Raw genomic sequence first — 259,815 nt, 5'->3', positions numbered from 1 at the left:
AAAAAAAAAAAGAAATAGGCAGGATATTTTTTTTTATTAGTGCATATTCTTGTCTATTGGCAAAAGACCAATTATATAGCAATAATGTCCTATTTTTTCCCTTTGTAGTATGTGATTTTGTTTTAATTTTTAAAATAATTTTTTGATGTTTATTTATTTTTGAGAGAGAAAGAGATAGAGTGCACACAGAAGAGGATCAGGGAAAGAGGGAGGCACAGAATCCAAAGCAGGTTCCAGGTTCTGAGCTGTCAGCACAGAGCCTGATGTGGGGCTCGAACTCATCAACTGTGAGATCATGACCTAAGCCAAAGTCAAGACTTAACCAACTGAGCCAACCAGGAACCCAACAGTATGTGATGGTTGATTGTATATCAACTTGGCTCACCCAGAGTGCCCAGAAATTGATCAAACATTCTTCTGGATCTTTCTGTGAAGGTGTTTTTTGGGATAAAATTAACATGTAAGTTGGTGGACTTCAGGAGAGTCAGATTACCATCCAAAATGTAGATGGGCCCCATCCAATCAAAGAGAGACATCACCATCAGCACCATCCTGTCCCAACCAAGAGAAAATTCTGTCAGCAGCTGACGATCTGGACTCAAAGTGCAGCTCTTTCCTTGGCTCAAAGTGCAGTCTCTAGCCTACTGGCCTACCTTATGGTTTTTTGGACTTATAAAGCCTCCATAATCACATGAGCCAATTCATTAAAATAAACACATCTTGTTGGTTCTGTTTCTGTGAAGTATAACTAATACATAGTATATAATGTATATCCCTTGCTATCTGAATCTATGCAGTTACTGAATTCAGAAAAGAAAATTCAAGTGAAAAAGGAAACATATTTAAACTAGGATAAATCTTAGAAATCATTAGTATTCTGATGTTTATTTGTAAAAATCTATATAGCTATTTCTTGAAATGAAATATGATATAGAAGCCACTATATGAAACAGATAAAAGAACTACATCAATTAAAACAGTTGTAGGCATCCAAAAGCCACCACCCCACTGGCTTTGATTTATTTCTAGAGCAAAAGTGGGGACTCCCAAGATGAGCCTAGGGTTCTACAGAATGGAAACCACTCCTTTGAATTACAAATGTTAAAAAGGAGAGCCTGAGAAGGAAGAGAAGGGATTTGCCAAAATGACAATACTAACCAATGGAAGTCTGAAGACTGAATTCAATTCTCCCAGCATCTAATATAGTAAAACATTCTTTCTGCTATTTCACACTGCCTCTTGAGCTTTGGATAATTTTGAAATGTCTTTTAATTAAGAAGCCATGAGATTAGGTAAATCCAGGAACTGTATATTAGTTATTTAAGAAATACTGTATTCCATATTCCACAGATAGAAATAATAATAAGATTGATTTGCATTTGTAAAACTTGAGGAGGATATAAACTGTTAGAGTGAAAACAGCTGAATATGATAAGACAAAGACAGAATAAAAATTAAAATAAAGTAAATACTTAAATATAAATGACTACAGTAATAAAGCATGAGAAAAATCCATCAACCAAGCAAATCTCTGTAAAAAGCATATAACATTTCTTTGTGTTAATTATACATTTGCCATGAAAACACTTCATATTTAAAGGCCACTTTCCATTTGAGTGAACACACTAATGTTAATAAGTATCACACTGAGGAAAGAGATTCAACAAACTAAAGAATAATACTCTGTACGTATTTCCTAAAGTTCTATATATGCTTCTATAGAGTGTATACCACTCTATGGTCTACAAAGGGCTTCCAAATTCATTACTTTCTTTATTATTTATTTCAATTTAGATATTAGTTAACAAATTATTATGAGCGAATTAATTGTCATTAAGTTTGTTATAAAATTATTATTAACAAAAGCATCAAGATGATGTAATAAAGGTCAAGTATCAGTTAATACTTCCACAACCTGACATATTAGTCTTGTATTGCTGCATTACAAATCACCACAAATCTATCTATGTAAAACAAAACCCATTTGTTAGCTCACAGTTCTGTATTTCAGAAGTCTGAACACCCAGAAAGTCTGCTCAGAGTTTCCCAGACAGAAATCAAGGCAAATGGCCATGGTGGGATCTTATCTGGAGGATCCGAGAAAAATCTGCCTCCAGGTTTATTCATATTGTTGGTAGACTTGAGTTCCTTGTATGTGTGGGACTGAGGTCTTCATTTATTTGCTGGTTGTTGACCAGAAGTTATTCTCAGCAAGTAGAAGCCACCCTCAAGTTCTTGCATGTGGCCTCTTCCACCTTCCAAGCCATCAATGGTGCATCAAATCTTTCTTGTGCTTGGAATCTCTCTGACTTCCTCTTTTGCCATCAGCAGGAGAAAACTCTGCTTTTAAAGTGCTCACGTGATTACATTAGGTCTACCCTGATGGTCTCTCTTTTGATTAACTCAGAGTTGACACATTAGTAACCTTAATCACATTTGCAAAATGCCTTTGCCATGTAAGATAACATAATCACATGGCATGATATTCACAGTTCTAGGGATTAGGGCAAGAGATTAGGGCAAGAGGGAGTCATCTTTAGATTTTTACCTACCACAGCTGACATCTGCAATTAAAGCAATGATTTGCCACTCTTCCCAATAGAAAAAGTTCCTTAGAATATTTTTAATGTCACCTTCCCAACCCTCAACACCTGTCAGTTCCCTCCTCCCCTGCTCCTGTGTGACGATTTCAGAAGGCATTCATTCTTCCTCATCCCCTTCTTTTAGGCTTTGTAGGCATTTTTTAGTATTTATCTTAAAATCCCTTACAGTGTAGTCCCTGTGTTTCAGCCATCCTTAGTTACCATTATGTTATTTATTCTCAGATTATATTCATCCATTCAGATTTAATTCTTGTTTATCTTATTCAGTACAGCATCCCCATTGTCAACAACTACATTGGCATATATTAGGCACAGAATAAATACTTTTTGATTGAGTGAATGAATCTGTTCATATGGTAAGGCTCACTGTTTATCATTTATTTTTGTCCTCTTCATCTTGCCTCAGGCTTGAGTTCCTCATTTGGGTTTCACTTATATCTTAGCTTGACTAACTCAAGTTATTTTTCCTGGTGGGAGTGGGGTGGTATTTGGAGAACTCTTTTTGTCACCTACCCTTGAATGTCTTTATTCAGATAAACAATACCTTAGATGGATAGGGCATTCTTGAGTGGTTTTTCTTTTTCTCTGATGTTCTTTCATTGTCTTTTAGTTTCCTTTGTTTACAGATGGGTATTCTAGCAGCATTATGATTCTTTTTGCTCAGGAGACAATTTAATCTTTCTTCCTGGAAAACTGTAAAAAAGTTTTTCTTTTTCCACTCAAGTGTAAGAACTGTACCAGGAAATAACTGGGTGAGTATCTTTTCTTAACAGTTCAGCCTAGAGCCCAGCAAGTGCTTTAAATCTGCAGACTCAAGACAGCTCAGCCCTGAAAAATGTTCCTCTAGAATTTGTTTAAGTACAGTTTCTCCTCCATCTGTTCTTTTTTCCCCTTCAGAATACCTACTACCCATATGTTCAGTTTCCTGGATTTACCCACCAATCTTTTATCTTTTCCATCATCATTTCCATCTAGCTGATTAGAAGCCAGGCCCTCAGGCAGCAGCTTTTAAAGTATGCAAATATATACGGTCCGTGGGGGCTGTAAGCCTAAGCCTCACTGGGCACCAGAGTGAGGCAAAGCACAGATGCCCCCTGGTGGCAAGCTGCAAAACTCAGGTGCTCTATGAGCATTAAGCTCATCCAGGGGAGATACAGGGAGTCGTAGTAGCTGGGCAGAGGGAGACCGCAAAGTTCCCCAGCCTCCATTCCCTGAGCGCACTTCTGTTGGTTTCTAGCTGTGTGCCAAACCTCTTGCCAGGATTAGCAAGCAGGCCTCTTTGACAGAAAGCCTGGGGTGTGCCTCAGTCTGCTGTCTGTGCAGTGCCCCAGGCGTGGTAGCCTGCCAAGAACTGTCTCTCTGATTGTTACAGTCCCATGAACTCAGGGGAACAAGCACCCATGGCCCACAGAGCCAGATGATCAAGGGGCATCCCCTGGGTGGCAGCTATAAAACCAGGGGTACTGGACATACGCGAATGCTTCCCTCCAGGAAACGGTGATGCTCCTCCGTGCAGCAGAGGGAAGGCATCAAGATGGTGCCCACTGGCTGGAATGAGGCAGAAGGAGAACATATAAGTGGTGCCCGCTGGGTGAAAAGGGATAAAAAGAAGATGGCACCTGCCAGTCAGAGTGAGACACAAGGGAAGCATGTAGTTGGTGCCGGCAGGGGTTGGGGGGGAGGGAGGGGGAAGACACCACCTGCTGGCCAGAGGGTGGCAGAGGGAGAGTGTGAAGACGGTACTCACCAGGTAGCAGACCCCATCCTAGATGTATGCGGAATTAGATGCCTGGGTCCCTCAGACCCAGGCTTTAATGTTAGCAAATGAGCTTCATTCACACAAAGTCTGAGAACCTCTCTATCCGCGGTCTCTGCACTGAACCCCAGGCAGGTAAGTCCAAGTGTGCAAACCCTTTAAGAGCTTTTTTCTCAGAGCCTCACAACCTTGTTATTATACGCAGGGTTATATGAACCCTGTTATTTTTCAAAGCTAGATGTTTCAGGGGATTGTCTCCAGGTCTTAAAAGCTGAGGTGCCTGATGTGGCCTCAAACCCTTCCTCCTCAGGGGGAAGCTCGGGGTTTTGAGTACTCTCCCAACTGCAGGTCACCGCACTGAGGACAGGGCTTATGGCAAGATTGTGTCCCAGCCTCTCCTACCTGCTTCCAAGTAGGACTTCTCTAGCTCACCAGATGCACAGAGATGCTCAGATACTTTTTTTTGGAAGACTTTGTATCGTATGTAGCTGAAGATTGGGTTTGTCCGAGGAAGACGTGCGCCCAGGATCCTCCTGCGTCGCCATCTTGAACCGGAATCTCGTTCCCAGCACTTCTATTTCCGTTCTTCTGTGACAAGTATTCTGATAGCTAAACTTGTTCTTTCTCTCCTGAGTGGCTGGACCCTCTCTGCTGGGCTACTACCTTTTTATTGTAGCGTCTTTGGGACTAGGATTTTATTGTTGAGAAAGCATAAAGGGCAGTGATAGGCAAAGGATTCTCAGGACCTGGGGCGTGTGATGAAAAACCAGGGCACCAGTCCAGCAGAATTTCCCTGTCATCTCCTACCCTGAATGGCAGGGTAGATGCCAGTGAGCTTTTCAGCTCTCTCCTGATCTGTGGAGAGACAGTTAGGCAGGGGGACACTCACCTGAAACGGAGATAGACATTCCTCCAAGATCTTCCCAGGATTAGGTGCCATGGCTTTCAAAGCGCTCTCTAATCCAGGCAAGCCCTGGACCACACTTCTCAACAAAAGGTCCCAACAGAGCCTAAAGCCTCCCCTGCACCCCCTAGGCCCTCAAGCTCAACAGATACCTGGCTCAGGAGAGTCAAGTAGTTTCAAATTGGAAGTGCAAGGAAGGAAACTATGTCACCACAGTCCCAGAATCACTCAAACGTATTTAATCACAGAAGGAACGCTTTTACTGAACAATTGTTACCATCCTCATTATAACCAGTGTTTAGAATTAGAGGTTTGCAGAACATACTTTGGGAAGTGCAGGTGAACATCCCCTTGGGGAGCATCTTTAATGCAAACTGACCTGTTTGGTAAAAGCTATTTTCACAATGCAGGCTTTGGTTATGATCAATGTTTCAAAGTAGTGCTTTTGATGAGCCAAAAAAAGAAAACCACCGAAAAGGAAATAAAAGTAAAACAAATGTTCTAACTTTATATGATGTTATCTGCATATTTTGAAAACAATTTCACTCTTTGGTAGGAATTTAGATGCAGGCATACACAAATTTAATACTCAAAAGAGGGGAAACTGGCATCAGGGTATTCTCTGCTCGCCAAGCTGAAAGAATGTTATTGAAGATTCCTTACATAAATGTTCCTTGACCTTTGAGTGAACCAGCAGGTCTTAAACATTGCATTAGCCAAAGCAAATTCCCGTAGCAAATAGAGTTTTAGATGAATGCATTAGATTTTTCCCTCTTCAGTCTAAAGAGGAATAACCATCAACTATCAGCAGGAGCCACAAGTTAACGTTTTCAGGTTCTCAAAGACCACTGGGATTCTGCTACAGAGTAAACATTGTGCCAGTTCTACAAGAGAGACGGGGGTCAAGTAGTTGATTTAAAAAAATGACTTAAATGCTTATTATGAGATTGCTGCCTGAAATACTCACTGCTCAAAATGCCGAGTCCCCATGGGCTATGATCTTATAAGGGCAGAGTGCTAGATTTTAGGGCATCTGATGATGGGGGTCTTTTAAAATCCATTACAGAAATGGGTTGTCTCAAATAATGTTTTATTTGAAAAAAATGTTTACATTGCACTATTTGAGACTTCTGTTAAAAATAAGATTGTTAGTCTAGCAGAAGATTAATAATGGATTATTCTGAAATTTACAGCTTTTTCTTTTATTATTTATTTATTTAAGAGACAGAGAGAGTGGAGAGAATCCCACACAGGCTCAGCTGACAGCGCAGAGCCCAATGTAGGGCTCAATCCCATGGCGCTGAGCTGAAATCAAGAGTCCATGCTTAACCAACTAAGCCACCCAGCGGCCCCTCCAGAGCTTTTTCATTACTACTTCAGTCACATGTATAAGGGGTACTTTGACATTTTCTAGATTGTCTCTGTACCTCCTCCCTCTTCAGTGTAGCATGAAAGTGCATAGTACTTAAAATTTTCCAAACTGTTCAAATGTCTGGCTTTCATTATTTACTTATGAAAACACATGATCCATTTTGTATTACTTATCTGTCCAGACTTGGGAATTCTATTTGTAGAAAAAGATTTAGAAGTCACATTAATTAGACCCAACTTCCTCAAGTGTTAAATGACAGGTCAATGACAAACATTTTCATTCAAGTAACTTGGTTCTTCAGACAAGTGTTAAAGTTCAAAACAATCAAGGAGTTCAAAAATGCTGGGAGCATAGCAGAAAAGCTATAATTTTGTTTATTGAAGACTTTTACAAAAGAAAAGGTCAGCATTGAGGTGTTACAGAATTATGATAGTGCTATATGAGGGCTCTTAAGGAAAATGGTTCACCAAAGGTCAACAGTCACTTACTCTGTAGTGCTGGCATTGCCACTGTGTGACTTAAGTAATTTTTTTTTATTCTCTTGTCCTCTGTTGGATGCTTTTAGCAGTTGCTAAGGATGAATCTGATGAAAAAGCAAATATTCCAAATTCAAAATATCTTCTGGAGACTTCACCAAAGTAAATAGCAAAACAAATGACTTCCAACATGATGGCTGCTCCTTCTGGTCTCTTGTGATTTTTGTTGCTCTGTAAGCAGAACTCAGCCAGTGGGCCTCTGCCTCTAGCACTGTCCTTTTAGCTGTCACCCCACTCCAGAAAAGATGACCACAACAGCTTCAGTCCATTCCACATTTACTTCTTCCAAAAGAGAAGTAGTATAATGTCGTGGTTAAGGGCTTTCGAATCAGGCAGTGATGATTCCAAATCTTACCATTTTCTAGCCCTCTTCTAAGCCTCAATGTCTTCACCAGCAAAACATCTTAACAGTCCTACCTCACAGGCTTACTGTGAGGATGAAATGGTAAGGCCTACCATGCTGTCTGGCATGTGATAATCAATAATGGATGAACCTGAAGATACACAGCCTCTCTCCTGAGTCTCTTCTCTTCTCCCTTTTCTCCTTGCACCAGAGACATGCAGAAAAGGAAGTGATGGACAAGGCATTGCACTCGCATTTTCTGATGCTTCAAGACTTTCCTCCGCCTATCATCTGTTCCACAGTTGAAGGAGACAAGACTTTTTATAATCAGACGTTTCACATCCTCTCAGCCTTATCTCCTTCCTCTTCTCCACCCCACAATGAACTTTTCTCCAGCTGTCCACCCAAACACTCCATATAACTTCAAATGTTCTGTAGGTTGTTTTCCCTGTCTCAAAGGCTCTTCGAAACTTGAGTCCACCAAAGTCCTACTCATCCTTTAGCACCAATATCCTTCCTTTGTGGATTTGGAGTACATCTTCATCAGCCTTCTGAGCTTCTCTCTTGTCTGTACTCCCATTGCACTTTGCTCTCAGCCTTCGTAAGTCATGAATCACCTTGGAATTTATTGATGGATTGCTAGGAGTGTCTTTCCTGGAAGAGTGTGACTCTCTCCAGGACAGCACCCATCTCGTATGCTAGCAGGGTTTAGCCCAGTGTCTGGCACTTAGTATTCAATTAGATGCCTGTAATTACAATAATGGGACTCTCCTCTTGTGAATTTCCCCATAAATGTCATCCTTTCCCAGTCACATCAAATCTCCCATAATCTCTATTTTGATGTTCACCACTCTGAAAACATAAAAGATCCAGTACATGTGTGAATCAAATCAACACTTTGTACACGTTAAACTGACACAATTATGTGTCCATTGTATCTCAATAAAGCTGGAAAAAACAAGTCAACAAATCATGAAAGACAGCCACTCATACCTTACCTCATTTGGGCTCCCCCAAAAGCAGACTCTGAAACAAGGATTTTTAATGCCAGCAATTTATTTGAAAGGTAAAATCCCCAAAATACCAAAGAAAAGTGGGGGAAGTGAGGAAAGGAAAAACGAAGCAGCAAATAAGAGTGAATCCCACTCGGTGCCAGGGGTGAACTCCTAGGAGAAAACACCGTGAAAGAGAATTTTCTTACCTGAGGGTAGAGGAGCTCAAGAGTTCACCCACCATCTCTAACGGACACTTGGGAAGGCTGCTCCTAGAGAACGTCAATGCCTTGGCCCTTCCACTTGCCACGTGCCCTGGCAGGGTAGCCACCTTTGGCTTGGAAGAAATGATCAGGCAGATCTGGCCTGTCTTGCCGAAGTGGGGACGCTCGCCTGAGACATAAGAGCAGGGCACCGATAGCAGCATACCTCTCGGGCACACTCTCCCCCTTGGAAGCTTTGGTTGAACCCCATCAGCAATGAGGCCCCGATTCCAACCCACATGCAGAGTGACAAATGTGGAGATTAAATAGCAAAACTTTTCTTCCCAAAGATAGCAAGCCAACATGAACAAGTAACAAGGATTTTTACAACAGTTGCTCCTTATTTATACATTGCTGCTGGGATTGTGAACTAGAAAAATACATAAATGGATCATCTGGAGAAGAATGTTTCTTGCAGACAGCGGGGACCCTCTCACACTCTCCCTGCTTTCAAGGGAAGAATCTATTTCTTTGATAATCTAGTCCAGTATTTCAATGTCCTTGACTCTGAGCAATAAAAATAGCTTACATTTACTGGATGTTTACTGTGCATTGGGGTGTGAAGCTGAGCTCATTTAATCCTCCCAACAACCTTATAATTACTGTTATATCTGTAATTTTTCACATCAGAAACCAAAGTCAGATAAGGAAAGGAATCTTCCCAAAGTTATAGACTGCAGGTAAGCGTTTGGAGATGGGACTCTAACCCAAGTCTCTTTGAATCCAGTATTCACTTCCTTCACTTGTATTCATTAAGTTCATTACCCCATGTCCTTAACAAAGGGAAAGATCCAGTTAATCAGCACTTTCCATATAATTCTTCTTCTTCAAATACCCCTCTTTAAGCTAAATTATATTTATTTAGCTAGTTGTTTCTAATATAACTTATTTTTTAAGTTTATTTATTTATTTTGAGGGGAGGAGGGGCACAGGGAGAGACAGAGAGAAAGAATTCCAAGCAGGCGCCACGCTGCCAGGGCAGAGCCCAACGTGGGGCTGGATCCCACAAACTGTGAGATCATGACCTGAGCCAAACCAAGAGTTGGACGCTTAACTGACTGAGCCACCCAGATGTCCCCCTAATATAACTTATTTCCCTTTTACTCATGTATGTTTCTGTCTCCCAACCTCTTAATTTTCTATATTCTTCAATAAAATATGTCAAACTGCTGGGTGTAGAGACCTCATCTAATTCATGGCAAGTCCATAAATCACAAAACTATTATTGAAAATTATCCATAAGCATTTGTGTTTAGATCTTGAATTATGCTAGCCAAATAAAATCATCATGAAATTACTCCCAGATTAAAAAAAATCACAGCATGTGGGACATAAAGCAGTTCTGAAGCAGAGTAAATTCATTATGATCTTGAGGACAAATGGTGCTTCGGACTATGCTCACTACCAGGCTTCATTCTTCAACTACCACGTTCAAAGAAAATTTTGTCTTAAAGCTGATTTATGTTTGCAAACATGTGGTGAGCTCTTTCAGCAAGTGTCTTTCCCCAGACTCCTTAAACTGGCACAGCTTCTATTAAATTTATTTTGCTTCTTTGCAATCACCATCTAGAGCATATGATATACATACAGTGTGGCAAGTCTCAATTTTTCTTCAAGTTTACCTTTATTACTGTCGCTCTATGGGTCTTAAATTTCAGCGGTTTCCAAAATTGTAACTGTATACTAATCAAAATTATTAATTTTTATATATTACTTTTTTAACTCCCTGTATTAGAACCAGAATGTAAGGTTTACTGGAGGGAAGCTCAAGCACCAGTGTCTGTGTATGGTACTCATCACTCATTATAGCCCTGAATAAGATGAGATGCGGTTACCTTTCTGACCTGAGTGACTTTCGGTACATACAATGGCTTTCTCAGTTTGCTCCTCCAGATTTGCCTTTCTCCATAGTGCCCGGGGCCTATATGACCTGCATGGACTCTAGCAGTGAGCTCCCTTGCCCTCTGCCTTTCAGTTGAGTTGGTGCGATGGGGAGCACAAATTCTATCTATAAGTCAGGTTTTCACATCGTGTTACAGTAGTTCATTTATTCACATTCATTCAAGTTTATTCAATTCATTCATGTGCCACATTCTGTACTAGTCATTGGCGATCCAATGGTTGCTAGGTAAATGAACCATTTAGGTCTCATGATCCTAACTTTTTCCTTTTGGAAGCCCAGATTGAAAGTATTTTTCTATTGGGCTGTATTTATTAAGTAATTTTCCACTTTAAAAATTCATCAAAGACCACCAATAGATAAATGGATACACAAAATATTGCCTATATACACAACAGAATATGACTCAGCCATAAAAAGGAATGAAGTACTGATAAAGGCTACAGTGTGGATGAACCTCAAAAATATTAGGCTGAGTAAAAGAAGCTAGATATAAAAGCTTGCATATCATGTGACTCCATCTACATGAAATATCCAAAGTAAATAAATCCAAAAAGACATAAAGTAGATTGGTGGTTGCCTGGGGCTAGTGGGAGCAGGAAGTGGGAAGTGACTACTTAACGGGTATGAGCTTCCATTTGGGATGATAAAAATGTTTTGTAACTACTAGGAGAAACTGTTTCTACAACATCATGAATGTAGTAAATGCCAATAAATTATACATTTGAAAATGGTTAATTGTATGTTATGTGAATTTTACCTCAATAAAAAGAATTAATCAACAGTAAACTTAGTGGCCAATCAGCATTCTATCAGCAGAGATAACCAGAGGTTACTATCTTAAAATGAGTTAATACAAGCTAAAAGTAAAAGAAAATAAACCAAAAAACTAGGCTTAATTTGTCCATAAACTAACTTTTGTCCTTATTAATCAGACAGCTTCTAACTACTGGTTCTATATTTACATTATCTTTAAACCAAGAAATGAAGTACTATTGAGAGATAACACAAGTATTCCAGGTACTATTCTAATTTTTATTATAAATTTATATATTAACTTTTTGCTTCATATAATAAAAACAGTCATGATAGTAATAAAATGATGAAAATCCACAACATAACATTACTATCAACATCCAATACTTACTGAGTATTGCCAAGAATGGGTGAAGTGCTTAGCAAGCATCATTTCATTCATACCTCACATTTTACTCACATTATTTCATTACAATAGTAACATAGGAGATACTTATTACCCTCGTTTTCAGATGATGACATTGAGACGCAGATGTAAGGTAACTTGATCAAGATCAAAATTCTGTAAAAAGCAAAGCCAAGGTCTAATCGATCAGTCTGTCTTCTGCAACCCACATGGTTAATCTCTCCATGTTGCTATACACAAAGTTTTCGTGGATTTCCTAAGCTCTGTTTAGTTTCCCTCATGGCAGGTGCTTCAAACATTAACAAAACTGAGTACCTAGGCCAAAAGATAAAGGCCAGACCACAGTCAATGGTAAACCAGACTCCTTGAAAAGCCCAGACTTAGTATGTTGACCACTTGATATACCCAGATAATGTTTCTATTTTGTTTTTTAATTGAGGCATAGTTGACACACAAGGTTACATTAATTTCAGGTGTATAACATAATGCAATGTCTATATCTTATGCTATGGTCAGCACAAGTGTAGCTCCCATCTGTTACCATCCAATGCCATTACTATATCCCTTCTTATGCTGTACCTTTTCTTCTCATGACTTACTCATTTCATAACTGGAAGCCTGTACCTTCTACTGTTCCTCCCACATTTTGTCCATCCTCCCATTCTGCTCCCCTCTGGCAACCATCAGTTTGTTTTCTGTATTTATGGGTCTGCTATGTTTTGTTTTGTTTTTTAGATTCCACATATAAGTGAAATTGCATAGTACTTGTCTTTCTCCTATTTCTCTTTGCATAATATCTTCTAGATCCACCCGTGTTGTTACAAAATGCAAGATTTCATTATTATACTGAACAATATTCCATTGTGTATATACACCACATCTTCTTTATGCATTCTTCTATTGATGGAAACTTGGGTTGCTTCCATCTCTTGGCTACTGTAAATAAAGCTACAGTAAAACAGGAGTGCATATATTTTTTTGAACTAGTGTTTTATTTTCTTTGTGTAAATACTCAGTAGTAGAATTAGTGAACTATATGGTATTTCTATTTTTACTTTTTTAAGGAGCCTCTATTCTACTTTTCACAGGGGCTGCATCAATTTACATTCCCACCAATAGTGAATGAAGGTTCCCTTTTCACCACTTCCTTGCCAATGTTATTCTAGCCATTCTGACAGGCATAAGGTGATATCTCATCATGGTTTTGATTTTCACTTCCTTGATGATTAATGATGTTGAGCATCTTTTCATGGGTCTATTGGCCAACTGTATGTCTTCTTTGGAAAAATACCTATCAGGTCCTCTGTCCATTTTTTAAAATTGAAGTATAATTGAGCCCTGCCCATTTTTTAATTGGATTTTTATGTTGGCTTAGTTGTATAAGTTATATATCTATCTATCTATCTATTGATTATTTGTATAAGTTCTTTATATCCTTATCAGATATATCATTTGCAAATATCATTTCTCATTCAGTAGGTTGCCTTCTCAATTTTTTGATGTTTCCTTCACTGTGCAAAAGCTTTTTATTTTGGTGTGTAGTCCCAATAGTTTATTTTTGCTTTTGTTTCCTTGGCCTGAGGAGACAAATGTAGAAAAAAAAAGATTACTACCTATGTTTTCTTCCAGGAGTTTTATAGTTTCAAGTCTTACATTTAGGTCTTTAATCGCTTTTGAGTTTTTTAAAATTTTTTAAACATTTATTTATTATTGAGAAACAGAGAGAGACAGAGCATGAACAGGGGAGGGACAGAGAGAAGGGGAGGCACCAAGTCAAAAGCAGGCTCCAGGCTCTGAGCTGTCAGCACAGAGTCCGATGCAGGGCTTGAACCCATGAACTGCGAGATCATGACCTGAGCTGAAGTTGAGGCACCCCATTTTGAGTTTATTTTAATGTGTGGTATGAGAAACAGGCCCAGTTTCATTCTTTTGCATGTAGCTGCCCAGTGTTTCCAGCACCATTTATCCAAAAGATTGTCTTTTCCTCAGTGTATATTCTTACCTCTTTGTTCATAGACTAATTGACCTTATAAGCATGGATTTATTTCTGGGCTCTTGTTCTGTTGCGTGGATCTATGTGTTGTGCCAGTGCCAATACCATACTGTTTTGGTTTTTACATCTTTGTAGTATATCTTCAAACTTGGAATTGTGATACCTCCAGCTTTGCTCCTCAAATTTATCAATTTTTTCTGTTATTCAGTGTCTTTTGTAGTTCCATACAAATTTTAGTATTATTTATTCTGTAAAAATGCTGTTGGTATTGTGATATGGATTGCATCAAATCTGTAGATTGCTTTGGGTAGTATGGACATTTTATATATAGTTGTTCTTTCTGTTAATGTTTATTTATTTTGAGAGAAAGACAGAGAGTGTAAAAGTGTGAGTGGGGGAAGGGCAGAGAGAGGGAATGAGAGAATCCCAAACAGGCTCTGTGCTGTAGGCACAGAGTCTGACACAGGGCTTGATCTCAGGAACTGTGAGATCATAACCTGAGCTGAAATCAAGAGTTCAGTGCTAAACAAATTGAGCCACCAGGGTCCCCTATATAGTTGTTCTTTAAAAATCTTAAATATACAAGCCTTTAAAATATTGAAAGTAATACACCCAAACTAGAAAATCTATTAAAAATAGCCCCTTAATAAATATTTTTTAAAAGTGTTTTAATGTTTATTTATTTTTGAGAGAGACAGAGTGTGAGCAGGGGAAGGACAGAGAGAGAGAGGGAGACACAGAATCTGAAGCAGAGAATCTAAAGTAGGTTCCAGGCTCTGAGCTGTCAGCACAGAGTCCATTGTGGGGCTTGACTGAACTTACGAACAGTGAGATCATGACCTGAGCCAAAGTCAGACACTTAACTGACTGAGCCACCCAGGTGCCACTAAATATTAAATACACAAAAATAAACTCAAAATGGATAAAAGACCAAAATGTGAGACATAAAACCATAAAACCCTATAAGAAAGCACAAGCAGTAATTTCTTTGACATCAGCCATAGCAACATCTTTCTAGATATGTCTCCAGAGGCAAGGGAAATAAAAGCAAAAATAAACTATTGGGACTACATCAAAACAAAGTCTTCTGCATAGCAAACATCAGCAAAACTAAAAGACAAACTATGGAATGGGAGAAGATATTTGCAATGTGTCTTATAAAGGGTTAGTATCCAAAATGTATAAAGAACATATAAAACTCAATACCAAAAACCCCCAAATAATCCAATAAAAAATTGGCAGAAAACATCAACATACATTTCTCCAAAGAAGACATACAGATGGCTAACAGACACATGAAAAGATGCTTAATATCACTCATCATCAGGGAAATGCAAACACAAGCTACAATAAAACTACCTTAAATCTGTCAGAATGGCTAAAATCAAAAATACAATAACAAGAGTTGGCAAGGATGTGAAGGAAAAGGAACCCTGTGTACTGTTGGTTGGAATGCAAATTGGGACTGCCACTGTGGAAAGAAGGGTGGAAACAAGTTCCTCAAAAGGTTAAAAACAGAACTATTTTGTGATCCAGCAACTGCACTACTGGGTATTTACCCCCAAAATACAAAAACACTAATTCAAAGAGATACATACACTCCTGTTTATTGCAGCATTATTTATAATAGCCAAAATATGGAAGCAGCCCAAGTGTCCATCAATAGATGAATGGCTAAAGATGTGATATGTGTGTGTAAGTATGCGTGTATACATCCAATGGAATATAACTCAGCATAAAAAAAGAATGGTATCTTCCCATTTACAACAACATGGGTGGAGTTGGAGGGTATAATGATAAACAAGATAAGTCAGTCAAAGACAAATACCATATGCTTTGACTCACATGTGAAATTTAAGAAACAAAACTAACAATCAAAGGTAAAAAAAAAAAAAGAGAGACAAACTAAGAACAGACTCTTAACTAAAAAGAACAAACCAATGGTTGCCAGAGGGGAAGTAGATGGAGGGATGGGTGACAGGGATTAAGACTACACTCATCATGGGGTGCCTGGGGGGCTCAGTCGGGTAAGCATCCAACTTTGGCTCAGGTCATAATCTAACTGTTTGTGGTTTCGAGTCCCATGTTGGGCTCTGTGCTCACAGCTCAGAGCCTGGAACCTGCTTTGGATTCTCTGTTTCCCTCTCTCTCTGCCCCTCCCCTGCTTGTGCTCTTTCTATGTCTCACAAAAATAAATAAACGTTAAAAAGAGTACACTTATCATGATGAGCACTGGGTGATTTATAGACTTGTTGAATCACTATATTATAAACCTGAAATTAATATAACAAAGTATGTTAATTACGCTGGAATTAAAATTTAAAAATAAATAGATAAGTAAATAAATATTTAAAAATAAAAATTAAAAAATTAAACAACAACAACAATATGTCAATCCATTGGAGATGGTTTTGATGCTGGTGAACAGATAAAGAACTGACGGATGTTGCTCCCAAGATGGTCCCTGGAGCTTGCGGACTCTTCTTGTGCTGGGAAGGAGTCTATGAAAGCCCCTGCTTTGCTCACAAGCCCTTTCTAAGAGACACTTTTTGCAAACAGTTGCTGTGATTCACACCATCTATGCTGAATGAAACCTGGTACTTTGGCCTCAGACAAGAGTGCCCAAGTTAAAGGTTAAGTTACGACACAGTTTGATGTGGAGGAGGCCACACCTCTGAAGTGGCTTGCATCAACCTTGCCAGGTCAGGAAATTCACTGTGGTCACTGATAAATAGGCCACAATGTATTCTTTTCCTCTCAAGAAGTGTTCATTCTAGTTAGGGAAATCTGGGGACCTAAAGTGACTATACAGTTGAAGATTCTGTGGTCCCTTGCATCCTTGCAGTAAAGTCTCATTCCCTATTGTAACTTTTAGATGTATTTATTCCCCAAGATCCAACTAAAGAACTGACAAATTTAAAAAAACAAATACAAAAACAGTTACAATTAAAAGAAGAATCCTGAAGTAGACAAAAATTTTGGGAATTGAGAAAGGGATCTGAGACCTTTAAATGGTAACAATTACTACATTTTAAATATTAATATTGAACTTCTTGTTCATTTCATAAATGATACTTAAAATCAGTTCAAACTCTCCGAGTCTAACAAAAGGAATTCAGAGTGGGAAAATAGTCTCTGTTTTTCTATCCTTTTCCATAAGAATCCAAGAAAATCAGAGAACTTAAGACATGACCAAAGAATATGAACATCTTAAAAACTTTATTTCCCCCCAACTTCATCACATTTTTTATAGGCTCACCTTGGTGTGAGCTAAAACATCCCTATCTTGTCTGAACAGGCCCATTCAATTCCCCCATCTGTGAATTCAGCTCATGTTCACAGAACAGGATTTCTCCTCCCTTCTGCCTTCACCTTCCATTTTCTCCAAAATCCCTATAACAAATATTAGCTCACATACAAGGAAAGCAAGCAGAGTTTCAAAATGGACCAGGGGCGGCATTTTTAAAAATAACTGAGGAACAACCCTCCTTTATCCAATAAAAACATGAGCAGAATTCAGAATAGTTATACTGTGGGATTTGTACATCTATCTGCGCTTTGAAATGGTAAAATAAACATGAAAAATTCCATAAAATCCTAACTGAAAGTCACCTGCCCATCACCACCACTCTCCTTTCCAATAAACACTTGCTGGCAGAAGCAGGAGGGAAATCGAAGTTTCTTCCTCTGAAATGACAAGTACATTCTTTCCTCATTCACCAGGCTGCTTTTCTCTCTCCGAAGCTCCAGCTGTTCTCAAAACCCAGACACTGTTCCCTTTGCTGGCTGGCCTTTGGCTCTAACCCTCAGCCAAGGCTGCATCTCCCCAAAATCTCTTGGGGACACTAACAGCCAGGGCTTGGAAGAGTGTGCCTACTTAAAGTGAGTTGGGTTTCTGGCGGGGAAAGAGGTAGAGAAAGGGGGAGAGATGAATGGGAAACACTGTGTATCAGCACAAGAACTCCAACAATTGTGTTTGGACAATGTCTGGTGTTCTGGTGCTGCCAAGTGATGGCTGGTGATACTCATAGTGCTCTCCAGACTTCGACTGTGGGATTCTTTTTCACTGTTGTTCACACCCTGGACCCCCCAAGTTCTGCTATGGAAAATAAAAAGTGCTCACAAGATAAGTTTATCTATTATGAGTACATTTTCTTTCAGTTATATGAATGAGATGATCCATAGGACCATGGGATACTTAGTGGGGAGGGGGAAGATTTTAAACCATTCATTTATATAAATAAGCTCCACAAAGGATTCTGTGAATGAATTCTTCTTCAGAGATTATAAAGAGTGAATTGTTTCCATTTCTCTCCATTGAAAATGTTCCACTCTTGGCCATAAGCATGATAGAGGTGGGAGAAAAGGGATACAAAACACATTTGTTCACATCCAAATTGCAGGAAATCAACAATCAGAAGGAAAGGTAAATATCTGCAATTTTTAAGAAATTCTGACTTTTGAATAGTCAAAGCTATCCTACGTCCAGACTACCCTGACTTGATAAGTAACCAAGAATGATTATTTTTTAAACTCCACACATACTGTTAATACTGTCTTGCAGTGATTCTTGAAAGTACAACACATCAACCTTGCATTAATTACATTAAGAGACTAACCAGCTGAATTAGTTAGAGCTCACACTCGGTGACATGTGAAGGGATCTAAAAACATACAGGTTTAAACATGATTGTGGTCTATTTCTCACCCTTGTAACAGTATGACTGCTCATGATCCAAAACTTGGAATTCTGGCTTTTTCTGTTTGTCCCACCATCCCAAGGACATTTCTGTCATCTACAGGGTCCAAGATGGTCTTCACTGTAGCCAGTGAAAAGTGAGAAAGGGGAATAAAGGGGTGAAGTGGGGGGGGGGGCAGTCCACTACTTCCCTTTAAGAGCATGATTCTGAATTTGCACATATCATTTTCACCTACATCCCATTAACCATAATGTGGTCACATGGCTATTGTCTGAAATATGTCTTTATTTTGGGCTTCCATGTGACAGTTGAATATGAAGAATTCTATTAACTCAATACAGGAATTAGAAAACTATACCTGTGGGCCAAATCCGGCCCACTGCCTGGTTTTAGGTGACCTACAAGCTAAGAAAGATTTTTACATTTTTAAATGGTTGGGGGGAAAAAATAAAAGAAGAATAATACTTCATGATGTGAAAATTCTGTGAAATTCAAATTTCAGTGACCATAAATAAACTTTTATTAGAAAAGTCATACTCATTCATGTAAATATTGTCTACAGCTGCTTTCATGCTACAAGAGTAAAGTTGAGTAGTTGTGACAAAGGCCAGATGCCACAAGGCCTAAAATATTTACTATCTGGCCTTTTTTAACAAAGTTTTCTGACCCCTGCTTTAGAAGAAAAACAAACAAACAAACAAACAGGAATTTGTGGATAACTACCTAATTTGGCCATAGCAAAGTAATAAAGTTGGGAATAGAGGAGGGAGGGATTTAAAAGGAGCTGTAAATGAGTCCTATTTCTTTAAAAGTTCTTGAAACTATTGGGGTGTCTGGGTGGCTCAGTTGTTTAAGTGTCTGAATTTGGCTCAGGTCATAGTCTTGTGGTTTATGAGTTCAAGCCCCAAGTGGGGCTCTGTCCTGACAGTTCAGAGCCTAGAGATTGCTTCAGATTCTATGTGTCCCTCTCTGCCCCTCCCCCATTCACACTCTGTCTCTCTCTCCCAAACATAAATAAACATTTCAAAAAGTTCTTAAACTGTTGAATGAGTTACCCATTTCTATATTAAATAGTAGCCCCAAACTTGGTGGTTAAATAGTAATCATGTATCATTTAGTTTCTATGGGTCAGGAATTCAAAAGTTGCTTATCTGGGTGGAGCTGGCTCAGAGCCTCTCATCAGGTTGTAGTTAGCCTACCGGCAGACACGGCAGTTTCATCCGAAGGCCCGACTGGGGCTGAGGGTACCGCCTCCAGACTGCTCACTCACATGGCTGTTTGCGAGTGAGGTCGTAGTCCTCACCACATGGGCTTCTAGCCTGGAAGGTAGCTTCCTCCACACTGAATTATCAGAGAGAGAGAAAAAGTAGAACTAGAGAGAAGGAAAAAAAGAAAAAACTAGCAGGTAGTCCCAGTCCTTTTTTTCATATCATCTTCAAAGTTTCACATGTCATTTCCATTATATTCTTTTCATTAGAAGAGATTCATTAAATCTACTCCAGCCCACACTTAGTGGACAAGGAATTAGTTTCTATCTGTTGAAGAGAAATATCAAAGAATTTGTGGTCATTTTAAAACAACCACAATAACATCTGAGGGGAAAAAGTAAGTAATCATCTTCAGATAATGCTAGGGACATTGGGCTAGTGATTATGGAATAAGTATAAATTATTTGAGCAAGAAAAAATAATAGTAAGGCCTACATTAGAGATGGCAATTGTTATGTTAGAGATGGTTTTCGCTCTCTTATGCCAATCAACTGGTAGTAGTTGCCTGGAGTACTATGTTGAGAAAATTCTGATTGGTAGATATCAAGTCCACATATTTACTGTCATTAGAGTAAAATTCAAAAGTTTTAAACAATGAGAATTTGGAGAAAAATCAGTATGTGAGGCATGTTCAAGTCTCCAGAAAGCTTATCAAACCATGGCTGTTAGGCAACTTCCCCAGAACGTTTCTCTGGAATACTGGTATCCCATGAGATTCCTTGCCTCTCCATCAATCCTTCCTTCCACCAACAAGTAATTATTGAGCACTTATTTATTACACTTATGTGTTACTCTGGCTACCAGAGCTAAAATAGGGAACAAAATAAATGTCTCACCTTTATGGTAAACTAGGTATTTCTGTCTTCTGTAAAACCTCTTCATTTTTCTTCTCTTTTCCAAAAGTCGTGTGTTTTATTTCTGATTACTGTCTAATAACACTAACTAGTCTAGATCAATACCATGTAATAGTGGTGATTTTTCATGTTTCTGGTCACTAGATTGCAGGTTTTCTCAGAGGATGTGTCACAAAAGTATCTCCCCTGAGCATTATTAATAGGTATAACTTGGATAGAAGGGTTTCTGATCAGATAATATTGGGAAATGCCAGATTAGACAGAGTAAAACAGATTTCTCTACTGTAGGCAACTTTAATGGACCCATGAATCACCAGGAAAAAGACAGTGTAACATGCTGTATTTCCAAAAGTTACTTGAGTTTAAAATCCTGTGTATTTGCTTTGTTTTGCTTTTACAGAATGCTTATTCAGGTGGCCCGACAAATGCAGCTGGACATTCAAAGTCACTGTTTCCTTATCTCCCTTTCAGCCACATCAGTTCCCTTATGTTTCCCTACGACCTTAGAATTCAATGAGACACATACGTGTCCATTATTACAATCATATGCAAATCCTAATTGGAAAGGAAATAGTGACAATTATTCTTATAGAATAATTCTTCAATATCTGAGTACTTCAAAGCAATACAAGTATTTTAAAACATATAACTTATAAATATATAGAATGTTTGTGCATACCTGTATTTATGTAAAGATGTGCATGTGTGCGTGTGTGTGTGTGTGAGCACGTGCATTCTGGAGTCAAAACAGCTTTCCAAATTACCTGAAAAAATATATATTTATTACATTCACATGATGTGTCAGATACTTGTAAGATTAAATACAAATATGAACAAGACAGAATGCTTTACAAATGTTAAGTCATTAATGTAATTAATAGCTCAGAAGATTTGAGGACAAAAATCACTAAACACATTATTATACTAGTGGACAGTTTGTAAATAGAAGTACAAGATACAAAAAGAGGCTATTATCAAGGGCTCTGCCTCCTTTAGCATTTGTGTAGACTGTAGGTAGCAGAAAACTGATGACAGTGGCTTACCCAAAGAGCCTCACATAATTTGCCTCATGTAAACAGAAGTGCAGAGTCACAGTGCAGTGGTTCCAATGTCCTGGTGACCCAGGATCCCACTTCCTCTTCATTCCTCATTCTCATTAGGTAGCTAATTCCTCATCCTTGCTGTGAGATGTCTCAAGTTGGATGTTACCTTCAACTACCTGGTGAGTAAAGAGTAAAGGAGTAGAATCTAGTAGATTTTGTCAATTATTTCATCAGCTGAAAATGTCATGTAGCTACTCCAAACTGTAAGCAAGTCTGGGGAAGTATTTTAGCTGAATCCATGGAACTCACTGAGGGATTTGGTTTCTGTTAAACATGAAAAAAGAATGAATATTTGGGAGTCCACTCACCGTGTCTTTTTCAGACTCTTACACAGTCTGTGAGGGTCAAAGATGGAAGAAGCTAATAATAATGTTTTAAAATAGACATACTTGTTTCTTTCTAAATCATCTCCACTTATCATACTTCTAACCTCCAAATAACTTTACACTAGCAATTTACTTTTATCATAAACACAAATTATTATGGAATTCCTACTAGTTCCTTTGAATACCAATGAAATAAATGTGAAAATAATTTCCATTAAATGTTTGAAATTTTCAACTTTAGTATGTTAAGAAATGGTGGCTGGCTTCTGTTTTTGTTTGAACTGTTTTGGGCCAGCAAAAATAATTGTTCACGTTGGCAGAAGTAGAGCACTTGCCAGCATGAAAAAGCACTGTTTAGAATAGCATTTAGCATACCATAACATATATTTTCTTACTTTCATAAATCTAGTTTAAAACCTTAATTTTTTTATAGCTGTGGCCTGAATACTTCAGAAATTTAACCTTTTTTTTCAACTTTGTATCATATAAAAGTACATGTGTGAGCTTATAATGCCAAGAAAAGTTTTCTTAACATTATTGCATTTCTACTTGGAATTCTGGCTTCATTTTGACAGACCATGCCGAATGCCTTGTTATCCAGAACACAAAAATACATTATTATAGTCAGTAATCTCTCTACTAATGCCTGAAAATTATCTTTGACTTTCTTTTAACACCCAAAGAGCACTTTCCATTCCTTTCTTTTTTCTTTCTTTCTTTCATTTTTTTTTTTAGAATACTAATTCCATGTTACCAACATCTTAATACTCACCTCCTACAAGTGGCTTGTGGTATAGGAACTGGGTAATTCTCATTTTTAATAAATTCTTATGTCTAATGAACCCAATATGGTTCTAGAAAATGTATTCCCCACAATCACAATGAATCAAAACACTATCTATGAAGAATATAATTCAAGTTACCCATAAAAGCACATGTTTCCCAATATCCCACCATAGGAAAAATGCTTTCACATACATAATACAATGAACTAGTAGTATATTGCTGTGGAAAATGATAAAGACTGTGGCATGGGAAAATGTTTATGATTTAATATTAAGCAGATTGAGCTGCAGTTCAAGGAAAATGAATGCATTAGATAAAATCTAGAAGGTAATATGCAATAATGAAAATAATTGTGGTAGAAGGTCTATAGTATGTATCTTTTTCAGTTCCTTAATTTTTTTTCCATACAGTCTGATTATTCTTCAGTGTTTATGTATTATTTTCATAATTACAAAATGGCAGGTAAAAATAATTTTTTAATGAAAATATATTATGAGAGAGTGTGGTGCTCTCTACATTTGAACACCCCCCTAAGTGCTCAGTGCTAACCTGGATGACTTAGTAGTACAGCTGCCGACTTAGAAAGAATCCCTTCTTTGTTTTTCTTCATTGCTATTTACCGCTCTCAGATAATCTCATAGCTCCATGGACATCTGACCACCCACAGCACAAGACTAACTTCCTTTCTGCCTTTGGCTGGTAGCACACCCGAATTGCTAATCCTTTCTTAAACCTCTAGGTGAACTTGAAATTCTCATGGGATCCATATTTCCTTCAGAGGGCTCACTGGAGGGCCATTCTCTCTGTGGAGTTCTTTCCTGATTGTTCCTCACAGTTAAGTGTGAAAAAAGATGACCACTCCCAACTTCCCCCTCCTTGTTACCTCTGTCTATCCTTTGGCCTGAATTTTTAGGTAAGAGTACCACCAGGTTTTTTCCAACCTTTTGTAGCAAGATTTTGAGGGAAGGGGTGAGTTACACTGGACATTAGTGGAAGGTTCCTATAACACCCACATAAAGAGGTAATGTGGGAAAGCCAAAGCAAGCAGAGCAATTTAAAACCAGATGGAATACAGCCAGGAAAGAAGTTAACACCCTACGCTTTCCATGAACTTTTCTACCGTGAGTCCTAAGCCAGAGGATCTTTCATGATTAGAAATTATTGGAAACCCAGTTTCAAACTCACTGGAGAAATGATAAAAGAAATGCCTAACAGGGAAGGTTTTACTTAGATTATTTGATTAATTAATGACCACATTTCAACAACTCAAGGATGTAAATGTATGAGTAATACCCAAAACCACAGACCCAGAAGCAATAAAAGGCCTTAAGTTAAAAGTTCTACTGTCAGAATTATCCTGATTTTCCTCCAAGCAACTAGGGAGATGAAAATAAAGAAACCAACAGGAAAATTCATAAATCTGTGACTTTGGAAGGAGAAGGTCACATTCTATTGAGAAGGAGCTTTCCGTGGGTCCAGTAGGAACTGCTTTCTGCAATGCACTGGGAAGTGAGTCCAGAGCAGAAAGGTTCTTTTCAACTTGTGTCTGGACTTGTCTACCTCTCCTACTGGCTCGCCCACACATTACCACAGTCTTTACCCCTGGTAAGCTCCATATGCCAAACCATTTCTGGAATAGAACTATGCTTCCAGTGGGCCTGCCCAGCCTCCAAACATCTCTCCAACCAGTGATGAATACCCAAGGGTCCAGTTAAGTCCCCAATTTTTATTGACTCAGGACTGAAAGAATACAGAATATACAAAATTATCAAGGGTCTTGGTTAGTTCTTTTTACTCTTTTAATGTTTATTTATATTTTTTTTGAGAGACAGACAGACTACGAGCAGGAGAGGGGCAGAAAAAGAGAGGGAGACAAAGAATCCGAAGGAGGCTCCAGGCTGCAAGCTGTCAGCCAGAGCCTGATGTGAACTCAATCATGACCTGAGCCGAAGTCGGACACGACTGAGCCACCCACACACACCAAGGTTCTTGATTAGTTCCTCTGGCTATGAGTTAGCCTTTCTCCCTGTTATAGGTGGAATTGTATTCCCACCACCCCCCGCCCCCAAATTCGTATGTTGAAGTTTTCACTCCCAATACCTTAGAATGGGACCTTATTTGGAACTGGGTTGTCGCAGGTGTAATTCGGTAAAATGAAGTCATGATGGAACAGGATGTGCCCTTTAATCAATACGACAAATGCCCTTAGGAAAAGGGGAAAATTTGGACATCAACACTCACAGAAGGCAGATGAGGTAAAGACACACAGGGAGAAGATAGCCATCTGATTATAGACACTGGAGTGAATCACCTGCAAGCCAAGGAGTGCCCAGGATTGCTGATACACAGCAGAAGCCAGAAGAGTCAAGGACAGATTCTCCACTACAGATTTAAGAGAGTATGGCCCTGCTGATACCTTGATTTCAGACTTCCTGCCTCCAGAACTATGAGACAGTACATTTCTGTTAAGTCACCCAGTTTGTGGTACTTTGTTAGAGCAGCTCCGGGAAACTACTACTCATGATCTATCACCAAAATTTGTTCAATGATCTCTGCTGATTTGTTAAAGAACTGGATACTACCTCACTCTGAGAAACGTGTGTTACTCACTGTAGAGTCATTCATTTACTTTCTCACTTTCTGGGAGAAATTCCACTGGAGGATTTACCAAAACTTCTCAAATAACTTTACTTTCTATTCCTATTTAGAGCCTCCTTGTTTACAAAGCTAAAGTTAGATAAAAGTAGGGTAAAATTCCCCTAAATGTTGGAAATTAAGTGGTTGGTTCCCCCTCCTCACTGTTATGCATATTGAACCATCTAAACTTCCCCTACGATAATGAGGAAAGTCTTATTATCTCTTTAAATGAATGAGAGAGACTCAGTTTGGTATCTTGCCTAAGTGAAAAACAAAACTAGGATGTGAACCAGTTCAATAATCAGTCATGTTCTTTGCCCCAAACTGCACTATACTATCTTCTTTGTTTACTATGTTTCCATTTTGGAGCTCCTCAAGGTGATAAATGAGCATAGAGGGAACCTGTAGTCTACAATATCCTAAGGTGGTGCATTGGTAGTGGCTAGGTCTAGAAGCAGACCAGAAGTGCTCGTTTGAGCTGTTCTAGATCTTTGATTAATTAATAATGAGAAACTGCTGTCTTAAAACAAGTTCTCCCTGCTGGTAGATATTATTACTCAAAACACAGTAGGAAGAAGTAACTAGAAGAAGATTTGGCAACCAAAAAAAAGGGGGGGGGGGAGAAATTGCTTTAAATCAGTGTTAAATCAAGGTACATGCATTTTATTAATGGAAAATAATAGCCAAGAATTGAAAAGCAAAGGGTAGCATCTGTCAGATGGAAGGAACGAAGGAAGGAAGGAAGGAAGGAAGGAAGGAAGGAAGGAAGGAAGGAAGGAAGGAAGGAAGGAAGGAAGGAGGGAAGGAAGGGAGGGAGGGAGGAAGAAGAGAGGACATGAGGAATGCCATGGGAGTCCTGCCTCACCTGAGGCAGGCCAACTCAAGTTTCTTAGCTTGTCAAAGTCAGTAAGAGTCATAGAGGCTGATATTATCCCACAGGGGCCTCTGTTTAATAGTCATGGGTGAACCCATTACACATGATTACCATTGCCTTATGATTGTTTCCTTGTGAAAGTGTGTTTCCTGCTCTGAATCATCCTGTAATTTGCTCCATGGGGTTTCCATCTGTTTAGACCTCGTATGAAAAAGAACTGCCTGAATCACGTACTTAATTTGGTGCAATGACAATACATATGGCAATGTACCAAGGTCATACCACAAACTTTACACTCAGATATGCAAGGGGGAAATGCAGTGCCTTCTTATTTTAAAACTGATCTAATCCCCTATGCCAGTTAAAGACATCTCTTCCTGCTTAACTATTTCTTTCAGGTTAACTCTCTTTGGGGGTAAGTTTTCAGTCTTTTTAGCAGACCTCCTCTTCCCCTTTCTCCTCTCCTATAGTGCTAAACTAACATTTAGCACTATGTTGTCTGTAGGTGTGTGAGAAATCACGTAATTTTAACTACCCTAGGAAGGAGTGTTTACATTCCTCAGCTGTAGGTCTTTATGCCTTCTCTTGGTATGTGGATTTATGAAGTAGCTGGGTGGAGTTTGGCCCCTGGGATTGCTATGATGACATCTACTGAAATGTGGCTCATCACCCCTAGCCCCGCGGAGCGTCACGCAGACACCCACTGCGGCCGTCAGTGGGCACAGCCATTGGTTTGTTCTCTCAGGAAGTCCCCACACCTTGCCGCCTCCTTATTGTGAGTCCATGTCTCCAGTCCACTCATTGCCCTCACATGACCTGCAGTGTGGAATCAGGCACAAGACCTCAGGCTCATTCCTCTAGACACCTTCCTCCATCTGTGTTTATTTCCTTCTCTCACCATGTTAGATGTGACTCATGCCAAAGGCAAGGCTTTGCATAAAAATATGCATAAATAGCCCAGTCACTCTGATTCCCCCAAACCCATCCAGATGGTTTCATATCCTTTCCTCAAAACTCAAACCCAAAAGGAAAAATAACAAACTTGCAGACATCTCACCAACCTGCTGCCCCACCTTCTCTCCTCTTCAAATATCTCATGCTTTCATCACATCTAACATACACATTATTTCATATTTTAACATTTACTTATATGTATCTTCATAGATATGCACAAGAAACTCGCTGGGATAAACACCCAAGAACATGCCAGACCATAGGGCGTAACAGCAATGAACAGACCACCCCACATATCCACAGGAGAACGTTAAAGTATCTATCATTACATATCCTGACCTCTACTTTGTAGGCACATTTCTACTGTCTGCTGTTCTGATTGCTTTAAATGGCATCTCACTGTTGGTTTTAATTCCTTTGATTACATTTGAGCTCTCCTTTTGTGAATCTGTTAGCCATTCAGACTTCCCTCTTTCTATTGCCTTTTCATACCCTGAACTCATTTTTCATTGAGTTTGTGTTTTTGTCGTTGGTGTTGTTGTTTTTTAATAAATATTTTATTAGGTTTAGAATTTTTACCCTTCACAATGATGTCTCTAATTCATGTAGCATTGCCTCGTATATGGTATAAAATAAGAATCCGAATTTCTTTTTCTTCTTCTGTGAGGAATGTTCCAGTGACACTAAAATAATCTTTCATCTTTATTTTAATATGTCACTTTACCTGTCAGCTGTATGTTTCCCATATTCAAAGTTCAATTTATGAGTCTTTATTCTATTCCACTATTTGTTCCATAACCAATGATTTTTTAATAACTTTAAACCACATAATTATCAAGTGTCTTAATATCTGATACAGTAAATCCTCTCTCTTTTCTCTTCTCTTTCAAATGTGGCTTAGCTATGCATAGACTTTTATTTTTCCAGATTTTATAAGGAGTTTTTCAAGTTCTTTAAAAAATATAAATGTTATTTTGACTGGAATTGTATTGAGTTTGTAGATTTGTTTGAGGAAAACTGACATCTGTACTACATTAAATCAGACTGTCCATCTATTCAAAGCTTATTTCATGTTTTTAATGGAGCTTTGAATATTTCTCCACAAAGATATTGACTTTCTTTTCTAGATTGGTTCTAAAAATGTACTCATATGGGGTGATATTATAAATAGCATCTTATTTCAATTATATTATCTAGTTGATTGTTGCATAGGAAAATACTATTGATTTTTATAAATAGGTCATATATCTAAAACTTTGCTAAACTCCTCTAATAGCTTTCTCTCATTTCTGCTGGAATTGCTATGCATACAGTCATTTCACCACAAAAATGACACTATGTAACACTAACGTTTAGCACTATGTGGGTTGGCATGTCATAGGTATGGAGGAAAACTGCCTATTCTCCCTTTTTCTTAAACTCATAAACTCAAAAACATTCACAATTGATAGTGAAACATTTTAAAATTAAAATTAAAAAGAGCCAGGATGGCAGGGTGGCTCAGTTGGTTAAGCATCTGACTTTGGCTCAGGTCATGATCTTAGTTTGTGAGTTCAAGCCCCACTTCAGGTTCCCTGGGCCCCACACTCTCTCTCCTTCTTTCTTCCACACTTTCACTGCACCTGGTGGGATTCTGCTTCACCCTACCTCTCTGCCCCTTGCTCACTTGCAGCTCTCTTATAAGTAACTAAATCATAGAGCTCTCATAAATAAAATAGATAGATAGTAAATAAATAAATAGGGGTCAATAAGGGCAATATGAAAAATTCTCTAGAATTCCCTTTTCCTATTCTCTTTCTTGGCTTAAGTTTGACCTCTTTTTGCTCTCAGATTTTGAGTTATTTGAATTTTATATATTCTATAACTTGAGTGGTTACCCTTATAATTTTCAGGCGTGTAATTTGACTTAAAATATGTAACAATTTAACTCTCTTCTTCCTGAATAAGTAAAAGTTCTGAACTTTTCACTCTACTCACATTCCTATTTTATACATTATCATCTAGTATTTTACCTCCATATTGTTTTATTTCCAAACTAATCAGTATTATTTTTACTATTTATAGTTAGTGATTACTTAGATACTGCCATGTTTACCAATTTCTTTTATCACATTGCCTCTCACTTGTCATTCTTTCTTTCTGTACACTCAAAAGTTTTTATTCCTGAAGTATGTCCTTGAGTAATTTTTTCCATGAGCATGTATAACTAGTAAATTCTTTCTGGATTACCCTTCAGTGTCTTCATTTTACCTTTGCCCTGGAATCATAGTGCAGTTGGGCATAGTAGATTGGCAAGTAAGTTTTCTTTAAAGATATTTCCCTTCTTTCCTGGGTCTTCTATTGTTGCACTGAGAAGTCTATTGCCAATATAATTACCTACCCTTGTAGTTAGTGTTTTCTCTGTGAGTGATTCAGGTTTTCTTTTATTTTCTGTACTTGGTGCTCTGAAGTTTGACTTTGATGTGTAAAGATTTATTCATTTATTCATTTTGTCTTCCTTGGAGGTTATTTACCACAAAATTCACCTCTGAGCTGATTATTATCCTGCTCCATAGAAGTCCAACAGGAAGCTAGCTAATGGATTTACCATAAATCATCCTCGTCTAGAAAATTGTCCTTTTAGACTTCATTAGCTTCCTCTGATGCAAAATCTTATGAATTGGCATGCCTTTGGCTTTTATCAAAGTTCAATGTTAGCCATGTACATAATGTTTCTGTATAGTCTATATAGTTGAAAATATTAGTTACAAAACTAAGATGTGAACAGTTCCAAATTTCTCTACCTCCACCCTCAACTATTAATCATTCTCTCTTTCCATCCTGGCTCTGGGAAACAGAAGTATCTTTTTCCCTTTTCAAAATTCACCCATCTGTCCTTCCACTGTCTCTGACACTTGGGTCAGTAAATACCTTTACCTGGAGGCCATTTAAGTCTTTTCAACTCCACCCACTCCTAACTTATAGGTAAAGAAAATTCAAGTTCTACACTTTCTATAAAATAAACTTTTTCCTTATCCTTTCCTGTCCTTTAAGCTAATTACCTCTCTTTGCCATCCTCACAGCCAAACTTCCAGAAAGAAGGAAGGGAGAACTTTTCTCCCCTGTACCTTCCCCACCCCCTCCCCCCATACACCAATTTCATTTCAGCTCTGCTGAAATCTAGCTTCTTCTCCCAACACTCATGGAAATCATTGAAGGCAAGATTACTAATGATTTACTGACCTCCAAAACTAGAGAAATCTTTTAAGGAAAAATCCTATTTGGATGCTCTAAGGCTTTGGGTATTTTTTGCCTAATTCGTCATTATTGACTTTATCACTCTATCAGAATTCTTCTCTGGCTTTTCAGATTAATCTTCCTTGGATCACTTTTCATACTCTACTACTATTTCTCTACTTCCCTATAAGTGAGAAAGATCTATTCCTGGTCCTCTTCTCATACCACGTCTATGGCTTCAGCCTGTACTTATAAATTGAAGACTCTGATATATCTGTCTCTAACCTTGTCTCTCTCCTGAATACCACATCTAATTTCCAACAGCTTGCTTGATATTTTTACCTGGATGCCCAATAGTATCTAAAACACACTGTATCTAAATGGAAGTCCTTATTTTTCTCTTTCAAACTTTCTTATATTCCCTGTTTTGATGTGTCATTGTCATTCACTGCCGAAACTTAAAACAGAGTAATTTTTAGTCCCATCTTGTCCAACAGAACTTTCTACAAAAAAAAAAAAAAAAAAAAAACCACAACTTTCTGTGATTATGGTAATGTTCTGTGTCTGTGCTGTCCAATATGGTGATCATAGGGTACTTGAAATGTGGCTAGTATGGCTGAGGAGATGAATTTTCACTGCATGTAATGTAATTTAAATTTAAATAGCCTTATGTGGCTATCCTATTGGAAAGCACAGCTCCAGTCTTTCCTCTCCCCTAAATAATTTTTGCCATCAGTTTTATCTCTGATGAGAGTTTCTATCTCCTAAATTTTTCTTGAAAAGATCCTTCTCAAAGCAATTCCTCTTTTCTATCTCCACTGTTACCATTTGAAAACACCAATATAGTTATGTCCTTTCCCTGTCTTAAATGTCTTCGTTAACCTCATATTTTACATTTTACATAAGACAATGTATTCACTTCTAGTCATATCAGAGTCTACAAAGCCTTCCAGGATTTAGCCCACCTTCCCCCCAGCCACGATCTCACAACTGCCACACTCCCAGGATCCTCTATAACAAGCAAACTGAATTCTTTACTCTTTTCCTATGTTCCCTGTAATCTCTCCAAGCTCTTGTACACTCTGTACTTCTGCCCTTTATATAGTTTCTCTCTCTTTCTTTCTCCCCCCCTCCCCCTCCCTCTCTCTCTGTTTCATGAATTTCTACTCAAACTAAGGGGACCAGATTAAATGTCACCTCCTCAGTAACATTGCTCCTGACCATCCATGGAAATACAGCTATCACTTTCTTTGCACGTTCATAATATGTAAAAGCTGCTCTATCATAGCAATTAGTATTTTTGCTTGTATATCTCTACATTTGCTTGTATATCTCCTTCATTCTCCAGAGCAAGGACCAGTGTCCTATGGAACATTTTTACTCCCATATGTGAATGAATGAATGAATGATCATAAAATTCCAATTTCTTCTACAATCAAAGGTCAGAAATGTATCACCTGAAAAATTCGAGTGCTTTGTTTTTTTAAATACCTAAAATTATTAACCTATATATTTTTTTCTAATTGTCTGTATGAGCCATCAATTCTCATATATACAAAAGCAGAGCTTTCTTGGGGTGCCTGGGTAGCTTGTTAGTTAAGTGTCCGACTTCAGCTCAGGTCATGATCTCACAGCTTGTAAATTCAAGCCCCGTGTCAGGCTCTGTGCTGACAGCTCAGAGCCTGAAGCCTGCTTCAGACTCTGTGTCTTCCTCTCTCTCAACCCTCCCCCACTCACACTCTGTCTCTCTCCCTCTCTCTCAAAAATAAACTTAAAAAAAGAAAAGAAAACAGAGCTTTCTTTATTTTTCATACCGAATTTAGGCAAATCACATCACACCTCTGGACATAGCACTTACTATCCCACTAAGTCCCAACTTCCCATATGAAAAATGGGGATGATTATATAGAGACAGTGGAAAAAAAGAAAAGAAAGGTGTGGGGCGGGGGGGGGGTGGGGGGGAGGCATGCAGTAAACCCTCACATGGAGGTATACTTTCCCAGGCTTACCTAAGAGCTCACAGGAATACATTAGATGCCCATGATTTGGAGTTGAAATTTCACCAGATCTAAGAAGCATCTCTTTTTAAGTCCCTCTGTGAAGAAGAGCACGTTGTAGATTGATACCATGATCAGAGCGTGGTACAAGACATGGCCAGAAACGAATTCACCAAGCCATGCCTAACTACACTTTTGGGTAGAAGGTTCTGAGTTTGGTCTAGAGACCATAATTAAAAATTTATTATCTGTAATAGTAGTCTATAACTGATAGGGATTCTTGAGGATTCAATAAGATCTTAATGTGATCATTATGAAGTGCCTCACCCATAAAAAGGGCTCACTATGTGATAGGTCTGATTATTATTTATAGGAATCAATATTTTTACATGTTCTGAAACGGCAACAATTTGAGTCCCAAATCATAAATTTCTTGTACTCAAATGCTGAGAAGTCAGACTGGAATGTTATTAATGGGTAGTATATGCATATTTACAGCATTTACCAAGGTTATTTGTTGTTGTTGTTGTTGTTGTTTGATTATTTGATTAATGTCTGTCTCCTCCACTGGACTGTAATCTCCATGAAGGCAGGGGCCTTGTCAATTTTTGGATCCCCGGCACTTAAGGTGCCTGACACATGTGAAGCACTCAATAGTGCTGAAATAAATTGCTTGCTTATTTGAAAAACATTTCACGGACTCTAGTAGAAACTAGAGATACAAAAATGTCTCAAAGAAAGTCTTCTGCTATCAATGAACTCTAGGTCAGTTGACAAGTCCCTAAATCAAACCAATGATTACAATAGAGCAAAGTAAGTATTATGAGAACGGCATGGAGTGCTGTGGGAAAATATAAGATGAATAGTTAGTCTGGAAGAGTGGGGAGAATTAGGAAAGACTTTCAGGAGGTGAGAATTGAGGTAATCTCAAAAAAGGCAAGGAAAAGAGAAAGCAGTTCAGGGAGAGCAAGAAACACAGAAATGAGAAAGTTAGAGGGAAGGAAAGTTTTTCTTTTTCATTGGAGAATTATCTGAAAAGTAGAGAGTGGCAAGAAACATGATGGAAAAGTAGGGAGAAATCAGAACATGTTTTGTGAACCATGTTAACAATTTTGAATTTAATTATGAAGGGAATCTGGAGACATGGAAGGATTAGGAGAAAGATGCTAACCTGAAAAATGAACTAAGTAAACTAAATTTAATACTCAAATACAGTAACTGTATGTATTAGTTAGACTAGCCTACTATAAAATGCCAGATCCAAAATACAATGACAGCAGAGGTTCATTACACACTCAGAAAGCAGCGTAGGGAAGGTATGTCTGATTGCCTTTGGAGAAGAGAAAGGGTCTGTTTCTCACAGTTGTTCTAGGCTAACAGACCTCTGCCATATTCAACATATGGCTTCCAAGATCCAAAACAATAATGATAAATTTAGTTAATGTCAAGCAAAGTGTATAGTATTTTCAAGTTCATAGTGGGGTTTCACACTAGTTTTTAAAGCAACTCTTTGATATAAGCAGGAAACTGTTGTTACCACCATTTCTAAGGTAAATGACTTATCTGAGGTTGCCCAATTATACTCATTTTAACAGATATTTAATGTGAAATCCATTTAAGATGTAAAAGGGTTTTCCACCCTCCCCAAATCATTTTAAGAACTGTTTTTCCTAATTAAAAAATAAAGGATATCCAGAGTTTATGTGGAGGTCCATTTTGAAACACTTAGATTCATATAGCTCAGCCAAGTTCACCTCAACCACAAATGTGGAGTCACACAGAAACAGCCACCGGGAATGATACTGTCAAGAGACTCCATCTGAGCTAGTATCTTCATGCTCTCAAAAAAACATTTGCAAAAGAGGCAGTGGGAGAAGGCACTAGAAGCACAGAATTTCACACTCAATTTGTTCAAGGGACTCAGATGGTGTGTTAGTCTCCTAGGGCTGCTGTAGCAAAGTAGCTCAAAATGAATGGCTTAAACACCAGAAATGTATTGTCTCACAGTTCTGGAGACTAGAAGTGTAAGATCAAGGTGTCAGCAGAGCCATGCTTCCTCTGAGGGTGCTAGGGAAGGATCTGTTCCTGGCCTCCTTCATCTCTTCTGGTAGTTTCCTGGCTTGTGGCAGTGTAACCCCAATCTTCACAGAATTTTGTGAGATAATAAATATATCATTTGCTTACCTTTCACCTGGATTTAGTCAATGAGAGAAAGACCTACATATTAGGAAATTAACAGCCTGCAAGGGAATGAAGAGAGCTTTCCTATGCCCAAAGAGTTGGAAAATATAGCAGTAGAAAAAAAGCCAACAAAAATTCCAGATGCTCAGGCCATGTAAGGTTTGCCCTTCAGAACATTTTTACCAGCATTTGGCATGCTGCCCCCCACCAACCCTCGCCTGGAAAGTGAACAGTGTGTCAACCCCCCACATCTATGTAAGGTTCCCACTTGTCTCCGCTGAGCAATATTCTTCCCATGAGGTCATGTTCAGCTTCTATCCTTATTCCAAATGACTTTTCCATCCTTTTGGCACCTAGCTATTGTGTATTTCAACTGTGGACCCATAAAAACCAAACCAAACACAAGATATGGTACAGAGACCTCATCTGTTCTACAGAAAAACACCTTTGCGGTTCTTCCCCAGTCCAACCCAACTTTCCCACCCAGCCCTTCTCTATCCCTCCAAATGAAAAAGGAGAAGAGAGGGTAAAATGTTTTGACTGTTCACCATTGCCCTGAGAAGGTACTGCGCTCTTGAAAACTCATGCCCTGGTACCTGGCACACTGAACCTTCTGCTGCTTCACTTTTCTGACTGTGTGGACACATTTGCCAAGCCAACATCTGGTGATTGCATGACTTTACAATTAGAGAAGATGGAGAGTATGTGTTAAAAAAGAAGAAGAAAAATCTTCTTCAGGGCAGAACATCATTCTTAGAGAGATTCTCTGACAGAACTTGCCCCCTCAAACTTTCATACACCTTTCTCCTCCCCACAACTCCAGGGCCCCAAAATTAGCCTAAGGAATGTAATCACATCTAGTCCAGATCAAGGCAAGTTTGGCAGCTTTAGGGGTTGAATGGTGACAAGTTAGTAACAATCTGCTTTTCTCTGCAAATTGCTAAGGCAATGGTGTTCCTTGGTTAATTTAAAAATCAGGTGATGCCCAAGTAAACTACAGCACATTCTTGTCTAGGGTTCTTATCCAAGAGCCAAAGCAAGGTGCTGCCAGAGGCTACAGGTCAAGTCTCCTGCTGAAACTCAATCCCACCAAGAGACTGGCATTCTAGGGCTGTTTCTCTTAAAGTGATGAGAGTTGGGACAAAAATTTGGAGGGTTATTGGGTAAAAGGCAGAGGAGAAAGACAAGAAGAGAGGGTAGCTGTCTACTAGACATGGTGCTTCCATGAATGTGGTCACCATGAAGACCAAATTGGGCAGCGGTTTTATAGGGCTATCAAACCCAGATGTGAACAGTCTGTGTTCAATATTAACCTGAAAAGATAATCTTCTCTATTATCTTTATTTCAGTTCTCCTCTTATTCCCTCCCATTATGTTAAGTGGTATCATTAGCTTCCACCACCAGACTGTCACAAGTCCTGTTAATGAAAGCTACTAAATAACTCTTCTCAGACATGTCTTTTTTTCTTCAAAAACACTGCCATCCGAGTACCTCTAGCCATCAGCATCTTCTTTCACTTGAATTACTGACAATGGTCCCTTCTCTCCCCATCTCCTATGTCCCCCCACACTCTTGTTTCTTTCTAATCTATTCTATAATCAGGATGGTCTTTCTCAAATGCAAACATAAACATATCACTCCAATGCTTAAAACCCCTTCAAGGCTGTCTGATATTTTTATAATAAAGTAGAAACTCACCAGGGCCTTTAAGACCCTGCCTTTATGGCTTCTACCTAACTTGCTAGCTTCTTCTCTTCTTCCCAAATGCATTCTATGATTCATCCATGCCAAAATCCTTGTAGTTACTTTAATGAATCCTGGTTCCCCTGACCACCTACTCAACTCTCAACCCCACTCTTTAAACTCTCTTCTGGTTGCTTGAGATCTTCCCATCCTCTCTTCCTCCTCTTCTTCCCTCTCCTCCTCTTCCATATTCTCATGGTTTGATAACTTCTACTTACCCTGCTGGGCCTCAATTCCAATTTTATTTCATCTGGAAAGCGTTATCCACCCTTGTGCTTTGCAAATCTTGGTTAAGTTCCTTTCTTAGGCACTTTCTCAGAATCCTCACTTTCTCCTTCGATAAAGTGTTAACACACTGTATTATAATTATCTGTCACTCATCTCTCTCCAATTCTCCCCACCTGGCCCCCTAACCCAGGGCTACATATCCTAAGATCAAGTAAGATGCCTATATTGCTCACCATGACCCTAACACCATACAAATAGCACATGCAAAGTGCTTGATGTTTTTTGATTCAGTCTATTAGTCAATTAGATATCCCATGCAACTAAAATATCCCAATTAAAATATCCCAGTAGAGGCAGAAAAGTCTTTGGCTCAGATGTTCCTTCCCAAAGTCTTACCATTTAACCTTTGACCACTTATATGTGGTTATACTTTGGCAAAAGACAAATTCATTGCTGCCACTGCATAGAAAGAAACTGGGATACAAGATAAACAGCAACACAAATACTTACCTCTTACTTCTCCTTAGAATACCCTGGTATTTTTTAACAAGCCATGGAGAGTTGATAATCACTTACTACTGATTATCAGAGCATACTTGACTGAGACCAGGATCCTGAATCCTTAACCTCCTTCCATAACTACAGCTATCCCTGGACGTTCAAGACTAACTAATCCAGTAGGTCCTGTAGTATATCAGGGCCTGGGATCCACAATAGGTATGGAAGCCCGTGCAAATGTTTTAATCTCTTTTAAAATAAGAAGGAAAAAAATCCTTTGAAGTCACAAGAAGTTGTAATATAAATATATTTGTCTATATACCAACATAGTCATGAAATATAATTTTTAATACTTTTTATGTGGCAAAGCATCACTAGTGCCAAATGCCCATGAAAATCATGACTTTAGTCCTGTTGTGTGCCTCAAAAATGATATGTGCATAGAGGACAAGGCTAAGGAATTGGGATCATCTCACCACCTTTGAGCCTTGATGGAGCCCTATTCCTGGTGAGGAGGTTGAATCATATGGAAGATTCAAGGATTGCTTCCATGCTTCTGGCCTAAGGCCTGCAGATGGGTAGACTGAGGCCTCTCTTAACCCTTTTCTTAGAGTTTTACAGGGATTGTCAGAAACCTACCACAGGCAATCAGATATGTTACCTTAAAACATGTCTCTTTAACATACAAATTTTGCATTGAAGGCAATTAAGCAGTAAATCTATGGGGAAAAGCTCCCTGTTTTCTACCTAAAGGCAGAAAATAAATTATTTTACTAGAGACAGACTCTCATTAACCCAGAGATAGCACCAGAGGAATCTGCAAACAACCTTACTAAATTAACATTAGTTACGGAAGGTAAGACCTACCTAGGCCCAGTACCACTACCCACGTTCCAACTCCTTTATCTTGTCAACCCTTCACCAATTAAAAACCATTTTTTAATGTTTATTTATTTTTGAGAGAGAGAGAGAATGCGAGAGGGAGAAGGCAGAAAGAGAGAGGGAGATACAGAATTGGAAGTGGGCTCTGAGCTGTCAGCACAAAGCCAAATGCGGGGCTCAGACTCATGAGCACTGAGATCATGACCTGAGCCAAAGTCGACATTCAACTGATTGAGCCACTCAAGTGCCCCAAACCTTCACCAATTTATCATTTCTTTGTTGAAGGCATAAAGCTGTCTGCTCTGGTGGTTTCTTCTAGTCCTCAGTCTCTTGTGAAGGCTTCCCTATAGATGTAAAAAGTTAATAAATGTGTATGCATTTTTCCTATTAATCTATCTTTATCAGTTTACTTTTCAGATACAGCCAGGTATCCTAAGAGGATCAGAAAAAAATTTTTCCTTCTCTACACCACTTTACCTCACCAGCTGCCAAAATAAAATTGGTTTCATTAGCAGAAATATCTAACAACTAATCCAGTACTCTAATTATTTGGCTCTTTAAATGCAAACAGAATTATATTAAATAACACTTCTCTCCTTAGATGGGCTCAGGGCTCCCGGTCAGGAGTACATACATCCACATATATTTCCACTAAACATTACAGTGAAGTGAACCAGGCCACAGCCTCTCCAGACCATGGGCCTGGGGCGAGATCCAAAAACATCCTCTGAACCTAACTGGAAAATACAGAATATGAAGTCAGACACTTCATTCACAGAAGGGAAGTAGGTGTAAAAAACAAAATACAAGCTTGCTCATATTTTCAAACATGTAAGGGAGCCACTGTGTACAGGGAGAAGGCATTCTTCTGGGGAAGTTTATTAAAATGTAAATGTTCAGAGACCCACCTAGAAAAAATAGAATCCAGTAAATTATAAAATATGCAAACATTACTTCACTGTAAGATTGGTTACTCTGAAAATGTGCATCAGAGATGATATTTGGACTGACTGAGCCACAAAGTCAACCAATCAGAATGCAGAAATCCCCTGACCACCTGGATTCCACGGAGAACTGTTAGCTTACATAATTAAGCTGTTGCAGTATCTGATTTTGCATTTTGTAGGAGACAGATAAAAATTTGAATTTACTCATGACTAGGGAGTACTGATAACACTATTATAAATATTATAAAAATGCCCCAAAGCAAAGAAGCATAAGAACAGAGGAAAATAGAGGAAGATCATGTTCCTACAATGGAAAAAAACCTGCAGTGAGTCTTCCACTTCAGCACGAAAGCTCAGATCTTTACAATGGCCTCTACCCACCTCACGGTCCTTCTGGCCCGCGTTACCACTCCGAACTCCTCTCCTCTGGCTCTCTCTGCTCTGGACACTCATCTCCTCACTGGTCCTCAAGTATGCCAAGCATGCTCCTGCCTCGGGGCCTTTGCAATGAGTGCTCCTGTGGTCTAAGAAGCCTCTCCCTCAAGGTATCCACTGGGATACTTCCTCATCTCCTTCAAGTCTTTGTTCTAAAGCCATCTTTTCACTGAAGGAGACTTAGGCCCAAATAAGTGAATGACACCATCTATCTAATACACTTACTGTTTATTGTCTATCTCCTTCCGCTAGAACTCAGGTAAAGGGCAAGGACTTCTTCCGGTTGGCTCATAGATGGTTCCAAAGCAACTAGTACAGAACCTACTACACAGGAGATGCCGAATGATTATTTGTTGAATGACTGAAAAAGAAATAATAATTTAACTATACAACAAGATAAAGTGAGTATTTCTGGGAAAAATTCAAGAAACATTGATGGGATTTAATAATTTTTTGGGGGGGATTTAATAATTTTTGAGAGTGACAGAAAATTTATATACATCCAATTAATATTTCTTTTTTTTCTTTTTTTATATATGATTAATATTTTTAAGTTTTTTAAATGTTTATTCATTCTTGAGAGAGAGAGACAAAGAGAGAGAGAGAGGGAAAGCAGGGGAGGGGCAGAGAGAGAGGGAGACATAGAATCTGAAGCAGGCTCCAGGCTCCAAGCTGTCAGCACAGAGCCTGACGCAGGGCTTGAATACACAAACCATGAGATCATGACCTGAGCCAAAGTTGAACACTTAACAGACTAGTCACCCAGGCGCCCCATATCTGATTAATATTTCAACAGGAGAAAATGCTTTTCCAAACTCACATTTTAGAAAACTTCAGGAAGAGATTCTATATCTAGAAGAATTATCTACATTGGGTACTGAACATATTAAATACAATTTGACTTAAAATTTAATTGTATTATAGGCTAAGTGTCTCCATATGTATTAAAATTATAATTAAAATTTTATATTTAAAATAAATAATGACAATTCTTCTATAATGCTGAATTTAACTTGTATGGTTTTTACTCAGGGAGTAAGTCCCCAGCTGCAGAGTTACTGAAAAAATCTGGCCCAGCACCTGACATTTCCTCCTCTTTATCCTCAGCTGTAGGGAGTCTCCTTTCTGCCACAGATCAATTTAGCAAGCACAAAACCACAGCATTTGGTTGAGAAGGAAGAAGCATGAAGGAAGCTGATTTTGCAGAGGTGAAAAGATACACTTCAACTTTCATGAACCTATTTAACCACCCCATTCCAAAGATGCTTTGGGCTATGATTTTTAAATGTTGAGTTCCCCCCTGTGCCCGGGAGAAGCCATCCAACAATTTCTAGAAAAGCAGACTGGCATTTGGAAGCCTTCAGTAATACAGACCAACTCTCTTATTACTGTGCTTCCCCACAGAAAAAATTCTCAAAAAAGTTCTCCCTCTGCTTTGAAAGAACAAAGATATTGCTCAGTAGATTCCAAGTGCAGCACCTAAAGAGAAAGGGCTGCCCAAACCCAACAAAAGCTACATGAGAGTAGTTTTTAAGGTTGATGTGTGTGTACAGGTGCTTTGGGAAAGAATTATGTCTGTCTTCTCCATCCCTGATTCTCATGATGCACATCTGCTAAGCTTTCATTAGATAGTTGTTGAATGAATGGTTAAAAAAAAACAACAAACCCAGAACCAATCACTGCCCTCTAGGTTTAGTTGAGGATGGGACAACATCTAAGTGCTGAGTACCTTCTTCTTGTAATTCTAAGCATACACATTTACTTTAAAAAAATTATTAAACCCCATAAATGTTTCTTAAACTTTTTTTCTTCACTGCTCACTCTTGCATTTTTACATAACTTTTTTATCATTTTAATTAATTCAACAAATATTTGTTCATCCTTAGCCAAACTTCTACTTCAGAGATAATGAAAGAATAAATGCTTTGGAAACAGACGTGCAGACCTAAATACTTCTCCTGCTGATCTCTAGCTAGTGTCCTTGAACAAGCTGCCTACCCTCTCCCAGCCTCAGCAACTACATATGTAATCCAGAATCATACACATCTCAGTAGATTAAAGGCTAATTGATTTCATGTGTGTGTATATATATAGTGGATATCTGATAAGCATTCAGTCTTTCCTGCTTCCATTTCCTATTAAAGGGTGGGAAATTTAATGGCTGAAGAGCAAATCCAAATCAACCTCTCAGAAATTAGAAAAGGTAAGCCTGAGAGATCCCTTCTGATGGCACAAGACTATGCTGTGTGTCATCCAGATCCCACTTTGTTTTCCTCTGGGAATGCAGAAAGACATTTCTCAGACCTCCTTGTAATCAGTGGGTCATGAGGCCATTAGAATGAAGTAGAAATGACAGTCAGGCTTAGACTCTATAAAAATCTTCCAGTCCTGACCCTTAACTGAAGCTCAGACGCAGAGGATCCAATAGAAGACTCCAAAGCCCTTTGTGATGTAAGAGGCATGGAAAAGAGTGTAAATGATCCTTTCACCTCCGCTGACCTGCAATAAAGTATGACATGTAAGTAGCTCAATCTGGGAGTTGATTTGTTTTGATTTTATAGCAGTTAGCCTATCTTGAATAATTCACCGAACAAACCACCACCCAATGCAAGAACTGAAGTTCTTTCACTAGATTTTTTGAGACTGAAGAGTAGGTCCTAACTTCTTGGTACTCCACTCAACACTTAGCACCCCCCACACACTGGCTATTTTAATATAAAATATAAACTTTATTTTCTGAAATCATCCCAATCAGGAAATGACCAAGATTTGATGACAATTAAAATGGCAATCAGAATATCATCCCTGTTTTCTCAGGTCACTTGTAGAAGGGCTTTTATGCGGAGGAGGAAGTTACAGGGACAAATGTGTAAGGTGAGAATCCTAGCAGTGTTTGAATATTGAGCTCTGAATTATTCTTTCAAATCCTGAGAGCTTCTCTGTCTCACTGAGTTCTGCAGGGATCGTTTTCTCCTTGGATTATATCCTTCAACCCGTTCTGTGTTTGCTACCGTCAGTTCATTCTTTTCTCCTGGCAGCCATGCTTCTACCATTGTTGGCCCACTTTTTAACTAATTCTGATACCTCACCTTTAATAAATTTCTCTTTCCAGCACACAAGCACCCATCCCCACATGTAAAAAGTATTTGTCAACTAAAGAGTTGATTGCTATTTCAATATTTACAGTCCCCTTCCTGGTGTTATGTGGGACACAATCACACAGTGATGTTAGAGAATATTTATAAAGTGACGTTCTCAAAAACATTTCTCCCCAGTAACAAACCAGATCCCAAGCTTTAGGACCAGTTGTCAGCTATCTCTAGCTGAGTTGTCTACCTATTTTCACCAGAAACTAGCAGTCAATAATTGTCCTTCCTAATTGTTTAAGTGCCTCAATCCAAGTGGCCTAGGTGCCTATTAATCCCAAAGTACTCACCACTATTTTTTTTTAACATAAACCTTGTTAAGTATAACATATATTTAGAAAAGTACTCACCGCACAAGTCTCCAGTTCAGTGAACCCCTTCACTGCTGTTACTTAGTTGGCAAGTTAGTTAGCTTTCCCCAAAAGTCTTGGAGACTTCTTTTTGAAAAGGAGTCCTGATAACGGTCCCTGGTATCCTAACATCTTCGATGTGAACGGGAAGATTCTCCCCACTCTACTGCTGCTCACATTACTCCCACATGCTTTTGCCATATAAATAATGAATTAGAGTCGGCACTGGTAATCTGGGTCATGAAGAAGCTTTGAAGGTTTGATATTTAGTTTGTACCGTTGCACACACTGATTTTTAATAAGTAGCACTTTTTATTTGTACAAAAGCATCTCAGGGATAGACTACATGTTAAAACTGTGCACAACACTCCACAGGAGATAACTGTATGGCTCACTAGAGTCATATTTATAATGGACTCAGACAACTCCAGAAACAGGGTATGGTAGGGGAGGAACCAGCTTCACATCAGACCAAGAAATCCTTTCATGTCTTCATTCATAGTTCACCACATGCTGTGCTCCCTTTCACCACTGCCTTTAAAAATCAAGAGGTAAAGATACTGGATTTATAGTTGATACCTGTCACAACACAGCATTTCATATACTGTTAAGTGAAACTGCAATACAATCTAAGTTTAAAAAAAAAAGAATTATGTAACTCCTTAAATTATGTCCATTATAGCATTGATAAAATAAAACTGTAAAACTAAAAAAAAAAAAAAAAGATACTGGATTTAAAGCTGGATATAAATTTCAATACAGCCAAATCTTTTCTGCCTTCTCCAGCATGGCCAAAACATGTCTTTATTTAAATACCTTTACCAAAAAAATGGAAAATATTCTAAAAGATGGCATTCCAATGTTCTGAAGACAATTGTGCTACATTTAATTCATAGGAAGTGGGTGGTAGATAAGCAAAAGAAAAGGCATTCTTAGAATTATTCTTTCTTGTAGCAAAATACAACCAATCATTTCCTTTTCTAATCTCCCAATTTTGTATTTCATTAAAATATTAGCCTGGAGCACCTGGGTGGCCCAATTGGTTAAGTGTCCGACTTTGGCTCAGGTCATGATCTCATAGTTCATGGGTTCAAGCCCCACATCGGGCTCTGTGCTGGCAGGTAGCTCAGAGCCTAGAGCCTGTCTTTGGATTCTCTGTCTCCCTCTCTCTCTGACCCTCCCCTGTTCACGCTGTCTGTGTCTCTCTGTCTCAAAAATAAATAAAACATTAAAAGAATTAAAAAATAAAATAAAATATCAGCCTTTTATTTTCCAAAACTATCCCTGAAAATGGTCTGTCCCTGATGTAACCTTATAATTATCCATCTAAATTCAGACAAAGTTATCATTCCTATTTAAAGAATGCTATAGAAATCTCTTATTGTCCCATTCATAGCTGAACAATATTTTATTCTTTATTTTTATTCTCTTGCTCCAACCAGAATTAAAAGGAACAAAAGATGATGAGAGTCATCTACTTGATTAAGATCATTAGGTGTTTTTTCCTAGAATGTTTTTTCCCTGCACCATTTTTTCCTCTTTAAATGTTTCATTGTTTTTTCCTTTGTTTTTCCTACCATGTAAGTAACTACACTTAAAAAAAAAATCACAGAACCTGATTCTTCACATATACAACCCACCCCCCTGATTCCAACCCATCACAACCATAGCTGCTTTGCAGAGAACAGGTGTGCTGGGATTTTTTTTTTTAACACATTCACATGCTGCTATCGGGTCTGAGAGTATGGGAGACTTGAGAGTCTGGGACTCTGAATCACTTCCCTCCCCAACACAAAAATGAATATGTTGAAATTATTTAGACATTCTTAATATATTTATTTCACTGCTCTTGTATTGGATTAAGGGAAGTCTCTTCCCCCACATATTTTAATGAATTGTAGATTTTCATGAGAAATTGGAACTGTCTCCTGGCACAAGTAATCCTATTTGGCTGTTATTTAGGTCTAATGATAAAACATGCCCTACGGGCCTAGAGTGATCTAGTAAATGGCCAGGTCATAGGAAAGGACCTTAGTATGTCCTGTGGCCAAGCAAGAAATATGAAACTATAAATGAGCAGGAAATCTGAATCAGCACTGTTAAAACATGCTGCTGAATTTAATTCCAATCTTATGTACATATATTATCATATATACCTCTTTAAAATGTTACGATTATTATTTAAAAGTTTTAAAAAGCACAAAAGATTTTTAGGCAGTGAAACTATACTGTAATAAACTATAATAGTAGACACATGATATTGTACATTTGTCAAAATCCATAGGATGTACAGCACCAAGAGTGAGTCCTAATGTGGACTGTAAAGCTTTGAGGGACAATGATGGGTCAGTGTAGGCTCATCAATTGCAAGAAATGTACCACTCTAAGGCGGGATGCTGGTACTAATGGGGGGCTGTGATTATGTGAGGGCAGGAAATATGTCTACTTAAACAAAGGTTTTATATCTTTTTTCATTTAACATTACATCATATGGAATAAATACACAGTATAGATAGGTCTTCTGAGTGATTCACACTCTTCTCTAGTGGCTAAAGGATCATTTTGTGATGGCTTCCAATGTCCCTACAACCTTGGGCAAATCACTGTTTCTGAATGTCTCGTTTTAAAGAGATTTTTAGTCTTTCTTCACACAATTCCTGCACCTACACTTCCTTTTCTCATTGCATGCAACTTCATTTTATCTCTATTTATTGTCACCTTGCCTATTAGAGATGAAATCAGCTTTTATAAAACCTTCCATTATTTTTAGCAACTTTTGAGTCTGTATGAAAAAAAAAAAAGGAGTTACAGAATTAGATAATAATGGTCCCCTTCTCTCTAGGGTTCTCACACCACCCACAACCTGATCAATTTCTGACAAGCTCTTGTCAGAAATATCTTTTTAAAAAGCACAAGCCCCATCAATGATTTTCTGGTTGAAAAACCTTGGCTGGCTCCCAGGTTCCTGCTGGCATGCCATAAGTGCCCAGCTCAGTAGGACTTGCACTTACTTTTTTTCTTTGCCATTTCCTCAAAAGATCATAGCACTCCTACTTCCAACAATCATCTTTGCCATTGCGTTCCTCTTCCATTTTCCTACTTCCACTTTCCCATTTACAAGTCAGTACATCCTTGCATTTCAACTTATCTTCTCAGTGAAGCCCTCCTTAGCCCCCTAAGGTAACAGCAATTAACACAATTTCTCTTCTGGTTTATACCACCAGCATACATCTTTGTGGTGTTATACTATGGTTAGTTATTCATGTACTTGTCTTCCCACTGGACTGTAAGAAATTTGGGGCACAACTGACCTTAGTTATTTTTTATATTCCCAACTTCTACCTGAGTGGTTGGTACTGAAATACGTATCCTTAGAAGTCCAGGATTATTTGATAAATGCATTCACATAATCAATACCTATGAGCAGTTCACCTGACCAAAGAGAGGAGCCAGAATTCTCTAATCTCACCTATAAACAGAAGCAATAAGGATTTTTCCTTATTTCTGCCTGGTTGTAGTATGTACATTTCACTTGTATTATATTTTTTAAGGCACATAGTATTACCTCTTTTTGTCAATTTTGTTTAGGATAGCAATTTTTCCCTTGTTCATGAAAATGGCTACATAAATTTGATTGATTATCCACAAAGACCCATCCATCCATTCAGTCACTCAAATATATTTTGTATCTTTCACGTGTAACAAATGAAATTCTTCTTTTTATCCATGAGTTTTATTTGGGAGACAGAGAACAAGACTATTTATATTAATCTTATAAGCAGGTACAAAACATCTCTGAAAATTAAAAATGTTATGAAAATTTTGACACCAGCCAAATCTAACTCCCATGTGCTCCACAAGAATCAGCCCCTGCAGGGGCCCCTGGGTGGCTCAGTCGGTTATGCGTGTCCAGCTTCAGCTCAGGTCATGATCTCATGGTTTGTGGGTTGGAGCCCCGTGTCCAGCTTTGTGCTGCAGCTAGCTCAGAGCCTGGAGCCTGCTTCAGATTCCGTACCTCCCTCTCTCTCTGACCATCCCCCTGCTCGCACTGTCTCTCTCTGTCTCTCAAAAACAAATAAAAAGCATTAAAAATTTTTTTTAATTAAAAAAAAAAAAAAGAAAAAAAAAGAGAATCAGCCCCTGCAGCACTTACTAAATAATGCTTTCCTTCAGCAGCTTAAAGTCAAAATCAGACTCATGGGTTTCAGGAAAAAGTAGTGGTTTCAGAAAATGGGGAAAAAAATGATCTACTGTTGAATGCTACCTGCCCACCACTGCCACCACCACCACCACCACTCTCTACTCCCTACTTCATTTACTGTCTCTCAGACACACACACACACCCTGACATCTCCCCTTGTGAGCAAGGCTACTGAAAGCAGCATATATAGATGCATAATTACTCTTACAGTGTTTTTTCAGTATCCTTATATGACATGAAAGCCAGGTTAAGTGAGGTCAGTCAGGTTCCAAAGATGTTCCTGACTTAGAGAAACCTTAGTTTCCAGGAACCCATGTGCAAAAGATATCTGGTTGAAACATATGTCTTAGTTGGATGAGAAGTTCATCGGGCTGAAGCCATTGGACTTGAATTCTCATGTTGATTCTACCGTGGTGATCTTAAGAAAATTTCTACATTTCTAAGTCTCAGTTTACTCACCTACCATAGGATGTAATTGTCTGGTCTATGTTTTTTGTATCGGGGTTTACAAACTCCTCAAGGTATATGGATACGTGCTAGATAGTACACAAAGGTGAAGGATAAATAGGGACCACTATACTTAATGGTAAAAATTCTAGAACTACTTTTATTATAAAATAAGTAAAGATATAATTTAGTATCAACTTCAAAGTTGCAGAACGTTTTAAAGCTAAAATAGTGAGCTTCAAAGATAGTATGTATTATATTCATTCTGACTGGAGCTTTCTCTGTGCCTTCAGATATCTGCTGCATTGTCTCTTTTTCCTCTGCAACAGAAGTCCTCTAGGGATAAATGATGGCAAAATACTGATAAATACTCTCCAAAATTCCTTCTATATCTTTTCATCTTATGATTCTGTGTATTAAATGGCAAATAGCCACTTTGCCAGTTTGATTTAAACCCTAGTTATAGCTTACTATTAAAACATAATGCTTTTCATGAAGAAAAGTGAAAATTCCAGATTAAGGTATAGCACAATCCTGAGTCACAAGTCCTTTGTTTGTGGTGGGGAAAGGAGAAAGCAGAGGTCTGATAAGAGGAGACTCTGGCAAGTGTGCCCCTCACAGGTGAGGGATGAGAAAGAGTGAAAAGTACAGAAAATACGTAGAACCAGCCTGGAAATGTGGTTGGCACTCTGTGTCTCAGAGAGGAGAAGCAGAGATGGCATGCTCCTGTAAGGTAGGGAAAAAGAAACTTCTCCCTTGAGGAATGTTAAGAAAACTAGACTCTACTATGTACAGTCTGGGTAGCTTGATTACTGGGTTCTGGATGTCTGAGAGAAGCAAAGGCCTTGTAAGTTTCAATAAATACTTCATAGAGAGCTTCTTCAAATTATACCTTTCCCTCCCTCCATATTTCATGTACATAGATTAATATAATCATAAATCTTGGTGTAACATACTCAGTCTTCATTTCATTACTTCATGGTGAACATGATGCTTTTGATCACTGCAGCTAACCATAACATATTCACTTGACTCTAAAACGGCCCTTGAAACCAAGGATGCAAATCTCCACAGACAAATGTAGTGTGTTCAAAGATTTTATCTTAACAGTCTTCATTAGCCAGGAAGAAAACGCCCTGTTATCATTCACCAGGACTTTAATAAAACAGGAGATTGTTAGAAGAAACAATTACAAATCAGGCTCCATAAGATAAGAACAAAATGCACTCTTGGGAAGTTACGTTCATGGGAAAATATTTTCTTCCACTTTAATTTCTGCTAAGATTGTGATAATGAGATTTATATCCAAATAATAAACAAAGAATCAATGTAAGAACTACACTTATGTGAGAAAACACGACTGTAGGTCAAAATCTTAATTACAGGTAGAATTGCAGTTTAGCTGTGTGTGCATCTGGCAACATGGGTGTTTGTATTTAGTAAGAAGAGTGTGGGGGAAAAATAATACACTAAATAGATTATCCATGATTTAGGAAAATAAATCAATCTCTGCTACCAAATTTATAGGCTATGCATATTTTTTGTGCCTTATTGCTTTACCTATTTATTGAAATAAATACGAGAAAAGGAAAAATGCAATATGACAATTTTCTTTATAGCAGAGATGGGTGTTGTAAAATAGCTGGTAAAATAACTAGAATAGATAAATTTATGAGCAAACTATAAACTTCTATTTTATGCACATAGTTCTAATGCACCTGGAGAAGAAAACATTTCAAAGTCTTGGCTTTAGTGTTTTTTGGGGAGAACAATAAAGTACTGAAACCTTCACTGGGCTCTCCAAACAATTCAGGGTGTTGCCTTTGATCTTCAAAGCCCCAGTATCATTTGGGTTCAAGTTTCCATAGCAACTGCCCTTATGTACCACCATGTCTGTTTCCGCTGGCCAAAGAGCAGCTGCCAACAGGCCTTAGGTGTGAATACCAAGGCCTGGAAACAACATATTTTCCATGGAGAAATTCCATTTTTGGAATTCAGTTTTTCAGTTGGTTTCACCAAGTTCAGGAATACTGGCCTTCAGGCCATAGAATAGAGCCCAATTACCTGATACTTATGGGAATATTTACTGGTAAAATAAACACCAAGCCATAACATTATTAAGAGGAAATAAGTATCTTGGCTTAAATTCTAAAAATTCTTTGACTTCCTTTTGAATACTTACAAGCATGCCAATGTGTGCTGAAACTATAATTAAGTCCTCCTACTTCTCTATGAAAAATTCAAGTCTACCTAAATTATAAAGGCTCCTTTGCCAATGGAAAGGGTTTCAGAACAATTGGCAATGAGTTATTAAAAAGTAAAGCTCTTAGAACTAGAACACTTGTCTGTATAGCACATCTAGAGAGCTAAAGTAGAAACACAGAAATTGCCATCAAGTGCACTGGTGTGTGGAGATGCCCAGGGAAGAATCAACCCTCTTCTCCAACCCATGGAAGCAGAATCTGCGGTTCAGTTGGAGAACAGCCTGTCACCTTTGGGGAACAGATTTTACTATGATCTAGTCTCAACTCAAATGTCACCTCAAAGGCCTTCCCTATGTGTTACAAAGGGAACACCCGAAAGTTAGTGTTAGTGTCCACCCCAAAGTTACTCCCAACTACTTTTTCATAGTAGATCTGGTGCTTGTCAAAGGATATAAACTTCTAGTTAGAAAATGAACACATTTTTGGGATCTAACACACAGCATTGTGATTAATCAGTAACAATTCTATGATGTACATTTACAAGGTGCTAAAACAGTAAGTCTTAAATATTCTCACCACAAAAAAGAAATGGCAATTATGTGAAATGATGGGGTGCTGGCTAAAACTAAAATGATAATCATACTGCAATATGTAAGTATATCAAATCAACACATTATACACCTTAGAGTTACAAAATGTTATATGCCAATTATATCTCAATGAAGTTGGAGAAAATTAATCTGTTTATCTCAGAGGGTCAAGAACTCCAAATAGGATATACTCAAAGATCAAGTACTTTTATTTTACAGAGGCATTTGCAGATCTTAAAACAGTGCCTAACACATAGGAGGCTCTCAATAAATATAGTAAATATTTGTCAAATCAGTAAATGAATTAATCTTCATTTCACAAATGAAAACCCTGGAGCACAGGGAAGCATAGTAATTTTCCCAAAGTCAAACAGTTAGTCAGTGATGGAATCTGGTTTTATACCTAGGTGGTCTGCCAACAAAACCCTCAATCTCAATCTCGGACTAGTCTACATCATGGATCAGCCCTTTTGTTGTTAAAGTGTTCAGAATATGCACCTTTCTGAAATCCATGTTCAATAACTAAACATCTCCTTCTGCCTCCTTTTGCTTCCATCTAAACATATCTGCTCATAGATAACAAGAGAAGGACAAATGATGGAGCCTAAGTCAGTCTCAGATCACCCTAGTCCCTGCGTCTATGGTCTATGTCTAAATTACAGGGATGAGAAGGGCCTTACAATGAAAAGAAATTTTCCTGAAATTAAATAATTACTAAGTCTGTGCTGATAAATCCTCAAATCTCAATAAAATAAAAGGTTAAGAGGGAAAATATATGGAATCAAGACTGATATGAAAAATATCAAACAAGGGAAGATCAATAAGCTTTGAAAAAATTGAAAGTTATCAACTAATTATTTCCAGTAAAAGATTTTAGGACCAGATAACTTTACTGGTAGGTAATCCAGTTCATTTCATTAAGCTAGCATCACCAAAATAGCAAAGGTGACCAAAGAGAGTCCAAAACACTAAAGTTATAAATCGGTCTTAATTATGCTAATTTGACAGTGACCAAATAAAGAAGTTAATTGATCAGTAGACTAAAGCAAACATCTACCATAATTAAACAACATTGATTTTAAGAGTCCAATAATTGTTTAATATTAGAAAATCTATATATCCTTTTTTTTAGAAATCTTTCCTTAAATCTACAAGTCAAAGAACAAAAGCCACATCATCATTAAAAGATGCTAACAAGGAATCTGAAAGTAACTCATTCTTAAAAAGAAAAACAGTAACTTTTAAGGGTTAGAAGTAGAAGGAAATTATTTAATGTGCAAACAAATATTCTAAAATAATAACCTTATATTAAAAATATATCTAGTCATTCTTATACATAATAAATAAGCAAAGATATCTATCCGATAGCACTCTTGATCTGTAGAGCTATGTAAATGGAGAGGACAAATTGTCAGTATGCTGGAAGATAAAATTAAAACTCTTCATACAAAAGTGGAAAAGAATTCATTGAAAATTAATTCTGGGTGGCTCAGTCAGTTAAGTGTCCAACTTCGGCTCAGGTCATGATCTCACAGTTTGTGGGTTCGAGCCCCTCGTTGGGCTCTGTGCTGACAACTAGCTCAGAGCCTGGAGCCTGTCTTCCGATTCTGTGGCTCCCTCTCTCTCTGACCCTCCCCTGCTCATGCTGTCTCTCTCTCAAAAAATAAATAAAACATTAAAAAAATTTTTTTAAAAAGAAAATTTCGAATTTAGTATTAAGTATAAGATATACAATATATACCCACATTTTCTTGTATACCAGAAAATATGTTAGAAAATACAATATATATTCCACTGACAGTACCATTAAGCATTTATAAAACATCTAGAAATAACCTAAAAATATGAGGAATCTACATAAACAACATGACACATTTTTACTATAAAGTGTGAAGAGGTGGAGGGATAAAAGGAAAAGAAAACATGGTGAGAGACCACTTTCTTCAAAGGAAAAATGGAACTCTGAAAATACATCATTCTTTCTCAATTTAAGTTATAAATGTTTCATAATCTTAATCAAAAGAGCTGGGTGAAACCCGAGGCATTTTCAAGGCCTTACAAGGCTGCCCGTGATCTGGCCCTTGAATCCATCTCTGACTCATCCCTACACCCTGAGTCCCTCCGATCACACAAGCCTTCCTCCTGCTCCTCTGGGACCAGGCACCTGTGATCGCTCTGCCTGTGACTACTGCTTTCTGCTCACTTCTCACCGTCTCCTCATAGAAACGTTCTCAAACACCATCTCCATCATCCTCTGCCTTTGCCCTGCTTTTCTGTTTGTCACACCAACGCCACCTGATATTGCGCTGTATAGCCACTCCTGCTTTTGTCTGCTGTCTGTCTCCTCTAAGAGATCGTGAACCCCACAACACAGGGATAGTCTCTTGTACACAAGTGCATTGCATTCCCCAGCACCCAGAATAAGGAGTACCTGGCACAGTGAAGGCCTCCATAAAAACTTTCTAAAAGGAATAATGAAAAATCCCAACTGGATAAAATTATTCTAAATTTAACCTAGAACTATAAATAGATAAGAGTGCAGAATAATTTCTTAATGGAGTAATAAAGGAGTCTTACTTTACCAAATATTAAAATTTATTTTAAAATCACACTGGTGCACATGGGTGGTTCAGTCAGTTAAGCATCTGACTCTTGGTTTCAGCTCAGGTCATAACCTCATGGTTTGGTGTGTTTGAGCTCTACGTCAGGCTCTGGGCTGGCAGTGAGGAGCCTGCTAGGGATTTTCTCTCTCTCTCTCTCTCTCTCTCTCTCTCTCTCTCTCTCCCCACTCATGCTGTTTCTGTCTCTCTCAAAATAAATAAATAAACTTAAAAACAAAATCATAGTAATTAAGTCAATGTTGTACTGAGAGACAGATTATTAAAACACAATTGACAAGCTCAGAATAACCATAGTTCATAAAAGAACATAACGCATCAGAAAGTCAACATCATAAAACAAGGGAAAAATAATTATTCAACAAGGAATGTAAGATATACCAAATCAATCTTTGAGGCAGAAGAGGATATTCTATAAAATCTGGCAAACTTCATATTTTTTAAATGGCTTTAAAATAAAACAATTAAATAGAAAAATGTGAATATTTTGATGATATTTGGATGTGAATTATACATGTCAGAAAATCACAAAAATATGAAAAAATTTGGACATATAAAAATTTTAAGTTTATACATATCAAAAATGCTATAACCAAAATGAAAAGACAACATAATGGAAGAAGAACTCTTGGCACAATTATGACAAAGCGCCATTGCCTACCATATAAAGCAAGTTCATAAATCATCATAAAAAGCATTAAAAACTAATAGAAATATAAAAGCCAAAAAACATATTAAAATGTACAGTCTTAGTGGTAACCAATAAAAAAATTAAAACAATACCTCTATTAAAATGCCAAAGTAATACATGCTAAACGCTAATAAAGATGCAGCGGGATAGTTCGCATACATTGCTGGCAGAAAGAAAAACTGCTGAAAAACTATGGAAAAAATTTTCCTGCTTAGTAAGAAATTCTACTCTTAGAAGTCATTCCTAAAGAAATAAGCATGGACTGAAATTTATATCCAAAGTTTCTCATCACAAGATTTTTTATATCACAGCAACAATTTACAACAAAACACAAACTCCCCAATCATATGGTGAAACCATTTATGGGGCATTCATACAATGGGTGAGTATAAAGGTTTTAAAATATGGTTTCAAGGAATCTTTAATAATATCTGCTAGCATTTATTATTTATAAAGTTAAGTTAGGAGGAAGATGAGGAGGAAAAATTCAAAATTATGTACAGTTATTACAGGATATTACATCTGAATCAGGGCTCAGATTCTGTAGATAAAAAGAATTACGTCTCTCTCTCTCCACACAACAACTGAGTTTAGAGCTCAGGTATGTTTGGTAGAGAGGAGTAGAACCATCTGCTTTTATCAATGTGCATGAAGTAAAAGGGCCTCCTGGTAAAAAGTAAAATGAATCCCAAAGCCACACTTCTGGCCCATTTGGTCTGATGAGGGAGGGTGGGTGAGGATGGAGATATCCAAACACAAGCCAGAGGTCAACAAGATAAGCTACTATCCGCAAGGAAACCTACATAAGAAAGGTTTGGCCACGAATTACCCAAACTGAGACCTAGGGCCCAAATCATAGAAAGGAAAGTGGGTTTCAGGACCGGTGTGCATCTAGTGCTGGACTCTGTTCCCACACGGCCTCACACCACCACCACCACCCCCAGGCCCTCTGAGGACCCCAGATGGGCAATGTCTATCCAGCTCTTTAGCACCATCCCTGACCTGGAGTTTGTGCTCACTGAACATTCTTCTTGATTGGAAGAAAAACATGTGAGTCAATGAATCAATAAGTGAATCAAAAAATATTTACCCTGAGGCAGGTATTTTTGTTGTGGGCACCTCAATGAAGCATGGTGCTGAGAAGTATCCTCTTTCAAACCTCAAAGTGTGGATCCATAGAAATTTCCACCAGAAGCAAGTAGGCCACTAGAACACCATGACAGTGGTGCCTCCACAGTGAGGAAATGTCTGGGCGCACTTGAGTCCAAGGCAGAATTCTCCTGGGGCTTAGGGTGCAGCCTACGGCTCTCGGGGGTGTCTTCCATTTAGAAGGCAGCTGCAGGCGAGCAACTAGGAAATGGACTTGAGCTCAGGGTATAAGTGACTTTGGCAAGTTTCAACATACTTGGAAAAAAATACCCAGGGAAAAGCGTGAATTGTTTTGCTTCTCTGTCTGACTGGTGCCCAAGTCATTGTTATTTGGATGTTTCAGACAGATTGTTTCATTTTGTGGACACCGACTTTGTCAAATAAATCATTTGAAGTACTATACCTGTTTCATAAAAACAAAAAGTCTTATGTAAACACACACATGTACACTAATGCCTCAACACAGAGAAAAACATTTCTGTATTTAAAACTTTTTGGTAAGGGCCTTGGCTGTTGTAAATTGAAAAAAAAAAAGAGTGGCTTTTCATTAAAAAAAATAAAATAAAAGGGTAAATAAAGGGCAACAAACACTAAAGTCCTGTTCCGCAAAAGGAGACGTAGAGGAGGCCAGCTTGCCGGGCAGCACTGCAGATGGCACAGCAGAGATTCTAGGCGCTTCTGGTGGCGACAGTAACAGCCTCACTGCAGGAGAGAGGACAGAGCACCGGGTCCCCCTGACAGTGACCGGGACAGGGGAGCCGTAGGAAAGCAGCCGGCAGAGCTAGCTGGGATGCACCTGGGGAGCTGGCATTCTCACACCGTAGGTGAGGAGGGATGTATTTTGCCAGGGTCACTGAGACTACAGCTTCACTCCTATACTGTTTTGGCCTGCAGAGAAGGTTTTCCTGGGCTTTTCCTCCAGGAGTCCTTAAACTTCTAGAGGAAGGAAAGCAACCCTGATGTTAGACAATGCAGGACTACATGGAGAATTAGGAACTGACATCTGAATGCTGTAGGAGCTTAGAAGAAAGTTCTCTAGAATCAAACAGCCAGGAAATACTTAATTAAGAAGGAAGGAATTTAAATGTGGATGTAAAGGATGGGCTGGAACCAAATAAAATGAGAAAATTAAAGGTGAGAGGCAGACGGCATTCCAGTGGCATGTTTATCCTACAGCATTTCAAGGAGGGTTCTGTTATGGTTAAGGCAACTAGTAAGTCTAAGAAGCAAGGATCAAGGTAACTTAGTTCAAAATGTCATGTGTAATATATAGTCTAATCTCATAAAAAGACTGGTTATTTTCTATGGAATATTATTATTTAAAATTTTTTAATGTTTTTATTTTTGAGAGAGAGAAACACAGAGTGTGAGTGGGGGATGGTCAGAGAGAGAAGGAGACACAGAATCAGAAGCAGGCTCCAGGCTCTGAGCTGTTAACACAGAGCCCAACACAGGGCCTGAACCCACAAACTGTGAGATCATGACCTGAGCCAAAGTCGGCTGCCCAACCGACTGAGCCACCCAGGCGCCCCTGGAATATTATTAAAGACCCAAAAGTCAAGGCATAGTAAAGATAAAACGTCTGCCTAGTGGTCCCATTCTAAAGAAGAAAGGATGGACAGAGAGAAAAGACATAATTATAGAAATCTTAAGGTGCTATGATTTTGCTGGAGACAGAACCACCAGAATCTGACAGTATTGAACACCCCCTGGTGGTCATATTAGTGAAGACTGGTTACTTGGGAACTCTCACCCATTTTTCTACAGGGGAATGATTCCAAAAGAGGAAATGGCATTCATTGACTTGATTCCCCTTCCCCCCTCATTAATTTGCACACAAATGCAGCTCATCTCGATTTATTTCCCTCCACCAGCACTGTCTGGTAATTCTAAAAAGCCCCTCCTTTGACTACAGCTATAGTAAAATGAAGAATGAGGAAGAATGTGTAGATATATAGGCAATAATATAATTCATTCCAGATGGCAAGAAGATACAGTCTTGTATTTCTAAAGAAAATACTGAACAGGAGGAAAATCAATGGTGTGCAAAAATTTGGCATTTAATGTTATTCACCCAGATCTCAGTTGTTGCTGTGAGACAGGGAAAGATTAAATAACTATGCAAAACACCTAGCAAAATCCCTGTCATTGAGCAAGCACTCAGTAAACATTATTCCTTTCTCTTGAATACGTACTGATATGCTTCTAAACAGGATTCAGAAACAAAATGGATGACACACAAAAAATGGTATCTATGTGAGGTGATCGGCATGCTAATGAACGTGACTGTGATAATCATTTCACATCGTATGTGCTTATCACATCATCAAGTTGTTCACTTTAAATATATACACTTCTGTTTTTCAATTATACCTCTGGAAAGCTGGGGAAGAAAAAAACGGAAAAGAAGTAAATAGAGGACGAAGGAAAAAAAGGATCAAGTTAGCTTTCACAGAAAATAAAAATACCATTATGACACAGAATTGAACATTTCATTATGGGATCTATTTTCTGCCTGACATACACTGCCTCTTCTTAGCTTTTGTATGTGTCCTTCAAAGAGAAAAAGGGGGAGAGAGCCATCCAAGTTTCTAACTATTGAACTAATAGGAAAAACTCATTTCTCTGCTACTTGCAAGACATATGACCTTAAACAAGTCAATTTATTTGTGTCTCAATTTCTCCATCCAAAAAATGAAGATACTGTCCTAGATCAGTAGTTCTCTACTGCTGCTCGTGGATTACCAACAAACTAAGAGGAGCTCATTTGTCCTTGGTGAAATGAACAATGCAAAGTTTTATATAAATTATTAAATCAAAAGACTGCCATCAATTCTGAGATTAAATCCTTACCCACATGGTGTTAAAATATTCCTTCTTTCATGATGTAGTGGTGACATGACGTTAGGGTGGCTTTAATGTCCTCACTAAGTAAAATAATGCTGATCCTAAACTGACCCCTGAAATTTTTGCTCTATGAAATTACTGAAAATCCACTGAAATTCACTTAAAGAGTGGATATGGTAAAAAGATAGTGAAATCTGCAGACAGTTGAGAGGCTCTGTTAATTACAGACTTAGGTGATCTTGTTTGTTTTATTTAATTATTCTAAACCTAATATGTGATTAGGCAATCTCGGCTTGAAAGTTACTGATCACATAAACCAAGGATTTGAAAACTCCTTTCCTTGCTGATCTCTAAAGATCCTTCCACCTCTGTCTTCTAGACTAACACACGAACATTCACCTTAGTCACATTGTAACACGAAAAGAACCTCCAGAGAGCACAGGACTTCAACTCAGAAAAAAATCTCTTGAGTGATCAAATCAACCTTCACAACTGCAAACAGTAGAGAAGGCTAAAACACAAAGGAGAGGACATGACTGGCTATGCATACACATCACAGGGAAAGAGTAGCATGCTAAAAGAATATCCCCTGCATATGCTTATTCAACAAATATTACATGCAACAATTACATGAAAGAGTCATTGTTTCAGCCCTAAAAATATAAACTGCTAGTCATAATTTTTAAAAATTCCAAATTTCCTCCTGGGGTTTCACCTCCTTCTTCATGTCAATTTTGCTAATTCTCTTTCCAAGGAGGGAAAAAACAAAGGATATTGGAAAAATAAGAACTGAGTAACCACAAAGAGTCCCAAAGAGCTCACTCTTTGGTCTTTAACACTGCCTCCCTACAGAGCTTGGAAAGTGGAGCACACGCGCACACACACACACACACTCTCTCTCTCTCTCTCTTCCTCCCTATCTCTCTCTCTCTCTCTCTCTCTCTCCTCTATTCTTCCTCTCTCTGACAAGCTACTGAATCCAAATACAGGTCACAGGCACCACCTAGAGGCATTAATCATAAGTGTGACTCTCATTTCAGTGAACTCTGATACAAGTCAGTTTAAAATGCAGTTGAATCTCTCTCTAAAACAGACTTGAAAATTAATCAACTGCTCCCATATCTGAATGCAGTCAGGGGGAGGAAGTAAGACCAAATCAAAAGGAGATACGCAAATACACATGCCATCAAATCATTGGATTTGCTGTATTACCATCTCACTCGTTAACACCTCTGTGATTTCACTTGTGCCTCTTTCACAAGAAAATGCACAATGTAAAGGTCACAATTCCACCTTTGGGTGTCAAGGAGATCAAGAAACTGAAACCATAATAATTACACACACACACACACACACACACACACACACACACACAAGCCTTAACTCAACAAGCAACATGCCCTTTTAACAATGAAAATATTTCTGCAATAAATGATATTAGACCCTGCCAGTTACCATTGCGATCAGGGAGGAGTGCATTTCCATAAAGTTCAGCCTTCATGTGCTGGCTTTGTCTTATCAGCAATAACCAAATATCTGGGTGTTTTAAATTAACCATCTGCACATCTCATCTATGTAACAGTAACTGCAATAAATAAATAGGTCTCCAAAATTCAAAGACCTATCTATATCCAAAGTATCACAAATCACCAGGCATAGTAAAGGGATGGCTGAAAATAATGAGGAGCTATGAGCTTCCTGTGCATAATTGAGTCTACAAATCAGGACTATATTTGACAAATACCTTGGACTTCCAGGATATCAGCCAGCTCATTTAAAGCTGAGGCAGCTCCTACTGGCAAAAATTACATTGGCAAAGGACAATGGAGTCCCAGGTTCCACTCCCATCTTTATCACGATGTAGCTGTGGGATCTAAGGCTATTCATTTAACTTCTCAGTTCTCTCATCTATAAAATAAGCTGTTTATTATGAATTGCAAAAACCCTATAAGCATACAAAACTTTTCATTGTAATTTAAAAGTCCTAGGTATAAGAATGCCTACTGAAATCACCTGCCCTTTATTGGCATTGGTGCTTTGTTTCTACATACCACTGGGGGGGCAGTGTTGGGCTATTGCCTAAGACTCAACCTGCAGGATGAGAGACGGAGAACCACTTCTGCAGTATTTTTCTCAGAAGTGTGCCCACCCACCCCCTGCTGCAATTGCTATCTTGTGATTGGTACGAGATACACCAACCAAAATTAATAAAGGGCTCAACATTAGACATTGTTTTGTTTTTATCATAAGTTGATCATTAATCTCCACTCTAAGTGATATCATTTTTAGGTTCTTTAATCACCTCAATTATTATAGCAACTCATTAAAACTACAATTAGGCAAGAAAGAATTAGGATGTTATTTAATGATCCAGACCAATTATATAGGTTCTTGTTTTGTCCAAAAAGATATTATTTCTGTAAATATGTGTAAAACAACACTTTCTATGATGACAAAAGTAATACATTCCACTAAATAAAATTTAACTACACAGAAAAGGCCATATAAATCCCCCAAATCTTAACATTTTGAAAATATCTCTTTATGTTTTGTGGTTTATTCTTTGTATAAGCATTTAACTTTTTTTTTTAAGTTTATTTACTTATTTTTGAGAGAGCGTGAGCCCAGGCATGGGATGGGCAGAGAGAGAAGAAGAGAGAACCCCAAGTGGGCTCCACACTGTCAGCACAGAGCCCGACACAGGGCTCAATCTCACAAACTATGAGATTGTAGATTGTGACCTGACCTGAAATCAAAAGTCAGACATTTAACTGACTGAGCCACCCGGGCACCCCTAATTTTTTCTTTTGAAGAATCTTTGCACATATTGTTCTATACTATGATTTTCTCTCATTAATTATGTCATGAAATTTCAATGCCATTATCTTCTCTAACAGCCTCATTAGTCTCCACTGTATTGCATTACAAAGACAGGAAAAAAATTGAGTCACTCGTCTTTTTTGGTAATTTAAGACTTTTTTTTAATGTTTATTTTTTTTGGGAGAGACAGAGCATCAGCAGAGGAGGGGCAGAGAGGGAGGGAGACAGAATCCCAAGCAGGCTCCCAGGCTCCAGGCTATTCAGCACAGAGCCCAATGTGGGGCTCAAACTCATGAACTGTGAGATCATGACCTGAGCTGAAATCAGACACTTAACCACCCAGGCACCCTATAAGATTATTTCTAATTTCACAACAGAGAAATGAATCCTTACTGATAAGTCTTTGACACATCTTTGCTATCTGAGCATAACTGAAGGTTTAAAACCTGGGCAACAATTCCAGTCATTTCAAAGTTCAGATGTCTTTGTCTCAGATACACTGTTTTAAATAGATTCCAGAATATTTGAAGAAGGTTGGTGGTTACAGTTTTCTAATGTTGACTTACACCAACTCAGATGCTATCTTAGTTAGCCTCCAGCTGATACAACAGAATACATGGACTGGGTGGTTTGTAAACAGTACAAATTTGTTTCTCCCAGTTCTGGAGGCTGGGAAATTCAAGATCAGATGAGATTCCCAAAGACTTGGTGTCTAGTGAGAACCTACTTTCTGGTACCCAGACAGCTGTCTTCTTGTCTTGCCCTCACACGAAGCAAAGCTATGCCCTGAACAGCTAGCTACACCTAAGAGTTACAAGGAAGACTCTCCATAGAAACCTGGTATCTTTTCCTCACAATTACTGGGAAGTGCAACAATAACAGAAGCTAGCAGAGACAGTTAAGTCAAAGACAAAAATACAACCAAGAATTACCAAATAGTGAAGCAAAAATCACACCCTGAAATATACGCATCAATCCAAATACAAAGAACTGCCTCCTGAGGAAATAAAATAAATACAAAAAACTGAGAGTGATTTTTAAAGTATAATCAATATCTTCAGAAGCCTTACTAAAAAAGATATCTTACTCTTGTAGCAAAATAGGCTGGTGCAAAAATTTATCAGAATAATTATAATTTAAAATTCTGTAACTGAAATAAAACTCAGTAGATGAACTGAGTAGACACACCTGAAGGACAGACAGAGCTGAAGAACAAATTAGTGAAGGAGAGAACAAATCAAAGGTCAAAGTGATGAAAAGTGGGAGGAAGTGAAGAATGAGAGAGTAGAGCCAGCTAGTATGAATGACATAAATAAAATGACTATGAATGGGAGAAGACAGATAGGAGGGAGAGAGAGAAAGACATGGAATACCGAAAGATACAGATTTAAGCAACGCTGGATGCTAGAGGAGAACCATAAAGTTAAGCACAGCAGTGAGGTCCCTGCTGGAGAGATCATCAATAAATGAGTAACAAATGATAATAATAGATATTAGAAAAGACATGTGTTTTACAGTACCAGGAGAGAAAGGAGGGGAAAGATAGTGGATATGAAGTTTGTAAATTGGTGTCAGGAAATTGACAAAGTTAACATTTGCCACCTATTTTTTTTTGTTTCAACATAATGAAGTGAGTTTTTCTTTCACCCACTTCCTGGAAGCTGAAAGCTTCTAGACGTAGGTGACAGAATGGGGGCTGTCTGTGCTGGGCGTAGGACAGGCTTTTAACATAAGATATGAAAGGAAAGGGATGTGTTGACAGGAGATAAACATCTATAACATAAAGTGTCAGATCTTTTAAAAATTTCTATTCTACTTTCTAGTCAGACTAGCACTTTTACCCTCCTCTCCTATCTTCTGGACCAGTCCAGCACAGAAATCTTGGGGAACAGAAAAGGAGACCTATTTCAGGGGCACCCACAGCAGAGTAGGTTGGGATTAGGATGAAAGAGAAGTAGTTAAGAGGATTAAGGACTGTGGGAATAGCTCAAGAAGGAGAGTCCAGGATGCCTGGATGGCTCAGTCGGTTGTGTCCAACTCTTGATTTTGGCTTAGTTTATGATCCCACAGTTCATGGGTTCGAGCCCAGTTTTGGGCTCCATGTTGACAGTGCAGAGCCTACTTGGGATTCTCTCGCTCCCTCTCTGCCCTTCCGTCCCTTGCTTTCTTTTTCAAGATAAATAAATTTAAAAAAAGAGTGTCCAGATGAGAGATTCTGTGATGAAGGGGATGGCCCTATGCCACCACCCTCCCTGCCCCGATTAGAGAGTATAAGTGAAGGCTCACCTATATGAATGGAGAATGAAATGGATAAAATAAAGAAATCTATTCTTAAATTCTCACCCCAATGGATATTATATGGGTTAAATTATAGTTCAAACCTGAACTGAGAGCTGAATGGACCTCATTTGCAACTCTGTTGTATTTTTTTTTCCAGCTGAGAAAGAGGTAGGGCATGCTTTTTCTCATCAATTAACAGGAGATACCTGCATTTCTCCAGTGGGGGGAAAGCATGTTGGAACAAATGCCCAACTTTCCTTTAATAATTTCTCCTTGTCGTCACAGTTTTCCAAGATAATAGCCAGAGTGACCAAGTTATAGTTCACAGCTTCCCACAGGGGTGTCCCCAGGGGCATGTGAGTGTCACATTGTACCTGAGCAAATCATAAAAAGAACTGAGCTAAGAGACAATTCACCTTGGCAGTCAAAATTATGAGCAAAATGGTACCAAGAGAAGTGGATCCAAAATAAAGTGATTTGGGGTTTTGGAATCTTCAGTCAGAGGAAGAGAGAAATAGTGTTATCATTTTGTGATTTGGTCACTGGAGCCAGTGAGGGAGTATATAAACCCAAGAGGTCCGTTCCTTTACTGAACTTTCTTGCAATATAGGGAAAGTGGTATATATATCTTCATTATCAGACTAATAATTTCTTTTTAAAATCTGGACCACTTCTAGAAAGAGAAGATACATTCATGGAACTTGACCATGGGATATATATGCAGAGATTACATCAGAACCAATGGGATGGCCTATGATGGTTAGGGGAAGAGTTAAGGTAGCTTATGTTGTATGTTACTAGATAGAGAAAGCTAAAGGTATCTGTCAGAACACAAAATGGTTCCCAAATGCGCTGAGTCTAAAATACAGGTTGTGTTAAGAATAAGGAGTAAGAATAAAATATATCAGAACTATAAACAGAGGAGGGTTATGAAACATTTGTAGCCTCTGCCTTCAAGGTGAATGTGGGTTAAATGCCACAAATGCACTGGCCTTAATGCATGATGGATTGGCGGCCTTCATATAAGACTAAAACATATTGAGAAATTTCATACCAGTGTTTGATCACTCAAGAGGCCAAAGAGACTGCTTATTGGATCATGAGATTATAAATGTACATAAATACACATGCATATGGATATGCACGCTGTGGAGCAGCTAAGAAGCAGGATGGATTCATTGCTTCTCCCAACCCCACATCTGTGATTTAGGTTGGACTTAGCTCAACCCTGGTTATGGGAGTGCACATAACCCATATCTGAGTAGTGTACTATACCTACACTCTTACAATAAGGGTGACCAGTTGAATTAGGGATGGACAATCATTAAAAGCTGTATTTGTTTCCTATTGCTTTTATAAGAAATTACCACAAACTTAATGACTTAAAAAAATCTATTGTTTTATAGTTATGTAGACCATTATCTATAATACGTACTCAGGGCTGTGTTCCTTCTGGAGTCTCTAGAAAGGAGTGTGTTTCCTTGCCTTTTCTAGCTTCTGGAAGCCACCTGCATTCCTTGATTCATGGCCCCCTTCTACCATCTTCAAAGCCAGTAGCATAGCATCTTTTCTCTTCTCTAACTTCCTGCCTCCCTCCTGTGACTACTTCAGACCCACCTGGATACTCCAGAATGATCACCCCACCTTAAGAACCACAACTCAATCATATCTTCAAAGTTCCTTTTGCCATGTAAGGTAACATATTCACATGTTCTAAAAATTGGGACATGGATATCTTTGGGAAGCCATTAATCTTCCTACCACACAAGTCAATCACGGTCTTCCCTGGAACATTTTCTAGAAGTACAAAAAGCACTAACTGAGGAGATATCATGAGCCTAGAGCTACTAGTGGCCGTATCTGCCACTTGAGACAAGAATCAGGCCAACCCAAAGAAAAGCAAAGTTGAAAGATAAAGAAAAATGGTCTTGATAATATTTAAGCTCCAGGACCACCCATGCCTAAATTTAACCAACATTACCTAGACTCTATCGCTACATAAATCGATTCCCCTTTTGCTGAAGTTAAATGGAATTAGGCTGCTATATCCATTATAATAAAAGGAGGCCTGGTAATCAAACTAAGTAATGGAAAAGCAAATGATCAATTGGAATTTAGGTTGATCCATCACTGAATCAGATAGAAAATATGTTAAAGAGAAATAACATTAGGAATATGAAGCCCTCCACGTTTTAGGGAGTATGCTAGAAAAATAACTGTTTCATTAGAGAAAATTGACTTACAAAACCATATTAATGATGTGTTAATATCAGAGTATTTGGATTTTGGCATCCTACAAAATTAAGATGTATATGTAAAATATGGCATGGGGAAAATTGGTTAAAATAGATTAGTATTTTCTATTGGGAATTCAAAATGACCTAACTGTTGAGTCAAGTGCTCAGTGGCGGCAGTGGTGGCGGTGTTAGTAGTAGCGTGTGTGGTGACTGGTGATGGTGGCAGTTCTAAATATAAGAAATGGGTATTTTCCCAAAGGACTCATCCTATTATTATGGGAGACACTGGGACCCTCAGGTATTACGACAGAATAGTTCTTCCTGCTCATGGAAATTAAATGAGTTGGTAGATTGTGAATACTATTTCTTGTTTGCCAACAACATATGGCAAGGATCTGGATGTCTTCGCCAGAGGTACATAATACTACAAGGAAAGTGAATATATGAGGCTTGAAAAAATATTATGAAATAGCCTTCTGTTTACGTGCAAAACATATTTGCTTTCCTATGTATTAAAAATAGTGTAAGAGGCTCTGAAGAACTGAGAAGCTTACAGAGTTCCTGCAACCATTCTTTTTAATTTTTTTAATTTTTTTATTTTTAATGTTTTTATTTATTTTTGAGAGAAAGAGAGAGACAGCTCGAGCAGGGGAGGGTCAAAGAGAGAGAGGTACAGAATATGAAGCAGCTCCAGACTCTGAGCTAGCCATCAGCACAGAGCCCAATGCGGGGCTCGAACTCACGAACCGTGAGATCATGACCTGAGCCGAAGTTAGACGCTCAACCGACTGAGCCACCCAGATGCCCCCATCCTGCAACCATTCTTATCTACTCCCTCTTACACAATGACCTTAGCCCCTAACTTTCTCCATTCCTCTTGATAAAATCCTAATTGCCCAAACCATAGCTGCCAAGCTACAAATTATATTTCCCTCTTAGGAGAACATCCTTGCCTAATTCTCCAAACTACCTAATTGTCAAGTGCCCCTTCCTGCTAAACCTCAAAAAATGTTTGTGCCCCGCCCCTTGCCAAGTTAGAATGTTCTTCTCAGGCTCAGCATTTTCAAATCAAGATTTATGCTAATGGTGTTCTGGGCGGTTACTGTCTACAACAGAAAGAGAGGGGGGAAACCTTTTCTCTTCAGTATACTGAATGAGATTAAAAGTTTTGGTTTAATATCTCCCCAGGTCCATTATTTTTTCTTGAAAGCAAGCAAGAAAGAACACCTTCTTCCAGGAGCAGGCAAAGGCCTGACTGATGGTGGCAGGCCTGAGATCTGATGCCTTGGACCAACTGAACTCACACCATTTTAGACCTGTTTGAAGACTCCTGCCTCAGACAAAGGGCAGTATGCATGTAATATCTGAATATACCTGGGACTAAAAGAATAACCTATAAACCAATCAACAGCAGTCTTGTGGCAAGTAAAGAAAATAAATAAAACCAAGGTCTCGCTCAGAATAAAAGAGCTGATCCTACTTGAGGTGGAACAAAACACCAAATCTAGAAGAAGTTGTATCTCTTTTCACAGCTGATCTAGAGAGAGTACTTGGGAATATAAATTCCATGGACATACTGGTATATCTAAACAATCTCACTATATTTGGTAAGTCTTTGGTAGAACCAGAGGAGACTTTAAGCAGCAGACTGCCTCCAAGAGGCAAATTTCCCACAGTATTTGTCCATTGTACTCTATGTGGGGTAGTGTTAACCTCAGCAAAAGACAAACACGGTCCCTTCGAAGACGTCAGCTCAAACCCTGTCCCTGTCCCATTCTCTTTAGAGAACTAGGGATAATACTCCTGAAAATTACAGGTAGGGTTTTTTTTTTCCTTCAAGAGTTCAGAATTCCAATCTCTATTTTGACTTGAGGTTACCTGTAACCACCTTGTCCTTTCTAGCCTGATGCCCCCTGGTGGCCATGGGGACTGGAAGAAGAGTGGAGCCACTCCACCCTGGCGCTATTGGGGGAGGAAGTCTGCAGGCAAGCATTCTGCTTGTAAGTGGGAACAAAAGACACAGGGAGCTCACACAGGAATGCCTTTTCAGGCCAAAGAGAACGGACCATTTTGACTGAAATGTGACTTCTGAGCGCAATACATTCGTTTGAACATATTACCTACCACAGTGGTAAACCCATAAAATTTGTATCCAGAGACCTTTTTCATAAAATCAGAGAATAAAATCTGCAGACACAGTTTTTGGGATGGATCATTTTATGCCAACTTTCTGGTAGACATGTTAGAGGGAAAAATATTTTTGCTGTATGCTAATGTGATCAAAGGAAAAATTGAAAACTGAAAAGTGGTTATATAAAATGTCCCATTTAGAAGGAACTTGTGTGTGCGTGTGTGTATGTGTGTGTGTGTGGTCTATTCCCTTTTATCCTCAGGGGAACCCAAATCCTAAGAATTGTAATAAACTTCATCAACAATGTCAGTAACTCTGGATACACAAGAAAAATAACAATGAAGTCAATGTGTGGGTTGCCATGCCCACAAGGCCACCAGGAATTACCAGCTGCATGACTGCCTCACCCTTTTTGATCTTTAAGTGTAGGCCCTGCTTCCACTAAACAATGTTAGGGTCAGTGACAAGGTGCCAGTGATATTAAGCTGGGGGTGGGGTGGGGGAAATGAACACCTTATCCTCCGGCACATCACTGAGATATAGAAGACATCAGTCACTCTGGCTTGCACAAGGTACGGCAAGACAGATATCAGTTCTGAAAATGGCATTTGTGCACTTCAGACATAAAAAACAACTGACCACTGGAAGCTCATTTATGTAGTGGTCAAATGGGCAGTCTTCCTGAGATAGACAGCATCAGAGGCCAAGGTCAGGATTTTCTTGGTAAGGCATTTTAACAACGTCCTGCCCAAAGGAGGATGGAAGGAAGAGAACCCATCCTGCCTAAGGCACTGACACCAGGTTACACAAAAACTGGATGGACTGTTCTATTCAAGAGCAAAAAAAAAAAAGCTGCCCTGCTTCCCCTACCACCACCACTGCAGCAAACGGGGTTACGGATAGGAGGACAAAGGGAGCAGACAGAGAGGGAGTGACTCCTTGCCTGCAGAGAGTGCAGGACTACCGACCACTGGGGCATGGAGGATAAAGACGCAGGTTCACCTCCACAGACCTTCATCAAGATGTGCTGGGATCTGAGGAACAAGATCCATAAATGCGACAAGCATTTTGAGACAGGAAGGCTTTTCTTTTTTTTTTAAGTATATTTATTTATTTTGAGAGAGAAGAGAGCACATGTAAAAGACAAGGGGAGGGACAGAGAGAAAATCCTAAGCAGACTCTGCGTTGCCAATGCAGAGCCCAGTGTGGGGCTCAAGTTCACAAACCACAAAACCATGATCTGAGCCAAAATCAAGAGTAGGACTCCCAACCAACTGAGCCACCAGATGTCCTAAGAAGGGAAGATACTTATTTATTTATTTTGAGAGAGAAAGAGTGCGCACAGGGAAGGAGCAGAGAGGAAGAGAGAGAGAGAGAGAGAGAGAGAGAGAGAGAATCCCAAGCAGGCTCTGTGCTGTCAGCACAGAGACTGATGTGGGGCTCAAACTCACATACTGTGAGAGTATAACCTGAGCCGAGATCAAGAGTCAGACACTTTGAACAGACTGAGGCACCCAGGTGCCCCTTGAGATGGGAAGGTTATCCTGTATTATTGGGGTGGCCAAATATAATCACAAGGGCCCTTATAAGAGAGGGTCAGGAAGGTGAGAGTGAAAGGGGACGCAACAATCGAGAGAGGACAGAGTGAGGCAGCTCATAAGCTGGAACCTTTAAAAGATGGAAAACCTAAGAAACAGATTCTCACCTACAGTTTCTAGAAGGAACACAGCCCCGTGGAACCAGTTTCAGACATCTGACCTCTAGAACATGTAAGATAATGTTTGTGTGGTTTTAAGTTACTAAGTTTATGGTAATTTGCTACAGCAACAATAAAAAGTAATACATGGCTGCAAATTCAAATTTTGAAATTTTGGCCACTCACTCTATGTCTTATGGGGGTAGAGACTGGGATTGGTCTCAGCTATTTTTGCAAGATGGTGTTATTTTGTCTCTTCTTAGTAAGCTTTCTCTGCTACCCTTGTCTTCTATGCAACGTCTTAGCTGTAGCATGCCTGTGCGTTTGCACTAGTGTGATAGCTGGTCTAGCATGATCCAATTACCCAATTGATCTGATGTCTTCATATCTCTTAAATTTACTAGAGATTTGATGGCCCTGCTTGGGCTATATAAACAACCCAGATAAAATAATCTATGGGCTGCAGAGTATGTGTTGTCATTACCTGGTGAAATACTTAGTCCTGAAAACTGGAAAGGACCTTCGAACATATCGAAGGTAGCAGGTGAAACAACTGGGTGAGCAAGTTGTCAGGTAAGACTGTTGCCAGGTGAACTGGGGAGTCCCTGGGTCCTGGAGCCTCAACCCAGCCAGACCCGAAGGAGTTGCCGAAGGTTCTTGTTCTTGTCACAAGAATGAAATCAAGGACAGACACACAGCATAGCAGATGAGTAACATAGCAGGAAAGTTCACTCAAGTGAAAAGTACACTCTTGAGATATGAGACAGGTGAGCTCAATGGAGGGAAAGGGGGGAAGGGAGGGACACAGTAAAAGAGAGACGAGAGGTTAAGCTAGCCAGCGAGGGAACTTCTACCCTGGCAGTTGGGTTTCTGTCTTTTATTGGTAATTAACTAGGCAGCAGAATATTTATTACTTGGGTAGTTGTGGGAAAGCAGGGTTTCTGAGCTTTTTCTTCCTGATTTGTGCAAGGGTTTCCTTTCATGGCATCTGCTATCTTGGGCCTGTCTGGTCTGATCCTGCTTCTTGTGGGGATGCTGCCAGCACAGGCCTCTGACCTTCCTGATAGCTGGCCATGACTTCATTACTGACCTCCAGGTATCCTGTTAGAAACCTGACAAACTGCCCAGTCTAACAAGATCTCCACTTAGCTATAGAAGTCATCCAGTGTGATGGCAGCCCTGAAGATAGAGAGGAAGCCAGTAAGTGAGAGGAGTGGCCACGAGGCCCAAAGACACCAGAAATAAGGGTAGGTGGTGGTAGATGTAGTCGGCGTTTAAAAAGAAAGTTATTTTTACATATGAGTAGGGAAATAATGATCTATATGAATACAAATTAAAGGTCCTTCACCTTCCATCATCCTGAGTTGCAAGGGGAATTTTGTTTACTGTACAATGGACGTGAGAACAGAGCAGTTTGGGAGAGTAGAGGTACAGTGGGAGGCTTAGTTAAGACAAAGGAAGCCTAGATGAGAAGGAAAATTCTGGAGAATACATGACATCCATCAGGCTGGACATAGCTAAACAGACACTTTATTAGAAAAGTCAAGCACAACTGAAGCTTCTATAATACAACTTTATCAGAGTTTCTAACCTACAGCAACACACAGGATAAATTTCAAATAGCATGGAATATGAAGCTGTTCGTTCTCTCATAGACACAGAATTTATATTTTTAATACTCCTTACCCTCAGAAGCATCCATCACTCACAGAAGATCCAGGAGGCTTAAGGTTATAATTAGAAGAAACTCCTCAAATTATTTGTACTATGTTTGGAACAAGCAGAAATGCATCTGCAATGAAAGGAATAGAGTTAGGTGTATCTCATAATGCATTTTTAAGTTTCCCTGGAGAGCTACAATTTAGCCAGAAGACAAAAATCAAGACTAAATTAAATACTGTGCTGCTTTCCCAACCAAGGCAAAACAAATGTGAATCACCTTATCAGGGATGCAAAGGGAGAGAAGCGTGCCTGTGATCGTTCCCCAAAATGGAAAAGACAGAAAGTGGGCACTTGCCCCAGAGGCCTCTTTTTCATGACATTTTTGGCCCTCTGGAGTCTAGCAGAGACTTTCTGGGATAGAAATGTCTCGTTACCTTAGACTGAATAACTCAGAAGTGATGTTTCCTAGGAGTACTTTCTGTTTTATTTCAGGTCTTTCCATCAATGCTTTTGTTCCCAAACACCCTTAAGTCCTTGTTTTATTAAACAAAACCAGCAGTATAGGACTAGGTAATTAAAGGTAAGACTACTTTGTAAAACTTACCAAAACACAGGGCATTCAAGAAGGCAGTCTGGTAGAACACAAAGGGCCTGGGTTCTCTCTGCAATTCCTTTGGGACAATTGTTATCAGGCTCTCCCTCATGTTCAAGTTACAGAAGAGCAAAAAGTTACAGCTCTAAGAACTAGGCAAGGCCTCTGTATGAAAGCACTTTCTTGGTTTAGTTGATATGTGGGAAGTTTGCTGCCATTGCTCAGCTGGTAACGTTTTTCCCCTTGTGGTACTGGCCAGGTCTTACGGTTCCTATGGATGGGAATCAACCAGGATCAAAATGCTTTTATATATGGTTCCCAGTTGAGATTGTGGAAGGTCTTAGGTCAGATATGGAGGCTAGGCTTTCTGAGTATGGTGGTGGAGAACCACAGGGAGGCAGGACCCTCCTTGTGGGACCAGTTTCTTTCTCAGGAGTAATCCCTGAAGCTATTAAAAAAAAGTTTTTAAAGAAAAATTTGAAAACATTTATCTTACGTATCTCCACGGTGCTGCAATATCATGAAACGAATATGATACTGTAAGTCAACTATACTTCACTTATAAATTTTTAAAACAAATCTCCAACAAATATGGAGAGTCAATAACATCTTCCTGTTGGTTGCATAAGCACCATAAAGAAATATGTTACAGTATCCAAAGAAAACTGAAGACACCTATAGACATTACATATTTTACCTAATAAGAGTTCCAAAATAACAATGCAATATTGAGTAATACAATTACTAAATGAAGATTTTCTCATCATTCCTTCTGTTTTTAGCCTATATCCCACTAATGTTCTGTCACCATTGCCTCACTGTGGCAATGTCCGTCCTTATCTGATGAGGTTTGGTTCATTCACTCAGTTTGCTTTGTTTGTTGGCATTCCAGCCACCGATAATTCAAAGCTCTGACAAGGCGGCTTCCTTTTGTGGCTATCACCTGCCAGAGCAAAGTCTACTGTACTTTGAGGTGATATAAAATACTCAAATCCTCTGTCTCTAGAATTCTGCACAACAATCTTCTTTCACAATTCTATGATCTGCTTACCTTCTCTAAGGACTGAATATATTATAAATACATGATTCATATGCATACTCTCTGGCTGAATAAGCTAATTCTTCACCCATCATTTAATTTCTAGCAATATTAAAACCAATGTACTTTTATATACTGTCATTATTTTAAAAATTTGTTAAGTACTATCCTGATCTTTCAAGCTTTTTAAACTTATTTTGCTTTTTGCAAGCTACAATATCATAAATCTTATAATACAGAAGATACATATACCAACTTAATGTTATATATTATCATGCTAAGGTTTACAAGTTTGAAGGTTTCCCCCAATTGGATTCAGAGTACATTTGTAATGCAGAGTACTGAAAAATGTACAGAACTGCTCAATCACTATACTGTATGCCTGAAACCAATAGAACACTGCATGTTAATTATACTCAAATTAAAATTTAAAAATATACATATGGGTACAGAAGCACCTTAATAAAAGAATTACATAAATAATCTGATCAACATTATGAAAAAAACAACACCTGACAAAAAATAAAGGATGCCCCCAATCAGCACTAGCTTGACACCAGTACCAGTGTTTCATTTTTTCATAAGATTTTGAGAGATACTGGGTACATTGGTTAATTCATATAATTAGCAAAGGATACATGTAAATTCATGGTCTTTAGGGGTGTTCTTCAACTTTTTAAATATTTATTTGTTTTTGAGAGAGACAGAGTGTGAATAGGGAAGGAGAGAGACAGAAGGAGACACAGAATCCAAAACAGGCTCCAGTCTGAGCTGGGCCTCGAATTCATGAACCGAGAGATCACAATCTGAGCTGAGGTCAGACGCTCAGCCGACTGTGTCACTCATGTGCCCCCAAAGTCTTTAGGTTTTGCCGGAAATGTTCATAAATGAAAATTCGTATTTATATATGAATATATTAAAAATATATATGAATATATATAAATTCTTATTTTACTTGTTTAAACACAGAAGTCCAAAAATTTCAGAAATATCTGTTTTTACTACGACACACATTCAAATGTCCCAAGGCTTAATACTGATTTCATAAAATACAGTATATGAAAAGAAAATCTAAATATTTAGAAAATATCAGTTATTACAACTTTTAATATATTCATACGGTTCATTCAGAGAATTTGTAGATTCGTAGCATTTCCAGATAACCTGTGTTCTGGTAGAATCAGCTTACAAAAAGAGGCAAGTGTTGGTAATGATGATGTGTTGTAGCTACGGTCTCATGTTTTAGATCATATCTGCATATTTAGCTTTAATACAGAAACCTAAATTCTTGTGTGGATTTATAAATCATACTTGGTATTTTAAATTTTGCATTCTGTGGCAACTTCACTATCATCCCAGGAGAAAAACAAATTACATGCTTTAATTTTTTTCTAGGATCTGAGTTTCTACTGCTTTCAGGGCTTACTCTGGTAATGAAATAATGTAAAAGTCTCAAAAAAAATAAAAAGTGATTCTTGGGATCCTGAGGAGAAACCCAGGAACACACATGGAATGAATGAAGCATAAGTGCACAAGAGAAAATGACTAAGGTTCATGTGGGCCCTCATTTTTTCCGCTTTCCCCAATATAGTCTAGAACTAGCTGTACCTGAGATGGGAAGGTTTGGTCTTTAGCTCGTGAGTGCCTTTAAAGGTGCCTAGAAAGGCTTGCTCTCCACCCTCTCCTGGGTTATCTGTGAAGGTGGCAATCGAAGATTGTGCCTTTCTCCTCTTCTCACCTAAGTCATCTGGCTAAGATAGGACTGTTCAAGTTTTCTCTCACAAAGGTTCCAGGGAGAACTGATTCAGTTATTCGGGTATGCCAGTTCCATCTCCTAACATACTTTTGAGCTCCAATATCATCATGGTAGAACATAAACTGATCCAGGACTCCTTTCCTAACTCTTGGGCTGAGTCAACCCAGAAAAAAAGTGAATCTGGTCTACAGAAAAAACATGGCTCACCTGAAACAAACAACAAACAAAGACTTCCTTTCAGAAATAAGGAAGGATAACACAGGCATAGATTATGGTCTCCATCTGAAAGGACAGAAAGATCTCCTGAACTCCACAGTGTCCAGGACAGAGCTCTGCCAGTCCCTCAGCAGCAGAGGACAGAGAAGGATCCGCCAGGAAGGTGTCAAGGGATCTTCGCAGCTGGTGTGTCCTGTCTGCCCCAGTCCCCACCTCCTCTGACCTCTGGCTCTGGAAGCACCCCAGACTATGACACACTGCCGGGGAAGTAAGATCAAAGACTACAGACCAAATATCCTGAAACAGGACTTGCTGTTTACTATCAACTCTCCCTGAAGAAAGAAATGAGAGGGGCACCTGGGTGGCTCAGTCGGTTAAGCTTCCGACTTCAGCTCAGGTCAGATCTCACGTTCGTGGGTTCGAGCCCCACGTCAGGCTCTGTGCTGACAGCTAGCTCAGAGCCTGGAGCCTGCTTCTGGTTCTGTGTCTCCTTCTCACTCTGCCCCTCCCCTTCTCATGCTCTGTCTCTGTCTGTATCCAAAATAAATAAAACATTAAAAAAAAAATTAAAAAAAAAAAAAAAAGAAACGAAATATTTACCAGTCTGAAGTCAGATGACCAATTCAACTCCATTCATAATGTATAGTTTTTCTTTATTCATGCCTATTTTCCAAGATCCCAGCTAATTTCCTAGCAAAATTATTTTGAGATCTGGAAGAAATATTCTCAAATAAACTTACATACATCTTAAAAGAAACTCAAGAAGTTTGAAAATGGGACAGCAACAGGAAATCAGGTACACTATCTGTTTGAAAAAAGATATAAGTATACATTTAGAAATTAAGAGGAAATCAGAGTAACAACAAAAAAGCACGCTCATGAAAGCAGATTCACCTACTGGAAAAGGGGGTTCCATTATTCGCTTCTTACTTTCGGAAAGTGACAAACTTCTTGGAGGAAGATGGGGAAGGAGGACTGAATTCCTTCATCCCATTAGGAGAAAAACCTCTGTGGCCGTACACAATGACACACATGGCAAGAGTCAACTTGTTCCAGTATCTCAAACCCCCTTTCCTCTTTTTGCTAGAATACAACCAGCATACCCATTTCTGCCTCTGCTTCCTTGATGGCACAAATTACAAAGAATCAATTCTTGTTATATTTTACAAAGTTACCACAAACACTGAACTAGTGAACACTAAACCATTGCACCTAGAGAATAAACAGGGTTATGTTCCCACAAGCCTCTTGTCACATTTTTGTCAACTCCTAAATACAATATATTGCTGATTCATTAACAGTAAACTCATGGCCAACAGCACCATAATTCATGCCTGAATGAAGTTTGTTTAATGTAGGTATTTTCTCCTTAAGGAATATCACAGCATTCTTACACTTGGGAAAACCAACTGATTTGTTTCAAATGCTTATTTATTTTTGAGGGAGGGGAGGGAGAGAGAGAGCAAGGACGCCCATGAGCACATGGCGGGGGGGGGGGGGAAGGGGCAGAGAGAGAAGGAGACAAGAGGATCTGAAACAGGCTCGTCCAACAGCAGAGAGCCTGACGCAGGGCTCGACCTCATGAACTACAAGATCATGACCTGAGCAAAAGTCAGATGCTTAACCAACTGAGCCACCCAGGCGCCCCTAGACAGAACTTCAGTATGACAACACCTGGAGGCCATTTTAAATAGCAAAATCACCAACAGAAAGCACAAAAATGAGAAAAAACATGGCACTAAATAGTACATGTAGAGGACATTTGGTTACACAGTATGAAAGCTGAAACAAGAAGGCAGTGTTGCCTTCTTTGACCTAGCTGGGAACATGGACCTTGAATGACTCAATTTTTTTGCCACTCTGTGTCTAACCACGAATGACATCACTGTACTGATTTGAGGGTCACAAATAAATTTTAGCAACTAGACAAAATGGCAAATACAAAATCTAGGAATAATGAGGATTGACTGTGCATACGTTTCAATTCCTTCACTATGGCTAGAAAGACAGTTATGTCATGGGGCAGTCACAGCCCAGGACTGGGAAGTCAAGAAAAGTGAACCAGGTCCTAACTGTTACCTCTAAATTCTCAATGAGGTGGCAACCAAAATGGCTAAGATGTAATAAACATTATTCAAGAAAGGACTGATTTTGCTTTAGTTTTTACTTTATTGTAAAACAGGAAATGGGATGATAGGGCATCGTATTCATATTCCAACTCAATGAAAACTTTTAATTTTTCATCTTCTTAAATATCAAATTATTCCACAATTAAATATATCATCCTTCAAATCAAACAAGCAAACAACCGGATCCACAATTTATATTACCTGTTAATTTGGCCTGTATTTTGTGTCTACCATAATACACCCACTCAAGTACTTAATCTTCAAAGAGAGAAGTTTATAAGTCATACCCACAAGAGGTAGCTGCCATTCCAGTTTTCTTCCTTTGACTAAATAAACTTAAAGCATAAGATTTTCCACTTTGGGCTCTAGCAATACTTAGTGCTGTATTCTATCCCAGACTTCTTAAGTTATAGAAAAAGGAATGCACCTGTTTTGTACTCTTTCAGAGCAGGTTGTAAGGCAGGATCACCTACCATATTAGGTACTTTCTTGTATGGACTAATCTACTGCATGTGTCTTAAGTCCATTTTTTAAAAGTCACACATTAACTCATCATTGTGTATTTCATGAGAGTAAGAGTTCTTAGTCAGCAAATCACCAGAAAGCCTTGGGGTGCAGAGAAGGGGGGTCGCCAATGAAGGCCCCATATTGTGAGTCCCAGGATCTCTCTGAAAAGAAAACCTAAGCATTAGTAGATGTACAAATGGGTCTATGATCCTCCACGCCTTGCCTCCAAAATTTTAAAAATCACCTCACTGGATTCTCTTACTTTATAAAACTTTAATGTATGAGATTTGTCAGTATAATTTGACATCATTCAGTGTCTAATCCTGTTTTCCAAAATTCTGACACCTCTAGCAAGTTGCAATTTTATAAGTAGAACCAGACACTTTGATTCTACTTTTATATCTTAGCCCATAGTACTTCACACAATTCATGATTTTAAATAAAGACAAATTAAATCACATCTGAATTTCTAAACCAAAATTGTGATAGTTACACTTCCAATTGTTTCAAAATTACTGGAAAACCTATCATTTTCTTAAAATGAACTTGGCGTAAAAGGCAGCAAAGAGGTCCTTATACGGAGTGTCTGAATCTGACTTGGTCAACGGTATTCGGCAAAGTCGGCGAAACCTAGGAGAACGCAGCAGCAAGTTCTGTGAAAGGCCCATGAAGCTGGAGCACAACCAGTAGAGGACAATCGACTGTAAAGAGAAGAAAGGACATGAGTGTCAGCACTTCTCCATTCTCCAAGGGCACTGACGTCCAGAGACAGGCAGGCAATAAAAAAGGGAAGTTACAATCTCTGTAAATAGCAGTGTTCCAGAATTGAATAAGACCTGTAGCAGCTATTAGATACCTGTAAAGAATCTAATAAGTAAAGAAAGGAGGTTAAAAGGACCAAAATGTGAAAAGAAAGCAAAAGGAAAGGTATTCATGATAGAAAGTAGATGACAGACAGCAGCTCCCAGGCAGAGACTCGAGAGAGAGGTTTCCTCCCTTCTTCGACAATTCAGCACACTCTTCCCCCAACAAGACTCCTGACAAGCTGCTGCACTGGAGGTAGGATACTGGGGGGCACAGCCATTCAGGCTCCCTGGACCCCATTTTCCTCCACACAGGGGTCTATCATCCAAAATTTCCCCAGGAACCAGTTTCTTAGTCAGGAATGTAGTAGCTTAGCCTATGTCAGAGACAAACAGTCCTCTCTTCCACTTCCTCTTGTACTTCCATCCAGGGTGATTTATTTAGGCCAATGACTAAGTTCTGTGGCTTCTCAAAATACTCCCCCACACACATCCCTGTTCCAAACTTTTCTTTGGCATCAGCATGTGATCAGGCCCCAGGGGCATGACCCCCTGGTGGTTGAGTCCAGGTCCCAGAGTAGAAATGCCTGATTTTGAATTCCATGTATTTGACTTTGGGTAAGTTCTTTTCCTTCTGCTTCAGTTTCCTCATCTATAAAATGGGAACTGAACTATATGTACCTCAGAAGGTTGCTGGGAGGAAAAAATGAGATAACTTGCAGAGACTGGTAAGCACAGTAGGTAGCCCACCTGCATTTATTCTGAAGTAAATTTTTAGGGGCAGAAAGTAACACATCCTCAAAGCAGATTAGCATAGTAGTTTAGAGCAGGAGCCAAGGATTTGCCTCAGATACTTAGGTGATGTTAAGGATCACTTGATAGATGAGTGACCTTGGATGAGTTACCTAACCTCTCTGGGCCTGTTTCCTCAACACTAACACGGAGATTATAATAGCACGCACTTCAGTGTACACTGGATGAATTATATGAGCTAAAATATGTAAGCCATTTAAAACAGTGCCAGGCGCGAGGCCAGTATTGAATAAATACTGGCCATCCTCATGACCTGACTTATCCAGGACACAAAAACTATCCTGAAACCAACAATGGTAGACAACAAAGTGCCTACTAAGAATAATTCTACTTCTTTAGTAATAAACTTCTCTTTTTTTAGCTGGGTATACTGCCATCTTAAAAAAAAAAGACTACTTCCCAGCCTCTTCTGCAATTAGGTGTGGCCCACGTAACTGAGACATGAGCAAGGGTGTCTGGTGTGACTTCTGGCAGGGCTCTCCTGCAAGCACCCTTTTACCATTCCCGCAAGATAAGCTCCGGCAGCCATCATGACCATCCTGTGGCCTTACAGATAGGAATTACAGGCTGTGGATGGTGAGGCACAGAGAGAGAAGTCGGACGGGTTTCTCCTATCTTCATGCAGCTGCCACATCACCTCTCCCCAAACTGCCTAACTCTGAATTTCTTATATTTGAGAGAATAAACTTTCAGGTATTTAAGACATTGCTTTGTAGATCTCTGTCACTCATTTTAAACCCACACTCTCACTGAAAACTCACTGCCCCTATCTAATTTGATCAGGGAGTTTCCTCAGTTATAACTGGTATTATTTTTCCCCAGAAATGCAATGACTTCATTTTCACAGGGTATTTTACAACAATATAACTGCTACATGAAAAGTACCGTAAGAAGTACTTCTTGTTGCTATTTCATTAGTTCTCAAAGACATTATAATGTTTATTTCAGAAATGTGGAGATTTACCTATTTTACACAGGATTAGTGACAGTATTATGTCCAAGGGACAGCTTTAAAAATACATTTTTGATACTGAAAACATACTGTTTCAGAGTCTTAGGATAATGAAGTACTTTGATATATGCAGATATAACTCTAAATACCACCAACAAATGACTTCTACTTCATGGTCTATGTGTTGGCCCTGAGCAAAGACAGAGATAATGCCTAATACAACTTTTGCCCTCTTGGCACTAAAGTATCATTGGGAAGTAAGCAAAGGCTGAGAATATCAAGTAACTGCAAACATAACTATTTTTTCTGCTCTATCAAAGTGTAACAACACACAAATAGGGACAGCTGTACCTATCCCACTACAATATGAGCCAATATGGACTTAGCATGAACTTTTATTTCTTTTCTAAGAGCTAAAGGTCCTTGGCCCAGTCTATGTAGACAGAAATAACTGAATATTTCAACTAATTAAACAGAGCAAATACTATGTTCATAGCACTGTGTAAGAGTGAAAAAAAAAAAAAAGACAGAGCTGATAGCTAACTCACTTTCATACAAAGGAGGATTAACCAAACCTAAGAAATATTCGAGTGTCACTGGTGATAGATTAATTACTACAGAAACCTGGAAACCAGTAAGGAACTTAGTAGTCAAAGGAAACTCAATACAAGAGGCAGAATCCTGGGGCGCCTGGGTGGCTCAATCAGTTAAGCGTCAGACTTTGGCTCAGGTCACGATCTCACGGTTCATGAGTTTCAGCCCTACATGGAGCTCTCTGCTGTCAGAGCAGAACCCGTTTCAGATCCTGTGTCTCCCTCTCTGCTCTGCTCCTGCGTTCTCTCTCTCTCAAAAACAAATAAATATTAAAAAAAAAAGTTAAAAAAAAAAAGAGGCAGAATCCTAGCCAGTGTAGCTACACGCAGAGAGGATTTAGCACACTACACACAAAGCCGGTGCTTACTCACTGAAGGTACTGTCGCAGCAATTGGAATCATCAGCACTGATACCGCACGAACAAAGTATGTAATATACGTCTGAAAACGAGACATTCCAAGTTTTTGCAGAGCAAAAATCTGAGAGTAGAATATAAACACATACCATGATTATTAAGCATGTTAAATTAGACAAGCTTTAAAATACAATCTGATTTTTTGACTGACCTACACCTAGATATATATTTTAATAGAAGCAAAAAAATTAAAAATAAAACACTGATAAATGTATATGGTTGATCATCTGTATTTTTCAAAAACATAATAATAACGCAGAATCATTAAATGGACCTTTAATTAACAATAATAAAGAAGATTCAGCTATATTAAAGAGAATCACAGCATAATCTTTACAAGTCAGTGTTTTTTAAATTAAAGACTGTGAGACTGAAAGTCCTTTCAAGATGGGTACTATGTATGAATCACCACCCTTGTTTTGGCACCTACGTAGAAAGCCAGGCATAACGAAGGAACTTAACAGGTACCTCAAAGGTCTGTGATCTGGCTACATGGAATAAGGGGAACAACCAGGCTATGAAAGGTAGTTACAGTTTATGAATTACTTATTTAAAAGGCAGCATAGTGTAATGACTATTGAGTACAGAATCTAGATCCAAACTATCTAGACTCACGTAACAGCCCTGCATTCAGTGGTTATGTGACTTTGTAATAAGTTACTTAACCTTTCTGTGCCTCAGTTTCTCTAACTTAAAATGGGGGTAATATTAGTAGCTACATCACAGGATTGTTCTAAGAATTAAATGAGTTAATTCATGTGAATTGCTTACAACAGTGCCTGCCACATGGTGTATATTAAGTAAGAATAAATTTTTAGGGTGCCTGGGTGTCTCAGTTGGTTGAGCATCTGACTCTTAATTTCAGCTCCAGTCATGAACCCAAGGTTGTGGTATCAAGCCCTGCACTGGGCTCTGCGTGGAGCGCTGAGCCTGTGTAAGACTCTCTCTTTCTCCCCCAGCTCCTCTCCCCACTTCGCATTCTCCCTCTCTCTCTGTAAAATTAAAAAAATAAAAAATAAAATAAATTTCTTTAAACCTATATATACTGAGTCATTAGTTGCTAGAGGGAAAGGGTAAGGACTGACGTTATTTCACTGTGACTTTGTGCTTACCACTTCCTTCGTCCTAACAAACATTCACTAAGTACCGACCACAGTCACAGGATTGTGTTAGGTGATCTCAGGAAAACACACTTAAGACTGCACACGGAGTCTTTTCTCAAGAAAGTTTAACCCAAGACGTTAGTATATCATCCTCATTTTAGGATGGTATTTTAGATTCCCCAAACAGAGACCAGTGACAGGTCTGTGAGACCTCATGAGGTTCTAAGGATCATTTCTAAGGTTTCTTCCAGTTCAAAGAGTCTATGTTGTACTCAAAGTCTGAGAACAGCTCCTCATACAATTAGAAGTTTGCTTTCCCCAAGCTGCTGAGTGACGCAGTGTGGGATAATGGTAAGACATGGTTGACAATTCCTATTTTATAGGTCTGTATTTTTCCACTTCATCACATAGAGTTAAGTTCTGACTTTTCCAGGGTCGTACAGCTAAAAACTAACAATCAACTACTGTGTGTCCTATTTACAAATTTACATCTTAAGTATATACACAAAATGCCAACCTATTATAAGAATAAAACCAGATTGATAACCATATTCAATACTCTTCTTTACCACAAACAAATCACAAAATTGTATGTATTGGGTTCATATCATTGTAAAGGTGATAGAGGCTTTGGAAGTGTTCTAATTCAGCTCCTACATTTTAATTATGAGCATTCTGGCCCCCAGAGAGATCAGGGACTGGCTTAAGACAGACAGAGTTTGCCAATGTCTGATCTATGGCCAGACACCAAGGAATCTCAATTCTAGCTCAGAGCTATTGCCACCCATTCAAATGTTGCAACAGCAAAAAAATCCTAATGATTTAAATGGCAAACGAGTCCCATTTAAAACCACTGACCTCCACTATTAATAAATTGATGACACCAACAGAGACAGGCAGAATCCAAGTGGAATCCAGTGCAGTGAGGTCACGAAACCACAGGATCCCATCATCAGCCAATTGCTCCTGAACAGGAAAACCTGCTACAACAGTTTTATAAATAAAACATAGCAGGAGGAAATACACAAGACATAGGTAGTCTAATTCAAATAATGGGTCTTCCACACTGAAGAGGTGTTACTGCTTTCATTCAGTTTCGTTCTACAACATAAACCAGTCCTTCCTGTACTGAGAAAGAAGCGGCTCTCTGTAGCAAACAGTTGTGGGAGCATAAGGATAGCAGCAGTACTCTTCTCATACTTGAATTTGTACAATTATTTGCCCACAGGTTACTTTCGTTCTGTTCAGATTACTTTCTGGTTAGAAATGTCTTTAAATGAAAGTAAAATATACATGCTTTAGTTTATACTGTTTCTTAATTAACATTTGCATTCATAACTATGAAAACTTTTCTGGTCTCTTAATTTTATAAAAAGAAAAAATTCTTGGCCAGAAGACTTAATTGTGGAATTATAACACTACATTTATTATATTAACACTAAATTTATTATTAAATTTATTATGAAGTGCAGTTGACCCTTAAACAACTTAGGGGTGCTGACCCTCGGAGCAGCTGAAAAATCTGTGTAAAACTTTTGACCCTCCAATAACGTAACTACGGAAAGCCTATTGTTGTCTGGAAGCCTTAACGATAACCCACGTATCATATATTGAATTTTTACAATAAAGCTAGAGAAAAGAAACCGTCATTAAGAAAATCATAATGAAGGGAAGAGAAAATACATCTACAGTGTCATACTGTAAAAAACCCATCTATAAGTGGACCTGCCCAGTGCACACCTGTGTGGTTCAAGGGTCAACTCTATTACTATCGTCCTTCCTAGATTCATTTGTTTTCTCAACACGGCTAGTCTGCTTATGCTTGATATTTCAAAACTTTTACCCTTGTAAGACAGATGATAACAATATCCTAATTACAAAAAGTTTAGGGATTTTTCGTGCTTTTTGTTTTGTTTTGCTTTCTTTTGAGTACAAAAACAATGTTAGAGAACTTATTTGGGGGAAAGAGGCTTCTATAGTAACTACCTTCTGAATGTGGTGACCCTGTGCTAAAATTCCGGAGGGCAACAGACATGAAGATCCACATTGGAAACTGAATCCAGACCAACACAGTGGCTTTGAACGGGTGGCAGTTGTCGCGAACATACAGCTCTGAAACAAGCCTCCGCATATTCTTTAGGAAAGTGAGCCTAGTTTGAGGGAAGAGGGGAAAAAAGGGAAAGGAAAAAATGTTATTTGGGTTTTTTTCTTTTTTAATTTTTTTGTTTTATTTATTATTGGGACAGAGAGAGACAGAGCATGAGCAGGGGAGGAAAAGGGAAAGAATGAGACACAGAATCCAAATCAGGTTCCAGGCTCTGAGCAGTCAGCAGAGATCTCGACACAGGGCTCAAACTCACGAACCGTGAGATCATGACCTGAGCTGAAGTCGGACACATAACCGACTGAGCCACCCAGGAGCCCCGGAAAAAGTGTTATTTGACTAATAGGGCTTCATACCCATAGCACAAACACACCCATGTTGTGGTTATTAGCTAAAATTCTCTGCATGAGTTTTAGTTCTCATAGGCTATATTAAACGGCTGAGGAACAAAAGGCAAATAAAGCCTTTTACTGAAAAGTCGGTAGCAATGTACACAAATTATATAACAATTCAATAAATCTGACATTGTCAGATTATAAGCTTTGTCTTTGACGGTCTTTGGCCAATTAGGTTTTAACAAGTGAAATTTCACTACTGATGTGGTATGGCCAGTCTGTACCAGAAATTCTAAAGGTGAAAGCACATTTATTTAACTCAAATCCCTCCATTCCAGGCAAGCTCAATTACCTGATCCCTGAATATACCTCTTATAGAAACGTGGTTCTGTAATATGTATGCTCTTCACCTATTAAAATGGTCTCCATTCTTCAACAAATTCTTTCATGAAGATTTTCTTACTGTTTCACTGTTAACCCTATTAGTTATTCCTGGTCTTGTCTTAAGTCCCACTTTTTAGTCTCCTTGAAGGTCAACTGCTGGGTCTTATTCATCTCTAAATCTCTTGTAGCACGTTTTGTACAAGGTAGACATTTAATAGGTTTGAAGATAATAGAGTTATAATGTATTATTGCATTAAGACAGTGCACAGACATTCCAGGCTTTGTAATTTAGACTCTGCCTACTCTTCCAACTTTATCTTTTGTTTCTCTTCTACAGACACCTGTATATTCTGGTGCCTAACAGATAGAGACTGTCCAATAAATCAGACGTCTACATCAGCACACTTTTGGAAATCATTAAATCATCTTTGTGGACAGTCCAGTTACCTGACTATCCACCTGACAAACTCACTTTTACCCTTCAAGACTCAGTTCCATTGAAAATGCAGGAAGCCCTCAGATGTATCTTCCTACAAAGTCATCCATCTATGTAAGGATGTATCTGGACAATCACTCTGCCAGTGCTGCACAAGCAAGGCATCAGTCATGTCTAGGCTGCATTTATAACTCAGATGAGCAGCTATGAATCTGTTATTGTGGCCTAGAGTTGTCACTCTTAGATTTCTCTGATCAATAACACTTAAACACTATTAAGTTTATCAAGTAAAGATATTAAGCTACCACAATGATTTTTTTAAATGTCAGGTCTTTCTGGGGCGCCTGGGTGGCTCAGTTGGCTGAACATCTGACTCTTGATTTCAGCTCAAGTCATGACTCCAGGGTAGGGGGTTCAAAACCCGAGTCAGACTCTGTGCTGAGTGTGGAGCTTGCTTGAGATTCTCTCTCTCCTTCTGCCCTCTCCCCTGCTTTCTCTCTCAAATAAAAATAAACGTCAGGTCTTTTCAAATTTTCAACACTAAGTGAAGAGGGAAGCAATTTCATATTGAAGACAGTGGGCAAATGTATACCTATATAGGTAAAAATATACGGGCAACCATATATACATCAGATACTCATAATAAAAGCCCGATTTTTCTCATTGCTGTGAACTGGTGAACATTTAGTCTAGTAACGACCAGAACTTGACTAAGTAGTAACTTAGGCTGATGCAGAACTTACACGTTCCCAGAACTGCAGCACCGTCAAGCACTTTCTAAGGGCTAAGAGCCCAGGCAGACAAATACACAGGGTAATCACAGTGGACAGATAGCACCTCGGCGACCTGATTTTTTTCTACCATGGCATTCACTTTTTCTGCCTCCCTCTTCTTGTGGGCTATTGTCTGCTGTACCTTTCTTTCCAAAATAGTCAAGTGTGTAAATAATCTGTATCATTCGCTGGCTAATATTCCAACAATATTCCACAGTACCTGCATCCTGCTCTGAGTTTCCATGATGACCGAACTCCTGGTACATAACCTTTTCTTTAGTACTTAATTGTTCAGTCATTATTTGATTACAGGTCTTTTTTCAGGAGGCTGGAGTCCCTCAAGAAGGAACTTGCTCTTTGTTTCTCTACTTCTTGCTTTCAGTCCACAGTATTAAAAGTATCATACCACACAAACATATTAAAATACTAAAGAGTGAATTACTTTGCTGCCAAAGCTACCGAAGACCCTATGTAAACCTATGATAAATATAATCACAGTGTGTGTGTGTGCGCATACATATACACACACACATACATATATACAGTCTATATGCATAGAATTAGCTCACCTGGCAACTCTTTTGGACCATTTCAACTGATTTGCACGAACTGCGATTTCTTGGTTAAGATGCCTTGCAATGTTTTTTATTTCTGGCTGCAAATTTTCCACCTAGCTAAAGAAAAAGCAGAATTTATTACGAGCACATAAAGGATCTTATTCATAACCACTCATAATACTCCTCTAACTCACTGAGAAATGTGGTTTACTGATCATCTCAAGAAAATTTAAGTCTAAGCATAAGATGTTAATTTGCTTAAGATATCTTCAGTTACAACCAAATTCAAATTCCAGCTCATAATCTTCGCTATGTGATTTTGGTCATGTGACTTAAGCTCTAAAACCCTGTTCTCTCATATATAAAATGTGTGACAGCACCTATGTCATGGAATTATTATAAGGATTAAACAAGAACTGAATCCTATACTTTAATGTTTCATTCCTGGATCTCCCAGTAACGTAAACTGAGAAAGCAGAATAGTTAAGTCTTTAATATGCTTTGTGATGGTCACAGAGCCACAAAGAGTCTGTATTTATTCCTGCTCTGTGTTAATTATTTTTGTAAAATATGTCACTGTCTTAATGGTGCTGATGATTTCCTTTGTTTCCGGGCCCCCACCCCAATAATTACTTGAAAACATATAAGCCATTATTTTTGAGGTCTCACATTTGAATAGTATTTTGCTTTCAAAGCACTTTAACCCACAGTATCTGATTTGATATAACATTGTGAAATAGGCCAGGAAAGAATTACTATCTTGATTCCATAGAAAAAATAACGAAGCAGTGAAGGTCAATTGGCTGCAACTAACCAGAGTTGCAGGTAGCATGGCCTGAATAAGGAATCAAGTCTGCAAATGGCTAGCTTAGCAGGGTTTTTTTTTTTTTCTAATAAGGCGAACTGGGATACTCGGGGACAAAAGATGCTGCAGGCATACAGGCTATTACAACCTTTAAAACGGCAATTTTACAGGTTTCTCCACACGACTTCTTCTGCTGCTAATTCCTTTACTTCTCTCATTCTCTGGCAGCAAGCAAGAGCACAAACCCAGTAGGGTAAACGAACAAGTGCACGCATCACCAGACATCTCTTAATTCCATATCCAATGCTAGTAAAATTTCGTAGCAAAAAGTCTTCACGATGATTTACACTAAGCACTCCGGAAGCAGCCGGGGCTTTTAAGGCCCCACCAGACAACTACCACCCTTCACCGCCAACGCGGATGCGCAGGGTGCAGGTGCCGCTCACCTTGGCCAGGATGTAGTGCTGGTAGGAGGCCAGGGGTAGAGTGACGGCGCCGCGCAGAGCCACGGTGGTGAGGGCGATGCAGGCCCACCAGGGCAGACCTGTGGCGGCGTGCATGCCGAGTAGCACCTCCTCGGCGCCCTGCACCGGCGCCGACGAGGCCAGGGCCTCGTACCAGCTGCCAGGGCCGCCGGAGCCAACTGTAGAGACTGACGCCACCGCCCAAGCGGGCAGAGCAGAGTGCTTAATACCACCCGTTGAGGTTGGCGCAAGCGGCGGGACCCGGACTCCGAACTGCAGTGCGGGCAGCGGCCGCAGCCACCTACAGCCAAGCCGGCACAGCATATCTGCGCCGGGGCTGAGCTAAAACACCCGCATCACACGCTAGAGCCGGGCTACGCACGGCTGCGCCTAGACAGCCGCGTGCACACGCCGGAAACCCAAAGCGAAACACGGCGCGCGCCCTCACTCCACTATTATTGACCTTCCGTTCAGGCCAGTGACGTATTGCGTCGCACTGGCGATGACGCAGGAGGTAGGAAAGTCCCGCCTTTCCCACGCGGCACTAGGCAGGCCTACTGCGCAGACACAAAACTTTCCCGCTGCTGGCTGGGAGCTCCTCCGAGGTTGGACCGGAATTGCAGAGCTAGGGGCGGGGTCGGCGACCCTTGGGCGGGACAGGGCTGCGTCTCTAAGGAGCCCTGGCCTTTTAAGTCGGTCTGAGGCGTGTGCCTTTCCATTCTTTTTCATTTGAAAACTGACCGTGTGATTTGTAGTGGAAAAGCTGTGTGGGTGGTTTTTGTGACTTTTAGTCCCCTACCTCTAGACATGCAACTTGATTGCTTCTGCTACAGATTGAGATAGATTATACTGCCGAAGAGTCAACACACTGTTGAAATGCCTGCTTGGAGAAAGGCGTGGGTTTCTGGCTAACCCTGAGTTTTAATGACCATCCATTACGTACTAGAATTAGTTCTATCTGTGGTATAAAGATTTATTTGGCTGATCTGTTCCAGACAACATTTTCAAGCCCAACTGCAAACTGAGTGCCCTGCGTTTTATCTTCCATTATAAAGAGCAAAACTTTATTAAGACAGTCTCATTACTTAAGAGGGATTATCACTGGCAGCTAGGTGTATTCTTTACTAGAGTTTACACAAGTATTCTATACAAAGTTACATTGTGTCTTTGTGTTAAAAGGAATACACCAAATCTACACGGACTAGGACTAATTTTTTTCTGTTCCTGACAACAGTATAACACAAACCTTTCAGAAAAGCCCAAGTTGTGTTGTGCAGAGTAAAATGTTGGTTAAAACAAGCCTCAAACAAATGTTGGAGTATTGTCAAACTGCAGCTACAAATTTTGCCCCATATGAATTTTGAAATGTGTTTCAACACACAAATCCCAATTTATGCTATATGTACATGTTCCTTTAAAAAATTTTTTAAATTTAAGTTATTTTGTCAGAGTGCAGATGGGGCAGAGAGAGGGAGAGAGAGAATCCCAAGCAGGCTCCACACTGTCAGCACAGAGCCAATGCAGGGCTCAAACTCACAAACTGGGAGATCCTGACCTGAGCCAAAGTTGGATGCTTAACTGAGCCACCAAGGCACCCCTAGATGTTCCTTTTTAAAAGAAATAAAAAGGTACCAATCTGTTAAATTAAAAAAGGAACAACCGGTTGCTACTCACTACGGATTTTAAGTGGAAACGAATTTTAAGTGAAAATATCTTCACCTAAAGATTGTGGGAATGAAGCAAATTCTATGTTGCTGCATTCCTCTCCTTCTAGAGAACTGGTATCATTGGAAATTGGTCCTTCCCAGTAGCACTTCAGCCTAGGGATACAGATTTGTTGAGGTCCACCTTTTCTGATACATATTGGGATCACATATTATATTCAAAGTGTTGTTGCTATAAGTTTCAATACTGTGACCTAAATAAAATTTATGAATATTTTCTACTAATTTCATATATATTAACATTCATTTTGTTATGCCCACTGCACTGAAGTCTGTGAGCCCGAGCCCGTAATAATAATAAAGCCCTTTGCTTTTGCATGTGTGACTCGGTCTCCCTGGCAGTCTCTGGTTTTTGGGGACGATATTGAAATCTTGGGCATAACAATTTCTTATTGGGGTGATCAAAACTTATCTACTTGGTAAAGAATGTTGGGGTGGGGGAAGTATTTGTCAACTATAAAGCCCAACACAGGAGAGTACCTGGCTGGCTCTGTTGGTAGAGTGTGCGACTCTTGCTCTTGAGGTTGTGATTTCAAGCCCCACATTGGGTGTAGAGATTACTTAAAAAATAAAATCTTTTAAAAAAAGTAAAAAGCCCAATACAAAAGTAGAGTGTTAGCACTAATGTGTATGTAGTGGTTATCCAACACTGTGGTAACTTGTATCTTTTGAGTTGCAGAGGACAGAAACCATACAAACACGTAGCAAACCAACTTGTCAACTCTTAACAATGCAAACGGACTTGTGCAACATACCAGAACATTTTTTTCAAAGTTCGGCATTTATAATTAGCCTATTCTTGTCTTTATGTAACACACTAATTTTTAACTTTAAGCTCCTTAAAAGCAAACAGTTTCAGGGCACCTGGGTAGCTCAGTTGGTTAAGTGCCCAACTTTGGCTCAGGTCATGATCCTACACTTCATGGGTTCGAGCCCTGCACTGGGCTGTGTGCTGACAGCTTAGGGGCATGAGCCTGCTTCAGATTCTGTGTCTCCCTGTCTCTCTGCCCCTCCCCTGCTCAATGCTCTCTCTCAAAAATAAATATTAAAAAAAAAATTTAAGTTTCATTTTCTTTCTGCAGTTCCTGAAATTCTTAACCCATCAGTGCTGAACACAGGAGTGGGCTCAAAATGTGAATATAGGCTATTTACACATATAAACTATATGTACTTTTAATTTCTCATTTCCAAAATATGCCTTTTGAAATGTTTGACAAAAGAACCTTTAAAAGATAAATTATTTTCATGAGTAATTGTTAACATGACTTCTTGGAATCAGATTTAAATTGAAAATTTTTTCCCTACTAATTTAATGCATTGCTTTTTAAAACCAAAGTTACATAATGTAAAATTAGCTTTGCAACTCTTTGTTGAAAAACATCTTTGGGGGGGCTCCTGGGTGGCTCAGTCGGTTGAGCGTCCTGCTTCCACTCAGGTCATGATCTCGTGGTTCGTGGATTTGAGCCCTGCGTGGAGCTCTGTGCTGACAGCTAGCTCAGAGCCTGGAGGCTGTCTTCGGATTCTGTGTCTCCCTCTCTCTCTGACCCTCCCCTGCTTGCGCTCTGTCTTTCAAAAATAAATAAAAAGCATAAAAAATTAAAAAAAGAAAAAAGAAAAACATCTTTGGGGCACCTGGGTGGCTCAATTGGTTAAGTGTCCAACTTCAGTTCTGGTCATGATCTCACACCTTGTGAGTTCAAGCCCTGCGTCCAGCTCTGTGCTGACAGCTCAAAGCCTGGAGCCTATTTTGGAGTCTGTATCTCCCTCTCTTTCTGCCCCTCTCCCACGTTCAAAAATAAACATTAAAAACATTTTTTTTAAGAAAATCATCCTCTCATCTTTCTTATCATGGTTCCTAAGTACTGAGTATGCAAAATTGGCATTTACCTTTCAAAAGTGTTTAATGCATTTAAAGGTAGAAGTCTAATATGAAACTTCTTCTAACACATCTATTATTCATGTATTCCCATTGTCACATTACAGAAAATTCTTTATGTCAAGCCATACTTGCACTCTTCACTCACTCAAAATACAAGTGACAGTATTTTGCAGACAAGGTATGTAACACAGTTAAGTCATATTAAAGCACTAATGAAGCTCTCATCCTAAATTCATCACCTGGAAATAACACCAGTTAATTGAGTGCTGGGACTTGCTTAAGTAACCAAGCATCGATTAGTGGGATGTATACAGGGTTCCCTGCTATCTCCTACCACATCTTTCATAGGCTAAAATGGTGGATAGCAGAGTATCCTCTGCTTTCTCAAAGTGTGCATTATACTACTTGGCGTTGCAAAACTTCTGTACTGCCAGATCTGCAGGAATGAGTTTCTGAAAAACTCGATGTGAAATATAGATGAAATAAAACAGAGGCTCTAAAGAGGTTTTCTGATTTTGAATTTCCTTTAGTCTATCACTTTGTATTGTTTGAAAGATGGAGTGAATAATATAGTGTGCAAAATAATTTTTATCAAATGTGTATTTAGATCATTTGAGTCAAAAGAAAGATGGTATATTTTCATGAAGAACAAGACATGATCAGTCAGTAAACTACTGCTCCCACCCCCTTTTTTTTTTCCTGAGAAGAAAAATGACGGTAAGTATAGTAATTGAGCAAAAAGTTAATTTTCAACTTCTAATAAAATAACTTAGTTTTACAGTAGCAGTAAACAAAAGGGGAAAATACCTTTAACATGAATAATAAAATCAGTTTTTCTGAGTATGTTGATATATGTTGAAAACTTGTGAAAAGGGGATTCTGTTGGCACTGGTAAACAAAATCATCTCTAAAATGGAATGTTTGGTATGCAAAGATTATACAATTGGGATATTAATTATTTCAGTATTTGAGGTGTGATCTAACCCACATATTATCCCCGAGTTAAATCACTTATTAAAAGAATGAAATACATTATGTAGTCTGCAATTACACATACTATATACTTTCATAAAGGGGGAAAAAAAGACCTGCATGGTCTCAAAAGATTACGGGTTCTTTTTTATTGTTCAAATAAAAATGCAGTGCATTACATCTGAAATATAAAAAAATGTATTTGAAAACTGTTCCTAGTACGACTTCTAAACTCATGGTATTGTACTCAACAAGACTGATCTCTAAAACTAAATATGGAGAATACAATCTATATCCCTCTGTCCTATAGGTTAAAAGTCAAGAAAATATAGGTTCTTTCTTAGTAAGACATTCCCCCCATCTTAACAAATTGTTTTTGTGAATGAACACAACTCATGCGTTGTAATAAATACTGGGTGGTATCTATTATCTAGCGGGATTATTTTAATTATAAAATAATCCTAGATAACGAAGGAAAAAGTTAAGTAAAAAATTATAGGACAGTGGCAAAAGTCACATATAAACTACCCTTGTTAAATAGCATTACACACCTTTCTTAGTAAAGTGCTATAGTTTTATTTCATAGCTATGTTTGCAAGATATCATTTAGCTTTTCCCTTAAATTTGGTCATATCAATCATAAATTTATATATTTTAAGACCACTTCCTAAATTAAAAGATATGTGTTGTTTACACATTTCTAGATATTTTTGAGAAATCTTTTTACTCTTTATTTGAGCTAACAGCATAAAGAAATCATTTCATTTACAGCCAAGGAACCATATTAATATGCCAACTTTGATTCATTTATCTAAATTTTAGTTTCACCACTGTGGAATTTGCTTAATTAAAAAAAAAAAAAGACTGATGCATTCATTACTTCACTTTTATGCTTACTTTCTTTTATATTTCAACCATATAATTTATTATTCCATATGAGACAGGGTAGGACACATATTCTTCTCGAATACGTTACTGTTTATTGTTTTAAGTGAATGGAATAGATAAATCCCACTGAGTAGTTCAGTGTGGCCCTGTATCTTATATAAACAGGTAAAATGAAAACGTTATTTTGTATTCTGTGTAGTCACGTATACCATAAATTGTCTTAATGACAAATGCAAAAGTTCCTTTATTACTTGCCCCAAGTTAGCTGTTGATCCCTTTCACTGATAATATACAAGTGTAGAGAATAAGAAGCCTTTAAAATTGGGGGGGGGGGGGGGGAAGATACTTCCAACTAAATTACTGAAAATTGGAATTTTTATGTTGACTCTTGATGACTGGAAAGCCAATGTTAAGAATCAATATTTTCCAATATAAAATAGTACATTGAGTTGTTTAATAATAAACAGTATATGAAGAGCCTATATATGCTGACTTGGAACCAGTGGTGGCTTTTTAGAATTTCAGAAAGACTAAACATTTTATGGTTAGAAGAAATCATAGGTGATGATGAAGGTGCTCCATTTCTCTGTAGCAGTCATTACAATAAAAATCTTTACAAAATTATTTCACGATCAGCAAGAGAATTTTACTGGTATTAGCAGTAAAAGTGGAAAGAGAGGAGTGAAGAGAAATGTGTATTAGTTTTAATAGTGTGAGAAGGTAATAAAAAGACATGGTAAAGTGATAAATTTCTTCTATATGTGCCTGCTGCAAACAAACTCAAAAGAGAGCAAGATGGTATTTTTAAAAGCCAACATCAGGAAACATCCACTGATAATGCCCATTGTTTTACTTTATACTTAAATTACACAAGCAGAAAAGTTATGCTTATTAATAGTTTAATGTATGAAGGAACATCCAGATTTCTGAATATGAAGGTACATATCTCACATTAATTTAAGTCTACATAAAGTAGAGCCTCTATACTGACATATTGAAATTTACTTTCTGCTTAGCCTTTTCTGTTATGTAAACAATTGTACATTTATTTGCCATTCTAAAACTTCAGGATCAAGTTTACATAATTTTGCTAAATTTCCGTGTTTGCTCAGAAGCAGTTTACAGTACTAAAACCAACCAGCCAAAGAACAGCTTCAACAGAAAGTTATGTCCAAAGGGGAAGAGGGAAAGAAAAAAAAGAAAAATAAGAAAATGCTAACTAAGGTAAAACGGATGATGGTGGGGAATGGGCAGTCACAAATGTTCACAGAAAATAGGTCAGTTAGTAACTTCTTCTGCAAAAAGCCTACACACTTCAGTCAAGCACATCAGTAGAATGATTTGGGAGCATAAAGTTTTTTCGGCCACTTGTGATTTCCTCTGAATGAAAAGGAATCTGCAGGCTAACAAGCCGATCCTCATCAGCCAAGCTGGTTCATATGCACACTGTTCATGTGAGGTGCCCAGGGTCCAGTCCACACCTATGAATACAGAGCACACATTTTAGTAAGTATTATATCTGTAATACATATTTGATTAAAACAAAAACAAAAATTAAATACTCTTAATATGTATAAGCTAAAATAGCTAAATCTCACTCAATTTGCAACATACTTAGAAAACAATGAAGAAAAGCAATGATAAGCTACTTCTGTTGTTTTCTTGCCTCTCCCCTTAATTCTCAAACAGGATCTGATTTATCATCATTTTTTAAAAACCATTACCTGAAAGCATACAGATTGATGATTAAAGAAGGAAAATGAGACAAAGATATTAAACATACACCAAAATAAACCAAAATATACTAATCATTTCTGTGAGTTTTCAGAGTTATACATTGTTTTGACATTTAAAATACTTATAATAAGTAACCTCTAAATGGCCATTTTCACAGGATTAATAAATTTGGATGTATAAAATTACAACACTTTGCATTTTAGAATCTTTTGTTTACCATCCGCTACCCAATTAACTATTTTATGCCTTTGGTACCATTTTCCACATAGCTCTACTATATTTCAGCTATATTAAATTTCCCTCAATTTCCTCAGCTACCCGTATTCAAATACTCCCTATCATGATTTACCTGTATCCTATTTGTCTTGGGATCTCATAAACACTAACTAAATATTCACTGAATGATCAGCCTTACCGTTTGAGGGCCATTATTTTCTGTGGAGCTCGAAACCATCTTTATTAGGGAGTTCCAAGAGGGGTCTGCAGCATGGGGGCCATTAAATATGGGTCCTCCAGCACCATCAGGAATAGGTGCTACTGGAGGAATCATTGCATTCCCATACACAGAAAAAGGCATACCCTTAAAAAAGAAGAAAACAAAATGCACATAGTCATATCTTCAAGTCACTGATTACTTTCCCCAATATAACCAATGGCCTTAAAATTGATTATTTGAAACTTAGCATCTTATTTTGAAAATGTATACATTATCTAGGTAATCTAAAAATTATTTTCCATTATAGGATTTCTTCTAGCATTAGATTATATATAAGCCTAATACAGCCAAAATACTTTGTCAAAAAACATTTCTCTAAACAACTGGGACAATATCAGGATATAAATATTTATATTTTAGCCAGATTTTGACATAGAATTACAGGTTGAAGCCCACACATCATCCCACAATACTTATGCACTTGGAAGTAAACTAAGGCTAATAATCAGAAAAACATTTAGAAATATAAAAATGCTTATTTAAGTCACCATTACCCCAACTTTAGGAAAATCCATGTATCCTGCAGGAACATGCTGATGGAATGTACCAGAAGGAGTTACAATTCCTGTATTCTCTCGCTCCATTGCTTGATGCTGCGAAAACACTCCTGGATCGGACATTGGCCTATGAATCATGGGGTTTCCCATTCCAGGGTTACACCAGTCTACTTTGTCTGAGGGAAAACAAAGAGGCAGAAAAAAATGTTGGTGATATTTAACATCAAAAGACAGCAAAATAAAGTCTGTAATTCTTCCTAAAATTTTCCACATTGAATTGTGTTTCCCCCTTTAGAATAATGACCTACTTTTATATATTTACTGCAGTATTATTTCCATGTCAGTAGGTAGTGATATAATAGCCTAATAAAATAACCTAAACACTGGTTGTTACAAAAGAAAAACTTTTTAGCTCAGGTAAGATAAGAGCTCAAGAGTCCATGAAAATACTAGCTTCCCTTTAAAACAGTGAAATGAAGAAAACAATATGCTTGTATTAGATAATTTCCATAATGAATTAGATAAATTCAACTGGAGATCACATGGGAATAAAATATGGCCTTAACTCTTAAAATTGATTAGTCAAAACCAAGACATATGAATATAGAACTTTTAAGAATGACTGTAAAAGTTACATATTACTTATGATATTTTAGTTAAATGCATAAACTTAATTTCTAATAGTCAGGAAAGCAGGTCTTACCTTGATTGCCACCAATCCCTTCAAAGGACCAGATTCCACTATGCCCTACTGATGTGGATAAATTACTCCCAATAACAGATGGAGCTGAAGTTCCAGTTTGCCTGATACGTGCAGAACGTTCAGTCCCAATAGGGACTGGAACTTTTCTGTCCTGAGAGACGTTGCTGGGCTTCTCTGACCCTAAAGGTACTGATGATGGGGCAGGCGAAGGTGCACGAACTCCAGATGATACTGACTGTGCAGGAGAATCTAGAGAAAAGGTATTTTTAAATAGTATACATGTCATCTATAGAGGATATAATTTTGTAAAACCAAATCTTAAATCCTGAAGACACCATAAACGTGTGTGAAAGTGAAATATAAAAATAATGCTAGAAAATTATACATATTTAATTTGGTTAAGCTCCAGGACTTTGCAGTCATTTTTAAAAATTTGATTTCACAATTTTTTCATTTAGTTACATGACAGAATGTAAAGATGGCCAACTACACATGTGATATAACTCATTAAACTAATTAATATTTAAATAAATTAATGCTTGACACTGAGTAAAATAAACACCAGAGCAATGAGAAGACAATGTTTAAAGTAAAAAAGTCATGCCTGTATTGGCAATTTCCAAACTGTATTCCTTGAGACCACGCGTCCATTGGTATACTATGATGAAAACAAAGGGATTCAGGTATCCAACAAATTTGGAAAATCTAATGTAAGAAAAAAATTAGTTTCTTTAAATCAGGACTTCAAGAAACCTTAATATGCTAATAAAATACCAACAGAAAGCTATGCCTCATTGCCCAACTTTGTTTTATTGTATCACATGGTTTTCCACAGAGGAAGCTTTCTGAAATGACAATTTAAGCTTTACATATCAAAACAAGGTGAGTTCTTAATATAGTGAATGTGGGAGGATTCTTTAGTGATTCAATCCCTTCACCACTACAGAGAAGAAGAAAAAACAAGAACAACCAAAATTGTATTTCTTGTGAAAAGCTTAAATATCAAACACACTTAAATTTAAACAGGGTATAAATGGTGGAGCTTGAAGCTTAAAAGTCGAAACAGTTACCTGCCTGCCCATCTACGATTTACTCATAACTGCCTGACTGTATGCCCTAGAGAGAGTCCTTTAATACTACTTTTCCATTTAACCATATTTTTTACATTTACATTTTCCAGTGTGCATGTGTGTGTCTATATTCCTCCAAAAGGATTCAGGTAGCTAATAAATTTGCAAAACCAATCAATCCATCTATCTATCTACATACAAGTACACATACACCAAAACATACTGCTTCTACTTCCCAAGCTATGGGAATCAGGAGGACAAAGAAATTCAGTAATATTATTAGGCTCAATATGCTTAAAAAAGATTTGCTATACATATTTTAGAATCATACAGATTTGGAAAGTACTGTACTGTAGAGATCAGTTCTTACTAATGTTTGCAGAAGTCACTTTGGCTCAATCAATAGTACTACCTCTCTCAATGAGTCGTGGTGATATTAGCTAAAACAAAAATGAATGTGAAAGTACCTTATAAATTATAATTATTATAAGGATATAGATATTGGGAAACAAAAACACGAAACTTCTGAGCTTATCTGTAAAAGTAAAGCAAGAGAACTATTACCCTTTAATGAAAAACTAAAATATATCTCCTGTGGGGCACCTGGGTGGCTCAAGTTGGTTGAGCATTCCAACTTTGGCTCAGGTCATGATCTCCCAGTTTGTCAGTTCAAGCCCCAAATGCGGCTCTCTGCTGACAGCACAGAACCTGCTTCAGATCCTCTGTCCCTCTCTCTTTCTGTCCCTCACCTGCTCACACTCTCAAAAATAAATAAAACATTAAAAAAATACATATATATATCTCCTGTGCATGGATCTATTACCATTTCTTGACATTACTTTTTCACAAATCATAGCAAAATAGAAAAGCCAGCTACATGTCTTTGAAGCAATTAAAAATATTTTTAAATTCACCTTAAAATTACATTGGTATAAGAGGGAATTCTAAGAAGATGGAGGTACAGCAGCACAAGTTTTGATTCTTCCCAAATCCTTCCATAAAACAATCTGCCAAGTTAACAAAGCCAATGACCCATGGATAACATCTATAACAAAGCTAACAGACAAAAGTATCCAAATGAATCAAAAGATACATGTGAATGGGAACAAATCACCAACACTACAAGACCTCTGTGTTATCAGCATCTGTGTGAAAAGAAGCAATTCTCCAGACCTAAGAACAGACTACGAGAACAACGAAACCGTCAAAGGTAGTCAGAGGAAAAGCAGAAAAGGCCAATCTGAGAACAGCAGGTAAAACCAGGCAAGTTCTGCCTATGCTAGGTAACTGCAAGGGATGTGCAATAATCTTGAAGAAGTTAGAGCAATAAAAGTGGCCTTACAAATTCTCAAAAATACCTGCTGAAATCTCATTCCAGGATAAAGCCCCACACTGATAGGAAACTTCTTGGAGGGAACAGATTCCAAATTGAGCACCAGAGAGAAAACAGAGCAAAAAAACGCAAGATCATTTCAGAGTAAGGCAGAGGTGAGGGTGGTGGGAGGGTAAGGATAACAAAGCAGGAAATGTGATGAAGTACAAGGCCATCTTTGTGCACACTCACCTAAAAGACAGACTCTTAGAGCCTTTAAGCTAGAAAAGGTATCTGATCCACTTATCCCTTCTAAATGTTCAGGAAAGCTCATTTCATTTAAAATGTGAAACAGAAGAGAACTGTGGTCAAATTCCATACAAAGCTATTATGTGAACTAAGAGAGATATGAACGCATAACATCTTACAAACAATAAAAACATGCCAGAAAGAAAGTCATATTCTAAAATTCCAAAGGTGCATCAGAAAGAAAACTATATTCTAAAATTCTAATGTGAGCTAAAAGAAATGAAAGAAAAACATGAAAAACAGCATAATTCAGATTTAGTAAAGCTGGAAACAATGACAAAACTCAGGAAAGTACTGGAAATAACAGAATATTCCAGAAGGTATAAACACGAGGGATAAAGTTTTAGGTTTTGCTAGGGTGCCTGGGTGGCTGAGTCGGTTAAACATCTGACTTCGGCTCAGGTCATGATCTTGCAGTTTGTGGGTTCAAGCCCCACATCAGGTTCTGTGCTGGCAGCTAGCTCAGAGCCTGGAGCCTGTCTTCAGATTCTGTGTCTCCCTCTCTTTCTCTGTGTCTCTCCATCCCCTGCTCACGCTGTCTCTCTCTCTCTCAAAAAAAAATAAAAACGTTAAAAAAAATTTTAATACGGTTCTGTTTTCTTAAACTATGTATAGAAACGACATAATTACACCTGAGAAAAATCAACCCAGTATAACTAATGTCGAGACAACGTCAAAGGTGGCAGGTAGGCAAGAAAAATGGATGGATGGAAGGATTGACAAATGAGTTCTACCTCTCCCAGAATGACCCCTGGAAACCTGCCCAATCCTCAGTGTTGGATCTAGTCTCTCTTTTCTTTCCTGAATCCTTCCAAAAACAAAAGCAAAGAAAAGTAACAGCAACCCTCCATATTGTTTAAATGAACAGAATAACAAGGCCTGCCTGCTGACTTGCCCCATTTAAGAGATTTGGTCCCCTTCACAGATTTTGCCAATCCTACAGCCATATTATCAGATGACTGTTTACTGCTTCCTCCCTGCAGGCTGACTGGACTCATGATAGCATCTGAGTAAAGAATAATTCATTGCAGGCTAGCAGCAATCTAGGACTGACATGGCCTGACTTGAACATAGGAGGTGAGGCAATCTTATTCCTCATCCAGAAAGGCACAATTGATAAACAGAGAAAAACTGGTTTACCCCATTATGAATTGAATCTTTAAGGACCACATATGAGATGAGATTATGAAGAAGCCTAGGGTAGAGGGACTAAAGAGGGACTCAGAACAAACAGACCATGACTGAGGGACTATAAATCTTCTAAAGAGAGAGATGGAGGGAATAGCTGGTTGGTTCTCAAGATGGCCCTGGATCAAACCCCGCATGGTTCTGCAAATGGTACTGTATAGCTTTAAAAAGTAAACACCATTTTCCTCGAGATTCCTTTGTTGGGTTCATGTTCCTTGCCATGAAACGCACCAAATTATTATAATTTATGTTCTCATCTCTAATTATATAATTAGGAAAAATAAAGCAAAATTTAATTGAGAGTCATGTTGTTTTAAAATATGCCAGCTTAGGGGGCAACCTGGGTGGCTCAGTTGGTTAAGCATTCAACTCTTGCTTTCAGTTCAGGTCATGATCTCACAGTTTGTGATTTTGAGCCCCACGTCAAGTTCTGTGCACTGATCGCAGAGCCTGATTGGGATCCTCTCTATCACTCTCTCACTCTCTGCTCTTCCCCTGCTCTCTCTCAAATAAATAAATTAACTAATAAAAATTAAGAAAAAATATGCCAGCTTATATATTGAAGAAAAAAAAACAATCTTGAAGTTTTGCGGGATCTTATACAATTTGGGGAACCTTCTTTAAAAAAGAATATAAAATTGCAGACACAAAACTAGGTATAGGACTTGGGGAGGGCCACTTGTAAATAAGGTATCCTGAAGCTTAAGCTTTATTGGCTTCATGGTAAATCCATGTTGGTTTTGAAAGGACAGCAAGTCCTGAATTCAAAGTGAAAAAGCAAAGTGACTTATATAGCAAAAAAAATTTTAAGTTCCTGTAAGAAAATTACACTGTACTTTCTTCATGCCTCTGTTCAGCATTTATTAAACTACCACTGATCATGAAAATGTGGTTGGTCATGACTAGCTTACAAAAAACTTTTTAAAGGAGAAAGAAAACAGAATAGAAAATACCAGCATGCAACATACATTGTAAGGATAAGTACTGTGTTGTAAATATATTATTTCAACTACACACACACACACACACACACTTATATTGGGTCACAATGTAAAATTGGTTTCTTCCTTTTCAAAACTATGTTTTACTGCTTTTTGATCTGGCAAGTTTTATAAGACCAAATGTCAAAACGGCCCATTGACCAAATCACTGACCAGAGTCAGTGATCAGTAATCAATGCATAAGCTGACTGAGTGTTGGTAAAACAGATCTTAGTAGTTTGAATGGAGTAAGGGCTCAGGTGATCTCTGCCCATCCTTTATATGCAAAAGGTTCTTCGGTGTCACCAATCTGTTATTCTGGGGCCTCAAGAAAGGGTTCTTTGCTTTCTAAAAACAATTTTAAAGGAAAGGTCTTGTGTCCCCACATCTCAACTTAACTTGCCATGATCCTGATCTCCATTGTCCTAAACGAGAGGGAGTGAGAAGAGAAATAGACTATATGGAGAAATATGACAGAACCCATTAAGTACATAAAACAAGACAAATATATTATGAAAAATAAGTCACATGCTTCTGTGGTTACTTCTACGACAGCACCCAGAATGACTTTAAAGGTATCTAGATAAATACTGAAAACAAAATTTTGAAAGATGCCAAGAAATGAAAATATAAAATTACATTCCTATGAACAGATTACCTAAAGAAGAGTTGAAAACTTGATAAAATAAACTAAGTGGTCATTAAAAAACAACAGTATTAACATTTCTATTAAGTGAAGAAAGTACAGACTGGTTAAAAATTCAGTATTAGAGGTAAAAGTGAGATTCTTGCCTGAATCACTTTAAGGTCATAAAACAATGATTCAAATTATAACTCCCACATGTATGAGTTGTCCCTATACTCTAAGGAAGAGCGTTCCCTTCTAAAATTTTAATTTATTAAAAAAATAAAACTAAATGAAATTAAATTCTAAAATCTTATTCATAATCTTTATGGACTTATCAATTCTTATTTTATCCCATGGGCTGCCATTATTCATTTTGGTAGTCAAACTTTCCTGAATTTGGCCAGCGAGAGCCTCTTTAGGCTGCCTCATGTGTCCTAACGAGTACTAACACCACAAGCCTTTGCAAGCTCCCCTTATGCTTTCCCTCCCCCCAACTCTAGAATCAGCTAAGGAAGCCTAGTTTCTGGGGCACATGGGTGGTTCAGTCCTCTAAGCATCAGACTCTTGATTTCAGCCCATGATCCCAGAGTCGTGGGATCAAGCCCCATGTTGGGCTCTGCAGTGAGCATCTACTTGAGATTCTCTCTCGCCCTTCCTCTAGCCCCCTCCCTCAATTGTGCTCATGTGCTCTCTCTCTTAAAAAAAAAAAAAAGAAAAAAAAGTTTCTTTCAGTGGACAAAAATATTTAACAGACAGATCTGGATACTGGATATGCTCACTGCAATTAAAGATTAATTGCTTCTAGGCCTGTTCAGTAGATAGAGCTGAAGGGAAAATTGCAATTTTATATGACTCACTCCAGTATATAGATAATTGAAAAATCATGAGTTTACAGTGACCCTCTAATTCTAATCCAATTCCACAGGGTTCTTCCTTGCCTTTCCCTATTTTACACCTCTCTTTTCTTACAGTGAGGAACATGCATCACACATCATCAACATACTTATTAACCCAATCCTATAATAAACCTCAGAATTTTAGAATTGCTTATCCACATTATAAAAATCTCATGTCCTAAGCAGAATTGAAGATTTGTCTAAAATCTATTTGTCTTTAGAGTGAAGAGTATATAAAGTACTATGTTCTAGAGTTTTTCGGATTGTTTTATTTATGTTTTTTTACTTATTAAAAATTATTTTTAATGGTTTTATTTATTTTTGAGAGAGAGAGAGAGAGAGAGAGAGAGAGAGAGAGAGAGAGAGAGACAGCATGAGCAGGGGAGGGTCAGAGAGAGAAAGAGTCACAGGATCTGAAGACAGGCTCCAGGCTCTGAGTCAGCGGTCAGCACAGAGCCTGATGCAGGGCTCGAGCCCACGAACTGTGAGATCATAACCTGAGCTGAAGTCTGACGCTTAACCGAGTCACCCAGGTGCCCCTATTTATTTCTGAGAGACACAGCGTGAGCAGGGAAGGGAAGAGAAAGAAGAAGACAGAATCTCAAGCAGGATCTGCATTGACAGCGCAAGAGCCCAATGCAGGGCCTGACCCGCGAACCATAGGATAACGACCTGAGCCTGTATCAAGGACGGGACACCCAACTGATTGAGCCACCCAGGCACCCCTGGATTATTTTCTTTTAGTAGGTTTACGTTAATAATTTGAAATAAAGATGTTTGTTTCTATTTATGTTCAATTTTAGCACTTTTCCTTTAACAAAGTTGGGTTTTTTTTCCTGGAATTAATAAACATTAACATTGTTTAAAAAGCAACATTTTTATATTACTCAGACAAGTGCTAGTTCTTCCTCCATTCTCTTACAATCTGCCTGAAAGGATGACAAGGAATAAGAACATAGTCTCAGAGAAAATCTCCACAGATTGCTTATTAATTACAAAGGGAAAAATTATAACTTGACAGTACAGAAACCTGTTATACAGGATCCTAACAAAATCATTCAAGCACCAATAATGGCACAAACAACATTTTATACTTTCTAGTGTAATGTACTAAGAGAAGGATACAACACTGACTATATACTAATATTCCTGTCAAAAACACTTAACCTAAATTTAATCATGAAGAAATACAAGAGAAACAAATTAAGGGGAATTTTACCAAACAACTGACCTGTACTCTTCAAAATGTCTTTCTTTGAAAGACAAAGAAAGGATTAGGAAACAGTTCTAGAATATTTGACACTAAAAAGACATGAAATTCAATGTAATTTGTGATCTTGATTTGAATCTTAGATGAGAGGAAATAATAAATATATTACGGGGACACTTGGCAGAATGTAAATATGGAATATTTATTAAATATTGTCCAGGATAAAATTTGCTGAATTTGCTAACTGTACCATAGCTGTGGCAGAGAGTATTCTTATTTTTAAGAAATATTATCATCTAGAATATTCAGGGGAAAGTAGCCTGATATCTGCAACTAACTCTGCAATGGTTCAGAAAGAAATTCTATACACCCACACATCCAAAAACCGAGATAAGGATGGGGCAGCATGGTAACAACTGGTGAATCTGAGAGGAATATACAAAGGTTCTTTGTACTATTCTTACAAGTTTAAAATTATTTTTTAAGGTAGTCCTGAGAGACATAGTCTAATGTAGTATGTTTACCTTGAGTGATTCATGGTTCAAAGGGGGGAAAAAATGTATCAAAATGTTTTAGGGCAATTGGCGATATCTGAATAGGTAATGCATATGATGTGACATTACTAAATTAATGATAATACATTAGATATTTGGTAATGGTATTGTGGCTATGTAAGAAAATATCCTTATTGTCGAGATGCACACTAAAGTTTTTAGGTCTTAAGTGTCATATCGGAAACTTACTTTCAAATGGTTCAACAATAAAAAACCAGAGATAAAACAAAACAGAGCAAAATGTTTAAAAAATTGCTAATTTTAAGGAATTACCAATTGAAAGGAATATGGATGCTTCTTAAAGTATTCTTTCAATTTTTCTAAAACTTTGAAAATTTCTCAAATTTTTTGAAACTTAAAAAAAAAGCTGTTGGAACGAAAACAATAAGCCTGGCTTCAGTGATATTCTGTATCAATCAGCGACATATTATAACTGGGGCACCTGGGTGGCTCAGTCGGCTGAGCGTCTGACTTCGGCTCAGGTCATGATCCAACAGTTCGGGGCTATGAGCCCCACGTTGGGCTCTGTGCTGGCAGCTCAGAGCCTGGAGGCTGCTTCCGATTTTGTGTGTCCCTCTCTCTCTGCCCCTCCCCTGCTCATGATCTCTCTCTGTGTCTCAAAAATAAATAAATGTTGAGAAAAAAAAATTTTTTAAAAAGAAAGAAAATTTAACCTATACTGGTTGCACTGCTACAAAAAGCACAATGCTTTTTCAATAAAAACAAAAATCAAATGAACATAAAATCAAACCAAAAAACAAGAAAATAAAAGAACAATGGAAAGCCCACACAGAGAAACTATAGGGCAAAACTACTTATACTTTGTGAATTTCATCCCCAAATTTCTGAATTTCCTAAATAAACATTAACACCAATAAGTATGTTTTTATTATGCATAAAAACATTCTCTGCTTTGGAGAATTCATTCTATTTTAAAGATTTACTAGAAAAATTTCAGGTTAATACTACTTTTTTAAGTTCATTTATTTTGAGAGAGCATGTGTGCACATGAGCAGGGGAGGGGCAGAGAGAGACAGAGACAGAAAGAGAGGATCCCAACTGCATCCCAAGCCAGTATCACAGAGCTCGATAGGAGGCTCAGCCCCATTAACTGTGAGATCATGACCTGAGCAAAACTCAGTTAACTGACTGACCCACCCAGGCACCCACCCCTCAGGTTAACCCTTTTCAATGAGCAGTCATGTTGCAATTTTAACTCCTTTTCTCCCAATTCCTATTTTTTCATGAACATGAAAATCAAAAATTCTTATTTACATATATATGTTACATACATATTTATATATAGGTGATTATAAATCACTTGTTTGGAGACATCTTAAGGGATGTTTACTCCTATAATGGTTAAGCTTCAGCTTAACATAGAAGACACTGAACTAGATCTGCTATACACTTGGGGATAAAAATTAATGTTAAGAGGAGTCTAAGAACAAAACTAAGCAGTGATTTTACCTCTATAAGCAGTTAAAATCACTCAAAATTATAATGTATTTCAGACTTTTTAATCATTTGCCATTTATAAAAATGTTTGCTCCTCTGTTCCCATTTCATGAGTCTTGATATATTCAAGGTTTGTTCACAGGTCTTGAGTCATATTTTGTTTTTTCCCATTTAAAACCTATTGCTCTTAAGGAAACATATATACAAACTCTTCCTATGGAATTATAACGTATAACACTCACCATTTGATGCTGATGAACATGGAGTCAACAAACTAAGTGGGGAAAAATGCTGTCTGTTAAAGTTAGCAGCTGCGGGTGCTCCTCCAAGGGGTGCCCCAGGTCCATACATTTGACCTCCTGAAAGGTTTGAGGCAAAGTTTCCCAAATGTGTAGAAGAAGGTGTTACAGAACCATATGGCGAGTCCATATTGACAATACCTATAATACAGAAGATAATTTATAAGTTACCTGTAAGAGAAAAACATTTTTTTAAAAACCCTAACATTTCAAGAGTCCCCTAAAAGACCTCCAAATATTTTAGGTTCTCCTTGCTTATTTCTTCCAGTCCATTGACTTATCATCCTCCCTCTATAAAGATAACTACAAAAAAAAAGAATAATTATCAAGGATAATTACTTTTTAATGATACTTTAATTATAGAATACATGTAGATTTAATATTAACATTGGAATTTCAACTGGCCTAATGGCCAAGGAATTACATAAAAGCTTATCTTTAAACTCAGGAGGGAAAGAGGGATGATTAGGCAAAGCAGAGACGACTTTTATGACACGGAAAATACTCTGTATGATACTATACTGGTGGGTACATGTCACTAACATTTGTTCAAACCCACACAATGCAGAACACCAAAAGTGAACCCTAATGAAAACCAAAGACTTTGATAAGGATATGTTGATATAGATTCATCAATTCTAACAAATGTACAAATCTAATTGGGGATATTGATAATGGAAGAGGCTATGCCTGTTGGGGCAGTTTTGTAGGAAATTCTGTACTTATCTTTCAATTTTCTCTATATTTTTCTGTGAACCTAAAAGTGCTATTTAAAAAATAAAGTCTAGGAGCTAGGTTCCTGGCAGCTGACTCCAGAGGGTGTAGAGTCCTGCAGAGTAAAGTTTTAAATCCCAAAGTCATGGCAAAACATCTGAAGTTCATTGCCAGGACTCTGATGGTACAGGAAGAAAACACAGAAAGTGCATACAGAACCCTAAACAGACCTCACCATGGATGGGCTCACTGAGGAGATTAAGCAACGGCAGTACTCTGAAAAGCCTGGTCACCAATGACAGAGGAGAAGCTATAAAACCTGCTGGTGGTTCTACATGGAAATGACTTGCAAGATCAACTTCTTGATGTGAAAGAATCGGGTAGACCAATGGCAGGGCTGCAGAGGGCTGTGGATAGTAGACCTGATATGAAAATCCCTATCCAGCTGTATCCTCCCTATCTCAAACCCCATTTTTTCTTTTTTTAAACGTTTACCTACTTTTGAGAGAGACAGCGCAAGAGTGAGGGAGGGGGTAGAGAGAGGGAAGCACAGAATCTGAAGCAGGCTCCACGCTCTGAGCTCTCAGCACAAAGCCTGACGCGGGGCTCGAACCAATGAATTGTGAGATCATGACCTGCACTGAAGCCAGATGCTCAACTGACTGAGCCATCCAGGTGCTCTAAACCCCATTTTTTCTTACCTTTTTTATAATAAACTCAATCCCATATATGAAAAAAAAAAAGTCTAAAAAACTATAGGGGGAAAAACACAGCTGTACTTCTACAATAGACAGAACTGATGATGATCAACATCTTAACTAAGTGGCCATCCTTTCCATAGCTAATAGTGAAACAATCTTTGCTGAATGCCTCCTGATGTAATGCAGTGTGAGGTTTAAAACATCACCCATTTGATGTTCCTGCCCAAAAAGTTTTGTCTTGAGTGTAATCATGGACTAAAAACACAAGGTAAGTCTAATCTAAAATGTGGGACACTCTACACACAATTAGAATTGTCAAAGGATTCATGTCAAGAAAAACGAAGGCAGGTAGTGAGATTTTAGACCAAGAGAGACCACAGAAATGTAAGAGCCAAAAGCAATGTGTGAAGCTTGACTGAATCTTGGATGAAAAGTGAAAAAAAAGAAACACAGAGGCATAATGGATATATTTGGGATGATACACTGCATATTGGTTAGTATTGTTGAATTAATGTTAATTTTCTTGAGTGTAGTAATAGTGGTAGAACTGTGAAGGCAAACATGCCTATTTTGCTGACCTGAATTGAGTAGTGTTCCCCAATACACTCTCAAATTAAACTTCAATGCTAACTTTGGCTCTAATCAACAGTACACTCCCCAAAACCTCACTTTTCTTATAGAGCTGGCCTTTTTTCCATGCCGTTTCACAAAATAAGAATTTATTTCCTTTTTCTCTAAATCTTAATTTTAGTCTTTCTCAACACATTACCTAGAATTCACATTTTTTGAAAAGTGAAGTATTTTCAATAAATTCCAATTATCATAAATATGAGATATAAAAACATTTCCAATCCACTGGCATATGATGATCTTTTAAAATTAAATTATATTTATTCTAACATGTTAGTACTCAAGAGAAATTGTATTCTTTTGTAAGTACACATAAATATTTCAATCAGCCCCCAGCAAAGATATATTTATTGACTATGTTCATTACATTGTATTCACATGTCATAGGAACAGGTAAAAATTATATCCAGTTCCCATTAAATTTAGAAATTTTTAGTCCCACAATGTCATCTCTTCAATAACACAGATCAGGTTGGCAACACTGTTCCAAAAGGCTGAATAGTAAATATTTTCAAGCTATCATTAAAGCATGAAAGTACTATAACAGTATGTACATGAATGGGCACAGCTGTGTTCCAAAAGAACTTTACATATGAACACTTAAATTTCAATTTCCTTTTTTGTGTCACATTATTTAAAAAAATATTTTAAATCGTTAAAAAAATCTTACACTATTATTGAATCTCAGTTTTAAAAAGTTACGAATGTAAAAATAGGCAACAGGCCATATTTGGCCCATGGGCAATAGTTTGTCTATCTCCGCTTTGGCTTGCTTATCTTTAATTACTTGAAATGTTCATATTAAAATACATAGCTCTAGAGGCAACTTGGTATCATGGATTGGACACTGCAACAGGAAAAGAACATTACGGAAAAACTGGTGAAATCTGAATAAAGTCTGTGGTCTAGTTAATTATACCATACCGATATTAACTTCTTAGTTTTAAAAAATAAAGGATTATATAAAATATATATATTAGGGGAAGATGGGTTAATTATAGAAGAACTCTTCTATAAATTAAAAACATTTCAAAGTAAAAAGTTAAAAAAAAGCCATCATGGGAGGGAGGCAAATCGTGAGACTCTTGATTACTGAAAACGAACTGAGGGCTGAAGGGGGAGGGGGAGAGGGGAAAGAGGGTGATGGTTATGGAGGAGGGCACTTGCGGGGAAGAGCATTGGGTGTTATATGGAAACCAACTTGACAATAAACTATGTATGTATTAAAAAAAAGCCATCACTCACAACTAGGAGATCTTTACATTCTCTATAAATATCAGTATTGTTTAATACAGCTTTCTATGAAAACAGATATGTTTAATATTTGTACTTTCTATTATGGTAGTCATTAGCCAAAAACAGTATAAAGATTCCACAAAATATTAAAAATAGAACTGCTATATATGAACTAGCAATTCCACTTCTGGAAATATATCAAAGGAAACAAAAACATTAACCCAAAAAGATATCTGCATTCCCATGTTCACAGCAGCATTAGTACCACAGCCAAGACAGGGAAACAACCAAGGTGTCCATCAACAGATGAATGGATAAAAATATTGTATGCACACGTGCAACACACACACACAGGAAATATTACTCAGTCATAAAAAGGAAGGAAATCCTGCCATTTGCAACAACAAAGATGGACCTGGAGGGAATTACGGTAAGCGAAATAAGTTAGACAGAGAAAGGCAAATACTGTATGTTATCAATATGTGGACTCTAAAAACAAAAAAAATGCATAGAAAAAGAGATCAAATTTGTGGTTACCAGAGGTGTGAGGAAGGGGAATTGGAGGAAGGTGACCAAAAGGTGTTAATTTCTAGTTACAGGATAAATAAGTACTAAGGATGTAATGTACAACATGAAGACTATAGTTAACACTGTTGCATGATATATATGAAAGTTGTTAAGAGAGAGTAAAATCCTAAGAGGAAAAGAAATCACAAGGAAAAATAATTTTTCCTCTTTTTTATTGTATCTATAGGATGATAAATGCTAATTAAATTTATAAGTAATAAGCAATCATTTCACAATATAAGTTAAATCATTATGCTGTACATCTTAAACCTACACAGTGATGTAGGTCAGTTTTATCTCAATATAACTGGAAAATAAATTTTAAAAAAATATGGCTAGTTTGACCAAGAGGAATTTCTAATTTTATTCAATTTTAATTTAAAGAGCACATATGATTAGTAACTACCTTATTAGAACAATGTGGCTCTATATTCTAATTTTTTTCTTTTTCTTTTTTTAATGTTTATTTTTGAGAGAGAGACAGAGCATGAGCAGGGAAGGGGCAGAGAAAAATGGAGACACAGAATTGAAAGCAGGCTCCATGCTTTGAGTTGTCAGCACAGAGCTGGATGCAGGGCTCAAACTCCTGGACAGTGAGATCATAACCTGAACCAAAGTCAGACAATTAACTGACCAAGCCACCCAGGTGTCCCTGTTTTTCTCATTATTAAAAAAGAAAAAAATGGAATTGAAATCAAATTTTAAAAAGCTTCATTCTTTTTTTGAAATAAAACTTTAATTTTAACTCATTTTTTAAAAACTTAACAAGTTAAAACAAAAGAGACTGCTTTATTTGGAGAGAGAAAAATGTGTCTGATAAATTTATCTATGGGAAATTCAACATAAAATCCATTGTAGCTTCTAAAAAGAGTTTTTTAAAAAACGCCATATTTGGGGCACCTGAGTAGCTCAGTCAGTTGAGCGTCCTACTCTTGGTTTTGGCTCAGAACATGATCTCAAGGTTTTGTGGGTTCGAGCCCTGCATCAGGCTCTGTGCTGCCAGCACAGAGATTGCTTGGGATTCTCTCCCTCCCTCCCTCTCTATGCCCCTCCCCACTCACACGGTCTCTCTCTCAAAATAAACATAAAAAAAATAATAAAAATATAAAAATGCCATACTCAACACATCCAATACTCAAAACAGCATTTAAGTTAACAAATACAACAATTTGTGTCTATATAGCCCATTCATAGAATAAAAATATTAGATAATGACCAAGAGTTTTCCTGTCACTTGTATAAATGAATAGCTGTAGAATGTCAGAAAATACAAACTCACCTGAGGGACTTGGAGCAGGTCTCTGTAATGGTGGTCTAAAACCTGGAGCTTTGGAAGTATCAGACTGATGTAAAGGATCTGAATTTGGCAAATATGAGGATTTTCCTGATAGCATAGATTCTGGCGTTGACTGAGATGAAACAACAGATCCTCCCCAGAAGGCGTGGGCAGAAGTAGGGCTGTTTTCGAACAATGTGCTGAAGGGCCCAAATGGTAAGGGGGCACTGAAATTGGGAGCAATAGGCTTATTTGCTGGATGTACTGAATTTTGACAAGCACTTTGTGTACTTAAGGTTGAAGGTAGCTGGACGGAAGAGGGAACACTGTGAGGTCTTTTAATGTGATTGACACTGAGGACTGCAACAGATGAACTCTGCACTGGAGCTGGATTCTTGTGAGGGGCCGTTGTGCCATGAGGGGGTGGTCTAATAGCAGGGGTTTCCATTTTAGGAGCAGGCTGGGAGCATCCCATTTGCGTCTGAGGCATAGGGTAAGTCACTGGGGCAGTAGAAGGCACTGCCACTGGAGCAGAACTTGTTGTTGCTAACGGAGGAACAGTCATCCTAACTTCCGGGGGAGGAACCTGAGACTGCTGAAGAGGTGGTCTTGGCTCCTGAGAAACAGATCCCGGAGGTTGGTGCTGAGTAGAATGAACTGATGAGCTCCCAGAAGAACTGCTGCTGTTTGAAAGTCTACTGTTTGCTGTTTCTACTACTGGTGGACTACCTGCTTCCTGTTCAGAGGAAGATGCCCCTTTATTTGGAGATGCTGTTCCACAATCCAAAGGGCTGTTTCTAGAAACCCCTCCTGACTGGGCTGGTGGTGATGGGGAAGATGGGGATGATACTGGGTAGTGTTCTTTGGCAGTAGGCATAGGATATGTGGCATTTGTGGGTGCAGTGCTGTTGTTGCTTGCTGTGGTTGTGACTGTTGTTGTGGTGGCATTGGATGTCTTCACAACTGTGACAAAAAGCTGCCTTCTGACAGAAGGTGAACTTGGACTGCCATTTGTAGATGTACCAGGCACCGTTGAAGCTGATGAACTGGTTGTAGTTGTTGGACTTGAAGTTAAAGAACCTGCTGAATTCACCTGAGAACCACTGCTATTCTGATTGCTATGGCGAGGCACCATGTGAGGCTTAGGCGAGTTAGTAGCTCTGGCAGGGCTCAAAGGCCTGACAGGAAAAGGACCCCAAGTGGATTGAGCTGGTGGAAAAGTACCTCCAAAGTGGGTCATGGGCAACCTTGGTGGACGGATCTGCTGGAAAGTCTGAGCAGCAAGCAAAGCATGTGCAAACTGTGGAGGAGGATATGCTAATGGCAGAGAAACTGGAAAACCAGGCCTCACATTATTCACTGGGTTCTTAATGGTTTTATGAGTAGATGCAGAAGAAATTGCAGGCACCGTGAGTGCGGTGGCAGTTTGAGATGTTGATGACAGAGCTACAGTCGTCATTTTAATTCCCATTAAGGAACTGTTAGCAGCAGTGGTGGTAGGTGCTGATGACCCTATTTTGGAATTTGCTGAGGAGCTTTTCAAACGATTCTTTGGAATAAGTTCATCAATTTCTTTGTCTGGATCCTTGATCAGAGCATTGATCAACTGAGTTGCCTGCCTTGTTGATTCAGTGCCACCCCTGTAAGTTGACCAAAAAGAAAAAGTTACGTGCAATTTCCCCTACTTTTTAATAGGTATAGCCTTAATCCATTCGTATGAGTGCACACATACTGAGAACAAATAACAAAAGTTAAGCAGCAATTTTCTGACTATTCTTGAGGTATTCTGCAAAAAGAGCAATAAACATCTTGTCATGCTGCTATATTTTTCAAAGAAATAATAAATGACTTTTCAAAAATGCATTTAACTCTTGTTTCCTTAGACTAAGAAATCATTTTCCCATGATAAAATATGTTACAGTTAAAAAAACCACTGCACTTAAAATAATGACACTATAATTAAACAGTTGATCAATGTTAACAGCAATAGAAGTAAAAACAAAGTACAACAACAACAACAGTAAGAAAACAGTATTTTATTTTAAGTCCTGGTACCTAAGATGACCCCATCTATGACCCCCACCTCTGACTAATCTCTATTACACTTCGTCTGGAAAGATGTCTCAAAATGAGAGGAATCCTGACAGTGCCAACAATGGCCAACAAACCCTAGTGTTAAATTTTCAGGAAAATATTTGATGACAAGGAAAACATTATGGAAACCCTAAGAGGGAAATTACTCATAGAAGGTATCTGCTTCCCTCTTGTCTAGATAAAGCAGGTTGGGACTATTCACCTAACCTAAGAGAAGGAAAAACAAGATAGGAGAGGAGGATAAATATAAAACAGAAATGGCTAATTGACTCCTTCAAGGTAGACTATGATAACTATCAGCTCTTGTCAAGGGGCACCTGCCTTTCATAAACTTATGATTTCTTAGATTATCATATCTTTATTTAAAGGGGATTAAGGTACAGATACCTTCAATATAAAACAAATACTCATTTCAGATTTAAATCTATTACTGACCTCATTTTCTAAGGATACAACCTCAGAATAATAAATCACAATAGCTAATTTAAGGGCAAAAGGGAAACTTACTGCTTAAAATGGGTAAGAAACCTATTCCTTTTTAAAAAGTCTCAGAATAAAATTTTAAGAATGTTGCATGAGCAGTTTATGTAAGGAAAAGATTATCTAAACTTCTGCCACACACTCACAAAAGAAAAATTCCTTTAAAGCAATTAGAAATATTCCACAAGGGCATATGTATTAGAGAAAAAAACTGTAAAGGTTTTCTTCTCAAACACTAATCAAATTCCAATTTTAAAAAAGTATAATATTAAACACAAAGTTCCACTGAAAATTCAAATGCTTGTATTTCATTAAGGTATAGTGCAGTAAAACACAAAGAGAGAAAATAAAAGAGACAGTTTTGCCTTATAGTTATTATCCGGTCTCCTGTCTTGTCTTTCTGCTTATCAATATCTATGTGTGCACCAGTGAACTCCCGAATGGCATTAATATTACAGCCTCCTCTTCCAATCACTCTGGATATCACAGTTGATGGAACAGATACTTTCTTTGACCTGTTTAAAAGTTGAAAGGTAAATTGAGATATATTGTTAATATCACTGGTTATGATTAAAATCCTGAGGAGAGAGGATTGCTAAAATACATTTCTGTAAATACAGAATAGATTACTGTTGAGTTAGCCTCTTCTACTTATTCTTACTATAGGTGATAAAAAGCAACTAAGTGACAGAGAAAAGGTGAGCTAGAGCACACAAGCAAGCGCTTTTATCATAGCTTTTCATCTCATTACCAAAGATGTTTGTTTTTTTGACTTTCATCCTTTGTTAATATCTATAAAGTACATAGTATGTACACATGCACTCTTAGTGCAAATACTAATGGCAAATAAGACAGACAAAGGTTCCCAGTATATCTACAAATACTGACTACGTAGATACCGAGAAGGAAAATAACATCATGCCACAAGTGCTCTGATAAGGTATAAAAGATACACTGGTTGGGGCACCTAATCCAGCCTGAAGAAACAAGAAAGGCTTCTTGTGGGCACTTCTGGGTGGCTGACTCACATTCTTTTTATTCTCTAATATATAACTGAAAGGATGATTTTAAAAATGCATTGTTACCTTGTTTTCTTTTAGAGGCTTTAGGAAATGAGCCAACTATGCTTTACTGAACAAGCAGATTATTTAAAATGGTAGAGGAGATATTAAAATGTTATATTTCTTAAAAGGTAAGACCCCTGCACTTTTATATACGTAACTAAGTTACTTAATAATTCCTTTGAAGTGCATAATATTAAGTCAGTGATCATCATTTTCAAATTAGTTAAGTTCTTAGCATATCACAATATAAAATACCCAGAAAAAAATGGAGTTACCACATTTTTGTATAGATAGTACTCTAATGTTGTGATTGATTTCAGTTAATACCAAAGAGTGTGTATATGTGAATAAGTGTCTGTTATATGTGAATGGATGTGAGAGAGAGACAGATGAAGCGATGGTGGTACAGAGAGGCTTTGGTCAAAAATATGAAAAAAAAACTATACAGTACATTTTGGGATTAATAAGTTTAGTTCATTACATCTCTTATTTCAAATAATCAAAACTTTAATTTTTTGTTGGAATTTGTGGGAAGTTCTTTAAAATACATTATCAGATTTACAAGAGATCCTCTGTGGTATCTTACCATCTTTTAGTTTCTGGGATACTGTTTTACTTGTTATATACATAATATTAAAAATCTAAAGTAAAATATAATAAAATATTTTAGTCCTAAAATCCTTAAAATAAATGTATCCTGGGGACATGGATAGTTTAAAATCAGTACTTATTCATTCTTCAAATACTTATAAGTACGTAAAAGATACCACATACTGGGTTCTGAGATTACAAAGTTGAGTACGACACAATCTATCACCTTATAGTACTTAAGTTAGTTTTCTACCAAACAGCAAATACCTGGGGTCAAGCACATACCACAATTATGTAATTTTAATGTAAATTCTCCTAATTTTAAAAGCACTCATATCTAATTTTTTTTCTCATCTATAATACAGTGGAGGCTATCTCCATCAGCTACAATCAGATTCAGCCTAGGGCCACCAGTGTGTTTGCAACCTTTGGAATAGTTGGAGGAATCTAACTGTAAGGTAAACAACATCTCACCTAAAAAGAATGAGAAAAACAAGGAACAGTCACTCACCTTCTTACAACTTCCTTCCATCCTTCTTCCCTCTTTTGTCCACGCTTAGGACTTGCTACTGTTAACTTCCCATTTGGAGAGGAAAGGGGAGATGGACCAGATTTTGTGCAAGTAGACAGAGAATTACTGGTCACTTCATTGACAGTCTCTGACAATCTTTAACAGAAGAAGAAAAATACATTAAATACAGAATATTGAATTTTAAATGATAGAGGCAATCTGTTATGTAGTTTTATTCTTTTATTTACTTTGGAATAAATATGGTGAACAAATGAAGAACTTATTTTTCACTTTTCAATATGTAAAATATTATGAACTGCCAATTTTTAAGAAGATACTATCAAGAGGTCAAAATTAGCAGAGATGAATTATAAGAATAACCTCTGAGAAACCATAATCAATTACTTTTTGTGGGCTAAATTAAACTAAAATAAAGAAGTTACAGAGTAAAAATAAATTTATCTTTCATTAATACAAAACTTAAAAAATAGCTTATTCTTCAATTAAAATGAAACTGTTGACTTCTCTAGCACAAAGATAAACCCTTATTTTGCCAATTGTTAATTTGCTTGCTTTACTAAAAAATTCAGCAACAAAGTATTTTGTGACGATACTATAAATAATAAAAATGAAAATTGGAACTTACTTCACTGAAGCCTTGCCAGAAACAGATTTTCTCTCCTCCTTTGGAAATGTAACCAGAACTGATGGCTGCTTCTTGCTGGTCATTGTTGTAGTCACCACAGCAGGTGAATGATTGTCACTCTTTCGGCTGCTGTTGCTGTTACTACTTTCATCACTACAGCTGGAAATCCTCATGTTATCACTGTCCCCACTCTCGCTGGTACTGCTGCTCTTGGACTCTCCATTTACCTTCTCTGGCTGACTATATGAGATTGGTAGTGGATCATCAAATATAATCTGAACATTTTCTGGAGTAATTTTATTTTTCCTGTTTTTCCTCTTTGAACTGGTTGTAGTTATGGTATTATTTCTTTTACCATGGGAACCTGCCAAAGTTGTCCAGGTTGCAGATATACCTATGGTAGTAGTGGTTGTGGCACTTGGAGGCTCTGTCAAGACTTCAGGCTCATCTGTAAAAGTAATGATACCAAATTAGACAGTTCTAAGTGTTTTTAGAATATATTTAGCTTTTAAAAAAATGTTTATTTGTTTTTGAGAGAGAGACAGAGTGTGCGCGAGCCAGGGCGGGGCAGAGAGGGAGACACAGAATCCAAAGCAGGAGCTAGGCTCTGAGCTGTCAGCTGCAGAGTCCGATGCAATGGGCTCTAATCCAGGGGATGATGACCTGAGCCAAAGTTGGCTGCTTAACCAACTGAGCCACCCAGGCGCCCCAAAGAATACATTTAGCTTTAAGCACCTGAAGAACAATAAAGTCAGGAGTTACTTTGCAACTATGAGATGACAATTACATGTAAAGTCATCAATCATTTCAGCATTCATTAGTAATAAAATAGATATGACTAATCTCTCTGTGCTAAGTCCTAAACACTGCATAGTAGGCAGCTATAAAAAATATTTGGGGGACAATTTTGGAAATATTAATAAGTACTGTATATTACATATCATTATATAATTATTAAATTTCTTGGGGATAATATTATTGTGGTTACATAAAATAATGTTCTTTTTCTGGGAAATACATATTCAAGTATTTAGTGGTGATTCTGCATGGGGTGTCCAGTTTACATGTAGTCTGTTCAAAAAGAAAGGAAAAAAATAAAATAATTTGCCAAAATATCATAAGAATCTAGTGACATAGGTGTTCAAAATACTAATCCATAAACCTTTCTGTAGCTTGAAACTTTTCCAAATAAAAGGCTGGAGGAGAGGCAAATTACTACACACACACACACAGCAGACATATTTGGTGGTTTAATGGCAATGGTTTCTCCTCATAATATCTTCAATATCAAATAATCTTTAAGTTAGAACCTAGTTAAAATAACTCCCTAATTTTGAGAAAAATCTAAATGTGTTTAGGATTACAAATGGTATTATGGACTTAGTCTTAATTTTGTAGGTATAATAAGTGGTACTGTGATTATGTAAGCCAATGTCATCCCTAGGATAAATGTTAAAGTTTTATAGGTACAATGTCAAGATGTCTGCAACTTTCTTTTGGATAGCTTAGAAAAAATATGCACATAGGTTTAAAGAAAAGAAAATAAAGAAAATATGGTAAAATGCTTATTTTTAAAATCTAAGTGGAAGGTACTCAGGTGTTCATTTTATCATTCTTTCAATTTGTAGCTTTGAAATTATTCAAAATAAAAAGCGAGGGAGACGTTATAAATGGAAATAGCACATAATACTTAAGTGCTTAATGACAGAAATCTACTTTTATCTTAAGTTGTTGATATTTAAGAAAATATCATTTTGAATAAATGTATTACATAAGCCAAATTAGATGATAATTTAGAGAAAATACCTTCAACTTTATGCTTTTCTTTTTCTTGAGCAGCTTGGAGTTCAAAGTTCTCTTTATTTTTGGCTTCAATTTCTTCTAGTTTTCTTCTTTGTTCTTCCTTTTTCTTTCGTCTCTTCTCCTTTCTCTTTTCTCTTTTGGCAGCCAAAGCCAGCCTCCTGCTTTCTTCTCTTAACTGTTAAAGGATCAATAAAACAGATTTACCTTGTAAAAAAAAGTTGCCACCTAATGTAATTTTATCATAAGGGAAAGAGAATACCATAAAATTCAAAGTCATGTAGTTCAATTTATTGTTTGATCAAGATCATAGACGAATCACTGTAAAGAGAAAATAATATTTTTAAATGTCAAGATTAAATTAATGATATAAGACAATCTAATTTTAAAATGGATGAATGACAGATACATAGCTTTTAAAATCACCAAAAATATATAAATTAAATAATAAGTTACTATGTTTTATTCATTAATTTTGCAAAATTAAACAGCACATGAGTTCCTTGGGAAAATGAGTTCCTTCCTATACTGCTGTGGGTATAAATACTTATATTTTAGGAGGTAATTAAAAAGTCTATTAAAATTCAAACTGCTTATCCAAAAATTTATTCTATACAATGACCATAGTGAAAAAATAATTTCCACTGCAAAACTGATTATAATGGCAATAAATGGAAATGAGGTAAATCCATCAATGGTATGGATGGAGAGAATCATACATTCACAAAATATTAGTCTGCCATTAATGGAGCAGCGGGTGGTTCAGTCAGTTCAGGGTTAGACTCTTGATTTTGCCTCAGGTCACAATCTCATGGTTCACGGGTTCAAGCCCCGCATAGGGCTCTATGCTATTATCAGCATAGAGCCTGCTTGGGAATCTCTTTCTCCCCTCTCTCAGCCCCTCCCCCTGTTTGCACACTCTCAAAATATATCAACATAAAAAAACATTTTTTTAAAAAAATGTTTTATTTATTTTTGGTACAGAGAGAGACAAAGCATGAGAGGGGTAGGGGCAGAGAGAGGAGACACAGAACCAGAAGCAGGCTCCAGGCTCTGAGCTAGCTGTCAGCAAAGAGCCTGACGCGGGGCTCGAACCCAAGAACGTGAGATCTGACCTGAGCCGAAGCTGGAGGCTTAACCGACTGAGCCACCCAGGCGCCCCAAAAAAACAGCTTTTAAGTGTTCTTAAATGCATTTTTAAATGCTCCCAAATTACACTGGTTAGAAGAAAAGAATGCACATTGCAGACCAATGATCCACTTATTGGGAAGGGAAGGGTTTATGTGGCTCTATTTGTAGAAACAGAGAAAAAAGGCGAAGAGGATACAAATAAAAATTACTATCTCTAGAGTGGGCCTGGAGGAGGGGTAGCAGGACGTTGGTGTCTTTCAGCTTTACCTTATATAACTATAGCCTGTTTCTATTTGTGAAAATGAGTACTTCTGTGTTACTTTTATACTCAAAAAAATTATGAATAGAAGTATAAAAAAATCTTTTAATAAGTGACGTTAACTATTAAATTTTCCTCTTTGATTCATAAAGTGAGAAAATCATCTTCCAACTGTTTTGTTTCCATCTCCTCTAAAAGATGTTTTCAAACTATGTACTCCCTATCCATAATCTAGTGTACTGTGTTTTATATGTATATTTTAAATTTATGTGTCAAAACAATGACACTCACTGTATGAAAAATGTCACAATATGCTAACTAATGAAACCAAGCTCAAATATAAGCCTAAAAGGCAAATCATTCCATTTTTGTTAAGTTTTTAAATTTTTTTGCTTTTGCTGGACTTTCCTATGTTTTCAAATTATCCCTGTTAGGTACCTGAAAGGTTCTGCCCACCTTGAAAGTTTTTACACACTTGGAGAGTGCATCATAATTACATTCTCTCCCATGAAGAGAACTGTTTTGTTCCTGAAAAGGGAACTAATTAAGGAGAATCTGTAGAACAATACTTTCTTAGGTAGAGGGATTTCAGGAAAGAATACAAATGGAAGTTAAAGATACAAAACTGTCTGCATGGTAGCCCTAAAAGTTTTGCTAGTTCTCCAGAAGTACACAAACTCCAGTCTGAAGACAAGTAAGAGAGGAGGTTTGGCCTTGCGGAAGGCCTGGAAAGAAAACACTGTTGACCTTCACTCCCTAGTTCATTACATGGAAGGAGGAATAGTATCTGACTTGACAGTTTGCAAGGACGCAAGCATGTGTAACTCTGCTCACTGAATCCTTACTTGAATGGAACTAGCTGCCTGTCCTTGGGAAAACGTGCCTTCTCTCCGTGAACTCTAGAGTGAGGTCATCTGTCTAGCTCTTACTTTGACATAAGAGCTTAAGTGAAAGGAAAAAAGGAGGAATAGAAAGTGGCCTGAAGGATGTGCCAGAAAAACATTTTCAAAGCAACTGTTCCCATAAATATATAAGCCTCTTCTGCACTCTCTCACTCTGAAAAATAAACATTAAAAAATAATTTAAAAATATATTAAGCCGTTCAATTCAGAATTAGGAATATTAAAACATACTTTATCTGTATCATGTCTGTATGTACAGAAAAGCCATGAGTGATCAAAATAACAAGTGAAGTTTAATTGGTTAAGCCAAGGATGGATTTTTGGTTTTGCTGAGTCTGATGGTAGGTGGTCACTGTGACTGGTATCAAGGGGGAAAGAACTACCTTAAGAATAAAAAGATTTAAATCAGAAAGCAGTCATCTAAACCCATGTGGCCTAGATGTGGGGAGGAGTGATGATGGGCTGAGGTAGATTAGTTTGTAGGTGCATGTGGGTCTTGGCTATGCAAATGCCCTTACGCCTTACAGAATTCCACCAGTGGAGACTGGCCCTTTGACAACAGTAAGTCTAGATTACCAGACTCACAGTAGAGTTCAGCCCTAAAGGCAAGGTATTTACTCATTTCTAAATCTTGTAAGTTCTAAGTATTATCTAGTATTTTGATAATCTCATAGCTCCTACTAACTCTTTCAATGCACTAAAAGTAGGGCACCAATTCAGAGATCCTAGGGAACCTATCTCTTTCTGAAGGGCAGATCTCAAACTATAGCTATAAAAGAACCAACAAAGGCATGAAGCTCTAAAACATTACGCAGTATTTAGATAAGGTAGATCCATATTTATTAAGAAGTATCGTAAGTTTGCAGGTGGTATATAAAAGTAATGGATCACCAAAGGGAAAGTTATTAACTATATGAAGATGTATTTATGTGTATGTGTATATATACACATGAGGGGGATAGCCAATATTTTTTATTATTATTTTTAATGTTTGTTTATTTTTGAGAGACAGAGAGTGAGCAGGGGAAGGGCAGAGAGAGAAGGAGAGAGAGAATCTGAAGCACGGTCCAGGCTTTGAGCTGTGAGGAAAGAGCGTAACGCGGGGCTAGAACTATCGAACCGCGAGATCATGACCTGAGCTGAAGTTGCTACTTAACCGACTGAGCCACCCAGGTGCCTCGGATAGCCAGTATTTAAAAGGAAGAGCAAAAGAGACTTTAGAAAGGAATAATCAGGCACAGGAAGACAATCAAGAGAAAATGACTTCAGTGAGAAGAGTTTTATGAAGGAAGGTAATCAACAATGATAAATATCACAAATATCAGTAAGAACTGAAAGTAAGTAACAGGATTTGGCAGTTAAGATGCCACTGGTAACTGTGTCATAGTTAGTTCATTGCAGTAGTGAGGGAGTAGGTGAATGGTTCTGAAGATTAAAAACCTAAAAATTAGAGTCAACAAGACATAGATTATTCTCTACACTAAAATTTGAAGTAAGGTTTCATTATAATTACCTTGATTAAACTGCAGGCAGAGGGTTAATGAAACAGCAGACACTAAAGAAAAAAAACAGTATGGGGGAGGGGGTAACAACTGATACAATGTTCCAAAGAGAAAAGATGAAAACAGAATAAGCCATGAAGATTCAAAAATGTCTGGAGGTAGAGAAAACAGAGTTAGAAATTCAGTCTACATCCTCTATTTTCTCACAAGCTACAAACCTACGCCTCACTTCACTTTCTGGGGAACTGCTATATGTTTTTCAGTACATGTACGGAAGGGTAGAGGCTTTGATGAAAAGAGTCAAGTTGCAGAATAGCCTTATTGTGGAAAAGGAAAGGGCACTACTAACTGGTGATACCTAATTGAGGTATAAGAAACAAAGTGACATTTGAGAGTTAAGCTTTTTAAGATAAAAATTTAAGAATTTGAAAAGCAGCAGCCCAGACTAAAGAAATACCAAGTTATGTGAGCAGTAGAAAACCACAGCGAGTGATGAGCCTGGAGGAGGAGGCTAGGAGGACCTGAATGTCTGGATTTTCCCATGCAGACAAGAGACTGAAAGTTTTTGAGGAGGGTGTAACGCAATCCCACCTGTGTATTAGAAAACTATGGGAACTGTGGAAAAGTTACATTGGAATGAATAAAGACTTTTAAAATGAAGGCAAAAGGTAATGGAGGCAAAGCTATTTGTTCATATGGAGACTGTTAAGCCTACTGTGATACTTCAGGTGGGGCTGACAACTGAGAGGAAAGGATGGAACAGATTGCCAAAGCTCAGGTAAAGGTGATGATGAGAGGGTTTAAATGTGCCAGGTGCTGGATTAAGTTAATTTACTACATGAATTCATTTGATGGCTGTAGGGAATGGGAAGTAAGAGTAAGTGAGCAGCTGAACGTGATAACAAGATTTCATTACTGACTCATGAGTAACAGTAACAGAAAAAGAGATAGGGGAGTATTAGGGGAAGGGAAGGGAAGGATCCAAGGATGATCTATTAATAATTCACTATATACTAAGCATAGTTCTAATCTTTTAGGACTAGTCAGTAAACTAGACAAAATATCCCTACCCTCATGAAGCTTATAAAACTTAACATTTAGTTTGGGGGAGGCACACAGATGACAATATGTTAGTTTTCAAAAAGGTGTTAAGTACAACGTAAAAACCTGGAGAAGGGTAAGAGAAATATGTATATTGGGATGGGTAAGAGGTTTTGATTTTAAATAGGGTGATCAGTGTGAGTTTCACAAAGGTAAAGTTTAAGTGAACATCTAAAAGATTTAAAATATTTGAGGCAAAAAGAACAGCCAATACATAAGCTGTATGTTCAAATAGGCCACTGTGGCTGAAAACAGTAGAAAATGACTTTGTAACGGAGTATCAGAAGGTCTGTCTGATCACCTTGGTGTCTTAAAGACTTTATCTTTTAGTCTGAAATAGTGCTGTAGGGTTTTGAACAAGTAAGAGTGACAGATGTAATTTAAATGACTTAAAGGAAAGGAGAACAGACTGCTGAGCGATGATGGAATCAGGGAGGTCAGTTAAATAACTACTGGGTAATACAGGTAAGAGATGATATTAATGACTTGAACCAGGGTGAAAAGTGATGAAGTGATTAGGATTCCAAATATAGTTGTAAGGCAAAGCTAACAAGATTTTCCAACATAGTGGAAGATAGAGGGGAATCAGTAATGACCTCAAGGCTTTTACCGTAAGCAATTACAAGACGGAGTTGTGACTTTGGGATGGGGCAAAGATCAGGAGTTGACATTTGGAAACAAGTATGAGATGTCTAATTGGTATCCAAATGGACATGTTGAGCAACTAGTAGGATATGAGATGAGTTTAGGGAAGATATCTGTGCTAACGATATATTTTTGGGATCAACTGGTATGTATTTAAATTTAAGAAGCAGGATGAGATAACCAATGGAAAAAGAAGATGATCATGTAGTAAGTGAAGGGGCTTGCCAACTAAGGGGGGAGAAGAGAAGAAAGTAGCATAGGAGACACAGAAGTAACATCCAGGGAAGTAAGAGAAAAGCCATGAGTGTATAATCCAATGGAGGTCAAGAGAAGAAGTAGGTCAGGTATTATTAGGCTCCATTAATAAGGATAGAGCCCTGAGCCTTGGGTTTGTCTTCAGTGGGAGACCATAAAAGCATAGTTTTGGTAGAGTTTTGAGAGAGAGCATGACAGGAGTATATTCAAAATGAAGCAAGAACTGGAAACAGCCAAAATAGATGAGTTTGCTGTTACTGTTTGGCTGCAAAGGGAAGCAAAGGGATGAGCTTGTAGCTGAAAATTGGAAAGAGGAAGTGGAGGAATCAAAAGGTTTTTTTAAGATTGGAGAAATAAGCTTGTATGAAGATGATAATGACCCACAAGAAGAGGAAAAATGATATAAGACAGAGAAGATTTGCCACAATGTTTCTGAGTAAAGGTGACAGATCTAGCTCAACAGATGGGACTGGTTACAAAAAGTTGATTTAGTAACTGGGAGAAAGAATATGGGTAGAAATTGGAGGGTGGGGAAATGGGTGGGGGGGAAAGTCTGACAGTTTACTTCTGATGCTTCAGTTTTCTCACTCTAAAACGCAAGGCCATTAGTTGAGGGTAAAGGAGCACAGTATGTATTGGAAGTGAGAGGATAATGGAGAGAAAGTAATAGTGGTCTTGATGAGTGGGAGAATGAATGAAATTAGGGAAATGCAATGTAACTACTAGGTAGTATTAAAAGGACTCACTGTCACCCATCTAAAATAAATCTGCCATCAAGTGAATGTTTTTTTTCCTACACGTTTAGTTACTAGGCTACGGGAAGGAGTAAAATAAAGAAAGAATAAGGAACAGTGAAGGATGGTAGGATTAGGTGGATCCTACAGTTTTTTGGTAGGCAGTGCTGTCAGGATTGTTGGAGGTAGAATTCTAGAGGGAGTAAAGCTGAAAAGATAATCAGAGACTGAAATGTATAAAATTAAGATTATGAAATGGGCATATTAAAAGCTTCAGGTGATGGCAAAAAAAGCCCAATAGAAAATATCTAATAGGAATATTATAGAAATACATCCTACACAGGTAATGCAACTTTATGAGGGATTTTCAATTTAGAAAGGCTGATCAAATAAGCACTTTTATACAAGCAATAAATTACCTATACAGAACATTCAACTTAGACAAGACCAATTCCAATGATGTTCTTATATCAGAAACGGTAGTCAGAATACATTGTGTCTCAAAAGGCAAAAGGAAAAAAATAGTATTTTCCCAGATATAAATAATAAGTAAAAAAGTGAACCAAACCCTATCAGATCCCAATCTGATAATTTTTCAAACAGAAATAGAGTTTAGGAGAGAAGCTCCTTCTTTGTAATCTAGAGTTTTATTTCTAAACTGCCCCCATTCAAAATTGTTTATAAAGTATCAGTGCATGCAGCATAATCAATTTACATCTAATTAACTTATGATTATAATTATTTATCACTCTGAGTTTTAATATTATGGAAAAATATGCAATGACATTTGAAAGCAGTTCCTTTTGACTTACTTTAAATCCTAGGTTCTTAGAACATCAAGGTTAAGAAATATTGGAAAAAATTCAAGAAAATGACACCTGCATTGCTGATAATAGTAGGAAAATATTTTGGAAGTATCATATTTAAAATATATCAGCCCGAGTGAAGAAACTTATTGTATAAAACTAAAAGCACCAAAATATAAGGATTTTTACTGTTACATTATCTGTAGTGACAAGACCCTGGAAACAAACTTACTAATGAGTATATTCTACACTTATTTAAATCACTAGCAACTGACAATATTCATCAATTACTGAGAGAGGAAAAAACAAGTATTAGAGCAATGTATTCACATGACCCTTTTTAATAAAAAGTACACCATCTCCATATGTGTGAATATTCATTCGCTGACAGAAATATTTATTGGCTGTCTACGACATGCCGGGCACCAATTTGTGATGCATACATTGTACACTGTAGTGGTAGAGAGAGTCAAACAAGATAAATAAAATACAGTATTTCCAATGTTACAGAGTGAAAATAAAGAAGAGAAGAAAAGTAGCAAGAGTGTCTGTGGAAGGGAGACTAAAATAAGCCAACTGAAGGAACATTCAAGCCAGAAGGCACAGCAAGAGCAAAAACAGGATGGTCAGTATGGATAGAACAAAGTGACCAAAAGAATGTAATGAAAAAAATAAGATCAGAGCTGTAAGAAGTATTAATGGGCGGGCATAGCACATACAGTCTTCAAAGGCTCTATAAGTAACTGCAGAGGTACAGACTTTAGTTACCACGCCTGGCTTTTAACCTTAGTTATCTTGCAATGGTGACATGTTTTTCTGCAGGCATATTTCAGTTTAAATTAAACACATTATCATAATAACAAAAAAAAATTGATCTTTAAAAATATATGTCCTATAAATTGCCTCCTGTCTCTGTAATCTACAGGTATGCACTAAATCCCTAGATTTATTTAACATAATGTGTAAATATCAAAGACATGAAAAAATTAAAGACTTTATTTAAAAACAAATTTCTAAAAAAAATTAAAAATAAATAAATAAAAACAAATTTCTATGTCTCAGCTGTGTAAAGGATGATTTCTAGATTTGATAAAATGCATAAAGAAACAATATCATAAAATAACTTGCTTAGAAACAGATTTCTAATGCAAAAATAGGACAGTAATGCAAAAACAGGATATTACAATACTTTGGGAAGAAAGAACTAAAAAGAACTAAGAGATAGGTTATGGTTAGTTAAGGAAAGAGTGGGACCCTGGGAATTTGAAATAAAAAAAAACTGGGTTTGAATCCTACCCTAGCTTAAGTTACTTAACTTCCCACAGATTGAGTTTCCCCATCTGTAAGAGGAAGGGAGTAATATTTTTTAGTGAGAAGACCAAAATAATACATCTTATCATACAAACTGGCCCTACTGTATTGCTTGGTACTTAGTAGTCATTAAACAAATATTAGATAAAACTGAATATGCAAACAGGTCAAGTATTATAATAACTATCTACCTCTCAATGTGCTCATCTTGTTTTAAAATTTCAAAATGGATGGGGTGCCTGGGTGGCTCAGTCGGTTAAGCATCCGACTTCAGTTCTGGTCATGATCTCACGGTTCATGAGTTCGAGGCCCGCGTGGGCTCTGGGCTGAGATTCTGTGTCTCCCTCTGTCTGGCTCTCCCCTGATCACACTCTGTATCTCTCTCTCTCAAAAATAAACAAACATTTAAAAAAATTAAAATTTCAAAATGACCAAAAAAGCTAATTTGTTTGAACAGAAATTAAACCAGATATTAAAAAATGAAGAACCTCCAGTATTAAATATATTTTCTGAAAAATTATAGTGCATTTTCACATTTAAATTAGAATAAAATAGGGACACCTGGGTGGCTCAGTCAGTTAAGCATCTAACTCTTGGTTTCAGCTCAGGTCACGGTCTCATGGTTTGGGAGATTGAGCCTTGAGTCCAGTGCTGTCAGCACAGAGCCTGCTTAGTACTCTCTCTCTTTCCCACTCTCTCTCTGCCCTCCTCTGTTCATAGGTGCATAGTCTCTCTCTCTCACACACAAAATAAGTAAGTAAATTTAAAAAAATAAATTAGAATAAAATGTTGAGAATAATTCATATTTTGTTTATGTAGGTTGAAATATAGTTTAACAAATTCAGCAAGTATAGTAAAATGGAGAATGGAGCTGACTCAAATCAAAAAGATAAAATTATCACCATATATCCTTTATAAATTTAAATAGTAATATTAAATCTAATGCATTTTTAACCTTTTTATAAAAGATGAAACGTGGCGGACTATGCATTCCATTAAGATTCAATATCAACCAACTCTTTTCCTGTTGTGATTACTATTTGTAGTACATTCCAGAATACAAAGTTATCGATAGGAAGCGGGAGAAAGAAGGAGATATGGGACTGTCAAAATCAAATGTTGTTTGGAGTATTTTACTCCCCGTGAGAATAGGTGGGAATGATGTTCTGCCTGAAAGAGAAAAGTATAAGAGAAATCATCCATTTAAAAAAGGTACTCCTAGAGCACACGGATCCCTATTTTTTCAATTGCAGTAGCTACTGTGTACGGGCACATACTACATGCCAGGCCTTATGACACATGCTGGCTGCCAGCAGCCCCTCCTGCCTCAGGGCATTCAACCATATCATCTGTTCCCCTGGCTACACCAGACATGATTCCTCAAAATTTTAGGTCTGATCTTAAATGTCAGAGTCCTTTACTGACCACCTAAGTTAGGTTCTTTATTAGTTTCATCGCATCCATTACTCTCCCTTGATTACCTGTACCTTATTCCTTTCTATTTTTGTTTAATGTCTGTTGTCTTCACTAGACTGGAAGCCCTCAGAGGGCAGGAATTGCCTGTCAGGAATGTTCAATAAATACTGTCAAATGAATGTGATAAATAAATAAATAAATAAATAAAATAAAAAAAAATGTATTCATTAAACATTCCATCAAGTGGTTGTAACTCAGTGGTTGGTTATGTGTTGGTAATGCATTTGGTACTTCTGATAAATCTGCTGGCAATAAATTGCAAGGTCTAGGTTCAGTGAAAGATCAATCTGGATGGGGATTAAGAGGTCATTCGTTGAGATAAGACTCAACTTGATTATTAGAGAGTAGGTTTTCTACTTCCAGATGAATGCAATTCCTAGAATAAATTTTTGTTAATTTGATTACGAAGTAAATTCTTTTAATGATATTTAAGATAGTCATAATTCTATCTGAATGAAACTTGGGGTAGAAACATGAAAATACCTTAAGGCAAAAACAAAAGACAAAATGAAACAAAAACCAAAAACAATAGATTACAAATTAGGGAAAGGAAAAAAGTTGGTTATTTTTCATATGTAAAGGTTATCATTACCTTTTCCAAGTCTAACTCTTCTAATAAAATGCTGGCATTTTTGTTTGCTTCAGCAGCCTGTCTATCTTTGGCTTGTACTATTGATTCCATACAAAGATGACACTTCTTCAGCATCTCCTAAAATAAAAAATTAAGATGTCTGCAGCCTCAAAAAACAATTCACATTTAGAGACACTCCCAAATACACAAAGATTATTAATTCAGGTACTTAAATGAACATAAAAAATAAACATCAGTGGTAGGGCAAAAAAGGGTACATATAAAATCATAATCTAAATGGTATATGTTTTTTAAAATACACAATACAAAGAGCCTCTACGGTCCTTCAAAATAATACCATTTGACTGGTATTTTGGAAACTAAAATTTAGTACTCCTTAAATTTCAATGTAAGAAATCATATAGCAAACAGAGCTTCAATAATTTATGCCAGTTGGTTAATGGGCTAAAGGGAAAGGTCAATGTCAACAAAGAAAATGCATTTAAAAAATTAAAGAGCTTAACTGACAGGAATTATTTCAAATATTTAAGCTCTGTTGCTCCAACTTCCTGTGCAAGAATCACACTTAAAGAAATGTACATGGGTACTTACATACTTTTCTCAGTGATTTCATTCTCAGGACCCACTATTTAACAGGAAAAGAGCTATTTCCCTATTAGGATGAAAGCCTTATTTGTAATCTCCCCTCTCCTTCCCAAAAAACAAAAACAAAAAAACAGTGGTATCCAGGAATCTTAATTATCATAGAGAGATGTATAGGTAGGCAAGACCATGAATTAGCTATGTTAAATAAAACTCACACAAAAAGAGTGCTTGCTATTATGTAATGATTGATGAGAAAGACATTTTTAGAGGCACTAACCTCTTTGCATTTTCAGACACATGTCTTACGATTTATTTTACCTTCTCTACTTTTCCTGCAAAAACCCTAGCCAATTCATTCTTCAGCTGATAATTACACCAGCTTTCATATTACATTGAAAACATTAAATTTTCCTTGCCCATGACTATAAAAAGTATGATGCTCAGTTCTGTTTACGTCTTAGAGAAGGTTTTATTGCTTCATTAGGTAAGTAAATAATCTGAAGTACCTTTTAAATAGAATACTGCATTCTCAAATACTAGATAAACAAAAACTGTTATATACCACACATTATTGCTTAGACTAAGACTTTTTTCTTAGCCTGAGATACACACACACACACACACACAAAACCAAATGAGATCCCTAGCTCATACAGTGGATGAATTTAATCATTATCATTACCTTATCAGTGATAGTTGCTATGTATCTCATACATTCAGAATCTGACGGAAACTGATTGACTTCTTTGACTAAGTAGCGCACCACTTTCACATGACCCTAAAAAACAGATACCAGTATCAGATTGAAAACAGACTCTTAATAGGATTCAGTAAATCTAGTCTTGTCTTAACTAAGATTACTTTGACATTAGTGCCACAGAATAAAGTCTTACTTAGGTATCATTTGCACTATAAATGAAAAAGAGACAAACTTTGGTTCTGATAGTTAAATCTACACTGTTCATTCTCATCCCACCCTCCAAAACAGTACTGAATAACCTGACCTAAAAGTCTAAACAACACTGAATAAAAAAACAACAAGCCAAAAATCAGTATGAAGAAATGGGGATATGTTTGAAAGAAAAAAAAGTCGTTTCTAGCTAATTCATAAGTGAGCATCCTACTTCAATTCCAAGCTTTGAAACCAGTAAAAATAACAATCCTGCTGTTTCTTTCAGATAAAAACTAAATGCATAATACTGTACTAGTAGTACAAAAGAAATAAGATGCACTTTGCTAAAGCATGAGCTATGACAGTATTATTCACTGTAACACAGTTCACAAAGTTCAAAATCTTTAGACCCGGACTCAAGAGACTCTAACTTTCTCCAATTTACACTACTGCTCTCTGAACACAACACCTATAAATTAGCTAGTTTTGATAAACAGACTGTTTATATTTAGTATGTTTCCCTATCTCTACCTTTTCATCTACATCTTTTTAAACTATTCCTATCTTTTAATAAATAGTTCAGTGCCATTTACGTCATTTCTTGATAACTCGCCAACACTTCTACAGTATTTAAATTATATGGGATGCCTCACACAGTTACCTGACTTTGTGGGTGGTTCTTACCCCTTGAATAAATTATGTATTTCTTTAAAAAAAGAAAAAAAAAGAGCAACTTCTGTACTCTGTACAATGTAATAGCCCAACTATTACAGTTGCACATGGCAGATACTAAAAAAATAATAAATAAAAAATGGAATGAATACTAAAAAATATAAAAGATAAACACGTTCTTAAGGAATTAAGTCTCCTTGTAAAGTTAAGACATATGCATGTCAGAGTGGTAACAAGAGAATTTTTTCAAAATGAATGATAAAAATAACAGATTGTAGAACTTCTACAATGTTTAGGAGATTAAATATCTTGCTGTGAGTTCAAATAGATTGGAAGAGTTTTTGTAGAAGGGAAGATTCAAATGACAGAGAATGAATAACCGGAGAAATAAGGAAGGATATGGGTATTCCTGAGATGAGAACAAAGGTGATGTGAGAGATAGTAACAAAGAAAAGATCAAGCAAGGAGAAGACTCTCCACATCAGAAATTCAAAATGGGGGATGAGCAGTAAGGGCACTAGATTATGTTGGCTTTGACTGACAAACTAAGATTGGATTTCAAAGGATGACAGAGACTAAGGGGAAAAAGGGTTCTAGAAGATGATACTAACACAGTGGAGTGGTTAGGAAGATGAATGATATGTTGTTAGCTTGCTCACATTTGGTGAGGAAATAACATGCAGAGTCAGTGTCTAGGTAGTCTAGAATACCTAGGGAAGAGGTAGTATAAAGCACAGAGAGAACAATAAGAAAAAAAAGAGAAAGATGATTTCTTGCAATTTATGTATTAAAAAATTTCAATACAACAAAATAATTTGGAATCTACCAAAGGATTTTACCTGTCTCAAAAATGACAAAACTCAAATTTTAAACACTGAACAGTAATCCAGTTTTCTCAATAACAAATTAAAGCTGCATTTAAGAGACCAACCAAATCATTAAATCAAATTACTTATATACAGCTCTGTGGTATGAATTATAGGAAAAGAAACAAGAGTTTCTCTCTCTTTCACAAAATTTATTTCTACTTCTGAATGTAGTTCCTTTGATTTTCAGTCATTTCAGAATATTGGTAGCTGGGTTTTCATTATATAATTTTCTTGTTCCTATTAAAGCAAATGATTAAAAATAAATAAAATCAATTTAAGTTCATTTTTTCCCTGCTGTGCTAATACAAGAAAACATTCACCCCTAAGTAATTAGTTACTTTTAATTGGATTTACATTTTTGTGTGAACGATTGAGATTGCAACTAGATTTTGGAAATACTACTCAGAACAACTTTTGAAAAGTTTACTTAGCTTAACTTATCAATATGGGTAATAGTAATGGTTTTTCTGGGATACCTGTGTCTACCTTTCGATGTTGCCATCAGAGTGTTTATTTGCTTATTATTTTACTGCGTTCATCACTACCATTAAATCCTAAAATGAGTCTGTAGTAATCACTAAACTATACACATGCAGAAAAGTTGAAGAACATCCAGGTAAATGAGGATGAAAGACCCTACCTTCCTAAATGCTGCCATCAGAGGAGTTATCTTGCGGTTGTCTGCTGCATCCACATCTGCACCTGCTTGTACGAGTAACTGAACTACATCCAGGTGTCCGCCATTTGCCGCAAGCCACAATGGAGTGTTCCCCTTCTTATTACGTACATCAATGTGAGCGCCCCTAAGTGAATGACACAGATAACAATAAAAATCAACTATTAACTTACAAAAAATATTCTGTAAAACTGAAATATTATATATAATATTCAAGGACTTAATACATTTTTCTCTCAAAATTATAAAGAATTTCTAGCCAGCAAATTTAAAAGCCTTCAAATTAAAAAACAATCATGTACTAATAATTGCTTTTCTTATTTTAATGACTGCATAATTCCGGGTTCCAACCCTGAGAAAATGTGAAATTTTATTTAGTGGGAAATAAAGTATATCTTGTTAATAGCATAATCAATACATTAAATCAACAGTATGCAAGAGACATAAACAGTATCCTACAAGGCACTTGTATTCTTTTTTTTTTTTTTATGGCTTCAGAAAAGAATGAATCTAAAAATAGCATGCAGATTTAGCACTCAGTGGGCACCATGGTAAGGCTCATGGTGAAGAACAAGTGATAGCAGCCACTACTAAATACTACTGCTTAGGACACCATGCAAATATCTTTAAGACTGTTAAAGCAAGAAATCCAATTAAGCAAACAAGCATCTTTGAAAGACTGGTAGGCAGTTTCTAAGTGACTAAAAGCAGGAATTCCCCTGGAGCCTGTCTGATACCTTGAACAATTCCATAACTGTCACTTAAAGGGCCTAATTGCTAATAAAAACAATATAAACAATTAAAAAAAAACCAAGAAAAGCAACAAATCTTAAGATTGCTACTAGACTTTTAGGATTTCCAGTGATAACTCTTTGGAAAATTCAAACTGTGTGGGAGATGTGAATATTCATGACAACAGCTGGATGTTCAAATAGCTTATTATAGTACTTTAAAAGTATATACACACTCAAGAAAGAGAAGTATTTCTAGGCTGCTCTGAAATATATCAGACAATTTAGCATAGCTCTAGATAGGGGGGAAATAACAGAAGTAGATGGAAAAAATAAAACATGCAATTATAGTTTACAGAAGTAATCACATAGGATATTTTAATAGTACAATTTGCCCAGAGAGAATAGTAATCACTACTAACACCATGATAGTCATGTATGAAGGGCATGGTAACATCATACCTGCCAATGAGAAGCTCACAGAATTTATAATGCCCTTTATCTGCTGCTATGGTTAAAGCTGTATCTCTCGAAGAGGGCACTGGAGGGGCATTAACATCAGCACCTTTATCCAAAAGAACTCGGCCCACCTCTGCATATCCACCAGAGGCAGCTTCCATTAGTGGTGTGAGGCCAGTCTGGGTTTATTGAAAAATAAGAAACAACACGTAAGAGACTGAAAAGAGCCAAAATGTTTAAAGAACCACCTGGGGAGCAATATCATATAGTTGTTACAAAGATTCACAACTAAATTTTAGCAATGACACTACAAGCCTGAATTACAGTGTGATCTACTGAAAGATGATTCTACCTAATGTCAATTTATTTGTGAAAAAAATTTGTGTTAAGATGCAAGCGCTTGGCATATTACTGGCACTAATATTTCTTCTCTTTAATAAAGGACGTATTTTCTAGCTGATAACACTAATATGTCATTATTACCTACAAAGCCTTGTTGTAAAAGTATTTTCAAGAATTAATGCTAGACTGAATACGCAGAATGATTTCTGATTAAACATATATGTAGGATATATGTTGCTAGAAAATACTAAAATTATAATTAACGTAATATTACTGTACACCTTAAATATCGAAGCAGTAAATAAATCCATGAATAAATCTCAGATTTTTTCTTACCTTAGCTCTGTGTTCCACATTTGCTTTTCTATCAAGCAGAAGACTAACCACTTCAGTTCTTCCTTGGAAGCAGGCTAAGGTAAGGGCAGTGTTCCGATTGGTTTCTATTTGAGCATTTATGTCAGAGCCCATGTCTAACAGGAGCTTAACAGCAGCTGTGTGCCCATTCATAGCTGCTAACATCAGAGGAGAAATGCCCAATTTGCTACCAGTTCTGGGGGTGGAGGTATGGGGAGAACAAAAGGAAAAGATATAAAATTTAAATGTCCCAGAAAAATTGGATGAATTTTATAGAATTCTATTTCAAGATCTGACTATTTTGCAGGATTATTTAAAATAATAATTTTTCTCAGTCCTTACAGTAAGTCTATGAGATGCGACCAAGACTCTGTTAGAAATCTTTTACCACCTAGACCTAGACTACTTTCTGTAACTCACCCAACATGATGACTTGGGCTGAGAAAAGTGACTATTAAATTATTATTAGGATGGACTTTCCCATCCTAATGCATAAAAATTGCATTTGCTTTTAGTACCATAAGAAACAGAGTAAATGATGATTTTCCAAGTTCTATATCAATAGTTTTAAATAAATAAAACGCTAACAATTTGGATTCTAAATTCATAAGGAAGGCATTTTCTAAATATGGCATTAAAAATATAAGTGTTGTACAAATAGCTTTGTCATAACACTTGTAAGGGGCTTATAAAGAGAGAGTAAAACTTGCCTAGAATTAATCTCAGCTCCTGCATTTAGTAATATTTTGATAATGTTCACATAGCCACCAGAAGCAGCCAGGCTTAGAGGTGTGTAATCAGAAACATTCCTGTGCTCTTTATTTGCCCCTCGAGCTAACAACAGCTCCACCACCTGAAAAGAGAAGAGGAAAAAGAGTGTTTTCTTCTTATGGTAAAACAATTTGCAAAGTGTGTATTTATGATTTATTTTTCTGGTATATTGTATAAGAAAAAAGAGGAAAGTCATTTTTTTTTAATCCTTTGCAGAAAATCAGCTTCGAATGATAGCAAGAGCTCTTATAAGCCAACAGAAAGCCAGCTTTTCAATTAAAATCCCTTTTGGAATTTATTAAAATGGCACAGTATGTTCATGAAAGCCCTGGATCTCAAACCTGCTGGGTCTCGGTGTGCTGTTGCAAAATGCTATTTTAGAAATTATCATTTCTATGTTATTTCATCACACAGTGGTAAAACAGAGTAAGACTTTTTCATTTATAATGTCTTTAGAATATTTTTTTAAACTTTTAATCAATAACTAAATGTTTAAAAACTTGGAGTAAAACTAACACTTATTTTATCCCAACATTTTATTATGAAAAATTTTAAACATATGGAAAAGTTTAAGAAACTTACATATACTTGCTACCTAAATTCTACCATTAATATTCTACTACACTTACTTAATTACATCTTACATCTGTCCATTTTTTGATGCATTTCATTTCAAAATAAATTGTAGACACCTGCAATTTACCTTAAGTACATCAGCATGTGTTTCATTATCTAGAATATTGCTTGTTTTAGATTTGGAGGGGGGAGTTAAATTTGTAACTTACAACAAATGCACAAAACTTAAGTGTATAATCACTGAGTACTGACAAATGCATAAAACTAATGTAATCTATTTCTTTAAATTCTAATACTTTTTTTAAATGTTTATTTTTGAGAGAGAAGGTGTGAGCTGGGATGGAAAGAAAGTGGGGGGGACAGAGGATCCCAAGTGGACTCTGCACAGACAGCAGCAAGCCCAATGCATGGCTTGAACTCACAAACTCTGAGTTCATGACTTGAGACAAAGTCAGATGCTCAACAGACTGAGCCACCTACGTGTCCCTCATAATTTTTTTTTTAGAGAGAGAAGGGGCATGAGTAGGGGAGGGGCAGAAAAAGGGAGAGAGTATCTTAAGTAGACTCCACATGGGGCCCAATCTCACAAACATGAGATCATGACGAGACAAAATCAAGAGTTGGACACTTAACTGATTGAACCATCTAGATGCCCCAAAACTAATGTAAATCCTTGTTATTTATTCATGGCCCTTTCCCAGTCAATCTCACCTACGGACTAGTGTCATCTATCTTAAATCCTGATAAAGATGAAATCCATGTTTGAGCATCATATGCGTATATCGCATGCATGTATTCACCCATGATATGAATACACTATAATTTGTCTATTCTTCTACTGATGAACAGCTTTGCTGTCCGTAATTTTTGGCAAATTTGAATAAAGTTGCTATGAACATTCTTGCAGAAATACATTTTTATCCCTCATAGGTTCCATCTAGCAGCAGAATTTCTGGGTGTAGGTTCAGTTTTATAAGAAATTGCCAGACCTTTTCCTACAGTGGTTGTACCATTTAAACTACCACCAACAGCAAAGCCTGAGAGACTACTGAATACTGAAAACAAACCAAGGATGGAAGAGGGGGTAAGAGGTGGTGGTAATGGAGGAGGGCACTTGTGGGAAAGAGCACTGGGTGTTATATGGAAACCAATTTGACAATAAACTATTAAAAAATAAGTAAATTACCACCAAGTGAGTGAGTCCTGGTTGTTCCACATCCTTGGCAAAATTGGTATTTCCAGTCTTAGAAATTTAGCCATTCTAGGTGGGTATGTGGTGGTAACCCACTGGGGTCTTAATTTTACATTCCCTGATAGTTAAAAATGTTTACCATTTATGTAAGTCCTTATTGGCATCTTTTGCCCATTATGCCATTTAATGCACAAAACAACTCTTTGACCCAAGTGCTAGTATTTTAACCTTCATTTTACAAATGAGGCAAAAGAAAAGTTAAGGATTGTCCAAGATCATAGCTCTTAGCTTGCACTTAGTAAAATATCCTAAAATACTAACTGGGAAATAACAAATAAATGTTGAAGAGTGCTTTATCTTAACATATAAGCTTAAACTTCACTCACAGCAATAAAAGCTATGACCAATTTTAGATTATGACTTTCTGTCCATCACTTTTTTGCTTTTAGAGCCAGAAACAGTAAATAGCTTATATAACAAGGTTATAAACACAAGACCAAAAATGGTATTAGGCTAAATTTCAGAGTCCCTTAAGGAAGAAAGAAAACCCTAATCAAATTTCTAAAGTTATTTATTCCATTATGCAAAGATAACTGACCTTAGCTATCTCTCAAAGGGAATGGTCCATTCCCAGAAAGCAATAAATACTCAAAGATTATAGTATGCTATAGGCTTTAATATTGCTTTGAAAGGAAGTCAACTGAATTTTTTGATTCAACACTGAAAAATTTGTTACTATATAAAGCAAGTATTATTTCAAGCTGCACAATGATTGAAAATTTCAGTAATATCAAAATTTTACCTTCATCATATTCCAAAACAGAAGAATTTACATTCCCAACTAAGTTCTTCAATTTAATGTTGTTATTAATTATAAAATTTTCTGCCATACTATTTCAACTTGAGATTAATAGGGACCTCTACATTTTCTGATGCGGTGGAGATAATTTATCAAATTATCTTATTTTATTCACCATTTACTTCCTATTATTTGGGTTAAAATCCCCCTTTTAATATACCAATCACATCTACTATGGAATACAGGGAAGGAAACAATACAAATGTATTCATATTATCAACCAGAAGGAACAGCACAGTATAGACACATTCTTTGTTGTCTCCTATGCAAACAGTGCATCCAAAAATCCACATACCTATATCTACTCCAAATATAAAGAAACAAAGTTGTAAATTTCAGAATTGTAAACTGCCCAAAACAAAAATTTTATGAAAAAAAAAAAAAAGACTATATTATCACTAGGCTCTAATTCTTTTTAATCCACAAGATAAAGGATCACTAATTCCTATTTTTCTATAATATGTACCATTTCATTAGATTTCCCATTATTTCTGCACAAGAATTATTCTACTTCTTAAAAAATCTTTTACTAAAACTTTAGTGGGGTTAGCTGATTAGAGTTCAATAGAACCTGATGTGTTATGATAGGGAAAGGGTAGCAGGCAGTTTAGGTTCTGCATAAATAAGGAGGTAATAATCTACCACTTCACTGGCCAGAGTAATTTTAGATACAGTATTTCAGGAGGTCTACTGACATAATGGACAGAAGAGCAAGTTGAAGGATTTGGAAAAGGTATCCTCAAACTAACAATCAGAAGAACAGGACACACTTCAAATAGAAAACAGGTAACTGGCAAATACAGCCTCAAGTATCTGTAGATACAAGAGAGTATAAACCTCTTTCGATTAATTCAAAGAACAGAATTAAGAATAGTGGGGAAACTTAGGGAAGGCATAATTCAGGCTTGATAATAAGGAGAACTCTATAATAGGATGCAAAAAATAAAAGTAAAAGATTTTTAAACCGAGTAAGAAACTGACCTGGTTGATCCAGGGTACTTCCTAAAATCTAAGATTCAACAGCTACCTTATTGCAAAGTTGTCAATCCATAGAGACAGTACAACTGGCTAATCAAAATCCTTACAACTGGATTTAAAAAACAGATTTAAAACACTAGGTTACCCAGCTGACCACTAAATGCCAAAAGACACACATGGGTTGTAAAGCTATAACTCCTAGGGCCTATACCTGGTCACACGAGCTGTTCTACCTTCCTTTAAAAAAAATGGAAAGTTCATACAATCTTATCTGAGACCCTTTCTTCCAGATTTGAGAAGGAGTGGGGGAAGATGAAAAGAACAACTAAAACCGGAATTCTTAATTCCCTACTAATCTTATACACAGCCAGCAACAGAAGCTGAGCTTAAATACCTTTCATGCTAGGTACTCTAGGACAGGAAAAGATGATGACTATAGGCCCTGCTTATCAGGAGTTTACGAAGTTGATTTGGAATCCCTTAATCATTCCTTTAGCCTGAATGCAACACACAGAGATTCCTATGGCATTTCCTTTGAGATGAACAGACTTAAAAACATGATTTTTCTGACATAATAGCTTATGCTAACACTGATACTTGAAATTATTATCTACTAGCAAAAGGACAGTTACTGTGATAAATCCAGATGTCAATCCATTATTACCATCAAATCATAAAAGTAAAAACATATATTCCCTAAACAGATGGACAATTAATTATCACACTGGGGAAAATGTTACCTCCTGCCTTCCCCCAGAACAAGCCAAAGATAGCGGTGTGTCCTTGGTTCTTTCTGACTGGGCTTCAATGTCTGCACCATTGTCCAGCAATATTTCCACAACACCAACATGACCAGCTGTAGCAGCCAAGATAAGTGGAGTAAAACCTAGAGAAAAATAATGAACTTCTCACTACATGGTAAGCAAAAAAACAATACTGTTTTTCAATTATATCTAACTATAACAATAGGACTAGAAGTAATATTTCTTCCCAGAATACAAATATTCCAGAAAAAAAAAAAATTAACAAAAGTAAGCCCTACCTTTCTTGTCTCGGTGCTCGATACTAGCTCCTCTCTCTAGCAGTGTTTGTACCAGTTCCTCATGACCACCAGCACAGGCAAGTGTTAGCGCCGTATCATGATTACTTTCAGTCTATTAAAAAATTATTTTTTGGTTAGCTAATTAGACAATTTTCAAATGATTGCATCAATTATATAATATATACTTATACCAAATACAGATACAGATGTACCATTCTACTATATCAAACACTTGGATATTAAGTTGTTCTTTTTCCATCAGTGGCTAACTTGTGATTTTGTAAAGGCTACAAAATAACAATTGAACTTTATGGGCAATTCTTACAGCAGGCGTGAAGGGAAAAAAAGTATGATTTTCAACCATATGCTATTTACAACTACATGATTAAATTAAACACTGTTGGGGTCACTTTTACTTCTAGCCATTAATGGAGTAACATAGACTGCATAGACAAGATTTGTTTTCCTATGTCAAAGAACCAAAAAATAAAAAAGCAAAAGCAAAAACAAAAAAGGGAAAACTATTTGAAATGATGGTGTTTAAACAAGGCAGTGCATGGCAGTGACCTCAGAGAACAGAAATGATTAACTCAACTTATTGCCTAGAGAGTTTCAAGGCTGCAGTGCAGACTGGATACCCAAACACAGCCTGCCAATTTCCCTGAGGTGAGAAGGCACAGTTTGGAGGTCAGGATGGCTAGAATTCATGGGGCAGACTACTGGAGATGAACGTACTACAGAGTACTCTAGATTAGCATCACTAAGTAATACTTTGCCTAGGAAACAATAAATGATAGTTAAGTTAAATGAATGACAACAGCTATACAGGGTTACAGATTCAAAGACTATTACTAAAAAAAAAAAGCTACATACATGAAATGTATATGTATTGTGTTTATATATTAAAATAATATTTATTATATTTATGTAATAAGTACAAAAAGAAAAGGCATTTTCTCCCAGGTCAATAACTCTAAAAACCAAACTCCGTTATAAAAAGTAAAATGAATAACAAGAGACAAAAGGCAAAATTGATAGAGTCAAGAAATAAGAAAAAGCCTACTAGTCAGTGATGAAGAGGGAGACCGCAAAAGCTGCTCTGCAGAAGAGGCTGGCAGAGAGCAGAGCTACTGACTGCAGAGATCAGGGATGGCCACAAGGGAGAGACGCACCAACTACAACAATGAAGAAGGACACGAATACTTAAATGAGTGACAGCTCTGACTGCGTAATAGTATTTGATTTTCATTTCAGGCTTATAAGGAAGGAATTATTATGTTTGATTTCAGAAAAAAAGAGACAAAGGCTCAGAGAAATAACCTTCCAATGGTCATACAAGCTAATATCTGATAAGGATTGGCTTAAAAAACCAAGGAGATCCTGGATATTAAAATCCTGCTTTCCCCATCTTAAGCGGTCCTATGGCATGGCCAACTGAGGTCAATATAATGTTAAGTCTATCTGCCTTATGTGCTACGTTAGTGTACAGACAATGAGAAGAGTCAATTTTATCAGGAAGAGTCCACATTATGAAGGTTATTAGGTTTCTAAGAGTTTCTGGGGCGGGGGGGGGGTTAAAAGAGTAATTTAAGAAAGCAGTGACAATTTTAAATAGAGAATGAAGAAACAAAATTTGAAAAAGATCAGTATGGGAAGTTTTAGTGGATTAGTAAAATATTGGGCTTTTTCCACACTATAAAACATCAGCGCAACTGACATTTATTAAGCGCCTTTTATGTTCAAAGTACTCTGTTAGGTACTTCAGGCTTGACAAAGAGAAATAAATACAGTCCCTGCTCACTAGGAGCTTAGTGATTACAGCAAAGGGCAAATTTAAGTTCAAACTATGAGAGAATATAAACAAGGTATTATGAGAGCTAAAGGAAAAAATATTTAAAGCTAAGAAAAGAGGGCTTGTCCAATTCCTTAGGGAACTTAAGAGCAGGCAACTTCATTAATATCTTATGATAAGCTTCTGAAGATAATAATGAAAGAGTTTAAAGAGTCTGAAGGGAGGTTTCCACCTTCCTAATACACACCTACACAATCCCTAAATGGTAAGAAACACTATACTGATTTGCAATACATCAAGAAACAAATTAACTGAAGCAAAAGTCTGGGTTAAAATTAACAATGACTGGTAAGGTACAGAAAAAAAAAATAGGTGTTTTCAAGATTACTAATCAAGGAAATAATGATAACAACATAGGTTGATGACTTTTTGAAAGGCAATGTATCACTAAAGTCACGTTATACTGGTTAAGAAGTCACAGACATTGTCGTGTGTCTGTATCTCAGAGAAACATGGAAGGGAGAGAGATGCCCAGAGCTTTGTTAAAAGCTCATGCAGGTCTACATTCTAAAGAAAATTTCCTTTAAGCCCATGATATCATAAAATATACAATTTTGTATGTAACAGATGTTGTTATGATGACTCTATTCTTATAAAAATGCTAAAATTAGATTCAATGTAAAAATAGTCTGTAAGTTATCAACATGACTATTCAATGATGTAGGAATGAAAAGTAAGAAGGACTCATAAGACAGAAGCATATTAATGAAAAAAGCAACCTTTAATGAGCTGGAATGCAAGTGAAAAATATACCTGAACTATCAGAAAAAAAAACAAAAGCAAAACAAAACAAAATAAAAAAGAAGTATATCTATTAATTATACTAGGTAATTGAATTACTTTGAAAATTATAAGGACTTGAAGGGCTAAACTTTTTTAGACTTCCATAACCTTCATAATCCCAAATATCTCATTCTCTAAACATGTCAGAGGTTGCACATAAATTTTTTTTAAAAAAGACAAAAAAAAATGGATAGCATTTAGGGAGAATGAGAATACTCAGGGAATAATGACAATATCAGCAAAATATAAATATCCTGCTTAAAACTTCACATAAACAAGTAGAATGCATGCATTTTAAAGAAGAATGCTTTAATAGCCTATCATTACTAACACATTTTTCCTGGTCTCTTTAATTTTTCTCACTAAATCACTGTGATGAAATTGTTCTCTGTACTGCAAAACCAACAAAAAAGAGAAAAATATCCAAATGCTATTTATCCATTAAAAGCAAAACATAATTTTATATACTTAATAATTTTAGTTGTAAAATATAAATTAAATTTAATGTCTACCCTCTTTAAAAGACAATCATGGATTTATGTTATTTATTAAAAATTGCATAAGACAGTATTTATTTTTTTCATTTTGAAGTGAGAATTTGTTATTCCAAGTTCAAGGAAAGCCTTTAGAAGTTTGTGAATAAAAATGACTAGCAGTTCAGAAATATTTGAAAAACATTCAGTAAGAAAAATGGAGGGGGACCAGAACACAAGTTTTACGACCCATGAAGAGAACAACTGGTATTTTTACACTTTTAGTGGCTGTTAGGATTAATAAAAATTTCACATAATAAATACAGAAAATATTTAATTTAACAGTATTCAACTCTATAACCTTCAACCAGATGTACTGTTTTATATAAAACCAATAGTTCTTAAAAGTCTCTACATGATTTAGTAATTTCTGTATCTAAGAGTACCCAGATACAAGTTTTGTTATGCCATTCTAGCAAAATAAAGATGAGAGTACTGTATCATATTAAAAGATACAGTAAAAGTCTCAAATAATTCCTTCAACCTATCATTTATTGATGTTTCCTAAAATAAATATTGGTAACAGCACAGCACATGGTATTAAAATATATTAGATATGTTATTATATATGTAATTTAATATAAATATATTAAAAATATCCAAGAAAGGGGCACATGGTTGGCTTAATCACTAGAGCATGAAACTCCTGATCTTGGGGTCATGAGTTCAAGCCACACATTGGATACAGAACTTTATTTGAAACAAAATAAAACAAAACAAAACAAAACAAATATATCCGGACAAACTTGATTCAGTGAAACCATCATGTGAGAGGTAGAGAGCCTATGGCACATACTTACACACCAAAGGCAATTTCTAGTTACACAGTGTAAGATTTGAGGAACCTTAAAGAGTGCAAACTCTCATCGTCAGCATTCTTCAAGTTCAAAAACTAAACATGATTCCGGTTCATCCTCATAAAAAATATTAGTTTCTGCATATAATGATCAATTAAATGAGCTTAAAGAAGGACTATTTTAAGAATTGTTAGCATTCTTACAAGGAGACATATACGCTGAAAAAAAAACATTTCTTTTGTTTTTCTTTAAATTAAGATTTAATGTAAATATGCCCTATGCCCAAGAAAAGATGCCTTCTGGGTGGGGGGCCTATTTTCTATAATTTATGTTACCAGGTGAATATAATTAAAATCAGTGTTCATATTTAAGATAAAAACTTCAAAAGCAGGTAGCATAATGCAACAGATAAGAGCACAGATTCTAGAGCTAGATTACTAGATTGAAAGAAGGATCCACCATAAATTAGCTATTGGACAAACAGTCAGTATCTCTAAGTCCAGTATCTCTTGAGCAGGAACTTTGTAAACTCGATGACAAGTAGTGTTAACTACTAACCCAACTGAAAAACCTGAATATAGACACCAGATATTTAAGGAGAACACAGTCAAATCTTTTACATAAGCATGTCAACCATACTTAAAATACAAAGTTTTTTTAATTTAAAAAACTTTTAAAAATATTTATATGAAACTCCTCAGAAATTAATTTATAATAGAGCAGTAGCTGGCTGAGTAGTATTGTCAGATAAAATTTCACTACCACTGTAACAATTTCAAACTTAATAAAATCATGATCATACTTGGAGGAATTTTTTCTATGGCTATTTTAATCAAAAGCATTTTTCAAAAATCCTTTTATATTTTGGTGAAGCTTTTAGTTTTGTTAATGGGATACAGTCTTGATTCCATAAAAACTTATAATTATATCTCTGGCTAAAATATAACAGCCACAGGTTACAACATAACAGCCTCCACGGAAAAAAAGACTGGAAGAAAATAATGCAAATTCAACATCAAGTTCAACCCAATTCTATATTGCTATGTATTACTAAATATAAATCATGTGGTTCATTAAATGAATACTTCATAATTTTTTTTGTTTCAGAAAATAAACATACGATAGAGTGTGGTAGTTACGGAGGGTGTTTTTGAAGTCAACCTCACATAAATTTGACTCTCAACCCTATCACGAACTGATCTTCAGCAATATGTTTAATCTCTCTTGGTTCCTACATCAGGGAAATGGATATTTAAAAGCAGTTACTTCATGTATGTGGTCTGAAAATCAGACCGTTCCTTAAAATAGCCCTGACAATTTTAAGTGCTTGAAAAAAAAAAAAAAAAAGCACACCTAACATCTGGAAAGCAAGTAAAGATAGAAGTGAAATTCCTTTTCACAGTATTACCAAGAAACATTTTAATAAAAAAGAAGCTTTATTTTCTTAAACTTTTTTAAAAAATTTATTTATTTATTTTGAGAGAGAGACAGAGAGAGCAAGAGAGCAGGAATCCCAAGCAGGCTCTGTACTGCCAGCTTGGAGCCCAAAGCATGGCTCCAACTCACTAACCATGAGATCATGACCTGAGCCGAAATCAAGAGTTGGATGCTCAACCGACTAAGCCACCCTGAAGCCCCAAAAGCTTTATTTTCAATAGACTGAAAGTACAGGGCCTTAAAACTAATAAACACACGCACTTATGGAAATTCAGGATTACCAAGAACTGATGATTAATAAAATAAAAGGTTTTGATATGTATACTGCCACCCTCACTCATGTCACCCCTTCCCCACGCCAGATATATTAAAAAAATTTTTTTTGAATGAAACATTTTTTTAATTTTTATTTTAAGTAGGCTCCATGTCCAAGTGGGGCTTGAACTCACAACCCTGAGATTAAGTAAGAGTTATGTGCTTCACCGGCTGAGCTAGCCTGGTGCCTCCTACCCCAGGTAAAAATCAAAATACAAAATGAAATAAACCAAACATTTCTCAGTATTGAATAAGGCCATACACCCTTAACCCTGTTCAGCAGTCTTATAAGCTTGGCCTTATCTTAAGCATTTTTCCAGGACAAAACACAAGCTATTCTCCCCTCTCCAACTTCACTCTGATCTGAGATTACATGGTAAACTAATTTTTTAATTTGTTTTTTTGTTTTGGCTTAGTGCTAAGACACAAACAGAGTCACTACATGTTTTAATCGACAAGATAAGAACTTTCAAAGACAATATAAATGCAATTAAGTATACATGATACATAAATGTAAGAATCTTTTATATGTCATCCATCCATTTATATGTCAAGCATAGCTTCTAATTTAAGATTAGAAGAAAATACACATTAATCTTAAATAAGTTATTTCTTTCAACATCCTCTTCTAAAGTTAAAAAAAAAAGTTACCTGATGACCTTGAAAACCAGACTGTTAGTTACATAATTATCAGTAATAATCTGTATTTGGTATTTTATTTTTTTTAATGTGGATTCTCTTTCTTAACTGTGGCTCAGGTCTCTGCCTAGAGACAAAGCAGTCTAAGATGACTTAAGTCTAAGATGATTAATGTTTTAACTGATGATATAATTCTAGTCAAAAACCACCCATCATGAATTCAGAGCTTACCTGTGCGTCAATATCAATGGCAGGGTAGATAGGAAGCATGGCTGAAGGAGAGATGATAGGACTTGGAGTTGGAGTCTGAGGTTGGGAAATGGAAGCAGCAATACTGTGGGTAGGAGTGTTTGACATTGCAGATGCTCTTCCACTGACTGCTGTTGAACAAAATAACTGCACTTAATAAGGATGAAACAGTGTTAGGTAAGAGTAAGAAATAATTAATAGAAAATATTTAAAGACTTCTTAAAACAAAATGTCTATAGGTAGACTGTCACAGCACTAACAACTCATTTTTCTGGTTATTTCTGACTTTGGACAACAGTCTAAAAATAAAAAGTATATTGAGAATAACCCATTTTCTAAATAATAATCCATGTGAAAACCAAATTCCCCCTTACAGTATGTAATCATAAAACCTCAATTCAAAATAACCATGAAAACAAGTATTTTATGAATTAAAATTGAATGGATAGTTGCCCATTATAGCTCCTTATTGAGAAAATGAATAAAAGGTAAAACAGTCAAGTTCAGACGGAGTAAAGTATGAGTTTTAACCTACAATGTCACACCTTGTATACCAATGAAAGTAGTATCTATTACTGGGGAGACTCTCACTATTGAATCATTTAAAACACTTCCTACTCTTTTACTAACTGCAGACTGGGGGGGTGGTAATATCTGAACAGTTACCCTCAGTAGGACCATACAGTAAAATATAAAAATTTGATCCTCACACAGAAATATAGTTCCCCACATGTAGAATTATTCTGAGGGGGTTAAAATGCCCACCAATGAATCCAGCAATCACACTGACAGGGACAAAATTATAAAGATTAAGGTAGAAATAAATGTATGCACACAATCATCCTTTAAATATAGATTATTGTTAGTTCTAAGTATAATTTTTCCATATTATTTTCACCAAAATATGCAAATTAAGAAGGGGCTAATTAGGTCAGTACTCGAGGTGGGAGGACTCCAAAGGTGGTAGCAGTTGAGGGTATTTATATTCCCTCATAGATTCACTTCTGGAGCTTATCCATGAACATCAATCCTTTCCCCCTCTATTAAAAATGCTATAGCACTGAAGTGTGGGCATAAATTTTTGAATGGTCAACAGGAGTGTGGATGTTTGTTACCAACATACTTATCAACTACATTAGACAGAAAACAATCATGATTCACAACTGGATCTGAAACCAGGCAAAAGAGGTTATATGATCCTGCCAAGAATAAAACTGAAATTGACCTTATTATAACAATTATAAACATGATTGTCAATTAAGAAATCTATTTTACATGAAATCCTTAGTTCAGGCACAAACATACACTATACATTATAGCAACACACATTCTATAATTATACATTTTTAGCTTAAAAGCTAAAGAAAAAACAAATAAGGAAACAAAACAAACCAAAACCAAAACAAAACAAAACACTGTTTGAAACCTTAGGGATCCAGATAAATAGAAAAGGGCATATACTAATATATTGAATTGATCATCTAGTGACCTTGGTATTGTTATTCAATATTGGTAGTTTTTTATGTTAAGAAAAAAATCAAGTTAACTTAAATGTACATATTCTAGATATAAAATCTCAAAACTGTATAACATCTATGGCTCTTAAAATAGATTCCATAATCTCCTCTGATTGGAATGATTTTCACAAATACAAAATGCTAAATAAAAAAATCAGCTTAAACAGAATGAACGCCATTCTGTCCAAAGAACTGATTTTTATTTCACAATACTAAAAAAGTCTAAGCTTTACTGTTAGATAACTATTTTGTTATTTACATTTTAATTAGAGTAAGTTCTTTTAATGAACACACTAAAATTACCTTTTCTTATTTTGGGTTAAATTGTTCTATCACCTCATCTAAAAGGTGATAGGAAAAAACGATTCCCTCATTTCATTTCATTTGGGATACTTCTGAAATTGGTTTATTAGAAATAAATACCTGCCTGTCATTCATTCATTCCCTACAGTTAAAAGTAACAACTTGTAAATATGCAGGTACCTGAAAGAACTCTGGTACAGATGTTTGCATGTGGTACTTCATTTTAGAGTTTGATTTTAGAGGAGAATCAAATGCTCTAGAAAAGTTTTAACATTAGGTAAGGAAAAAAAGAACGTGAAAGAGAAGGTGTTAAGACTGGTTAAACAGGGAACTGACTTTGCTTTGACAAATATGGAGAACAGGGAAGACAGAAGATTTGGGCCAGCCAAGTACTAGAGAGAAAAGAGACTGAATTTTACAAGAGGAGTCAGTCTAATAAATGGGAATAAAGAACAGGTTTATTTAGGTTCTTTAAATAATAAAGAACAGGTTATGCTGAAGTGGGGAAGGAAGACTAATGAGGTTATAAAATATTAAGAAACCTGAAGAAAGAAATGGAAAGTGACCATTAGTCAACTGAAAGAACAAATACTACCATAGAAGTTGTCTAAAGAAAAGTGGTATAAAATGAGTGCATTAGTATCTGTGTATGTTTATGCACGTGCAAATGCATGATGACAGGGATGGACTGACTGCAGGCAGGTTAGGTGGTTGGATGTTTTCAATCCTGTTTCTTCCTTCTGATCATCTCTCCTCTCTCCTTATAAATGGACATAATAAAGAGGTAAAGTATTTTTATAGTGGGAAGTATCTGTCCTATTTCCTAAAATGTTAACTGCTTTTGAAATTTTATTATGTGAAGACACCTGGAACACAAAGGCAGAATTTAATTGCTTTTGTTTGGTAAACCAATTAACAGAAAAACTACTTTACAAACCTCTGATAATTCTGATCAGCATAAAAACTGTACAACTGGCAAATCAAGATTGACAACTGTGCCCAAGAACATCATGTAAATTCCGATAGCATATCAAAAATTCTTTTAAATGTTCCTGGTAGGAATGTCCATTCTTCATTTAATTGAATAAATAACACTTAACTTGATACATTTTTTTGGCAGTTCAACCAACATAGTAGAAAGAAGACCATTATGACATAGATTAATGGCCAGGTAAGTAATACCAAATTTGGGACTTTTGGCTACAGTGCTCCAATTTTCATAAAATACCATTGTTTCTTTAATTGTATTCCCAATTATTATTACCAGCTAATGGTAATTAATAGTAATTTTCAAATCTATAGAAAAATTATACAAACAATTTTCATAAGATACTAAGATTTCCTTCATTATATTCCCAATTATTATAACAAGCTAATGGTAACTAATAGTAATTTTCCAATCTATAAAAAAAATTTTTTTTATCACCATAAGAATCTTTACAGTTCTTACTAATGATTAATAGCATTTTTTCCAAGGTGGCTATTGCACCCTCAAAGATTAGCAGAGAACTTCATTCCACATGTTATTGCTGGGATGATACCAAAAGAGAACTGGGAAACTTTAGAGCAATTTGTAAGAATAAAATCTTCTCTCATTAGCTGGTGTCTTAGTTTCTGAATGTTAGCTAAATATCTCAACACTATACAATTTAACTTTCTTTTATTCTTTTAAAAGATGAAGAACAGATTACATATAATCTCATCATACTATATAATGCTGCCAAAACAATTTCAAAAGTAGAAAAACTCAATCATATATATTTTAAGTGTAGATCAAAGAATAAAAAAAGGGGAAGAGAACAGATAAACACTATCAAATTTCCACTATCTGCTGCCTTTGTTTTTCTCCTTTTCCTTCCTTGTCAAATTTTCTTTTTATCTCTTCCTTAAACGAAGAAAATTATCCTTTGCAGTACAGCATTCTTGTGGCTGATAATCCTATAGAATCTCATTCTACTACTTTGTTACAGACTCACAAAAAGTAAATACCAAAAACTAAAGTCACTAAATCAACCTTCTAAAGTATTTCTTCTTGCAATGAAACTAATTATAACGGAATATAATTTCTCTGGCTCCACACTGAAAGATGTATCATTTATGATACGGTCAGGGGACCATACCTTCCCATAATACAATTAGAGACTGCACAGTAACATTCACAGGGGATAAAATTACTGACATACAATCAAACCCTATTTGGTTTGGTACTTCATTATCATTGTAAAGATGTTTAAAAAAAATTTTTTTTAAATATCCATCAGGTTTGAAGTCTGATCCATTAGGATATAAAGTATTTCTGTTCACAAATAAACTTCCTGATGTGTCCTAATAGTTTTGCACTTCAACTTTTATTAGTTTCCCAGTTTACTGGTGTAAATACAGAACCACAAAAGCCAAAATTCAATCTTAGTATTCTGAACTTAAAGAGAAAAAACAAAATCAAAAACAAAAACTCAAACATCAACCCCACTACTGAAAACACCTAGATCCCCAGCTTACCCAGCTAAGCCAAAAAGTTTCAGTCACTTGTATTGCATGAGCTAATCTTTAATTCGACCTGTATCCGTCTGAGAATTTCTGAGATTGAACTAATACTTCTAAGGATATACATGGGTCAAGAGTCCAAAAATAGTTCTCAAGTTGGGTAACGGCAAAAAATTCTGGCACACTCTTACTCGCCTTAAGCAAATCATATTTGATACCTGCTCATAACAATATAAACCCACCTGCCATGATGTCATCCAGCGTGTCATTGAGGGTCTGAGCAGGGCTGGCTACCATTAACCCTTGTTGTGTTTCTGTCAGAATTCCTTGCCCCAGCCCTGCCAACTGTGCTTGGCCCAGTACTGGCTGTCCAACTATCACTCCTTGCAGTTCTGTAAGATTTGCGATGGACCCTGGAGGCAAGGGACCTGCCGCCAGAGGCAAAGCTTGAGGCATGGCCAGAGGCTGGATTGGTGCAAAACCCATCTGAGCAGCAGTCTGCTGGGGTTCATCTTTAAGCAAAACGGGATCCACTTGCTGTAACCGTGCATAGTCTCCCTCGGAAAGCTGTTCTCCAACCCCAACAGGAGTTAGTAGTCCCAGATGTTGGCAAGACTGTTGCTGCTGCTGCTGAAGTTGAATTCTTTGAGCTTTAACCTCTAGATACTGCTTTTTTAGCTGCTGCTGAGTTTTCAGTTGTAATTCTCGTTCTACTTTCTGTAGCTCCTCCAAAATCTTTTGTTTCTTCTGAATTTGTTCCTCCCTTGTTTTGTTCAGCTCCTCGATCTTCTCCTTGGTAAGTTGGTCAGCGTGAGCCAGTTCCAAGGACTGCAGCTGTGCATTCTTTTCTATGGCTTCTTTTATCCTCTGTTCCAGTTCTGTTAACTTTCCCTGAGCCTCTTCTACAATGCTCTCTGGAGACTGATTGGTGATGTAACCCTGTACATCCTGGCTGTTTGCTGGCAAATGGCTGCTGGACTTTTGTTTAGAAGCAGCTGTGTGAAAAAGAAACCCCCTCAGAAGTGCACATGAATGGCATCCTCATTACAGAGTTACTGTTGGGAGGTTTAGTGCCAACAGTTATGCACCAAGTTATCATATCCACAGAAGGTGAAAATGCACTGTTAAGAAGTTTAAAACCAAATCCACCTTCTTTGTCATAAATATAAAATGTATGTATTTTATGTGCATAGAGAAATCTTTGGGAAATTAATTTTTAAAATATCACACGGCTAAAATCAGACAATAGAGGGATGCAGGTCTGTGAGATCTAAGTGGTGCAATTAAAGTTAAATCTAAGGCTATGTGTACATACTTCATCTGGTAATAGAGATGTAAAAACTATCATAAGAAGAGAAAAATAATGCTAGATTACTAAGCTGTAGGGAAAACTTAGACCTCTAAGTCAAGGATTTTCCACATTTGATAGCCTTTTAAACACACACACATACATACACAGAGTACCCAAACTACTGAGAAGTACCAGGAAATTTAAATCCAACTAAAATTTGTCTTTGTTGGGGGCCTACCATCTTCAAGACTGATAAAGGCAAGATATAAATTCACATATTCACACAGCTACCTGGCCAGTAGAGAACTGGGATTCAGTTTCCCTGGAAGAAAAGATGCTGGACTACGCCATCCACTGTATCTTCTGACAGCCAGGTGAGTAAACAGATCTGGCTATGGGTACAGCAATTAGTTGTTTGCTACGCCAACTGAAAAAGGTGGCAGCCAAGGCTCAAGATTGATAGTAGTTGTAAAGAGCTGGTGGAAATACTTAGTATCCTTGTTGGTAAAATAATATATGTAGCCAAAAACCAAAAAATTAAAACCGCACAGGTTCTTCAGGTGAAACTTTTTAAAAAGAAAAACTGATTCAAACTGGTAGCTGTAATGTTTTGGGACATGACTTAAAACATGCATGGTTTAACATCCACAATTCAAATATGGACCTCAGAGCTCTAGAGAAACAAACAAGCGTATCTGAAGTAACTTTCAATTACTGATTGAGAAAGGTAGCCCAGATATAAAATCTATATTAAACCACTTACTCTAAAATATAATTTAACTTTGATTTAACGTGTTAATTTTATGCCTTACATCACTACAGAAGTTTAAGTAATTTACAAAAATGTCACCCAACTATACCCAGCCTAACATTTTAACACGAATAGAAATGACCAGTTATTACGAGAAATCGTGGATTATCAGAACTGCATCAGAGATGAGCATCTGAATCTCTCCTGCTAATGCTGATAATTCTAGCATAAATCAGTGCTTTTAACTATCTTCTCTCACAGTAACATGCCTTTTTCACTAGTAAAAAAAATTTTAATTATGTCAACTTCATAAAATCACTCCTTGTGGGAAAATAATTATAAATGGCTAGCGTTTTTTTGGTAATCTTATCATTTTTACCTGGATAACATGTACAAAACAATCTTCAAAAGTATAACTGACCTTTATTCCTAATGGGAAGAGTAGTGGCAACATTGGCAGGTGGTTTGTCAGGCTCCTGAGGTGGGACAACCATGGGCAGTGCTTGAACTGGTACACGAGGAGCCTAAGACAAAGGAAACAGATCATATCTCTGCTTTTCCTACACACTCCATGAAATAGCATGCTTTAAGTTAAGAATAAGTTACAATGACTTCTTCAAAATATTTGTAATATGGTAGTAATATCAGACACTGACATATTAACTTAAAATATGTTGGTACCAAACTATTTTCCTGAACATTTAACATACTTTGAATTCAAATGGTTATTCTTGCCATAGTAAGAATGCAAAGCAAAATCATATCAATCTACAATCTGAATATTAAACCAGATTATATCATTAACTATTTCAACTACATACCTATAAAGAGAACTACATATTATAACAAAGCAGAGTCAAATCTGTTTAAACTGACACTATGAGCCAAAGGAGGATAATGAAGATATAACATAAAATGCTTTCATTTTGAATCTTACCCTATTTAAATCGTGGGATGGGGGGGTCAACTGAGTGACATCTGGTGGAGGAGCTGAAAGCAAATTGTTAGGATAGTCCAAAAGATAGCAAACAACACTTGTATGGCCACCTTTTGCTGCTTCTATCAACATAGTCGAGCCATCCTAAGAGTGGACATAGAAGGCGGGAAAAAAAAAGTTAATTTACAGAACCAATAAGGATGATAAAGCCAACAGGCCGTAGTACATTCAAATCTTAGGTTTAGTAAACAACACTTTCCTCTAATAAAACAGAAGAAAATGAATATGCTTAAAATGCCATTATAAATGGAACTGGTAGATAGAATTTTGTAATGTTCAAGAATGAAGAATTCACTCACAATGCTACCCAAAACATTTGAGTTACATACTTTTAAACGATGAGTAGGATCTGCCCCATGAGCCAAAAGTAGTTCCACCACTGCCAGATGACCTCCTGCACAAGCCAGGGATAGTACAGTATGGTCGTTATTAGCTGTGGTTCTATTCACATTCGCTCCTAAAACAGACAAGATATGGGAAATCATGTTAGAAGACTGCTGTTTCTTAAATTATGGTAAATTTCAAAATCAGAGAGAATAAAGAAAATAGCATAATGAATATCCCTATACCTATCACCCAGCTTCAACGATTATAAACAGACCATCTCATTTCACATAAGCCCATTATCAATTCTCTCCTCTTGACTTATTCTAAAGCAAATCCCAGAAAAACATGACATAATTTCATCCATGAATATTTTAGTAGAAGATAAGGATAATTTCATCTATGAATATTTGGTAGAAGATAAGGATAAATGTATGTATTACTCCTAATGTAATTACTATTTTAAGAAAGTAAAACAAAATTGTTCTACATTTTAAGTCTTCCTTAAAAAATGACTAAAAACCAATAAAAATAAATCACACTGCCCTTTATGGGCTAACCACGTACAGAATTTTTTTTTTTATGTTTTTTATTTATTTTTGATACAGAGAGAGACAGAGCATGAGAGGGGGAGGGGCAGAGAGAGAAGGACACAGAACTGGAAGCAGGCTCCAGGCTCTGAGCCAGCTGTCAGCACAGAGCCTGACGCGGGGCTCGAACCCACGACCGTGAGATCTGACCTGAGCCGAAGCCGGAGCCCTAACCGACTGAGCCACCCAGGCGCCCCCACGTAGAGAATTAATAGGGAATAGGAAGCAATACTACTATTGAATCCTTTCACTGGGAAATATCTGAGCCTGAAAACAGGTAGACTGCCCCTCCAATATGAATTCATTTCTTGTTTAGAGCACTGTGCTAGGCAATGTGGGAAATGGAAATAACATAGAGCAGAAAGAAAATGGAATCAGATTAACCAAAATTTATCAGAGAGAGAGAGGACAGTGATTATATAAATAATTCCATTCTTGAGAATACTATGGTATACACATACATCACAAATAAGTATTCAAATTGTCTAAAATAATTTGACCAGGAAGTTATTTCTGACTTAGTTTCTTTCACTATTATTAACAATTACAAACTTGAGATTCTTTAGTATTTTTGCTAAGAAGGAAATGGTATATATTACCTTTTTAATTATAATGGCTTGTATAGTCTTTCTTTTAATAACATTGAATCAGAAGTAAAATCCCTCATATCCTATACTTAAGAATAAGATGAGATCTGTGGTGCACCTGGGGGTTCAGTCAGTTAAGCATCTGACTCTTGACTTTGGCTCAGGTCATGAACTCGAGTTTCATGGGATCACTCCCTGCACAGGGCTCTGTGCTGACAGCATGGAGCCTGCTTGGGATTCTCTGCCCCTCTCACACAAGTGTGCACACACTCTTTCTCAAAAGTAAATAAATAAACAAAAAAATAGTATGATGAATTCTGCATACAAAACTATTTCAACTTGAACTTATATAATAAACACCTTACAAATAATTTAAAGGAAGTAATAATAAGGTAGTTTAGTCATTTAATGTGGTTTTTGATATTCACAGTAGAATTACTGACCATAGATGAAAATCTTCATGCATGGTTTATTTGTCATGGTTTATTGGTCACATTTCAATTTCGAATACCTTTTGTGCTATATTTATGACCATTTCTCTATATTGTACAAAGAAGGAAGCTTAGGCCCAAGGATAGGTAAAGTAAAAAAGTGACTTGCCTTAAAGTAACTCAGTGGCATAAACATGATAAAATTCCAGGTTTCAAGATATATTATTACATAAACAGAACAGACTTTGAGTTATCTAAACCCTCAAAGTTTGTCTTTATGTAAGTGTTTCTCAACAAGGGTGGTACTCAGAATGACAATCCTTCACAGTTTAGAACTATGGAACTGTTTGAAGATGTTCTATGCATGCATTGCACAAAAATCTCAGTAGCATCCCTCCACCAGTCATACACAATACCTCTCAATCTCTATCCAAGGGCAGGGAATAGACACCTTTGGGAAGAGAAAAACTACTGCTTACCCAAACCTACCTTTACTAATTAAGAACTGAACAGTACAAACATGACCAGCTCTTGCAGCTTTCATTAAAGGAGTCCTTCCACCTTCAGATTCATGTTCCTATTTAAAAAACACAGACTTAATTGATATTTAATTGCTCGTGAACAGTTATTCATTTTCATTAAAATCAAAAGAAAGAACTGGACTAATTTCTAAATCTAAATATATTAAATATCATGCTTTGATAAGGAATACATTTTTAAATTTTAAAAATCTCACATGTTCTACAGACATAATTTAAGAACTGAAATTATATTCATGTGATTGTGACACCCTCATCTAAATCCATCTGGGTAATTTTTCCTTCTCTCTCTACCAAAAGAACTGTGGAACTTGAACAGTGAATGGCACTCTAGCACAGCCTTCTCCAATCAGCATAATTAGCATTATCCTCATTCACTTCAAGTGATTTTCCTTTTGTAACCTTGCATCCTACCTATATGAATTTCTGCAAATACATCATTCCCTTTTTTATGGACTTCCTGTTAAATCCATGTTATACTTATATGAAAACAACATGGCTAGTGATTAAGTATCTCAAAACCCACCAATTATAAGTTACTACTAGAGATTTCCGGATCCCAAAAGGATGGAGAATCTATTGTATTCTGATTGCTGGGTAACTGAGAACATTTGGAAAAATTTTCAGACCCTCAAATATACAAATTTGAGGTATAATACATATACTTTTATATATATTTTTTAACACACATCTGATGAACAATTTTTGAGAATTCTCCTAAGCCACACATTATGTTGTTTGAATTGCAATTAACTAAGCAAGATACATTGCTGTTTCACAGTTACTGTTGTAAACACTGGAAACACAGTTATTAAGCTGAAAAGCTCAAAATCTAGTATTGAAGAAAGAGGCTCACAACTAACTAGAGTATAACATATCATAAAGGCTTCATGAACTGTACTAACATACACAGAACTGAAAGAGACCACAACAGTAATCCGATTCCACTCTTTCCTTCCATAAATGAGGAAAGGGAAGTTAAAGTTTGCAAAACTAGTTAATGGAGGAGTCTGTTTCTGCTTGGTTGTGAATTTCTGTCATTAAACTATGAACTTCTACAAGAAAACACATTTGCTTGTTAATCTCAGCTCCATGAACATATGGGTACTTCAGTTTTAACTACCTTTTCATGTCTCACTTCTACTTCCTCACACATTCAACTGTAAGACTACTTTCTCCACCCACATTTACTTTTCCTTCCCTGTCAGGCTGTCCTCACATTATTTCTTCCAAAAGGAATATCTCTTTTGTCACAACATTATTAATCCACCTTTCAAACCTTAATCAGCCCAAAATATAGTTTCTCAGATGAGGTCTTTACCTTCTGGGCTTCTTTATTAACTGTACCTTTGCTGTGACATTTCTTCATCCTCCACCTTACAATGAACTCAGTATTTCAACCTTCCTTAAGTTGTAAATTGAGGGGGAAAGACTACTTACTTATTAAATACTTATCTTCTAAAATTAGCTAAGTACCTAAGAAAAACTTCATTTCATATATCTAATGCAGAATTTCCCTTTTATGGGGGACAAGGGAAATAGACTGTATAACCCTGCTAACAAGAAAACAAATGGCCAAGAAACAGTGTAGAAAAAAAAATATGACCAAATGAGACAAAAAGTGGCAAAAAGGCCAACATAAAATTAGAAGAAATGCCTTTTATCTGTAAATCTCCATTTAACTTTTAATTAATCTGCCTTGGTTTTAAGTATTAGAATTTAAAAAGTGACACAGCTTACCAGATCTGCTCCTGCTTGCAGAAGGACATCTGCTACATCAGTATGACCATTCTCACAGGCGTATGTTAGTGCTGTATCCCCTGTTGCTGTTGTTGCATGAACATTAGCCCCTGTAGTAGTAGTAAACAATACAGAGACTTGACGAAAGAATCATAAGAGATAAATGATGGACATAGAAACTTCTTCTATATAAGCCATATCTTTTCAAATTAGATAAAACAGCCTTACCCATTTCTAGAAATAAAGAATAATTGTTATCATCTTTAAAAGCAAAAAATAAAAAATTCAGAAATACATTATTTCTTGAAATTAAAGCTACAGATACTTCAAACAGTAATAAGGTAAATTATTTGTAATATACACAACAGTCTACCATGACTTTTTACCACATTTTATAATACATATTCAGTGTTATCATAATATCAGAAAAAAGTTACTTGTACTATAACATTTTTACTTGGATAAATCATGTAAAAAAAAACCCTCTTCCCAAATGCAAAAATGCCTACCTGCAGCTAATAAGTATTTAACTAACTCCAAATGACCCTCTTGAGCAGCTTCCATTAAAGGAGTAGAACACCCTAGTTCTATATCAGCTCCTGCCTTTATTAGAAAGTCTGCCACTTCCAGAAAGCCTCCACAGCAAGCCAGAGTCAAGGCAGTTTCTTGAGTTTCTTCTGTCTGTGCATTGATATTTGCTCCTAGAATGAAAATTCTAATTATTTTAAGGAAGTCACTACCTTATTTCAGAAATAAGCAAGACATGATTGTTTCCTAATAAACCATACTTCAAAAATGAATGTTTGTATTAGATTACTAAATAATATAGTACTTCTCCCCTACTGAGAGGCAGTATGAATAAAGAAAAAACCTATTAAAAATATATCCACGAGTCCACATTTGATGCACACAGCTGGAGTAAGATTTATTCAGCCAGAGGCACATAAGTGTGCCAAGTGATAAAAGGACTTAGGAAAATAAACTACAATCCCATGTTATAAAGATTCAAGATGATGATGATGAAAGCTAATATTTAATATGATATTACTCTTTACCAGGTAATATTCTAAAGCATTTTACACAGTTTTATTAGCTCTACTTTATAGCTAAGGAAATTGAGCTTCATTAAATTGCCCAAGGTCACATTACCATTATCACTACCACTACCATCACCATAGCTGACACTTAATAGGCACTATATGAACACAGTGTTCCAGAGCTTTATATATGCATATATAAACATGTATGTATACATATATACTATATATATATATTGATGTATAACATATAAACATATATATAAACTTTCACAACAACCCTACAGATGACAAAATTCAGGCACAGAAGGTTGGAAACTTGTAATTCAAACCTAAGAAGTGTGCTAAATACCTCTGCTTTTAAAGTTATAGCCAATGTTGTTTTCTTTAATGGGCCATCCTCCTAAATCTGTCGAAACAAAAACCTTACTACTAAAAGAGATATAAAACTTGGCTGCAATATATAGTGAGATAAGAGATTATTTATAAACTAAAGGTATCTTAATATCACAAAGTAACTGTTTCACTTTTCCCAAAAGAAAAGTTCACTGCACATGGATACTTTGACAGCTTCTTATAAATATATTCAGTTCTCTTCAAGTTGGCTCTTATGGTAGGCTTTCCCATACTGTGTTCCATGAAACGCTAGATATATCAAATATTTATTAATAGGTATTCTACCTCAATAGGAATTCTCTCATCATATCACTTTGAGAAATATCAAATCTCATATATGCCCCTACATAATCTACACCCCTAACTCACCCCCAGTTCTCTGTTTTTATTCACAAAGCACATGATACTTCAAAGTTCTATATTAAAGAAGTCTATTTGATTTTATTTAGCATGGTATGGAAGCTATTTTCAAAGCAAATACTTTATTATTTGTTTTTGTGACCCAGCTTCTTACACATCTACTAAAAAGATGAAATACAGAAACCCAGTTTTGTAATATTCTAATCCTATGTTTCACACATTTTTTCTTTACTGTTTTCATTGGTATGGTTACCTTGGCCTAGAAGTAATGCCACCATTTCTTCATGTCCTTCACGAGCTGCCTCCATCAGTGGTGTATAACCTTCATCATTGACTTCTTCCAGGCTAGCTCCTCTTTCAATAAGTAAAGCCGCAAGTTCCACATGCCCACCACATGCAGCCAAAGTCAATGGTGACTCAAATGAATCAGCAGGCATGTTCACTTGGGCACCGCTGTCAAGCAGTAACCTAGCTACTTCAACATGGCCATCCTAATTAAATTGCAATTAAAAAAATTAAATCAGCACCATTAAAAATAATTGTTAAAAATATGAAGACTTCTCAATTACTGAACAATGAAGGTTTATTGATAGTCAAGTAAGAATAACAAATCTACATTTAACAGTTGAGAAATCAAGTATTAATTAAGACCTATCTGTATTTCTGTGGCATAGATGAGGAAATAGAGATTGAGTATATGAAACATGTAGAAAAATAATACTTTCCGTCAATCAAGAAACGAATTAACCATTAGGCAAAAAAGACAGTAAGTACATGAAAACAAAAGACTACTATGAAATAACATCAGCACCTCATGGTATATACTTAAATGCTAAACAGATTAAGTTTAGAAAGGCAAAGTACAATTTTCGTCGAAACCTTGAAGAGAAGCAAACTTTTGATTAGGCAGGAAAAAATGCAGTAGTTTTTGGAGAAGGCAGAGAATTGTAGATAATGTGTTAGGGGGAAAGGGAACACAATATATAGATGGTACTTCCTTCTGTTGTTCAACATTCAAATGCCAGTGAAAATTAAAAGAGAAAGGAGAGCTCTCTCTTACTATCTTCTGTCCCCTTTGCTGGTCTCCTGTTCTACAGCTTTTCTAACTATTTTTATTTAAAATTTTTTTAATGCTTTTTATTTATTTTTGAGAGACAGAGAGAGACAGCTGGAGCAGGGGAGGGTCAGAGAGAGAGGGAGACACAGAATCTGAAACAGGCTCCAGGCTCTGAGCTAGCTGTCAGCACAGAGCCCGACGCGGGGCTCGAACCCACGAACCGTGAGATCTGACCTGAGCCGAAGCCGGATGCTTAACTGACTGAGCCATCCAGGCGCCCCAGCGTTTCTAACTACTGACAACTCTAAGGTTCTTTATTTTTTGGCCTCTAATATAAATTTTCCTTCTATATACTACCTCACAGACATTTCATCTTCTTTTGAACACATCACACCCATTTTTACCTCTGTGCTTGTCATGCTACACAACTTTAATCCCCCATTACAATGGTTACTTTGCTCAGAATTTTCTACCTCCATATGTAGTCAACTCCTACATTACTTTTAAAGTCCAGTTTAAAATCCCAATCTCTTAGCAAACTTTGCAATGTCTGGCCGCTACTAGTATGTTTCATCTACTTATAACACTTCTAGTACGTACTGATTATGTCTACAGAATGCTCTATTTGAATTTCTTAATCTACATACTTTCTAATCTAGTGGTGGTCACAAGGACGTTTTAAGTTCCTTATCATGGGGATATTATTGATATGTTTTAAAAACATTCTATTATTTAATCCTCACAACAACCCGAGAGGATATTATCCTAATTTTAACAGATGGAAACTTAAGACCTTTAAAGAAAACTTGCGTTTCTTCCTACTAAAGGAAATATTAGCATGGCAATTAAGAAAACAAAGATAACTCAGGTTTTAATTAACTAATATTTTTAAAAATTAGCAATTAAAATTTAACATCCTTTCAATAATCATTCTCTGAAGGGAAGCTGAGATAAGAAACTTCATTTGGTGCCTTTTTCCATCTTTGGCATGTTTTTCTCATAAATCTATCTATAATGTTATTCTGATCCATTTCTGTGCCACAAATCATATACTGAGATACAGAAATTTAAGAGTACTATTACCTGTTTCTAAGTACAAACTCTAAAAAAAGAGTTCTTACAAAAGGAGTCAAAAGCCCAGAAAAGACCATTCATATAGGAAGAGATTATGTTACATAAATAATACTCTAATTTCAAAGTTTTCAAAAATTAAATTTTTGGTTTGATGTATCTGCTATGCTTAGTATTATTTGCAAACTTGGGGTTTATATTCTTTTTAATATCCTTGTACCAACTTTTTAAATAGTTGCTTTTCGTACCAACTGTGTAAAGTCAGCATAGCTATGTGAGACTAAGAAAATAATAGTGCTGTAAAGCTCCAGAAAGCATCTTTAACAGAAGTTGATGTCATACAACTGGCTCTGAACACTAGTCATAATTCAGATCGCTGAGGCTCCACTGTACAATAAACCGATAGAAAACAAATCTTCGAACGCAAGGATAAGGTGCCCATCAAACGCTAGCCTGTCTTTATGAAATATATAGATAGATTTCATGTATGTATTTCAACAGTCTTACCATGCAAGCCTCCATGAGAGCAGTATGCATTTCATCTGTTTTATGCTCTTGATCTGCGCCTGCTTCCAAAAGAAATCGCACCATTTCTAGGTGTCCTAAACCAAAAATGTGTTAAGATTATTATATGATATTTTATTATTCCAAAAAATATAGGAAAAATTATAATATTTTAAAAAGTTACATTTAACTTATAGTAATAAGTTTATAAGCATAATACTAAAGTCAGCTACAAGTCACCCTCAACTGTCACACATAAATTATACAAGAGATTCTTGCTCTTCTACTCCTTACCCTGTTGCCACTACTACAACCCACACTGCAAGTAAGTAAAGATGTCATTGAAATCTAAAACCCAGAATATCCCTTCTATAGCCTTTTAAGAGCCAAGGCATGCTATATTTATTTATGCTATAAAACAAATTAGCTTTTGTGAATTAGTTGCCTAGGATAATAATAATAGAAGTTATTTCTATGAAGAAATGTGTTTTAAGTTTCAATTATTAACTCATACACTTTTTAAGAACAATCTGCTTTTAAGTTGGGAGCTGCATTTATAAAAAATATTTTTGAAACCACACCACTGAATTTACACTTACTCATTTATTTAGATATAATCATACACATACATACATACACACACAAACACACACACACACACACACACACACACACATATCCTTGTATTTATGTAGCTTCAAATAAACCATATGCTTCAGTTCAAATAAAGACATCTTATGAGTAGTTAAAAAGACGACTTCAGACACTATTCAAGTAACAGTAGAAAAATGACTAATATTTTTCCAACATTGTTTGGAAAGAGTTGTAGTCAATTCTCAATTAATTAGGGCTAAGGGGAAGGAGTGGATGGTAAAACCAGAAACACTCAGAACTAACTTCAGTGAGTTACTGTAGCATCTGCCAGATTTGGTTTTTGCTACCTACCTACCTCCCTCCCTTTCCTCTCTCATTCTCCCTTCCCAAAGATCCACAGCAATGTTCAGTCTCAGTCTGAGTTCTATCCCTTCCCCATCTCCTCCCTGTCAATCTATGTCCTAGAAGACCTCACCCGAAATAAGAGGAAAGGGAGAGGGTCCATGGATCCTTGTAAGTAGCAGAGATGTTCTCCACCAGCTCAGTTCTATATCCAGCTTCTAATTAAAGCCTGCAAGCCCCAACCTCAGACGCCCCTTGGAAAGCAGGGTGGGGCTACAAGCAAAGGAGAGAGGGAAGAGTAGTTATATGTAGCCCCGTCTCAAAGCTTTTCTGGCCAGCTGGGACTAAGTAGTAAAACCAGCCAGTTCCGAGTTCAAAAGTATTTGTGAAAAGGGGAGAGAACCACCAAATCAATCAGCCTGCCCTGGAGAGGCTGTCCCAAGGCTTAATTCCTCTCCTCCCAATAAACATAGTCTCTCCCTAATTACCAAACAGTACTAGGAGAGTAAGGGATCTCAGCTGTGTTTCCTAACCATCCTTACCTGAAGCTCTGTTAACACCAATCAAAAGAACTTTAGATAGAGCAAATTTTCACATTTAACTTATATTTTAGTCATATATGTATTTAAGGATTATTTTAAGCATTGTTTTTAAAGGAAAGTTTTCCAGAAGACCTTGGCCCCTCTAAAATAGAATGAAACAAAACAACATGAGGGCCAGTACGAGGGTAGGGCAATCAAGGGCCTAGGTGTAAAATTTAAGGAAGTGTTCCCTCACAAGCTTGGTGGGTGAAGTGATTCAGCCACTGAGAGTAAGTTCCTCCTTAAATTTTGTACCTTGGCCTTGTAAGACCTGTTTCTTGATACCTAATGCTCAAGATTTATCACTTATATTATGATACAAAGATGACACAGCTGCAGAAGATATTAAAGCAGACATAAAATTTGCTTTTTAAAAATGTTCCCTAGTTAATAGCCATTTTATCTGTCAAAAAGGTAGCATTTGAGAAGTATGTGGCTCTGTGGTTATCTTTTTAGAATCTAGAATCTAGAGCATTAAACTAGCTAAAGACCAAGCCACTTTCCAGACAATTGTCTTGCCCACCCAAAGGAAGGTATTTTTCTGTATTACCAATATTTTCAGGTTGACTGATATTTAAAATATCATATACCCCTTTTATATACATAAACATATGCATATGCATATACATGGATAGGTATTTTTCTCACTTTCAACCAGCTCTTCCTTCTAACTTTATGAATGTGTTGTTGACAATACTCTAGAATTGTTCTTTAGAATTCAAACTCCCTTCACATAACTTTTCATTTCTCAAATCTCCTCCCATCTCTTCAATTTTTCTCCTTTTTTCTTAGTATCATGAGAAATAGCTTAAGCACTTTCCTATTAATAGATCATTCTATGTACTTTTATTGTATTGACTTTTAAATTTACAGGCTAAATACTTCTGGAGTCAATAGGATTTTTTTGTGTGAACCATGAAAAATATTCTGACACAAAACCATTAAAAAGTACAGGGCATAATTAAAACTAAATAACCATTTCTGATAAAAAAAAAAAAACTGAATCATTTAAGTCATTTTTCACCAACATAGAATATTTATAATATTAAGTCTGTATTTTAAATTTTTACATATTACACTCTGAAACACTTTAGATTAATTACATACTAATTCTATTACCACCCCTTAATATGCTTTTCAATTTAAAAACTATACTATATAAAATAACTGTCATTTCATGTGTTTAAAATCTTTGTTTTAAAAAAAATGTTTTATATCGTACCTTTGTAACAAGCTAATGTAAGGGCACTCTCTTTAAATTCATTGGAATGCGTATTAATGCCAGCCCCATTTTCTAGCAGCAATCTGGCTACTTCCACATGTCCAGCACTTCCAGCTTCCATAAGAGGAGTATGACCATTTTCATTATGGTCCTCAATACTAGCACCGGATTCCAAGAGCACCTTTACAACATCTACATAGCCTCCAGCACAAGCGTATGTAAGTGCTGTGTTGCCTATTATAATAAAGAAAAACAGATAGATATTAACACAAAATACCAAAAAAAAATCCTCATTTAGCATCAAAAAGAAAACTGAAATGGGAGACTATAATTTTAACAAATTTAGATTCTTTCCCATTGCCTTTTATCTTACTGAAATCAACTCCCAATTCTTTCCATTTAATATCAGGGTCAAATACATTTGGAAAATAGATATATTTATCACAGATGTAGACTTATCAAAGAACTGAGCAATCTGACACTTTAATTTTTTATATAAGAAAAAAGTTATGTTCACTGTAACTTAAATTAGAGAAATGTTTCACAAGCTTTATTTTGGGAGGACTGTAATTATTCATCATATACAGGTACATCGCATACTGTTCCTTTTAATCATACATATTTGATTTTACTACAAATTCAAATATCAGTTAACTGATCAAAGCTATAGTAATTTTAAAAACATTCCTTCTTGATAAAAATCTACCATGTTACAGGGGAAAAAACAAATTAAAACTTCTGGGTAAAATAAGGATTTCTAAAACCCCTTCCAACCAGAAATTTTAAGATCATTAAAATTATTTAAAATATTTAACAAATTTGAAAATCTTACATGAAGATCCACAAAATATATTTTCATTTAATTTTAGAAGTTTTATATAAATCTATCCATGCCCAAGTTTGAAAAAAAAATTAAGTTAGTTTAAACTAAAGTCATATCCTTTGTAGGACACAATGTTTTCATAATTTTTTTTCTATAGGCCACAATTTAATAACTGTAGGCAATGATAGACTTGTCTTTTGTTGCATATCCTTCCTGTTTTCCCTATCTCCCCCTCCCTTCTTCCCTGAAAAATAGGAAACCTGGACTGGAGAACTGTAGCGCATTTCTAAGAGGGTAGTCCTTCTACCTGGGCTAGTGTTTAATTTAATCTAAAAGAACCTTAAAAGGCCAAGTAATCATCCTCATACACAAAAGAGAAATTTTATTCAAAATATATTCTATGCTTTAAATCTAATGCATAGACTTAGGAAATGTGCAGCACTTCATCATTAGAGCACTACAAAAGTTTTACTAATGATGATCTTCACATGAAATAGTTATTACCAAAGGGTGCTAATATTTAACAACAATGAAAAAGAAATAACCTGTTGAAGACTGTGCATTGACATCGGCTTTATGAGCTAGCAGCAACTTCACAATTTTGACATGTCCTCCATTAGCAGCAGCCATTAAAGGTGTAATGTCACCTTTGATTCCCCTATCTTCCACATTTGCATGCATTGCCAACAAAACCTTATGAAAGAAAAAGTTTAAATGGTATTAAAAAATGATATATTCATCAAAATATTTGGAACATATTTACATTAACACCCACCTAGTCATTTATAGTAAAAGAGCCCATAATCACAAAGTGTGTCTAACAATGAGCCTAATGGTTGAGTTTATTACTTCTTGTCTAAGTAGGTCAGATTAAAAATACAACAACAACAAAACCAGCCCATACGCTTTATTTTGATACTACAAACCTGTGCAAGCTCATAGTACCCAGCAGAACAAGCTAAGCAAAGGAGGCTCTCCCCTTCCTCAGTGTGCTCGTTTACGCTTCGCCCTTCAATGAGTAACTTTCGCACAGCATTTACGTCTCCTTCTGAACAGGCTTCTGCCAAACTGCGGCTATTAGAGAGGAAAAATATAAGATCAGCATATAAAAATGTTAAAAATTACATACCATTAAGTATTGGTTTTTGTGGTTAATTTGGACAGTAGTGATAAACAAGAATGATCACTTCAATATGATCCATAAGAAACAGAAAACTGAAAATGATTCAGTTCAACCTGAAAGAAATCTCCTTATAAAAGTCACAGAATCAGAGTTATGAACATTGTAAGATGTTTACAGCTATGCAACTGAAGGATAAAATCCACTTTACTATCATTGGAAAAAACCCAAAATTCTAAAACAAAATTAATGGAAGATCACATGAACAAAATACAGGTAATAATTATGCTTCCTTTTTGCTTGGTCATGGGAAAATTTATATAAAAATTAATAAAATGTATTTAATGAGACAGGTAAAAATTATAGTTAACTGATAGGTCTATTTGACTCCTTCCATCAAGTAAAAGGAAATCAGAGAGGAAAGTTACAAGCAAGTAATTTTTAATAAAATATAAATAAATGATAAGGAAATTCTTTTTTGAAGTATTTACTTGTGTATAATATTTTGGTGAAATCTGAAAAATATCCAGACCAGGCAAAGGCTAAATTCAAGCAAAAGGGGGGTAGAAAATGTGGAGCAACAGAAAATTAGACAGAGAGTTAAGTGGTTGCCCTAAAAACCTCCCCAAATAATTCCACCTATGGACATTTCTAAAGATTCTCTCCATTTTTGGATAAAATCCATCTGAAGAAATCCAGTGCTGCTAATTAATATTCTCTTTATTTCAAATATAAGCCAATTCTTATATCTTCCTCTTCAAGGTCCTGTCACTTCTGGTACTGAAGTCATCCATGGACAACCTCTTTTCTATACCTCTGTTATATCCCACCCAGATTCAAGAACATCATGGTTAGCCCGGATTATGGCAATGTCTCAACAGTCTCCCTGCTGTTCCCTTTGTTCTCTAGACTCTTTCAACAAGGCAGCCAGAGAGATCTTGTTTAAAGGAAAGTAGATCATGTCATTTCTCTGCTCAAAATCCTCCATTTGGCTGGCTTCTAAGATCACACTAAAAGCCAAAGTACTTATAAGATCTGTCCAGGGGTGGGGTCTCACACTCCTACTTTTTACCTCTCTGGTTTCATCACCTACTGTTCTCACTCTTACTCTTTCCACTTTAGCCACACTGATAGGCTTTTCTGCTTTTCATAAAAAAATGCTAATTAAGCTCCAACTCTTAAGATATATGTTTTTGCCTTTCCTCTGGCAAGCCCTCTCTCAAACACAGCTCACACCCTTACCAATTTCAGGTCTTGGTAAAAAGCCCCCTTTTAAGTGAAGATCTCCTTAACTACTCTTAAAATTGCACCATGACCTCCAACCCCAAACACTGCCCTGGCACTTCCCCATTCAATTTCTCCCCATAGTTCTTATCATCTTGTGCCATATTATATATTTTACCTACTTGCTAACTGTATTGTCCCCTTACCTAAGTCAAAGCCTTGAACAGTACTTAGTGTCCTTGTCTCTTAATTTCCCATTTTATAAGGCATTAAAAGTCCCCAGACCCAGTGTTCTCTGTGTACCTTTAAACAAACATAAGACAAATCCTTCCCACAAGACATTTCTGTGTAAGAACATAGCTTTTCTCTCTTTCACAGGGACTCTTATTTCTTCTCTCTTCCTCAGGCGCACACACACACACCCTACTCTACTACCCCATTCAGACTTGCATTCAGACATTTCAATATGTGAGTGTGAGCTTTCAAACAAGCTTATAGGAATTACTGTAGCAACAGTTGAAATTTCAAACTTATGAGATCTGGCACACAGCACCACCCTTAACTAATATAAAATCTAGCATGTAACATCACTGCACCCCACTCTTTCTCAAGCTTTACTGAATAAATCATTATTACAAACATGCTCTGTTGTTCTAGTATATTCAGTGCCAAAGAATCTGTGACCTTTTTTTCCTGTTCTATTTTCTGCTTGAACTAGCCTTAATATACTCTTCAATGTGCTTTTAACTTTCTTGACAGTCTAAGTAGGCACTACATTTAAGAGAATATCAATAATATTACAGGGTAGTAAACCTGTTAATTAATAGAACTTAAAGTTAACAAAAGAAGGAAGGTCAATCTATGAAAAGAACAGTAAATTAATAAAAACATAAAAATCCAGACCAATGAAAACGAATACAGAGCTGAGAGAAACAGAAAATCCATAAGCTTGTTAATACTATACAACCTCTTTTTCATGCTCTTAAAAGATGTTACATAAAAACACTATTATACAAAAGACAATCTTTTTTTTTTTTTTTTAAGAGAGAGTGGGTCCAAGTGAGCAAGGGGCAGAGAGAGAAAGTGAATCCCAGGAGGGGAAGAGGGATGAGGGGCAGAGAGAAGTGGGGCTCACCCAAAGTGGGGCTCAAGTTCACCCAAAGCAGGGCTCACACTCACCCAACCTTGGATTCAAACTTGTGAACCTTGAGATCATGACCTCCGAGTCAAAGTCAGATGCTTAAGCAATGAGCCACCCAGAAAAAAAAAATTTTTTTAATAAAATCAAAAAGCAGCCAGGCGTCCGACTTTGGCTCAGGTCATGGTCTCCCGGTTCGTGGGTTGGAGCCCTGCAATGGGCTCTGTGCTGACAGCTCAGAGCCTGAAGTCTGTTTCAGATTCTGTGTCTCCCTCTCTCTCTGCTCCTCTCCCACTCATGCTTTGTCTCTGTCTCAAAAATAAATAAACTATTAAAAAATTTTTAAAAAAGGAATGAGCCACCCAGGTTCCCCAAAAGACAATCCTTAAATGCTATTTTTTTCCCTCTAAACCCATAAATGAAAGAATACTGCCATTTTCTCACCTGTTTAAAGGCAACTGCTAAAATAAATAAAATGGCTTCATTTTAATTATAAGCCTCTTAGGAATCAAAACAAGTTACTTTATATTAATAATTCTTTTCCATTTGGTTCCTTAGAGCTTATATCCATTTTTCATATATTATCCATAATTGGTTTTATATATGAGATGGTATGACTTTTATTAAGATGATCAGAAAAACTTAAAAAGCAGTCACAAAATATTCACTGAGCCCTTCCTAACTGTAAAGTACTATATAAAAGAAACTGTAAGGCATACAAAAGTAAAGTCCCTGTGACTCACTAACATTCAAATTATGTGAACTAGATCTATGACATTTTTTTGAATATACACAAAACAAATAAATTAAAACATTGCTCTTTAAAATGGTCAGAACAATGCACATGCACATAGCATGACTAATTAAAAGCATTTATTTCTTTGTCACCAAAACATTAAAAGAAAACAAAATCTATTAAATAAGCAAAAAGTCTTTTATAACATATTGAATAAGAAGTCAGCCTTGCAGTCACCAGTGTCCCAGCTCTGACACTTGTCAGCTATTTGATCATGATTAAGTTATTTGCTTCTCTTGAGTGATTCAGGAGTGAAATCAGAGTAAAAACAAAATCCACTGCTGTAAGGCTTTATGTGAGGAAAAACAAGATATCACAAATAGTATATCACATACAGTTCCATGCCATGCACAAAATACAGGCTCAGTGAACACTGGATATTTTTAAGAAAATGTTTTTGCATCACAGAGAAAATGTTCTTACTTGTCCGACTGCCCTGCATTTGCTGTGCTTTCAGCTCTCATCCGGGTAAGTGCAGCAGCAGCTTCATCCAACGCACAACTAACAGACGACGTCAACCTCCGAAGCACTTCAGGATCTGCAAAGGCTTTACCATCGGCCGTAGATAATTTGCCTATTCCTATTATATTATTTTCACACCAATATGGATTAACCCAAAAGGAGAAACAAAGCAAAAGTCAAGTTACTTAACTCTATATATGTTAGCAAACAACCTTCAAATGTTACACTTGACATACATATTGTTGTCTGCCTGGAATCTTTTGGGAAATCATGTTCTTTTTGGAAATCACTGTTCTCCAATTCTCTGATAGTCTTCTTATTCCTTCCATGTGGCCCATTAAGTGTCTGACTCTGTGACTCTCCGGTACCAGAAGTGAGTCTTTGACCTATGCTAGAACTAGGAGTCCTTACTCAGACCTTTGCCATAGGTTTGGAAGGACCTATATATTCAAAGGTTACTAAATTGCTAAGACGTGAGTGATGAACTATTTGGCCACTTTCATGACTACAAAGAGAAAAAGACTACACAAAATATGTCAATATAGTGGAGAGCAGAACAGAGAAATACAAAGAAAACAGAGTTCTGATAAAGTTATTATTAAAGACGAGTAGTGCGAGAAATAAATCCCCAAACTTTTGGTAGATCCCCACCTTTGCGTAAGACTGTTTAGGTGGCTTACTGCCACTTGTGACTAAAAATGGCCTAACAAGACATTATAGGCCATACAAAAGATAACCTACTTATGAGGACCTATTTATTCCAAATCAGGTCTATAACTTACTACATGTGCACTCAAAATCATGTCTAAAAATTATCTGGAACAGTGAAAAAAAATTCAGAAGCAGAACTGGTTAGTAACCATCTGCATGAAATATAATTTGTTGCTTTTCCAGATATCACTACAAAGCAAATTTATCTATAACCTTTATTATTCTAACTCAGTGATGCTTAAACCAGGCTGCCCATCTCAGCAGAGTTTTTCTTTTCTTTTTTAAAATTTTTATTATTTATTTTAATATAATTTATTGTCAAATTGGCTTCCATACAACACCCAGTGCTCATCCCAACAAGTGTCCTCCTCAAAGCCCATCACCCACTTTCCCCTCTCCCCCACCCCCATCAACTCTCAGTTTGTTCTTGGTATTTAAGAGTCTCTTATGGTTTGCCTCCTTCCACAGCAGAGCTTTTCAAAAATATAGATGCTAAGCTCTCCTACATCTAAGGATGTAATTCAGAGAGTAGGAGGTGGGGCCTAGGCATCTACATAATTTTGAAGTGCTAAGAAGATTCTAATGCACAGGTAGGATTAAAAACATCTGCTCCAACTTAAAGATAAACACCTAATGTTATGATAAATTATTTTAGATCACTGCTATTTAACATGTGGTATGTGAACAAGAAGCATTGCTTCTTGGGAGCATGTCAGAACTGCAGAATTCTGGGCCCCAAGATTTACTGATCCAAAACCTGAGTTTTTACAAAAGATCCCTAAGCGATTCAGAGGCACAGTAAAGTTCAAGAAGCACTATCACAGGTTTCAAAAGCAAACTACTAAGACATCAATCCCAAAAAAACCCCACTCAAATGGTATTAATAGACATATCCTTTCACACTGGAAGGCTTAATAACATCATATAGGTTTATGTTTGAAGTTCATAAAAGTTGGGGCGCCTGAATGGCTTAGTTAGTTGAGCATCTGACGTCAGCTCAAGTCATGATCTCACAGTTCATGAGTTTGAGCTCCAAGTTGGGCTCTGTGATGACAGCTCAAAGCCTGGTGCCCGCTTCGCCTTCTGTGTCCCCCTCTCTCATTGCCCCTCCCCTGCTCACACTCCATCCCTCAAAAATGAAAATAAATAAACACTAAAAAATTTTTTTAAAAACAAAAGTTTATACTTATCTCCTTTTCTTTCTGAAAAACCCAAGATATCAAATACTATGTCTTATGGAACCAAAAATAATTCTGGCAGGAAGCCTTTACGATTTTAGATATAACAAATGTTCAGAGCAGTCAAATTTGGTATCTGTTATAATCAAGATGTGCAAGGAATAAGGACAGTCTCAGTTTGATAAAACTGATACCTACTATATAATTTGTGTCACTAAAATTAAAAACCAACCATAGTCCAAATCTGCTATAGTAGGATTTATTGAATAAGATATTTATGGTTAGTGAAGTATCCTAACACTATGGAAACCAAAGTCACAGATGCATTTTCACAAAGGACAATAGCTCCAATTTTTTAGCCAATTCAGATCAGCCATATAACAATTATCTGTCAATAGCAGCAAGAGAAGTAGGCAAGAGGATATATCTGGATTAGTAGAAAGTAATCATTTCCTTAAAAAGAAAGAACACTGAAAACAAAATATTGCATATTAAATTTTTATCAACTTCTCATATCTTCCTTCATATGTAATCATAACTATTTTAGTAAAGATAACTAGGAAGGAAGTAACCTAAGATATAAATGGTAACCCTTTAAATGAATAAACATTGATTGAAAATGAATTTATTGTTGCTACTCTGGATTATGATGATCTTTTTTTAAACTGGTCTTATCCAGTTATTAGATATTAATCAATGAAGATCAAAAATCAGAAAAGATGTGGTCAAATTATCCTTTCCCAATTCTAACATTTAGTCAACTGAACAACAGAAACATGTAACTTGTGACCAAAACTGTCCTAATAAGATATTATAGGCTACATAAAATATAGAGCAGAAAAAGTACACTGAAAAATTACCTAGATTTCTGATTTTTAAGATAATTATTTTCTTTTTTCCCCCTAAGATTTACTCAACTTAATTCCTACTTATGAAAACAAAATGAAGAGGAGATGTAATGGACTTAGCAGAAGAGAATAAACAAAAATGTAGATATCAAAAGAGAAACAAGGTGGTAAGCCTAACAGGACTCAGCTGATACAGGGGTGAGGCTTGGGTCATTATAGAGAGACTAGCTGACGCCTGTGAGGAGCAGTCAGACACTTGAAGATTTCATTTCCAAACTGCCCAGCCAGATGATTGTTCTCCACAGAAACCAAACCAGAAAGGCCTAGAATTAGTACAGAGGAGAAAGACATGTTATACTAAATGGGAATGAAGATTAAATGAATGTATGCAGCACAAACAGTGAGATCCACAGCCTCTTCCCACTCTAAGCTCCCAAAATTCACGTAGCCAGGCTTATCAATCACTGGACAGAAACTGGTAAATGTGTCTCTCAAGAAACTGAAAAACCCCAGGCAAAAGGCTTAACGATACTGACATTTGGGGAGTTATCAAAGAAATGAAAGGGTCTCTATCTAGTAACTGTGTACAAAAAATTCTAAAATGTTCCAAAGATCACCCAGCTCTGGTGAACTCACTCTATGTAATTCTTGGGACTGACAATTTGATAGCTTTTCTCCCCATGTTTAGATTACATAATGCAGTATCACATGAGCTGATGAAAAACAAAGATTTTCTTGGCTAGTTGCAGAAAAGGAAATCAGAGATCCAGACCATTAGAAGGGTTCTACTGTGCTGGCATGAAGATGGACTGGGCCACATGTTAAAGAAGGAGAGCAACCTCAAGAAGGTAAGAGCAGCCCCAGCTGACAGACCATAGGAAATGAGGATCTCACTCCTACAACTTCAAGGAACTGAATTCTGCTACCAACAACTATAAACCAGAAAGTGGATTTTCTCCAACAGCCTACAGTTGAGAACTCTACTCATCAGCAGATACCTTCGTTTCAGCCCATGAGACCCTAGGCAAGAAAATCTAGCCAACACTATGTGCCCAGATGTCTTATTTACAGAAAATAAGGAACAGTAAATGTCATGCCACTATGTTTATAATAAACTGTTATGCTGCAGTAGGAAACTCATTATATAATATAATTTACAATATATAACAAATTCTTCATAGTGAAACCCACTAGTTGACAAAACATGCACATATACCTTCCACTTTAGCTTTTTACAGCACTGCTATTGACTTAAAAAAAAAAAAAAAAAAAAACAGGATTCACCAGACATTAAGAAAATCTGAAATGTAAAGGACCAAAAAAAAAAAAAAAAAAAAAAAAAAAAAAAAAAAAAAGAAAAAAATTGAAAATGTGAGCAAAATTTTTAAATGCCAAAATTTCTAACACTATAGAAAAGGATGAGATAGGAAAAGTTCCAGAGATAGCAAACTACTACAAATAAGTGTGGCATTAACTTTCTGAACTGCAACACCAGAAATTAGTAGACAACGGAGACAACTAAATTTCAATACTTTAAAAGAAAGTTATTTTTACACTAGAATTCTATACCTGGTCAAACCATCAAGTAGGAGGGCAGCATCAGAAGCATTTTCAGACAAAATCAAAAACTTTTTTTTCAAGCATCCTTTCTCAGGATACTTAAACCATAAACAATCTCTACACCATGAAAAGTGAAACCACAAGAGTGGTTCTGTGATACACAGGAAATATATACACCATAAATAACTGTTCATGCCAAAAACAAAATGAATCTGAATCTGGTCAAATATCTGGATCTGAATTCTGATCTACAGGAAACATAACACATGCACAAGTACAACTGGCAAAATCCATAAAATGAATCAAATGAAATCTATTTTCCCAACAAATAAGTAGGGGAAAAAAAGAGGAAGAAGGAACCTGTTGCAATTTAAAGAACTTAGTTAACTTGAAACTTTAATTAACATGATAAATATGTAAAGTTTTACACACAGAAAATATGTAAATATGAAATAGGTGAAGGAGATTAATTAAGAGTATACTTATGATGATCACTGAGTATGTATAGAATTATTGAATCACTGTACTGTGTGTACACTAACATAATCCTATATGTTACTTACACTGGAATTAAAAACCTTATTAAAAAAATGAAAAATGTGTTTGGATTCTAATTTAAATAAACCAACTAAAAAAGACCATTATGAAAGAATTGGGGAAATCAAAGCACTGACAGGATATTTGGCAATATTAAGGAATTAGTATTATTTTTTTCTTTAGCTATGCAATGGTTTTTTGGTTGTTGTTTTTTTTTTAAAGATCTTAATTTGCAGTATATACTGAAGTATTTATATATGAAATTATACAATGCTTACTTTGCTTTAAATTTACATGGGGGTGGGGGGTAGGGGAATCTCAGCAGAGTGGTAACAAATTAAGATGAAACAAGACTATCCACACACTGATATGGCTGTTTAAGCTGGATGACAAGTATTCCCTCTGGGTTTATATGTAAAATATTTCATTTAAAAAAGGAAGTAAGAAAGGGAGAAGAGAAGTGAGAGAAAGGAGAAGGAAGGAAGGGTAGGTGCGGAGAAGCTAGCTACTATAGAGAAAATGCGGGAAAAATGGTAGTAAATACAGAAATGAGATATGAGGCAAATATTAGTATCCTATGAAAAGCAACTCTACCTCCATAAGTAACTCCTTTCATTGTAGCATTTTTTTCAACCTGGTTCTGCCTCTTGGGAGCACAAAAACAACTATCCCTCTTATATTCAACCTGAGGCTTCCCATCTTCAGGACAAACATTCTCTTTTCCTGTTATGACACATTTTCAATAATTTCAATAATCCTCATTTCTCTCACATAAACTTCTACAGCAACAAACTTCTGGCAAATGCTAAGCTTCTGGCAAATGCTAAAATTCTGCACAAATAGTTTTCTATCCTCAAGAACAGAACCTTGCACATGCCCCTACTATGTTTTCATTTGTATTTGGTCAAGATCCCTTTAATAATCCATTCTACAATTTTACTCAGGATAGAAAGCAAATTTAATCACGAGTGCTTCAAATATTTAGATGCTGTGTTACAAGATATTTATTGAAAGGATTACCAAATAGTAGTAGGTTGGTTTTATGCTATATAATAAAGTAGCAGTTTGCAGGCACTGCATGTACACTATATAGCAAATCAGAGTGCTAAAAAATGATCAGTTAATGTTTACAATATATTTATGTCCATGTCAGAATAAAGTGAACATAAATATGGTTATTTATGGTTATTTAAAATGATCATAGAGGGACACCTGGGTGGCTCAGTTGGTTAAGCATCTGACTTCGGATCAGGTCGTGATCTCACAGTCTGTGGGTTCAAGCCCTACGTCGGGCTCTGTGCTGACAGCTCAGAGCCTGGAACCTGCTTCAGATTCTGTGTCTCCTCCTCTCTCTACCCCTCCTCTGCTCATGCTGTCTCTGTCTCTCAAAAATGAATAAACGTTAAAAATATTTTTTTAATGATCATAGAGTTTTTAGAGTTTTTTTCCCTTGTATTTTATATATATGGTGTCAAATATTTGACTATGTATATAATCTCTAATTAAAACATTGTTCTTATAGGGATAATATAATAATGATCCACGTTACAAAAATATGATGGTTCACTTTACAAGGTTCAAGAGATAGTCTATAACAAAAAAGAGAGGAAATTATATACAGTCAATTCTTATATGATTCATGGTAGTTATGTACTATAAAGTCACTGAGAACACTGAATTAATGTTTCCCAAGAGCAGTGAATACCAAAGCACTGCTCACAGGAAAAACACAAGTGTAAGTTCTTGGGAGCCTCTGGTCACACAGCATTCATATTAGCAAACACTGTCTTATGTATATTTTCATTTAAAAATGACCTTATTTAATATAAAGTTGATTTCAACTCCGAACTCAGGATTAACAGCACTATAACCCAGGCTGGAGAAGCTTATCTAATATATATACATTCTCCATTAGGCACATCACCACCTTCTCACATTCAAGGAACTCTATATAGCACCTTGGCATTAAATTTGGGGGCCATTATAAACAGTGAAATAACCAACAAAAGGCACAAAAATGTGAAAAACATGTCTCTAAGTAGATCGTGAAAAGGATATTTGTTTACAGTATGAGAGCTGAAACAAAAAGGTAGAGCATCACCTTGTTTCATCTCAGCAGGGAACATGGGTGTAAGACAATGCAAAATTTTCACCATTCTGTGCATTTTGATGAAAAGACTGACAACGTGCTAGGAGTACTAATTTTGGGGTATGTTATCAAATAGGCATATTCATAAATATAAAATTTGGGACTAAAGAAAGTCAACTATATAAGAAATCTGTCCTAAAAAGGTCGACAGCAACAAGTGGATTTTACTTGGGTAATGAAAGATCTTGTGATCAAGAGCTGCATATTCTAATGACTGAGCCAGCCAGGTGCCCCTAATCATACTAGTTTTATTAGGCTTATATGTAAGTTTGGAAAATTAGATAGACTAATTACTTATATAAGGTCTGCAGACCTACCTGCAGCTTCTAGTAAAGCTTCCAGTCTAGCTTGTGTTTCTGGATCTACTGTCCTGAGGTCTGCGCCATCAGCAGTACCTGACAAGAGCAACTTGGAAGCTGTTTCCAGCATTGGATTTTCCAAATCATCCTGATCCAAAATGAAAGACTCCACCTAGAAAACAAATACAAAAAAACAAAACAAAACAAAACAAAAAAACCAGGAAGGAAGGGAGAAATGAAAGGAGAAAGGGAAAGTGGTAAGAGAAATAAACAGAAGAAAAAGGAAGAAGAGAGAAAAAATATTTTAATGTAAATATCATGATAAATACAATGCAATCCTAAATAAATTCAAGTGATACATAAGCCCACTGTTTAAAGGAGAAATTACATTTGTAGAAGAATTTAAGAATATGCTACTCATTAGCATATTCTTTGGTTGTTTTTTTTTTTTTTTTACTAAAATTATGTATTCTATTCTATTTTAATTTAATGGGGCAGGGGTGACATAGGAGGAGCTATAAGGGCTTAGACGGTGAGACCTCTCTCTGACTTTTAGTAGATGACCTAAATCAGCTGCTCTTAAATTTAAGTTTTGCTCTCAGGATCAACCACTTTATACACTTATGAAGTACTGCCCTCCCAAAAACTTCAGGGAAGGATTAAATATATTAATATTCACCTACCATATCAAAAAAAATCACATTTGTTAATATCACCACTGGTTTCATCAGAAAAGTTTTTAAGTACTATACAGCACAGGCAAATACAATTTAAAACTCTAAGTTGTGCTTGAAAGCTTAATTTTGTCACTGGCAACAAATATTGCCAAAAGTTTTCTTTAAAGTGACAAGCTCATTTCCATCATTTCTGATGAGAACATTTGCCAATATCCAAATGTGTCTGTCAGTTATATTTTCTAGTAAAAATGGCATTTTGTGAAAATAAGAATGCCTAATTCACCTCACATTTCGAGGGGCGGGGGAAGCCACCAGAAAAACACAGAAACTTCTCATTTTGTTACACACAATTATATCAAAAGGACATGTGTTCAAAAGTGCAAATTTCATAAAACTAATATTTATTGCTTTACCCAGACTATTCCGAAGGTGAAATTGGCTTTTTTTTTTTTTTTGACTGTGAGAACACAGAAATGAGAATAAATGACACTAGTACAACTTGATGCCATGGCCTTGACTAGAGGCCAGCAGTTTTATCTATCACTGATCTGCTTCATTAGTACAAATGTCAACACAGTAAAAGAAGGAAGTAACATCTTGGTATTTTTACGAAACAGTTTTGACCTCTTGGATATCCTGAAATGGTTTCTGGGACCCTAAGGGGTTATGGACTATACACTGAGAATCAGTAATACAGTAACATATACCAATTCATTTTTTTTAATGTAAAGAATTAGAACATAGCAAACACGTAAAACATGGGGAAAGTCTTCTGATCTCCCTTATCATTCTGCTACTTAAAATTAAAAGTATTAAGATATATTTTCCTGTTTGTTGATAAAAAGTTGATAATTATATAAAATACCAGTAATTTACTTATTTATTTCACAAATTTAAAGTACTTCTAACATTAATAACTAAATTAGACGTAACAGAAATAACCTAGAACACAATTATGCTCATGCCTCGTATCTAAATGTAAAAAATATGAAAAAAAATCATAAGCAATAAATTTTTAGCCATTACAACATCAGAAACTCTAAGTCACTTCATCTTTGAAAACCACCTATCTAATAACCAAGAATAACTGCTATATTCAACCAATACATATTTAATACTGAATGTTAACCTGGAAAGAAATAATATGTTTCTCTTCAAATTTTCATTACACTACCATGATGTCAGATTTCTGATGTTTCAAATACAAATAGACACTGAATACTCTGAAAATAATCTCTAAATATTTGAAAATTTTCACAAAGCTTTACAGCATATAAATTTAATCAATCAGTAACAATTGTTAAAATGACAGGGAGTTAGAAAAAAACAAGATTATATTCATTTTAGTTTTAAGTTACCCTTTAAGGCAGTGGCATAAGCATAAGTGTTATACTTTAAGAAGTAGACTTTTGGACACAATTTGGCCATGGCAAGGTGTGATTCAAAATGAGAAAATAATAAAAACTATGTCTTCTTATCTGCAATGAAGGTCCAGATGAGTCTTTTTAATTTTTTAAATTTATGTTTATTTTTGAGAAAGAAAGAGAGAGAGAGAGAGAGAGAGAGAGAGAGAGAGAGAGAGAGAGAGAAAGTGTGTGTGTGTGAGACAGAGGGGGAGGGTGACACAGAATCTGAGGCAGTCTCCAGGCTCTGAGCTGTCAGCACAGAGCCACATGCGCGGCTCTAACTCAGGGACCGCAGAGACCATGGCCTGATTCAAACTGAGCCACCCAGGCACCTCTTTTTAAAGAAAAAGTTGCCTTCCCGTGAAATTTCCTCTGTTAAAATATCTACAACTTTCCAATCCAATGGGAGAAAACAAAAGAAAGAAAACAAAGGAATTAAACAAACAAAAAAAAACCCAGGTAAAATAAACAAATGAAAAATAAATAATATTTCAGACTGGAGTTTTAGAAAACAAAATATCTCAAAGAGCAGTGCATGATTAAGTGCCAAATCAAAAGTACAGATCAGAGGTATTTAAACCTGTTCAAAGAGATACTGCTTGCAGTAGATAAATATGAAAAGATTTTGACCAAAATAATGAATTTATCTAAGACAATAAGAGAAGGAGGAATGTGGCACTGGGAGACAAGCAAAAAACTTCTAATTGCTAGAACAGAGTATTTTACTGTAGGGAAGGTCAGAAAGTTAGATCATAGGTGTTAAATTTCAATCAAAAGTGATTTTCTGACATAAAGTCTCATAGGCCACGCTGTGTTCCAACTGAGCTTGGTGAAAATTTATTAAGAAAAATGCATTTCAATCTCTTCATAAGGGATACTAAGTACAGAAATATGTTTTCAGGACACCTGGGTGGCTCAGATGGTTGAGTGACAAACTCCTGATTTTGGCTCAGGTCATGATCCCAGGGTCTTGGGATCAAGCTTGCGGTTCTTTCTCTCTCCCTCTCCTCCTTTCCCCTGCTTGCACGCTCTCTAAAATAAGGTTAAAAAAATTTTTTTAAAGAAATATGCTTTCTTATTGATCTCAAACTTCTCCACAAAAGTTGCCGATTCTTTTTTTTAAAGGTATTTTAATTTTTTTAATGTCTATTCATTTTTGAGGGGGGGAGAACACAGCATGACCAGGGAAGGGGCAGAAAGAGGGGGAGACACAGAATTCAAAGCAGTCTCCAAGTTCTATGCTGATAGTACATGGGGCTTGAACTCGCGAACCATGAGATCATGACCTGAGCCAAAGCTGGACGCTTAACTGACTGAGCCATCCAGGCACCCCTTAAGTTCTTGATTTTTAAGTCCACTATTCTTACTTTGTGAAAAACTTGGTAAGTTAAATACATAAAAATTTTTTTTTAAGAGCGAGAGATCACATGAGCAGGGGAGAGGGACAGAAGAAGTGAAGGGTGGAGAGAGAGAGGCAGAGACACAGAGAGAGAGGAAATCTCAAACACATGCTTGAGTTCCATGCTCAGCACAGAGCCTAACGTCAGGACTCTGGGATCACGACCTCACACTAAACCAACTGAGTCAGTCACCTAGGTGCCCTTCTATATGTATGTATGTATGTATGTATGTATGTATGTATGTATATATGTATTTATTTTGAGAGATGGAGAGAAAGCAAGCCAGGAGACAGAGAGAGAGAGGGACAGAGATATCACAAGCAGGATCTGCACCATCGGCACAAGCCTGAAGCTGGGTCAAACTCCAACGGTGAGATCATTTACTGAGCTGAAACCAAGAGTCAGATGGTCAACCAACTGAGTCACCCATGTGTCCCCTACATGTAGATTTTTTAAAAAGGCATTGGGGCAAAAGAAAAAAAAGGAATGGATATCTATCCCCCCCACTGCCAGTTTAAGATTAATGAAGAAGAAATTAATTCAAAAGATACTGTTAGGATCTAAAGACCTAGGACCATTACTGGTTCATATGCTACCTGTGAGACCTTAAGCCAAGTCTCTCAGCCATCTCTAGATCCTTATATTTTTTTCATAAATGTACTACATATGACTTACTATAATATTTATTGCCTTTCTAACTCCATGGAAATAGACACTTTGTTTGGCTGACTGATACATATCCACCAACTAGAACTATGCCCATCTTACGGTCAGGACTCAAATAATTCTTGAGTCAATAAAAGATAGTTTGGGGATTCTAGACTTTCAGATTCCAAAAGGCTGGAAAAGGGAGAGGTAGTTACAAAAAATAAATTTAAAGGTGTATCTTATACAGATATTGAAAAATCATACATTAAGTAACAGGAGGGGGGAACATTAGGTAGGAGGTAGCGCAAAATGCTCATCATTGGCAAACAGTCTTTGTGCAGGAGATACTATTGTTCAGTAGTAGAGGAGATGCAGAAATGTGCAAAATCAACTCTACTATCTGAGAACTTACTTCTTTAATGAGAGAGCCAAAATATGTGCACAAATGAACACTATTACAGGGTAGAAAGTACAGTAGGGAATGGAAGGGGGGAAAAAGCTATAGGAATTTAGAAGAGGAAGTAGAAGGAAACTTCCTCGTTTAAAATCAATTCCTCTTTCCTCAACAGGAAAGATTCTTGTACTATATTACAAATCAACTAGAGAGAGACTGGTATACGGGGATACAGTCATAAAAATAAAAAAATAATCCTTTATTCAAAGGTCAACTAAGTTATGAGTACATCAGGCTTTACCATGTCCTGAGCTGAGATAATTCAGATTAAAAACTAAAATATGTTTTCCCATTAAAACCTTAAATCATTTTTATTACATTATTTCTATAGAAAAAAATTCATTTTGACAGCCAGTGTGGACAGAACAATGACAGCCAAGTTCCAGAACATTAAGAATTGTCTGAGTAAGAAATTCACATAGGGGAGCCTGGGGAACCCAATCAGTTGAGTGCCTGACTCTTGATCTCAGCTCAGGTCAAGATCTAATGGTTTGTGAGCTCAAGCCCCATGTTGGCCTCCGTGCTGGCAGCATGGAGCCTGCTTGGTTCTGTACCTCTCTCAGCCCCTTTCCTGCTTACACACACACATATACTCTCTCTCTCTGTCTGTCACTCAAAATAAATAAATTTTAAAAAATTAAAGAAATTCACATAAATATTTTGTAACATTTTTAAAAATGAAATGTAAAAATAACTCCTAAGAAGAGGGGAGAGATACAAAGGAAAGGTAGGTCCTTCTTTAGTTTATTCCCTAAAGGAAAGAACTTGTCAAAGTTATTAACGTTCAAAGCATGACAATTAAAGTTATATTTAGAACTATTTTAGATACATTGTTCTCACTAGCTGGATATTTTATGAAATGGTACTTGTGCATCAAGTTCGTCTAATATAAAGATCCATCAAAATGCAAGGATCTTAGAAATCATCAGGTTCAATTCATTGTTACGGATGAGAAAACAGAAGCACAAGACCCTCATCTAAATAGCAGGTTTCTAATATCTAGCACAAGGGGACCAGTTATCTAATTAACTAGTTCAATATTCTTTCCACTAGAAAATTCCATGCTGTTAGTAAAAGGGTTTTTTTCATTCTCCTCTAAAAAAGCTGACTTCAAATTCTGTATTTTGGGACAAAGCTGTCACTAGCTGAACACACTGTCTAATTACTGAAATAAGACAACTAAACATTATATGCCCCTGATTTATGCAACATAAAATACAGAGTATCTCCTATAAAGTATCCTTGCCACTCTGAAAACAATAACCTAATAGAGCCCTCAGAAAAAATTTCTAGTTTATAAAAATTAAGGCAAATATTAGGAACAAGTTAAATCATTATTTCTCAATCTTGAAACTACTGACACTTTGGGCTGGATAATTTGTTGTTGGGAGCTGCCCTGTATATTTCAGAATGTTTACATCCCTGGCCTCTACCCAACTAGAAGCCAGTAGCAACTCTATCACAGGTGGTGACACCAAAAAAACCTCCAGACATTGCCAAATGTCCCCTTGGAGGAAAATAAAAACAAACAAGACGACTCTGGGAGATGAAAAGCTGAGACCACAAAGTTGAGTAAAAACTAATTAATACATAAAGACAAAACTAAAATGTGGAAAATGTTTATTTAAAAAAGGCAGAGGGAGGGGCGCCTGGGTGGCTCAGTCGGTTAAGCGTCTGGGTTAAGCGTCTGGCTTCCGGCTTTGGCTCAGGTCATGATCTGACGGTTTATGGGTTCGAGCCCGGCATGGGGCTCTGTGCTGACAGCTAGCTTAGAGCCTGGAGCCTGCTTCGGATTCTGTGTCTCCCTCTCTCTCTGACCCTCCCCTGCTTGTGCTGTCTCTGTCTCTCAAAAATAAATAAAAAACATTAAAAAAAAAATCTTTTAAAAAAGGCAGAGAAAGTAAAAGGGAATAACTGCTCTAAATTAAAGAGACTCCAAAGACATAACCAGCAAAATAATATAGACCTCATGAAATGTTCATGGTAAGTGAAGAAATTTGAATATGAGCTGGACATGAAATAAGATACAGAAATTATGCTGGTTAAGTAAGAAAACGCTCCTATCTTTTAGAGATGCATACTACAGTAGCCATATATAGGAATGTTCCAGAAATGTGCTATATTTCAGGAAAACAAAGTTGTGTGTAGCCAATTCTTGATGATGTTGAATCTGAGAAAAAGATTTATGGTGACTTTATCATTCTTGTCTCTCTGCTTTAGTGCAAATTATAGCCTTTTGGTTTTGAAAGATTAAAGATTAAAAAAAAAAGAAAGATTAAAGATAATGCTTTAATCAAGAGGTTGCTTTTGTTTAAGAAAAGCATTATTTAAGTATACTACTTTTCATTTAGATTAACAAGGCAATCAAAATTCTTTTTTACTTTCTCAAATGCAAATACTTAATGAAAACCAAGGTCTTTTGATAAAGGTCAGGGCTTGGGGGTGCCTGGGTGGCTCAGTGAGTTGAGCATCTGACTCTTGATTTCAGCTCAGATCATGAACCCAAAGTCATGGGATGGAGCCCCATTTCAGGCTCCACATACTGAGAGCCTGCTTAGGATTCTCTCTCTCTCTCTTCTTTGCCTCTTCCCTGCTCATCCTCATTCTCTCACTCTCTAAAAATAAAAATAAACAAAAAAACAAAGGTCAGCACTGAAGGAATTTGTTTATGCCATGAATGTACTCCCAATCCTTTTATACGAAAACACGATGTCCTACTGTGAACATTAATATTACATTTCAAACTAATTCCTCATCAAAACAGATAAATTGTCACTGCTATGTTCAAGAAGAGCAGTCCATCTTCTAATAACTTGATATTTATTCCACAGGATGAAGGTATAGTATATTGTGATTAACTAGACATCAAATATACCAGTTCCATTCGACTTAACAAATATTCACCACCAATTATATACAATGTGCAAAAAACAGTAGGGCAGCAAAAGAGAAAAATACAAAAATGATTTTATTATAATCGATGCCTTCCACAAATATACAATATAGAAGGCAATTCTATGTGCAAAGAACTATACCAAACAAGACTGAAAAATGGTACTAAATAGACACTAATTCATCTTTATATAAAGGAAAAAACAATTCTGAATGATAATTGTAAAAAAAAAAAAAAAAGTGCTTAAGAAAGATGAGGCCTTTCAATATTGTGCTGAGAAGTCCAGAATTCACATGGTAGGTTACTACAGCATTTGAGTATTAAGATAATCAGTTTTTAAAAAGATGGTTTTGGACAGATGTGAAAGATTATGTGAGGTGGGGAAGGGGAAGAGTCACTCTCTGAAGATAAATATACTTTTAAAAATGAGAATGTTAGCAACTCCCGAATTTGAACTTCTTGATCTTTAACACTCCCCATCCTTCTATCCTACCCCATCCATCAATTACTACTTTTGCTGTTCTGAAAACTACCTTGCCCATTAATCATTCAATTGAAAGCTGGTAATCTGAATTTTAAAATGATAATCTACATTTCAAGAAAGATAATCTAGATCTAGATTATATTACAAATGTTCTTAGAAAAACAAAGAATTCTTACACTTGATCCAGGAAAACAAGGTATCTTCAAACCAAAACTCACCATACTTAAAATGTGAAGATCTCTTAATCCAGTCAATGCAGAAAAATCCCTCCAAAATAATGTTTATGATAAATTTTTTACATTTTGTATGATTTTTACTTTTAACAAATGTCACTGATTTTTTCAATCAATTTTGTCATTTCAATGACACAGACTGGGTTTACAGACATAGATCATAACTGATACCACTTCACCTACCAAAAATAAAGGTTCATTAGAACAACTTGACTTTGAGACCATCATTATGTACTGAGTTACAGAATAACTCAAGCGTTGTCACTTACTCAAATAATATTCAGAACAGACTAAGTAAACTTAATTCAAAGAAATAACAGTTTCTGAATCTTGGTATTATTTACCATTATGAAAATATCTGTTCTCTATAAAAAGATACTAAAAGCTGCATATAATAAGGCAAAATTTAAAAAGTTAAGAAACTAATTTCAATTTATATAAGTTTTACAATCACTGAATAAATTCTTAATAGATCTGTCTCTAAAACGTATGTCTCTAAACAAGACCAGTAAAATATATTTGCTCTTCCTAGTTCTTTGTACATAGACAAACACAGATCAATTATAGATAAAATAAGAAATACTCAGTATTACATTCATCATAATTTCTTCTCTATTACACTTGACCCTAAAGCCTAAAAAAAATTTCCTTGATCCAAATTTTTTGTAGTCTTAAATAGGGTAAACTTCAGCTAAAAAAATTTCCTTGATCCATATTTTTTGTAGTCTTAAATAGGGTAAACTTCAGCTAAAATACAATTCTTAAAAACAGTAACGTATTCCAAACGTAATATATTTGAACATAGTCTTTCTGTAGCATGAAGATAAAAGCTTCAATACAATCACTGAACACTGATCTATGTATATGGTGAAATAAAATAACATAAAATAAAACCCACTTAAAGTCCTCTTGTAAAAAGAATATCAATTATGGAATCAGTATCCTGAGATTCAAGTAAATAAACTAAAGTAAACCTAAAAATAAATGTAGCTTTCAAAAAATCTATTCATTAAGAAAACACTTATTCCTACACTCTTTCATGCATATTCATTCATCTATCCATGTAATAAATTTTAGGAATATGCTAAGAATTGGTGATATAATGGTTAGCATGGCACTGGTCTCACAGGACTAATATAAAACATGACTTTTTTTTTCCTTAAGCATCAAAGTACTTATCTGCCTACAACAACTCAATATGAAATTACAATTCAAGATGAAATTTTTAACAATATTAATTGTAAATTTTATATACTGAACCAATTATATGAATGTTTAAAGTAAGTAAAATTATATGGAATTCTCAAATCTAGAGTTTATAAGTGACTTTTCTGCAACAGAATTAAAGTTACAGATTTTTGAAAACTTTACCCAAACTCAAAATACCAACAGTACAATGCATTTTAATTATAAATTATTATAACCTGTCTCTGGTATTTATCATTATCCATCAATTATCATGAAAACAGCCTTAAAATAAAATTATTTTTATGAAATGGCTTTAAAATGCATATGCAGATATACATACTCATTCTCAGATACAAACATACACACAGTCATAACCTGGTGAAATCTGAACGTTCCAAGGATGTAAAGTGTAAAAGCTTTATAAGGAGAGTGGTTAATAAGAGAATTAAAAAATCAGATTGATATCAGACTTCCCAGATACAAGATGCTAGAAGACAATTGCGCAATTTAAAGTTCTAAAGCATAGGGGCACCTGGGGAACTCAGCCGGTTAAGCGTCCAGCTCCGGGTCAGGTTATGATCTCATGGTCCGTGGGTTTAGGCCCTACATCAGACTCTGCTGACAGCTCAGAGCCTGAATCCTGCTTCAGATTCTGTGTCTCCCTCTCTCTCTGCTCCTCCTTGTTCACAAACTCTCTCCCTCTCTCTCAAAAATATAAACATTAAAAAAAATTTTTTTAAGTTATAAAGCATAGTTATTTTGAAAGTAAAATTCTAAACTGTAGAATAAATTTTTAGATATGCAGTAAATTGAAAACTTTAAAATGACAAATATTTCCTAATTTAGAGAGTGTATGCCTTCAACAACAAAAATTAACCCAAGTAAAGGACAGCCTTGGGAATCATTAACACTAAGGAGCTGGAAAAGAAACTAGTATAAGACAATCTACCTGATAAATCTCAGGTTAGTTGTTAATAAATGATTCCTTAAAATCAGAAAAGTAAAAACATATTATAACATAAACATTTTATTAAAATATCAGTTTAAAAAATAAGCCAAGATTGAATGATATAATGCCAAAAGCCTCTGTTTGGCAAAGAAAGCAACTAATTAAAAATATGGTTTAATTTAATTCAATGCCTGCTGAAAAAGAGAAAGGAAACACATAGTTTTCAAAGTGGGAAGGAAACAAAATAAAGAAAACTCAATAATTCATCTAAAAACAAAGGGCAGCACGTAGGGGTGGAATGGGAGTGACCGTAAGAAAAGACATCTTCATTATAACCGTCAATGGTAGGAAAAAGACCAAAGACCAAAAAACCAAGTTAATATAAAAGCAAGTGGGCAAGTTTCTTTTATTGGAAAAATGACAAATAGGATTTAAAACTAAACAAAACAAAAAAACCCTCCACTTTATGCTATCATAAGAAAGCTAAAAGTTTTAGTCAGAAGGCTAAAAACTAAAGCATGAAAGAGTAAACCCAAAGGTGCTACTTGTATCAGTCAAAGAACTCAACAGCAAAAGCATTAAATAGTAAAAGGATATTTTATAATAGATTTAATATCCCAGAGTGTGTAATAGCCAAACTTCTATGTACCTAACAATATAACATTGAAATAAATAAAGTAAAAATACTAGAAATAAAAGCAACTTAGTGGGAAACTTTCCACATACCTATGTCAGAAAATGAGAAGAGCAAAATTATGCATGGATATGGGGATTCAAAAATAGAATTAATGAATTATACTTAGTGAATATAGAAATTAGTATATCTTGAGCAGAGAATACAGTCTTTGAAAGCAAACAAAAACCTGACAATACCTTAATCAAAGGAAAATCTCCAGAGATTAAAAACAAAAATACAGGTTACATTCTTGGTCCATATAGCTAAAAGAAACTAAAATTTAATAATAAAAGAATACTTAAAAATTAAAAAGAGAGAGACTTCTCAGAATATAGACAAAATAAAAATTAAAATTGTAAGCATATTATTTCCTATGGGATTTGGCCATAACTGTCCTTAAGAGATATGAAAGTAATTAATAAAGCCAGTCGCTGCTTCTTGCGTAGGTCTGGCATAAAAGAGACAAGCCTTTGGCAATTCTGATTATAGAAAATAACAGGGAAAAAAAACCCATGAGTCATTAAAATCAGAAAACTAAGAAAGACTATAAATCAAGACATTAAAATCTAAACAAAATGGATGGTCTTCTAGGAAAAGGAATAATCAAAATTAACTCAAGAAAAGGTATAGGAATGTAACAGAAGAAATATCAATAGAAGAAATCTTAAGGGCAGTCCTAGATCTACCCTCTAGAAGGAATAGAGCATTATGATATACAAAGCTCAGGAAAGAGATGGGAAAACTGCCTAGCTTGTAAGCATAAATAACTCTAGTAGCAAACCTGAACAGGAAGAGCAAAATAACTAAACACAACAAAAACTTAATGACATATCATTAGAAAATTAAAATCAGCAGTTGTGTCATACAATACATACAAGAAAGGGGATAAAGAAAATACTAAGAAATACGACTCATTTTCAGTACAGAAATCATGATCTTTCCCTGCCTAGATTGCTTTTTCTTCAGGTCTTAATTCATACTTTACCTTTTCAGATTGTACTACCAAGGAAAGTACTCGCTTCATCTCTCTACCACACCACTAGTTATATTTTCTGCACAGTACCATCACAGCCTTAAAACTATCTTATTCTTGGATATCTGGTAATTAGCTCTCTTCTCCAATGAAGGAAAGAGAAGAACCATTCAGATTTAGTACTATCACCAGTGTGTGCCAAAGTTCTTGGTATAATACAATACCTAAATAAATACTTGCTGAATAACAGCTAAAATGAAAAACATAACCAGCAGGAGGTAGATGTGATTAATGTAATGCACTACATTAAAATTTAGAAGTGAAAAGAATATGTATATCTCAACAAGGACATATAACAACACACAATATGCTTTATTATGAAAACACTTAAGTCAAGAAGGAAACTTTTGCTCCCAATAACGTGCTCTATCAGAAATCTAAGCCACAGATAAATGTAAAAGTTTAAAAATTGGAAAGGATTCCATCAGAAAAATCAGAGGTAGTAGTAAACGGACCTGGAAACCTAACCAATGCAGTATGACCAGAAAAAAACAAAGTAAACAAAAATTCACCTAAACATGTACAATCCTGAAAAAAGGAAACAACAAAATGCCATCATTTGCAGAAAACATAATCCTCCTTTTGGAAATTTCAAGAGACTCCATTGAAAACTAAATGCTGGTAAGATGAACAGACAAAAATCAATAGATTTCCTATATATTAGCAATAACCAAGTGAAAAACAACATGTAAACTTGAAGAAAAGATGTAATTCACAGTAACAACAAAACTACCTAGGAATAAACCTAACAAGGAAAGTCTAAGACCTACATTAAAAAAAAAAAAAAGCCCATAAAACTTTACTAAAGGACATAAAAGAACACCTGAAGAAATGGAGAGGCATACCATGTTCCTGGATGGGAAGATTCAATAGTGTAAAGATGTCAATTCTCCCCAAATTAATCTGTAAATTCAATGCACTTCCAATCAAAATCCCAAAGGGATTTTTAATGGAACTTGACATGTTGATTCTAAAGTTCATCTGGAAGAGAAAATACACAGAAATTGCCAAAAAATTTTTGAAAAAGACAATGAGGAGGTGGCTCCCTATCAGATGTTAAATGTAAATGAAAATAATTAAAACAGTGGAGTACAAATCCAGAACACACATATTTTGGACTTTTAAAATGCAATAGAAGTGGTATTTCAAGACAGTGGGGGAAAAAGATATTGTTCAATAAATTATTTAGGGAAAATGGTTAGGAAACTGGAAAAGGTTAGGTTTCTACCACAGAATGAATATATAGATCTATAGATCTATATCTATCTATAGATATAGATCCAGATTTTATTTATATATGAGATTGTTACTATATACATATATATTAAGATAATGTACGTATTATTCCAGATGAATTAAAATCTACTAGAAACATAAATAAAACCAAAGAAAGTCACAGAAAAGAATATATGAAACTAATATAAGAAGGCTTTTCTGGAAAGACATAAAGCCTAGAAGCTAGGAAAGAAAATAGCCATTTTGACACCATAAAAATGAAAAATCTAAAGATTCTACATGTGTCAGATTGAGAAAGCATTATAAAATATGATGTCAGAATTACAAAGACATCCTAAAATCTCAGTAATAAAGACAAACCCCACAATGGGCAAAAGGTGAGTAGGTAATTTGTGGGAGAAATTACAAATGACCAGTAAATATGCAAAATTTCACTGGAATTCAGGTAAATGCATATTAAAATGAGGCATTTTTCATCTATTGACAGATAATGTGTAATGTTCTGGAGGGTAATTTGGCAGAATGTATAACCAACATTTAAAAATGCAATTTTCCTTTTAAGAATTTAGTTTACAGAGATATTTGTACATGTAACCAAAAAATTATGTACAATGTTCATCACAGTATTGACTATACTATAGAAAACAACTATAAATAATCTACATTTCCAGCAACAGAATAATGGTTATACTATGAAATAGTAAACACAGAGCTGCAGAATAAAACAGATCTAGATATAAAGTCCTATACTACAGCTATCTAATGCATTTTTCCTGCTCATTCTGTCTCTTCACTTTTCATCTTCTTACCTTTCACTAATTACTTTCATCAAACTGATCGATAGTGACATTTTTCTCCAATTTGTTTATTATCTTTTCAGTATCAGTTCCTTGGGCAAGGACCCTATTTTTTTCCCTTGCTAACCTTAAAAATTAAATACTTAAAAACACTTACTGAATGAATATATGGTATCAATACAGAAAGATATCCAAATTAAATATCCTAAGTGAAAAATGTAATAAGCCACAAAAATGAATATATGGTATCAATACAGAAAGATATCCAAATTAGATATCCTAAGTGAAAAATGTAATAAGCCACAAAAAAGCAGATATGATATGTTATGCATCTAACTTGATTTAACAATTTCAAGATGTAGAAACCCAAGTTATTAACAGTGGTAACTGAAGAGTGAAATCAATGAGAGAAGTTTTTTACTTGTCTGTACCTTTCTGTCTTGCTTATCTCAAGAGAAAAAAGATGATGTAATTTCCTATTGTGTGATTTTAGCAAATAAGAAAAAAACAACTTCAGATCTTTAGAGAAAAATATCAGTAATAACCCAACCATCTCCATAATTCTAACAAAAACTCCAAAAGAGCTATCATAACAATTTGTATTATTTTCGATATACGAATGAACCTACTGGTATATATAACAGTTTTAAGTATGTGTATGCAACCTAATTATTTTTAAATGAATGAAAAAAGTCAGGCATCAAAATCAAGTCATAGTAAGTTTCAGATAAAGACAACTGCTTATTTCTCAAGAAAAGCAAAATCAGAAAAATATATTCTCTTCATTCTTTTTCCCTCTGTATCAATGAAGTTTTTATGTAAGTCAGGTTTATTCAAGGATAATTTAGAATAAAAATCACCTCTTTAGTTGTACAAATCTATGAATTCTGACAAATACATAGTTATGTAATTACCACCACAAACAAGGTATGTGTCTTTCTTAATACTCAAAAGTTTCTCTTGTCCCTTTGTAGGTTCAATTCCCTTCCACTACCCTTTGCCACTAGCAATCATGTTTCCTGTTCCTATGTTTTTGTTTTTCAGAATGGAGTCATCCAGACTTCTAACTGCGGCTTTCACAAAATGTATAATGCCTTTGAGATTCACTGATGCTACCGCATGCATCAGTAGTTCATTCATTCTTAGTGCTGGATAGTACTCCATCATACAATGTACCACAATTTGTTTAGCTGTTCACTGGTTAAAGAACATTTGAGTACAAGGCTTCATGTGAGCATGTTTTAATTTTCCGTGGCTACGTACATACAATGGTTATGTCAAATGATAACTGCATATTTAAATTTATAAGAAACTGACAGTAGCATTTTGCTCTGATACCTGCACTGTAGCAGTTCTGGCTGCTCTGACTTCTCACTAGTATTTGATATCATCAGTTTTTTCCTTTCTTTTATTCCTATTTTCCTAGAATAAAATTACATTGTGATTTTATTCTGCAATGATGCTGAGAATCTCTCCGTCTGCTAATTTGCCATTGGTGTACTTCTTCAATAAAAGATCTGGTAAGAATATTTCCTCCTCCCCTTTTTTTTGTTCATTGTTTCATTATTGAGTTGTAAAAATTCTTAATATATTCTAAATACAGATACTTTATCAGACACATGGTTTGCAAATACTTTCTCCAGACTTATGGCTTATCTTTTCATTTCCTTTTCAGTATGTTTTGAAGAACAGAAGTTTTGAAATGTGATAAAAATCCAAACTATAATTTTTTCTTTTATGTTTACATCATTTTTACCCTATTTAAAAGTTTTGTTTAACCCAAGGTCACAAAGATTCTCCTTGTTCTGTTCCAGAAGTTTTATTGTTCAAACTTTAATACCTAGGATTATGATCCAATTCAAGTTAAATTTTGTATAAAGTGCAAGGCATAAAAGGATATCCAAATGTTTCAGCACAATTCACTGAGAAGACTACATTTTCTCTATTGAGAGAAAAGGTGCATTGGTGCCTTTGTCGAAAATCAAGTTGATCACAAACAGAATATAGACTATTCTGTTATATTAATCTACGTGTCTATCCGTTCATCAATATCACACTTTTTTGGTTAAGACAGCTTTATAGTTAATCTTGAAATCCTTGACCTTTGTTCTTTTCAAAATTGTTTTGACTATTCTAGGGCCTTTTCCTTTCTCTATAGTTATCAGAAACAGTTGTTAATTTCTACTAAAAACAAAAACAAAGCCTAAAGAGCTCTAATAGGATTCTGATCAAGATTATGTTGAATTCTACAGGCTATATTGCAGGGATGAGAGGGAGGGAATTTCCATGGTAACAATACCAAGTCTTTCAAACCATAAATATAGTATATGTTTTCATTTATTTAAATCACCTTTAATTTCTCTCATGAATGGTTTGTAGTTTTCAGCACATAAATTACATACATGGTTTTCTTTATGCTTTTTTAAAATAACTTATTTATTTTTGAGAGAGAGAAAGAGACAGAGAGACAGAGCATGAGATGGGGAGGGGCAGAGAGAGGAGACACAGAATTGGAAGCAGGCTCCAGTCTCTGTTAGAAAAGAGCCAGAAGCGGAACTCGAACTCACCAGCCATGAGATCATGACCTGAGCCAAAGTTGGATGCTTAACCACTGAGCTACACAGGTGCCCCAGTTTTGTTTATTCTTAAGTGTTAGATTTTTCTTGGTCTTATCTTAAGAGATATGTTTTAAAAATTATCATTTTTGAAATGTTCATTCTAAATATATAGAAATATGAGACCTTGTTTAACTCACTGATTAGTTCTAATATCTTTTTTGTAGGGTCCATTGGAATTAGTACATAAACGGTCATGCCATTTGCCAATAAAAGATGTTTTACTTCATTCTTTCCTGTATTTGTGCTGGGTTTTTGTTGTTGTTGTTTGTTTTGTTTTTTTAACTCACCTGACTTGGATCTCTAGTACTACACTGAGTAGGAATAATAAGAATGGGTATCTCTGCCTTGTTCTCAATCTTAGGGGAAAAGTATTCAACCTCACCATTGAGTGATGACAAGCTGTAGATTTTTTATAAGTGCACTTTATCAGAACCAAGAAAGTTCTCTTAGTATTCCTAGTTTACTGAGAATGTTTTATTAGTGCATGTTAAATTTTATCAAATTCTTTTTCTGTATTGAGATTGTAAAGTGATTTTTCTCCTTGAATGTTTTAATATAGTGAATTACAGTGACTGGTTAGCAAATGCTAAATGAATTTTGTGTTCATGTTTTATAAACTTGTTTATATATTGCTAGATTCTATTTGTTAATATTTTATTAGAATTTTGCACCTAGGTTCATAATATATATTGACCTATAATTTTCTTTTTTTTATAATGTCTTTGCTTATCAGGGTACTGGGAAGTAATCACTCATCATCTGTTTTCTGGAAAAGCTCATATAGAATTAGAACTATTTCTTCCTTTAATGTTTCAAAAAATTCACAGATGAAGCCACTTGGACATGAAGTTTTCTTTGTTGGAAGGTTTTTAATTAGAAATATTTCTCTCCCAGATAGTATTATTCAGGTTATTTATTCTTCAGTGAAATCTGATAGTCTGTTTTCCACAGAATTTGTCCATTTCACCTCAGTTAAATTTGTTGGCAAAGTTATTCACAATAGTCCCTTATTAATATAATAACCTTTTAATGTGTAAGAGTGGGATTTGTGTAATTTCCCTTTTTTAAGCTGCTGATATGGGTAACCTGTGTGTCTGTCTGTCTGTCTTGGTTTCCTTCCCCATCAGTCTGATTAGATGATCTTAATGATCATTTCAAAACAACCAAACTTTCAGTTTTACTTTTTTCATTGTTTTTTGCTTTTAATTTCATCGATTTTATCTTTATTATTCTCTTTATACTGCTTGCTTTGATCTAATCTGTTCTTTTTTATAGTTCCTAATATAGAACTTACAATTAGTGATTTGAAAACTTTTTTAAAAAATAAGCACTTAATGTTATAAATTTCCCTCTAAGAACTGCTTTAACAATATATCACAAACTAGGGTATACTTCATTCAATTCAAAATATTTTCTAATTCCTCATGTGGATTCTCCTTTGCCCCATGCATTATTTTTGAGATGTGCTGTTTAATTTCCATATATTTGGGGATTTTCCAGAGATCTACTTTTTATTTTAGTTTAATTCAAGGCCCTTGGTGGCTCAGTCAGTTAAGCGGCCAACTTCAGCTCAGGTCATGATCTCATAGTTCATGGGTTCAAGCCCCATATCAGGCTCTGTGTTGACAGTTCAGAGCCTGGAGCCTGCTTCTGATTCTGTGTCTCCCTCTCTCTCTGACCCTCCCCCACTCATACTCTGTGTCTCTCTCTCAAAAATAAGTAAGCATTAAAAAAAATTAAAAAGTATATATTTTAGTTTAATTCTATTATGGTCAAAGAACCTTTTTAACAAAATAAATATACTTTTGAAGTTTACAGAAATAAATTGGGTGTCGATTGAGTGCCCAACTTTGGCTCAGGTCATGATCTCATGGTTCATGGGTTTGAGCCCCACATCAGGCTCTGTGCTCACAGCTAGCTCAGAGCCTGGAGCCTGTCTTCAGATTCTGTCTCCTCCTCTCTCTCTGACCCTTTCCTGCTTGTGCTCACGCTCTCTCTCTCTCTCTCTCTCTCTCAAAAATAAATAAGACATTAAAAAAAGGAAAAAATAATTGCAAATTTCACTATTCAAAAGACATCATATTTAAGAAAACATTTAAAAAGCAAATTAGAAAGACTGCTGCTATATTTCCTTTAAATTCAACAAAGAGAAAAAACATGAATGTTCCATTCCAAGAATCTGAGAATTTTGAGTGTAAAGGATCTTAAAGATAACCTAGTCAAAATGATAACCTATTCCCGTGGTTATATTTTGAGCACTTTTATCTTTTTCTAACTCTGAAGTTTTATATTTTATTAACATCTATGCACTCTAATTCTATCATTTTGCTATTTTCTATTAAATCTGTACTTAACTGAATTTTAAGACCCTAAACCTTTCCACTTTCATTCAGTCTATACGTTCTCTGAGGATTCATTTTTCCCTGTCCAGTTCACAATTAAATGTGCCCATCATCTCAACTATTTTCTTTTCTTTATTCCTTCCAAGTATTTTCTAATCAGGCCCTTTTAAATTTTTCTTCCTTGCCCAAATTATTTAAATACTGATACGTCCTTTCCATTCAATCTTCAGCCCTTTTAACTAACTTATACAAGCAGGGTAATGTCATCTACAAACACGTGTTTTAACTAAGACCTATTCTATTGATAACTTTGAAATATTTCTCTCTCTCAAACAGACTTCTCTGCTGAACTTCAGTTCTAGATTATCTGAATTGCTAGTTATTTTTTCTGGATGTACTATAGATACCTCAACTAACATATCTTAAACTATTATCTTTTGTTTCTCTTCCCCATCTCCAAGAAAAGAGAGCTCTTCTTCCTCCAGGAATTTTTCCTCAGAAAAAGTATAGAGCCTTGACTTTACCAACTTCTCATTGGCTCCGCTGATCAATACAATGCCCTAGAAGGGGCAGCAACAATGCAGGAGACTTCTAATAGACCCTTTTACCCATATAACAACTGAACCTTTCTTAAACTTCATATATATTTTATAGAATATAAATTTCACATATATATTTTTCCAAAACTTAATGAAGCTCAAACAATAAGATTCAGATTTCCAAGTATTCCAATTCCTTTTAAAATATGTCAGATCTTATTATTCTTTTGTTCAAAACTGTCCAATGGCTCCCATTTCATTTAAATCAATGCCAAAGTGTTTATAGTGTCTCAAAATGGCAAAGATTATTCTGTCTCAGTCACTTACATAACCCAAACTCCAAAGAACAGTTTAAGTACTCAATAAAATATTTGCTAAATGAATAATTTCCAAGCCTAGGTGAAATCTGAGAAAAGAGAATATTCTTTTTTTTTTCCAAAATTTTTTAAACTTTCTTTATTTATTTTGAGAGAATGGAAGGGAGGGGCAGAGAGAGGGAGAGACAGAATCCCAAATAAGCTCCATGTTGTCAGCCCAGAGCCCGATGTGGAGCTTGAACTCATGAACCAAGAGATCATGCCTGAGCCAAGAACAAGAGTCAGATGCTTAACTGACTGAGCTATCCAAGTGCCCCAGAAAAGAATATACTTGACATGCCAAACAAACATGAACACAAATAACACTGAAACACTAGATACCTGCTCACTCAAACGGATATAAGTATATATGTACCATATTTGATAAATTTCAGTATTACCAAAACAGTTCATTGTTATTACAACAAATACTGTTCTCTACCCATCAATTTTGTTTTATCCAAGTCTAAGGATAGTTATCTATATCTAGGATATAAGTAAACATAAAATTCACATGCCAATCTTTTCAAGGCAAAGAAAAGTAACAAGATTAAAAATGTATTCTTGGTCTTCAATTCTAAATGTTGATGTTATTATAAAGAAGCCTTTTAAAACTGTGTAAAAACTACCCAGTAAATGATTTCACTGTGGAGTCAAAAACAGCTAGATAGAGGAAAACTGAAAATCCCAAGTGTCTTAAAGGCACAGATGTCTGTGGCTTGAGATACAACCATCATATACAGCTGTGACAGAACTGTATCTCATATATCTTAAATTGAAGGCAAAGAGGTGCTTTGGAAAGCTGTGCTAATGACCCAAAACACTGAATTAGTGTTAAACACATTAATGTCAAAGGTATATGTGAAGAATCATAATAAAAGTATTTTATAAAATGTTAGACTGGATAAGAACCAACATTTTTCAAAACTACTTTATAAAGTAGATATTAAAGTAGTTCCTCTATATCCTAAAGTTTATATTTAAGTGCTTGTTATAGTAGATTGCCTGCTTATTTAGCACCTGACCTCAAGAACTAATTCCAAGGACTGAAATATATTAAGATATTAAGAGCTTTCCATAACTAATTTTGTAGGGCAGGGCTTTTTTTTTTTTTGGCACAGCCAGATAAAATGCTCACAGAAGTATTCAAATGGTCCCTGAAAAATCAAGCTATCAGTAAGTAACTCTTATTTTGGAGTATTTTACTAGACATAAATAAAACCAAAATCATGAAAATACATGCCCAAGGGAATTCATCATAACTTGCCCTGACTAGGGATCTCCACTGAAATCTTACTTTTTAATTCACTGATTTTGTTGTTTGCTGGCAGACAAGATGCAGTGGGCACAGAGTTTGAGTCACACAGTGTTTTCACAAAAGGCTTGTCTTCATCCTAGGGAAAGGGTTATTTTGTAGCTGGTTTAAGCAAATATGACATTAACAGATTAAAAATTAATTATCATTTGTATTATTAAAAGAATCTCATGGGGAAGTTAACAGACACTGTTAAGTTAATTAATTTGGACATGAGTCTTCATGATAATAAGATCAGTAACTCCAGGTTGATAGGGTCTATGTCTGTATATATGTCTACGTCATCTCGGTTTCCACCGAGCACTTTACACATCAAAGGCCATACATAAATGCTGGTTAAATTTAACATTAAAGGATATTTTATTTCTGCATTTAAAATGTTTCATATTAATATTCAATTTTCAGAAGGAGATCTATAAACATACTCTGACTCAAATGTTCTGTTTGTCTGCTGGTTATTCAGAACTCAGGATATATTCTGAGTAGCACCATTTGAGCCACCAACTCCCCACCAATCACTCTAAATAAAGCAGCTCTGAAAAAGTTGTTGGATCATGTGTTGCTAATATATGCCATCTGCATTAAGATTTCTTGTGCTAAAAAGTGGAAAAAAAGATACTATACAAATACCACTGAAGTCTTATATTCCTATGGTGATATAGTGAATACTGTTTTATATTATGTAACGTTTACAGAATACAGACAATATGCTATAATGCAATAAATGCATCCTGACAAACTCACATTCTGCAAACAGCACATTAAAATAACATGGCCCAGGGGAAAAGCACTGGGGACATTCAAAACTTATGCAACTGTAATGAAAACATTAAGAAAAACAAGTAACAACTCTAATAAAAATACTAGCCATATTGAAAAGACATATTAAGTACCACAAATAAGGAACTAATACAGTAAATATGTCATAATATTTAAAAGGAGAGATCCCTCTAACAATCACTTTCAAGAGAGAACAATTAGCCAAACTGAGCCAATGCACAGAAATTCGGGTGAATGAGCATCTCAGTAAACCTATTATTTACTCTTTGACTTGATGTATTCAACTGTGTTAGTATACTTGGCACTGAGCTCCTGTTATCTAGTGTACAAAACTAAAAATATTGGGAAAAACAGTAGGAACCAATGTAACTTCAGAGTTCTACTGCCATCATTACCCTAACATTAGAGTATCTATTGATAAGCTAAATGAAAACATTTTTTAAACTATCCCAAGGGGCGCCTGGATGGCTTAGTCGGTTAAGCCTCCAACTTCGGCTCAGGTCAGATCTCTCATTCATGGGTTCGAGCCCCCGCGTGAGGCTCTGTGCTGACAGCTAGATCAGAGCCTGGAGCCTATTTCTGGTTCTCTCTCTCCTTCTCTCTCTGCCCCTCCCCCTCTCATGCTCTGTCTCTCTCTGTATCAAAAATAAATAAAACATTAACAAATTTTTAAAAAATTAAAAATTAAAAATAAACTATCCCAGGAAAACAAGTATAAACTAGAAGTATCCTAAGTGAACTAAAACATATGGATATTCCAGATACCTAATAACTAATATAAGCATTTACTTTATAGAAACCTTCAACAGAGGGGTGCCTGGGTGGCTCAGTCAGTTAAGTGTACAGCTCTTGATTTCAGCTCAGGTCATGATCTCATAGTTCCTGGGAAAGAGTCCCATGTCAGGCTCTGCAGAGTCAGTTTGGAATTCTCTCTCAAAATAAATAAACATTAAAACAAGTAATCTAGTGAAGAAATGGGCAGAAGACATGAATAGACACTTTTCCAAAGAAGACATTCACATGGTCAACAGACACAGGAAAAGATGCTCAACGTCACTCATCATCAGGGTAATACAAATCAAAGTCACACTAAGATACCACCCCATACGAGTCAGTGTGGCTAAAATGAACAAATCAGGAAACTACAGATGCTGGCGAGGATGTTGAGAAATGGGAATCCCCTTACACTGCTGATAGGAATGCAAACTGGGGCAGCCGCTCTGGAAAACAGTGTGGAGGTTCCTCAAAAACTTAAACATAGAACCACCCTATGACCCAGCAATAGCACTACTAGGAATTTATCCAAGGGATACAGGAATGCTGATTCATAGGGGCACATGTACCCCCAATGTTTATAGCAGCGATCTCAGCAATAGCCAAATCATGGAAAGAGCCTAAATGCTCTTCAACTGATGAATGGATAAAGAAGATGTGGTTTATATATTCAATGGAATACTACCTAGCAATGAGAAAGAATGAAATCATGCCATTTGCAGCAACGTGGATGGAATGGAAGGTATTATGCTGAGTGAAATAAGTCAGAAAAGGACAGATATCATATGTTTTCACTCATACGTGGATCTTGAGAAACTTAACCATGCAGGAAGGGAAGGGGAAAAACATAGTTACAGAAAGGGAGGCAGGCAAACCACAAGAGACTCTGAAATACAGGTGAGGGTGGATGGGGGGATGGAGGAGAAGGGAAACTGGGTAATGGGCATTGAGAAGGACACTTGTTGGGATGAACACTGGGTGTTGTAAGTCAATTTGGCAATAAATTATATTTAAAAAAAATAAAATAAAACCTTCAATGGAGAATAGTTATACTAAAATATCACCAATTTTGTCTATTACCTAGTGGCATAATAATAAAATAATATGAACGACACTTAATTAGCAATAAAAATACACAAGTCTATACACTAAATCCCTTAAATTATCCAAACACATTAGTTTCTCACGGCAAATGAAAAATCACATTTGGTACATTGCAAATGAATAACACCAAATTAACTAAATAAGCTATCAGGAATGTTTCACTTCATGAAGAGTTAGATTATTTAAGGAAAGGTCTGACAAACAAAAACTCAAGAATTCCTATGAAATGTGGCTAAGTTGTCAATACGGTATACACATAAAATAGCTTTAAAATATATGCATCATTTCTTCAAAAATCTATTATTTTTGTAAAAGAAAAAGACAAACTGGAATGCTGACAGTCACATAATTAAACATTATACCTCAAGAATAATCCTTTAGTATTAAACTCTGACATCAGAGGAAAAAGATAATTTACTTCAGTATACTACACCTTCACCCCAAGTCACAAAGATTAAACCAAAACTATAAAATTCCTTTTGTTGGATATATGACCCCTACCACACATCCCCCAACAAAATCAAAGCCATTCTTTATTTTCAAAATAATTTAAGCACATGTTCTCCATGAATTACATAATAAGTTAGATGACTCACAAACAAAACATTCTATAAATCTTAGGAATTGTAAAGATTAAACATCCTGGTTAAGGAAGGTAACCTAAAACTTGTACTATATAAAAAGATACACAAGAATTTGAAGAGTTCATCATTAAAAAATTTAACATGTAACTCCTATTCTCTAGGAGCAAATTCAAGAGAAAGTGGCTGTAACACATTCAAAAAACTCCCCGGTCTCTTCCCAACATATCTTCTAGTCTTGGCCCCATTTGCTTCAAATTATGCCTCGAGATTATTACAGAAGTCATCCCCATGCCTGCCCTGGGCCCTTTCCCACAGACTACAAAATAAATAATGTAGTCTGTGTGTTGGAGAGTGGGGGAGGGAGGGGATTAAGGAGACAAGGAAAGTAAAATAAGAAAACAGAAAAAGAAACCCAGAAGGACAAAGAGAAGTCAGGTTCCCAGACACCTCTTGGCAATAAGTCTTCTAGTTAACTGAAGAAAATACTGTCTCAATTTCCCATTATCTTATATAAAATATCCTCATTAAGTCTACATCTTCTAATGCCTACAGAACATTACCTAGAGGCATAACCCAAAAATTCAGAATTACACTTTCCTCTGTCTGGAATTCACCAAGATTTTCAAATGGCTAGCTTCTTCTCAACATTCAGATTTCTACCTAAATCTATCATTTATCAGAGTGATATTTTCCATCTATATGAGTATCTCTTCCTCTCTGCTATAGTCTACCCCGTCACCTTGGCTTTATATTTTAATACTATTAATGACTATAAATTGTATTATTTATTTTCTAGTCAAATTGTACATTGTCAGTCTTTCCAACAATGTAAGTTCCATGAAAGTAGGAACTTCACCTTTTTCATTACTATAGTCCAAGCCAAAAACAGTACACAACAGATATCTGCTGAATGATTATTATAAAACCAAAGATTTTTAACTTTGACAAGTCCTTTATTTGGGAACTCAGAAATACATATCTATGCCTCCTATATTTTTCATCTCCATCCAAGTTTTTGACAACACAGCATATCTATAGTGTTTCTTCTGCATTTAGAAGAGTACTATTGCAATGAAAATTTATATTGTTTTCGTATATATCCTTTTTGAAGCTAGAAAAACATCAAACACCAAAATGTTCTCATGATAACAAAGATTTACATAAATTTTTAATCCATCGTGAATTTCATACTCCGGAAAAAGAACCACAGAAGAACTTTTGTCTCTATCTGCATTAATCATGGAATAGAATAGTTTGGGTTACAAAATAAAATAAAGAGAGAAGGAACATTTTTCTCCATATTATCTAAATATTGAAAAGGTCTACCATGACAGACTATGGAATCTTCCCATCTGAGATTTTTTAAAAAATACTAGCCAATTCAAAGATCTGTTTCCAACCAGCATTCAAATAAACCAATTTTACTTCCTTGGTATTTCGGACTAAGTTATCTGTGTCCCCTCAAAACTTCATATATTGAAATCCTACCCCCAAAGATGATGGTATTAGGAGACGGGGCCTTTGGGAAGTAATTAAAATTAGATATTATGAGGGTGGAACCCTCATGAACGAGATTAGTGGCCTTACAATAGTTATGAGAGAGCTTGCTAACTCTCTTTGTTCTCTAACACAAGAGGGTACAAGAAGTTAGCAGTCTGCGGGGCACCTGGGTGGCTCAGTCAGTTAAGCTTCCAACTATGGCTCAGGTGATGATCTAGTGTGTGAGTTTGGGTCCCTGCTGTCAGCACAGAGCCTGCTTCGGCTCCTCTGTTCCGCTCTCTCTGCTCCCTGCTCCCCCCCCCCACCCCGCCCCACTGGTTCTCTAAACAAACAAACTTAAAAAAAGTTGGCAGTCTTCAACCTGGAAGATCTTCACCAGAAACTGACACACCACTGGTACCCTGAGATCTCAGACTTCCAGGCTCCAGAACTATGAGACAAAAATGTCTCTGTTTAGGAGCGCCAGGCTGGCTCAGTTGGTTAAGTGTCCAACTCCTGATTTTGGCTCAGGTCATGTTCTCAAGCCCCACACTGGGCTCTGCATTGACAGCGTGAGCCTGACTGGGATTCTCTCTCTGCTCCTCCTCTGCTTGCTTGCCTGCTCTTGTTCTCTTTCTCAAAATCAACAAACATTAGAAAATGTGTATATTCTTTAAAAAAAATTTTTAAAAACAAAGAAATTTCTGTTGTTTTATATATATATAAATATATTATATATATATTTATGAGGCCCCATTCTTTATAACAGCTCAAATTGACCAAGACCCTTGGAGAGTTTAACAGCACACTGCTTTAAATTCTTTATCCACGGTCTTAGAGCAATGATTCTCAACTTTAGTTGTATACTAAAATGAATAAGAAAAACAAACAAACAAACAAACAAACAAGAGTACTAATGTCCCCCAAGGAGACAAAGACAATTTAGACCATAAGGTCAAGGAAGTAAAATTGTTTCTTTATTAAATGCTAGATGGAAACAGACCTTTGAGTTGGCTGGTACTTTCTAAAGAAAGATGGGAAGATTCCATAGTCTATCATGGTAGACTTTTCCAATACTTAGATAATCTGCAGAAAAGTGTTCCTTCTCTCTTTATTTTGTAATCCAAACTATTCCATAATTGATGTAGATAGAAACCAAAGCTCTTCTGTGTTTCTTGTTTTAGATTCTAAAACTTACAATGGATTAAGAAACATGTGTAATTCTCTGTTACCATGAGAACATTTTGGTATTTGACGTTTTTCTAGCTTCAAAAAGGATATATACAAAACCAATATAAATTTTCATTGCAATAGTACTCCTCTAATATGCAAAATATACACTTTGCTGGGTCACCAAAAACATTTAAGGAGACGAAAATTATACGAAGCACAGATATGTATGTCTGTGACTTAATCATCCTGGGGTATGGCTTGGGCATAAATATTCTTTTAAGCACCCTAGGTGATACTAATGCAAGACCAAGGTTAAACTACTGCTTAATAGATAAGAATTAATGGCTACACCATGAAACTAATTTTATGATATGAAATAAAAATAACTTCTCTTAATTGAAAGGCATCTAATCATTCTGCCTGTCATAATCTTCTGTTTATATAGAAAAATAGCCAAACATTTTATAAGTTACATAAAAAACCCAGAACCTTTCTTTCTCATGCTTTCTCTCAGGTGTTACACAAACTCTTCAAAGCACCTATAATGCACTCAGCACTATGCTAGGTATTGGTGAAGAAACTAGATTCCTGCACTCTTACAATCAGGCATCAATCTCTACATTTCAGACGTTTCTATCTCAACTACTACTCCATTCTCTCCTTTCCATCAAGAGACAGACTATGTTAGGAGTAAAACTCAATGCCAAATGTATACCTTTTGGGGGCTAGTGTTTGTTGGATGTCAAGCTCTGTTTTTATTTAAGGATTATGCACAGAATTTAGTCAATCCTAATTAAAGAAAACAAATTCATTCTGTAAAGAATAGAAATCCTGGAATACAAAAGCTATGATCTCACTAGAGCATCATCTATTTGAATGGTCCTAGGGAAAAAAGTTAAGATTCTTATCACTTCATATATTTTAATTCGAAATAAATTCCAGCAAGACAATATAGATGAATATTATCTAATCTCCAAAAGAAGATTTTTCTAAGTATGAGAAATTAATCCCAAAAAAGACACATGTATATAAAAGTTTTGCAAAAAATGCCTTTAACAAAAAATATATACTAAAAAATTCAGAAAAAAATTTTTCTATCAGATTTGACTAATATTCACATCAATATATAAAGATTGTCTCAAAAACTAAAGCCACATTTCCATTAGCAAAATGGCTACAGGATTATTTTCACAACTTTTTTCCAAAGGAAAAAACTGGAAATAACCCAGATACCCAACAATATAAACACACTGTAAGGGGCACCTAGGTGGCTCAGTAGCTTTCATGTCTTACTCTTGATTTCAGCTCAGGTCATGACCTCAGGGTTGTGAGATCAAGCCCCATATCAGGTTCCATGCTGAGTGTTGAGGTTGCTTGGGATTCTCTCTCACTTAGTCTTTCTTAGGGAAAAAAAAATTGAGCGTGCATGCATGCACACACACACAAACACACACACACAGTAAGTTATATTTTCAAGCTAGAAATTTGGTAATCACTGAAAGGATTATTTTCAAAAAGAAAAAAAATAATAAAACAGGAAAAAGGCCAAGACATAAAATTTCCAAGTCTAGTAAAAATAATTCAGATGTGAACATACAGGCGAATACAAATAATATTTGTTTCTCTTTAATACTTCAAAAATATCTACAATGAATATACATTAATGTAATTAACAGAAAGGTTTCAAAGTCCATATCCCTTGATTTAGAAATCTACTAGAAGTTTTCTGAAATCCAAAAGAAAACGAAAAATACTCACTATAGTATTATTTATAATAACCAAAAATATATAAAAACAAATTTGATATATTTTCTAAATTGATACTTCCAGCACAAATTGAAAGAAACAGAAAAATATAAATAACGTGTGAGGGGGGGAAAAATCAAAATATATAATATTTTAAACAATATGATCCCACTTTGTCAAACATGCATTATCCGTATTTGTATAAAGAATGGACTAAAAGAGGGGTGCCTGAGTAGCTCAATCTGTTAAGGCACTGTTAAGGCTCAGGTCATGATTTCACGGTTTGTGAGTTCAAGCCCCACATCAGGCTCTGTGCTGATAGCTCAGAGCCTGGAGCCTGTTTTGGATTCTGTGTCTTCTTTTCCCTTTCTCTGCCCTCCGACTCTCACTGTCTCTCTCTCTCTCAAAAATAAATAAGCACTTAAAAAAATTTTTAAAAAGGAATGGACTAAAAGGAAATATATCAGACTATAACATTGGTCATTTATTTATCTCTCTTTGAACCATTCTATAATTTCTAAGTTGTCTATGAGCTTTTATTATAATTAATGAAGTTTTCCAACCCATTCCTAAAGAGCTGACAATAGAGTGTTTGCCATTAGTAATAACCTGAAACAATTTACTTTAAATTACTTCAAAATGTATTCACTTTTCTAAACATAGTTGAGAGCAATTTTTGAAAATTTTAACTAAGAATGTTTAGGCCTTCTCAAAATGTTCCATGAAATACGAAACATAAGCATATTAGATGCACTATACAAACATGGTACACTCGCAGTCATCTGTTGCAGGGGCATCTGCAACTGCAATGACACTGTATCCACTGAGTACAGACTGCTTACATTTATTGAGTAAATGACATTACAACTAAATAGATGAGGGCTAGAAAGGCTGTTAAGATGTGGCACTGTGTTAGGAATGAAAGCTATTCCATTGCAAATTTGCTACAGCTTATTCAGTCTGTCTAATATAATTTTTTCCACAACTCCACAGTTTAAATACAGTGACTATAGAGTTTACCGTCATAACAAGGTAACTGGTACCCATTAAGCTTCCCATCTCTTTTCAAACAATGGACAACAGGCAAAAGGGGTATAACTAAAAAGAAACAAAGGGAACTACCACCTTCTCATCTTTTTGCCATATCCAGCACTATTTGAAGAAAACAAAGAACTGCTAAAGTTCTACTTAGCTCAGGAGACAAAGATCAGAGACTGCAGAAGCTAAGAAAAGCTAGTATGTGTGAGACAAAAAACCTGGAGAGAAGGACTGAGAAAAAAACTACTACGGAGCTGTAAGTGAAACAACTACAGAAGCTCCTACAGGATTGGGATACATCCATATCCAACAGCCAGACAGGGATTTCACTGAAAACATGAGATGTTTGGTAGAGAATCCAGAAAGGCCACATATAAAAACAGGTCCACTCTAGAGTACAGGCTCCTAGAAAGATGCCATAACTATGCTTCAAAATCTCAAAAGAATAAAGTTGAGAGAAAGACAATACCATATGATTTCCCTCATACAAAGACCTTAAGAAATAAAACAAACAAGAAGAGAGAGTGAGAGAGAGAGAGAGAGAAAGAGAGAGAGAGAGAGAAAGAGAGAGAGAGAGAGAGAGAAATCAAGAGACAGACTCTTAACTATACAGAGAACAAACTAATGGTTACCAGAGGAGAGGTGGTTGGGAGGAAGGGTGAAATAGGTGATGTAGATTAAGAGTACATTTATTATGATGAGCACACAGTAATGTACAGGATTACTGAATCACTATATGATATACCTAAAACCCACAGAACACTATGCATTAACTATACTAGAATTAAAAGCAAAAACTTAATAAAAATAAGTAAAAATTTAAATTAAAAAAATTTCTTAAAGACAGGGGTAAAAGTAAAAAGAATAAAGTTGATTCACAAGTAACCTAACTGCTAGCCCAAAATAAATTCAATATTCTTTAAAGAAGGACAATAACATTCAGACATTCAACAATGTAGTATCAAATTGTCCAGCATCAAATAAAAAATACTCAAACTATAAAGAAGAAAGAAAATATGTCTCATAACTAGGGAAAAAAAACACATAAATAGAAATAGACCTTTATTTTTTTTTAATGTTTTTTATTTATTTTTGAGAGAGAGAGGCACAGCGTGAGCAGGGAGGGTCAGAGAGAGAGGGAGACACAGAATCTGAAGACAGGCTCCAGGCTCCGAGCTAGCTGTCAGCACAGAACCCAACACGGGGCTCAAACCCACAAACCACAAGATCATGACCTGAGCCAAAGTCAGATGCTTAACCGACTGAGCCACCCAGGCATTCCAGAAATAGACCTTTAAGTGACAGGCATGGAATTAGCAGATAAAGACTTCCAAGCTCTTTTATAAGTGCTCAACAATTCAAAGAAAAATTTGAGCATGAAATGAAATTTATAAAAATAAGGAATCAAATAGAATTTCCAAAGCTGAAAAATACAGTGTTTGTTACTAAATTTCAATGGATCACTGCAGAAAAAAGGACCAGTGAACCTGAGATAAAGCAATAGAAATGATCTAAACTCAAGCATGAAGAGAAATAAGGCTGAAAAAAATATACAGAGGCAACATTACCTTTAAGAGAATACAATACAGGGGCACCTCAGTGGCTTAGTCAGTTTAGCATCTGACTTCAGCTCAGGTCATGATCTCAGTTTTTGAGGTCAAGCCCTACATCAAACTCTCTGCTGTCAGCACAAAGCCTGCTTTGAATCTTCTGTTCCCCCTCTTTCTGCCTCCTCCCCTCTCTCCGTCACTCTCTCAAAAATAAATAAACATTAAAAAAATACTAAAAATCAATAAAGAAAAAAAATTAACCAGCCAGAGAAAACATTATGTATAAAGGAAGAATGGTAAGAGTGACTGCTTACTTCTTATCAGAAATAATGGAAGCCAATAAGATCTACCTATCTTCAGGGCACGCCTGGGTGGCTAAGTCGGGTAAGCATCCAACTTTGATTCAGGTCATGATCTCAGTCCATGGGTTCGAGCCCTGCATCAGGCTCTGTGCTGACAGCTTAGAGCCTGGAGCCTGTGCTTCAGATTCTGTGTCTCCTATCTCTCTCTGCCCCTCCCCACCTTGCTTTCTGTCTCTCTCTCTCAAAATAAAATAAAGGCATAAAAAATTAAAAAAAGAAAAAAGATCTACCTATCTTAGGATGGAATGCTGAGGGGAAAATAAAATTGGAGGCTCCCCCTAAAAACAAAAATACAAACTTCCAGTTATGAGCTATGAACTTCCTGTAAGTAACCATGTTTTCAATACTCTTTCATGTACAGAAAGAAAAAAATAAAGAATGGAAGCCAGAAGACAAAAGAAATATACTTTAAAGTATTAAAGAAAAAAGTCTTTCAATCAAGAATACTATATGCAGTGAAAAGTGAAAATATACTTCAAATATAAGAGGAAATAGACATTTGCAGACAAAATCTAAGAGAAGTTGTTGCCAGCATACCTATACTATAAAAAACATTACAGGAAATCATTCAGGTGAATGGAAATTATTCAAGTAGATTCCTGATGAAATGGATTCACACAAAGTAATAAAAAACAACAGAAATGATATAAAAATAAGTGTCTTTCTTATTAAAAATACTTTAAGTAATAATAATGTATTCTGGAGATTTACAATGTATACTGAAATAAAATATATGACCATAATCCCACAAGAGACATAAAAAGAGAAATAAACTGCTATAAGGTTCCTAATATTGTATGTGAGGTGGGATATTACCACCATATGAAGGGAGCTATAATTAAAACATGTATATTATAAACACCAAAACAGTCACTCAAAAAAAATAATAAAAAGAATAAGGCAAGAGAGGTGATAAAATACAATACTAAAAGTAACCAAGTAAGGGACATAAACAAAGGAAAAAAGGAGCAAAACAACAAATGGGACAAACAAAACAATTAGTAAGATGCTAGTTTCAAACATAAAATATTGATAATTACATTAGGTAAAAATGAACTAAATACACGAATTAAAAGACAGATTAACAATCTGGATAAAAAGGCAAGAGCTAACTATATGCTGTCTACAAAAACATACTTAAAATATAAAAACAGAGAAAGGTTAAAAGCATGGAGACAAATACACTATGGAAATAATAGTTGTGGTATGCCTGAGTGGCTCAGTCAGTTAAGCAACTGACTCTTGATTTCAGATCAGGTCATGATCTCACTATTCATGGTATCAAGCCCTGTGTCAGGCTCTGTGCTGCCAGGGCAAAGCCTACTTGAAATTCATTCTCTCTCTCTCTCTCTCTCTCTCTCTCTCTCTCTCTCTCTCTCTCTCTCTCTGCCCTACCCTCACTCATGCATACATGCTCTCTCTCAAAATAAGTAAATATTTTAAAAAATAATTGTTTCAAGGGCACCTGGGTGGCTCAGATAGTTAAGCATCCAACTTCGGCTCAGGCCATGATCTCACAGTTCGTGGGTTCGAGCCCCACATTGGGATCTGTGCTGACAGCTCAGAGCCTAGCACCTGCTTCAGACTCTGTGTGTGTGTCTCTCTCTGCCCCTCCCCAGATCACACCGTCACTCTCTTTCTCTCAAAAATTAATAAAATGTTAAAAAAATGTTTTTAAACATTTGTTTCAAAGCTGGTAGAGTTATTATTAATATCAGACAAAGTAGAATGCAGATAAAACCAAGAATACTAACAAAGATAAAGAGGGACATTTAATTACATAAGAGGATCAATTTAGCAACAAAATGTAATGTTTATATACTTCATAACAGAGCTCCAAAACACATAAAGCAAAAACTGATGGATCAGAAAGAAAAAATGAGTTACTCCATAATTATAAACTCACTTCTCAGTAATTGATAGAACAAACAGAATCTCAGTAACAGTATAAGAGACTTGAACATTACTAATATAATTTAATTGACACTTATGGAATACTCATCCAACAACTGCAGAAAACATACTCTTTTTAAGTGTGTGTGGAACATTTACCAAAATGGACATGCACCAAAATGATGATGCAATACTTCTTTAAAAACTGAAAGCAGGGACACCCGGGTGGCTCAGCTGTTAAGTATCAGACTCTTGATTTCAGCTCAGGACATGATCTCATGGTTCATGAGACCAAGCTCCATGTCAGGCTCTGCACTGACAATAGGACCCTGCTTAGGATTCTTTCTCTCTGCACCCCTCTCCCTCCCTCCCTCTCTCTCTCTTTCAAACTAAATCAATAAATTTAAAAGAAAAAAAAAAGCTGAGAGCAGAATATATTCTCTGACTACACATAATTAACTTAGAAACCTGTATCATCCCAATATATGAGAAATGAAATACAGCATTTTTTAATAACTCATAGAACCTTTCTCAAAAAGAATTCCTCATCTGAACTACAAATGACCAAAAATAATTTGAGTGACTATTTTCTCAATTCTCTTAAAGATGATATATAATCAGTACTATTCTACATGCACAGGAAAGACAGATGCCTTAAAAATTCACAGCTTAATTATCTCATGAAACCCCAGTTGAGAAAAATAGAATGAGTCAGGAAATCACAAGGGAAATCAGTTAACATTTAAAACTAATAATAATGAAAATATAACACATCAAAATTTGTAATATATAACACTATAGCTTTTAATATTCACAAGTAAAACAACTAAAAGTTATAAACAGTGACCTCAGCTTCTACTTAAAGTGACTAAAATAAGAACCAATTAAATACAAAGAAAGTATAAAGGAGGAAATGCAAGAGTAAAAATTAATAAAATAGAAAATGAACAGAAAAACTTAAAGTTTATCAAAAATAAAATTGACAAATTTCATATTAGACTATACAAGAAAAAAAAAGAGAAAATCTAAAATACCAGAACCAGGATTGAAAGAGGGAACACTATTATAGCTCCTACCATCATTTAAAAAGTAAAAGACCATTATAATTCAACGACTTAAATTGAAATAGACTGCTTACAAGATTTACAAATTATCAAAACTTATGGAAAGAAAAGCTAAATGGCCCTCTAGCAAAGAAAGTGAATTTTTAATTAACAATTTTCCCACAAAGAAATAACTAGTTGCAAATGACTTTACTGGTCAATTCAATGAAACATTCAATTATACACAAGCTTTTAGAAATCATACACTTTAGAAAAGATACACTCCCAATCACTTTATGAGGCTAACATCTTTCTGATACCAAAAAATGGTCAAAGGTTTTATATAAAAAGGAAACTAAAGAACAATGCACCTTGTCTTGTAAAGAACAATAACCCTCAATAATATATAAGTAAACCAAACATGGCCATATCCAAAAAGGCGCCATATATCATGACCAAAATGGAATTTATCCCAAGAATACAAAGCTGACTTAAAATCCAAAAGTTAATTTGTATAATTCAAATAACAGAATAATGGAGGAAAATAATAAGATCACATCAAAAGATACAGATAAAAGTACCTGACAATACCCTTTGATGGTGAAAATTCTTAGCAAATTAGTAATAGAAGGAAACATCTCAACTAAATATGGGAATCAAAACAAAAACAAAACAATGCTAAGAAAATTAAAGAAAATGTACATAAATGGTCACAGTACGGGGCAACATTCTGTCAGCTATCCAAAATGCATTTCAAAGTCTGATATGGCCAAGAACCCACCAGTCTGCAATTTGTGTTCTTGATGTTCTAAATTTTATGCCTGAAACAAACCAGACCATCAGAAAACTGAGTGCTCAGACCACATTTTTTTTAACCAGATTGCATTTTATCGTAATTACTAGATTACATTCTATAGAAACAATATGGAGCTTATTTTTGGAATGCTAAAGACATCATTTACTGTAACATGTAGTACCTCCCTTTTGGGGGGGCCAAACAGAAATTACTTCTGAGACCTAAACTGCACAAAACGTATGCCTGTGAAACTTATGGACAATGCAAAGCTCACAATCCATCAAGTTTCCAATGTGGCTTTGGCTGCTAGTTAATCTGATCTAAGTTTAGCAATCACATACTGTTTATGCATTGCTGCATACTACTTTTATCTCTGGTCTTAATTTTGCCTTTTGTACTTTTAGAGTATATACTCTTATAAACTATTTCAAGTTCTTCTGCAGGATGAAATATCTTTTACATAAATACATGAGTAATTTTTAAAAATTTAAAGAATGCCAAGGTAGCCATATTAGAGAATTTCCATTTAATCAAGGACGTTAATAGAGACCATGTAATATTTTAAATGTACAGTCTCATGTAACTTTTTAAAAGCAGGAAAGAGTCGGACACAATTAACTTGAAAGGGAGACTATGGAGAGAAAACCCTAGGAAAGGAGGAGGATTTTGAAGAATTAACAGATAGTGAAGAGGGTAGCTGGTAGACAATGTGAACAGTAACACAATATTAATATACAATGTAAAGGAAAGCAGTTCAGAATAAATATGGTAAAGATAAAGATGGGTAGGTAGAGGAAGTCAAATAATAGATCAGGTGCAAAACTGACTTTGGATTTGATTCTTTAATGTGAAATAAAGCAGTAAAATGGGTTATAAAGCTTTTGAAATATATGGGGCCATTATCTCAAACTTTCTGTTTGGAAGTTATTGAAGCCAACACCGAAAGAGGACTAATTATAGACTTTAACATCTAGAAGGGATCATAGAGAAACTATATGTACAACTTACAGACTAAGAAAATTGAGAACAAAAAATATTTATTTCAAACATCATAACAACGATTATAAACCATAAAATATAACCTATATGGATGACTTTTTCTTCTTCCTCATTCCATGAACATACAGTATAAACCAAAGCAAAGCAAAGAGTTCAAAGAACTTCTCAAGGGAAAAAGATAGGTGGCTACTCCACCATACAAGAACACCTCAAATTAAAATGAAAAACAAGCATTTACTGTGTTCAATATATAATGCTAAATCACGAAGACACCAAGAAGAATAAAACGATTCATAAAAAATCATCTAACACTATAAGCTCAAGACAATATAAAAGCCCATTAAATATAACCTAAATATACTTAAAAATCAATGTCACCATAATTCAGCACACTCACTCACTTTGTAAAAGATAAATCTTTGTAATTCATATATTTATAAAATGATTCACCTGCTAAGATTTTTTTAAATGACATAAGTGGGGCTTAATCTTAATATTTTGGTTCTTTAAATAAATATGGTATTATGGGAGGGCAACTTTCTTTTTTCTCCATTTATTTTATTTCACAGAGAAAACTAAAAACAGCAAAGAGAAACTGAGGAAGATATTTTAAGAAAGTAACGAATTATTACACAAACATGACAAAACATTAACAAGGAAAACTTTCCAATATCTGTGAACACTTAAATAGCAGCATGTTTTTGGAAAATCTTAACCAGTATTTCTTTATGAAATAAAAGAATTTAGGAACTGTATTTCTTAAATTTGTTTCAACAGTTCACAGAAATATATACTGGTCTTTGTTACGATGACGGCATGAATTAAAAATGCAGAACATGAGACAAGGACTGGGGAAGTGGCATCAGGACATATTTAAGGATAGAACTAGCCAAGGATAAACACTAGCTAAATGAATAAGAAGGTTAACAAATGAAGATATCTGAGTGAAATCAAGGAGACAGGCTGACCACAATAACCAAACACAAGGATCAGAATGTATACAATTCATAGGAGAAAAAAGAAATCAAATGAAGTGGGTAGCAGATTTCCAAACTCAGAGAAAGAGGCTAAATGGTAAAAGGTCCGGAACTAAACAAAAAATCAAGACAGCAGAGAAAAATAACAAGGTGTTTAACACTGGTTCAACACTTTTCCTCATCTTAACAATCTTTTGGAATTTCCAAGGGGGGAGAAGAGTTATTAGCATTTGAGAAGTGGAAAAGACAAGAGATGTACAGATATTACTGATATTCCTTGTTTCCTATGGGAACACATAAATTCAATGCCAATTTCAAAATTAAATTGGCAAAAGAAAGTCGGGCATATATAAATATACATGTTTATATAAATAAAAAAGGTATAAAATAGATTTTAAATAACATAATTTTGCTAGTACACAAAGGAATTTGAAACTAACAGCTTAGTCTTTGGATTATCAAGATATACCTGATCTGAATCTTATTTTTCATTTTCATAGACAATATAAAAAAGAACTAGTCCCATAGAAAAAACTTCTCTTGACTGAATGAAAACCAGCTGGCACCTGTCATAGGACACAGAAAAGCAGCCAATAGCCTTTAAAATGAAAAATTAAAATCTGACAACTACTGGGGCACCTGGGTGGCTCAGTCAGTTAAGCATCTGACTTCAGCTCAGGTCATGATCTCATGGTCTGTGAGTTCGAGCCCGTGTCAGGCTCCGTGCTGACAGCTCAAAGCCTGGCGCCTGCTTAGGATTGTGTGTCTCCTCTCTCTGCCCTTCCCCCATTTGTGTTCTGTCTCTGTCTTTCGAAAATAAATAAATGCAAAAATTAATTAAAATAAATAAAATAACATTTGAGAACTATTTCATGTCATGTTTCACAAGTATTCAAATTTATGAACTCCTTTTCTAATCACTCAGAATTCTAACATAAGACATTTGATAGAATTTACAAATCCATTTCAGTTTTTAATAACTGCCTTCACCAAAAATCAAAAGTGTTACTATTTAATGTTACTTTATAGGCAGAACCATTTTCTACTTATGTCTAGCTTCTCCTTTCACTCACTACTTCACTTAGGAGTCCTCAAATTCCTTTTTCATAAATTTTGAATGATTAACCTAGGACTTAAAACTTTAAGCAATTATTTAAAATTCCAACATTTTTTCCACTTTTTTTTTTTCAATGCTTATTTATTTTTGAGAGATGGGGAGAGACAGAGCATAAGGCAGGGAGGGGCAGAGAGAGAGGGAGATACAGAATCTGAAGCAGGTTCCAGGCTCTGAGCTGTCAGCACAGAGCCCAACGCAGGGCTCAAACCCACACACTGTGAGGTCATGACCTGAGATGAAGTCAGATGCTTAACCAACTGAGCCAACCAGGTGCTCCAGTATTTTCCCACTTCTTAAACCTGCTCTATTGTAGTTGAAGGATGGAGAAGTCCTAGAGGGAGTTTCAAAAAAGATTAAAGAAAGAACTACGTGATGAATTAAGCAATTTGATAAAACAGTAAAAGAAAACATTCAAATCAAATAGACTTAAATTTAAATCTTAGTTTTATGCCTTTACTGATTGTGAACTTGGGCAATATACCGTAAACCAGTCATTACTCAGGTGTGGTCCACAGCATCCATGGGGATCCCCAACTTTTCCAGAGAATCTGTGAGGTCAAAACTATTCTTATATTAACTAAGATGATATCTGCCTGTTTCACTGTGCTGACATTTGTACCGATGACATAAAAGTAATGGTGGAGAAAACTGCTGGCTCCTCAACACAAATCAGAGCCGTCGTACCAGTCATCATATTCTTTTCTGCCATGCACTTGTAAATTTTAAAAAGAGGGGCAGAGGAGAAAGCCTGTTTTCATTATGAAAGAGTAAAAAAGTACTAATTTTTAAATTTCCAACCTTGAGTATATGACTTTTTAGTATTCTGTGTGACAAAATGGAAAACACTTCTGCTACATACTTAAGTGTGGTGGTTATCTCAAAACAAATACTTATATAAGTGTGACCTAAACTAGTAACTTTTTTTCATGAAATACCATTTTCACTGGAGACAGATATTCATTTGGCTGAGATCTTACAAAATGAAGGAGGTGAGCATGTCATTTCAAGGACAATTTCTTTGTCATCAGAAATAAAATTCAAACCCTCAAGCAAAAATTAGAATTTTGGAAAACTAGTATCAGACACTGTGAATTACTGACAGCTTCCTAAGTTTTTGCCTTTTAATAGGTAAATGGTGATATGAACAAATGTGTTTTTTAATACTGCAGAACAAAACGTAGCAATATTTGGAAGTCCATAAGTATGTTAGAAATGATTTTCCAAATGACCAATATATGATGTTATAAACTCATACAGGAGTACAAGTTGCACTAAACCAGTGGATTTTAATCTAACAAAGTTCAAATAATTCCCTGATAATGTGTGTTTTAGGTTCCACACTGCAACTAACCTCTAGGAAACTATGATTTGTGTAATTTTAAGAGTGGTATCAAAAAATATCCATAATTATCTGAAAGGGTTATTAATTATTCTTCCTTTTTTTATCCTCATATAAGTTTAAGATCAATTTTTCTTCTTAGATTTCTTACAAATTAATGTAGTACAACAGACTGACTATAAAGCAGATATAAATCTAGTTATCTTCTATCAAAGCAGATTTCATAGTTGAAAAAATATAAAACAATACCACTCTTACAGTTTTCTTTTCTTTTGGAAGTTATTTTTATAAAAGTATGTTAACATGTAATAAGTTACATTAATGATTTTTTAGTGAGTAAATATATAAATGTTTTTTAATTTTCTGAATTTTAACTTCCAGTCAAATTATTGATATGTGCAACTCTCATAAACAAAAATCCTAATGAGTCCCCAATACTTTTAAGAACGTAAAAGAGCCCTAAGATCAAAAAATTTGAGAACTGTGAGGATAATCATCTCTGAGTCTAAAGTTTTCTTGGTCTGTCAAATGGGAGGATGATACTAACATAAAATAGTATATGAGGGTTATCTTCACTTTAAAAAACAGCTAACAGTTAAGTATTAACTGTGTGCTAAGCATTGCACTAATTGTTTATAGGCATGATCTCATTTATTCCTTATAATCATTCTAGGAAATGGATACCTACCTCTTCAGAGTAATTTAGAAGACTAAATAAAACAATGCTTGTAAAGTACTTGGGACAGTCCTTCTGTATAATAAATTTTCAACAAATGGTAACTAATGTGCTCAATTAGTACTGCCACCATAAAACTAGGTGGGCATCCAATGCACAACATATATCTGTATTTAGCCAGCTAGTTAGAAGCCTGATTCCATCCAAGACCAAATTATTAATGACCAATATTGATCTAAACACTCATTTAACCAAAAGTTATCTCACAGACATTAGTTTACAAACATCTCCTGAAAGGCCTTTGTCTGCAAATCTGGAAGCTATACACTAAACCAAACACCAGTGGTTAAGCAGAACTTTAATGCTAACTTTTTAGTGATCAATTCGTTTCATATCAGAATGAGTTCTTTAGTCAAGTGTTGGAACAAGGACCCCTAACAATGCAGAACCAGGAAAGTGTCATTGGTTTTATATGTATATGCAGATAATACATGACACAGATCTTTCCTAATTCATACACCACAGCACGTGTTAACCACTGGACTATGATGGATTAACGTGGGACTAGAGGCATCTAGGCAACCCTGCTCTTACTCTCGTATAACTCACATATTTCTAGCTGTTTGGAGCCTTCATACTCTACTAAAACAACACATCTTCTTTATAAGGATTATAAACTAACATAAGTGTGTCTTTTAGTTATCGTCTAATATTTCCCCAAAGTTAGTGTTTGAAAGCAATGATACAACTCCTGCCTCTCCCTCCAAGATAAATTTAATTTTCAAATAAAAGTATTCATAATGCAGAATACAGCAGGAATATGAATGTGTTCCTATGGAGAATATATGCAAGCATATATATGTGTGTTGTATGCATACACATACACAATATGCTGATTTAAATGGTAACAGAAAAATCTTTAAGGACAAAAAGTAGAAAACAGGATTCAGGAGACTTTCTAGACAACCCAACACTCATAAATATTCCTAACAATTATACAGATAAGCATAAAAAAGATAACATAAAGTACTTAAATGAAACTTTGTGTTTAGAGAAAGGAAAATATATGCCTACTGAAAAATTCAGAATACTGTAAACATGGGTCTCACACTATTCAAACAAACAAATGAAGTAAAATACTAGTATTCATATACACACTTGAATGCATCCTGAAAGCAAGAATACTTAAATACCAATGGCAGACATTTTGTGTTCTGAACTTTTAGTTTGTGGAGCAAAAGTAACTGGGCTAATCTCATTGAATTTCAAATGCCTAGCACAGTGAAGGTACTCAATAAATACTGGAGTGAAATTTTAAGATTCAATCTACCCAACATGTCTAATCTTTCCAAAACCTCTTAATAAACGGAAAACGTTATTTATATCAACTCAAATAATTTACACATTTAGCTAAATTTTTCTGTCTCTAGATCAACTTATACTTATGTCCTAAAATTAGGTTACTCTAGGGGCACTTGGGTGGCTCAGTCAGTTAAGCATCTGACTTCCGCTCAAGTCATGATCTCAGGGGTTCGTGAGTTTGAGCCCTGCAGCAGGCTCTGTGCTGACAGCTCAGAGCCTGGAGCCTACATCAGATTCTGTGTCTGCCTCCCTCTCGGCCCCCTCTCCCCCCCCTCTCAAAAATGAATAAATGTTAAAAAAGATTAATTAAAAAAATAGGTTACTCTAAATCTTCCTTGTGAAAAATGCCACCGTGGTTATACTAAATATAAAACCTTAAAAATCCACAGAAGACTTGCTGACACAATATATAAGTAATGTGCATTTTATAAACAATATATTCTATAGAATAAAAAGATACATAGCAAGTGCCTGGTCAGAGTCTACTTCATGGAGATTTTACACAAATACTAAAAATAATTTTCATGGTAAACAGAAAGTGGATTTCTCATTTGAACTAAAATACACTATTTACCATTAGTCCATCATGTTGACAAATCAAAAGGAAACAGTAACTTCCCTGTGACTCTTTCAATCATATTTAAAAAACAAAAACAAATGCAAGAAAACTCTCTAATGTCACAATAAATATAAATGGTTCTATAATAAATCTACTTCCTATGTTTTAATCTGATCCTTAATTTAGTTCTACCCTAAAGCATACAGCCAAATCCTCAACCTACTGGACCTTACTTTAAGGAAGAAACAAAGTTGGAGCTCTTAGCTTACATATAACAACCTGTGAAATGAAGTACAGGCGAAGCTAGAAACCATGGCTTTGGTTGACAAGGGAACAAGACTAGGTTGTTATACTTCACACTGTAAATATTCTTATTTTCATAAAAGAGCTATTTTTTAAAACAAAAATGTATCAAATGCTATGCCCCCCAAAAAGTATTCTGAATTTAATTAAAATTAAAAGATAAAAATATTTGTAAAATTTTCTTTTGTAAGATAATTCTTACAGACAACTACTGAAACTGGTTCAATTATAAATAAAAAAACAGAACATATAGTAATCACGTTTCTGAAACGACCTCTCATATGATTCATCTTTTCATATAAAAAGCTTATATATAAACATCTCAGACACATACACAGCATTCAGCCACACAAATTTGGAATATACAAAAAAGTTTAGAGACCATTTCTTCTTATTGATCTTTCTAAGTACTAAGACCTATATTACATATGACCTATAGGAAAAGCATCAAAATTCTAAAATTATAATTACGTCTCAGCAAAAATAACATAATTTTTTAAGAGAGATATATATATCTGGCCCCCCAACCCCTTCTATCACCCATATTTGGCTATTTTCCCAAGGCATTACTTAAGGTGAGCTAGAAAGCAATGATATTAAGTTGAAACCAATCTTTTCCAGTTTGATTATAAGTTTTAGATACTTAGAATATTTTACTTAAGATTTTGAAGATCACTTAAAACTCAAGTTAAATACATCTGAGTATATATAATAAACAATCACAACTTAAAAGGTAAATTATATACCACTGTGAGAATTAATCAGCACTATATTCACTAATATTGATTTTAAGTTTTCTTTTTCCCAAGATTTAATAAGAGCACCTTTAGGAAATTTATGATTCAAAGGACCAGGTAACACTTGAATACAGAGAAAAACAGAAGGGGTCTAATATTTAGTATAAATAAGCAGAAATCTACATAAAATTCCAGATTCAAAAAAGTCACAAAGATGAAAATTATGGTAACAAAGTTGAAATAGCTCAATATTAGGTATAATAGTAAAATATTCACTGTGGTATAGAGATGAACTTCATTATTCATTGTTGGACATATATACAAAGAGTTAATTCTTTTTTGAAAAAGCAAAAATAATTTCCTGGAAAGCTTGTAGTGTAAAATGTTATCTACTGACTTGCAATATGAGGTAGTTAAAAAGTGGTACATTAGTTTCAGAGAGTTAGTAAGTCTATTCTCTTAGGTTATTATGACTACCTATAATTTTGGAAAAGAAGCATATTTTATTATTACTTGGTAATTTTTCACATTTAGTCTGCCAATTATGGACAAATATGCAGCTAAATAAAATAGTATTAAATAAAGAGAAAACCTCTGTATGGTTTAATGCAACAGGTATATAGGAAACAAACTGAGAAACATAACATTAAACAATTTTAGTGTAAATAATGAAAAGCCAATTTTTAAGACAGCATTAGAAAAACATATACATAAGGCACAAAACTATGCTGAAGTGTGTTTTTCCCAGAAAATAACTCAGGTTTTTAAAATCTGTTACATACTTAAATTTTAAATGGCTAAAAAAAAAATCAAATATATTTAATGTAATCTGTATAGTTCTTTAAAATCCACACAAAAAAATGTTTTAAAAACACATTAAAATATACCACTAGAACTTTATATTCTAATCAGATGTATTTAAGCTGAGCCCTTAAGTCATGTGACCACTCCTAATTACCAAAGTTCCTTGATGAAAGTACATACCACTATTTCTAAGTAGATAATTCGTTCCATCTCTAAGAAAACCCAGCAGTAACAAAGTTTAAAAGATAGACAAAGAATGGAAATTAACCAGAGAATTCAATTCAGACAATAAGCTCTTAGGAGAGGGGGGGAAAGAGTATGTTGGCAGGTGTCTGCAAGGAGTTAGATAATACAAAGGAATCAGTTTTCATTCTGCAGAACAGCCATGAGACTTGCTGCAATGTCAGCTCCAAGCACACACTGAGGGACTCCAGAAAATGCTCATTGATCATGCAGTACTTTATAATGCGCATAGGCTTTTTTCTCCTGCTAACCCCGCCTAGCTTCCCTTTGCAGCTTATTTTCCCAAGCCCTCTCCCCCTAATAGAATCTCTTCCTGAAGACAGTGAAATATTTAATAAATTGTCTTAACAGTCGAAATATTAGGAATACCATTCACCATTATGAGCCTCTTTAATTAGCCAGTTTTTTCTTAATGAGGGAGGAAAAAACTCTACACATCATAGATTTAAAAATGGATTTTAAATATCTATACCTACAGATACAAATGTTTGATAGTTATACTATATCCAAGGCCAAAGCCCATTATACTTCCACTTTGACATGTGTTTCCTTAAACTGATTTATACTCAAATAGGTTCTTAAAAAATTGACACAACCAGGAATAACAGAAAATTAATTTAAAATCCTCATGACTCAAAATGCAGATTTTTATTGTGAGCTTTCAAGCATTAGTGCCTTAAATTTTAGGGCCTTTTATTTTTTAACTTAATAATCTATTTTATAATGTCAAAGTCACATGAAAAATCCAGAACCAGAATGTGCCAGCTAAATTAAGCAATCAGATTGATATATATGCTTAATTTTACCATAGGAACTAAGATAACCAGCTGTTTTTAATAGTTAACAGCAAGCAGAGCTTTGGACTTAAATATGTAAATGAATTCTAAGGCATATGACACTAAACCTACTCAAAGCTGCTTTGTAGACCCCACCTTCTAATGAGTTAATCTAAAGGTCACCACCACCAGCCAACGTTTTTTTTACTAAGTCCGAGGCCCTTTCTCTCTTTTTTTATTTCCTATTAAGCATATACCTACAATTTATAAAACATGAAGTTTAAACAAAATAATTCTAGACTTGTTCAGTAATCATGTGAATCAGACTGGCACATTTTCACAAGGAATAAGGTCTGACCATATCTCTTTTATGCTCTGTCTCTCTATGCTCTCTCCTCTAATCTATTCATCTGTAAAATAATTCCGGCAGATAAGATTTCTTTGTTCAGATTTCAACTTTCATTTCATTTACAAACCTAGCCCTACCTCAAGAATGTCTTCTAGAACATATGCTTCCATTTCAGCCGCTGTCTCCACCATGTTTTATCAAACTGCCATGTTTCTTACTGCACTATGATTAGATCATTGCCAGCAGGAACACTCCTCTGTGTCAGCAAGGGAACAGGAAATGGAATGTTCTATTACATGCCTAAAGCAGCTTAGCTGTTCACTAGCCAGGCATCTACCAAAAGAGCAGGGGGTGACTCACTGTGTATTTTTTAAAGATACAGAAGCTCTATTCCAAAGCAAACTTCTGTCAAGTAATTTTAACAGACAAAATAAATAAAGTCTCTCATTTTACCATTCCAAATTTTAAAATCCTAAAATTTCAAAAAAAGCAATAACTGCACATTTTTTAAAATGCTATTTAAACACGTCTGGCTTCCTGGTTGAACAAAAGAGGTTGAAGTGGGTTACGTAGCAATTTATCCTTGGTAAAGCCTTGTAGTGAGATTAATGGCTGTATTAAATACGCAAAGAAAGAGGCAAGGTAATACCAAATTAGGAATTTGCTACATCTGGCAAATGCATTATATAACATACACATTATAGTTCCTGACTTAAGGATGTCAAAAAATATAGATTTTGTAAATAGTAAACTGGTATTCTAGAAACTACAATGTTTGGAAATACCTAGGAGAATGAAATTAACATTCAACTGATTTACAAGTTCTGAGGCAAAAAGACATAACACATCATGGTTATATTCATTTTCTAGGAATGTCTTTAACTTCATTTACTAACCAAAGAAATGGTCCTTTCCCCCATTATCTCAAATAGTGTAAGAGATTAAAATATTTCAGATAAATGAAATCCAAAACACTGTATGTGAATCATTAAACAGCAAATAAAGTTGGTGACAGACACCAAATTATATTAGATTCATTACTGTAATGGATCCTCTATTTAGTAAAATGTATGATCTTGTCAGATTTTTTCCTTATGTAATCTGGAATATGAAAAATGCAACTGTAAAGGAACAATGTTTTATGCCCTGTGGTATTAATAAAATAACTGTGCACATGTAGGAGTGCCACACAAACTAAACTTGGTGTGAATCCTCAATGTACTAATTACCCAATATAATTATAAATCTAAGGTGAACAGTCTTCTAGTCTAAATTTTCCTAACTAAAGAAAATGATTTTTTTAAAGGAAAGAGAAAAAAACTGGAAAAAAATTAGATGAAGGAGTTACTATTAACTTGGCCAAATCTAAGCTGAGAAAAGTCATGATATGAATGACACTGCCAGTAATGTCTCCTCAAAACAATGTCATGTTTTAGTAAGTAGAAAGAGATTTTGTGGTTCTCTTGGGCCTCAGATTATTAACCTGTAACATTCATTCAACATGGAATATCTATTATATATTAGAAATGGCTTCAGGTATAGTCAATAAGGCATAAAATTTCTTAACAGGTTTATGTGAATATTACATGAGAAAAATTATCTACTACTTAATATCTGATATTTAGGGGGTCTCCTTAACATGTCAGGAAATATAGAAGGGTTTTTTTTCCCTAACAAACATGTTATTTAAACCTCACAATAAACCTGCTGATAAAAATGTAAAATTACATTGACAATTACATTATGCTTACTATATGCCACATGCCATTTCAAGTCCTTTGTATGTATTAACTCATTAAATTCTCACAATAATCCTAAAAGAAAGGGAGGAACTATTATCTCCATTCTACCTATATAGAAACTAAGGCACAGAGCAAGTAAGAAATTTACCCAACTTATTCCCAGCTAAGCTAATTGTTTAGGAACTAAGATTTAAACCCAGGCAGTTGGCTAGATAGTCTGTCTTCCATCTACTATGCTTCCTCCAGGTGATATTATCTTTATTTTACAAACAAGGAAATCAAGTCTCAGACAGTGTGCACAGTTATATAGCAGAGTTGGAATTCAAACCCAGAACGGTCTGACTCCAAAGGCTTGTGTGGAATTAATGGGAAACAAATGATATTAAAAATGTTTTCCCTCAAGACATATATAGTGCTTACATCTAAGTATGGGTATGCCTGGCATTTGGAGGCTTCTCAAACAAAATAATTTCCATTGTTAAGACCTAGCTTAGGAGACACTAGCCAGCAAAGTGGCTTTTACAATTTCCTTTCTTCCAGGTCAATTTTTTCTATGCATCAAATAAATTGCTTCACCCCTGGATTAGCAGAAGTCAACAACAAGGTTTCTCTTTTTCAGATCTTCCTCCAACATAAGCAAGCAAAGATAGGTTTAAGGTCAAAGAATTCTTATGTTAAGGCACTTTCCCCCTATAAATCAAAAACAGGCTTTCCAACTTTGACAAGGAATCAAGCCCTCTATGCCTCAAATCAATCAAACCATTTACTATCTCCTTCCCTTCTGTTCTAGGATTAAAGGGTGTTTCTCTTATCTTTTTAGATATTTACTGTTAAATGTTTACCAATAAATATGTGATTACAGATTTCCTACAGAATTATGAATGTTTACAAACCATTATCCCTCCCCCGCAATCAGAAGCTTGATCAAAGGAGGCAACATTTTGTCACCAATATATACTCAGGGCCAGTGTGGTCTCTGGCCTAAAGCAGGCACTTAAGCATTTGTTGACTAAAGAACAAATGCATGAATAAAAGAATTATTGGATATCCAGTAATACCATCATAATCTCTTTTAAATTACTGCTACCATTAGAAATAGCTTCTGATGACAAAACATTATTATTTAGGTCATTATTTAGGTCACTGAAATAAGATATTAGAAATATTTGCTACTATAAGCAGAATATATATTTTAGAATTTCTGTAATTTTTTATAATATAAACAAAATAATTATTTACTGTTAATTTTATTTTCTGGTCCTTTTTGTTAATACAATAACCTATGCAATGGCATTAAATACTCTGGGCAAAGGATATGAAAGAGATTCATATAGATCAGCCTTAAAATCCTACATCCTAAAGTAAGCCACCTTCCTTCTAGTTCAACCTCATCTCTTGGCAAAAAAACAAAAAAAAAACAAAAAAAACAAAACAAAACAAAACTGTTTTGCTATTAGTCTAAAACTGATTTCAATGGCACAAGGTCTTTTTTTTTTTTTTGCCAGCAGCAAAAGCATTAAAGTGCAAATAGTAGTTAACATATGAACAGTTATGCAACTTCAAACCAACATATGTAAATAACAAATTATAAAAGAAAATAGTAAAGAAAGAATCCCAAAATGTCCAAAGTGAAGAGAAAAGCCTCTCACAAAAAAGGGGGAAAAGGATAGAAGAAGCTCAATAAATACCAAGATTAGGTAAAGGAAATCTTCTAAAATGTATTAGGACCAGCACTGGTTTCTTTAAATAAGGAATAAGAAAACCAAATACACACAACACAAACATGCAGAAATGTGTTGATGACAAGCAAGCAACATTATTTTGTATGATTTAACATTTTGTTTATTCCCCCATATAAAACTGTTTTTAATCAAATTAAGGGAGTTTTATTCCCATCGAATATTTTTTTTGTTTCTTTTCAAAATCCAAATTTTCAAGCAAAAGGACAGATCATTGGTGGCAGGACAATGTAACAATTTCACTGTCCTACATAAGAGCAAACTACTAGGAAAATAAAATCTAAACCAATTTTACCTCTCAAAAGGTAAGAAATGTAGTCTTTGTTTTATGATATTTTTATTTATTTTCTTTTCTACCTGTAAGTTATATTTAAGCAGAAATTTGATACCCAAGTGTGAAATAGCCTGGACCAAGAATAAACGAGATATGTGTATTAAAGAGTTAAATAGAACTTAAAAGACTAATAAAATCTGGTAAAATTTCTGAAAGCCCAAACATTCTTAAAACACACTATCTCCATTATTTTACATATTTCTCCAAAACCAATCATGCCATAATATAACTGATGATTCTAAATATCTATCTACTAGTAGCACAGTAATATTCTTTTCATTACCACCATAATTTTACTGTTTTATTAACTATGGTTTTTATCTAGAAAGTAATATATGTTCGTGGAAAGCATTCACGTATAAAAGAAATCAGAAAGAAAAGTTAACCCACCTCTAAGCAACTCCTACAAGGCACAATTAGCTAGTGTATTCCTCCAGAAATAACCTACAAACATGATGTATATCTTTGTGTAAGATTAGTTTTTATACAAATGGGAGCATATTATGCATACTTCTCTGCATCCCAATTTTTGTAATTTAATACTCTGTGATAACTGTTTCAGGTTAGCACCTGTAGGTCTATTCATTTTGATAGTTGCTAAAATTTTCACTGAAAAACTATACTATAATTTATTTAACCCATCCCTATTGATGGGTACTTATATTGTCTCTAATGTTTCATAATGCTGCAATGAGCATGCCCTATAAAAGGACATACATACTATACATGCCTAAATATAACTAACTGTATGGTACATTTCTTGATATATGTATTTCAATTTTTGTGTTACCATACTCTAAAGAAGCTAATTTATATTTGAGCAGTAAATGAGACTGACTCCCTAGAAATATTAAGTATTAATGATACAAATCTATTTAAAAACCCAGATCAAAATTCAGCTTCAGTTTTAAAAACATCTGTGGTGCCTGGTGGCTTGGTCAGTCGAGCGTACGACTTCCACTCAGATCATGATCTCACAGTTCATGGGTTCGAGCCCCATTTTGGACTCTGTGCTGACAGCTCAGAGCCTGCAGCCTGCTTCTGATTCTGCATGTCCCTCTCTCTCTGCTCCCCCCTGCTCATGATCTATCTGTCTCTCAAAAATAAATAAATAAATAAAAAATTTTAAACATATCTAGATTTATCCTTAGTTCATCATTTCTACTTTTCAAGGAATAGCAAATGAAAGTTATACCTCCTCTCATTTAATTTCTGCCCCTTACCAAAATAAAACACATAAATTCATTCCCTGACAGATAAGGAACTTCAATTGCTATTTGCCATTAAAAAAAAAAAAAAAGTAATGATGCAGATGGGAGAAGAGAAAAAAATGGGGAATTAAGAAATCTTTTTAAAAACTAAAAACAACTTTTTTTTTTACATCTACACCTGCTAAATTACAAATTCTATCCAGGTTTAATTGGTTCTTTAAGGAATAAATTGAAGTTTCTGCCAGAATTTAGCATTCTAAAGATGCAGAATTCTTTGGGTATATTTTTTACTAATGTAAATCAATTAAATACTGGTGGATATATTTGTTTCCCTTCCACATTTATTTCAAACTGTTCATTTTTAAAGCATATAATTCTATGGGCTGCCTGGGTAGCTCAGACGGTTAAACATCTGACTTCGGCTCGGGTCATGATCTCATGGTTCATGAGTTCAAGCCCTGAGTTGGGCTCTGTGATGACAGCTCAGAGTCTGAAGCCTGCTTCAGATTCTGTCTCCCTCTTTCTCTGCCCCTCCCCCATTAGCACTGTCTCTCTCTCAAAAATAAACATTAAAAACAAAAGCACAAAATTTTCTAACTAAAGCAATCCTTCCATCATTATATAAACATTTTTTAAATGTCTTTTTATTTATTTTTGAGAGACAGAGAGAGGCAATGTGAGCAGAGGAGAGTCAGAGAGGGAGGGAGATACAGAATCTGAAGCAGGCTCCAGGCTCTGAGCTAGCTGTCAGCACAGAGCCTGATGCGGGACTTAAACCCATGAACTGTGAGATCATGACCTGAGTCGAAGCCGTTCACTTAACCAACTGAGCCACCCAGGCAGCTCATCCTTCCATCATTATAAAAAACATCAAATACATAGTAAGAAGATAGAGCCACACATAAGCAATTTTTATCCACATAAAGAGCAGTAAACAGTTTATCTCAGTTTCTTATCATACATTCTAATTTTGATCTAATTTTGATGAAAATATTTAAAAATAAGAATGATTAAACCTTCACTAGAACCTCTATACTAAATGTTAACTGTGGAACATGCTTCTGGATATGTGCAGGAATACCTAAGAGGTTCAGGTAATGAAGGATTAGGCAAGGATATTTAAAATTGTAACTTCATAAATAGAATAATGCAAAGGCCATCCAGCAGTATATTCTAAATTGAGGAAAGGTACAAACTATTTTATAACAACCTATTTTATTGCTTAAATAAAAATTTTCACAAACTAATACTATAAAAAGCTCTAGCAAACCTTTTGTCTTGGAAAGATCATCATTACCATTTTCATCACGCATTAATACAAATATGTTTGTGCTTACCAGGTGACAGGGTTTATACTGCAAAAATGGATATAGAATGACAAAGGCAGTTCACCTCCAAGAATCCATAATCTAGAAAAACTTGAACCTCATTCTCCACTAAGTTTAACACTAAAATCTTCAATGATTTCTTTCCTCTTCTCTGATTTACAGTCTCTTTCAATTTTTGTTTCACCCAATAAATAAAACCCGAAACTCCTCTTCGTAAAGGGGAGAAAATACCAATATATTTAAATGAAATATTTCATCCAGATGTGTCCTATGTACAGAATGGAATACAAGCACAGTCTTGTCTAAATATAAGTGACATAGTTAAGCAAAGTAAGAAACAAACCAGCTTGTCCCTCTTTTCACATCTCTAATAACAGTGTGCCTATTGGACATTTGCATTTGTTGTCTCTACCCAAGATGGGTCACACCATGAATTCATTCTTTTTCCAGTATTTCACGATAGGTTCTATGTATACAAAACTGATAAAATATTTATTGTTTTTTAGGTCACACTCACTCCCCCCCTATTTGTCTGTATTGTACATTTTCAAATAAAGTTTTTAAAGTACATATATAAAAGGAATTACTTATTTCAATGGTTTATTTTTCTTTTAAGCTGGCTAAATCTACTGACAGTACAGCACTCTCAATTGGTCAGCAAAACATTAGCTGTTTTCTGCTCCAAAGCAACAAGTAGCCACCATCAAAAAGAAATACAAACACAACCACAGCCCCAAGTCCCCCGACACATACATATCTCACATAGGCAGAGTAGGAGACAAAGAAAAGGGGCTAAGGATAAAAATACAAATTAAAAGAAAAGACTTAAGTCCAAAACCAACTTTTTAGAGTCACCAATTTCCACCATCCTTCTGACGGACAACTGTCCTACTCTAGGAGACTGAAGAAACAGTTCCAGGTAACATGCTTAAGATAGTATCAAAGGCATGGAAAATAATTAGGGTGTAAAAACTATCCATGTAACCTTGGAATTCTAGTACTGTCACTGGCTCTCCTCTTTGATTCCTGGATGGTTTGAGGTCACTGGCAACAAGCCCCAATCAATCTGGTTTCTTATGATGCCTGTTACCACTCTTCTTCTAGCCTAATATATTCACAACAAATCTTGAATAGTTTGGTGGAAAGCAATTACTGCAAACACCAAAAGACTGACTACCCTTTCAGATTCATAACTCCATCTCCTAAGAAATATATTAAATTCTCTCCATCCACCAAAGGCTAGGTCAAAAATTACAAAATAGGGCACCAATCCCAATGCCACTAACCTAATCCTGACCATAGAAAAAGAATCTTTAAGGATCTTCACATAAGGAAAATCTTAGAGCATAACTGACTTTCCAAAGTTCCCAAGGTGGATATACAGAAATGATTCCAACACAACCCTCATATATATATGGAAATACTGATTTCATTCTATGTAACTGCAAGCTATCTGTTTGGTCATTATGAGGTTATCTCACAACACAGCTATCTGTTACCATTACTTTCAACTTGCCCCCACAAATTTTAAAAAAGCAGTTTTACTACCAAATCTCCAACAAAAATATCACAATATAAGAAAACAGAAGTCATTATTTAACAACCTTCATGTATGTGATAGATATCTTACTAGCATGCTTTATGAAATCAAATTTAACCCACATTCATATCTTTCAACTCCTCTGTCACAAATTTCTTACCAGAGTCAAGTATTTTTAGAAAGCCTATCAACTCCCATCCTCCCATATATGCCAATGTCTCCCAGTGAAGACTGTTGATATTTTTTAAATAGTAGACAATGAATAACTAATTGCTTTCAAAATATTTAAAAACATAACTGAACTGTGAAACATAATTTTATACTTAGTATGTTTTGTGTGTTTAAGGAAACCACTGCCCTCTTACACAAATTCCACAATATCCAGTAAAACATTAATCTTTAAAGTATTTCTCATAATTACTTTAAAGATACACATTTGTATAACTTGATTTTTTGAGAATTCCAACTTACTTAGAAGATGTACAATATAGTGCATCTGGGTCTTAGGGTCTTATGCAGTTTGCACTTTCAATACCTAGGGGCATATAATACCATAAAATTTCATATTTTTAAAAATCAAAACATACAAGTAGAAATCTGCTTCCCGAAAGATCAAGTTTCTGATGCAAGACTCCTAAAACTAAGCTTTAAAAAAACATTTTACTGGGGCCCCTGGGTGGCTCAGTCGGCTATGACTCCTTGATTTCAGGTGAGGTCATGATCTCACAGTTTGTGAGATAAAGCCCTGTTGGGTTCTGTTGTGCTGATTCTCTCTGTCCCTCTCTCTCTCTCTCTCCTTTTGCCTCTCCTCTACTCTCTCTCTCTCAAAATAAATAATATAAAAAAATTTACCTATATACAGCATAAATAGGATGCTAACCCATCTTATACTGAAGCGGCATCAAAATACAACAATTATAAAATAAACAAATAAAATTAATCCTTTCTTTCAACAAATATCTAGCTAGGGACATAATATCAGTGCCATCTCTAGAAGGATAAAAAAAGCCATTTCTACTGCCATCTTCCTACTTCCAGTTTTTCCAGAAGACACACCGTATGTCTAGTAGCTGTGGCTCTCCTTGATCACAGGATTTCCTCCTTAGAGACAAACTATGCTTCTGATCCTGGTCTTTAGTACATCAAAGAAAATGTCATCTTATTAAGAGTCACTGTTGGAAAAAAGGGCTCCAAATTTTCAATAATAAATATTTTTTTTAAAAAAGAATCATGGAAAGGATTGAAGAATTGACATATAAAATCAAGAGTATATGCCAGTCCAGAAATAATTATGCATTCTACATAAAAATAGCCACACTGGTATTCTATGCAACTTTCTGACTTCCTGGAATTAATCCCCATGTGTCTTCTATTTCTACCTTAGTTTCTAAAAACCATGTAACTCTGGAATGTCACTTAATAAAAGCATTATTATCTATCTAATGTGATATATGCAAGTGAGATTTTTTTTCATTAATTCAATGGCCACAAAGGCACAAAATGAACAACAGGTCTTTTTCATACCTGTCTGCATCAACATGGCAATACACTGTTACTTTTAATAGACTTCTAATGTGGTAACCAGCTTAAGTTTAATACTATTTTACTTCTGTTTCCAATTCACCATTTTTATGTTATCTATTGACTGTCCATTGAAAAAATAAGCACTGACCCTTCCCCTTTTGCCCTGAAGTTCTTACTAATTGTGATTCTTTTTTACATTATAAATTTTTATAATGCATTCTGCTCCAAAACCATAACTAAACCTATTTTATATATCTTCTAAGTCAATTCTAAAAACTAAAAATCAATTAAGTACATTTATAATATGCCTCAGTAAAAACGAATTACAGAGGGAAATACAATTTCATATGATCTAGACATTACCAGTTGAAAGAGAATTGAACATTATCCCAGACAGAAGACAGTCTTGAATTTTCTTTTAGGTTTCTTCAGTTCTTTCTGAAGGTACAAAATTGCCACTGTAAATACCAAGTTTCTTTCCACCCACACTTCCCTACTATATCCTCTCTCTTGGACTATATTTTTCATTGCACTGTAATATCTCAAATATTTTGATATAAGGTGCAAAGTTTTTCCAAGCATAAAAAATGCACTTGTCCTCCTATGATAAATAGTGTGGTTAAGTATAGAAAATTTAGGTCCAAATCTCTTCTTCCCCAAATGTGAAGATACTGTTCCACCATCTTCAAGCATTCATCAAGGCTGCGAAGAACTCATTTCATTTTCCATTTTTTATTCCCTCTCTCTGGCAGTAATCGAGGATTTTCTTTTTATCCTTAGCGTTCTCAAGTTTTACCAGATGTGTCTAGATGTATGTAGCTTTTTTCCCATTCATCCTGCTCGGGCTTTTTCAATTTGAAATTCATTATTTTCTCCAGCTCATAACATTTTCTTCAATTGTTTCTTTCACTATTTTTCTCCTTCCCACTGTTCCTGTTCTCTGCTTCTATAAATTCATATTTTTGAATTTACATATGTGAAAAATTTGTGGTGCATTTTCCATTATGTCTTTATTTTTCTCTCTCTTTTTTTTTTTTTGGCTTCATATATGCAGAGATTTGCTCTTTAGCTCCAAATCAACAGCTCAGTCTTGATTCATGCTAAATTGTTATTAGTTCAATCCATTAAAATTTTTCATTTATAATTTTCAAACTCTCTTCTGGTTCTCTGCCCCTTTTTCAATGAAATTATGATTAACGATTGCAACATGTTCTCATATCTTAAATGAAATACCAATTAGTTTTCCTTTGAAGCTTTCTTCGAATTACATCTGACATTAGTTGTTCTTTTATTCATCTTAATCTTCTTCCATCATGATTCTCCCCAATTGTCTGATTATCCCTGTCTGTTTATATTGGCAAATGAAAAGATTACTTTAGAGACCATGGGAAGCCAAAGTGCACTTTCTTTGAGGTTGTTCAGGTTTGTTTACCCAAGTGGCTCTCTTTTAAAAGGGAGAATAGTTAAGTACGATTTAAGCAAGTCAGGGCATATAAATAAGGCATCCAGGAAAGGTAGATACCTGCATCAGAAGTCAAGCTCACTGGTAACCATCAAAACTGTTTTCCTCTGGAGTAGCATGCTTTAGTGGCTCTGCTTTTCTCTCTCAGGTTCCAACATCTCAGTAGTTGTCCTACTGAATTGTTAGTCTACTTTCTTAGACCACAGTTCTTAGACTTAGACACAGTTCTTAGACTTCAGGCCTGAAGGCAGGCATCACTGCCACTAGAGTTGTTTAGGCTGAAGAAAGGGCAGGAAGGAGGCCCAACTAAACAGCATTTTGGAAAATATATATTTTTTTAAATTCTTGATTATTACCCAATTACCCACTACTGCTCTTTGTATTTGTTGACTCCAAGCTTGGAGCCTTTCCGAGGTTCCCCTAGGAAAACCTGAGCTTACCTCTGGTATCTTGGGTTCCGTTCCTTCTGAGATTTTGCTGTCAATCCGATCCGGTGAACTTTCTATCTTCTTCAAAATTTCTGGTCCTCTGATGGTACCTGTAGTGGACTGTGAACTGTAATTTTACTGCTCAACATGCTTTCTCCCCACCCCCTTTTTCTAGTAACATACTCCCTCTGGTCTGTGGGGAAAACATTCCATATGATTTAGGAGGTGATTCTTCCCAACCAACAGAAGTGGCCACATCACTCAGGTCTGGCTAGAATATCCCACACCCTTTCCTTTGGCAGCTGTCATTGTCTGGCTGAAAACAAAGCTAAAACAGAAGAAAAGAAAGACTACAAATGTTGGAAGAAACAGTACTGATGACATCATTCAAATCTGGATTTATCCACATCTAGGTTGGATCTTCTCCCTTCCTTCCTTGCACACATGCTAATATACATTAAAGTCACAGAGCTAATGAGGTCCTTTTACTCCTCTTTAAGTCAGTTTAATATAATAACATCTGTTCCTGCTTTTCAGAACTGTGGTTTAATTCAATCTTTAAAAAAGTATCAGTGGGACACTGGGAAAAAAAGGAAGCTAAACAAATGTGCTCAAAGCACCATATTTAAAAGAAAAGTTAGAACAATAACTATAAAAAAGCCTGAAGAAATAAAATGAATGCTTCATAGTTGCTGTTAAACACATAATGAAGAAATAGCTGTAAACTTTATTAAGGACATCTTATTGTTCCATAAGACATCCTTTATACCTCTAGGAACAAAAAAGCAGACATAAAAACCAATTATCTCTCAAAGAGTTTTTTCTCGGAGTCAAGATTCCAATAGTTTCAAAAAGAAAGAGAACAAAGGAAGAAAGGTGATAGTAATTTAAAATTTGTAATCTATTATTGTCCAAAAAACCTCTCCGAATGATTATATAGTGGCGACCCCTGAAAGAAAATTTCTGTGGCTATTGGTGCGATTATTGGGGCAGAGGTAGAGAAAAGTTTAATTTTAAAACTTTTTAATTTTAAAGTACAGAAGGCAATGAACTCGATGGATTAAAGACAAAATTCAGTACTCTTCACCTAAGATTCATAGGCTTATGCCTTAAGCACCCCTCCTGAAACAATGTACAAAATGCTGTACATATGTGTTTAAGTACATTTTGGGGAATAGGTCCACAGTTTTCATCAGAATCTAATAACTAAAATTCATGACCTAAAAGGGTAAAGAAAACTGTTCCTGACCAAAAAAGAACTATGACAACTTCATTCAAGATTTTAATTAAATCCAGAAAAAATCTAATACCTTTCTTTAGAAAAACTCTGTTAGAAAAAAAAAAAATCAATAGCCCTAATATGAATGAAAAAATCGAGGCTAAGCAGTAACTTTCCCAAAGTCACATAGTATTAGGTCAGGGTTCAAAAACAAGTTTCCCAACTTGATATCAAACTCTTTCCATAAATGGTTTTTTTTTTCCAGGAGAAATATTCATGAAAAAAAATACAAAGGCAATGAATGGGTTATTTCATAATGGAATGTAATTTTATGTCAGGCACAGAGACTGTCAAGTACTCACATGCCTGGAGTGTAACGAAATTAGAATCTGACCCTTATTCCTAATTGCCCTTTGATTTAGACATTCAGGAAAACTTCTGCTTCTGGTAGTGAAGTCAGAAGACCTTACTATTTAATTAAGATGTACAAATCTTAACATTCAAGGCTGCCTAAGCCCATGAATGGGTTCTCTAGCCAAGCAAAACTGCTCTTCTGGGCTCCATGGGATACACAACAAAGCAATAAAGCTGCTCATGCATGGAGGAAGAAAGTTGAAAATGCCACGTCCTTTATTTTTATATTTTCGCATAAATGACAAGAGGATCTGCTGATAAGGGTAAAGTAAGTAAGAAACTTCCACATATGAAAAGACTTCTCAAATAACTAAGACACATTCACAACTTAAAACATTCCAATTTGGATCTGGCCAAGGGAACTCAAGTACTGGAGTTTGGGTTGGAGCAAAAAATTGGGTCAAATGACTGAGTGAGAGGATATTGGACTGAGAGGTAATGGTTACATGGGGTCAGAATAAGAAAAGGAATTAAGAAAATGTACAAATGTAAAAACAATCCACAAAGCAAGTTAAAGATATGTTTTGAAGGTTCCAAGTTTAGAAAACAGTGCAGTCAAGTCTTTGCTTTGGTACTTTGCCATTTTATCTAGAATCCTAGAATCATCCGCTAAGCCTATAGCAGAGAAATAATAGAAATATGGTTTGCTTCACCATTCCCAGAAAATGAGATATAAGAGTAAGAAAAAGATGTTGAATTTTGCATTACTCTTATCACTCCTTCTTTATTAACAACAGTAAGATAAAGCACTACAAATTTTTTTTTAATTCTGGGAGATTTATAACATATTCTATTTAAATACTAACGACCTAATAAATCCAGAATATAATCCTAAAAGGGCATCTAACCTATGCAACTATCATGTAGAGTCTTCATTACAGAATCTCATTCCCTATGCTAATATTGGCTCCATCTAAAATAAATTAACCCATATGCACAATTACCCCTGAAGAGTTTTACTGGCAATCTATGAACTCAACAAAATAAAGAGTTAGGAAGGAAAATGAAAGAGTGAGATTTTTCTAAATCACAGATTTTAAACTCCTAGCCAAACATCTTACTGGTCAGTAATTCTGTTGGCACAAAGCTCTTCATTCTTCCTAATCCTTCATTTTTAACAACTAATATTTATGGAGACCCTTAATAGTTTACAAATGTTTTCACATACATTATCTCATCTGACTCGCACCAAAAGAAAGCATTACTATGTCTTTTTTTATGTGAGGCTCTGAGAGGTTCCATTTGCATATACTTACTTGACAACATGAATTAAGAGATGTAGTAGGGTCTAACACAGCCTTCATCTCACTTTACATTCTGAGAACTTACTATAAAAGACATTATCTACAAGGTATGTATTTTGATTTGATGTTCCAGAAAAGGTTAAGAATAGTATACTACTCACTCATAATCTATGAAAATCTACCCCAAAATCAATCATGATTTTTCGCAAAATGGAGTTAGGTAAACAAGATGTAACAGAACACAGCAACACTAAGTAGCTACATTCTGACAAAGTCTTTTGAGGGTGGAAGAGAGAGGTGGGAACAATTTTATAGTCAGGTGTTCTAACCAACTTAAATATACCAGGACTATTACTACTTACATAATTAGAAAAAGATGTCATTCACATAGATATATAAAGAGACCTAGATGAAAAGATGAAATAAGCTAGTGATCTTTAAAAATTTATACAAAACATATTTCTTAAGAGTTAACTACTGAGGAGGCCATAGAAGAATAGTAAAAAAAAAAAAAAAAGAAAAAAAGGACATAGCTTATAGGAGTTAAGAAAGCAGATTTACGTGAGACAGCCTTATTTATATTCCATTTACATCATCTGCTGTGACCTTGAGCAAGTTATTCTTTGTCTTGGTTTTTTCAACTATAAAATGTGGATACACATATTATCTACCTCTTAAGAGTTGCCGTGAGGATTAAACGAGACATAAAGCAACTTAAACTGCCTGGTAGATAGTAAGCACTCATTAAAATATTAGTTATTAAAATATTAGTTATTGAGATTATAACAACTTCAGGGAAGAGGGGATATTTTATCTGGCTCTTTACGGAGAAAGCAGTCAACAAAGAGCAACACCCAGAGAGAACAGATATTAATAGGGTTTGAAAACTAACATTTGACCTAGCATATCCCAAAACATTCTAAACCACTAGCATATCCCAAAACATTCTAAACCACTATAAAACCAAGATAGCTTAAAAAATACGGTGTTGACACACATAATTAAATGGGAATTATAAAAACAGGCCATGCACCTTTGGTCTGGCACTTTCACCAATGGAATATATCCTACCAAAATACAGAAACATATACATAAAAACAAATATATCAAAGAGTCCACTGTAGTATTATTTGTAATAGCAGAACACTGGGCATAACCAAAACACTGGCTACATGCACTGTATAAAACTAGGGAAGTCATGATCCCTAACAAGAGAGTACTCCCCAACCATTAATGGAAATAAGGTAAACTATATGTGTATTTTATATAGGAAGAGTATGATAAACTATTAATTTAAAAAGAATTTTTTAATATTTTTATGATGACATTTATACAAAACAAAAATGTTTACATAAATACACATGTAAATATGTGTACAAATGCACAGAAAAAAACCCATGAAATTATATTCACTTAAAATTTATACCTTGTGTTATAAAAGGGAGATTTTCAATTATACCTTATCTTCCTCTACTATTTAAACTTTTACAGTTTACTTTTACTATATGACTTAACAAAAATAGAAAAAAAGATAACACAATCTCCCTTAAGATTCCTCCAACATAAAGACATTAGAAAGACTGAAAAGACCAGTCACAGTTTAATGTCATGTCTGCATACTTTATCACAGGTTTAATTCAAAACATGTGTCATCCCGTCAATGGAACTTAAAATTTTTATCTTCTTCGAGTCTTATAAGCAGCTCTTCTATTCTGGCACTGCTTAATTACCAACCACTTAAGTTATAAATTATTACTAGTTTATTAGAAATATACTTCAAAACCACTGGAATAAAACTAAATAATACTGGAATGATAACACAAAAAATAACTAAAACATATCTTGGAATTTGTAGGTCCTGCCCTAAATATGTATAGAGATGTTCAAGTTCAGAGACAGACTAGTAGGGGCTCCTGGGTGGCTCAGTTAAGACAACCTGACTCTTGGTTTTGGCTCAGGTCATGACCTCACAGTTTTGTGGGTTTGAGCCCACATCTCTTGGAATTCTCTTTCTCCCTCTCTGTCCTTCCCCTGCTCACACTCTCTCTGTCTCTCTCAAAAATAAATAAACTTAAAAAAAATATTATAAACAAAGATAGCCTAGTTAAGACTAATGCCATCACAAATCAGTAAGAATACTAAACAGATGCTGGCACTGCTCTTATCTTCTTTATAAAAGCACCTTTACTTCTTAGGTAGCAATGTGTAAGGGAGGGAGGGAAGAAAGGAAAGAAAGAAGCCAAGCTTGCTTAGAGCCTTAGAGGTTAGGAGAAAATAGAATTGTTTCAAAACACCACAGACTACATTAAATGTAAAATATGGAAAATTACTTTGTTAACCATAAAACCCTGCACATGTCAGCTACGTGTCAAATAACACAGGAAACTGTTTAGTACAAACAACTAATTTTAGTACTTGGGACTTCAGGTTATACAAATGCAGTGCATAAACATGTATATAATGAGCAGACATAATCCAGTCTATTATTCTATTATCCAAATACATGAAATAAAGTTAGTACTTCAAAGAGTGGGAAAGATAGACTGAAATAGCTAATTCAACTGACTAACCATTTAGGAATACATGATTAAGTTCTTATCTCCCTCCACTAGCCAATTTAAATTTAAAATACATGAATTAACTTTAAAAAACAAAAGGTACTACAGGCAAAAGGTGGAAACAACCCAAATGTTCATCAATGGATGAGTGGAAAAACACACAATTGATTATTCAGTCTTTATTAAAAAGGAAGGAAATCTGTCATATACTATAATATGGAAGAATCTTAAGGTCATTCATTATGCTATGTAAAATTTAAGTCAGTAGCAAAAAATAATACTATGTGATTCCATTTACATGAGGCATCTAAAATAGTCAATTTCACAGAAACAGAAAGTAGAATGGTAGTTACCAGATGGGACAAGAGGGAAACAGGGAGTTGTTGTTTAATGGGTATAGTTTCATTTTTGCAAGATGAAAAACTTCTAGAGATCTGTTGCATGACATTGGGAATATACTTAGCACAACTGAACTGTACACTTAAATGGTTAAAATGGTAAAATTCCATTGTTTACCACAATTAAATTTTTCACAATTATGAAAAATTAAGAGGTATGCATTAAATTATTTAAGCCACTTCTAAAAATTAACAAGCTATAAAGAGATCAAGTGAAGCACTTTATCGAACTCTTTTCTGACATCTAAGTGGCAAATACTGTTAAGAACACAACATCTAGGGGTGCCTGGGTGCGTCCTAAGGGTCTGACTTCGATATCAGCTCAGGTTGTGATCTCGTGGTCATGAGATTGAGCCCTACATAAGGCTATGCGCTGGGCATGGAGCCTGCTTGGGATTCTCACTCTCTCTTCTTTCTCTACCCCTCCCGATTTATGCACTCTCTCTCTCTCTCAAAATAAACATTTAAAAAAGCACTGGAAAACAAACTACAACATCTAAGATTAAAAAGAAAAAGGATACATAAAATTGCTTCTATCAAGCACAAATCTGTCTTTACAGGACTGAAGAAAGGAATGTATAGTTTCTCCCAAGAAATCTGAAAATCTAATATGAAATGGATAATCTCACAAAATACAAATTGAAATATTAATGACATTAAATCTAATAGTGTGTCAAAAAATATATACTAAATATTTCAAACAGTTTAATATTAGGAAATTTCTTATTGTGATTCATTATATGAATAGATTGGAGGGGAGTGGGGAAGAAATACTCATTTCAATAGATGCCAAAAAAGCATTTGATAAAATTTAGTATGCATTTCTGATAAACTCTGTGAGCTAAGAGAGTTACTTTAGTTTAGAATATTAAATTAATAAAGAATATTTGCATTACACTTAATAGTGACACAGCAGCACTCCCATTAGCACTCCCTGGATAATGACTACCTTTATTACCACTTTTATTTAACATTTTGGGAATGTTCAAAACTGATGCAATAAGAAGTAAAACAAACAAGAAGTACTGAAATAGAAAAAACAGAAGATAATCATTTAAAATCAATATAACAATTTGGTCAGAAAATTCAAAAGAATTTTGAATAAGTCAGTTAGACTTAATAGAAAAATTTAGTTTAGTGGCTGTATACACAAGATCAAAATATGAAAATCAATAGGTTCCTATACTCCAACAGTAACTAATTACAAAGTGTAATGGAAGAAAAAATACCATTCATAATGATAATAAGAACTATAATCTGGAATAAATCCCCCCATAATGTGCACAACCTGTATGAAAACTATAAAATTTTATTAAAGACAGCCTGAAGAAAATAGAGACACACCATGTTTCTGGATGAAAATGCTTAGTATTATACATCTATGTCTCCTCAAATTAATTCATATTTCAATGTAATTCCAATTAAAATCTCAATGGGAATATTTTATGGCAGTTTACAAAAGTCATCTGACAAGGTAAACACACACTATCTAGAACTCCTGACAGATCAATAAGTGAGAACTGCCTTCTACAACATCAAAGCATTCTAACATATTAGATTGAGCCATTCAAAATCACAGATATTTGATGGCTTTCAATGAACAAAAAGAACAATTTCAAAAGGTCCAACCTAGTAACAAAATTGATACAGACACAGAAATTAAAAAACAGCTATTAGTGGAGTGTCTAGGTGGCTCAAGTCACTTAAGCATCTGACTCTTGATTTTAAACTTAGGTCATCACCTCAGGATCATAAGATTAAGCCCCATTGCTAAGTGTGGAACCTGCTTAAGATTCTCTCTCTACTTTCCTCCCTCTCTCTACCCATCCTCCACTTGCACCTCTCCACTTATTAAAAAAAAAAAAAAAAGACAGCTATTATTAAACTGAAAATCTCAAATTCTCTTCCTCCCGTTTCTAAGTGATAAGAAACAGAGGAGTCCACTCAAGTATTTAATACTAATAAAGCCCAGCCAAAGGCCAAGATGGCCTCTGATTTCTTGCCCCAGTAACAGCTATGGGTAGAAAACTGAAAGGGAGGGTGGAGAAGAGAAGAGATGTAGGGAGGAAAAGTTTCTTCCAACAACCCTGAACATTAAAGTACACCTAAGCTAAAACCTAAAAGAGGAAAGACACAGAACCAAGGGAAGAATATCCTAGAAAAAGAGTAAAAAGGACCCTAAGTGCGAAAATCTCCATGCTCTAAGAACAAGCTAGTGGGACTAGAAGATAGTGGATGAACTATGGGGGCACCTGGGTGGCTCAGGCTTGGTTGAGAGTCCTTCTCTTGATTTCAGCTCAGATCAGGATCCCAGGATCATGGGATGAAGCACCCTTGTGGGGCTACACGCTGAGCATGGAGACTGCTTGAGATTCTCGTTCTCATTCTCTCTCTCTCTCTCTCTCCCTCTCTTTCTCTTCCCCACCCCGCCCTTCTCCCCCATTCATGTGGGCTCTCTATCTCTTTTGCTCGCTCTCGCTCTCAAATTAAAAGAAAAAAACAATAGTGAATAAACTGACAAGGATACAAAATGAGTCTATAACAATAAGAAAAATCAGCCATACAAAGTCTTATAAGCCAAATCTTATAAATTTCCAGATATACCTTGGGAGTCTCGTGTCCAGTAACCTTTCACTTCCCACTCTGCCACCTCACCATTTTGGCAAGAGCAACATTTTTTGGGAAAACATTCCATGAGACTCAGGGGAAAATGTCCTCTCCTAGTCTATCTCCTAGAAAGGGCAGAAAGACATGACCTCGGCCTGAACACAGCATCCTTTTCCTTATCAATGTTTCAGTAATGGACACATGACCCAAGCTAGGCCAACAAGATTATTTTCAGGAGCCAGGAATGACTTTTTTTCTTGTATCGCTAGACATAAGGATACATAATCCTAGAATTATATTGGCGTAAGACATGAATTATCCTCCAATATCCACACTTCTCTTCTTGTAGTAAAACACTTCTCCACAGGTTGTATCTGGGTATGATGGCCATAGAGCAAGATACAGGCCCTACATATGGACATATGACTAAGTTCTGGTCAGCAGGTAATTTTATAATTTCTTGGCCAATTCATTAAAATATTTGTTTGCCTGTTTCTTATATCTCATGTGCTATGCAGTTTTCCAGGGCTGTCTTACAAAATACCAGACTGAACAGCTTAAACAACAAAAATTTATTTTCTCCCAATTCTTTAGGCTACAAGTCCAAGATTGAGGTTTCAGCAGGTTTGGTTTCTTTGAAGGTCTCTCTCCTTGGCTTGTCAATAGCTACTTTTCGCTGTGTCCTCACATGACCTTTTTTCTGTGTGCACACATTTCTGGTGTCTCTTTGTGTCCAAATTTCCTCTTCTTATAAAGACACCCGTCAGATTGGATTAGGGCCCACCCACATGACCTGATTTAACCTTAATTCACCTCTATACACAGTCACATTCTAAGAGACTAGGGGTTAGGGTTTCCATTATTTTTTTAATCATTTTGTTATTTTTCTTCATCATGGTAAGTGTACTTTTTTAGTCCCCATTTCCTATTGCACCCATTCCCCTATTGCTTATTTGTTTTGTTTTTTAAATTCCATATATGAGTGAGATCATATGGTATTTGTCTTTCTCTATTTTCACTTAGCATTATACTCTCTAGTTCTATCCATGTTGTTTCATATGGCAGGATTTCATTCTTTTCTTACGGCTGAATAATATTGTCTCTCTCTCTCTCTCTCTCTCTCCCTCTTTCTCTCTCCCTCTCTCTCTCTCTCTCTCTCTCTCTCTCTCTCTCTCTCACACACACACACGCACGCGCGCACACACACACACACATATCTTCTTTATCCACATATCTATTGATAGACACCTGGGCTGCTTCCATAGTTTGGCTATTGTTAATAATGCTTCAATAAACATACAGATGCATACATTCCTTTGGATTAGTGTTTCTGTATTTTGGGGGTAAACACCCAGTAGTGCAATAATTATTGGTTTGTGGAGTAGTTGTATTTTTAATTTTTTCAGGAACCTCCATACAGGTAACAACAGCTATACCAGTTTGCATTCTCAACAACATGGGTGTCAGGCTTTCAACATGAATTTTGGAGGGACACAATTCAGCCCGTAACAGGCTGAAACATGAATGTGATGCTAGTGAGCCAGATTAGACTTTGTAGATGAAGTCAACACCCTAAGGCAGAGATGTCCAATAAAACTTTCTATAATGATGGAAATGTTCCATATCTGCACTCTCCAATATGGTAGCCACTAGCCACATGTGACTATTTAATTAAAACAAAACAAAACCAACCTAAAAATCGAGCCCCTGTTGTACTAGCCATATGTCAAGCACTGAGTAGTCATATTGGTAGTAGCTACCATATTGGACAGCACAGGTTAAGGGATGGTATAACAAAACAGAAGACACTTAGACCTATGCACACAAACTGAAGGACTACCCTAGAGTATCACATAATCTATCTTCCTTGAACTACATGTGTTTTGGAGTCTCTTTGTTCCAACAACCTATCTTATATTTTAATCAATACAGTAAATCAGAAGTAGAGTGCTACCATAACAAATTCTTAAAACCTCTGATAAGACTCAGAGGATAGCAAGGAAACATGTCAGGCTGGAAAACTAACAATCTCTCTTATGTAGTGACAAACCATTTAGTAAAACTCTAGCCTGCAATAATGGGGAGGGCACATAATTACATGACTACCAAGTGTGTACAGCTCGAAGAAAAGCTCAGAATAAAAGCAGAAAAACTCAGAATATTGATGAGTGTTGGCTATTTAAACAGGCAAGATCAGCTCAACCACGAATAAGGGAGTCTGTGAGCAGAGATAAACATAAAAACAGTGCCACTGAATGAAGCTCTGAGTCCAGTAAATCTAGGCCTCTCGGATCAGGAAAGGCAGCTACTTTTGTGCTCCAAATAAAAGGAGAGAATTTTGTGACCTCAAAGGTTCTTTGCCACACGGTAGCAAAAAACAGGTGAAGGTGCTGCTTTCCCATCTGTGATGTTTTTTTCCACTTGATCTTAGTCAAAAGATCAAGAAGCAATATGTGATAGTTTTTTAATGTGTCAACCTGGTTAGGCTAAACTAAGAGGAAGGAAAGCCAGCAGCCATTCTCTAAACACTTTCTCTCAAGTATTCAAACACTAATCTAGGTATTGCTGGGGAGGGATTTGTAGATGTAATTAAAGTCCCTAATCAGATGACTTTAAGTTAGGGTGATCATCCTTACTGAGCATGAACTAGTAGGTAAGGTGTTAAAAGAGGCTGGGTTCTTCCTGGCAAATGAGACTCTAAATAGCAGCTGAGTCTACAATTACTCTCCCTTCCCTAGATCTTCCTTTCCTAACTGCCTTCGGAAAGCAGTGTCAGCATATGACCATGTGTTCTAGCCTGCTTGAGATCTTCCCTTCCTAAATGCCTACCTTACAAATTTCAGACTTAGCCAGCTCCCAGAATTGTGTAATCCCATTCCCTGTAATAAATCTTTTAACATGCATCTCTCTATCATATATAAATGTCCTATTTGTTCTGCTTCTCTGGTTAAACCCTGACTGATACACCATTCAAGCCCTATTATTTCAGATGCTCTGTTAGCCCAATAACAGAGAAAGGAACAGACCTAGAAGAGAGACTAATAAGAGAATGAGTAGATATCAAAAAGTTATGACTAAAAGAGATTTTGCTGAAGATAATGTCATATGGTAGTGACTTAAAGAAAATGGAATGGGGGCACCTAAGTGGCTCAGTCAGTTAGCATCTGACTTCAGCTTAGGTCATGATCTCATGGTTCATGGGTTTGAGCCCCACATGGGGCCCTGTGCTGACAGCTCAGACCCTGGAGCCTGCTTCAGATTCCACGTCTCCCCCTCTCTCTGCCCCTCCCCTGTTCACACTCTGTGTGTCTCTGACTTTGCCTCTCTCTCAAAAAATAAACATAAAAAAATAATTAAAAAAAAGAAAACAGAATAGAAATCTATTAAGTTTTTGAAGGAGTTTTTACCATCAAACCATGTTAGTGGCCTATAAAAACCTATGACTGAACCTTAAATAACCCTGCAGCTCCTAATTCTATACCAACTGGCAGGGAGCTATAAAAGTTGTGTAATTCCTAGGGATGTCATACTCTTGAATGCCTTCTACTTTGGAAGTGGCAAAGAAAGATAACAAATAAGGAAAAATCACCTAAGAACAAAGCCAAGGACACATGCAATAGTCAAAGTGCATTCCTCCCATGGAGCAAAATCAGAGTTTAACCAAGGAACTCTCCAGTTGCCAAGGCAGAGTCTTCTCTCCAGAAGAATTTCAGTATTAATATGGACCAACAACTGCTATTACTTCTATTCTTTCCCTCTCCAAAGAAGCATTATTATGATTATCCTTAATATAATCATCCTATTCCTATCAACCATTGTACACTGGGTTGGAAACAAGGAGAGATACATTATTTATTCAGACTACTGACTGAAGAGTAAAAACAGTATGCAGGTATCTGTCACACTGAGCTGTATACAGTAACTCGATGGGGCTTAGGATAGATTATCTTGAGAAAGTAAAGTATGTGTTAAAAGAAAGGTTTGTACAAATGTTGGGGTGACCAAAAGGTTCAAAACAATACTCAAGAAGAAAAGTTTAAACTGGAAATACCTACTTGACAGTCCCTAACTTATGATTATATAAACACACAAGACTAGATAAAATCACCAAAGATGTGAGATTAGGTTCAAGTTTGAGCAAGAAGGTACTAAATAACCAAAGGATTTACAGTGAGGGGACTAGGAGGAAGTAAGAAGCCCAACCAAAAAGCAGTTAGTAATACAGAAACAGAAGAGGGTGGTATAACATAAGCAAAGAGAGTAACATTTTTTAAGATGCAAAAATTGGTCAACTAAGTCAAATACTACTGAAATGAGTAAATAAGAAATGGACACAACAGTGAAATATTATATCCAAAAAGATATCCTGGTACCTTTGAAAACAAAGATCATTAAAAAAAAATTTCTAAGAATTTTTTCTTAAAATATTGGGATAAAGGTCTCCAGAAGTCACAACAGAATAATTCATTTTACTACACAAAAAATAAAAATGTTTCAATGTTCACATAGTATTGTGAAAATAATATGAGAATAACAAATAATATTGTGAAGGACTAATATGCATAAATATAAATAGCACCAACAAATCACTTAGAAAAAGATAATTCTAATAGAATAGTAAGTAAAGGATAAAACAGCACATTTTCAAAAGAAATACAAATGAAAAATAAACATAAAAATTTAATTGATGTCAATAATAATCAGGAAAGTAACATTATTGTTTAAAAGATTTTAAAAACTAAGATTGCTCATTTCCAGTAATACTATTTTTTTAATGTTTTTTATTTATTTTTGAGAGACAGAGAGAGAGAGCACTAGCAGGGGAGGGTCAGAGAGAGAGGGAAGCACAAAATCCGAAGCAGGCTCCAGGCTTGAACCCACAAACCATGAGCTCATGACCTGAACCAAAGTCGGACGCTTAACTAACTGAGCCACCCAAGCGCCCCTGTTCTTTTTTTTAATATTTGTTTTTGAGAGAGAGAGCGAGCATGAGCGAGCATGAACGGGGGAGGGGCAGAAAGAGAGGGAGACACGGAATCTGAAGCAGGCTCCAGGATCTAAGCTATCAGCAAAGAGCCTGATGCGGAGCTTCAACTTGTGAATGGCAAGATCATGACCTGAGCCCAAATCAGACACTTAACCAACTGAGCCACCTTGGAACCCCTCCAGTGATATATTTTTTTAAGTTTTTATTTATTTTTGAGAGAGAGAGAGAGAGAGACAGCGTGAGCAGGGGAGGGTTAGAGAGAGGAGTCACAAGATTTGAAGACAGCCTCCAGCCTCTGAGCCGTCAGCACAGAGCCCGACGCAGAGCTCGAACCCATGAACCGTGAGATCATGACCTGAGCGCAAGCCGGATGCTTAACCGACTGAGCCACCCAGGTGCCCCTCCAGTGATATTCTTAATACTCTGTTTATGGAAGTAAAACTTAAGGAGTATTTATTAAATTTAACATGTGCATAATCTTTGGCCTAGTAATTCTTTCCAAGAATCTATCCTAAACAAATATTTTTGTATTTTAAAAAAACTGTAAAAGGATGGTCACTTCAGCATTATACATGTAATAGCAATGTACTGAAAACAATAAAAATGTCTACCAATATAAAGTTGCAAATAAATCATAAACATTCATACTATGGAACATTCATAAGTGAATGAGAACAATGAGGCAAATCCTAATGTACTCTGTCAGACATACATACCCCTTTCCCCAACCTGCACTCATTCATCCACTCTCACCAAGAAAGAAACCAGAACATTTGATATATACTAAGCTGTTAGCAGCATTTACTCTAAGAAAGAATTAGATAAAAACCTTCATGTATTAGGAGACTTTTAAAAGTATGAATGCATTCAGTTTTTATAGTTAAAGAAGTATGTAGCCATTATCTGAAGATTTATCTCTTCAACTGACATATTTCAAGTATGCACATCAATGAGACTTTTAGCAGACAAAATTTCTAAATGACAGTTTTGCTCTGTGACAGATAATTTAACATACACCAAAGTTTAAAAAAAAAGAAAAAATTTAAATAAAGATTAATTCTGGAAAGTAGAATTATAGATAATTCTGTATTCTTTAGATTTTTTTTATTTTGTCTAATTTTCTACAAATATGGATATGTTTCTACATATACATTTAACTAATTAATAATGTTTAACTATAGAAACACCATATTTAAAATATAATTTAAGAAATATTTAGGGGCACCTGGGTGGCTCAGTTGGCTAAGCGTCTGGCTGAGGCTCAGGTCATGATCTCACAGTTCGTGAATTCGAGCCCCACGTCAGCCTCTGTGCTGACAGCTAACTCAGAGCCTGGAGCCTGCTTCAGATTCTGTGTCTCCCTCTCTCTCTGACCCTCCCCTGCTCATTCGTCTCTCTCTGTCTCTCAAAAATAAATTAAAAAAAAAAATTTGTTTTAAATAAGTAAATAAATATAAAAAATATTTAACATTGTATTCTATACTGTTCTGTAACTCAATTTCTCATATTATCCTATGTATACCTGCATTAAGCACAAGTACACTTTATAATGTCTTTTCTTACTACAAAATCTTCAGTGTAAATTAGAATAGATAAGTCTTTGGTGTAACTTAATTGTCAAGGACACTCTATAAAAATAGCACATACAGATTTCATCTTAAAAAAAATCAGAGCCTCATACCAGAAATTAGTGATTATTCCAAGAGGCATTAATAAAAGATGTAATCTACCCAACTTTATTTTTTAATGTTTATTTATTTTTGAGAGAGAAAGAGTGAGTGGGGGTTGGTGGGCAGAGGATCTGAAATGGGCTCTGTGCTGACAGCAGAGAGCTAATGTGGGGCTTGAACTCATGAACCGTGAGATTATAACCTGAGGTGAAGTCGGACCAATTAAGTGACTGAGCCACCCAGGCACCCCTAGTCGACCCAACTTGTATTCAAAACAGAAATAAAACAAACCCTATAATGAGACCAATTCTAAAGGCACACAGTTGCACTGAAAACTAACAGATTCCCAAATAATTATACAGGATTAAAATCATCTTCACATTATTTTATTATTAATTTTATCTCAACATGATTTAAATATTCTGAAGCTAGGAATGTGTCAGTTTCTTCAAATTCCTCATAATTCCTGATTTTGCTAGTTCCCAATAATGCTTCTTAAATAAACTTATTTGTAAGAGTGTATTAACAGTGATATTTCCAAAAAAAACTTTAAAAAATTCCATCAACATTTTCTTGTACGTAAATTTAAGTTTTACTAATCTACAACATGAATAAAATCCGTTTGCTCAACAAATACAGCTATTATTTTAAATACAGTAACCTTTTTAACATTCACTGAGAGAGAAATGGTTGAGATTATTATATACTGAAAACAGCCACATATCGAAGATAATAAATGTTTGTCAAATAAAAGAATTAACTCCTATACTGCATTTTGAACTACTAAGAACTATATTAGAGGTTTTGTAACAGGACTATTTCTGTTATTAACTTCAAATTTAAAAAATTAAGAGGGAAACATTGCACAGAGAAGACTATGAGGTCAAAGACTGAATTGGAAATACACCTGGTATAACACAAATAAGACTTCCTTTTCTTCGCAGGTTTCAAATTTAGAGTTATAGGAAAGAAGGAAAGGAAAAAAGAACTCTACATTAATATTTATTCTAAATTCAAAATTGGTAAAATTAATTTTTCTACAGATCTCTCTGAGATATTTCTCAAAGGTTCTTTAATTAAAAGGCAATACAAGGGGGACCTAGGTGGCTCAGGCAGTTGAGTGTCCAACTTTGGCTCAAGTTACGATCTCACGGTTCATGGGTTTGAGCCCCACATCAACCTCTCTATCGTCAGTGCAGAGTCCCACTCTGTCTGCTCCTCCCCTACTTGCTTTCTCTCTCTCTCTCTCAAATAAACATTAAAAAAAAAAAAAGACAATTCAAGTGGAAAAACCCACACCACAAATTAATTTTAGGACAGGTTATTTCTTCCCTTTTATTTTATTTTCTGTTGCTTTCTTTTTGAGGAGGGGAGGGGGAACAGAAAAAAAGAAAATGAAAGATTAAATGAGACCCAGTGGTAGCTCAGGAGAATATGCCCTGCTGGAGATACACAGGTATGCTAGTTTGGTGCATCTGTCATGCCTAGTGTGTACTTTCAAGTAAGCTCAAGAAATAAGAAATGAGATTACTTATTTTCAAAACTGAAATAACATTATCTGATGCACCTCACATTTTTTGCCACAACTCAAGTTTTAGTAACTGATTAATCTGAACATTAAGTAACCAGCAGTAAAAATATAATGAAGTATAAACTGCAGTCCTCTCCTTTATCATGAATTCGATCCCTAACCTTGCAATCATTTTTAAACTATTCCACTCCACAAATTCCATAGTTTTAGACAACATTTTCATGGTACAGTCGGCCGAAATACCCATAATCCGTTTTGTGCAGATGTATCCTAGAATTAATTAAAATAATAGTTATGATTCTCCAATACCTTAATTCATCGTGTTCAATACTATGCTGAACTTTTACTGAAAAAGCATGCTTTGTTTCAGATTATTTACCCAAAAAGAGCATAATTTTTACCCATGACTCATAAAAACTTACTTAACATTTTAACCGATTATCAACAATCTTATTGTCCATTACACACAATTCACTATGATTTATCTATACACCTGGAGAGGGATTTCATCATATTATCAAAATTGTTTATAAATATACTAAATAACATTGGCTCCAAAAGGAATTCTTAAAGTACTGTGATCTTTACATATTTTTGTTAACTAACCCTCTTTTATGTCTAGTCTGACCCAGAACTAAGCTTAACTTTTTTTTTTTTTTAATTTGGCGGGGAGAGAGAGAAAGAGAAAGAGTACACATGCATGCAGGGGAGTGACAGAGAGAGAGAAAGAGAGAGTGAGAAAGAGTGAGAGAGTGAGAGAGAGTGAGAGTGAGAGAGAGAGAGAGAGAGAGAGAGAGAGAGAGAGAGAGAGGGAGAATCCCAAACAGGTTCCACGCTCAGTGCAGAGCCAGACGAGGGGTTCAATCCGACCCTCGGATCATGACCTGAGCCAAAATCAAGAGCTGGAGGTTCAATCGACTGAACCACCTAGGCACCCCTTAAGTCAACTTTTTAAAGATCAAGGAAATGTTTATAGAGTTTTATAAGATAACAGAAGGCAACTGACATCATGCTTTCAATAATTAGATCTATATTAATTTTGAGTTTCAAAGCATTTGGGGGAAAAATAAAATCCAACATGTCCCTTTTCAAGAATTAAAATCTAAATTAGAAATCATGATAAAATAATACTTATGTCATTCCACAATTCCACTTTGCCTCGTGACTGGATAAGAAAAGTTTTTAAAGACAAAAATATATATATTAAGAAATTAAAGATGCTAAGTCAGGAAGGGTATTTTGCTTCTGGGCGGCAAGTGGATAGGCATAACAGACAAGAAAGACTCCAGGGTCTAGATAGGTATTCCTATCCACCCTTTACCTTTAATTCCCTAATTTTTTTTTTCCAAAAGGTGAAAGTGAAAGGAAGTTAGTTAGATTTGGCATAGATTACCATGGATGGTGGTGCCCTCTGTTGGTCCTAATAAAAACATAAGTAATACCAGCAAGTACCACATATCACAATGAAGTGAAACTTTTTTCATCTATGATTAAGTATAGAAAAAAATCACATGGAAATTCGTTACATGTACATTTCCTAACCCATTAAATCATCTTGATAAGACTGTAAAATAAACAACTGTCATAAATCCAAATATACTGCCTAAAAACTGGTTTCTTAGTCAGCTGGATAGTATAACTGGACGCCAATAAAGCAATCTAGCAAACAGGCTAGGAAATTTTGGGAAGTCTAATGTACTGCTCTGATACTCTCAAATATTTTCAGAGTAAGTGGCTAAAAAAGAAATATTTATTCATTTATTACTTGTTTATTTTTACTTCAGAGATCTGACTACATGAAAGCCTAGCAGAGGTATGATGCTAAGACTTATATAACACACATGCTACAATGCAGCAGGAGATATAAGGATGTGTAATGCAAGATTTCCATCTTCAAATCTGACAGTCCATAGCAGACCAGATGAAAACTACTTCATCAATTAAACAATCTAAAGGCAAAATATGAAAATTTAAGATAAGAGTAAGCATAAGGCTAGTTTACCAGAAAGAACAAATAAGTCTTGGACCTCACAAAACAAATAGGTCATTTGTGTTACCACATTACCTTGGTCATAAGCAGGCACATAAATGCCTGCCGAATGCCCCACTACTACTGCAGTGAGACTGTTTCAAACTAACAAGGTGGGAGGGAAGGAGAAGGCAGTCACAGACCTCTCTGAGTAGCTAATAAAAGTTTTATGCACACACTACAAAGGTAGGGGAGAAAGAATAAAACACAAGCACCTTCAACAAAATCCTGGGTTTAGTTTTTTTTAAGCTTTTGGAAATAACCTTGAAAAGTTAAAATCTTGAAAGGGAGGAAGAAGCAACAGATTGCCTCTAGAAAGGGTAGTTTTCAGTATAAAGTTTCATTTTGTTAGTAGTTAATTCTAGATAGTGGAAATATGAATATACTTATCTGTTGTTTTCTATATTTCTTCTTTCAATGTTGAGTAAGAAAAGAAGGAAACAAGAAAATAAGAACAAAAAGAGAAAAGCTTGGAGTAGTCAACTTATTTTCAGTGGTTGCCCTACTCCCTAAAATGATCTTCCCCCTCACTACCTGAATTTGTTTTCACACTATCTGAAATGACAAATTTCAAGATGCTGCACTCAATCATACAGCATAAGAGAACATGTGAGTAAATAAATGAATGAATGAATGAGTAACCAGGCTTTCAATCCAAAAGACAGGTTAAGTCCTGCTCTGTTAGTTATTAGCTGTGTGACTCTAATGAAGCTATCTAAAACCCTTCTAAGCCAGTATCTTTGCCTCTAAAATTACTATGAATATTGCCTCCCAAGAGGTGTATACTTCTGAAACTCATCCACTTGATTTAGCAGATACATTTAACCATTTACTCTTACTCTCATTAATCACTGGTGCATTTTAAAGTCAATGTGTCTTAAAACAGTTTTGTTCAACATTACTTACCCAGTACAGCAAAATGCCCCGCACATAGCAGGAACTCTAGGCATTTAATGAATAGTGAAAGAACTATGAGGACACCTACTCCACAGGGATATGGTGAAAATAAAATGAGAATACATGATACCCGTATTATCTCATTTAATTCTCAAAACAATGCTATAAGGATCTACATTACCACCATTTACACAGGAAGAAACTGAGGTACAGAGAGTTTAAGTAACTTGCCCAAGATCACAAAGCTATTGAGTGATGGATCATATTTGACTCTAAACTCTAGTCCATGCTCTTAACCAGTATGTTAGACTTGACACACAGTAGGCACTGAATAAGTAATAGCTTCTTAATATGTTTTTTAAAATGTAAATATATCTAGGAGGCTTAAGGTAGTTATCAGGCATTCAACAATTAAGTAAATTGGCTTAAATGGCTTTCCTCCTAATACCTATAAAACAGTACCATCAGTAACAGAAGCAAATTAGCAATTGAAAGATGTTGAAATCCAAACTTCCGCTATTTGGCAGCCCTAGATCCAAGAGGAGGAAGAAACTCCTCTGGATTTCCTAAATGAATTCTGGATCCTCCCTAAGTACTAGCTATTCACAGAGTATGTTTTTTAACAAGTACTGTGCTTAGGGAAACTAGGAAACAGGATAATTATGACAAAACTATTTCTTCAAAGATCTTAACATTTAGTTTACAAATACTGCTTCATCAAGAGATGAAACTGGGTAACAAGCCTCTCTGGACTCATCGGGGATTCTACCATTACAACGAAGGAGGTGGGGTGGCATTTTTCCATTAAAAGACAACAACAAAAGATCTGGATGTGAACTTAAAAGGAACACAATCTACTGAAATAATTTTTCTTTCTCTCATTCTCAACCCTACCTCTTCCATATCTACAAAGAAATTCTCTCTAGCCTTGTAAATCCTTTCAAAAGTAAGTCAGTACTAGTTTATTCACTGGTTCCCCTTGTCTAAAATTTCTTCACTAGGTCTGTCTCTTAAATTTAAAGCCTCAAGTTACCTACCAAAAATAGCTGGAATTCTGATCAACTCCTACTGTATTTACATTTTATGCTCTTTAATAAAAGTTACTTTTGAACATGAATCCTACCTCTAACAAGATTTTTTCCCCTTTGAATTCTGCATTAGCAAACACTGATACCATTCAATTACATTTAAAAATGCATTCAATAGAATGCAATGTTATTTCTAAAATCTCTGGAGTACCAACTTCTGCAATTTCAACATTTTTTTCCTGTAATATTCGAGTAAGCAATTTAATTTAGTCCACTAATTTGAAAAGAAGTGCATCAAGACTTTTATGTTAGGAAATATACTTCTGTGTATTTTCCATGTTAGTCAGTCATCCACTAAAAGCCAAGGATATTATGCGTTTTTCAGTTTTCGATCTAAGATTTTGAGTTAAATGGCGGGGGGAGGTGAGGGAAGAGGAGAGCTCTTGGTCTTATCCTTTGTTTTCATTTATAGATAAAGTCACATAAATTATCCAAAACATGATTATCCTATGCTGAAATACTGAAGAAATAATCCAATTCTCAATAACCTACTCTAACATTTAATAAGAATTACATTCTTGTGGTGCACCTGGGTGGTTCAGTCAGTTAAGCAACCAACTTCAGCTCATGGTTGGTGAGTTCAAGCCCCACGACAGGCTTTGTGCTGACAGCTCAGAGCTGGCAGCCTGCTTCAGATTCTATGTCTCCCACGCTCTCAGCCCCTCCCCCACTCCCACTCGTGTGTGTGTGTGTGTGTGTGTGTGTGTGTGTGTGTGTGTGTTTCAAAAAATGAAAAAACATTAAAAATTTTAAAAAATTAAGATCCTTATTCTTCAACATTCAAGTAAACCTCCTTTAAATGGAATCTCCTTGCCTTCGAATTTTTCTCTTTCAGCAGATACAGAGAATATCCAGCTAACATTTCTTCATAGCAAATACATACATATATATATAGTTTCATTATCATTTACTTTTTCTGGTTAAATACCTGCAACCAAAACTATATACAAAAACTATAACCTTCCATGTTTCTTTTTAACCTTTTGATAATTTTTATTAGAAGGATAACCTCAAGGATCATGTTATCCATGTTTTATTTTGTGTAGCCAGTAACAATGAATTAGAAAATGAACTTAAATACAATGAGTATTAGCCACAAGATTTCCTAGCTCTAGAAAGTTAAACTTCTGCTGACATGTCAATAAAATGACAATGAAATGAAAAACATTGCACAACTCACCCAATTATAGTGTACAATGACTATGAGGTTTATTCCCTTCTTAATTTTGGTCAAGGACGGAGGCAGGTGCAAGACATACTGTACTCCTTTCTGTCTGCTCACTCCTCATCATGTACCTATACAGATTTTTTTTTAATGGCTGCACTTTCTTACACTTATTTCTCCTGACTCATCTTCATAACAAATGACAAACCTGTTGTTTATACCACTGTGCATGGAACAAAATAAATCATATTAACTCCCGTAGAAAGTCAAAATATATCATTTCCATTTTCTGAGGAAAATAAACCTGCCTCGCAAAATTAACATACCTATGAACTTACTAAAAATTCTGATTAGGCCAAATTCCAATGACCAAAACCACCTAGGTATGTGAAGTTTACAGCAGACTATTCCCATAAGTACTACACTTAACTTGATAATGAGTTCTAAACCAGAGCTTGATATTTTGTGGGAGAATTTAAAATCTTAATAAAATATCGGCATTCTGACCACAGCTGCATGTTTGTGTTATTTTGCAATTCACTGCCTATGTTTTAAAAATTGTCAGGAGGGGGATGCAAGGAAATAAACTGTCATAAAGAGTGTAGAGTTCTAAACAATTAGAAAACTTTGATTTTCTACTTTTGCTCCTATCCACCACAATCAGTTTCTTCTAAGCCTTGTTTTCCTCGTTTTTAAAATAAAAGAGCTGAACTAGATTATCTCTAAAATGCTTCTCATTTCTGTAAAGAATTATACAAGGAAATGATTCTAACTACGATAATAGATATTGAAAATAAGAATCCTGTCACACTCTTCTCTTCATTATTTCAAATGCAGCCCAAGCAATACACTATACTGAGAGGTTTCAAAATCAATACAAAATCTATCAATACAAGCCTATTCTTAGGGATACAAAATAGCAAGGAGTATTCAAGTTTTTGCCATACGTACTTGAACTATTACATCTCTAGCTATATAACTTCACCCAGTCTGAGGTAAAAGAGAATCTGGTCTTCCAATAGATAAGCCTCAAACTCTTTAAAAGGTATTTCTCTGTTTGAACAGAACTGAAGATCCAGTAACGCAATTTTCAAAACACAAGTCTTGCACCAAGATAAACTCTGTTTGTGGAAGAGAATAAATGGCAAGTGCTACTACTAGATAATCCAGTCTTCGTACAACTGGCTTTAAAAATCAGCCTTTAAAGCGGTTTTCCTTCTACTGCCTGATGTTACAACTTCTTTCTTCAAGATTTTCCAGCTTCCATTTCAGGGAGTGGACAGGACAGTTACAAAAGAGCTGATAACTAGTAAGGCTAACTCTTAGTTCGACGTCAGTATGGTAGGTTTTACTGAGCTTTTGGGTTATATGGCCTTTAAAGAATAAGGTCCTGCAACGCCGCCTGTCTGTGGACCCAGGAAAAATTATAAAACAGTTATGAAACCAGATCACTAGGACAAACCCAGAGGCCTTCCTATTCCAACTCACCACAACCAAGCCTGGCTTTTCAAAGCACTCTTTAGCTGCCCCATAATGTCTGGAAAACCACAGAGCCTGGCTTAATTCCTCCTCACTAAGGAAGCATCTGAAGATGTCTATCTACGTCCAAGGAAGAGTCAAAAATCTTTGTCAGCCACCCAGTTATATATAAATGTATCGGGATATAAGATCGAGTCATCCAAAAATCCTTGAGAGAGCAGAGAACTAAAAGCTATTTCAACAGCCACAATAGTTGTGGCCAAAAAAAAACAAAAAAACAAAACAAAAAAACAAAAACCCTGCAGCAGAACAGTATGGAAAAGTACAGCTTCTCACGTGTCTCTCACATACACAAATACTTAGCTCTGAGTCGCTTACAACCTTACCTCGCCTCAAAACGCTCGCTCTTCCACCTCACAACTGGGAGAAATCTACCAACCTCCTAGTCATTCCCCACGAGACTCAGCTACCTAGTATCTCACCCCTCCCGCTTGGGTCCCGCCCCCGCCCCAGCAATAGCAGGGCCCCGCTGACCCCAGGCAGACCCCGCCGGCTGCGCACACAGGGAATCTAACCAATTCTCTCCATCCTTAACCGTGGGAAGCATCCCGGGCTAACCTGCTGTTCACCGACTCTGTGGGCTCCGCGATCCTCCCACCCCCACGTGTCAGCTACCCTCCCCCACCTCCCCACACCTCACGATTCAGGCCGGGGAAAGAAAGAGGGCAGTGGAAAGCCTGGCCGCTGAGATGGACCGACCCACAGGAATCTGTCCCACCGCAAGTCCCCTCCCACCTTTAGCCCCTACCCTTTACTGCCCCATCCTCCCCCTTCCTTTGAAAGCAGGCCCTTGCCTCAGAAACCTCTTCTTCCTCGTCGTCGTCGTCCTCTTCTTCCTCGCTGTTGTTGCTGCTGGTGCCGCCGCCGCCGCCGCCGCCGCCGCCTCCACCGCCGCCGCTGTTGTCGCTGTCGCTGCTGCTTTCGCTGCTGCTGGGGGGTCGGCAAGTCCGATTACGCTTGGCCTTGTGGTGTTGCTGCTGCGGCGGCTTCTTCTTCAGGAGTAGGTCGCAGACTCGCACCATCCCACGAGGAGAAGAGGCCGAGCGAGCCCCGCTGCTGCCGCC

General features: G+C 36.0%; 3 protein-coding genes, 1 long non-coding RNA gene and 1 pseudogene across 9 annotated transcripts; 2 read left to right on the top strand and 3 right to left on the bottom strand.

Annotated features, from left to right (window-relative positions):
* The first annotated feature begins 41,909 nt into the window (after positions 1–41,909).
* On the top strand, positions 41,910–67,225 carry LOC115296615. The gene is made up of 3 exons (XR_003910958.1): positions 41,910–41,972; positions 66,223–66,641; positions 66,937–67,225. It is a non-coding gene; the product is annotated as an uncharacterized LOC115296615 (long non-coding RNA).
* Positions 67,226–76,272: 9,047 nt separating this feature from the next.
* LOC115296598 (cytochrome c oxidase assembly protein COX18, mitochondrial) lies at positions 76,273–87,762 on the bottom strand. 5 transcript variants are annotated; one of them, XM_029945065.1, is made up of 6 exons: positions 87,283–87,762; positions 86,044–86,144; positions 83,429–83,592; positions 82,301–82,425; positions 80,296–80,403; positions 76,273–77,463 (listed from the first exon to the last, which is right to left on the bottom strand). In XM_029945065.1, exons 1-6 carry the CDS (start codon positions 87,622–87,624, stop codon positions 77,290–77,292), a joined length of 1,014 nt encoding a protein of 337 aa, XP_029800925.1. In that variant the 5' UTR covers positions 87,625–87,762; the 3' UTR covers positions 76,273–77,289. The 5 variants fall into 5 exon arrangements, with proteins under 5 accessions (XP_029800925.1, XP_029800936.1, XP_029800951.1 ...); XM_029945076.1 differs by having other exon boundaries at positions 82,301–82,422; XM_029945086.1 differs by having other exon boundaries at positions 77,314–77,463; positions 80,292–80,403.
* Positions 87,763–92,755: 4,993 nt separating this feature from the next.
* ANKRD17 (ankyrin repeat domain 17) lies at positions 92,756–224,303 on the bottom strand. Of its 2 annotated transcripts, none has more exons than XM_029945023.1 (34): positions 224,235–224,303; positions 178,309–178,462; positions 170,970–171,126; positions 167,195–167,342; positions 166,814–166,961; positions 165,446–165,679; positions 162,710–162,804; positions 160,328–160,565; positions 158,791–158,982; positions 158,282–158,391; positions 156,492–156,579; positions 154,400–154,527; positions 154,011–154,154; positions 153,495–153,597; positions 151,274–152,026; positions 146,710–146,858; positions 140,123–140,234; positions 139,821–139,966; positions 135,415–135,557; positions 134,687–134,900; positions 134,012–134,187; positions 132,783–132,945; positions 130,392–130,487; positions 129,125–129,241; positions 118,417–118,588; positions 116,611–117,058; positions 115,965–116,120; positions 114,164–114,313; positions 111,228–112,864; positions 106,044–106,241; positions 96,197–96,445; positions 95,491–95,669; positions 94,916–95,080; positions 92,756–94,244 (listed from the first exon to the last, which is right to left on the bottom strand). In XM_029945023.1, the coding sequence occupies exons 1-34, from the start codon at positions 224,286–224,288 to the stop codon at positions 94,185–94,187; spliced, it is 7,476 nt and encodes a 2,491-aa protein (XP_029800883.1). In that variant the 5' UTR covers positions 224,289–224,303; the 3' UTR covers positions 92,756–94,184. The 2 variants fall into 2 exon arrangements, with proteins under 2 accessions (XP_029800883.1, XP_029800892.1); XM_029945032.1 differs by lacking the exon at positions 224,235–224,303 and adding an exon at positions 191,177–191,254.
* Positions 106,960–107,245, top strand: LOC115286674 (annotated as a pseudogene).
* An 8,107-nt stretch (positions 224,304–232,410) lies between the features above and the next one.
* On the bottom strand, positions 232,411–259,809 carry LOC115296588 (ankyrin repeat domain-containing protein 17-like). The gene is made up of 3 exons (XM_029945052.1): positions 259,546–259,809; positions 235,418–235,515; positions 232,411–232,526 (listed from the first exon to the last, which is right to left on the bottom strand). Exons 1-2 carry the CDS (start codon positions 259,771–259,773, stop codon positions 235,489–235,491), a joined length of 255 nt encoding a protein of 84 aa, XP_029800912.1. The 5' UTR covers positions 259,774–259,809; the 3' UTR covers positions 232,411–232,526; positions 235,418–235,488.
* Between the last annotated feature and the right edge of the window lie 6 nt (positions 259,810–259,815).

The sequence above is a fragment of the Suricata suricatta genome, chromosome 1, assembly GCF_006229205.1.
Source record: "Suricata suricatta isolate VVHF042 chromosome 1, meerkat_22Aug2017_6uvM2_HiC, whole genome shotgun sequence".
NCBI lineage: Eukaryota > Metazoa > Chordata > Mammalia > Carnivora > Herpestidae > Suricata > Suricata suricatta.
Note: the sequence above shows the minus strand (reverse complement) of the source record. Positions and strands in the feature narration are given on the sequence as shown.

Bases quoted from the DNA above. Each gene is read 5' to 3' on its own strand.
- LOC115296588 (XM_029945052.1), bottom strand. From the start codon at position 259,773: ATGGTGCGAGTCTGCGACCTACTCCTGAAGAAGAAGCCGCCGCAGCAG. The intron at 235,516-259,545 runs GCAAGGGCCTGC...AGTCCACTACAG, and splicing joins AGGAAGAAGAGGTTTCTGAG to GTACCATCAGAGGACCAGAA.
- LOC115296598 (XM_029945065.1), bottom strand. From the start codon at position 87,624: ATGCTGTGCCGGCTTGGCTGTAGGTGGCTGCGGCCGCTGCCCGCACTG. The intron at 83,593-86,043 runs GTGAGCTAATTC...CCCTCAAACTAG, and splicing joins TGGTCCAAAAGAGTTGCCAG to GCTCACTTTCCTAAAGAATA. The intron at 77,464-80,295 runs GTGAGTAAGCAC...TTCTCTTTACAG, and splicing joins TTGCTGCGACAGTACCTTCA to TCGATTGTCCTCTACTGGTT.
- ANKRD17 (XM_029945023.1), bottom strand. From the start codon at position 224,288: ATGGTGGAGACAGCGGCTGAAATGGAAGCATATGTTCTAGAAGACATT. The intron at 153,598-154,010 runs GTAAGATTCAAA...CCTTTGTCTTAG, and splicing joins CATCCCACGATTTAAATAGG to GCTCCTCGTGTACCAGTTCA. The intron at 116,121-116,610 runs GTAAGTTCCAAT...CTTCTGTTAAAG, and splicing joins TCTGGCAAGGCTTCAGTGAA to ATTGTCAGAGACTGTCAATG.